Here is a 202,165-nt window from a genome sequence, read left to right on the forward strand (position 1 = left end):
AAGCTTGGCAGGGTCTGGGTGCACCTTTATTCATTTTTCATGTTTTAATTTTAGCATAAAATATACTCTGCATCAGATGCCTTGGAGTTGGGCTAATTTGTGATTGTGTTCTCTGGGAAAGCAACTGGAGCAAGTAGGGTTCAGAATGAAAAAAGGAACAGTGTCTAACAAAGATAATGAGCTCATGAATATTCTGCAGTAGGACTTTATTTACTCATCTCTACATTGAACTGTAAACAGTATTTAGAAGTGTTTTGTTATCTGCAGTATGTTTTCCTTTTTCATGCGCATAAATTAAAAAAAAAAGGGAATGTAATTTAAGGGAATCTGTTGAAGTCAAGTTATTCTCGAATATAAGTGAGTTCCAGGAAGTTTTTACTGACACAAGATTGATTCAGTTGGAAGGACCAGAGTCATGGCTTCATCACAAAAACGTCTGAGTGAATTATGCAAAGCACAGTCTATAAAAGATTCTTTTTTTCCCCTTTTTTTTTTTGGAAGAAGTTCTGCAGGATAGATGAAGTTTAAAATGAGCTGTTTGGTCACAATCCCCAAAGGAGTGTTTGGGCAGTAAAAAGGTGCAGCATTTGATGAACACAGCCCCTCGCCAACTGTTAAGCAGCAGGGCGTAAATATTATGCTATGGAGTGTGTGGCTGCCAGTGGCGCAGGAAATATTACAGGTCTGAAATGAAGATGGATTCCACTAAGTTCATTCGAGAAAGTAAAAATGGAAATAAACTGGCTTCTTCTGGGCCGAAACTTACTTAAAAGTCCATCATTAGAAATCTTGCAGCGCGAAGACACCAGCAGTGACGGCAACAAGCTCTCGGCGCACATCCACATGAGGTAAAGAGACCTCACACAGAAATCCTTCAAACCGAAAGTATTATAGAAGTACTGACTGAGAAAGGTACCCAGACTTTTGCTCATGGTGTAATCTGTGCGTGTGTGCGTCATCGTGTGAGGCATTTTTTAGTATTTTGGAAGATGTTTGTATGTTATTCCCCAAATAGAAAATTTACAGCTCTCTCTCTCTCTCTCTCTCTCTCTCTCTGTGCGTATGTATGTGTGTGTGTAAATACATGTTAATAATGTGTCAAACGTGTTGTTATATTCCTTAAAAGGCTTTGTTTGATTTTTTTTTTAGACAAGTAAATGACAGTTAAAAAAAGAAAGACACTGACTCTTTTGTCTATTTAAGATTTTAATGTGAATTTCTTCAGTTTTACTCCCAATTTAAAATCAGCTTATCAGATCAGATTTGGCACACGGTATTTCAAAAATATTCGTGATATTTAAAAATGTAACAAAACATATAATAAAGGAATATATATATATATATATATATATATATATATATATATATATATATATATATATATATATATATATATATATATATATATATATATATATATATATATATAAATTTTATCTTATTATTATTTATTTTTTAGTCCGTGACGCCGGTGAGGTTGTTTTCCCACAATGCACAGCGAAACAGCCACGTAAACGTAAACCATCGTAGCATCAGCGCTGCCTGCGGCTTGCCTAGCTGCCTCAGCTTCCTGTATAGCTACACCTTCCAGATGTGCAGATGATGATGCAGGACGCATTTCCCAGGTATTATATTATTGCTCTGGGTTGCGGATGTGCTAACTAACTAGCTGTTAATCGCCGCGCTGATTAAACTAAGGTTGAAGTTCAATGCTGTTGGTGAACACGCTAATAGTTAGCTGCTAACCTTTGCTAGCTTGTTAAACTGTCCTGTAGATTGTAAAGTCTTGTTTCCACACAAGATAAATTGATCGTTAACACCACCGGCAAACGTTAAAAGCAACGTGTAACGTCAGGTAATCTACCAGTTTATTGTTCGCACATGTAAACATAGCCAACCATTAGCTAATGAAACACTGCTCTTAAAGTTGGGATTAAAGTAGCCGAAAGGTGAGACAGTTTGTCTCCGCAATCTAGTGTCGCTGCCTATTTTTTTTTTAAGTTAATCCAGGACTTAACGTTGTACTCGCGCCTTTTATTTGAGTTGTCTTGAAGTTCTGAGTTGTCTCGCCTTTTTCTCTGGGTGCAGTGAAAGCACTTAAAGCCTCAAATCGACTCCTCATAACCTTCATTCAGTCCGTGGAGCTGTCCATGGTTCTCACATGATGTTTATTGATTACAGAAAATTTACGTGAAGGCCATAGTTGAGTAGAAGAAACCTTTGTTTAGAAAGCCAGTGACTAATGAGACAACATTTCACCAGTCTAGTGGTTTTAGTCTTTCTACAGGGTGCTGAATGTGCATCCAGATAGGAGAAAGTGAAATTCCCAGTAAAGGCTCACCTCAGTTTCCAGTGAGACATCAGAAAGGCAGCCAAGCTCAGTCAGATTTCTGCCAACAATCTTCGTCCATAGTTTGACTTTCTCCATGGTTTGTTTTTTTTAATCAAGGTAAAGTAACGAAACTGGCAGATGCATTGCAAAGGAGATGAAAATGTATAATTAACCATTTCCTAAATCTTCAGTGCTGGTGCAAGATCACCAAAGCCCCCAAAATCAATTAGAATACGCTCAAAATGAGATTTTTACTAAGTAACTTAACACGTAATGAAACTTGCTTTATGCTTTTAGCAAGTCATGTTTGGTAGTGATTGAATTTGGTAACAAACGGACTGCAAACGAATAAACATTTCCTTTTTGAGGCGCTGCTTTAATTTAGAAAAAATGTCTGTTTATAATCTTCCGTGTGTTGTAATTTTACATTTTTTGGCATCCCCCCCCCTGGAAGTACTCACACTCTCACTCTATGCTGCTTTTGTATTACTCACAAGTAGATGGCTGCTTTAAAATATTTATTATATAGTATATCTCCACGGACGACACTTGGCGTTAATATTGTTTCTAAGTGCTGTGATAAAAGCATATAGAAGATATTCCCCGTTTTGTTTGTCTTCTCATCCGACCTTGGTCTGGTTTTGAAGGTAGTTCTTAGTTGTGGTACCTGACACTTCGCTGATTCTGCTCACGTCACGGATCCTGTGGACTTGTCAGTCAAGGAGGAAGGAAATTGACCGGAATTCAAATCGCATGCAGGAGGACAAACGTGGAAAGTGTCCCGCTAACGCACATTCTCAGCTTCTCAGTAGATACCAGTGATTGGAGATTTTGAATGCTAAAAAAATTAGTTAGTTTTAAAAAAATATATATATATCTATATAAATAACTAATTGCACTGTTGTAGCTTGAATACTAAAACAAACTGTTAAATATTTCATGTTCAGATAGATGAGTGTGCAGACATTATCCATTAAGCAATCAAGTGAGGTTAGAGGTCACCACAGTAATCTATATTATCCTGAGAGGAAAACAGTCAGTGTCTGAGTGCTCGGTGTGTTCATCTCAGTTTGTTATTAAACCTCCCAAAACATTGTACATTTACAAAAACCTGATATTTGAGAATTTAATAAGGAACTGATTTTTTTTCTGCCCTTTGTAGAGTGATAAATGGAAAGCAATGCTGTGACCAAAGACTGAGTTGCAACTTAATATAATTTTCATTGTTTCTTTTACTGAAGTATTAGTCATTTAGTCTAAATTGTCATGAAATCTATAAAGCTTTGTCAACACATCAAAATCCCAAGTTCAATGATGAAAAAGCAGAACATTTCCTTGCTGCACTCACAGATCTGTGCCATCTCCCTCGTTTGCAGGCCTTCAGCGAGACTGCCAGAGCTGTAAGATGTCGATGGTGTTGTTTGCCTCTGTGGTCCGAGTCGGGGACGGCCTGCCTCTCTCAGCATCCACTGATTATGAGCAGGACAAAGAGCTTCAGGAAACAAAGAGGCTCCTCAAAGGTCTCTCCAAGAAACTCGGCCAGTTTCCTGACCGCTGCACACTTAGGACTGGACCATACAACATCAAGTAGGTCTTTACTCTTAGCAAAAGATCCAGTTATTCTGCTCTGTTAAATGTTAAATAACTTTTGGTATTAACATGTTTCAAATGGGCCGTTTTGGTGTAAAAAAGGTCTGTTTGGCTTGAGTAAGATAATATCAGTTTAAAGGTGTAGGGTTAGTTTTTCCTTCGATTTTGACTAAAACCTCTTTTGGACAAGGGCTGAAATATTCGCGCATTTTTAAGCATCTGCATTCACTCAGTGTATCTTCAATTCCCGGTATAAAACCAAAATCTAGACAATGCATTTTTAATGACCCATGGGTGGTGAAATAGCCTGCTGTTGACAGTTTTACTGCTTTCTTTCTGACCCCTCTAACACACATGTGGTTAAAGAAAATACAGAAAAAGCGTTTAAATTTGAGCGATTTGACAGCTCGGGCTTCATTTGAGGTGTCAGACGGTTCCTGAAAGCTCTGCTTGTGCTTAGGGAATGGCTTTGAAACTCTCAAGCATTGTTTGTTAAAAGCTAATTAGTCTTATTACGACAGAGGACATGACCTTAGAGAACCTCACCGCCAACCATCAATGGGCCGGCTATACCTTTCAACAACCACAGAGTCTCCTTTTGATACGTCTCTTTAATCAGCGAGAGCTCGAAGCTTCTGAGGAGTGTGGACGTCTAAAGGCTGCTGAAGTTCAAAATGAAAGAGGCGGCGTTTAAAGTCACCAGTTAATCTGTCCTGTGATATTCCCGGTTCTTCAGTGGCCCTTGTCATGTCTGTAATATTTGTGTGTTGTGAAATAGGGCTGAACAATTATGGAAAATAATCTAATTGCGATTTTTTGCCCCAATATTGCGATTGCGATGCGATATGCGATTATTTTTTAAGGTCTTTGTCTTCTGTATTATTAAACAAAGACAAGCAATACATCATATAGTATGGCCAATACTATATTACATTAATTTTAAACTGTTCTTTCCTGGAAGACAGACCTCTGTTATGATGACATGAGGTGATGCATGAATTGATGACTGACATTTTTATTTAACTTCTTCAATCACAACAGTATATTTGAACATACACAATAGTTTATTTTTAGCTTACAAACATCTGAGCATAAAGTGCTGACAAGGAACCCTGGTGTAAACATTAAAATGAAAGTCAGTACAATGTGCAGATTGCAGAAATATACATAAAAAAAAATCAGTGGCTTTACCACACTCAGTTTTTCGACATCTGTGAACTACTAGACAGTCATTCAATTAAAAAATAATATTAAATAAATAAAACTAATAAATAAAAAATACACACATCTTACTGATCTCTGCAGTCAGTAACATTACACATAAAGTGCAAACATAATAGCAATTGTATAAACACACACACAAACACGCCTTTAAATTTTAAAGGCGTGAAATTGGACGGTCTAGCCTTCTGATTAGCGTCACCGCTGTCTCGGTGGAGTTTAATAAACTCGGCCGTCTGCTTCTTGCTATCTAAAATATAACCAGACACTGGCGTAAATTCTCGACTGTCTCATACTTCTGTTTAATAAGTTTTCTGTTTGACGTTTAGTCAGCTGTGTGAAAACCAAGGAGGAACCCACCCGGGGGATTAATAAAGTTTTATTTTATCTAATCTAATAACTTTAATCTCAGCCAAACCGATTTACTCACGAACAAACAAAACACTGAAAAAAGCCCAACAATAACATTTTTAGGTTGTCTAAGTGACTTATATATTACGTTTAACCCGAGCAGCGAAACTCTGCGGTGATCTGAAAATGATGTGCCGGGAGTTGTGCCGTTCTCGGCCGCATCAGTAACCCTCGAGCTCCCGGCTAGCTGTCGAGCTGGTGGGTAGCAGACGCCTCTGAAAACGTCGAAGCACTTTTGCAAATATGGGATATCTTGATAAACCGAGCAGATATTTGATGTTTACACAACTACTTTCTCGCCTGAAAATATGTTAAAAGTTTATTTTGTGACCCAGAAAGATTAGTATGAGTAATTTTAAAACTTAGTAGCGGCCGCCATTGTTGGAAACTGGAGTTTGGCTGGGCCGCGCTATGAATTCTGGGATATGGTAGTAATTTGGACAGCCTTCGGCGCGTCGCTGTGACGTAATCGGTCTACAAATGCGGCCTCAGGAGGATGCAGCCCATGAATTTGGACATGTCCAGAGTATAATCGCAGCCTTTGCGGTTAGAAAATTGCACTTGATCATGTCGCGATATTATCGCAAATGCGATATATCGTTCAGCCCTATTGTGAAAGCTAGATGAAATTCCTTTTTCAGCAGATTTAATCCAGGAGGTTTTAGAACATCGGCTCGCTTGCTTAATGCCCCAAGTTTTACACAGTGATTTAGAGAATGCACATCACTGGAAGCAATTTAGGGACTAGTTTACTTCTGTAATATTTGAACATACTCGCACTGTAAGTCACAGTTATGAATCATCAGTTATATCGTGGGATTTAATCCAGTTTTATTTTAGCTGTTACCCACAGTGGAGTTATGATTTATTTTCTAATATTCGGTGAGGTTTTATAGACACAGTCAGGCAGCTCCGAGACAGATATTGGTAAACATATTCGTCCAGGGGTTTATTGTAAAGCACATTGCAACAGGTTCAATTCAGTGTTTATTATATATGCACCAGCAGCTTGTGAAACTAAAGGGCACAATAAAAATGAATCCATCAATTCAAATTGTGGGTAAGGGGCCCGCCTCCATCCCACCCTTAAACGTGAGTCATTTGCTTCAATTTCTGATGCGTATGTATGTGGCTACTCAGATCAGATTGACTCTCATTCCTCAGATATCGTCAACACCGCGAGTTTTTCTTTCCATGATAATCATCATATTAGTCTCAACTCTTTATTGACATTCAGGTTTCATATCCATTCAGATGCGCTCCGAGCTATTCTGGTAATGTGAACGTCTTTGTGTTTGGGGAATTTAATTTGCACTTAGTGTATCAATTAACACTGCAAGGCCAGCACATAGTTGTTTCTGCAGAGGTGGATTTGGATGCGAGCCATTGTGTTAAATTAACTGTGAAAGTGTGGCGTTGAAGCAGAGATGCGCTTAAATTGTGTTTGCTCTGTGTTTAGAGCTGCAACCTGCAGAAGTCAGAAATGCCTTTGTGTCCCTGGATATAGCTTTGTGTCCTAATTACAGATTCCCAGGGTTTCTGTCGAGAGGAAGAGTGGCGCGCTGCATTAGAGCAATAATATTTGTGTTTGTGTGTTTCAGTTTTACGAGCTCGCTGGGCGTTGGATACCTGATGGTATGCACTGCAAGTTATCCCAATGTTTTGGCCTTCTGCTTCCTGGATGAGCTACAGAAGGAGTTTATTGTCACCTATGACACCAAACGGATCGAGAGTGCCATGCGGCCCTACTCCTTCATCGAATTTGGTGAGTCCGTGGAACTGTGTGTTTCAGCCGAAACGACCATGTGGGAAATATGATGTCAGCTTTTCAAATTAAAACGGGTGCCATGTCTGATGGTACCTATCAGATGTAAAATTGGCCTCATTCTTTACAATATTCAGTTTTTAAAGTTTCTCCTGGGTAGTGCACAAATTTTACAATACGGGGTCACAGTCAGTAAATTTCAGATACAAAAAAGAGAGTTTGATGGCCTGGGACTAGTCAAAAAGTATTTTATGCTACCAAACCTACTTATGACTTCACCTGCGAAACAAAAGCACTACATCAGTCATCGTTACCTAAAAGGTTTTTTCCTTGCCGTCGTTTTAAAGAGGCTTTTGAGGACGGGCCTCACATATTACTCCCAATTACAACAACGAAAACCAATCTCACCAAAATGAAATGAGCTCGAGCTGTTATTGGTGTCAACCATCAAACAAAATTTGAAAATGATCATTTAAAAAACTTGGATGCGAGACAACTAACAAATAGACAAACAAACAAAACTGATTACATAGTCCCCCCCACCCTCCCCCCCACCGCGGGGAGAACAAACTTAAGTATGATCTTATCCACCGATGTTTGAGTTGCACAGAGACAAAATAGCAGTTTTAAGAAAAGCTGTCTGTATTCACATAAACTGTCAGCTCAGTTTGTTATGATCTTTAAATTTGGCCACTGCGCTGCAGGCTGCCAGCAGCTGTCCTACTTTCTGTCACAGCCATACCTGCAGGACGCAGGGGTGAGTCTACAGGGCAGCATGGAGCCTACTCAACTAGATTTACTTCAGAGCTTTGGTAACAGTATTTTACAGATGTAAATAAACATAAAGACATGAATAAACAATTTTAAATATAATTAATAGACTAAATTAGGTTTACATATAAAACATTGTTTTTGTGGACAGTAAAACTGAGACACTGGCCCAGCGTATGAAATAGAGATGGCACGATACCACTTTTTTATGTCCGATACCGATACCGATATCATAAATTTGGATATCTGCCGATACCGATATGAATCCGATATAGTGTGTTTTTAATCAACAAAACTGTTTTTTAAAATATCTTGCTGCATTTTGCAAGTCTGCAAGTTCATACTCAAGTTTAAAACAACAACTACACTAAAGCTATTCTGTTATACCTGTATACAAAAAAAATATTTCATAGTTCAGCAATACTGATCAATCTAATAAACTTAGACCTACACCATCCTCCCTATTCTGGTATTTTAAAGAGTACTTAGCGTAAATATTAAGCAACCTAACTAATAGGGTTCCAACTCCCAGCAACAACAAAAATAAATAAATAAAAAATAGGGAACCACCCCTCACGCTCCACCTCATGATGCTTAATCGACGTAATCAACCTTAATTTGATGCAGTGTGAAAAAAAATGCACAGAAATCAATTATTTTTCAAGAAATATTAAATAGATTCAACATCTTTCTTCAACAAAATTGCAGACTGCACAGATGGTACCTTCCCAAAGTAAAAAGTACTATAGCTTACTAGGGTATATATATTAGACTTAATAGTCACTATGTACAGTAATTGACTTCTATTCATTTTACATCAAATTAAAACTTTGGGTGTCAGATAATTATTTATTAAAAGCTCGACATTTTAAATGAGAATAAGAAAGAAAAGTATGTCTTTGTGCCCCCTTTTCCCTGTTAATGCCCTATCGGCCCCCCTGGCTAAACTTTGCTAGATCCGCCCCTGCACAGTTACCAGCCGTCAGCTACGTAGAAAAAGATCCTGGTGTAGAAAGTAATATTAAATAGATTCTAACAACAGCTTATCAAGCTTAAACATGCTGCTGTTGTTCAGCCGCTGGTTTCCTCTTTCTGGCGCAAAGTGGACCAAAAACAAACGAGAGACAGACTCGCGACAGAAAAGCCGATCAGCTGATCATTAGCAGTTTCACGATTGAAGTAGCAGCCGGAGAGCGAGAGGCAGTCGCTTGTTAAGCTTAACGTGGGAATGCTTTACAAACATTCAGAGATGGACTTACACACTTGCTTTACTTCTCTCGGGGATAACTTTGTCGGAGATGAAATGCCAGGTTGCTAGCGAAGCTCCACATGCTATCCAGACCACCGACAGGTCCTGCATGCCACAGCTGCTCTATCACGTGATGCATACGTTCTGAGGTGAGTTACGGCGTGTTGCAAGTTTTGTGAGGTGCTTTCGTGATATTTAATGGATCGGATTACATTTTTTATTTTTCTCCGATATCCGATCCAGTAATTTAGGTCAGTATCGGACCGATACCGATACGTAATATCGGATCGGTCCATCTCTAGTATGAAATAGCATTTTTGTTATGTAATATGTGATATGCAGTGTTTCTGTCTATTGTTGATCGAAAATGTTTTTGTTTATTCAGAAATCATTTTCCACTTCCACATTAACAGCATCTTGCTGTGTCACACAAAGGGTGCATTTGGTTCTGCCCGGCTTTGCTCTTTGTATTATTAATCAGCTCTTTGTTGTGCTGACTGTTATCCCTCAGACACCTTCATCCAGAAGACCAAACAGCGCTACAATAACCCTCGTTCCCTGTCCACCAAGATCAACCTGGCTGACATGCAGACAGAGATCAAGCTGCGACCGCCCTACCAGCTCTCCCCTGAGGACCTGCGGGCTATCAATGGATTCTCAGTGCACGCACCTTCAAAGTACAAGGGCATAGGTAGGACATAAGCTGCACACGTATGCGTGCAAAGTATGAGAGAGGCTTGTAATGAATTTATATACGTACAGCATTTAAAGATGCATTTATTCATGTGCATAAATATATATACAGGGTGTGCATGTACATTAAATTTAGATATTTAATCTTATTATTTGTATTAATTTTTCATTCTTAACATTGATGGTATTGACCACAAGACTGTGACATGATGTACATAGTTGCTTTTCCCTCAAAATGTTCCTGGAAAAGGAAAACAGGAAGTGCTACATGGCTTTAAAGACTTTCAAAGCAGACTCTGATGAAGACTTCAAGTTGATATGCGTTGCTCTGTTTTGCTTGCTCATTTCAACCTAAACAAAATGCCTCAGGAAGCATCTGTTTTTTTTTATCCTTTATCGAGGTTTTTTGGACAAATCAGAAATATTAACCCCAGAGTTCAGAGCAAGTTTTATACCCCTGCCATTAGAGCTGGGCGAAATGAGATTTTTTCATATCACGATATTTTTTTTTTCATTTCAGGCGATAACGATATATATCACGATATAAGCCAAATAACTATATTTGTAAGATTTAAATGTGCCGTTGCTCACAAGTAAAATGTGAAATAATCAGCAGCTTGTTTTTATTTAAATATTTATTTCCCATAATAAGTTCAACAGGGTAGATGTACTTAAGGAACATGAGACTTTTTCAGATAAATAAAGGCAAATATTGCAAACTACACAAAAGGCAGCCGCTAAAGCGTTTAAGTTTCAAAATAGAACAAACGAAACAGACTAAATTGTCAATTCCACTTAGAAACAAAATATTAATTCTAAAAATAAATCTTAGTTTTTTTTACAGAAGAACAGACAAAACTGACTAACTTTTGTCAATATCAAATAAACTGAGAACTAAAAGGAAATTCTCAATCTCTCCTTGTTGTATAGCTGAGCTTTTCAAACAGTTTTAACAGTTACTTTAGTCTGACAAAAGCCGAATGACGAATTAGCGCTTCCAGTCAGAGACTGAGGCTACGTCCACACGTACACGGGTATTTTTGAAAACTGAGATTTTCCGTTTTCGTTTTAAAAAATAATCCCGTCCACACATAAAGGCAGAAATGAAGGAAAACGCTGCTATGAACATGCCAAAGCAGCAGGTGGCGCTAGATTCCTAACCGTGCAGAAATGTTGGCCAATCAGAAGTCTAGAAGCCTCGGTGGGAAAAAGTAAACAAAGCTGGGGCATAGAAGCAGAACCGAGTCGTATGTGTGGACGGACAGTAACTGTGTGTGTATGTAAGCATTTAAACACTGCAGAGAGTAGAATTAACAGTATTGTAGAAATTCATTTCACCGAAACAATAACGTGGCGCACAGTGTGACGCATGCACCAGTTTATTGTATTTCCAGACTTGCTTTCGGCACAATTTACAGTGCACGCTACTCTGTTTTTTGTCAGACTTGAAATAGCCGAAATACCTTCACACTACGGAACTTCTATGGCTCTTCCGTTCGACAATCTCTCCGGCATTGGAACCATCATCTGTTTTCTCTTCGGTCACGCTCGGTTGATTTTTCTAGTCGGCACACTCATTTCCTCCATTACCCGCTGGCTGCTTCCCAAACAAACACACGTGCGGCTTGGCACTTGTGCTGTACGTAACAAGTCACGCGACGTGACGCTGCGGCTGTGATTGGTTCGGCTCTGCGCTACTTAATTTGGATTGGCTGACCTTTTTTTTTTTTTTTTTTAAGAGGACAAGAGCGGCGAGGTCTATCGCGATAGCTTAATTTCTCTATCGAGTAAAAGTTATATCGCGATACATATCGTTATCGTTCTATCGCCCAGCTCTACCTGCCATGGACGCACGTTTTTCTGTGATAAACACATTTCCCTGGACCCAGGGCCTCTCCACAGGATCCTAGTCCCTTTTGCTTTTTGAGCTGTTTGTTCACGCCTCTTTTGCTTTTATTAAAATGTATTAATATGCAGTTCAGAACCAAAATGATTCCTCATCGCCGTATTTTCCTGTATCTTCAGTGGATTAACAAAGACATTTCTTAATTACAAAGTCTCATTTAAGCCCTAAATATTGAAATATTTATTGAAAGAAAAAAACAAAACATCCGCAGCAGAAGTCATTCAGCTGCTTAAATTTGAAATGGTTACTTTCTGGTGGATTATAAAGGGCAGAGAGAGACTGTGTGATGAGATAGTCATTTTCAAAATGAATCCATTCCGCTGTTGCTTCGTCGTAGCTCAGACCCCGTGCTCTTTACATCGTCCACAAAAACAACCCCTTTTCCCCACTGTCACACCTCAGTTGCCCCAAGCTAAGCGATGCCACCTCGGGTCACTTGTAGCTGTTGTGTTTCCCCCTGACATCCGAGAGAGCAGCTCTCCACGCTCTGCTCACTCTCCGCGGACCTTCCCAGTGTCTTGTTTTTCTGAGAACATAAATCATTTTATCCTGAGGGATGAAGTATGCTAATCTGATAATAGTGACACATTAATTCTTTTACTCTACAAGAATGTTTTGAAAGTGAGATTTGAGAACAGCACATTCTTGGCTTATCTTTGCCATTCAGGGATTTATTCCCTTTGTCCTGCACATAATAGCTTTTACATGTGTATATATATAAATGAAATTTTGTCAAATCTAGTTGCTTTGTTGTTCTTCGGAAAGCAGATTTATCCGAGACCTGCGTCCTTGTTCTCTTACAGCTCCCACGCAGATGCTGGAGCCGGTGACTCTCCCGGGAATCGTATCCTGTGTGCTGAGCATCCTCTGTGGGGGGCTGAACCTGCTGCGAGGGGTCCACGCTATAGAGAGCATACTGCAGGTGAGGGCATTCTAGAAACGACTCTCAGATTCAGTTTCTCTTAAAGGGAAATGAATGCTCAATGCAAGGCTGGTTCTAGTTTGATACTTTTAGCTGTCAGTTTTATTTGTAGCAAGAAACTTAAGAGGACGAATGAATTCCCGAGGGCTGGGAATGTAGGTCCGTCACAGAAAAGCAATCAGGTAGTCAGGAAACGCAGACTTTAAAGGTGGTGGGATTTATTCTAAAGAGAAAATGATGTAAACATCATCCCAGTTTACTAATTATCTGCCTGCCTCAACTTTGACGTCATGAGCCACTAATATCTCCTGACTAACATAAACTTATGACTGATTATGGTCTGTCTGGGCTCACGTCACTACCACATGCCTGCCATTGTGTCCCTTGATAGAGCACCTGTCACATCACACTCTATGAACTAGATTAGATCACAGTACATGAAATGCATGAATAAAGATACCTCAACATGTTCTTGTCATATTGGTTTCTTTTTTTGTCCCTACATAAATGACTAGCGCTTCAAAAAACAACAAAAAAACCCAAGCATTTTCTCTGTGTCTGCAGAATGATGATGAAGACTTTAATTACGTGATTGCCTTCTTCCTCGGCACAGCGGCCTGTCTGTATCAGGTAAGTGATAGTCTGCGGTAAGGGGAGCCCATCACTGGCTGACTAACAGCCCTGCACTTTATAGCTCAGCAGCTTGTCAGCTACACATTAGCAAAAGCTCAGTGCCTTTCGTTCCAGTACCTTCTCTAAAAGATTTTGCTCAGCTTTTTTTGTGCAGCTTCTGATACTAAATGGATCACCGCAGACTGGTAGACACAGTGATGGGCACAGAGACATCAAATGGGATTTCTTATGAAAAACATCCCCTCCGGTCATGTGGTCTGCGCATCGTTCACGCTCTCTGTCTTTCTCCTTTCAGTGCTACCTGTTTGCCTACTTCTCAGTCTGGAGGAACAGCAAGTCCTTCCTGGCCTTTGCGCTCATCTGTCTTTCCAACATGTATTTGTACGAATTGAGGAACATCTGGCAGATCCTCTTTCACGTGGCGGTGGGCGCCTTCATGACCCTGCAGATCAGACTGAGGCAACCGCTTGGCAAAGCACCGGACTACAATGTCTGACAAAAAAAGATCTGAAACTCAAAGGATAAATGGACCTGTAGTCTGAAAATACTGGAAACAAAATAGAGACAAAAAACAAAAAACCAAGCATCTCGATTCAGTGAGAAAAGCCAAAAGCGATCTCGCAGCAGCGCGGTAGCCCTGTTCAATAAACCCCAGCAGCTGTGAACAGATCTCAGTTTGGACTCTGCTGCAGCTTGAATCATTTATGGACCTTACTGGGAAGCCACTGCCCGATAACAATTTTCGACTTCCTTTCAGTGCATCCATCCCACCTGCAGGACGGATGCAGTTTTGCTCCCTCTGCAAGCACCAAGTATTGAAAGCGACGCCACTCGCTGCCAAATGCATCGGCTAAACAATCACATGAACTTCAGTTACTTGTTCAGTTATTTTTCATCTTCTATGTAAACCCACTGGTTCTCCATCAGGTGCACGACTGGTTTCAGTCATGGTTTAAAACTATGCAACGCTGCCTTCTGCACGTGTGTGTCCTCGTATCTTATTTCGTAAGTGTTTGTCATCGTTTAGACCATTCTGCGTATTTATTTACCGACTGATTTCTCTGACGAAGAATTCTCCAGATTTTATGAATTTTGCTTGGTGATCGCTCCACTTTTATGTACACTTGTCTTTTTTTAGTCGCAAAGTAGCTCCTGTTTCAGCCGACGCAAACAGGCTGTTTGCATTCGTACCCTACTTCCTCGCCTACACAGCCTCAAGCATATGCCAGTGTCAAGTGACTGTGTTAATAAACAGGTCTGTGTTGGCAGCGGTATAGATGCATAGCTGCGTTGTCAAAGCCAGAGGCGGCCTGTATCATCTGAACAGCCTCTGGCCTGTTTTTTATTTTATTTTCCCCTCCCACCGAGCCCCTCAGTTCAGACTTGGCTGCCATTTCTAAAAACAAAAACAAGAAGGAAAAAAACAAAAACTCATCTTTCACATTTAGCCTGTATCAAGGATATTGGCAGTGTTCACATTTAACACGATTATGACACAAAGATGCCATATTTATCGTCATCGGGGATTTATGGAGTGATTTCCCGGCGTTCCTGCATCATCCCAACAACTAACAGCAAACAAAACGAGAAGGGGAGAGAATTGAGTTGTGTTTTTCTTTTTTCTCTCCATGAGCAGTTTCAGTTGTGCCGAGGCTGTCATGACGTTTTTCTTTTTTAATTTACATTTTTTATTTATTTTGGATGATCCCTGTCTCACAGGAAGAAGTGAAAAATGAATCAGAGTATAGACGCGTACGCAGCTTTGCTTTCACGTCCATCTGGCATCTGCACTATTGTTCTGTCCAGAGACTGCTGTAACACTTCATTCTCATGTGATTCATCATCTGAATGTTCTCTGCTTTCCAGCATCGGGTGCCACACCTACATGACCTAATAGCTCCTTTTTTTTTTTACCCTACGGCTCAGACTTGATTGGAACTGAAATGTGATTCGCAAACTTCTAGATTGTTCAAATGTTTTCCACAGCAGTAAACGTGTTGTGTGGGTGTGTGCTGTAAAATAGGAAACTTGAAAGTCAAAGATTTAAGTAATCCAAGTGTGGAACATGAATGTGATCATTTACAGGTCTTTAAATGGAATTTTCTAATCTAAACTTTGAATTTATTTGACACTAGAGACCTGTTATGATTAGAATACAAAATCTTGTTAAATGTTAAAGTTATGAAATGTGGAAAACATTGATTTGATTTGATGGGGTAAATGTGTTGGAACGCTAGTTTTAAGCCAGTCTTAGTAGCTCCATATTGGCCATTTTTGTGTGTGTTGCACGTGCACATCATGATGTGATCTGGTCCTCAATTTGAAACATGAGCAAAGCTGTGGAACACCGAACATTAAAAAACATTTCCATTACAATGATATCTTTTTTTTTTATCATAGCACTGTCAGTTTCATACCAAATTCAGGGATATCTGGTACATGTTGCAGTAATTGTGAAGACAAAAATCACTTTTGTTTTAAAACAAAAAAGCAGGGATGCTTCTCCTGAGCAGGAAGTGCTCCCATTTTCACAGATATGTGCTGCCTGACCTGCACAAATTTGAACTTGAATGTCAGCGTGGTGACGATGTGATTGTAGCAACGCTCACATAGTTAGAGGCCAACAGGTTGGCTGTTCAGAAAGGTCACATTCATTAAGTCTGGAGATTTTGTTTGCACTAACATGGGTTTGAATTCCCGGAGAAAAGCAGAGGAAACACTGTTGTTCCTGCAGCTGCTGCATTACAGTCGACGACGATTCTTATTTTATCCGAGCGTGCTCAGTTTAAATTGGGAGGCTTCAGTTTTGATTACAGTCTGGCACTGCTATGTAAATGCACAGCAGGAGTGACCAAGATCTTAACTGATTCCTGTTGGAGATAATAGCCACTGATTTGACTTATAAATACAGATATTAATACCATGACGGATAATGTAACGGGCAGAGCGTTAATCAGGAGATTAGCATTTTTCCTCCTTGTCCTCCGTCATATAAACAATAATCAGTAATAACAAAAAAGAAGACAAAGGACCTCATGCGTAAAGCCTGTCATGCAGTGCTCCTGCCATCTGTTGGTGAGCTACGTGAACATGTAAAATGACTCCCAGGATAGAGTGCAGTTAAAACAGAGGAGACACCTGAGCTTTCCACACATTTAAACAAACCTTTTGTTTATAGATTTTGGCTTTGTGCTGCTGAAAGAGGAAAAAGTCTTCCTCAGCCTGTGATATTTTGGACAATGCACCTTTCCAAGCTACAGCGTGTCCACATACATTTGGTCACTTTTGTTTCTTATTTAAGTCCGTAGCTTTGGTATTGTGTGCCAAAACGACAGCTTGCACAAAGTAAACACCAGCATCAATCTAGATCCATAAGAGACCTGACAGCACAGCAGAACATGAACAAGAATCAGATCTCAGGGTACCTGTGAAACCTCTCAGCAGTTTATTTTACTATAAAAAAACAGCATAATGTTTAGCATGGCAACAAAAACAATCCACAGTTTTGTCTCTGAAGCCATTTGTGTCACAGACACGGCCACCTCGTGTCAAATAAAAAGCGAATGAGAATGCTGTACTTTGTAAAGATGGATCCACTCAGGCACCTTGTAGTCACGCCCCTCATCTCTGGTCTGTGCCTCTCCAAGCCCCTCGTGTTCCCTAATGGCACATTCATGCACAGTGAACAGTAGAAAGAGGGGGGTGACGTGGGTGTAGAATGGCAGTGCATCCAATTGGAATCATATGGAATGACACCTATAGGTATTAGCCGGGGTGTGTGAAGATAATGGTTGCAGCAGTACAGTACATTAACAAAGATTAAAAAAAAAAACGCCAGAGACGACCAGTGCAGGTTTTTCCCCTTCATTCCACAGGCTCAGAATCATAGTGCCATTTACTCTTTAAAAAGGAATGAAATTCAAAGGATAAGGCTAGTGCTGATATTTTTGGGTCAACAAAGTCCCATGAAACGACCAAATTTCCAGTGGACTAAATTCTGATGTTGTTCAAAAGCAACGATTAGTGAGGCAATTATTCCATATAATCATCATGGGCACTTACTGAGCGCGTCAAGTCTGAATTAAAATAAATTAATAGAGTGAAACAAGTCTAACTTGTTAATAAATTGTTTCATTTGCATGTGTTACTCAATACATACTGAAAGATTAAATATTAGTCCTAAGTAACTGATTCTCTCCTCTTTAAACAATATTTTTTTAAATCTTTTAATAAGTTGGACTATTGCTGGGACTGCCAACAATATCTGACTCCCGCTTAAACATTTATAGTTTCCGTAAACTGAAAATCCGCCCACTGAGTGGTAGAAGAGCTCTGATTGGCCGGAATTTGACAACACATTTCTGTGAGTTTAAATAATCTTTTCAAGTTCAACTATCAATTTATTAATATTTTTTTAATGGAAAGTGTCCAAATTAATTATTTTCTGACAGCAGTTTAAAATTAATACATTTATTAACCTCCTAGGAGCTGGCGTCCACATATGTGGACATCACATTTTGGGTTATTTAGACCAAAATACTGAATTTTGGGCCTGATATCCACTTACGAGGACATTACACTGTCACTGTTCTATCAAAATTTTAAATGAATATCCTCCTATGTGGCTCTCATTTTTCTTAAAAACAAAAATAAGGCAAAAAAAAAAATAAATGTAAAAAATTAAAGTAATTCTTTGTTTTTACATCCATCGGGCCCCAATATGTCCAAATATCAAAGAGAAATTAAAAATGCATGCGGTGGAAGAGTTTGGGTCTTAGGAGGTTAATATGCAGGATTTAAATAGAACCTGAGGCTAGTTATTCAGATAGAAGTCCATAGACTGCAGTTCATTTTGAGTCCACTTAATACATACAACATTGTAGTGAAGTAAATACTGATCTGCATAGCATACCAAATAAGTTTTAAATAACTTCACGCACAAATTCAGTTTGTTTTCACAAGATGCAAGTGGAGAGAATATTGCAGGCATTACTTAAAATGTTAATTTTGCTCTTTTCATGAGATCAGTTGACAGTTATAATAATATGACTCTATATAAAATATGGACATAGCTTCACAGGTCTGAAAATAGAAGCCAATGCAGTTTAGGTGCCTTAAACATGCTTTTCATGGCCAGCAGGGGGCGACTCCTCTGATTACAAAAACAAGTTTGATTTTACTGGAAGAAGAAATCTGGAAGGACACTTACTAGGCTCCAGTTATCTATGACCTCTGTAAGCGTTTTCCTAATTAGTTCGTCTTGATTGCTAGCTTCAAGTGTCTAAATACAGCACGATATTGACTACTGACAGTCAAATAAGAGAACAAAGCAGAGCATGATCTTCCTTGCGATTGACAACCAGATGAGCGTGCGGTGTTTCTAAGTGAGATCCACCCCCAGTGGCCTCTAAACTGTTAGCTCAAGGCTTAACAATACTTCACAAACCAATGGGTGACGTCATGCATGCCTACATCCATCTTTTATATACAGTTTTCTAGCCTTATCCTTTAAACTTGGTTCTGATATATATTTATTATATTTATATATTTATTTATTAGTTTCAGGTTGGCCATTCTTGTATTTTGCTCGTTTGTGTTGTTGTGTTTGCACATCTCTGTTGCTTGTGGGGCTCGCACACAAGAATTTCGCTCGCATGTGCTGTGCCAGTGTGCCTGCACATGTGATGTGACAATAAAAGTGATTTGATTTGATTTGAAGTTTTCTGGATTCAGTATTCTCAGGTGAAAACATTTTTCTGTCCATTTACGTTTTCCTGTGACAAAACAAACCAAACCAGGTGAAGTATTTGGTAATATCATCATTAAAAATCACTTGAGTCCATGAGCCAGCCAGGTCAGTTTGTCTGATGACACGCTGAATAAAGATGTAATACTGAAGAGAACTGCTCTGTTAAGGAAAGAAAACAGCAGATAATTGGGCACATGTCCACATGTGCTTATCTGTCCCTGTCCACAGGATGAGCATCATCACCGTCGTCAGTACAGAGTCCATGTTAAAGGCCTCATCGGAGATCATCGGACATTCATTGGGTCGTACCATCTGATTGAGCAAGCGAGTGGGGAGCTGTGGGAGCAGAGCACAACAAGGTGGACGGCTGAAAGCACTGGAGTGCAAAAAGAAATGGCTTTTGAGCACCAAGGCTGATGCATTTCCATCCTCTAGTCCGTCATTCAATGTACCGCCTTGCTCGGTTTTAAGACTTGCTTTTCGCTGTGAGAAAAGGGCAAGAAAAGAGGCTATTTGGGGGGAGCTGAAGCTAAACGGAACATCAGCTGTGATGCAGTGCTAACATCAGGCAACACCAGTGAGGACGTCTGAAATCCCAACATGAATTATACAGTATGTATATCTGAATATGTATAATATATATATTCATGTACAAAATATAGAATCTTAATATATCTCATAGGGTTTGTGTTTCGAAGTTAAAATAGAAAATGTTAAAGATTAGAAAAAGCTCTTTACTGACATCCTCTTTGTTTTATGTGTTTGTGAATATATATATATATATATATATATATATATATATTATGCTGTTGATACTACTGAGGTTGTGATATTGCACATCTGGCGGGAAGCTTTCTGTAAACACTGTGCAGCGTTTTCTTTCTGTTATAAAAGGAAATTCATATAATCTCAGGAAACCCGGTTACCTGTAGGACACACTCTTCAGCAATAAAGACTATCTCCTCCATGAATCTGTTAGTTACCGATGTGATTAGATAATGACACAAGGACGGATAGTGCTGCAGTGCTGGCTTAGTGTCCATACTTGAGAGATTCATACCTGCATCACAACATGGACCAAAGGTATTACAAACCATACGTGAAATTCTGTACATACACATAAAACTGTCTGTGTTTTACATGTACATACTGTATATACTTCAGCAGGAGCAAGGCAGAGCGAAAGAGAAGAGGTAATGCAGCTTATGTCCTCCCGCAGGTGTGTCCAAAAACCCATCGGAAAATTACGGCTGATTGAAGCAAATCAAATTTCTTATTGACCATTTTTCCTTCAGGACCCAGACTCGCACAGCTGACCAATAATCTGTCTTTATGCTCTGACTGGACATCTTTGGTCTCATCGGCTGACTCGTAGCGAGGCTTCTCCGACTCATCGGCTCCCCCACAGGCTGGGCGTTGGGATGAACATTTTCCTCATCCTTTATGGCCTCAGGTTTGAGATGGGTTCAGTGCTGTGAGAAAAGTTCAATCTCAGTCCACCCTAAGCCTGCTTTGTATGTCGTAAGGCGTGTAACCCCCTATGTGTCTGTCACTTAGTGTGGGTTAACTGCTGGAAGGTCCACTGGTGAGGAAGTAGGTCATCATCTCTCCTTTGCCCTTGACTGTGACCACTCCTCTGTATTCCAGTGTGTAGTTATAAGAGCTCAGTACCTGGTGCAATTCTGGGGTCACCTGAAGGCAGATGGAGAATGGAATATTTAATTCCCTGGTCAGCATTTTTGAGATTTATCATTATTTTGCTAATAACTCCTAGTGACCAATGATTTGACAGCTTGAAAGTCAAACATGCTGTGTCATTGATTAAGATGGAGTTTAATGGAACCATAATTTCTAGAAAGAATAACTTTCAGTCAAGTTGAACCCAGTTTAATTTGACTACAGTGCTGTCTTAAACTCTTTATATTTTGCTACGAAAATTGGAAATAATCAATAATGTTGAGATCAGGAATCTGGGGAGACCAATCCATGTCTCAATATCAAACGTGCCCAAGGATAATATTTTACCTTGATTCTTAGCTGTTTTTTAATGCTTAAACAATTCATAGCTCAGTGTTATGTACTCAACAGAGAAAACTTTCTCTGGTCAGATACAAGGACTCATCTGAAAATGAGTGAAAAATTAGCCAATGTCCAACGATAAATGTTGAAAGACCTTCAGAAAGCTTGGAAAATTACGAAACATGCAAGAAAGTCTGGCTCCTTGGGAGTGCAAGAGCAGCTGGCCCTCCGCCGATTACCAAGACTACTTGGAGTACATCTAGAAGATGCGAAATGTAGCTACCGTCACTGAAACTGATGATCACCATGGCAGCAGTGATACCTGAAGCCTTGGAAACTGCGAATCAAAGACTCACATCCTTGGCCAGCCACTTGAAGAGGTATACCAGAGAGCTAGAAGGCAGGAGAATAAACCAGTTGTACTCCACTGAACCATTCAAGGGAGAAGGACACAACCCATAACGGCAATGCTCAGTGGCTAGTGGCTCTAAGAGCAGACCACAGCATCCTTCCCGAACAGGATCCAGGATCCATGGCAGCGACAGACATCCAAGAAAAGGTCCAGTAAGAAGCACCAGGCTCTAACATGATTCATGCCTACTGGCTGAAGAAGGTGACTGCACTGATGAAGCAGTCCTAGATGACACAACAAACATCCATGAGTATATCAGGAAGATGGCCACAACTGACTGCTTAGTGAATACCTCAGGAAGCAGAAATATGAGAAAGAAGAGGAGCAAGGAGAAAAAACATCATGGAAGGACAACCCCCTGCACGGTATGTACCATCGGCAGATAGAGGAAGTGGCTTATATCAAGCAATCCTACCAGTGGCCGGACAAAGCTGGACTATCTTTCATTCTGGAGGCTCTAATCATGGTAGCATAGGAACAAACTCTGATCCATAGAGGCTGGGGTCTACCACACCAGGCAAGACCCCAGGTGCAGGCTGTGTAATAATGCCCCTGAGACAATCCAGCACATAGCAGCAGGTTGCAAGGTGCTAGCAGGCAGGGCATACATGGAACGCCATAACCAAGTGATCGACAAAGTATACAGGAACATCTGTATGGACTGGAAGTCCCAGGGTCAAAATGGGAGACGCCCTCTAGGGTGGTCGAGAATGACCGAGCTAAGATCCTGTGGGACTTCCAGATACTGGTGATGGATAACCAACCGGACATAGTAGTGGTGGACAAGCAGACAAAGGCGGCTGTAGTGATAGATGTAGCTATACAGAATGACAGCAATATCATGAAGAAGGAACACAAGAAGCTGGAGAAGGGCTCAAGAAGATGTGGAGGGTGAGGGTAACAGTGGTCCCAGTGGTAATCGGAGCACTTGGTGCAGTGACTCCCAAGTTAGGCGTCCAGCAGATCCCAGGAACAACATCAGAGATCTCTGTCCAGAAAAGCGCAGCAAAGATACTGTGCTGGACCCTCTAGCTCCCAGGCCTCTGGTAGAGGACTCGCGCTTGAAGGATAAAGTCCGCCCACAGGGGCGAGAGGGGAATTATATAGTTTATGCACACGTCTTGTGATCTGTAAATCACCAATGGAGTGTCTAATCAGTTCTCTGTGTTGTTCTTCCTGAATTAGTGGTAATAAACACATCTGATGCCATAGTTCTGTCAATAACATTTTGTATTAACTCCTTATGCCTTTTCCCCTGATTTATAGTCATTGGCTCGATGAGTTTGGCTACCTCCACTGGGAAATATTCTATTATTAGAGTTTTAATACAAGTTTCCAACAAAAACAACTGCAGAAGTTACAGAAAGTTACAAAAATGAAACTCATAACTTTACTAATAAAATGCTGCTTGGAGCCATTTGGTGTTCATTAGGAAGCAGCAGCTCATATTTTCTCTTTTGTCACTTTTTCCTGCAAAAAGGTGGACTGTAAAGAGATCGGATGAAATTAAAGAATTCAATCTGTGTTCATATTAGCTTTGAATTATTAAGCTTTAATGATTGAATATCTGATAAAGCAAAACCAGTAGGGCCATTTTTAACGATCATTCTTCATTACCTTGAATACACTCCTTTTTTCCTCCCTTCAGTCGACAGATAAGTGTGGTTTTACAGAGCTTATGCACACTGGATGAATTTCAAATTTTTCACCAAAATAGACTGAAGGAGGTGGGAGGGAAGGAGTTCAGAATAATTTACTGATGGAATGCAAATTTTATAGTTGATTTTAAATAACTTACTGATTATCTGAGTACACAAAATCATCAGTGTGAATTTAAATGACGGGACATATAAAATTGTTACCTGGATTCTCTCTGGTACACCTGTGCTGTCCATGCGACTCGCCACATTTACAGTGTTCCCCCAGATGTCGTACTGAGGTTTCCTGGCCCCGATCACCCCAGCCACCACCGGGCCAATGTTAAGACCTAGGAAAAGAAATAAATATAGAGTAATTAAAACTGCCAAACAGAGGTGCAGGTTAAAAGATATGATGTATACAGTGGGGCAAAAAAGTATTTAGTCAGCCACCGATTGTGCAAGTTCCCCCACCTAAAATGATGACAGAGGTCAGTAATTTGCACCAGAGGTACACTTCAACTGTGAGAGACAGAATGTGGAAAAAAAATCCATGAATCCACATGGTAGGATTTGTAAAGAATTTATTCGTAAATTAGGGTGGAAAATAAGTATTTGGTCACCTCAAACAAGGAAAATCTCTGGCTCTCACAGACCTGTAACGTCTTCTGTAAGAAGCTTTTCTGTCCCCCACTCGTTACCTGTATGAATGGCACCTGTTTGAACTCATCATCTGTATAAAAGACACCTGTCCACAGCCTCAAACAGTCAGACTCCAAACTCCGCCATGGCCAAGACCAAAGAGCTTTCGAAGGACACCAGGAAAAGTATTGTAGACCTGCACCAGACTGGGAAGAGTGAATCTACAATAGGCAAGCAGCTTGGTGTGAAAAAATCAACTGTGGGAGCAATCATCAGAAAATGGAAGACATACAAGACCACTGATAATCTCCCTCGATCTGGGGCTCCACGCAAGATCTCATCCCGTGGGGTCAAAATGATCATGAGAACGGTGAGCAAAGATCCCAGAACCACACGGGGGGACCTGGTGAATGACCTGCAGAGAGCTGGGACCAAAGTAACAAAGGTCACCATCAGTAACACACTACAACGGCAGGGAATCAAATCCCGCAGTGCCAGACGTGTTCCGCTGCTGAAGCCAGTGCATGTCCAGGCCCGTCTGAAGTTTGCCAGAGAGCACATGGATGATACAGCAGAGGATTGGGAGAATGTCATGTGGTCAGATGAAACCAAAGTAGAACTTTTTGGTATAAACTCAACTCGTCGTGTTTGGAGGAAGAAGAATACTGAGTTGCATCCCAAGAACACCATACCTACTGTGAAGCATGGGGGTGGAAACATCATGCTATGGGGCTGTTTTTCTGCCAAGGGGACAGGACGACTGATCCGTGTTAAGGACAGAATGAATGGGGCCATGTATCGTGAGATTTTGAGCCAAAACCTCCTTCCATCAGTGAGAACTTTGAAGATGAAACGAGGCTGGGTCTTCCAACATGACAATGATCCAAAACACACCGCCCGGGCAACAAAGGAGTGGCTCCGTAAGAAGCATTTGAAAGTCCTGGAGTGGCCTAGCCAGTCTCCAGACCTCAACCCCATAGAAAATCTGTGGCGGGAGTTGAAAGTCCGTGTTGCTCGGCGACAGCCCCAAAACATCACTGCTCTCGAGAAGATCTGCATGGAGGAATGGGCCAAAATACCAGCTACTGTGTGTGCAAACCTGGTAAAGACCTATAGTAAACGTTTGACCTCTGTTATTGCCAACAAAGGTTATGTTACAAAGTATTGAGTTGTATTTTTGTTATTGACCAAATACTTATTTTCCACCCTGATTTACGAATAAATTCTTTACAAATCCTACCATGTGGATTCATGGATATTTTTTTCACATTCTGTCTCTCACAGTTGAAGTGTACCTCTGGTGCAAATTACTGACCTCTGTCATCATTTTAGGTGGGGGAACTTGCACAATCGGTGGCTGACTAAATACTTTTTTGCCCCACTGTATATCCTACAAAATCAGATCTCAGAATCTTTTCAATTTGGAAACTGGTTCTTTAGTTCCAATTGGGCAAATCAGTTACTTTTACTGGAGCTGTAGTCAACAACAGTCTTACACTCTGCAAAAAAAAGTCAATTTTTCTTTCCTGCTACCCACCTATTTTCATCTTGAAGTTGTTAAAGGAGTGTTCATTGATGTATTTCATCTGGTCCATCAGCCTCATGGCGTAGTCAGCGAGAGCACGGATGTGTGACCGCCCGACCTTGTCATACGTGGAGTCATTGAGGCCGGAGGCTGCCATGTATGTGGAGCCGATAGTCTTGATCTTCTCCAGCTGGCGGAACTGATCCTCGCTGATGATCTGAGGATAGCAGAACGAAGGTTTGTAATATCAGTGGCCATATTTAGCAGAGTTTTGGGTCCACTGGATTCAATAGTAACCAAATAAACACAGCAAACAGTAATTGGATGTTATCAGAGCCGTTGTTCTGCATTCATACATTCAGACAGCTTCCAACTGGAATAGTTCAGATCTTACCTCATCAAAGTCGGCGATGATTTCATTAAGCAGTCGCAGGCACTCCACTCCCTCATTGTTGCCCTCCAACTCTACGTAGAACTCAGAAAAGTTACTAATAGAGGCAAACATAACTGCAACACACTCGCACGACTGGTAGTAGAGCTCATCGTTCCGACGTTCCCGCTGCAGGAAGTGAGCAGCCACGTCTTTGGGAAGGATGTTGTGGAGCAGACGGCGGTTGTAGGCTTGCAATTCCTCCATCTCCTCCTTTTCCTCTGTGGCCTTGTGAGGAGTTAGAGAACAGGATTAAAGATTAATACTTCATTTACAACTGGATGGATTTTTTATGACATTTGGCACAGATATTGAAGATGCCAAGAAGATGAATGCTAATGAATTTGGTGGTCCCCTAACATATTATCTCGCCCCACCAGCAGCATTCAGTAATATATCCTGACAGGTAATCACCACTAAGTTGTTATTTTTTAAAGAAGGTTCAGGAAAAAACCCTTTTACCTATCACTAAATTTCTTTACTTTGTTTTGGTATCTCAGCCTCACAAAACTGCAAATGGAGCTTGAGACTCACAGCCTTGTTTTTTACTAACCATTGGTGACAGCAGTGAGCTGGAAAATAGAGAGCCCTCCAGCAGCTTTTTTAAATAAGTTTTTTATCCACTTGACTGGATTAGCAACTACAAGCAGAACAGCCTGCTTCACAACCTTCAGAAAATGCCAAAGAAGCCATGAACATCCCTTAAGGAATGTTCTTATTGTCAAATTGATACTGTACTGAATATTATTTGGTTATTATACGCACACTCACACACACACGCACACACACACACATACACCCTCTGACATGTTTGTACTTTCTCAAATAAGAACAAAAAGTTTCTTAACAACAGAATTTGGTAAACTATCTCAGTGTTTATTGGTGAAGCAATGATTCATGTTAGGGGATGCAAACTTTTCAGAGTCACGTTTTATACTAATCTAGGTACACCTAAGTACATGCTTACAATTACGAGTGTAACCAATCTTACCGAGCCAATAAAACACACTTGATTACTGAGATTAAGATCATCAATCATTGTCAGCAAGTGTGAATACCTCTATGAAAGCAGATGTTTTGGCAGTTTGTTGGTCCTGAGCAGTCAGGTGTGTGTTAACAGTCTTCCCAGACTATCCAAGAAATCTGCTTGACCATTCTTATTATCCATTAGGGTCCCTAATTTCATTTTTCATTTTCTTCATAGCCAGTTCAATATTTTAACACTAATGTTAAGTCTCCATAATGTATTTTTCAATCTGTTATTCAGATTTACAGTTAGATGAATAATATTATGATCAGAAATATCTCATGTTGAGCACTTGTTCACCCTGTATGTGTCTACATGGGAGCACAGTCTAGGTTTGCAAAGCTGCATCTGACTAAAATGCACATCGCCACCTCATTTCAGCTACCAAGCACGGTAGCGGTGGTGTTTTGAATTGGGCTTCTTTTGCATCCACGGGACCTGGATCGAACATGAACTCCTCTGTACGCTAAAGTATTGGAGAGTCGAATGTGAGTCCATTTGTCCAACAACTACAGCTTGGCCAAAGTTACAACAGATGCTGATCCACAAAACAGCAGTAAATCTACAACAGAATGGCTGAAAAAGAAAAGAATCTAAGTGTTGCAATGGCCCAGCTAAAGTCCAGACCTCAACTCAACTACAATATACTGCAGAGAGTGGACGGACTCTGTGATGCTGCCTATTTGCTCATTTCTACAAAGCTTTAAAATTACAGCACTTAATTGTTCTCATTGGCTTCTGATTCCAGCCTTCACCTTGACAGGATGTCTGACCCACATTTAAAGTTAATTTGTTGTTTATTCCTATTATCATCCTTTAAAGGAACACAGTGAGACATCATTTGCATTTCTAACAGATCTATGCACAACTGTTGTGTCCATGCCTGTTTAAATATGTATATTTTCCCTGTCATGCTGATGACGATATTCAGGTACTGCCTAGCCTCATCACTTCTCAAATCACCAAATATTTTCACTTAAAGGAAATAAATGGAAATCCACTTCCTCCTGACAAAGTCTAAATCAACTAAATCAGCTGTTAAATGCCACATTTTAAACCAACTGCAGCTCATTTAAATCATAACATTCTGCATCAAGTGGCAAGTTGGGCTAGCTGTGTTTATTTTCTTTCAATCCCAACATGTTTTTCCTAGCACAAAATAATAACAGCGATTCCCTTCCTAAAAATGCAAATTTATGCTAAAAAGCACACCAAATACGTATCTACAAAGTCACATAATGACACTTAACTCGGATACCAGGAGGAAAAAAAACCAAAACTACTTTTTAAGCATCAGAGGCCAATGGAATCATAACTATACAAGGGGAAGGGGCAGCAATGCGCTATAGGTTCTGTTTACTCTTGTTCTCACACACGCGCACACACACACACTAACCTGCAGTTTCCACAGGAAGTCAAGCCTTGCTGTTGACTCCACCTGCTGGGCGTGAAGGTACAGGGCAAGGACGAAGACTGTGATCACCACTGGAGTCATGATCTTTAGAGGCACCTTGTCTACTCCACACCTGGAGGTCAGCACATACACATATTAGTATTACAGATAGATTTTATGCCGAGTTACCCAGCTACCACAATCACTGATATATGCAGGTATTACACAGAGTTAAAGATGTACTCTGCAGGAAAATAACATAAAACACAAAAACAAGCTGCCCTCTAAATCTTGGCTAATTAGCGTTAGCATCTGTTGCCAGCAGGTCATTATAGTTCCATTTGTGCCAGAGGAGTGATAATGATGCTGTTAGCGTAAACAGATGACAGAGACCACTTTGGGTCCCGCCATCAGTCTCACCTTGTTCCATTCATGGGCTCACTGTGAGGGAGGAACAGAGAAGAGCCGGTGAGCACTAAGAACATCTGCACACCTTCGAAGCTTTAATCATTACAGGCATGAAATGACACACAGAGACACACACAGGTGTAATAAAGAGACTCACGCGTTGTTGATGGCATTGGCCATGACCAGCAGGTCCTGGTTGTCAAAGAGGCTCACTTTGGGAACCTCCATGATGAGAAGGTAAAGCAGTTCGATGAAGAGCATGAGGAAGAGCTTACCGATGCTGCTGACCTGCAGGAAGACGGAACAGGCCAGCAGGCTCAGCAGCACGCAGGACGAGAAGTACTGAGGGAGAAAATGCAAAGAGACTATTGTTTAGTGGCCAGGCTTTATATGCTGCAACAGTTCTGACTGAACAAGCTGCATCTGGATGAGTTATAAAACACACGATTAACCCACATTTTCACTGCTTAACTTCTAATTTGAGCACGAGTGTGCACACCAAATGTTAACATTTACAGCTGCAATTACCCCCACTTAGCACCCATTTGTTCTGCTCCCAAAATTTCGTTTCATGTCAGAAGTCTCACATTGAAATCTTACAGTTACGTGTGTGTGTGTGTGTGTGTGGTGTTCAAAAAAAGCAATGCAGTACTTTGCAAGACAAATTTTACCCAATTTTAACCATGTGTTTGCTCTAACAGTGTATGGTATACAAGGTGATTTCATTACACCATTCGTCACAGCAGAAAGCAATGATTAGATGTCATAATGCTCATTAATGTTCTATAAAGTACATAACTTGTTTAAGCACATGCATTTCTCTCTTTTTAGTGCTTGTGTTTTATCGTTGCTTTTTTTTTTATTGCTTGCAGTTTTAATATTGTTGTGCATCACCTTGAGCTGCAACACCTGGTTGAAAAGTGTTGTATGAATGAGATTCTGCCCACATTTTATCCCTATGAGGGAAACTTGGCAGCAGCACCTGAGTCGTATTTGTGTCTTATTTAAGTCCTGGACTCGTGCCATTGGCTGTTGTTCAGTTTATGATTAATAAAATTAATTTGCATTTATGCGGACAGCCCGCAGGTTATCCATCAGCTCCGGTCTCTTCTGTTTCACCTCACTGCCCAACCAGCTGCAACAGATGGCTGACCTACCTAAGCCACAGTCTTGTTCTCCGTGCGGTGTTTGCTCATACCGATTATTGGATCAATGAGGTTTGCTCTGTAATATTATAGGGTTTTTACATTACAATATAAAGCGCCTTATGATGACTATATATGTTATGTTACGCCCATGGTATTCAGCTGGAAAAGAGTGGAGGGTCCACTCTGGGTCAGGGAGGAGTTGCTGCTTAAATGTGGAGGAATTTGGGGTCTTGTTTACAAATGAGTATAGCGAGAGATTGATACATGGACTGGGGCCATGTCGCTGTACCAGTCATTTGTGGTGAAGGGAGAGCTGTGCATAAAAGCGGAGCTGTTGATTTACGGGTCATCTGATGTTCACAATCTCTGGGTAGTGACTCAAAGAGACACACACAAGCAGCACAAATGAGCGTTCTCTGAAGGACAGCTGGCCCCTGCCTGAGAGAGGGAGTGAGGAGTTCAGTGAGTCAGGAGGAACCTCCTGGGCACTTCTTGGGCGAGGAAATCCAGGCATGTCCTGCTGGGAAGAGTTCTTATGGGTAGACCCAGGACTGGAGAGATTATGTATCTCAGCTAGCCTGGAACCACCTTGGTGTTTCTTCGGATGAGCTGGAGAAAGTGGCTGGGGAAAGGGAGGTTCGGGCTTCTTTACTGCCCCTGTGACCTGGCCTCGGATAGTGGCAATGGAAGGAAGAATGGAAAGAGGGATGGATGGTTGGATGGAAGGAACTTAATTGATCTATTGAGGCCTGATGTAATGTACTTTAGTGAGTTGACCAGCAGATTTTAGTATTTAAACTTCAACTGGCATTTTCTGAAAGGTTATCTTTTGGCTGTACTTTTTTTAGACAAATCATCCGCCTAACTTTCCTTCAACAAACTTGGATCTTCTTTTCTTTGTTTGTTGTGTCATACTTTAAAAGGATACCTGTAAATTTATTGATGAAATAATCTAATAAATAAAACAGATAGGCCATAGATAAAACAAGGCATCTGTACCTCAGGAAAGCTGCAGATGAGGCCATCATGTCCACAGGGGCTGTGTTGTGTGTCCAGGCTGTAGTTGAGGAAGTAAGCATGGCAGGCATTGACACTGTCCAGGCTGATGTTGTGCTGTGCTTTGATGCAACTCCACAGGTCATGGCTGCTGCACGTGAACTAAAAAGGGTCAAAATTATTGCGAGACTTTCAAATCCAGACACTCAAAAGCATCATAGTCAAAAACCTCTCCTTGAAACATTGACCCATGACAAGAAAATGGGAATTTGGGAATCCTGTTAATGAAAACTTACAATGTTGATGAAAGCAGAAAGAAAGACGATGATGATGGTGAAGACACCAACCAAGGTGCTGTTTAGTCTAGACTGAACTATTCTCTTAGAGAGTGTCTGCAGAGGCACTGGGAAGATCTGGAGGACAGAAGAATTCCAACAATTAATATTCAGTTTTAATTGAATTAACTGACTTCATTTTCTCAGTCACTGGTTTCCAGTTTGACCATGCTTTTACAGCTCTGTGTAAAAAAGAGGCTCTGCTTTTTTTTATATTTTGTTTTTAAAAAAAAGAGCCATGACTCACCGTTATGAAAACCTTCAAGCAGCAGCTCTATTTTTCTCTTCTCAAACCTTTCCCGTTTCTTGTGAGTCATCAACAGCAGAAAGAAAACTGATCGACAAAAGGATTTACGGTCTCACTGCAAATCTTATTCGACAAGGCCCACTTTATAGAAACTTGTGGAAGAGATTGTGAAAATTTGCGAACTTATTAACTCCAGAAGAATGTACCAGATAATTACATTAGAGGCAGCGCAACAAAGTAATCAACTGAGCTGCATGCTATTCTGTAACTGTCTTTATTACAGCACAGCGCCCAGTACCCCTGTGTTTACTGAACAGGCACCAAATACGCAGCTGAAGACGTAGTGCAAAAAGAACATCAGCTGCTTCTGTTAAAGCACAATCTGTTCTTTGCTAAAGTCCACACAAACAGATCAAAACTGAGAACAGAGGGAGGAAACAGCTACCTAAACATTGGGAGATTGATAATATTTTACTAAAATACTATTCCTTAAGTTATCCTATGAAATGCAATTTTTAAAAAATGCTGTGTTAGCTGTTATTTAAAAATGAAAACTCCATAACATTTGACTAGGATAACCATGTGAAATATCTTCAGTTTTTACCTGATATTTAGAGTCACAGGCTTTGTTAAGGGTACAGAGTGTAAAATCGCACCACTAGACGTAAATAGATTGCAGTTGACTGCGAGTTTTTAAGGATATCCTAAACTTTTCTGTGGGTAAACACTGCTGTTAGCCTCTGTTAGCCTCTGTTAGCTGCTGTTAGCCTCTGTTAGCTGCTGTTAGCCATCGTCAGTGAAGTGTATCTAACATGGTTGGACTTAGTGAATAAACTCTGATACAATGTGTGGTTGTAATTCGGCTGTCACGAGAGGGAAAGTGGGATTTTTAGGACACTCGAGCCGAACATTAGCTTGTATAATGTTAGCTTAAAACCAGCTGCTGTTGTTCAGCCGGCTCATTGTCAGCTGTGTGTGGATGAGAGGATTGCATGTCTAATCTGCTGACAACAAGTAAGTGCGACAGTCATGAGTTAGAGCTCTGTTTTCAGTTCAGGGGATGAGGCTAGCAGTTAGGAGGAAGAGGATGATGTTTTATTAAGATGCCAGTCCTGCTGTCTCTTTCCTTCATGTTCAACTTCACATACTGTAAGCATGAGCCTTCACATCTTGAGCCTGAAGGTGCAGGTATGAATTAACATTTGCCTCCTAATGAATTCCTATGAGTTCTCTTTTCCCCGCCTTTGGCAAACTACACATGTGGCTGGTCTCTAGCTGAACAAATAAAACCTGATTTGGTGGAACCGAGATGTCCGTTTCGGCAACTGTGTTGAAGATAGCGAGGCAACATGACAGCTTCCACAAATTGGAGCCTGCTCCTATTTATTTTAATGGACTAATTCTAAGTTTATGAGAATGCATCAGTTTGTTGGAATTACATATTGCATGTAAGTACCCACTAATTAATGTTTATCTATGAGTAGAATCATTTTTGTAACTCAAAAAACAATAATTGCACCTTTAAATACTGATCAAATTGACAGCAGAGACTGCTGAAAGTTTATGTTGTTGCTGTTGAAGTTTATAGTCTAGTAACCTTAGGCTAATATGCATAAAGTTTTATAGAACAAAGTTGAACAAAGGCTCCCTTCTGTGAATAATCTTGTGCAAGAATACAGACAAACTACAGAAACATGAAACGTATCCTGAATTATGTTAGATAAAGTAAATATGAGATGGAGCAGCTTTTCTCAAAGACTCACATAAACACGAGGGAAACTTAACAATTTTTAATTCATATAATAGATACGCACCAAGGGAGTCTGTTGTAAAAATGTAACAGATTCTGATCAAAAAGAACTTCCTTTGAGGAGAATATCTTTCATTTTCTAGATGAAGGATTCTCTGACCACAATTCATAACAAGTACAGCATCCAAACCACAGCCCGATAAAACATTTAGATTTGTCTGAACGATGTCTTACGCTGAACTGAACTGAAACGAGGCAGCTATCTTACGGGATAACATTCTCATAAAAGCATCTATAATCGCTTGTATTGGTTATCACTTTGCCGAATGCCTTATATCTGCAACAAATCTGAGCAAAGCTCTGAGTTTCTCTGTGTCATTCATTACAAGCATAGACTTCTCACCCCAAAACAGCAGTACACAGCTGAGACGAACATAACAGCCGTCAGGATAATGAGACAGGTGACGAAGAAGCCGATCATCAGTCTGGAGCTGCAGACAACAAAGAGATTGGATGTATCTACTGCAATATTTATTACTCTGCAATTCACAGTCAGTGTGGCATCTGATAAGTTAACACTTTCTCTTTATAGTCTACAACCTTGTGCTAAATACTGTGGAAGTAAACATCTTACTCGTGGGTGTGACGGGAATGAATAACACCAAAGAGAAGAAGCATTAAGATTAAGAGGGTAAAAGCGATTATAAAAATAGATTAAATAACAAGGGACATGAGATGTGAGGAGGCAGCCTATGTGGGACTTTAAGGACAGGATTAAAAGACAAGAGAGGAGTGGTGAGATGAAAGTACTGAGGAGAAAGGTTAATAAAGAGGCAGGCTAAAGAAGATCAATACTAAGAGATGGGCAGGGAGAAACCTCTGAGTGCAGTTTGCAAAAAAAGAAGAGAGAGAGGAGGGATCGCTTTGAGACAAAATCTGACAGAGCTTTAAAATCTGGCCAGTGCTCGGGTGCAATTTGATCTGATATTCTTTTTTATTACTCATCATCTTTTATTACTCCTCTATTCAGTGATTCATCTTTATAAGTCCTGTTTTAAGGATAAAGGCTGAAGAATTTGGAAGAGAACTTGGAACAGACAGCATTAAGACTAAAGCTGTGCCGAGTTTTGTAAGGCTCCAAAGCCTGAACGCACACACTGACCACTAACAAAGACATAGTTTCTAAACAATTTATTAAAACGCATGTATTAGTGCTTATGAAATATAAGGAGATAGTTATATTTGCCTAATAAAGACAGCTTTTGGGATTATACCATGGGAGTACTATTTAGAAGACCAAGCAATTCAGTTTCAACTTGGAGCAACTTCTTATATATACACCCACTGGCCACTTTATTAGGTGCACCTTGCTAGTACCAGGTTGGACCCCCTTTCGACTTCAGACTGCCTTAATTCTTCATCACTATCAGCCTGAACTGATGATGCAGCACAGCACAGATCATGTTAACACCAAATTTGATGTTCCAGCAGAAACTGAGACTCATCATACCAGGAAGCACTTTTCGGTTTTCTTCGGTAAGCCTGTGGGAACTCCAGCCTCAGTTTCTTGCACTCAGCTAACAGGAGTGGCACATTGTGTGGTCTCTAAATTTACAGTCCATCTGCTTTTAGTTTTAATGTGCTGTGAGTTTAGTGATGCTTCTTGGTTTTAACGACTGGTTATTTAAGCCTTAATATCAGCTTACCATTCTCCTCTGGCCCCTGGCGTCAAGTTCTCCCAGAGAACTTCGGCTCACTGGATAATTTCTCTATTTTCAAAGCATCCCGTGTTAGCAGATTCTCAAATACTCAGACCAGCAACATTCGGAGCCACCTTTTATCCCCATTTGATGCTTCTTTGAAGTTCAGCAGGTCGTCTTGACCGTGTCTAAATGCCTAAATGCTGATTGGATGATGAGATATTTGCATTAACAAGCAGCTGAACAGGTGTACCTAATAAAGTGGCAAATGTTGCCCTACCCAATTTTGATTGTGTAAAGCAGTAGTTCTCAAACTAGGCCTTGGAGACGCCGGGGGTCCAAAGCCCATGGCCATGAAGTTCACAAAATAATTTGCAATGAATATTAAAATTGTGCTGCATTATTAAAAACTGCATTTAGACCAAAAGGAATATTGATTACCCCGTCCCACCCCCACATTATCTTTTATGTATATTAAGAAAAACCTTTAGTAAGAAGTGCTCTTTCTCCAAAGTTCTAGTCCTAAAAGTTTATCTGATTTTAATATATAAATGAATCGTGTGGCCGTTTAAGCTCACTTTGTGTACTCTGCACTTATTTATTTCATACATTTGAGCTACAATTGTTTAAACTGTAATCAGAGTAAACTTTTCAAAGTTGTGAAGTAAATCTCAAACTTCCACGGCCCTATCTGTGTATTATTTCCAAGTGTTGACTCACGGTGGCACGATGACAATCTGGATGAAGCAGATGAAGAGAAAGACGAGGGAGGCGCAGGCCACATAAGCCCCAAACCTGGAGTCCACCTGTTTGGAGTACTGCAGGAGGGAAGGAGACAGCAGTTCAGTGACACAGACTTTTCTTACATTCTGTCCCTCTGACGGCATGAGGGGTGAAAAACATACAAAACAACCAACAAGATAAAAAAGTATGAAAAGTCTGACTCAATTATGTCTCTCTGGGTATTTTGGAACGAGTACGTCAACACCACAGACGCTTGTAGCAGAGCTGTACTCGAGTCAGACATAAATCACAAAAATGACGAGTTCACACTTGACATGGGTTTAACTAGTGTAAGCCTCGACTTTTATTTATTTCTCTAAATACTTCCTCTTCATTCGGAGAATCTGGGAACAGCTGACATTTAGCGCAGATGACATTTAACTCCGTCAAGATTTGAGGCTGCTTTGAAATCCCATTTGAAATTAGAAAGCACGAGCTTGAAATACTCAAGCTTTGAACCAGTCAATAAAAAATTAGAAAAATAAAGACAACAAAATGTAAAAATATGACAAGAGTTTGAACAGTTGATTCTCACGAGCCTGCAGAGCACAGGCATAATTTGTTCGTGCAGACGTAAATTCTGACTTAGACTTTCGTATGTGAGAACAATGGCTGAAAGACAGTGAGGTTTTCAAGTGAGTATTGATATTTCAAAGCTGAAAAGATTGTTTCGTGATGTTTGTTGAAGTTTAAAAAAGAAAAAAAAAATTGGTTATTGGCGTTTTACAGCTGAAAAGAAAACCATATCCCGATATCAAAAAACTACTTACGATCCTTAAAAATGAAAGAAATCTTAGCAACTGATCCGTGTCTGGCATGTGCAGCAGCTACTCAGCTGCTATCCTGCAAAAAGTTTATTTTACTGGATAAACTCTAAGTTGAAATACTCCTTCTGTATGGCCAAGAGAAACTTGTTTCTCCAAACTTGGAGATATTGCTGTGCCTCAAAATCAAACTGTGGATCAACAGGATTTAAAGATTGTACACGAGCCTAAAGGCAGAAGTGGTCTGACAGACATGGAACTGGAGGCTCTCCAAAATTCCTTCAGATCTCACTTTCACCGTACACGAAGCAAAAACTCTTTTTCCCTTTTTCCTCCCAAATTCCTTTTATAACAACCCAGCTGCAAACCTCTTCTCAGCCTGCCATTCACTGTCTGAAGCAGTTTCTCTTCTCCATTTAAACCCCTGCTTCCTCTCTTTCTGTGTTATACTTTGCTTTTGAGTGACTTCCCAGAGGGACCGAAAAAGAGAGAGCTTTTTGCACAAAGAAGATTGCTTGTCACGGCCAATTATCTTTTGCTATATTGGCAGTTGGACTTTGTGTGTCCGCGTGTGTGCGCGTCTAACCTTTTTCTCCAGGTCAGGCTCTCTAAAGGTGAGCAGGAATTTCTTGACGTGTTCCGAGCGCAGACGGTCGATGCTGCGCGCGTCGATGGCCCGGCCCAGAAACTCATCCACCTCGTCCTCTGGGTTTAGGTTTTCCTGTGTGTTTCTGAAAATAAAATGCCTGAATAAAACAAGAGGAGACTGATTGACATTTACATTTCATGCCGAGTCAACAAAGACTGTTTGGCTTTACTGCAGCTAAACTTTTTGATCCACTGCTTTCTTAAAGAACTTGTCTGAAAATCAAGCCAAAAGACTTTCTTAATAACTATTGACTAAACAGAAGTTTACTAAAACTGTTCGAGGGTCACCTTAACAACCCACTGTAACCTGAGGTGTAGCTGCAAATAGGAAATCATACACAGTGCTGCGATCTGATTTCTTAGGGGCTTTTATTTGCATACATCATCAAATTAGTTTGATGATCAGAGATAAGCTTTCTTTTTGAAAGTTGACTTCAATTCAATTCAAGGCCTGATTACTACAAGACCTGAAGAATTAAGAAATCCCTGTTTGACAAAGTGAGGCAGACTCAGAGATCTTAAAAAATGGCAACACAATCATGCCACAGTCTAAAGAAACTCAAGAACAGATAAGTAAGTGATTGTCATCCATCAGTCTGCAAAGGACTACAAGGCTATTTCAAAGGCTTTGGGACTCAAGTGAACCACAGTGAGAGGCATTATTCAAAAAATGAGCAGTGTTGGGGAGTAACGGAATACATGTACCGCCGTTACGTATTTAAAATACAAAATATGAGTAACTGTATTCCATTACAGTTACCGTTTAAAAGGGTGGTATTCAGAATACAGTTACTTTGTTGAAATAAATGGATTACACAGCAGTACTTTCCTGTTTCATATCGTGGCGGGTCAGGACTGTTTGGGTTTTGTTTGACAGCTATGTTCTGTTGTTCCAGGCGGCAGCGTTACGGTTACCATGGTTACAGGGTGACGCGCTCTCTTTGTGACTGTGTTTCCTGGGTGAGAGAGCGCCTTTTGTTGTTGTTGTTGTTGTGCTAAGCTAAAAGGTAGAGTGTTACAGACATAGCCCTAAAGAATGTAGCATCATGGGCAGTATAGTCCGTGCTGCAGGGAGAATGGACTGCCATACCCGTTATGTGTCTGTGAGTGCGAGGAGGGAGAAAAAGGAGAGTCGAAAAGTAGTTATCGTAGCAGAAACGGGAGCTGGAAACATGTAAATATAATAATAACCACTGCAGCCAAGAAGAGTGCCTGACGAGCCCAGTTGTAAGTAAGCTATTAAGACTCGACTGTACGCTGTGTTCGTGTTTTCCTCCGAAACAATAAGCTCTGTTGGAGCAGCCTTTCAACGCCTCTCTCTGTCTCTGGCAAGCAAACTTGACCCAGACAACAAAGTAAAGCTAGTTTTCGGCTACGAGCCCCACACCAGAGGTCCCTTTACTATGGTTCGGACCCGCGGAACTTCAGTAATAGTAATAAATCACATTCATGTAGTTGTAAACAGCATGATAATATATTAAGTAATCGAAAGTATTCAGAATAAGTTACTCTCATTGAGTAACGTAACGGAATACATTACAAAATACATTTTGGGGCATGTATTCTGTAATCTGTAATGGAATACATTTTAAAAGTAACCTTCCCAACACTGAAAATGAGAACATGGAAACAGCGGTGAAGCTTCCCAGGAGAGGCCAGCCTAACAAAATTACTCCAAGAGCACATAGGCAACTCATCTGAGAGCTCATTAAAGAACCCAGAACACCATGTTAAAAACATCTAAAGGTCAGAGTTCATGATTCACAATGACAAAGAGACAAGACAAAAATAGCACCCATGGGAGAGTCCCAAGAAGTAAACAGCTGCTGATCAAAATGGAAACAAAGACTCATCTCACATTTACCAAAAATCGTCTTGATGATCCCAAAGGCTTTTGGGAAAAGATTCTGTGGACTGATGAGAGAAAATTTGAACTTCTTGGAAGCTTTGAGTCCCATTACAGCCGGCATAAACCTAGGCCCAGTCAAAATCTGCACTTAAATCTGATTGAGATGCTTTGGCATAACCTTAAACAGGTCAATCATGCTCAAACTCTCCTGGCTGAATTAAAATAATTCTGCAAAGAAGAGTGGAGCCAACATTCTTCCACAGCAGTATGAAAGACTCATTGCCAGTTATTGCAAATGCATGATTGCAGTTCTTGCTGCCAAGGCTGGCGCAACCAGTTATTGGGTTTAAGCAGCAACTGCTTTTTCACGTATTGTCAGGTAGAGTTGGATAGCTTTTTTCCCTTAATAATTGAACTTATCATTTAAAAACTGTATTTTTTTATTTCTTTGGGTTATCTTTGTCCAATATTAACATTAAGTGTGAAAACGATGGAAGAAACTGAGAAGTCAGGAAGATTTTTCACACCTCTGACCTGAAAGATCACTGCAGCCCTCAAACTTGAACAGTCAGATGAGACAATTTGTCTAAAAACAATCACTAAATCTGCAAAACGCAGATTCACCTACATATAAAATGCATTTGACGGTTAGTCTGGAATACTGTGTTTGGATTTAACAATACCCAGAAGTTGAGCGATTGGAGGCAGAATTTTAGGAGTTGTTAAGTAGTTAATTGGAATATTTTGTGTAGACATGTCTAACTTTAAAGGTTTTGTCTTTAAACACTTGTCAGTTTCAGTGCTGTACTGTAGCTCTAATCGGTGGCATTTGAGGCCTCAACAAATCAGAAAGAAAGGATTGGTTTGTCTCTACGATGTCAAGTCTTAATATACGTTACATTCACTGATTTTAAGACAGATGGAAACAGATTTCCAAACTGAGCTGTGACATCGTATCCAGTGTAGCAGTTGACGAAAAACCCAGCATGTACTTCCTCTCGACTCTAAAAACCTGTCAGTCTGCATAAGAAGTAAGATCTGTGCTGTAGCCTGCGGCAGAGGCAGAGGCTTGGATGCTGCAGCTCAGAACAAACTCACATATACAGAACTATTTGGAGGAGAAGAGGAGGACAGCTTCTCCATAAACGACAGCTCCTCTTTGATCACTGAGAGCCTTTGGCTTAACTATCCCTTCCTCTGCCCTTTTTTTTTTGTAAATCTTGGATGAAACAGTTGATACTGCAACACATTAAGAACATAAACTCTGGCCAGCAGCAAAAGACTCATGGAGAGAATCAGAATTTAGACACTAGCACTCATGCAGGTGGATTATACGACAACTGCAAGCATTCATCTGCTAGAAGCGATCCTGGAACACGTTTAACCTGCCCTCCAAGAAACGTTAGATGACTTATCGATCAATGATGCTTAAAACTGTGATTGCAACCACCAAGCTCTGATAAGTTCATATATTGATGGACGCTGGCACACTTTTTTATTATCTTAGCTGTGTACACAACACATATTCAAGCTACAGCTGCATGATAAAGGGTTAAAGTGCAAATGCAGACTCCTGCATTACCTCTTCCATACAAAACTGCCCTAATTTTCACTTTGAACTTCCAACATGTTGAAAACTGAACTGAGCCTGGTTCTTCCTATTAAAAGGGAGTTTTTCCTTCCCACTGTCGCCTAGTACTTGCATAGGGGATTGTTTGATTGTTAAGGTTATCTCTGTATTATTGTAGGGTCTTTACCTTACAATATAATATGCCTTAAGGTGACTGTTATGATTTGGCACTCTGGCAAAACCGAATTGAAAACCCCCCCCCAAAACATTTTAATTTAAACTGATCCTTTACCTGGACACTGACTCTCATACAAATCAAAGATCTTGCACATCATCTTATTATTATGCCATTTATTCTGACTTTCCAGTTAAAATTACCAGTGACAATCATATTTGTGTTTCAAAGTGCTTCTTCTTGTCTTTCAGCTCATTTTCAGGATCATTGCCTATCGTCTTGGGCAAAGCAAGAACAAATCCTCTAAGGTGGCACACAGACAAAACAACAAGCACAATGAGTCACTACTCACTTGTCTTTGGGGTCTTCAAAGCCCTGCAAGAGAGAAAGGACAACAGGAAATAGGATTTTTAGAGCAGCGCGTGGTAAAGGTGTTTAATCTTTTCAAACCAGATTGGTTCTGCTTTCTTTTTCTTTACAGCTAAACGCTCTTTTAATACAACTCAGAACAATCACATCAACATATCTGGTGATTCACTCAATGAAAGCATTTTTAAAATGATAAAATGAATAACAAAGCAAAAACATCCAATGTTCTGCAATATTTAGAAGTTGTCATTCTACATTAAATATCTGTCATTCTGCAATGTTTGGACTAAACTGCTTGACGATCAGTGTGTGCTCTGGCTGTTCTGACGGTGATTTAGAACAATTTTTTCAGAGACTTCACAGATAACAGCCCAAGCAATCTCCCAAGACATCTTCAGCTAATGAAAGGTACCTCAGCAACAACAACCCCCCAACACACACACACCCCACACCCACCCTTCGGACGAGTTATATCACTACAGTGGTTTAGATCCTTCCTGTGATTTTCGGGATTTATATACACCGCTTAGAGGCGGTTATTGCTTCGGTTGAACCTTGCTACAAATTATTTTAATTTTCTAATTTTCCTTTTCAAACTACATTAAGGAGCCTCAGCCTATCATCATTCCTCTGATTGAAGCTTGTTCAATTTAACTTCACAAATAATGAGCAACCACAACGCTGCCATTAGACAGCTATTGGGGGCCTGATGACATAATAATTACCCTGAGCCAAATGAAAAATACGCTTACAGGGAAAGGTTCGCTGTGGCTGGAAACCAGCAGACACGGGGGGAAAAAAAATCACCCAGATCACTTCAGGTATGAACCGAATAAAAGACATTTGCATCTAACTCAGCTCAAGATTTGGACCGTTCACCCACTGTCAGCTCTATTCGGCGAGAAATGACGGCTATGATTGACGTGAAATTAAACATTTTTGGTAGGTTTTGAGTTTTTCAGCAGAGATAAACCGACAGAATGAGCAAAATAAGAAAGATGTAAGAAGTGGAGGCTTTGTTGTCGAGCAGAGGTAAACAAGACAAGTTTCAAATGTTATTTTCACCCGTTTGAAATGCAAAGATAGAATATGTCTATAAACAAACAGATGCAAAGCACACAACTTTAACACTTTGGGTGAACTGTCCTGCAAAACGATACAGTGTGCTGTGTCATGGAAAAAAATGTAATATATTTTTTAACCTGTTTTTCATTATGAAGTCACATTAATCATATTTTGTTACTCAGTTTATACTATGTTCAGATTGTCACTGTCATTAAACTATTTGGCCATATTACAGCATTACAGAATACCAGCTTGTAGATATTCAAATTGCTCTACCTCCCTCTTGTGGCGAAACACACAAATGACTATGCTGAAGAAATATTCAGCACAGCTAACCCCTGCATGAAAGTAAGGGGGAAAAAAATCAAATAGGAAAAAGTGAAAGGTAAAAACGAAATTATTTGCATTCCTGCCTGCTCCACTGCTTCCTGTTTGCAAAAGCAAGAGGCTGAATGGGCAGCAGGAGTAGAAGTACATGTGTAAAATCCTGAATACCTCCAAAGTCCATTCTGTGTCTGACAGACATAACCAGGTTTCCTCCCGGTCATATAAAAACCCTCCCTCATGCTCTCTGTGCATATTTGATTCCTTATTCTTTACAGCTCTGTTTCAAAGCTCGCTCCAGAGCTTGCTGTGATTAATGAAGACTATGGAGATATGAAGATATGGGGTGAGAGAGTAATAGGCAGAAAGAAAACTGAGGCTGACAATGAAGGAAGGCAGAGCTGCAGCAAATAAAGTTGATGTCAAAGCGTTCGTGTTTCTGCAAACTTTTATAGGACTTTGGTGACACACTCATCTGATATTAGGAAAGAAAAACAACGCAGCTGCTGATGTGATGTCAGGACGAGTAATTGAACGTAGTCATCCAGGACGATGAGAGATAAGATGATTTTTGTGCTGAGCAGCCTTAGCTCTAAGTGCCAGAAGGATCCAATGTAAATCAATGCAGCATTAATTTGATGTTGTTTCTTTTTTTATGTGCACACTTGTTGTAGCATTTATGCTACACAGAGCTCCAAGTCAGCTACAGAGCCCCCTGTGGGTCACATAAAAATACAGAAAGTAATACTTAACTGTGCAGACAGTTTATTTTAATGAAAAGTAATCGTTTTAAAGCAGAACTGATGTTTCTTTCAAAATAAAAGCACACTGGTTAATACGGTCAATGGGGAGTTTGCATGTTCTCTCTGTACCTGGCGAACTCTCCTGTGCATTGCCTCGGTCCAGATGCTGTACCCCAAGTTGTTTCCAATGCTTTGGTCAGAGTGGGATTGTTACAAAGAACTAAGATGTAGAAAAGGGTGTTTGTATATTCACGAGAGAGGTAAGCTTATTGTTCTGTCTGGCTGTGCTCACAACCTGACATTACACTCATTTAGTAGACAGATCGATCCAAAATAACTTTTATAAAATGTGCTCAACCTACCTATAAACATGACCTAAATATTATTATAAAATATTTGTATCTGTTCTCATTCTATATGTCTGACATCAACCATTAAAGTGGTATTCTTGTTTTTTTTAGTCGTGCATCTCTATAACACTGAGTTCAGTACTTCCTTATGTCCAGATTTTGATTTTCCCGCATTGGAAGTGAATAAAAATATCCCACTGAAAGCTAAAAGATTTGCAACAAACGGCAAACTACAACTGTAAAGCAGCCTTTCCATTACAAAAGTGCAGTTCATTGATGATGCCACAAGCTGAGCAGGACTTAATAGGATGAGAAAACTACAGAAGCAGAAAAAAAAGCTGTGCTTTTCTGTTGTGGTTATCAGATTGATTCATCTTGTTATGTGGAACTAAAAGAAAAGGCAGATCTCGTTCTCTCTCTGAGATGTTCCCAAGCATAGCAAGATATTACAAGAAAAAAATAAACCCGTTTTGCTTCTTGTGATCACGAGATGCGTGCGGACAGCTTGGTAGCCGTGAAGACGACCTGGCTGTTTGATTCAGGGACTAAGTACGGGTTTGTTCTCCGGGGCGCTACAATTGATAGATTAGATCAACACTGAATTTTCTGTATTACAAAGGTGAGAAGGCTCAGCAAGAATAAAACACACGCTGCTACTTTTAAGTGGAGTAGAGATTAATCAGCCTGATGCACGTCAATAATAGGCTAATTATATGCATGACCCATGAGGACAACAGCACAGGGAAGAAAAAACCCTTTTCATTCCTCATGTCAATGAAATCATTAACTTGTTATTGCGGGAAAACCAGATTTGCTTTACAAGATATTTAACCGCTTTTCACATGATAACATAATTACAAGCTGTTCTGATCTGATCTGAGAGAAAACTGCTCTTGATGTGAAAAAAATGATGGGATTCACCTTTTAATAGATACTTTTTGTGAATATTACCAATTTTAAAATAAAGCGTGTAGAACAGAATCCATTTCCCCAATATATAACAGCGCACATGTTGCCTGGACTTCATCGTCCTCTTTCCTGCCATAGATACAGTGAGAGGTGAGTGGATTGGGGATATAAGAAAAACAGGCATAGGTGCATCCATTCGCCAAGTGAGTCACTACATGCAGGCTCGGCTCAGCAGGAAGTGCTACGGTACGTAAATAACAATCAGTCTCGGTGAGGTTCCATCTCTCTGCCGTTGCTACATTTCCCGCTTAACTGCGGCCGCCTACATGTTGCTGTTGTCCCCCTTGCACGAGTGCTCCTGAGAGCCTCTTGGATCCAGGGGTAAGGTGTGAGAGGCGAAGTGAGCTGCTGCTTACCAGGACTGCAGATCTCAGGATTATTGTATTAACAACAGGTTGGCTTCATCACCAAATGAGAGCCAAGATGTGATATTGGCAGGAGAGTCACCTGGCTTTAGCACTCCAACAACACCAAAAACAGCAGCACTACAAAGCAGACCATTAGAATGCTTTTAATCTATCGATAAACATTTGTTTAAAAAAATCTTGTCTTACCATCCTCTTCAGATCTTTGGAGATCTGATTTCCACCTAAATGGTTGTAAAAGGGACGGTCGGTCCAGTGTCCACTGTTGTGGGTGACAGAGTTGGTCCTCTGCCGGTTCATTTTGGCAATCATGGCCTTTTCCTCTTTCTGTAAGACAGAAAAAGCAAAGACAGGTTTTAGAAATAAAATTTACACATACAAGTTCACACATTTTGCGAGAGTTATAATAACATATTTTAGGATTCATCACCTTTTATCAACTGCAAATTATATACTTGTGAATATCTCTTCTATCCAATAAGATAACGTTATCTCACAGTGCTGGCATGATTATCAGTTGTGCCAACACTGTCACCAAAACCTGCCATGAATGTTGCCTTAAGACGGAGTCATCTGCTACCAGTTTGTGAATGAAAGTGGTGAATCTGGGAATTCCATGTAATCGGTTTCTAAAAAAAAGCAATTAATTGGGACAAATCATCAAAAATCGAGCCTTGCTCCTGAATTAGGAAGTAGCTGTGTCAAGCTAAGCGTGTCCAGTGCTGAATGATTTTATTTGGTTGATGTAGGTTTGTTTGTCTGACACTATCTGAGGATGGGGGAACATAAAATAAACCCTCTTTTTACGGTATTCCCAGAGTATTTAAATGCAAAAATAAGCACACTCCTTGTGGAAAGCCTTCCTGTTACAGCTGCAACGGTTGGTCCACATCATATTTAAACCCTATGGATTAAGAAAGGAAAATATGAAGGCAGATGAGCAAATCCTTATAGCAACGTTGAATGTCACATGACTTTCTCTGTGTTTGGTCACAGTTGATTATTGGAAATGTTTTAGATTAGCCCTTGCTAACTCTGATACATTTATAACAATGCACATCATCCTTGTTAATAATAAACAAGTAAAATAAGAAAAAATAAAAGAAATGAACAGGGGAAGTCAGCAAATTTGTAAGCAGATGATGATAAGGATGAAGGGCAGGGGAGGAAAAGAGAGCCTCATTTTTCATTATGCCTCTTTGTAGCATAACAGCCGCTACTTTGGTACAAAGAGGTGTGTGTGTGTGTGTGGATGCTGGAGTTCGAGCCAGGAGTGGTGGGATCATGATGTGAATGGCTTCACCGACAAAGATTTCATCCAAATATTTCAAATGTCGAGGGCCACTTTTAACTACGTCCGACAGCCAATTTCAACGAGACTCTCGTGGCAAGACATTCAGATGAGGCGGCTGATGTAACAGTTACATGACCTGGACTGACATCACACAGGAGACAAAACCATATTATATTTTTGCACACATGGAAGTGGCCCAGGTCAAATATATATCAGAAAAATATCAGAGGGTAATCTTCTCCTAAATGCAGAAGAAGTAAAAACATCCACCAAGTGTAAAACTGTTACACTGATGAAAAATATTCCTTTTCTCCTTCTGGTGTTGTGTTAAAAGCTGGTTTCCTGAGATGGTAATCTCTAGTCATTTTATTTCTTTTTACTTTTATTTCTAGATCTGCATCCTGGCTTTAGGATGTATTCACAAAAAAAAAGAAAGAAAAGATAAAAGTAACCAAAATAATTAGACTGCACAATCTTCCTTCTGTCTCCCAGCAATGAGCAGCAAAATAAGAAGACAATATCACTTCACATGATATGCTATCTATAGTCGCAGCTTGTGATGATGCTGGAGGACAGACAGCTGATAAAAGTCTGGTCATAAACAAACTTGAGCTCACGCAGCGAAGCAGAGACGAACTCACTCTTGGATGAAACAGATTCCCGGTTTATAACACAGACGATAAAACGATCAGTTTTTCAGATTCTGTGATCTAGAGAAATGTCACATACGGTGATTCAGTGGAATTCTGGGATGTTACATTATACTTTTTCAACCTTGACAGACGTGTGCTGTTGACCCTTGACCTCATCTTTAAATCGTGTCAGGCTAATTTATTATATTATATAGGTCAACAATGGGTTTCCTTGAAATTTAAAATTATTATTGAAAAATTCTGCAGCTACTAAATGTCAAACAGGAGTAAAAAGACATAAGAGCCATAAGAATAAACAATAATGTGTCCCACTATAAGCCATAAATTACAGCTCACAGAGTTTCTTTTCTGCCCCCTCGTGTTTAATAATCAGTTAATGCCACTTTAAATCACTTTAATGTATTTTTGATGTATATAGTTGTACTATAAACAGTAATAAGTGAAATACCCTTTTCTGACTGCAGCCCACAATGAGGTAGGTTTCTATGTTGTGCTTCTTCAGGTAGGCATTTCTTTCTCCTCCTGTTCCCGGTTCCACATCATAGTCCCCATTCAGGTAATTCAGAGTGGCTTTAGTTATATGGATGCGCCTAAAATGAGAACCACACACACACACACACACACACACACACACACACACATTGATTATTCAGACACTGTATATTCATATCTACAACTCTGTGGGCTGTTAAATATAACAGTTTTAGCAAAATTGGTTACAACTCTATTTGGCAAACCCAGCTTTTGTTGATAGTGGAAAATATAAAACATTAAATGTTTAAATTGAGATATTTTAAACGTGAAAAATATTAGCACATTTTTCATTAAACATCTCAAAATAAGTTGGAGCGGGGGAAACAAAAACGCTGAAAATGTAAGTGTTACTAAAAAGCAACAGCTGGTTATCAAAGAACATCTTCAGAGTTTCTCAGAAGTGAGGATGAGCAAAGCTTCAGCGATGTGCAATAAGTTGTAACCATGAAATCACTGCATGGGCTTAGGAGGTATTGTTACTCGTCCCATTGATACATGCTTGCTAAAGTGTTTTTACGCAAAGAAGAAGCCACATATGATCATCCAGAAACACTGCTGTCTTCTCTTAAAAATGTACTGAGACGAAATGGAAAACTGTTCTGTGGTTGGGTGAATCAAAATTTGAAATTCTCTTAGGAAAACAGTGACACCACATCCTCTCGGCTAAAGAGGAGAGGAACCCTCCACCTTGTTATCAGCACTCAGTTCCAAATACTTAATCTCTGCCGGTAAAACTCCAGCTGGTCCTCCTCAGTTCCCAGACGGTTGTTAAAAGAAGAGGGGATGCTACACAGTGGTAAATGTTTTTAGACGTTTTGCTCCTAACAAATGTTAAATGAACTAATACTTTGGCACATGCCACATTTTCTCAACATAAACAGGTTTATCACATTTGCAGATGATTCAATTATTTTTCTTCTTTAAGTTTTACACAACATCCCAACTTTTTTTAGAGTAGGGCAGTCTGAACTTGAATATCATTGGAGAGACATACCCTGCTTTGCCCCCAGCTTCCATCTGATTTGCTAGCGTGACATCGTTGGACCAGACATCAAACTGCCACTTCCTGAGCCCCAGCACCCCACAGTGCACTCTGCCACTGTGGATGCCCACTCGCATGTTGACGTTTACCCCAGTCACCTCCCGTACCAGCCTGCAAATAAAAACAGATAGCATTTTTAAGAGATAATTTACAAGTTAAGCTTTTTCGTCACCAGTGTGTTGATGTTAGGGTATCCCAGGGATCACCTTTTTTTCCAGTGCATCTTATATCTCTGCTTTTGCTTGCAAGCAACTTCCTGTTTCATCATTTTAATCCCTACATGCATACCGGATCGTTTTGACAGAGTTGTCCGTAAACTCATAAATGTCCATATATGTCATCCAACACTTTGGGAATCATAACTTTCATAAACGAATGCCTGCATAAAACTGAAATCCAGGTTACATGCTACGAAGAAAATGGAAATTATGTGATTTGGGTGAAATTGCTCTTTAACAGCAAATGTATTTCATTTTTCTGCAACAAGAAGGACAACCACAGACATTTAGCCTAATCTGAGGATTATTAATCTGACTCAACAATAATCATCTTAAAAACTGACAGAGAATATTTCTGACTGTGAAGTTGCAAAGAGGCACTGACAACAGCTGACAACATGGTCACAAACTGTTTTTAATGGTTTCTGGAAATAAAGTGATGTTATTCATTACTACTTTCATATGTGGCAAAGTACAGGGTGGGCCATTTATATGGATACACCGTAATAACATGGGAATGGTTGGTGATGTTAAAGTTCTGTTTGTGGCACATTAGTATATGTGAGGGGGCAAACTCCTCAAGATGGGTGGTGACCATGGTGGCCATTTAGAAGTCGGCCATCTTGGATACAACTTTTGTTTTTTTCAATAGGAAGAGGGCCATGTGACACATCAAACTTATTGGTAATGTCACAAGAAAAACAATGGTGTGCTTGGTTTCAATGTAACTTTATTCTGTCATGAGTTATTTAAAAGTTTCTCTTTGTTCACAGCCATTGACATGTCGAAGAGGTTAACACGTGAGGAGCGGATCTAAACTGTGTTGATATCTGGTGAACGCAGTAACCGGGTCATTGCAGCAGATTTCAATGCAAGACACCCTACGAGACCACCCATCTCCCATGCTACAGTTAGCAAACTGCTTGCTAAGTTTTGTTAAACTGGTTCAGTGTTGGATTTGCCAAAATGTGGACGCAAGAAAACTCACTAATGAAGAAACATCAGTGGCTGTCCTAGCTTCATTCAGCAAGAGCCCACAGCGTAGCACTCGCCGCATGTCACTGGAGAGTGGCATTAGTCGAACATCCCTTCGGCGGATATTAGCTACTCACAAATGGCTCCCTTACAAACTCCAGCTACTGCAGCATCTCAACGAGGATGACCCAGATCGGCCACAGAATTTGCAGAATGGGCAAAACAAAAATTGGAACAGGACCCTCAGTTCACGCAGAAGATTTTGTTCAGTGATGAGACAAACTTTTATGTGAATGGTGAAGTTAACAAACAAAACCACCGCTATTGGTCTGACACTAACCCACATTGGATGGATCCCTCCAAGACTGCTGGAACAACAAAAGAGATGGTTTGGTGTGGTATATGGGGTACAATGATAGTGGGTCCATTCTTCATCAATGGAAACCTCAAGGCCACTGGATATTTGAAATTGCTACATGATGATGTGTTTCCCTCTTTATGCACTGAAGCTGGCACGTTCCCTGAGTTCTTCCAGCAAGATGGTGCACCACCACATTATGGGTGCCAGGTCCGAGCATTCCGAGATGAACAGTTTCCTGGAAAGTGGATTGGTCGTCGTGGGCCAGTTGAATGGCCCCCAAGGTCTCCTAATCTGACCCCCTTAGACTTTTATCTTTGGGGTCATCTGAAGGCAATTGTCTATGGTGTGAAGATACGAGATGTGCAGCACCTGAAACTACGGATACTGGATGGCTGTGCTGGCATTTCTCCTGTGGTGTTGCTATCAGTGTGTGAAGAGTGGGAGAAGAGGGTTGCATTGACAATCCAACACAATGGGCAGCACATTGAACACATTTTATAAGTGGTCAGAAACTTGTAAATAACTCTTCTTGTGACATTACCAATAAGTTTGATGTGTCACATGGCCCTCTTCCTATTGAAAAAACAAAAGTTGTATCCAAGATGGCCGACTTCTAAATGGCCACCATGGTCACCACCCATCTTGAGGAGTTTGCCCCCTCACATATACTAATGTGCCACAGACAGGACTTAAATATCAGCAACCATTCCCATGTTATTACGGTGTATCCATATAAGTGGCCCACCCTGTATATGGAACATCAAATATAACTAAAACTGCATCTGGAAATCATCCATTTATTCATTTGCCCCACCTCTGTCTGCTATGTGCACATATTTAAGCATTTTAATTACAGCCACAGATGCCTTGTTACAGTCAGGGGGCAACTTACGAGATAGCCTCTATCATGTCCAGCCCCATCTCCACACAGCAGTGGGCGTGGTCGGCCCTCGCCTCCGGCAGACCAGACACGCAGTAGTAGCAGTCTCCCAAAATCTTGATCCGCAGACAGTGGTTCTCCTGTCACGGGAAGCATGAGCACAAGAAAGAGCAACTTACTGGAGAGGTATCCTAGAAAATAAAGATGTTATTGCAATGGGTTTTAGAGTTACTTCACTTTTATGCAATTCACCGATGGTGGGAGACCTTTGGGAGCCAGTGAAACAAAGACACACAGCTATAACTGGATCCACCTTATGATATCCTCTCTTCATCTTTCACCTTACTATAGTATCTTGCAATTCAGTGGACAAAATACCTCAGTAGTTTCCAACTAAATCAAGTAGACAGAACTGAGGTAAGACAGGCCAAATCATATGACTGATAAATTATAACAAATAACAAAAGACTTCCTTTCCTGCTGTTGAATAAACTAATGATTTTTAAAGTTATTGTTGCACTGATAGAATAATTTCCTACCTAATCCTAAATATAAAACTTTTTACCAGAGTTCAGCTCAATGTTTTGTTTGTATATTCATGAACTTATTAGAAGCTATGAAAACCTGGTACTCAATTTCTTCATCCCCTTACTGGGACTTGTGCATTATTATAAATGTGATCTATTTTTCATTAGTGAAACAAAAACTGACAAAATCAATGTGATCAAACTAATAAAATCCCAAAAGTTCATCTTTTAGACATCTTTAGAATTTGGACAGCACGGCTAAAAAAAAGTCCACCAGCTGTTTCCTGTGACCGCTAACTGCACAGTGATGATTTTGTTTGTTTCTTTTGACATTCAACAGTCATCTTTAAATCATTCCACTGGATTTAGATCAAGATCAGATTTTCCACAAATTATCCTTTTCTTTCTCTTGATTTGTTAAGCTTTGGGTGATGGCCTGCTGCCCTGACAGAATAAATAAATAAATAAATAAAAATAAAAATCTTAATATCAGTTTGCTTTCATGTGATTGGAACTCCCCGAGGAAAGAAATTAGCCTCAAACCATGATGACCCTTCCTCTATGCTTTACACTTTCGAAGATTTTGTTTGTAGTTTGTAAATCTGCCCAACTATCTTTTATACATTTGTGATGTGATGATACCAAAATGTTTTAGTACACATTTCTGATGGTGTTTGGCTTTTAGTCCTTGTTTCTGTTTTTCTCCCCTGCTTCCCCTACAATGCTATGTAAAGTTCACGCCAAGATTTTTAGAGCTAAAACTAAACAAAACAATGAAACTAGATGAAAGAAGAAATAGCCTGAGATTGAGAATTTTTTTCTTTTGGCAAAACTTATTGTAACAACTTGCCTGACAAGTTTTTGATCCACATGTTTATTGAGACCATTACTGAGACTAGGAGTCAGTTGCTTTCAAAAAATTATCTATTTGTCATTCCAACACTTATGTCAATTTTCCTAAATTCTCTTTTATTAAATGAATGCAGAAATCCTGGTATTCCACAGAGTTCAGAAACTAGGATTTCCACAATAACCAAGTATAGATGCCTCACATTTGCCTTAAAACTTTTAACTTTTAGAATCATTTAACAGTGTGTGTGTTTGTTTCTGTGTGCGCATGTGTTTGTCTGTTGATCCTAAAGGCATAGGAGAATATAGTGTCTCGTGATGGCCACCTGAGTATCGCTCTAGCACATGGGACTGAGAAACTACAATGAGCTCCACTGTGTAAGAAGCACAGAAAGAGAATACGTGCGGCTGTGTGTGTCTTTGTGTGTTTGCAGAGACACAAGGTACCTCTGGCATGGACCTAAAAGTGTCAGTTGCAACCTGTCTGGTATATAATGCCGTTATTGGCGTTTCACTATGAAATATTAATTAGCTTTTCACCTTTTAGAAACAAATGGTATATATTGAGGTTTAGCTGAAAAAACAAAGATGTTTTTGTCTAAGAAAAAAGAAAAATCAATGTTCCTGAATGTGCATCTATGAAACTGCGGTTCAGACATAAAACAGATGTTATGGTGTGCTTTCTAAACACTGGAACTCTGCGCTCACGTCTGTGTTCACAGCAGCATTCACTATGTATTTAATGACCTTTTCCAGCTGCCTCTAAGGTTACTTTACTAATTCCTGGTGTCTAAATACTGTGGACTACACATACATGCAGTCTTGCACCTGTAACCAAACTGACCAAATCGATAATGATTTTCAGGCCAGCTGCAGAAAAGTATGAGTATTCAGTCTTTGTTAGAACTTGCCCGCACCGGCAGCATCAAAGATGATGCTTTTCTCTGAAAGCTTCATTCATTTTTAATGGAACACTGTGATCACTGAGCACGAGGGCTGCAGTTGCATTTGATTTGTTCTGAGTTTTCTGTATCAGGACCTCCTTTGTCTCCACGCGCTTAGAAATATTGTGGTGAATGCAGACCTGGAAAATAAGAACTATGCTGTTAAGCGCTATACCACCAATATTTTAGTAATACATTAACCAGAGAATGTATGAGTGTCCTACTGCATTGTTGGGGACACTTTGGGGAAGCTGGGAAATTTTGAAACTTTTGCTTTCACAGTATTTAAACAGTGGAGGAAATAATAATTTGATCCCCCGCTGAAGTTTGCTTGCTTACAAATAAATAAACAGTCTCTAATTTTTGTTGTAGTTTCATTTTCATAGAGAGTGACAGAATATCAACCAAAAATCCAGAAAAAAAGTACATTATATAAAATAAGTATTTGATCCCCAAGCAAAACTTGGTGGAGAAATCCTTGTTGACAAGCACAGCAGTCAGACATTTCTTGTAGTTGGTCGCCAAGTTTGCACAGAGGACGGTTTTTGGCTGACTCCTTTTTACAGAAATATTCTAAATCCTTTAAATTTCTTGGTTGCTGCTTGGCAACTGGAAGCTTTAGCTCCACAATTTACTTTAGTACTGAGGTCTGAAGACTCGCTCGGCCACCCTATGACCATCTTTAGCCACTCCACTGTTGCCATGGTACGCTTTGAGTCACTTTGGGTCATGCTGGAAGACTCATCCACGACCCATCTTCAGTGTTCTCATCCAAGATTTTACAGTACATGGCCCTGTCCGCTGGGCCCTCCGTGCGATGACGTCGTCCTGTATTCTTAGCAGGAAAAACAGTACAAAGCATAATGTTTCCACCTCTGTGCTTGACTGTGGGGATAGTGTTCTGTGGGTCATATTCAGCATTTCTCTTGCTGCAAACACAGTGGGTCAGGTTGATGCTGAAGAGCTCGATTTTGATTTAATCTGACAGCAGCACTTTCACCTTTTGTTGAGACTGAGGGATTTTCTGGTTGATATTGTGTCTACTCAAATATAATGGGCTGTTCCTTTCTTTGTCAGTGACCAAACTTATCCCAAAAATGATTTCCTCCTCTTTGTATATCATTCTTTTACTGCATTACTGAAATGATCCACTTTCACAAATGTAGTTTTGTACTTCAGGATAATGAAATTGGAGTCAGGTTTGTCTGACCACTAACAAATATCAGATAAAAGAATAAGGGCAAATATTTTCAGAATTAACACCCACTGGGCCTTTCGTTACACAGACATTTTTCCCCTGACCTCACATGCATCTCTTTTTCATACCTTAGCTCCTCTTTCTTACAGAGAATGCGAGCAAGAAGTGCACAGAGGAATCAAACAATGAAAAAGCCCCAGCTCCAACGGCAGCTTCAGGGGCCTCAGTTATTTTTATGTCCAAGTGTAGCATTTGTATGAGACATCCTTAGATGAAAACTACATATCCTCTCATCGCTTCTTGTCTCCTTAAAGCGAAATGAATAGAAGGTCCTGTCTGATTGCCGAGAAGAAATGAATTAGCCGTTAATTAATATCAGTGCTTTTCTAAGTTCTTTACTGTTTTCAGATTTGTAATTTGGATACATTTAAACTGTCCTCAAAATGAAAGAAACTTTTTTCTTTTATCATACCTATAGGAAGTGTGCATTGATGCATTTATCTGTCCTGCTATATTTTACATTTTTATTCTTCATATTTTGCAACAACACAGGCAGGAGCTGTTTAAGGCTATCACCCAGATTACACGGCTATCTTTCCTCTCTGTGTTGTTTACACATAAAAACCTGCAGGTCAGTGTCTGTTTAGTCAGAGGTGAGGGTGAGCTAAACACACACAAACAGACGAAGAGACATCAGATGAGACGAAGCACTTTGGCTGCATTCACCAACAATCAGGCAATGAGCCCCACTGTGGGTTCAGCTTTGTAGGACCTTACATATTATATATATATTATACTTCCATGTATGCTTGCACACGTTTCCAATGAATCACTGCAGCTATTTCTCATTTTCCTATCAAAAGACTTTTGCACAGCTCTTTACATATACATGCAAGCGATTACATCCTTACCGCTGCCAACTTGTCAAAGCGGGCGAACAGTTCATTGAGAGTCATCACCAGCTCCTGTGCTGTGCACTGCGATGCCAGACTGGTGAAACCCTCAATGTCCGCAAATAAGATGCTGCAGAAAGAAACACAAAGACAAAAGAGACAGAATTCATTCAGAAAAGCCTTTTTCTCATTCCCTGAATTCTCTATACTGAAGTGATTTCCCTGCTGACCACACTTTTACCTGAAGAGGCAGAAAAACAAGATACTGCATGCTAACAAAAATGAGCAAAGGGTATCTTTGAGTACTACTTTTCACATCCCTGTGATGAACTTCACTACAAAGTATAAATCCACGGAAATCCAGTGAAAGCTAAAATAATTCTTCTCTGGAGATATGTGGAAATGTTTTTGCAAACCACTAATGGCTTGTAAAGACTTGCAGGGTGACTGAAACAAATATCAACTATGTGTACGTCAAACATGTTGATGAGACTATGAAAGTATGCTCAATTCAGCTGTCAGGATGTAGGCTGGAAACAGGAATGAAATACAAAAGCAGGAGCGACAGGAGTACGCTTGTTCACGTAGCATTTGGAAAGCATAATTTTAGCTCTACTGCACCCTCCTCGAGGCTGCCATTGTAGCTACGACACTGTCGCTTTGCTGCTGCTCCACGTGTGATCTAAATAAGCTCTTATTGTTTGAACAAGTCAGAGGACTACCGGGAATCAAATCTCTGTGCCACCGGTGGCAAGGTCAGCATTATTCAGGACAAATCCCAAACTGATTTGGGATTGTGGGAATAATCTATTCCCACAGTGCAATCAGCACTGTGGGAATAGATTATCCTAAAAACAACTCCATGTTTGATTTCTAGCAGCTCGGGCCAGCATGACTTCAAGCCTTCTGAGCCCACATGTTCCATCCACAGTTCAATGAGTGTGACACTAAAATGCCCACAGGAGCGTGAGCGTGACCACTGGCGTCAGCCGTGTTCAGCGTATACCACACCTCTAGACAAATTGTCAGCTGTGGCGCTGAAGAGGATAAGCAAGTGTTGATGACAGACGGAAAGCAGTTTCGCAGCTTGGGTAAGAGCTTCTGTCTGTGTTTCAGTGTGACTCTAGTTCAACAGCATGAGTCTTTTATGTGTTATAAATAGTTGGTGGACAGCAACTGAGCTGTCATTGAGACAAAAGGTTCTATATATCAGTTTATGATTGGATAAGTTAGACGATAAAGTCATTTCACAACAAGTTTTCAAACTACACAGATGATGTGGCTACTAATAAAGCTCTGTAAGACTACACTCTGTTTACTTATATGCAATTCAAAATATGTGCCAATGCCGACAGCTGTTGTTTTTACTGAATTCACAAAGAAAAGTAATACAAAGCGTTCAAATGAATTGATGGAGATGGAGACGAGAGATTTCAAGATGTACCTTGGAGCCACTGATGCAGATGAAAGGTGTGAGACTGCGGCTGAGGGGGCTTTGCACAGTCATGTGTAATACAATGGCTTTAATCTGGAGTTTAAACGAGGTCTGTGCAAAGTGTGTGTGTTTGCATGTGCGTTTGTGAGAGAGAGAGAGTGTCTAATACATGTGGAGTAACTCTGAGCTTGCGAAAAGTTAGCTGGGAACAAGGTAAGATGATACAGCACAGGCCTTTCTGCGATTGAGGCATTTACTCTACTGACACTGGCACAACAGCGGGGCTGATGATCTCACCAGGCTGAACCACTGAAAGAAACAAGGACAAAGAGGCCAGGCTGGCAGATAGAGGCAGTAATAGGCTCGGCTTTAGCTCTGGGAGACAGCGAGATTGGCCTCACGTACACTCAGATAAAAGCCACGAAAAAGGCTTGTGAATGGCTGAAGTTGTTCTGTGAAACATCGTAACCCACAGAAAGTCTTGTTTCACGCTTGACATTTCTTTCTTCAATGAGTGTAGTTATTCTCTGATGTCCTCATGGGGTGAAACGTGATGAACTTCATTACTAACTTCATTACTTCATTACTAAGGGGATGAGACCGTGCCTCGTGTGCTGCAAAAAACAATACTGCTTAGCAGGGTTTTTCTTGCAGCAGCTGTAACAAACACTCACTTAAGCTTAAAAAATACAACACATCTATCTCCTGCTTTAATCTAGGAGGGGAGGTGGGTGAACAGGCATGAACAGATTTTAGTGGATATAAATAGTTTTTATTCAGAGATTTTTTTATTTTTTATTATGACAGTCGTTCCCAATTTAATGCAAAGATAAACCTTGAAGGACAGCCTGGAATTTGCAGAGCTCAAAAAACCAAGCCCTGCAGGGCCTCTCAAATTCATTTTTATCCTTTTTTATGATTTCTTTATAAGTGATTTAAGAACTGTTTTCTTTGCCTTCGCCTCAACAAGAAAAATATGAAAAATAAGAAAGAATAAAAGGATGCACACTGTGTTTTTCTTACCCGCTCCGAAAAGATGATTTCTGATTGATCCAAACTGCAACGTTTGAAGCTGACCTTTGCAGCACATCACTGCACTACGCTGCTTTTATTGCAATATAAACATGCAGTGTAATGTACACTTTATGACACACATGGGCTTGAGCCAGCTAATAACGCCCTGAAAGGAAAGCTAAACTAATCTTCTGTTAAAAATATCTGACTGAAATATGAAAAATCTGGCTAAAATCTGATGTTAGAAAATATTAGAGGAAGTGTTAAATGTTAAAAAAAAACAGCCCCATATGGCATAACAGGTTTTTCACTCCAGAAAAAGGAGATGCTAATATTTAAAGTCGTTATAAAAACAAATTGTTACTTCAGTATGTACAGTCACTTACTACACTTGTAAACACCTGTTTAAATAATGCTCACAAAGGACTGTTTAAGAGAAGAAATCATATTTGGCATACATGTTTACATCCTGTATGTCAGAGAGTTCACTTTACTTAGTTTCCAAATCTTCATTTCACAGCAGAGGACTGGAAAACAACTTGTGCTGTAAGTCATGGTCAGGTGGCGAATAAAGACCTCAGATTAATCCTATAATTTATTAGAACATGTGTCATTACATTATGATAAAACTGTGCTGCCGTACCAAATGCACAGAGCCTAAAGGAACATCACAGTGCAGAAAAATGTGGTTAAAAAGTAAAGGCAGATTAATGCGAGATCATTCAAGGTCGTTCATTCTCGAGAAATTGTTTTTTTCATACTTATCTGTGAATATTCATGTTTTCTTCAGTCATTGATTCACAGGTAGACTCCATATTCCTGACATATTTCAATGTGTTTTATCAAATACATTCTAATGTAAACTTCAATTCACTCATTTTATATCATTTTTAACTTTTGCCTTTTTGCCTCTGATATAATCACAATCACGTACAAGTTCATACATTGTCTGCAGCGATCCGATATTCAGCTGTGCAACAACACCAGCAGGCAAGAAGCGTTGTCATTGTTTCACATTATGAGGAGCAGATTTAATCACTTCCCCGACTATGTACAATTAGCTTTTCAAATTAAGACCCTCCAGGAAGGAGAAGAGGATGCTATAAATAAAGAAATGTTTTAGACCAAACAAGCTCACATGAATCTCACAGGGTAAGTGGCTGTTACACAGGCGAAAGAACATGGTGTGTTTGTACAGTATGCCAAGACTGGCCCTGTGGTTGCTTTGAGGTGAGTGTATTTCGGGTATGTGAAATTCATTTTGTCTAAGCGTTATACCAGTTTGTTTTTGTTTTGTTTTTTGTCCAGGGTTCACATGCTACCTTTTTCTCTTGACTGCTCATATGTCAAGAGCGCTAACGTGTTCTAATGAACTCCAGCTCCAAAATTCCTAAATTTACTCAATTTGGGTCTTAGGCTGCAAAGGATTAAGAGTTCCCTCTCTGGGGTACACATTTCTGAGAATAATTGATTGCTTTCGGTGAACTGTTGCATGGGAGGTGAAGTGAAACCAGACACTTGACCGATGTGTCTGGACTCAGCACAGGTCTATCTAATTGGGCAGTGACGGTTAATGAAGGAAAGCGGGTGACTGTGGGATGGAAGAAAGAAAGACAGGAAAGTCTGACATGTGCTACAGGTTTTAAAGTTATAACCAGGGGTGCACATAAGTGGTCCGCAGGTAAATAAAAGTCGCGCACCAGATAAGAAGTTGCAACGCACGTTTGCGTACATATAAAAGGCACTGTTTTTGTCCGCTAGAGTAGGATTTTCACGGCATATTCTGCATCACATCTCTGTGCGTTCATCATTTGTTTGAAGCCAGCTCACCTCCTGCAACCACTTTTCCGAGAATACGCGCTTCTTTTGCGGTTCGGACTCCTTCTGACATTTCTTTGGAGGTGGAGGAACACCAAAGTAATTGCTTAAAGGAGCTTCTTCGACATCTTTAAGAGTTCTAAACACATGTTTGTCCTCCTCCAGAAAATCTTATGCACGCAAACGCGCGTTGCAACTTCTTATCTGGTGCGCGACTTTTATTTTGACAGCGAATGCGCACCTGCGGACCACTTATGTGCACCCCTGGTTATAACACTGCGATCTAATTAAGAACATGTAACCACAACAGTCAGGAGAAGATGTTATTTCCATTTGCAGTAATATGAATTAGGTGGACTGGTTTGTCTGTCTTGTCTCTTGTTGGCCAGCGTTGACAACAGACTTGACATTAAGTCATGAGTGAAAAGCTGTGGTGGAGTTGGGCTGCAAAGCAGCTTGCAGGTTTGAAGTGACTGTGACCAAGCTAAAGTAGCTGAAACTGAGCACCCAATTAATGATTGGCTATTAGGATGCACAGAAGCATCACCTGAGCAATCACTTCATGTTGGCTAGCTTTTGGGTGTAAATGTTATATACTTACATTTAACAATTAGTAGAAAAGAAACCCAAATGGAATATTATCTGGAAAACCTATTGCTTCTCAGTGTAGCAGTAATGGTCTATGAAGTCATTTAACATGGCACTGGGTTCTCTCACCGTCTGCAAATAAAACTGTATACTGGGTTTCTTATGGCACTCACTTAACAGACTGACTATTGCCTGTTTCATCATGTTCGTCAAAGATAAGTAAAGGGAAGCAGAACTGCTTTACCCTCTTTAGTTATAAATAAACAAAGCTGTCCAGTGGGACACAGACCTTTACGAGTAAAAAAGAAAAGACTCACACAATCCAAAAAAGTAGCCGATGGGCCAAAAATGTAAGCCTGGATTTAAATTAGTTGTATCTAGTACATCACTAGTAATAATAGTATCACAATTTTTTTAGGACTGAGAATATTTATTATTTATTCAAAAAATATATGAACTATCCTGAAAATGTGGGGTTTTATGTGTTTCACAAGAAAGGCAGAAGAATACAGAACGTAATTGAAATGACCGATGTGATTAAAGAAAACTCCCTGATGATGTCGTGGTCCTGGGTCGGTAACCCAGCGCTTTGTGTTTACTATTATTCTTTTCTAGTTTATTCTGTTTTGTATTTGTTCTTAGGGTTTGAGTCGTGTGTTTAGTTGTTCCGATCATCCCTACCTGTGTCTTTCCTCTGTGTTCTGTCCCCGAGTTGGTGAGTGTGAGTTTCCCGTTCTAGGTTTGTCTCGTTATGCCCATTAGTTCCAGCTGCATCCCCTCCTCTGTGCCATTTCCTGATTACCTGGTGTGTGTATTTATACGGTGTGTCTGCCTGAGCTTCACCCTCAACCTGCTGTGCTTTTTGTCTCCTGCTCCGGTTTAGTATTTCTGTTCCAGTGTTTTAGTCCTTAGTTCCTCTGTCCAGAGTTTTGTTTGTCTTTTTGGTGAGGTTTCTCCCAGCAATACAGCTGCGCTTTAAGTTTTACTTCCGTGTCTGAGTCCTGCATTTTGGGTCCACCGCTCCTGCCTGCCTGCCACACTGCACATCATGACAGATGATGATTTATTTGTTTAGTAATGCAAATAGTTTTTTTTCTAAAGTACTTAATCTGTTTACAATGTACAGATCTTGTCAATCCCTCCCCACCCCAGTGACCCAGAGGCGCAGAGAGCAAGGCCTCTTCCGGATATAGCATGAGATGGAACAGTGGGTGGTAACATACAAAACAACAAAGGGGAGAATAAGTATGCACAAGAGACAGTGCCCTAAGTACCACTTAATCTTTGCTGTGGGTGATGACTGGCTCCTTAAAGTTCAACGTGAACTCTTACCGATCTTTAGTTTTGTGACAATGATTAAAAAGCAGATCATGCACTAGATGCTACGGTCTCGAAGAGGACAAAGTTTTACATATTAGGAAATAGTAAACAACGCTGGATTATAAGGACTAAATTGTTCTTCATGGATTTGAGGTTTTATCCTTTTTTTACAGGATTAAAGGCAATTACACAGACGTGGGGAAAAAATTATGAGAGGAAGTTCTTTAGAAGAAGAATCAGAGACTTTGGTTTCAGATCAGTGAATGTTTTTACGGTTATTCCGAACACAATCGGGGATTGTTGCAGTGGTAACTGAGGACAACAGATCAGACTGATTGCACAATTTAAAAACCAAAGATAAATTTACAGTATCCCCAAAAAGCATCCAGGGCCAGGTCGTGGGGGCAGCAGCCTAAGCAAAGAATCTCTCTCTCCCTAGCCACCTCCTCCAGCTTGTCCGGGGGAACACCAAGACATTCCGAGGCCAGCCGAGAGATATTTCTCCTGCATGTCCTGGGTCTGCCTGGAACACCTCACCTAGGAGGCGCCCTGGAGGCATCCTGTCAGCTGCCTGAACCGCCTCAACTGGCTCCTTTCGATGTGGAGGAGTATCGGCTCTACTCTGAGCCCCTCTTGAATGACTGATCATCTCACCCTCTTTCTAAGGGAGGGGCCAGCAACCCTTCAGAGAAAGCTAATTTCTGCCGCTTGCATCCTCAGTCTCGTGGTCACTACCCAAAGCTCAACAGTCACAAGCTCTTGATTTACTGCTTGATTTGCATCCCTCGCCTAAAACAAATATTTAACTAATTATGTGCATAGCTTACCTGGTCATAAATAAGAAATAAGCTGTGCAGGCTTCATAGAAACAATACGTTCTGCATGTGCCACATGCCCAGAGTGGTAAAAATCTCTCAGTCATAACTGCACACTGTAAAGAGAATATTTTCCCCTTTTTTCTTATTGGGGAAACTAAAACAGTACTTATAAAGTGTTTGGTGCAAGCGCAGACATTAATGCTGAAATGTCTGCAGTAACTATTTAGAATAGAATAGAATTCAACTTTATTGTCATTGCACATGCACAGGTACAGGGCAACGAAATGCAGTTTGCATCCATCCAGAAGTGCTTTAGTGATATAGATATATTACAATATATATTAGCAATAATATAGATATGTGAGTATATTACAGAAATGGGTCTATTATGGTATGTTATAATGTACACGGTATGAAGTATGTTGTGAATATTCTATAACTATAAGTATGTACAGGCTGTAGTGAGTACAAGCTATGTACAGGATATGAACAGGATATAAATATGAAAAACTATACAGAATATGAAATAAATAACTTTACAGAATCTGGGATATACAGCTATACAGAAATGTGAACTATGCAAGTTGTAAACAGTTGTAGGATTAAAGATTATCGAATGTACAGAATGATTATTTACACAGAGCTATACAGTAGTGCAGTTAAGATAAGTGAGGGTGTAGATAGTTTCTACAGAGGCTATATAAAGTGCTAGTGGTTGTGAGTGGTGGTTCAGTCCATGTTATTATTGTGTTTGAGGGTACAGTTGTCCATTGTGGGTGTGTGTATGTTCAGTCCATGAGTTTAACGTGGGTCAGATGTCAGGAGGCAGAGTTCAGGAGTCTGACAGCTGTGGGGAAGAAGCTGTTCCGGTACCTGGTGGTCTTAGTCCGGAGGCTCCTGTGGCGCCTCCCAGAGGGCAGGAGGGTGAAGAGTCCATGTGATGGGTGACTGGGGTCTTTGATGATTTTCCCAGCCCTTTTCAGACACCGCTTCCTGTAGATGTCTTTTATGGCAGGAAGTGGTGCTCCGGCGATGCGCTGGGCAGTTTTCACGACCCTCTGCAACGCCTTCCGGTCCGAGGCAGAGCAGTTCCCGTACCAGACTGTTATACAGTTGGTCAGGATGCTCTCGATGGTGCAGCGATAGAAGTTCACCAGGATGTCTGAGGACAGGTGGTTCTTCCTCAGAGTCCTCAAGAAGAAGAGGCGCTGGTGAGCCTTCTTGACCAGCTTGGAGCAGTTGGTCGTCCAGATGAGATCCTCGGAGATGTGGACTCCCAGGAACTTGAAGCTGCTCACACGCTCCACAGCCGTCCCCTTAATGTGGATGGGTGGATGTGGGTCAGCATTCCTCCTGTAGTCCACGATGAGCTCCTTGGTCTTCTCGGTGTTAAGCAGCAGGTTGTTTCTGTCGCACCACTCAGCCAGACGATCCACCTCCTCCCTGTAGGCGGCCTCATCGTTGTCACTGATGAGGCCAATCACCGTGGTGTCATCTGCAAACTTAATGATGGTGTTGGAACCATCAGCAGGTCTGCAGTCGTGGGTGAAGAGGGAGTAGAGGAAAGGGCTCATCACACAGCCTTGTGGTACACCGGTGTTCATTGTGATGGTAGATGAGCAGCGGTTATCCAGCCGGACATGTTGGGGGCGGTTGGTCAGGAAGTCCAGTAACCATTTGCAGATGAGGGAACTGATACCCAGGTCTGTCAGTTTCCTGATGAGTTGTGAGGGGTGGATTGTATTGAATGCTGAACTGAAGTCTATAAACAGCATTCTGGCGTAGGTGTTGTTGTTGTCCAGGTGTGAGAGGACAGAGTGCATTGCGATGGAGACTGCATCCTCTGTGCTCCTGTTCCGGCGGTATGCGAATTGGTGGGGGTCCAGGGTGGGGGGGAGACAGGATTTGAAGTGTGCTAGGACAGGATTTGAATGCATGATGTGATTTCATGGTGGAAATTTATAAGATTTGGGATAGAACAAACAGCTCCTCCAGTCTCTGCCATCATTGCTTCTCTGCTTTTGTCTCTTCCTTTTTTTTCCAATTTCTCCACCACAGTTTTCTTAATTTCCTGTTTTTCCTTTTATTCCTTTTTTCTGCAAACCATACACGTTTTCATTATTGAACATTATTAAAGTCTTTTTGTATAAAGACTGTGAACATCAAATGTGTTTCCTGTTGTTTGCTGCATACATGTATGTTGCTGCCTATTCACTAAAGACGTATTATCCGGTCAGGCATGGCCCCAGCAGCATAACCAAAACCTCTGTTCAGTTGTAATTCTTCTGTTTAAGTCAATTAGAATACGTAAAACAAACATAAGGTCAGTTCCTCTAATTATTCCATATTCTTTCCATGTTTTTATCCTCAGACTGACACATAAGTGTCCCATCAGAGTAGATCCAGTTACACTATTCTGTCTGGGGATATCTTAGCAGGCTGGAAACATTGAGACTTGTACTTGTACATTTGTATTGTATTATGTGTATTAAGTGCTGGCGTAACACACATTGTAATGCTGGTTTTCCTTGTTTTACTGCCGTGCAATTAACATTATTGTTGTTATTATTGTAAGATTTACCCCAGAGCCCTCTTACATAATCCCTCAGTCAGTGCATATTTTGGCCTGGTTGCTAAAAGCCGGAGGATATTACTTTACTTCAGTGGCAGCAACACGACACCTGTACTCTCCCATCAAGAACACAGTGGAAAAAAGAAAAAGTTTCAGGTAACATAATGGCCACCATGACTGAAGTTCCTCCAGCCAGTGAGGGTGAGGCAATTGCTCCTAAGCTGTTCTACCTCCAGCAGTGAATGTACTATTTGTTGAAAGTCGGTACAATCAACCATACTAAATATTATTTTAAATGTGAAAGGGGAAACAGAGACAGCAAAGAACAGCTGCGGACCCAAAACAATAAAAGACTTGCATTGGAAAACAACTAATAAAGGCCTGCTGAAATCAGCCGAGCTGCTTAGTCCTGTGGCAGCATACACACATGCACACACTGATATTTCTAGATGGTTGCAAAAAGATAATGATTTATTTTCTTATATGTTAGTAAATCTTAGGTTTTGTAGATATTGCAGATATGCAGATTGTTTTACAGACTTGTTTTTGAATCAAACTTTCAGAGTTTGCTGCGGAAATCTTGGAAAATTTCCTTTCAACATCTGCACAACTTGTAGATAACTTTCCATAGAGCATAATAAATGTCTTCAAATCCTTTGTCAGATTCATAAGCATCTGTTTTTTTCCCCCTCTGGGGCTGAGAGAGCACTATAGGTTCATACATGATGACAATCTGCAATTTAATAGCAAATCGTTGATGTCATAGAGTCGGAAAGGTTCCTCCCTAAATATGTTCTAATCATTGACACCTAATCTGGAAAACCTGAGACTAACTGAAAGATAAATGTAGGAGTGTACTTACTTGCTCAGTTTGACTGTTTTTGTCCCTATTAGAATTGTGAATGTAAAAATAATAAACCAATAAATTTGGTTTATTATTTTTAGTGGTTTATTCTTCACTATTTTGTGACAATAAATAAAAAATTAACTTGCCTGTTCTTGCTTCTGGACTTTGGACATTACAATTTGCTGATGAAGACCGCCTGACTTTAGCCTCACAGTCCTGAAATCGTTTTATCAGCTTCCCTATAAAGCTTACGAGCAGCCCTGCAGTGTAGCGCAGCAGCCAGCGGCACCGCCACAAGGCCCGACTCTGCACGTCTTCCATCTGCTAATTGTGTTTAGTGAGGCCGAGCTGGAGGCGCCGCTGCTTGAAATTAGTCGAACCTGTAGGCATGTTTTCCCCATACGCTACCTTTGGTTAGGTAGCTGCGGTTCAGGCTGAAATGGTAGAAATGTGTCGGATCTACGGATGTAATTATATGTCTTTCACAGTCCATTAACTGAACCGCTACCCTTTGCGTCTGAATTCTCACGACGGAGGGATGGGTAGAAATACTGCAGACCCTAATGCTATTCTACAGCAGCAATAAGCTCCAAACCCAAAGTGACTTCCTCTCCACCTCACTGCCTCCAACTGTTTCCCCCCCTTGCTCTTTAGTGGTAGCAGTGGGAGCTGTCACTTCTCTTCCTGTTGTTACTCGGCCGCTCAGCAGAGCCCCAATTACCAGCAAACCACTGCCCGCTCCCCGAACAGGCCAGGTCACACTCGGTTAGCTCGACAGTAAATTTACACCGCGGAGAGAAGTTAGCCAAGCTTAGCGGTTGCTAATGTGCAGCATACTCCCCAGTGAGTCGCATGAAAACAGGACATCAAAGCTCTGTCTTCATTCTTCTCCTGCTTTTGGAATCCAGTGTTGTAGATTTATAATTACATAAACGCTAACTTCTTCACAGGTAAGCATGAGTCTAAGGATGCAGCATTAGCTTAACCTCCTAGGACCTGGCGTCCACATATGTGGACTTCACTTTTTGGGTTATTTAGACCAAAATACTCAATTTTGCTCTACAAGGGCCTGATATCCACTTACAAGAGCATTATACTGCCTCTGTTCTATCAAAATTTTAAACGAATATCCTCATATGTGGCTCTTATATAAGGTAAAAAAAAATCTGGTAATTCTTTGTTTTTACATTCATCGGGCCCCAATATGCCCAAATAGCAAAGAGAAATTAAAAATGCATGCTCTGGAAGAGTTCGGGTCTTAGGAGGTTAAAGCATTAGCTGTTTCTACTGTATCTACGGTAAATGATCGTGACTATCCTGATGTTTAATTAGCAATTAGACAATACGCTCATTCAAATGCAGACTAGCCTAAGTAACTTCTGTCACATGCACATCTTCTTCTTTCTTTCTTTCTTTCTTTCTTTCTTTCTTTCTTTCTTTAATCTTTGCCCTTGCTCCAAAAACAATCCGCACCATAAAAAAGATGATTCTCAATGACGATCGCATTAGCAGCGATGAAAAGAACTTTTGTGTACAAGAACACAAGTACGTGACCTGATGCTCGAACCCATGAAGTCTCACGGGGACACATCAAAGTGATAAAGCACTTCAATAACACCTATTATTTATGGAGGTTTGGGCTGCCACCTGACTGCAACAGCTACAGGGAACAAAACTCGGGCTGCTGTTACCACACCAGCAGACACACACACATGCACACAGAAGAAGAAAGAGTCTTGTTTCCGTCATCTCAGATGGCATTGTACAGATGTGCATTTATTTCTTTACCCTCACCACAAGCACAGCTTATCTAACTGCAACCGTGACCATCAGACCGGATTTGGAACTGATGCTTTGTGATAAATTATGGATACCTGATTTTTGTCCCCAAAATGAGTGCAGAGCTCTGAAGTTTAACTGATGACACATGCAGGCTCCATCCCTGCAATGTGGGTACACTGACACAAATGGATGTAGTCTTTTCTTACTCCACGAGGTGGTGCCAAACCTAACATCAGTTTCCATTGTCCTACACAGTTTACACAGTGTTCACAGCTAATAGAGCAAAGCCACATAAAAAATAAGTCAAACAAACTGTGTGTTAAGAACAGGCTAGAACTGTTACAAAGTGGGACTGAAAAAGACAAAGAGAAAGATTTGGGATCTGACAAACACGATCAGAGTTCCAGATATTAAATCCACATCAAGTGCATCATTTCTGTGTAACAAAAATGATGCAGACATCCATCTGGTTAGTAAAGCTCTGTGGTTTAAGGCTGAGACGGCCAAACCCTTCACTCCAACTCCAGTTCAGCCACCAGTCTAAAAGACAGAGGGCGTTAAATGCTGTAAAATTTCTAAGAGAAGCAGGTAAGCTTAATCAGTATCGGTATAAAAATGGTCACAGTAGTAACTGTTGGTCTCACAGCTGTTTTGGTCTTATGGTGCTACATGAAACAATACTAACATGTTGAATATTCTTCACAATAACAGACAAAAAAAACAACAACACACGAGTACGTGTGTGTCTTCCTGGGTCTTGTGAATCAATTAATGCCTCGCTGACTGCATCAGTCATCAAACTGGGCTGTGTGTGATCTGTGAAGTAAAATGAGTTTGATGGCCCTGGATCACGGGTGGATGCATGGATCTCGTACGTAGAAGCAGGTGAAAAATATTCTGTCAAAACAGCATACAGCTCGTTGCCATGGCAGCGTCTGCACTTCCCCCTACCTCTTCTGCCACCGTCTGTGAGTAGGCAGCACCGTTCAGGATTAACTTGGATTAAACGTCATTTATTCAGCACTTCTGCTGCAACTTCCTTACGTGTGTTTAACAGTGTGTAGATTATATGTTAATTGTACATATTAGCTGCTCCCAGCACCTCTACCTCCCCCACATAAAAGGTGTGAGGGTGTAAAAACGTCCCGAGCTATTGAGCATGGACAGCAGATGTTGTAGGTTCACTCACAGGCTGCGAAACTACAATAATAAGCTCAGATCTGGCAAGTCTGTGTTCTCAGTTGTGTTGAGATACTTTAGTTCAGTCAGTTCATCAAAGAAATGTGTTGTGATTTCACAGTAATCAATAATCGACAGCAGAAAGTCTACATGTTGCTAATTTTGTAAGTTCAGATTGTTTACTAATAATCAGTAGGTTAATAGCAGCATTTGAAGGCTTTCAAAGTCCAGTTTCAATCACCAAAATACTGTCTGAAACAAAACATAAATACATTAAACACTAATGAAATATGAATTGGGCCTCACGGGGCAAACATGCATTGTTTTTGTGGAGACTGTTGAGAAAATGCATTGTTTGTAACAGTGTATTCTGAAGCTCTCTGAGTGCTCAGTCAGACTGGGAGAAGTGCTCTAAAAATGCCAGACCAGCTCCTCCCCGTGACTGATCAGCCCCTGATCGTTACCTGACGTTGTCGTGCTTTTGGATGTAGATCTTGTGAAACATCATGTCTTCCTGCTTGGCGTTTATGTCAGCTTTCATCTCCATGGCAACATGGCGAGGAAGCACTGAGAGCAGCAGACGTTCCTGCAGGAAAGAGAAGGAGCCGTAAGTTCAAAGGTCAAGTGAGCGTGTTAATAGATGAGGATTGTAGCCACATTACGGGAGACTCAATCTGAATAAGTAAAGAAGGAAACGCCGATAATTTAACGTTGATTCCAATTTGCCAGTGCGAGCTCAAAGTCATTTAGAGAGGGCCGTGAGAAGCTTCAAAACTTGTCACTTCCTTAGTGCAAACTGAGAATATTTGTCCCAAGGTCATTTGTGGTTGTGCTGATTAACTTGCAATATAAAATCTGGACATTTTGTTCCCATTGTTCAAAAATAATAATAATAATAATAATACAGTATAACCTTCAAAATGCCAAAGACAGCATGACCTCTTTCTTTGCTGCTATGGCGAAAAAATACGGGCCATACTCTCAACAGCTGAATTACAGACGTTATCAGGTCATGACATTTTGAAATGCATGAAAAGATGAGCTGCATATTTTTACTTGAATGTCAGGTAAAAAATAATAAAAACCTATACCAAAACAAAACAATAAGCAGTTTTAATTCCTTCATTGTTGGATTGCAGGTGAATGACGTGAGAAAATGAGCTGCAAGACGAGTTTCAACCTGAACAAATTTAATTTAAAATTATAAATGAATAGTCTGTACTGTATAAAAATGTCATGCTAAATTATTAAGGTGACAATAATACTTCTTCACTAAAGATTCTCTCTCACCCTGGAGCTCATTTCCTTTTCTTTCTTCTTTTTTCCAATAACCATCAGTTCTATATCAGTCTTTGGCTACGCATGCGTCTCATGTTTGCACAGTATCGCCTAATCTCTTTGCACCACACGCTTCTTGTTTAATTGTTTGCATTGTTGTTTAATGGCGGCTGGCAAAAAGCTTCTAAGTGCATTAACGTAATCTTCTAGTGGGCATAGGACACCACTACAGGGAGAAGGTAAACAAGGGCAAAAGCGATATTTTAAGACAAGAAATAATCACAGAATCATAACTTGACTTTGAACCTGTTAATATTACGACCATCCCTGTGAACACAGTTCCTGTCTACTGTTGATTGTTCGATATAGCGATATAAATGTGTACTCACTATAAAACTTTGTGGTGTTTGACATAATTTTGAAGCACATCATGGGTGGGATGACATTATTATATGTGAAGCATTTCTTTAATAAAAAGTTTGCTTGATTTAATCAAACAAACTTTTCTTTTGTCACCAGAGCTTTCTCTCTCTCTCACCTGCTGCTGATTTTCCCTCTGGGAGTGGAGGCGAGCCTGGATGCATTCCCTGGTCTCCTGAAAGGCTTGCCTCTGGGAACCCTCAGCAGGGTAATGGGTGCACACGCCCACGATGTTGGTGCAGGAAAAGATCAGCACGTTGGACACTATCTGTGGAAGAAGGTGGGAGTGAGAACAGGGTTTCCATGTGAGCCAGGGATGAAACGCTCCTACTGTTGCTTGTCATTTCCCTTTCTCCCTACAACGTTACTGAAAACTGACTCTTGGCCAATCAATCAAGAACATAAGTAGATATTTTTTCTTACACTATAATATAATGATTCATTTGAGTCCCAGTAGGTGCAGCTCACTTAGAGTGAGCTATACAATACAGACAAGTGAGGTCAAAAGTAACCTCCCAGTATAGAGGAAATGTCTTTTGGAGGAGCGAAACACAAAATGACTCAAACAAAATACAGAGAATACACGTGCGTGCTACTTCATCTCCTCAGGTCTGGGTGAAACTTTGGTGCCGCGATATGAAAGCAGTGTTTCTTCATTGCACCTTTGTGTCACTCGTGAGTTGCGCGTCTGAAACTGCTTGTTCTACTCGCTGTACAAGACTTGCTAACATATGACGGCCAAAAACAGAAGGAGGCACAGTGCTAAACTCGGCGGGATTCCTAACTCAGTGTGCATGCAGGTGTTATTAATATTATGCAAAACTGCACCTGGCACAGAGTTCTTAAAAAAGCAACGGAAACAGCACTAGCAGATGGAGAGGTGTGATCCACACAAGCTAAAAAGAAAAATGAAGGGAAAATATGTTACAGTACTTAAGAGTATTAATTCTGCAAGTAATGTCTGGAAAAGGACTTTTACACTCATACAATCATTCACCCTACAGATTAATTTGCTATTGCTATATTTCTTATGTTTGCTTTCATGGAAGAAAATTGTTAGTATTTAAGTGGAATCTTTTCTTTTTAAATCACATTAAGAAACTGTATTTGGTGTGCAAATGATTGCACAGTCGTCAGAATATTAGTTTGGGCTATTTTCAGAGTGGGGTGGTGATTAGTAAGACGTCACAGCGAGAAGGTCCGGGGTTTGAGTCCACCATCTTTCTGTGTGGAGTTTACATATTCTCCCCGTGACTTCCTCCCCCCACAGTCCAAAGACATGCAACTAGTGGGGTTGAGTCAACTGGTGATTCTAAATTGGCCGAATTGTGTGAATGAGAGTCCCGCTGTCTCTCTGTGTTAGCCCTGTGACTGAAGACCTGTCCAGGGTGTAGGTGTACCCTGCCGCTCGCCCTGTGCCAGCTGGGATATGATTCTGAGAATCCAATAAATCCAATAAACTATAAACTTCTTAGTAAAAATTCTTAACTTATGACCAAAAATGGCCTCACGAGGTTATAGTGACCTTGGCCTTGGAATATCACAATTTTTTTATCAGTTCTTTGAATCCAAGTGAATGCTGTATCAGCTCCAGAAGAAATTCCCTCAAGGCAGGAGCGACAGATGGACAAACAAAGAAGACATTTAAAGAAGTCAGTGGATAAGCTGTCGACTATTTTCTGACTTTTTATTGACCAAATATAGTCAAATATAGTTATAGTGCTAATAAAAAGCTGCAGAGGGGTAGAATGGTGAGTTGCGATAATGAGAAAGTGAACTATGGAAATACATAGCTGATCAAAACTTTTAGTAAGTATGATCTCAAATATGTAGTTAAAGGCAAACATTTTACACGAATATTAAGTGTTTCTTTTTTAGAGGCTAAATGAAAATGCAAAGTAAGGATATTTACACTTTACATATGCAAAAGTGACATAAACGACTTGAAAAAGGTAGAAAGCGGTGTATATTTTCCACATGTGCCTTTGTTTTCCCTCTAAGAGCAAAGGCACTCTTTGTTTCCACGAGCTCCACTGATGCACTTCCTTCTCCTTAGGCAGGACTGAGGTGTCACAACCTGCTTTTTTGACTTTGACACAGCTTCCATCAGATTATCCACCTAAAACCCCGACAAGGCGCTGTCTTGTTTCTGATTAGAAGATTCAACAGAGGCCAACTCACATGATCCCAGTGTGAATGTTTGCATGTGATGAGGCAGAGATAATCAATGTGTTTATCAGTGGCACTGCACTAACACAGGGACAAAAACAACACTTTCCAAAGCTGCCATCATAAACGGCAAAAACGTACAAAAACTAATTGGTGGTTTTAAACCCAGATCTGCGCTCAGTGTCGAAGACCACGAGAAAGAGTTAACACGGTTAACGCTTGTTAACCGTGTTAACTGTTGTTAACCGTGTTAACTGCCTCTGTTCAGATAAAATTTGCATAAGCCGAGTCTATAAAAGTTTATCTAACGTTTAACATGTAACATCGTCCTGAGAATACCCAGACATTTTTAAGGCACCTGGTTTACTGCTAGCTTTCTGTACCCTGACTTAAAAACAAAACACAAAAAGTATTAATTGTTAGTCATGGAAATGACTAACTGGGCTTTTGATCATGCAGGATAAAGACTTCAGATCGTTTGCCATTGCTGCTAAGTCACAAGATGAAAGGAAATTTGACATTAGATGAAAGTAAAACCGAACCTCTTCAATATGGCTATTTGCATTATTAAGATACAACATCCATCCTCTAACCAGGCTTTCAGCTTACGCTTACACAAACACTGACACATGTGTTTTATGATCCCTTTGTGAACGGGATCATAAAGCAGTATATTAAATCTCTACTAAAGCTAAAACAAGTAATGAGTAATGACTCAGAAATAAAGTAAGGTTTACAGAGAAAACTGATTACTGAGCCGCTGCATTTAATGCAGGCTTACTGTAGTGACACACTGTCCAGTTATGTTCCTAGCATCCAACAGTTAGTAGAACAGGAGAGAGAGCTGTTCATCTGTGGGAAACCCCGTTCTGAGGCACGTTTCCACATCTAGGCCTTAAGAAAACTCGATTTATTTTATTTTATTTTTTTTAATTTACAGGAAAAAAGGCGTCTCCGGGTTTCATTGACTCTGTCCAAGTTTCCACCTATCAAACAGCTTCGCAAGTTGCCGTGTGCCCAAAGCACCAGTGCTAAAAGACATTGTTTCCATTCAGTTGCAGGCATACAGTGAGTCCTGGGACTGGCAGCCAGCAGCAAGCCACAGCCAGTGGGCCATTCTTTTCTCAGAGTTATTTAATGGGTTGAATCAGCCAGCTGAATCACATTAACACCACAGGCCTCAGTGTTGCCGGAACAAACACAGCACGTCTTTATCAAGTCAAAAACCCCTCAGCAGGTCTCCATGCAAAAGAAAAAAAAAGGGAAAAACAACCAGACTCATAAGGAGGAGTGGCTGGCGGAAGGCAAACCTGGAAGTGACCCACAGCCAACAACAAAAAAAAGAAAATGAGGCATGAGACATGAAAGGTGCTGAATTTAGAAAAGGTTGCTCTTTGCCATTTCTGCTTCTTGTCTAACTGAAACACTGTTTAGATGAACTGGACCAAACCAAAGAAGACTAATGACTTTTTAGATAAAGTCAAGCGTTGAGAAGTCCTCCTGCCCACAAAGGTTTGTTTCCCATCATGTTCCAGCTACTGGTCTTTCAGCTTTTTCTGCTGATCCTTTATCATAAATACTCAAACTGTTACAGTGAATTACATCGATAAACTTTACTCAGTGCATGCATATGAACATGTTTAGATGTTCCTAAAACCTTTACAGAAAAGCTGAATGAAAAAAAATGAACGAAGAACTGAATGGATTTTATGATCCAGTTGAAAAAGTCTTTTTTTTTTTTTTATCCAAACCTTTCTTGGAAACAGGTTGTACAAGACTAAAGTATCAAATTTTGCATTCAAATTATTATCCTTCTTCAACTAATATTACTGCATGCAAAAATAATAATACAAATTTTGTGCTACAAAACCTTAAACCTGAAAGTTTTTCAAAGACCCTGACATCACACAAGTGAATACGGGTGTATTTGACAGCTGGATCGAAAGCATTTCATAGCAACCATTATGTTTGTGAGCCTGAGAGGGTCTCGTTTGCATAACAAATGTGTCTGAATTTACAGTGGAGTGAGTACTTATTAGCTGTACGAACAATTGCCGTGTAGCATGAAACCCTTGATAGCTGAAGCCTCACTGCTACAGTAGGGTGTCGAGATCTGTATGTTTCCCAACACTCTTGCTAGGAAACGCGTGTTGCTGTTTGAAATTTGACATTTAAAAGGTGGGCTCTTGCTACCTGTGGCGTAGCTGGTTAACGTCACTCTAATTATGATTTACTTGAAGCTAACCAGCCAGCTAAAGCTGCTCATGGATCTCCACGGAGCCCTTGTAGCATCCCGCCCCCCACACTGCCATAGAAACAGCACGGATCACATAAAGTCTTTCAACAGGTCAATAGAAATTTTCCCCAGCGGCAGTCTTATTCTATTAATACTGCCAGCACTCACCCAGACCTTATTTGGAAACCTATGGGCTTTTCCTCACCACAGAGGGAAAGTGAGAGTGCAAAAAAAAGGAAAAAGAAAGAAAAAAAGGGATCCCATGTTTAAAGCGGAGCTCATCCCCAGGGAAGAACACAGACATCTATCATCTAATAACTACAGAGGAAAACATAGCCAGCCTAAACTCAGCTCAAAGCCCCCACATGATCAAGGACCTGTGATGCTGCCGCAAGCAAGACGCTAAGCATCATCACACAACAGGCAGATTTCAAGCTAGGTAAGAAAAAACAGATAAGACACTCCTGTTATATCCTCGTTCGAGGGATCAGCTGATTGATGGAGGCCACTGCAGCAATCAGGACCAGTCAATATACATGTTGCATGTAGACAACACTCAATACACTCAGTGTGTCTCTGTGAGGTCTCATTTGTAAACAGGGCCAAGCGGCTCACGAACACATTATCACAAGAGGTCTATAAAACAAAAGGAGAGATTTATGGGAAATCAGATGCACAGCATGTGATTTACTGCATGCATAAATGAACATTTTACAGTTTTACAACTATTGCTAACTTTTCCCAGAAAGCTGCATTATTTTTGAACTGATTTCATTCTGCGAGAACAGTTTCCTAATTTAAAGATGATTGAAATTATAAGAATCTTTTCAAAATTTCTAGGAATCAAACTGGAATCAAAAGACTTTTTTCCCCTCCAGAAATCAAGTTCAGATGGATTTTCTTCACGTGACAGAATGAGCATCACAAGATACAGATGACACACAACGCAATGTGAGCAGCGAGCATCTCTGAAAACCAGCGACAGAAGCGAACAAAGACCTGAAGATGAGCCCTTTAGTTTAAAGTCCTGATACAGCATCAACAGATTTACTTTATTACTTAAATGTGCTTAAACTACAAGGTGTTTTTAATACTTTGTCTACTGTCTAATGGGCTGTATTTGGGTACAGTTGTTTCAATATGTGCACTAAAAACTATTCGTTTTAAACACTGGTTTATTATGATTGTAGTGAATTTTGTTGTCCATGTCATTAATTTTTAGTCACTAGCAAACTGAGACTTTGAGCTGTTTTTCTTGAATGCAATACATCAAATTGAGCATGAGCACATTTACAAATATATACTAAATATATAGTTATTAATAACTGCAAAATCATTACTGGAAAACTATATTATCAAACTGCAGTCTTACTCTTATCTTCCTCTTGTTCCAAAGCATCACATGTTCATCACATGAATATGTTTCCTGTATCTTTTGCAGTCATAAAGCAGAAACATCATTCATTTTATTAGGTTGACAGTGAGGTAAACCAGCAGGAACAAACCATACAAAAACGTTATATTTTCTCTAACTTGGGTAAAAGCGGTGCAACGATATCACCAAGAAAAAAGCCAACCTTAGACATTAGTGACTGCACATGCGATGCATGCATAACTTTTACTTTTTTTAAGTAGGTGATTAATAATTGCCAGCAGAGGCCATAAAAACTGAGTAAGATCTCGTAGGCGTCAATATTTACCCACTAGTCTCCCACACCTATCTTTTTTATTGCTTCAGAGGTGTCAGATTTCCTCTCTACTCGTGAGTTTTAGCTATGCTTCTAGTAGACTTTCCATATATGTTCATGTATTTCAAAGATACCTGATATAGTGTTTGTAGCAACAGCTAACATCCAGCCTTGACCAAAATGATGTTTTTCATGCGCTGTTTCAGATCCATTTGACTTTCTCTGCAACTAGCGCTGGTGTAAGGCAATATTTTGGAGTAATGCAAAGATTTGACATAACATAAGCACAACTTCACAGAATTTGGCAAAGAGTACTATAACAAGTTTGGTTTCGATGGCAGACACTTTCAGTTCATCTCATAGATGTGATGCCTTTGTAAATAATGTGATGGGATAAAAAGCAAATTGATTAAAGCTGAAGAAAGGTCCCGAGTGCGTCAGCAAATGGAACAGTGGCAAAATCGAAAACCACTAGTTTAATTCCATCTCATCCAAGAATGCTTACTGTACCACTTTGCAATGCAACAGCAAATAAGCAACTGCAGCTTCTGAAGGGAAAGTAAGCTGCCAAGGAATTAGGCAAACTCAAATGTGCTATAAGGAGCAACAGAGCTTACTCAAGCATTCTGGACACCAAATAAATCAATAAATAAACTAGTGATTTACTCATATTTATGATCACTGAGCACAGATTCATTTTAAAATTCTAATTATTTTGAGGGAAAAGTCAGCGAAAGGAATAAACAGTCTCACTGCCGTGAAACACTGTAGGTCTAATTATACCTTTAATTATGATTAAAATATCATATTACCAGTTTACACCCCCTTTGGTTAGAACACTGAAGTACATTGTGTGCTGTAAGGATAAATGCAGGTCATGTGCTGCATGCTGATTACTGTGAGCAGCCCGCTGCCAGCCTCATTCTGCAGGGCAGTGTACAAGAGGGTCTCTCACGTGATAGCCTGCAGTTGTTTGTTGCTGGATTTCCCCTCAAAAGCTGTCAGCTGGTACATTAATGCCTTGGTAACCAGGAACAGACCTAAGAACCAAACTGCATGGACCAAAGACAGACTTTGTCACACCAGATGCAAACAAATGCAGACAAGTAAACGCAATTCGTGGTGCACAACAGTTTTTCTTTCATATGAGCTGCCGTTCATACGCATGTTTACAAAACTAAATTTCGATTTAAAATTAAAAGCAACTATCAAAAAGAAGTTCTTCAAATTCATAATCATGAAGGCTACAGCTGTGAATTGATCAACTTTCAAAGTTGTGACAAATAACGACTTTAGCAGCGTTTCTGGAGAACACATTTTTGCCCTCACAAGACAGCAAGCAGCCGGAGAATAATGGAAAATATGTGAAAAGAGAAACCTGCAGTGACAGACAGACGATTAGTCTGGAGCTTCTTCAAAAAAGTGAAGCTGCTAAGAGAAACAGAAAGAGTACAAAAAAACAATATTACACAAACTTCATGAGCACAATGTGGACTATTATTTGAAGCCTTAACCCTGGCATCTTTGGAGTTCTTGTCTCGTTTGGGGGGGATGAGAAGCGCAGGAGTCCTAAGTTATCAGCTATATCAGTGTTAGCTATATTTGTTACCAAAGTGCATCCATTATCTGCTACACTTTTTCAAATCCTTGTTTAGTTATGTACAGGCGACGCACGTTGCTGCCAGTGCCCACATGATCTAATTACCAGTTATACATTAAAATGCAAATTCTGTGCCTCAGCTTTAAACAGGTGAGGTATTTAAAAAAAAACATCCTCTGTACAGCTGTCAAAAAAAGAGAAAACAGAAGCTTTTTAAATTGAGCATTATAACGCACCACTCTATGGGGGCTGGCTTGTATTTGGAGCCAGTCTCAAGTGTTTCACAAGATGGTGAAATCATCACGTGGGCCACAGAGGTGGATATAAGGTTAACGCTCTCAACAGAGTGGAGCCTTTGGGCATAACGAATGACAATTGCACACCTAGGCTGGGGTGACAATAACTGCTTGTCTCTTTGGTCAGCTGGACTCTGATGAAGATACGGCACAGCTGAAATGTTAGCCTGTTTGTACAATTACAGGCTGAATTAATCACTGCGCTGGAGTCTCGCTCTCTGAGAACAAGAACAGCACTTCATTTGGAGGCGCTGATGGAGCATCACAAGCCACACACTCAGACATGAAAGCTTTTCATTGTTTTAATCCCCTTCCCGACAACTCGACTTAAGTCTTGATAGAGACTCGAGAATCTGATTCTGAACTCGTGTGTGAAAACACCCTTCATCATGCCTCTTGCCTGTCCTTGGACTTCCAGGGTCCCGGCGTGAGAACATCTCTAGAACCTAAAGACAAATTCCAATATAAACAGAATGTGAAGTGTAAGCCATTTAAACTGAGTTAGTCTCCAACTGCAAACAGTTCTGGAGTTTTTCTTTAACACACTGCAGCAAAATTGCTTTCAAGCAGCCCTGATGCTTCACAGGAGACGCTGAACTCCTGGTTACTGAAAGGTCATCATGTGAGTCATGCCTTTGAAGAAGAAAGACAAGCCCACCGATGAACAGAAGAAAAAGCATGTTTAATTTTTCATCTCACGCTTCAAAAGAGAAATGACAGTGAGGGGACACTGACTAACTGTAGATTCTTCCAAATATAGCGTCTGGATTTTAACGCAGGTCATATGGGAGACAAAGCTGTATGGCAGTCTTTGATGTCAACGCCTTGCACTCAAATCTATTCCCCTGCAATGCTTTGAAAACTCTTGCAGGAAACAAATCCATTTTTAATAGCAAGGTATGTCAGCTTTGATGAAAGGAAGAAATGACAACGCGGTTTTCTTTGGCTGTACAGGTTTATTCAGAGCCGTGCAGTCAAGGATTCAGACCCCATCTTACCTTAAATGCTTCCTTATGAAATAGTCTACAACAATAGCGCAAATATCCGGTAACATCCCCATCACCTTATTACTGGAGAAGCCATGAGCTTACATAGAAAAAAGAGAAATGGCCTGAGAAGGCGTCCCCTTGTCTGCCTCAATGATAAAACACAATGAGAAAGCCTAATGTGTGTCCTGGGACAGCTGGTGCTGTAATAATACTTGTCATGCATTCTCTGGGCTATTGCCACAGAAACTGTTTTTCAGACAGATACATGGCAAACCCTTTCAGTTTGAAAACGGAGAGTGATGTGTGATCTGCACAAATGCACAAAATTTAGAAAGTACAAGATTACAACATAGAGCGTGCACCACATTAGCAGAGAAGTCTCTGGTACTCTGTGTCAACAAAGAAGGAGTTTAGGAACAGTACTGAGCTGAGTCACCTGTGTTTTTGATGAGCTCAGAGCCCGATGTGCAATCGCTCGAGTTACATCGGTACAATAGAGGAAAACAGGAGTTGATTGAAGCTGAGGAAAACGAATAAAGCATGAGGCGCTGCACCACCAGTGTAGACGGATGGATTGAATCAAACGGGAGCACAACTGCTCAATCACATGACAGAAATGTGTGTCTCAGACGCTTTCTGTGTAGACGGAGCTTTCAAATTTCCTCTGAATTTAATGAAAGAGTTGAACATTTTAGCAAACGCGCTCTTATGTCTACAAAGCTCATCTCAAACAGACCGTAAGCACTTAGGATAAACAGTGGAAGCAGGAGATAACAGGTAGAATAACTGCAAAGACTGTGAACCAGCTTTTCTAATCTCACCTAATATGCTGTGCTTTCACAGGGATTTAGATGCTGAGGCTCAGACAGGCCTCATGTATTTAACATTTAAAGAGCTATACAGAGCTTTAGTGGTGATAATAGAGACTTAAAGTCAGTAAAGAGAAGTATTTATGCATGAATCTGCTTTTTACAGTCGATAAATGCCATCCTGTTTCATGTTACTATAAACACGGAGATTACATCTATAATGGAAACTGCAAGACAGATGTCAGCGACGATTCTATTTCCACCACAATAAAGATAACGGCACTGAGCTTATTATTCAAAATATATTCACAACATAAGATAAGATAAGATAAGATAGAACTTTATTAATCCCTCGGGTGGGTTCCTCTGGGAAATTCGACTTCCAAAAAAAGCACAGCAACGACCAAAGTTACAGTTACAGAACTGTTATATATATATATACACACACACACACACACACACACACACACACACACACACACACACACACACATATAAATACAGAGACAAATATAAATAAAATATACAAAGGGGATAAATAGAATAAATAGGAATAAAAAATAAAAATACAAGTGAATTGCACATTTCAAGTATTGAGTCTATTGCACTGTTGACTATTTACAAAAAGTATTGCACAAGGTATTGTACAGTGAGGTGCAGAGGCACTACAGCTTAGTTGTTCCCCCCTCCTTTGTCCTCCTGTTTCCCCTCCCTCTCCCCTCCAGAGAGGAGTTAAACAGTCTGATGGTGTGTGGGACAAAGGAGTTTTTAAGTCTGTTAGTTCTTGTCTTGGGGAGAAGCAACCTGTCACTGAACAGACTCTTCTGGTTGTTTATGGCCGTGTGCAGAGGATGCCCAGCATTGTCCATAATGTCCATCAGTTTCTTTAATGTCCTTTTCTCTGCCACTGTCACCAGAGTGTCCAGCTTCATGCCGACCACATGCTGTCAAATAAGCATTTGCAAGCAGTGAATGAGGTGGTTGTCGTCTCTCTGCACGTCTAACACTCAGGGTCATCTTCAGTTGTTTGTGGTAACTCATGATATCACGAGTGGGCCTTATTGTATCAGGTTAAAGTATTTCCATTCAGTTTCAAGCATAGCTGGAATCTAAACAACCCAGGAGCAGTTGTTCAAATATACAGAAAAGTATGTATGAGGACACTGCTGTGGTTATGATTTGTATTTTTGTGTGCTCTGTTCTATAAATACACATTCTCGTGATATATGTGATTGAATGTAACCCAGAGAATGGCTAAAGCATGCTGGACCTTGATTTTCATAAATGCACATGATAAGAAAGTAATTTCCATGCAAGTATGCAATTGGACATGCACCAAATGTACTTGAAGCCAAACATGTGACTGGACACATACTGCGTTTGTCTTGCATACACAACTGAGCAAAGCGGCTGAAACGATTCACAGATCACAGTTGTACCCCAATCCTTGAGTTTTAGTCGAGTTTGATGGTTGGTGGATCTCTTGGTCCAGACTGAATTCTCATTGGATTTACTGTAATCAATTTTGGTGGAAGTGATTAACTGACTTTTGATGATCTGCTGACTCTGACGATCCCTGGATTTTTGCAAGAAGGTTTATTGCAACGTCAAGAAGTTGATCCAATATCTTAAGATATCTTAAGATATAAAGGTGTCCATGGCATAAAAGCACAGGGCTGTAAAATAACCAATAAACACTTCAATTAAAAAAAAGAAAGCAGTCATTCTTGCAACCTGTTTAGTGGATAAATTACAAAATCCTAATTTGGTTAAGCTTTCTTTTATTGTTATGGATACGGACAAGGTCTTCTATGAAAACTCACAGACTGGTGCACTGAAGTGAAAAACAATGCAGACAGACGCTAGACAGTGAAAAAGTGCGTAAAGTGGCTAAAAACAGAAGATCATGAGGAATGGGAATCAAATCAATGAAATCGATTAGTTTGCTTATTTGTTGGTTATAATAGAGTCGTAGGGTTTGGTTGCGTCCCCAAAAGGTGTGGCCAGAGCAGAAAAAAACCCTCCAAATGCGTCTACCTTTTAAAAACATTTTTGTTTAGTGAGCAGCCATAAATCGTAGGACTCCACCTACACATAGGTGTTACACCTGGGAGTTCAAGACAATCTGAGCAAAGAACGAGGAGTAGAAAGGTACGGACAAATAAAATTCCAGCTCCATGTTTGGTTCCCAAAGTGGCCAGCCAGAGCATGAACTCTGAGACCTGTATGTGTTAGATGTGTTGTGTATAACTGCGCTATATCCACTTGGTTCACAGTTTTATCTACACAGCCCCGTTCTTCCGTGTCTGCCCATCTGTTGCGTTTGGGTGTCTGATAGCCATCTGGGGCTAGCGGACAGTGCTGTCTGAATGATCAAACACACCAACGCTGTGATTTCCACAGCGCCAAGCCAAAACAGACTGGGAGCCCTCAGAGGCTGTTGGACTGAGTCTCGGTTACAACTGGCCTGTTCAGTGACAGTTTACACTGTAACACCTTTCAAAATATGCCAACTGCACTGCTGAGCCTGCCAAAACCCTTCAGACTGTTGTTCGGTTGTGTCAACATTCCCTCGCAAACATATCTCCACATATCTACAACTCCATATCTGCAAAATACCAAGTGAAGTGTGCCTGGTACAAAAGAGGAACTTTATAATGACCTTTTGGTGCTATTAAGATATCGTCTTCTTTTAACATAATTTGAACGGGGCACCACTCGTAAAGCTTCACCGCGTATGATCTCAGGCATATCTCAACACCATTTGCACTTCCACGCTGAGAGGCAGTCGTTCTAAAATTGGCAAGGCCGTTTGCTTCTTTTTAATTTTTTTATTTAAAATGTGGCAAGCTGTATGTAGGAAAGCCTTAAACCTCTACTGGACACACACACACTTACATAGTATTACATTGCGTACCAGGTATATGATATATATAGTTGACCACAGGACTTTAATTCATCAGCCTGAATGCAGATTTGATGTTCTTCCTGCAGCTGCTTTGAGGTAAAATGATATAGGCTCATTCAGACACTCAGAACAATAGAACAATCAAACCATCTGCAACAACAGTGCGTTTGTTCTGTAATTTCTCACAGTTCAACCTGGGAATTAGAAAGACATAATCAACATAGCAGAGCAGCAAAATGTCAAACACATCTTGATGTTTTCATGAAACAGCCTCAACAGCTGTCTGAAGACTTGAGTGCTAGACTGATGGCTGGGTAAAAAGGAGGTAGTGTTCACCATTTATGGAGGCAGTAATTGCTTAATTTCATCTTATAATGCACATCTGACACCTTTTAATAGTTTGATAGCACCATGTGTTAGTCTTGCGGTGTAAATGAAACCGGGAACATTATGCATTATTCAAACCATCCATTAGTGTGCATTATTAAATGTAAGTAAGTAAAACTTTATTTATATAGCACCTTTCTAGATAAAAGATCTCAAAGCGCTTCACACAAGGATAACAAAGAATAAAACAAAACAGACAACAGTTAACAAAATGCAAATCTAAAAAGATGTGTTTTTAGTTGTTTTTTTAAAAGAAGCTACTGAGTCCAGAGATCTTTAGCTCAGTGGGAGTGAGTTCCACAGTCTGGGAGCCACAGTGGCAAAAGCTCTCAGCCTTGTATGATGAATGACAAGCAGACCCTGATTACATGACCTAAGTGACCTGCTAGGGACATAGGGCTGTAGAAGTTCAATCTCCAGTTCAGTAAGAGATACAATAGGGCTTAGTTTAGAAATGTTTCTTACGAGATAAAAGCAAGACCGAACCAGAGATTTGACGTGAACATCCAAAGTGAGAGCTGAGTCGAAGGTTACCCCGAGGTTCCTGATAGATGATTTAACAAATGTTCCAAGGGGACCAAGATTCCTTATCTTAGGTACATGTCTGTCAGGAGCACATACAGGGACTTCAGTCTTTCCTTCGTTAAGTTGGAGGAAGTTGTCAGCCATCCAACCTTTAATGGAATCTAAGCACTCATTCAAAATCTGTAGCTTAGAAACATCTTGGGGCTTAAAAGAAATTTATAACTGATATCGTCTGCGTAGCGGTGATAGCTGATGTCCTCAAAGGGGCTCAAAACATGCTGGAGGGGAAGTAGGTATATTAAGAACAATAAAGGCCCCAGCACAGAGCCTTGTGGCACACCATAAGACAGGGACGTGGAAGATGACCTGTATTTAGAAAATGCCACAAAAAAAAAAAATACCAGAGCAGGGTCAATGGTTGCTGAGGTGCATATTGTGCAGAGGTCTGCAACTTTCTGCAGAGTCAGTCACTGAAACTTCAAGTGAGAAACATACAGAGAAACAACAAAGAAATCAAAAGCAACAAATATCGTATCCAGTGTGTATTTGTGCTTTCAAACTCTCAGATGGGTAATTAGAATCCCCAAATCAGTACAATAATTAGTAAAAATTATCTGATTAACTCTAGATTCATTTTAAGGCTGGACCCAAGAGCTGTACTTTAAAACATAACGCCTGCAATTCCGGGATCTTCGTTGGAAAGCCGTCGAGCAGGATTAAATTTACAAGCAGAGACATGGATCAGGGAAGCTCTACGAGGATGACAGCTAATTCCATAACCTGTAGCCCGTGAGCAGCTGTATCTAGCTCAGCATACAAAGCAGCAGACGTTCAAACTCCATCCATATAAGGCCAGGTGGGGAGACTATGAGCCTTATCACACCCTGTGTTCCTTTACTGCTCTGCCTCACAGTCATAACACATGTGGGCCGCATCGCTGGAGAGGGATCAGAGTGCTGAGGCTTTTCTTTGACAACCAGCCACAGAATAATGATAACCTCATTGCTGAAAGACAGCTCTTCTGGGCCCGATTTGGACCATCTGTAATTTCAGAGCCAGTTTTAGCTCAATGTAGCCAGCCCTTTCTAAATATAAAAAAGAATAAACAAACGTGCAGACACACTCCTCTCTCACTCGCTCTCTTTCCAGTGAGAATAAACACACCCATACAACAGTTTGTTTCTCTCAGGGAAAAAAAGTATCACTTTGTATTACTTAAGAAAGCAGTTTGGTAATTGCAAATTTTAAAAACAAATTTAAAATTTAAACCATAGTTAAGGGACAACCAGCTTTTATCTGCTTTTCTATGTTTGAGCTGTGGGTCAGCTGAATTTTTGCAACACCGTGATCAGCATTTGTTACTATTTCCTGACTACATTAAACATTGAAAAACAAAACTCTATAAAAAATAGCTTCTAATTGCTGTAGTGAAACAGTTGAGAGAAGTTTGGCTGACTGTCACATGTCTGGTTACCATATGGGACATATGTGTCCCAAATGCTTCTGCTTCCCACCAGTACTTGCAGTGGGAATGCTTTCCCATATCCAGTCTCTGTCATGAACTCTCACTACAGAGCAGACCATAAAAATAATAATAACAATAAAGGGAAGCAGGAGTGAGGCTTAATAACATGCAAAAGTGGACAGCACAACACTAAAACAACTGTCTTAAGCAAGATTTCCAGATAAAATATATCAAGACTGCTAGACATAGTGTATCTCTAAACAGGCTTCATTATCAGATCTATACGTATCACACCGAGCGCAGTTTTTCACACATTGCACTGGTGAGTCATCTGTAAACACCCCAAAAACAAAACAACAGCATATTTTTCTATCTCGATCCTTTGGCGATGTGAAGACGGGATAATATATTTGCATTCATTACTATTGATAATGAAATTATTTTCCACAATTAGCATAATGGCACATAATGGGCTCAATGGGCTCTTCGTGCCACCTTGACAATGGCAGTCTGTGTGGTGCGCTACACAAATGTGCATGCAACAGCACTCTGTGTGCGGCACACACACTGTGCGAACAAGGTCAGAGCTGTGCGAGCTGTTAAAAAATGATTTGGTAATAGTCAGTATAATAGTTAGTAGTTAGTATGATGCTGTCAGTGGTTCAGTTTACATTGTACTGTTATTTCTAACATTGTACTGTGTTAATGTCCATAAAAAGGTTATTACTGATACTGAGTGTATCAGTAATAATAATATCAGTAATAATAATAAGTCTTTCCTTCAGGCTCGGGTCCTCTACCAGAGGCCTGGGAGCTTGAGGCTCCTGCGCAGTATCTCAGCTGTTCCCAGGACTGCGCTCTTTTGGACATCTTCCTGATGCTGCTGTCATTCGGTAATTATAAGAATTAAGAACTTCAGGTATTTTAAAGGAAAGGAGAAACAAATTATGCAAATGCTATTTTAAGTATTAGAATACAGTATATATCCTAATATTATATATAATAATATAATATATTATATATAAAGTAATATAGTATATTTCCCTCTCTTACATTGTCAGTATACTGTACATTTCAGGCATGTGCTATTTTATGGGGTTATTGTGGATTAAACTTGTCTAACTTCCATGTATTTTACAGGAAAGGGGACACTCTTTATGAAAGCTATGCTTGAACAGTGACTGAAAAAAAAAATTGAAAAATGACTTGGATCCATCATTGTAAGGCAGCAGTCCCCAACCCCCGGGCCACAGACCGGTCCGTGAGTCATTTGTACTGAACTGCAAGAGTTGAGGGTCGGGTGTGACATTTATGGTTTTCAGGGTCTTTATCGTTTTCTATTGTTATTTTTTTATTATTAACTCAGTTTCCCTGGGTCTTTTCCCATGAGTTATAAATAAATCTTTGTTTTTTTGGTACCGCTACTGGTTTTATTTTGTTGTATTTATCAGCGACACCTTAAAGGCCGGTCCGTGAAAATATTGTTGGACATAAACCGGTCTGTGGCGCAAAAAAGGTCGGGAGCCGCTGTTCTGAGGCCTGCTTTTTCTTTAATCCACTCCATAGTATGGCGCCCCCAAAAAGTATAGCATATTAAGATGGAAAAATATTGTTTACTTTTCCTCAAAATGACCATAAAAATTGCACAATACTTAGATTTACAGTATATTTATTTCTTTGTTTCCTGTAAAACCCTGGCTTGTTACCCCCTTATTTTAGTTTGCCTACCATTACATATCTCTAGGTAAATGTAATTAAATTGTAATTTCAAATAAAAGACACTGAAATTCCTATTTAATTACAGGGGAATTACTCTGTTTGTATTATAAAGGGTTAACCATCATTGTACCCCCCAAATCAGTTCTTTTTGGTTGTGAATGATGACAAGGTATCCTGCAGAACCAGCTTCCAGTTTGGGCTTCTTACACAGACACCATCTGTGCTTTTACTCACTCCCATACTTTTTCTAAATGTCCTCCTCTTTTCTTCCTACGGCTAAATGATAGTTAAACTTCACACCGTTCTTGTTTACAAAAAGATCGGCGACCACACTACACACCCACAACAACCAGAGTTTGACCACATTAACAGCGTCACAACTCAGTTTGCACTTGCCGAAGAAAAAATAATGCACAATTTTATATTTAACAGTAGCCTCCTGTTAATACTTTTCTACCTTTAAGGGTAATAAAGCCTTCAGCTGTAAACAGAATTTTTTTTTATCACTAAACAACTTTCCTTTAAAAATACACAACAAAAAAACAGCAGTTTGTTTATAGAGCATTGTTAGCTCTCACTGCTCTGATCAACCACATTTCTGGCACCAACACAAGCTGTGATTATCAAACTCTATGCTCATGCAGGAGCACTCTGGCAACATTGACTTAGCAACAAGTGGATAAAAACAGTGGAGCAACAGATAAGCCAGATATTGAAATATGAGAGAATATTGGACATAAATTCACAAACAAAGCTCCGAATACATGATAATGTTACACAAATATTGTGCAATTTGCTCTGAAGTTCGCCAGAGTCCAAAACACATTTAATGTTGGTTCAAGGGATTTATTTGTGCGCTTAGTGCAAATGTGTAAACACGCTGTAAAACAGCAAAAGGGCACACTACAAATGAATTAAACACAAATGTGGTCCTGAAATCTGAAAAAAGGGGAAAACATGGAATCTTTCCAAGGATCCACAGTGTCCAGTCAGTGGCTCTGATTACACTTGGATACATATGGCCAGGTAGAAGAACAACACAGTAAATCCAACCGTTTCCCTGGATATCATGCACTCTGGTTGTTTTACACATAAGGTTTGAGACACAAACACACACACATACACACACACATCAGAATACAAGTTGTATTCATGAGGTTCAACCCGGGACCCGATTCCTCTTCCAGCTGCAGCTATTATCAGCACGGAGATTTAGCATCTCTGTTCATGGAGTGCCTCTGATTCATTGATTATGAGGCGAGCCGGCAATCCCCTATGCAGCTGGCAGAGAGGGATACTCAACTAATAAAAATGGATGTGGTGAAGCACGCACGGTCAGGTCAGAAAAAAACAATACACCATGTCCCCATTTTATGCTGGGTACATTAAAACACAACTGAGCTGCTGCTGCTATTTATAAGCTATTCTACGGGCAAAAATAAGTCACTATTCCCAGATCTGTGCACTTAATCTGTCTGCCAAAGTACACATACAAACACCAGCGTAGTGCCTTAGTGTACGAGGACTCTTCTAGGAAACGGGCACAAGCCTCTAGGAAACAATTGCTCATGTCACGCTCCAGTAGTTATTAAAACTGATTTATTTGGTTAAACAGCAACAGAACTGCAACATCCAACAGCAAGCATCTGTGCGTGATGCCAAACTAATGGAAATAAACACAGAAGTCAAAGCTTTTTTTCCCACATTTGGAGATACAATTGTAGTAACTAACCAGCATTCTGTGTATCAAAGTAATGAACATCGTATTTTCTTAGTAAAGTAGTTTAAAAAAAAGAAAGAAAAGAGGACGTCTACAAATGATAACCTCGAGTCTGGAGATGCACAATGCAGGAACAGGGGAACACGGCTGCAAATGACAAAATTGGACTTTCACATGCTTCAACAAGGAGCGACCTAACTTCCATTAGTACTTAAAATGTCACCACAACTTCTCAAAGAGACCGCATATAGCAGCGGCCTTTTGAGTTGTATTTTCTTTCTTTATTTCCGTAATTTAACATCAGAGACTAAAGCTACCACCTGTTGTACTCACAGCTGAATGCAAGAACTATGCAGACTTATTCTATTATTGTCCATCTAATCTCCTGTTAATTGCAGACAAATAAGTGTAGGCTCTGCAAGGCTGGGGGTAGTTTAACTAGTTCATCATTTTATGCTTTATTACTATTGAAGCTAAGCAATATGGTTGTTTAACGTCGGGAATCGTGAGAATTCACAAGAAGCAGCATGTGTTTTGAAACCAGCGAAAGCTGCAGTACCTTAGGCTCCAGTTTCAGCTGTAGCTTCTTGTGTAGTTCACTAAACTGCAAACAAATGACTTCATTTTCTCCACAGCTCTGTTTTAACTTTGCTGAAAAGATTAATGAATAAATATCCTGCTTCAAATTGAGCCACTGAGTCACTACTTTGTATTCTGCTCTCCCATTCATATGAAATTCGCCTTCCTAATTCTGAGCGTACCACCAAGAGGAAATAATCTGCAAACTCGCTGATGGCCGCGTTACAGATAAGTGTAGAAGTGGCATATTTATGTGGGGATATTTTTAGAGGTCACTGACTTCATTAAATCAATCACTCGTTCCTAAAAGGAAAAATAATGATAGGAAGGAAACATCTACTTACTTTCCATCATGTGAAAAACTAAGCTGTCATCAGCAGGCAATAAGAGAATGAGAAACGCACATTAGCTGCCTGAGAGTCTCTCACTATAGCAAGTCATGAGAGTTTGCAAACAGGCTCAACCTGAAGGGTAAATAAAATAAATAAAAAATAATAATAAAAAAATATCAAATTTATTTAAATGCAGTATAAGCGACATTTAAAAAAAATGCACTGATATACAGAATCATGCTAAAGTTTTCAGCACTTTGCACCAAATTCCTCCTGCAGAGTCAAGCAGAAGCAGGACTCCTGTAACAGGTCGTATTGATCCTACTGAACATTTATCCACCACATAATTTTTCTATGCACGCTCACTTTACTTTTACTCTTACCTCAATGGTTTGAGCAGCATGGTACATTAAAAACAAGAAAAAAAATGAAAGACATGTTTTTAAATCACATATGCATAATCACATGTACAACTGATTTTCCTTTATCTGAACCTCTCTGGGGCTAGAGTGATAAAATACGAGTGCAAGGGGGAAAAACACTAATCTGTAGCTTTTTATTTATTTCTCAGCCCACTACAAATTATTCATCTGTAATACTAGAATACCTTTAATATGTGTCACAGTGCTCCTGTGCATCTCCACCATTTCTCCTGGTCCCCTTTTGTTTTTCCTCTCTCCCCCTCTCTCTGTTTGTGGGCTTGCTGCTCTGTGTGTGGGTGTGTTGACCTACTTTGCAGGATCCTCTCTACCTTCTCCTGGACGCACCTGAATCAATCAAGCACCTGCAGATCATCTGACAATCAGCTGTTTGCTATTTAAGCTGGGTTCTGACCTTCAGTCTTTGCCTTAGTGCTGTCTAACTGTGGTAGTCTTTACCTTCTCTCGCTGTAAGTCTCTGGTTCGGTTTACTTGTTGAAGATTTCTAATGCGTCTCTAGCTGTGCCTAGGACAGTCCAGCAAAGTTATAAGAGAGTGCCTGTTGCTTAGCAGCGTTAGGAGATTCTGTTCAGGAGACTGAGAGGATCGGGGACTTGCATACACAGAACCTTCCTTCCATTGGATTTTGGTACATATTGGACTTTTTGTATATAGCACTATCTGCACCAACACTAAATAAACTCACTGAACAATCATTCCTGAGTTCAACCTGACAAACCATGACACAAAGCGAGACACTGCTTTCAAACGCAAACTCCTGCAGTCTCCAGGTCCTTTTTAAAAAGCGTAGTCGTCATCACACTAGTTCGCTAATGGGTTTAAGAATGCATTTTGGCAAATGCAATTCCTCTTTTGCTCTTCACACATGTGCAGCCAACGCCTGCTGAAAAGGTCATGGATTAATAGAAAGCTTTCTGATCACAGATTCTGCACATCCACATTCATTTATCTGTTCAAAGATTACAGAAACTGGAACTGGCAGGCTTTAGCTTTAGCATTGGTCGCCATTAGGAAACGTTTTGGTTTCAACCAGATTGTGATATGAGGTCAAGTAAGTGAGCAGAAGCCATGGATCCAATGGAATATTAGCACTTTATAGTGCTTTTAACCTCCGCGCGCTGTTTAAAAGGCACTTGGCTCACATAAAGTTAAGATAAACTGCTTGAAACATGGTGCTCCTCTTGCATGAGACATTTTATCTGAGAAATGTTTACTTTTCAGCAAACAGTGCTGAATTTATCTCGATGGCAAAACTAATTATTGTGTTTATTTAGATGTCAAGAAACGCAGTTACATTATCCAGAACGTTTGGAAAAGACTAAAAGGCCTGAGGCCACTTTACTATGTTGTCTAAATCTTTAGAGACAGAAGTGGTGAGGGGAAAAAAAAAAAGACAAATTAGTAGAGCACGGCATTGTGATAGTTGTGTGAGGATATTGTATCAATATGGGGAAACCAAATATCGATATTCTATTAAATAAGTTAAAATACTCTTGGAATAGCTGGTAGCTCGGATAGCCTTCAGATCTGAATTGGATTAGATGAGAATGGATGGAAGGATTCTTAGATTACTAGAAACAAGAGGGCTGGCTGGTGTTTCTAATGAACTTTTTCACATTCTGCAGCCGATTGCAACTTGTGGTGAGTAAATAGATGGGCAGTAAAGCATTACTGTAATCCGATTACTTTTTTCAAGTAACGAGCAAAGTAAGGGATTAATATTGCAAAACAGTAATTAGATTACTGTTACTTTCCCGCAAGCATGCTGCGTTACTAAACCGTGATTTTGTTTGTAAGAGTGTCTCTTGACAATGACATACGAGTGTGCGACGTCCATGGCAGCAACAGACGTGTGTAGATCAACAATGGATAATGTGGAGTGCGGGAGAGAGTACGACCATGCGGCGTTTAAAGCTCGGAAGTACTGACATTACTTTGAGTTTGAGTCCGTGAAAAGGGACAAAAACATTGGCGTCTGCTGCACAGTGAAACTTCAAATCTGAGCAGCACCTAGCACGCTGCCACGGGAATGTGAAATTCACAGAGAAACCCCCGGATCCTCCCACTCACATGACCGCTGCGGCACCAGGCAAACCTCCACCCGCCCCACTCCTGCTAAACAGGTGACAATAGATTTAAGAGTGACAGGACTTAGTGCCGTTGAATCTTTGATTTTTATCTATTTTTTGCTGTGTTTTACTTGCATCTATTTGAAAGACTGAGTGTATTCACCAGTTCATCTTAACTTTCTGTGAGCCAAGTGCCTTTTATTTTATTTTATATGCTGGAATGTGCAGAAAATAGGTTTAAATGTTAGACACATTTCTTCAAGTCAAAGACTGTTGCATATAATTTCATTTTTGATTGATGGAATGTGCATAAAGTTAAAAGATTAAAACTAATAAATGGATCTTTAAAAAGAGACTTTTTCACTTGATTACATTTTCTATGACAGATTATTCAGAAAAAACAGAATTGAGCTGAAAGGTCTGTTGCTTTATAGCATATTCAGGTTGTGTATCGTGTTTTTAAAAAGTAACTAAGTAATAAAGTAACTAATTACTTTTGAAAATAAGCTAAAGTAATGGGATTATGTTCATGGAGAAGTAATCAGTAATTAGCAACTAATTACTTTTTTCAAGTAACTTGACCAACACTGGGCATAAGGCTGTGCGATATGACCAGAATCTCATATCCCGATATAAGAATTCTATCGTCCCGATAACGATATAAATCACAAAAATGTAACATTTTCTGTAAATTCTGTGAATCTCGGGCAGCTCGACTTGCGGGAAGTGTTTCCAGCTGCGTGTCGTGTACCTGGACTCGAGTGTTTTAACCGATGCATGAAACGATACATTTTTAGACATAAGTTGTAACGGCCGCCGTTTTCTTTGTGAGTATTTATTACACGGCGTGCTGCGGGTAAAAAGCCTGTTCTAATGTTTGAGTCTAAGGTTTATTTTTTAGCACCTGGCGGCTCTTTTTTACTTCTCATCCGTAAATAATCTGCTCTTTCACGTGATTCAGTTTATTTTGAAAAGTCTCAACAGGATCTTGAGCTTTATTGTGAAAGGTTTATGTGGAACATAAACAAGCAGACACGCGATGCTGTTACCCTGGCTTGTTACCATAAGAGAAAGAGAGAACTTTAAGAAATTAATATAGCCACTACAGTGACCATTAAAACCATGAAAAAATATTGCCGTAAACAGTTTATTTTGTGACACCACGAAACAAATGATAGCGTAAAATGAAACGATCGACGTTTTTATATCGTCATCCGATATATATCGTTATATCGAACAGCCCTAACTGGGGGTGAGTGATAGGAGGCAACCTTTGTGAAAACAGTCACTTGAACTGACTGCAGTCACTATTTGTGAGATTGTTGATTACAGTTTAATTTATAAATGCAGACAGATGCCAAAATGTTGCCATCAGTCTGAATGAGTCTTTGTAACTGAGCGCAACTGTAGACAACAACAGATATGTGATTTTCTACAATTTATCACAGTTAACTGCTGTTTTATCAGAAAAAGATTACATTTAGTCAGCACATCACAAAATGTTAAAAAAGTGCAATAATATAGTATCGTGAGTTAAGAATTGCAATTCGGGGTGTCTAGTAATTTCTACCTCTAAGAGACAGAGTGATACTTTAGAAACAAAACAGTGACTAAACCTGTAGCCTCACAGTTTAGACAAAACAACAACACAATGCAACCGATCGTGTCAGTATGTGCTCTGCTCTGTGCCAAATATGCAGCAGTGTCACTGGCTGAGGACTGACATCTGTTGTTGCAGAAATTCTGTTATCAGTGAAAAACAATAGAGCGAGCAATGTCACATGTCGTTTTCTTTGCTAACACTTCATCAAGAATAATGGTTCCCCCATCACTGAAGAGCAGATCAAAGAACTGGTAGAGCTTTTATTAATCTAGCACAAAGAACCCTCAGTGTCAACAGTCCCATGATAAGAGTCCTGAAGGAGAAACTAAAAGGCACATGACCAACTATTTTTAAGGTGTCGAATGTATGAGGCTAGCAAACTAATCTGTGGAGAACAGGCAGCGGAAAAGCTCTATCACAAAAACATCTAAGACTCTGGCTGGAAACGCTGGATGTTTTCATGGTCTATCTGCACTTTGTACAGCCTCTATTACTAATTACCAAAAATGACTGGGAAAGGAAACCTGCTGTGACTGTTAGAAAGGTGTAGATTAAGAACAAAAAACATATTCAGTGTCTATTTGATAGCATACAGCAAGTCGGCGATGAAAGCCGCTAACAAAATGTAGCCAGAAATGACGTGTCCTCACAGAAGCAGCATTTATATAAAACCTTTTCATACAGCACAACACACAAATGACCACTCTAAGCTTTGAACCAGAAATTACTGGACAAACTGAAGTAGAACTGTGGGTATCAAACCAAAGACATAATCTGCACTTATATCTTATGATTCTTCTGAGTAACTGGATCACTCAGCTACACAAACCGTAATCCCAGACTAACACTGGATCTATACTTTTGTTTTGAATCTAAACCATATATCTAGGCAGCTGCAAAACCCTTACTAAACTGTGAACCTACCTACCTAATAAAACGTTGCAATCAACACAGCCACACAGATATGAATTCTCACAGCAACCAATCACAGGCTCTACATATCTTCTCCATCAGGAAGTGGGATTGCGAGCGCTGTCACTCGTTAGCTTTTAGTATGCAGAGGACTGCAAATGTGTTAGCTTCTGCACAGAAACCCTAAGGAACAAACACCTTTTGAAAGGTGAGACTCCTTGGAGTGTAACTCATTCTCCAGTTTACTTGTAGTGTCACCTATGCCAGTATAAAGGCAGAAACAATAGAATGTGTTTTAATGTCACAGGAGATTCAACGTGTAGCCAATAAAGCCCATATTATGAAGAAGGCGTGAGTCCTTTTAACCTAACTAAACCCCATTCTCGCTCCACATCTACCACTTATTGTATAACTACCTTTCTTTTCTCTGATAAATCTTCATGTACTCTTCTTTGTTTATCGTGTGGGTAAAGTTTGGACAGCTTTATTGCATCTCAGTGACCTTTAGACGCCTTACAGAGAAATGGAAAGCGTTTTACTGATAGTCTAAAAAAACTACAGGGTTACATCATCACTTTAAACCATCATCAGTAAGTTATGCTAACCACGCAAATTACCACAGACTCAACAAGGCTGAGACATAAAATAACATTCTCATGTCTGACAGTAACCAAAGTAAACACACAGAAATGTCCCATGAAAGCAGGAGAAAAATAGCTCATTGAATGGAGAGGATTTTTATGTCATTTAAATTTCCCATGCCAGCATAATCCTTTAAATTCTATGATCCACAAAGCTCCGAATGCCACTGACATATGAGCTTAAACTGTGAGCTATCAGGCAGGTGGCAGCTATGGTTAGGGTTTCCTAGATTTTGCCCACCCAATCAAAAATTATTATTACTATTATTATTATTATTTTTGGCTTTGTCGTGGAAATTCTGTTTCCAGTGGGTAAAATAATTCAACACATATTCCACCTCCTCTTTTTAAACAAACAGAGGTTGGGGTGGCTGTGGCTCAGGAGGTAGTGCAGGTTACCAACTGTCTGGGAGGTTGGTGGTTTGATCCCTGGTTGCCCCAGTCTGCATGTCAACTATCCTTTGGCAAGACACTAACTGCTAATCTGAATACAGGCTGGAACACCTTACTGTTCTAAATGTCGCATTTTAGTTAGGTTTTTGTGACGGATGGGGTAGAATAAAACTATTTTAATAAGGAGGAGATGACAGCATTACCTCAAACCCCTGTTATAGGCAGCTAAAACCTGTGCTGCGCCCTTCTGTGATAAACATCATTTCAAAATGATTCTGACTGACTGGATTTAGTTCAAGGCAAGCTGCTGCTGATCAAATGCACTTCATAATTTGATCATAAGCAAGTGTGAGCATTCAGGTGTGTGCTAACACAATGCCGAGGAAAAACATCCACAATCATCTTAGAGAAGCCATTGCTGTGGCCATCAGTCTAGGAAGTGGAAAACATAGTTGCCAATCTTCCTATTAACTGACGTCCCAGCAAATTCACCCCAAGCTTAAACCTTCTGCTGCTCAGAGAAATTGCAAAAAACCCAAGAGCTACATTTCACATTCTACAGAGCTCACTTAGCATGTTAGATGTTAAAGTTCATGAGAGTACGATTAGAAAAATGCTGGACAAATATGGCTTGTTTGGTGAAGTTCCCAGGAGAAAGCCTCTTTAATTTAAAAAGAACAAGGCAGCACTGTTTAGTTTTACAAAGTTGCATCTGAACAAATTGCAAGACTTTCAGAATGTTTGACCATGATGCAAGTGCCGTGTTCTGGAGAAACCCAAACACAGCACATCAGCACAAACACCTCATTCCAGCTGTCCAGCATGGTGGCAGCGGTGTCATGGCCTCAGCACCGTCAAGTAATTGACCATGAATGCCTCTGCATAGCAAAGTCAGTCAAAGCTCGGCTGGGAGCTTCATATAAACAAATAGTCACAGATCTGAATGAACTGATGCAACGCTGTAATGAAGAGCAGGCCGAAATTCTTCCACAGTGACGTATGAGACTGACAAGTTATTTCTGCTAAAGGTAGTTCTGCAAGCCACTGGACCATGGTGTGTACTTTGGCACCAAAAATGTACACACATTGTAGCCTCTGCTGAAAATGAAATGCTTGCATTTTAACAGCATTTTCAAAAGTCATATCTAATGAGATGAGTAAAAGGTGCATAACAGCTTGCTACATGTTAAAGCAGATATACAAGTGTCTGCAGTATTATTGCAAACAACTAGTGTTCCTCAAAACACCACAACCTCAGGTTCAGTATTTCTTTAACTCCATTCCACATATTTATGTCTTTTGCATCCAACACTAAAAAATAATAAAAGCATTAATAGTGTTATAGTTTTACACACACACACACACACACACACACACACAAATGATGGAACTGCTTTAAGTAGAAACAAAGTAGTGCTGAGCTAAGTCAGAAAAAAATGATGGAGCTTCATTTTTAACTAGACTAAAGTCAGTCTGCCTGCGTTAATGCTTCATTTCACAGTAACTGTGTGAACTTTCAGGTTGTCTTACTGATAATAACCGTTAGTTCAAGACCTCTCCTCCCGATTAACTATCTGTCAAGCATAATTACCTGTAAACCTTCTTCCCCTGCCAAGGTGAAAAGGTTTTTTAGCTTCTCTTTCATTCATATGTTTGCAATTAAGACAGAGAATAAAGTTTTTTTTGGCAAATCTTGGTGCAAATCTTGACTCCAGCTTTAAAAACACCACAATGTTCTTTAACACAATTTTTAAATTTAATTTTGCTTATCTGAAGCATATTTTAGGTTTGCATCTGATGCTTAAAAAAAGCTGCTAAATAAATGACTTTATGTCTCCTCCCAGCATCAAACCAGAGAACTTGTGCTTGCTGGGCAAATGTGTAACCCACTACGCTATACAGCCACTTATTCAAAGCTTAGACTGATCAAGTTTAATGAGATTCAAACCTACAACTCTGAGCTTAATATCATGAGAACTGTTATATTCCCAGTGGAACACTCCTGCTGCCACAGACCTGATTGTGGCTGATTATGCTTTGGAAGGATTAAGGAGGATATCCAGAGCTGTGATGAAACATAAATATGGGGTCTGTTTAGCACAGGTAGTTAACACTGAAAATAAGCTGCAGGCTGATACAGATATGTGGATAAACTAACTTGGTTCTTGATGTGGAGGTCAAATAAAGATGCATAAGATGCTATCAGTGCTCAAACAAATGAAAAACAGTTGACAACAGCTGTAATTCGCTTCAGTCATCAGACTGGAAAAGACCTGTTTTTGCTTAAAATTATGATCTATACAACTGTTTCCTCACATAACAAAAGAAGAGAACAACAACAATAATCATCACAAAAATGCTCTGGTCAGCAAGAATCAATACATGACTACAACACAAGCCCTCAGAGTAATTACCTTGCCTTGCTATAAAGAATTGCATGATTGAGAGTATATCATAATTATTTTTAATTTCCCCTGAAAATACTATTGCCCCGAGTCTGATTTGCAACATTGCAAACAAACTAATTAAAGCTAATGAATGTCAAATGAGCAGAGTGAAGCAATGAAGATCCCAAGTATTTCCACTCAGCTCACCACAGTGGAAACGCAACAGTGTAAATAAGGAGGAAACTATCAATCAGTTTTATATTTCTCTGTCAAATGATGCTTCTGTAATTACAGCAACATACCGACATTAAAGGAAGCAGAATCTTTCATTATTAGTCCTCCTAGACTATGGAGGCACGGCTGTGTCCAGCATTTGGTCTATGTTTCCATCCATAGTTAGCTCCAGTGCTAAAACTTTGGACTAATTTGCCTTGTGACATTCAGCACAAGTAAGAAAAATGCCTTGATTAGCTGGAACATAATGCTGTACAAATATGTTTTAGTCAGCCAAGAGTGATCAAAAGCATTCAATTTAAACTATACTCCATAAAAGCACTATACACACTTTATTTTTAAAAAATGTGAATAATATCAACAATTAGCAATAAATAAGGCATTAAAAACAAATAAGATCAGTTAAATATTTTATGTTTTTAACCCTGAGTCACTTCAAAAACTCCGTTCATCTGCAGTGAGTTCACTCAGATAAGAAATTGACTCTGGGCAGCGTCTTGTCTGCTCTTTATCTCAGTTGTCAATGCCGGGTGAGTAGTGTCCATATTTCTTTATTCTGGAGGAGGTTGTAAAACTTTGTGAAAGGAGTCTGAGACAAGCTGACAAGTCAGTGAAGCTGACTTCTGACTGATGACAGCGATACTGAATACATCCTGAAATTTTATGTCAGTAAGTGCTGTTGTTAGCTGCTGTTAGAGAAACCTTCTGTGGGAATGGCCAAATTTATAAGACTGTGCTGATTAGGACAATAATGATCAGAAGGATTCTTTTGCATGTTCTCTCTGGATACTACGGCTTCCTCCCACAGATGTGCAGGTAGTGGAGTTGGGTTAAATGGCGATTCTAAATGGTCACTAGGTGTGAGTGTTGTCTCTCTGTGTTAGTCCTGAGACAGACTGGTGACCTGTCCTGGTTGTACCATCTCCTCACCTCTGAATGCTGGGATGAGCTCCAGCAGCCACTTAAATAAATTTGATATGTGAAAGAAAAGGGGGAGGGGTCGTTTACATTGTGATGAATTTTCTCCAGGTTGATTTTTATGATCCTGAAGTCCTACAAAAACCTCACAAAGAAGCTAAGAGAAAAAATTTCTACTGTCAGGAAAGCAACGAAATGAAAAAACGCACACGTCATCATTGGTCTTTAGACATAATATGACAAAAAAGAAAAAATACACACCGTATTTGTCCACCTAAATCCAAACTTGTATCTTTAAAACGTGTATGGCCATTTCTCAAGATTTCTACTGAAATTATGACCCAGCAGGCAAAATGACGCGCAGGCCAGGTCAAAATGCTCAAGCTTTCCCAGGAAAGCACTGAGAGAAGTTGGTGGATATTTGTGAAATAGAAGCTGTTGCTAAGTTACAGGAGTATTGAGCACAGTTTTTCTGGACTCTCGGGAGAGTACATCAGCAGTGGTCTCTGATAGCTACTCATTCAAGGTAGCCCCACATCCACGTGTAGTTCAAATACAATCACCGACACGGCATCATCGTCCGTCGCTCTCCTCAGCCTCAGGGTGCTCGCATTCTCAAATACAACAAAACATAAAGCAGCTGAAACTATAGATTTGGATGCTGCCACAGGGGATGGAGACAAGGCAGTAAACCTTGCCATGGGAAATCTGATGTTTAGATTCTGATTTAGAAAATTTTCCCAGGGGCCACTTCTATCTCATCGCTCCAGCTAGTTCTGGGGAAGGAAAGTAGATAAAAGTCTGTCCGCAGGGGACGAGGGAAATTAAAAGCTTGTTTGGAAACAGGTCAGGACCAGAAGGGATGGATGTAACAAGGCAGGTAAAGGAAGGAGGACAATGTGGACATCTGTTTTCAATTTCCACACATTACGAGCAACAGGCAATTCAATCAGATAGACAGAAACCCTGTTGCCACTGGAATTCTGCCAATATAGGACTGGTCTGCTTACATGCCCTCCTCTGTGCGCTTGGAGAGCGAGCAGCAGAGAATGGAAAGAGTGCTTTTCACTCCAGCAGCCTTAAACTCTAAGGGGGGGAAGCTCAGTAAACAAACCCAGGAAGTATCTCAGGAGCTCATGAGAAATCCCACAACTTATGTTAAGAATGTTGAGTACAAGGTAAGTGGAACCAGCAACACATTGTATGTGAACACAGGCTAATAACAGTGTTCCTCATAAGTGATGTACAGAGGAGAGTAAGAAGGAACAGAAACAATCGTGCACGTCAAAGTTTTTTGGGTTTTTTACACCTTTTGTGGCTCCAGAGGGAACTATGTGAAGTGACAAAGTGTCTTAAGTGGCATCAGCTGGGGCTAAAAAAATAATGCAAGTTTATTAAAAAACAGAAAAATCATCAAATTTATCTATTTCTTGTGGCAGGATGGCAGCTCCTGGCTGCATTTACTGGCAAGTGCATAGCGAACGACAATTTCATTCCACTTTGTGTGCCAAGTTTTGATAATGTAGAGCAAAGAGCGGCACAACAAAAATCAACACTCAGTCTCGGCTGCATCTTTACATGAAGCACAATGATTTCTTTACTCAAACACTTTATACAACATCGCTGATTCATCCACACAAACACTTTTTATGTTCTATATCTTAGTGACAGTTGCATTGGGAGCAACTCAGGGTTCAGCTTCTTGTTCAAGGATACTTTGGCATGATTACTGGAGTAGCCAGGGATTGAACCACCAACGGCCCAATTAGTAGATGAGCTGGTTTACCTGCTGAGTTACCACAAACGCTGACACTGAGAACACTGATATCAGCACCAGTGACTGCTTTCTGGACACGGATGTCTGGCCTATCACAGACAGGCTGGTATCAGCATATATGCTGTCAGGTACGCGCAGATATGACAGCTTAGGAGGCTGTGGTGCAGCGTCACAAAGAGTGTTATGTATAACAGGACAAATCCATTTTCGCTCCAGGTCCTCCACCTGCAGTGGCTCCACATCCCACAAGTCGGGCCAGCCCTGCAGTTTCAGAAACAATGACTTAACCGAACATGCATGCTGTCGCTCCCACACATAGGCTATCCTCGGGCAGGCATGTACACTCTAAAAAGTAATTCAGAGGTTTAGTAAATATCACTATAATTAAAAGTTAGATGACCTTGATTAAAACTCTGAATATCACTTAAGTGATTAGTTGAGTCTGATATACTGAAATAGATGTCTAAAAATGTAAGAGATGCTTTTGTGTGTAAGGTATTTTATTTACATTTATTTCAGAGAAATAAAACTGTTTGAAACAGAGTCAAAACATTTAAGAGATTGGCATCTATACGTTTCAGCTGTCTTTTGGCGTCGCAGCACAACGTGTATGTTGGAGGAAACTGGACTTTTACCTATCAGTGAAAAAAATTTAAAAAAATAATGAAAAGGTTGTTACATGTTCTTTTGTATGGGCGAAAGCCATAAACATAAGCTGTCACAGGTAAGTTGGGCTGACGCTGCTTGGGCCAAGTCTGTGGCTTTATACCATTTGGATGATGAGTATGGGCAGCATGTCAAGGTTTTTATTGTCATCTAATATAAAAGGCCCACATCACTAACACCTAGCACTGTTTTTATACCAATTAAAGCCATTTAGAAAATACACTTATACTGAGAGTAGCCTGATGCTAAGAGAAGAAAGTCCAGTCCTTACACCAAGCGGAGGAGATAAAGGTAAATACTCAAAGTACTTCATGAGGATTGATGTGTTAATTCTGAAATCAAGTTAACAAGATATTATAGTAGATATTAAATGCATATAGACACTGAGGGTTTTCGGGAGGAGCTGTGCTGCTCTCTTTCTTGGCCTTCAGACAACAATTCTGATGGCTAAAGATCCAAACGGGACAGGCAAAAAAACAAACAAAAAAACAAACAAACAAAAAAAACCCCAAGATATTATAGTGCTTCATGCAAGAACAACATAATGATATCAAGCAAAGATTTAATGTTGGTTTTCTGCTGATTTTTTAGATTCTGGATACAAATATCAGCTCTAAATAATGACTATTTTCAATTTTAATTTAAAATCTGAAAAACTAAAGCTATGACGTAGATAAGAGAATGGAGAGCTTGTTACCAAGTAGCTTCACATTTCATGTGAAAAACACTTTTTTTGTGTGTCCATATCTTGAAATATGTGGGATAAAAGTAAGCTTACTCAGGTTCTTTGTTATGTCTACAGGAGGATGCTGTTGATGTCTGTGTTCAAGAAGCTTTGGCTGAGGAGGTGATGAAGACTTACCTGTTGCAAAACCGAGACGGGACAGTCAAACCTACTGATGTAGGGATGGTTATTTAGGGCAGGACTGTGCTCAGTAATCTCAGGGATCTCAGCAGAGCCTGTTGCTTTCAGGGACGTGCTCCTGTGCTCCAGATCTAAAATACCCCAAGAATTTCACATATACTTTTAAGGTATATCAAAAATGATTCCTAGAGTTGGATCCTGGATCCCTTTCAGTAAAGGATCAGAAACTGAAAATCACCTCTTTGCATTGTAGATGGCAATATTTCACCAAACTACTCCTAAAGCATGGGACTAGAGCTGGGTGATATGGCCTAAAATTCATATCGCGATATAATTTGAAGCATGTGCGGTAACGATATATTTCACGATATATTCTTTTCTTCTGTATAACGTGTTTTCCACACTATAAGGCACACTTAAAATCCTTTAATTTTCTCAAAAATCGAGATTGTGCCTTATGTATGAATTCTGGTTGTGCTTACTGACCTCGAACCGATTTTGGCGTGCAGAAATCTGTTAAAAAATGTTTTAGTACAACTTTGGTAAGCCGCACTGCTTGATGGATTGTCAGAGCATTACGGCTGCCGTAGTGAGGAGCTTCGCGGAGTAATCTGGGTCCAAAACTCCGTCCATTTCAGGTCCCAAAGTCAAACGAACACTAAGAGTTAAAAACGGATGGGGCGCCGTTTGTAAAGTGAAACATGCTGAAATTAACGGCAACATTTTTCCAAATTTAGCTCAAAACAAGTCATTTTTTACAACATTTAGTAAAATATTTGTAACTTTTCATATTTAAAACAGAATTTTAAATGTTAAATCTAAATGTTATATTTAAATCTAAATGTTAAATGTTAAATCTAAATCTAAATGTTAAATCTAAATGTTAAATCTAAATATTATATTTAAATCTAAATGTTAAATCTAAATATTATATTTAAATCTAAATGTTAAATGTTAAATCTAAATATCATATTTAAATCTAAATCTAAATGTTAAATCTAAATGCTAAATGTTAAATGTTCAATCTAAATGTTTAGGCTAACATGCAAATTTATTGCACGGATCAGCGGAAATACCAAAATAAAAGCTTTCCGAAAACCTCCGGTGCAAAAGTGTGCCGGTAGTGGTCAGACACGTTCTCACTCCCAAAGCGTAATAATTTTCGCTAGGTGACAAATTGTCAACATTTTATGCTTTCGGGTACCCAAAACGTTCCTAAATTACGGCAACGGAAAAAGGAGAGCACATGAGAACCGTTTGGACTCAATCTGCACGTTCGTTCATTTTCTAAAAATCGCTTTGGAAAACACTATTTTACGTCATTTAACTGCTAGTAAAGGTTAGGAATAAGGTTATAGTTAGATAAGGTTAGGTTTAGGGCTGGAACACATGGCTGGAACGTCTATTATGGCGGGACCGTCATTCCACTGGAATTCAGCCATAACTCGACCATGAGAAAGCACGTCCGGCGATTTAGCTGAAAACATCGGAAGATCCGTTTTGTCGGCCATCCAAAGGTTTAGCAGTAGTGCACTCTTAGCAGCTGCAGTCTCCACTTCACAATCGCTGCAGCACATGTCCAGCAAAATCGCTGGACATGCTCGTAGGCAAGAAGTGAAGCAGCACATGGCGGGGAGAAGAGAACAGACACAATTTTGCACCAGAGGTTTTCGGGAAGCTTTTATTTTGGTATTTCCGTTGATCCGTACAATACATTTGCATATTAGCCTAAACATTTAGGTTTAACATTTAACATTTAGATTTAACATTTAACATTTAGATTTAACATTTAGATTTGACATTTAACATTTAGATTTAAATATAATATTTAGATTTAATATTTAACATTTGATGAAAAGTTACAAATATTTTACTAAATGTTGTAAAAAATTACTCGAAAAAATATGTTTTTGTAAGGTTTTGAGCTAAATGTGGAAAAATGTTGCCGTTGATTTCAGCATGTTTCACTTTACAAACGGCGCCCCATAAAAAACGGTCTAAATTTTCATCTTTAATAAAATCATCAGCGTTGCTGCTTTACCAGGTGTAACAATTAAGTTTAACATCCAGGCATCCATGAAAACAGAATTTATTAAATTTAACGGAATTAGAAGTTAACAGGAAGTTAGCTCGCTAGTTTCCACCTAAACATGACATACCATGTTCTGACTGAGAGATTTTTGAAACTAATTCAAACGTACAGCTCTGTTATCACTTCCAACATAAATGAAGACAGAAAACTAAACAGCAGTGGTGTTTGCAGGGTTACTGAAGTTGGACTACCTGGTATATAATGTTGTGCTACGTGATTGCTAGCGACACAGCTATGTTAGCATAACATTAGCACAGTGAAGCTGGAGGATGAACGCCAACTTTTTTTCCACTCGATAAAAGTTAACGTGAGGGATTCTGGTGGTCAGGGACAAATGAAATCGCATAGCAGGATGCTATACACGGGCCAAACTTCAGTCAGGAGAACAATTGATATTATTCATCCACAATACGAGGTTAGTTATCAATATACCTGAAAGTTGTTTGTCATGCAGGTCATTAGCCTGAGGGAGGGTCTGAGCTCGTCCTTGTGTCATGATGGTTATTGTGTAACTTACTGGGGGATAAAAAAAAAAAACCATGAGCCTTTTTTATTGTTTTGTTGATTTTGTTTCATAATCTAAGCTCTCGTATAATTTTTGTGTTTGCTGTCCAACTTGGCCATTTTTCCTTCAAGTGGGAGAGGGATAAGATTTTTTTTTCTTTTTAGTTTTTGCACTTCACTACAAGAGCTTTACTTTCAAGACAGCTTTTAGTCAAATTCACACTAAAATGATTGTTTTTCTGTATTCAAAAGCAATTTCAAAACAGTAAGAATCTGTGATCAGCATGTTTCCTTTTCAAAACATGCATCTATAGTTAAATGTTATTGCCATGTCTTATTATTTTACTGGTGTTCGCTGTTAGGTCACCTTCAATGATATGAAGCATCGTTGTTGACTTTTCAAGCTATATGCATAATCCAGTTCAGTCCGAAGCTTTTGCCATCCTGGTAATGTCACGTGGCCGCAGTAGAAAAAACAAAAATTTACAAAACATCAGCAAATTAGAAACTATTTTCTATTTTCAGCATCGTGACATCAACATATACAACAACCATAACACTTAAAATTTCACAGATAAAATGTTCCTGGGGATGCTGAATTTTGATAATTGTCTCACAACATTAACAAAGGAGCTCATAAGTTACAAGGTAGAGAAAACGAGTCTTAGCCTGACCAACCTTTTTTTGTTGTTGTTGTTTTTTGCATTTTGAACATGGTAAATGGACTGGTTCTACTCTACTCTGGTTCTTTTCTACTCTATCTGAGCACTCAAAGCGCTTTATACAACAAATTCATTCACCCAATCACACCCATTCACCCAAGCACTTTTTCTAAACTGTTTAGTGCTTATTGTCTAACATTCATACACATCCACACTCTGATGAATGCATCGGTGAGCAACATGGGGTTAGTATCTTCCCCAAGGACATTTGCCATGCAGACTGGTGGAGCCTGGGATTCAACCGCCAACCTTCCGGTTAGTAGCTGACCTGCTCTACCACCTGAGCTACGGCCACCCCGAACATGTGGCTCAGAACACTCATGACACATTTTTAGGCACGGTCACACTACTGCAAGTTTTTTTTTTATATATTTTTCCCGTGTATATATTATATTTTCTTGTTTTCTGTATGTTCTTTTTCTTCAGTTTGCACTGAGTTCCTTTGAACGTCATATGTTGGTCATAACACAGGCACATTTTCACAAGCTCATTGGCAACAATTAGCCAGTTTAAGCAGCCAACAGTTTTATCTTACATGCAAGTTGAGATTCCCAGTCATATTTAACAGCGTCTGATGGCGGGACATGCTGGAACTATTTTTATATTAAATGAGTCTGGCTGTCAGTTACCTTTACCAAGCATTTCAGTATTATCTGCTCAATTTTTATGTGGTTTTCACTAACACTTAATTTCCTAATTTTTAGTTATACTTACTCAATTTTATGTGGTACTACTACTAATTATTCACAACTTAATTAGTTTTAGTTGTAGTTATTCGACTAATAAAGTCTATTTAAGAGATTTGACTGGTTTCCAATCTATTTAATATTTTTGAGTGAAAAACTGTTGGCATGTCCTGTATCATCTCCGACAACTGAGGAAGTTCAGGGTCTCTCCAGGGATCCTCAGGACTTTCTATACAGGTGCTGTGGAGAGCATCCTCACACAGAACATCACATCCTGGTACAGGAACAGCTGTGTCAAGGATAAAAAAAAGCCCTTCAGAGAGTGATCCGTACGGCAGAACACTGCTGAAGGGCTGCTCTCCCCTCCCTACAGGACATTTACACCAGGAGATGCTGGACTAGAGCAGCTCAGATATTGAAGGACCCATCACATCCCAGCAATAAACTGTTCCAGCTTCTGCAATCAGGCAGAAGGTTCCACACCATAGAGGCTCAAGAGGAGCCTGATCCTTCTGGCTTCACTACTGCACAAGACACTTTAACACACTACTACACAATGTACAATCTCAGATTTCGAACTTGTGTTGCACTCGTATAACTATGCACGTGACAAATAAAGAATCTTGAGTCTTGTTGCAGAGATTTTAAGCAAATGTTAGTTTCTTTTTACAGTGTAGTCACAGCTGCTCAAGAAAGTTTTGCAATTTCTTTTCATTTTGTCAGCTGTCTGAGATAACAACACCATCATTCTACTATTGAGCAATCCCCTCGCTTTCATCTTAAAAGTTTAGTCACTGCTAACCAGCTCGTTTCTGTCTTTCCCCTTCTAGTGTTTCCCTATGGGCAGGCTGTTCAGACTGCTGTTGCAGCACTGCTCAGTGTCATTCAGTCTCCCATGGCAGACTGGGATGGACTCTGGCAATGATGTCCTGGAATACATCTGGCGACAGAAGTTCTTGCTCTGCTTTGGAGATCCACTGCTGGAGGGCCGCTCTCACCAGAACACACACATAACATTACCAGCTGCCACCTAGTAGTGATGAAACTTATCCAAGGGATGAATACCTCACTGGACAGGCAGCTAATTTCTGTTCTGGTATTTATTGTCATAAAGCAAATATTGTGCACCTCTATTTACACGCCCCCTGCTTTTCTACATCCACACATATAATCTAATTTGGCCAAATGCATTTCAATTCCACCCAGCTCCGCTATCTAGCACCACCAGAGTTTGAACAGCATTGTGTTCGCTCGACCAAACAAGCCATACCACACATACACACTTCACAATGAATGGATGATAAAAATCAACATCACCCTGGCCGCGCAGACTTGTGGGTTTTCTGGCACCACAATGTCCACACATGAAATCGAGCATTAGAAAAGATTACAAGATTGACTCGCTGTTTTTTTGTTGTTGTTTTGTTTTTTAAAAACTGCCTGCAAAAAAATCCAGAAGACTCAGAAACCCGATTATCTGAGGATCTCACAGCACTCGTTCCACTCAGCAGAGAGCTGGCTCCTGTATAAACAGGAGAGAACAGATTTACTAAAAACAACAGCGTGGCAAGGAAAGAACAGCAAATACAGCAGCTCGTTCCCACACACTCACATCAGCACATCAAATGACAATGTTGCTTTTTGAGAAAACACAAACTTGCGGGGTCACATGCCACAGACACAAAAAAAACTAATAAATCAGTCTGAGTTTTGCATATAAGCAAAAATTAGATTCCAAAAAGAAATAAAGGGCATAAAAGAGTTCATCCTTTCTGGTGTTTGTGATAGCCGTGGTGGGGAGTTTACAGGGCTGCTCATGTGAGATCATGGTACTCAAACTAAATGTTCTCCTTCCAAATTAGGATAAACCACTGATGGCCCACATACAGTCAAGGACATTTCCTTTTCCGTTTTTTTCTGGATCACCCTCCTAAAAGTATCATAATCTACCCTCTATCAGGACTTGTCTTCTTTTTTTCCTGAACAATTTACGGGTATATCGACACCAGATTGCTGAAAATGTCATTTGAAAACCGTGGACGTGACAACATCAGCCACCAGTGTTCTGATTTCAGGCTTTACACAAGATTTCAGAACACTGGTCAACAGGATTTGCACCTGGACCCACAAATGGCGTGGCTGCATTGCATTTGGGCTTAGTCATGGCTGATGGAGAGGATCCGTGGCTAATCTAACAGGTGTGGCAATCTCAATCTCTCCCGAGTCTTGATGCTTCAGGTTTCTTTCTGACACACCGCCGTCTCTGATGTGTGCATCTTGTTTGTTAACCACTTGAATAAGAACCTGCTTCAAGACTTATCAAAAGCTTCCACTGAACATTGCAAACTCAGTGAAGAAAGCGGCGCTGTCGACACTGCAATGCTACAAGGAGACACAACATATAATGCTCTATTAATAGTGAATGCATTGATTAGGAAACTATTTAAACAAAATACACTGAACAAAAATATAAACGCAACACTTTTGTTTTTGCTCCCATTCCCCATGGGATGGACGTAGAGACCTAAAATTCATTCCAGATACACAATATAACCATCCCTCCCAAACAGTGGTCACAAATCAGTCCAAATGTGTGGTAGTGGGCACATCTGCTATATTGAGATAATCCATCCCACCTCACAGGTGTGCCACATCAGGATGCTGATCTGACATCATGAGTAGTGCACAGGTGTACCTCAGACTGCCCACAACAAAAGGCCACCCTGGAATGTGCAGTTTTGTCTCACGGCAAAATGCCACAGATGCCACAAGCAATGAGGGAGCGTGCAATTGGCATGCTGACAGCAGGAATGTCAACCAGATCTGTCGCCCGTGCATTGAATGTTCATTTCTCAACCATAAGCCGTCTCCACAGGCGTTTCAGAGAATATGGCAGCACATCCAACCGGCCTCACAACCGCAGACCTCGTGTAACCACACCAGCCCAGGACCTCCACATCCAGCAGGTTCACCTCCAAGATCGTCTGAGACCAGCCACCCAGACAGCTGCTGGAACAATTGGTTTGCACAACCAAACAATTTCTGCACAAACTGTCAGAAACCGTCTCAGGGATGCTCAACTGCATGCCCGTCGTCCTCATCGGGGTCTTGACCTGACTCCAGCTCGTCGCTGTAACAGACTTGTGTGGGCAAATGCTCACATTCGATGGCGTCTGGCACGTTGGAGAGGTGTGCGCTTCACGGATGAATCATGGTTCACATTGTTCAGGGCAGATGGCAGCTGAGAATGTCCCAGTTCTTGCATGGCCAGCATACTCACCGGACATGTCACCCATTGAGCATGTTCGGGATGTGCTTGACCGGCGTATACGACAGCGTGTACCAGTTCCCACGAATATCCAACAACCTCGCACAGCCATTGAAGTGGAGTGGACCAACATTCCACAGGCCACAATTGACAATCTGATAGACTCCATGCGACGATGTGTTGCACTGCATGAGGCAAATGGTGGTCACACCAGATACTGACCGGTTCTGGGTCCCCAGACCCCCAATAGCGCAAAAACCTGCACATTCCAGGGTGGCCTTTTGTTGTGGGCAGTCTGAGGTACACCTGTGCACTACTCATGATGTCAGATCAGCATCCTGATGTGGCACACCTGTGAGGTGGGATGGATTATCTCAATATAGCAGATGTGCCCACTACCACACATTTGGACTGATTTGTGACCACTGTTTGGGAGGGATGGTTATATTGTGTATCTGGAATGAATTTTAGGTCTCTACGTCCATCCCATGGGGAATGGGAGCAGTAACAAAGGTGTTGCGTTTATATTTTTGTTCAGTGTAATTAATTGGAAACAGTTTAAAGGCAATCCATCAAGTATTAAAAAGGAATATATAGTGCAAAATTCTTGAGCCACCCCTCGTGTCTTTATGTTTTTCCTCCAAGCAGCCAGACTTTCTTGTCATTTTTTAAAGTGGTCTTCTTTTTGACATTGGCTACTTATTCACTCATTTTCAGTCCAGTCCTTGCACCTGACCATTTCCAAAGGAAAGACTATTTGTTGATCCACTTAACACTGACCTATGAATCATTCAAGCATAAAAAAGGCATTAAACTCAAGGGATGAACCAGTCTTGTGTCTGCACATAACAGCCACCTTAGCAAAGAATCAATTTTATGGAAAATGCCAAAGATAACATAGTTTGATATGCATAAAATAGTATTTTTGCACCAACAAGATAAAAAAGCAAAGCAAAATTAGCTTAAAATGTTGCAACTCCCATGGTGTGTAGTGTGTTCTTAAGGATTTTGAAGAAACTGGACAAGTGGAGGACAAAAGAAGACGTGAGCTGGAGATAGACCCCTTGTCTCTTCTCCTAGATCTGTAATCTGCATATGAAGGATGGATGTCAAAAGCCCCTAATAAGCATGGATTAAAATAACAACAGAACATCTCCCATTGGACTTTCTTGTGTTATACATTCAAAAACATGCACTTTTCCCCCCCCATAGCCGTAAAAGGTTGATGCGGTATTGTTGTCACCCTGCCAGGCAGGCAGGCGGGCAGCATGGACACCCAAGTTTGTGATTGGAATAACTCAAGAACAAAGTGACATAGGGCTTTCTTATCATAGGTGTATGCACTAAAAATGTTGGACGAGTTTGAATCTCATTACTTCGACATCACGCATCAGAGGTCAAATTTTCTGAAAATCTTGTCAAAGCGATAACTGAAGACGTATCTGCTATTCTATCCAGTACTTTTCACTGATGGAGCAAATGCCTCTCTTTATTCCAGACTCATAAGCAGCTGCTCACTGTTCTGTTGTGATGTTGGGTTTAAATCCAATAAAAACTACAAAACAAAAAAAGGTGTTTGAAGGATGCATTGTTTAAATGGATAGGATTTCACCTGCGCAGCATACGTTGAAAATGTTGTATATTTTGTTTCATATCTACCCAATACTTTCAGTTCATGGAGCTATGCTGCTGCACATTGTAGTTTATTGTCATCCTTCTGAAATAAGGAAGCTCAAATCTGGGTGGCAGTACATATGTGGCTCCAAAATAAATAAACAAACTGCATGCTTATCTTACTATTAAACTTTGCAGTCTATTGCAGTCCCATCACAGCTTATTTGAAATATATTGCTGGCATCAAATTTCATGTGAGCACATATTTAACTTTTTTAAAAACTGCATTCTCCTTTTATGATACAATTTAAGCAATCCATCTTTATGCAATCAATGTCATCCTTTGAGTTACAGTATAGTTTAAAATGGAAGTGCACACTATAACATAAAGATTTCCTCATTATGGAACATGCCCCAACTATTAAAGTGGCCTCTAAAAAAAGTAATCCACAAATTTACTGTAGTTCACGATTTAAGGATGAATCCCTGTGGAGGTTCTTCAGCTATAAATAGGCATCTTTCTCCATATAAACTCTGACATCTTTATAGGAGCGCTGACTGTACATGAGCTACGATGTTTAAGCAGCACACAGCCTTGTAAAGAAAAAAAAACAGTAAATGGGTTAACAACAAAAGGCAACATGCAAACACGTAACAGAGAGCAGTTAGGAGTTAATAGAGCTTAGTAGTCAACACAATTAAGTGTGCCTTTAAATAATGGTGGAAAATTAAACTCATTTGCACGAGTGCATTTATTACAGATAAAGTCCACCAGCCAAATGTGGACAAATGTGTTGAACGCAATACTGACGTTGTAAAAAAAATATATATATATATTAATAATAATAATAATATCATCCATCCATCCCACGTTTGTCCAAGTGGGATAATAATACCAGCAGCGGAATTTGGATGTTATGGGAAACATGGAAGCTCAGCAGAACAATAAAACAAGATCCCCTGAAACTATCAGCTGTAAGCTTATTAAGAGCCCAGATGATGTAAAACAAACAATCTGAAATCAGTTTTTCCAAAGCTAAGCCCAAACACTTTTTTCCTTCCCTTCTGTTAAACAGCTTTGATTTCAGGTGTTTAAGCTGCACATTAATTCTTTATAGCTTCATTAGTCCTAAATATGCAATAGCTCTGCGGTTAGAAAAGTGTTTTCAGTGTTTTACTAATTATATCATGTTCAAATGTTTGATAAACATCCTCTGCACAGGATGTTTACCAGACTGTTATATGAATGCTATAAGTCAATAAACAGGGGTTAACTCCATCCTCGCAAACCCACTGTGATCAAGTTTAGTAAGAGCTAAAATGGCAAGACTAAAATACGGAATATTCAGGCATGTGTCATAATGAAACAGAACAATGAAATGCAATAAATTTGGATATCGTAACAAAGGATCACGATTTCACTTCTTTTAATTCATAACTGTGAAATATGTCCAGGTGTCAGACTTTTTCTGATAGTATTTGGCATTAAACCAGGCTCTTTGCGCACTGTTAGTTTTGCTGAACAAATGAGATTTTATGAGGCAAGTGAAAACAGAGAATTCTAACTGCAAAAGGAAAAAGCTGGCTGTATAGCTATACTTGTGCTGAGCCCACAGTTGCTGGCACCACTGAAAAGCAACAAGCCAGCTGCTGTTTCCGTGCCAACCAGTGGCTTCGCTCAGACTGAAGTGTTTGTCTAACCAATCACCAGCTCAACTTGTCAATTAAGTCATTCGGTGTTGGAAAGACAACCAGAAACCACAAAAAAGAGAAAGGAAAAATATTTCAAGTAAACACGTTTCACTTTTTTGTTTGTTTGTTTTTTCGCATCTAGGAGTTTCCTGACTCTGACTTAACCACAAAGCCCCCCACACAGGCACTTTGGTTAACATAATAAACTTGCGGTCTCAGATGCTTCAGATAATCTAGATCCGATCACAGCTGAAGGCAGAAGTGTTTACACCCTTTTAATGGCCACACTCAAAGACCCTCTCTGATCTTTGATTGTCTTGGTAGATCTGACATGAAGAATCACACACTTTGGACAATCTGTCCTTGAGAGCTCACACAGAAGTGATTTAAGTGGCTTTGAAAAGGGTCCCCCATTTTTTCCCCATCAGAGACTGTGCTTGCCACTGTGTGTGTGTGACATTTATTATCCTACAATTTCTATTACTTCTCTATCACTTTTGTTCACTTGATCGTGAGAGAAACGTTCAGCACCGGGATGCTTTGAACAAATGTGTGTAATGTGCGTTATTGCGCGCAACGCGTGGCTTCACATCTCTGCGCAGACGTTTAAAAACAGAGCGCATTCTTCGACGTACCTGTTTCCACAGAAAGCTGTCCGTTTCGTTTAACATCCAAGAAATGGCCACGTGGATGGCGGAAAGAATAACTCCAGTGATGACCGCAGCTCGCATCCTGACGGGAAGCAGAGTGTAGATGACATGGATGAAGAACACGGTCCACCAGATCCCCTCCGAGGCACTTCTGGGCTGTACGAGCAGTACTCCAATCACCTGGATCACCAACACCATCAGGATGACCACATAGCACACGACCCACATGTGGTCCTGGTGAAATCCGTTCCTGTTGCAGATTACCATGAGCACGAGCGTGAGGAAGATGGCCACAGAAAATACCACCACGTACGTTACGCTCGGTCCCGATCTCCCACCGGAGCAGTGAAAGCCCAACATGACCGTGTACACCAGCACAAGTACGCCCATGAGCATAGTCAAGCTGCTCTGGTTGAGACGGAAAAAGTAGCGCTGGTAGAGCCGCTCCAACTTCTCCGACTGGAATTTTTTGGATTTGAAAATGTGCATGACGCTGGTGCAGCACGCCACGAAGGAAAAGTTTACTTCGGGCATGACCTCTTCCTCGTCGGTCCTCGGCTTGGCTCTCCGCTCTTCCAGACCCAGCTCCACGGACTTGGGTCTCACCTCGCCGTCTGGACGTTTAGAGGACGCGCGGTTGTTGTCTCGGCTCTCCTCTCCATGGTCCTGCCAAGCCGACCTGGACCTGAAGCTGACCCTGCTGACGGTCGTGGAGGCTCGCCCGGGCGGCCGGTGGTCCAGATCATCCTCCTCCGTCCACCGGCTGTTGGTCCGGGTGAGCTTCCTGCGCGGAGATCTTGCTGAGTATGGGCACCCGTTGGCCACAGACTGAGACTCTCCCCAAGCTGATCTGTGCTCGGTCCCTCCCCTCAACCCGGGAGCACCGACTCCGGGTGGGCTGACACTGTTTGATCTGGACATAGTGGAAAAGTGGATGCAGTGACAGAATGTTATCTAAACAAATAGCCTATAGGAGACAGGGGAGGGAAAAAGAAGTTTGTTCCACTTAAAAGAGGGAAGGGAACTATTTAGTCCCAAGGATGAGTCGCATTAAATGTCTTTTATTAGCTGAACTTTCCATAGCTGATCACGCTTCAGACAGCCCGGGGGCTTTGACTGTAAAATGTAAAGTTAGCAGTCAGTTTAATCGCCACTTTCAGAAGCAAACAGTCGTCCTTAAAAGCCTTTACAAATAAAATGAAATCACCAAAAGCAATAGCCGAGAATAGCGAAAAGCTCTGGGAATTAAAAAAAAACAATTGAACATGCGCAAAAAGTCACAGGGGAGCCACGAGAGGAGGGAACATTAGATCCAGGTGGATTTGGCTCTACATCATTGGGCCCAATTAGCCATCATCCACGGAGGTTGCAGGGCACGCGCTGCAAATGGAATAAAACCATTACACAACTCGGATAGTTCCCCAGAGATCATAGTGCAAGCAGCAGCATCAATTGGCCAATTCCAATCCGTTATATGTGCAGATACGTTTCCTGTATCCTTGTCAGCGGTTTGCAGGCGGAAAAGACGGAGGTGGGATGCCATATGAAGGTGAATGCCATGGTGACGGCTCTGATCACGTCCACTCAAATCCTGATGCACCTGTACTGAGCGAACATTGAAGCCTGCTCGGCAGCGGCGGGGGAGCCTCACGTTTGGCCAAAAATCAGCATCACGATTCTCTCACACTTGCACTGAGCAGAGAGGAGAAGTCAGCCGCTCCTCCTCCTTCTCCTCATCTGACAGCCACAAAAGACAGCTTCTCCGTCCATGGTTAAAAAACCCCAAAAACAAACCCGCGTTACCGCACTGTTCAATTCACCGTCAGCCGCTGCGCCAAATCAATGTCCAACAGCTGCCCATCACTGTTCAAATCCCTGAAGAGCGACCCCCCCACCCCCGACTTGGTTTGCAGCGACACTCCTCCTGCGCACGGCCATTTCGCAAAGTGACTAACCGGTGCAAAAGTGCGCTCCCGGCACCTCGGACAATACGCTCGGTGTGCGTTTGGAGCGTGGCATCATAACATATTTACCGCTGATTGCTGCTTTAATGGTCATTCAACCAAGTTTGCTTCCTTTGATCCGCCTCTCCGGCCCGCTTCCATTGGAAAAGAAAAGGGGTGAGTCACGCTTTGACGCGCTTTCATTGGATGACAGCTCGGTCAATCCAAATCAGATTCTGCGCGACCCCCGGGCGCTTTCGATGAATGGGCGGGACTGCGCTCACAGCTGGATAGCCCGCATGGCACACCCCACACGTACCTTACAGCATGGGTTGAATTTTATCTCAGTGACCCCCCAGCAGGTTGCCAGTTCCAAACTGCGTCCCCCTACTCCAGTAACACAGAGATTTGTTCATCTCCAGCTGCCCGCGATCTATAGCAGGTTGAGAGACATTAGTCAGGACAGAGAGCACTAAAGGGGTTTAACAGAAAGAGGTTTTAAAACCTTGTTTAGGGGGGCGGCAACCAATCTTCATAAGCCCTTTATGTTTAATGAGATTTGACTGGTGATTCAATACATGTGGTTTTTGTTTCTCGGTGACAATTACATTCAAATGTAACTTATACTTCAACTTAACTGTAAAAGTTCCCAGAGGCGTTTCAACATGAACATAAAACAACTTCACTCATATCCTCACATTGTTCTTGCTCAAAAAAGTAAAATTGTCCTTTTCTAGACCGAAGTACATGCTCATTACATAAATAATGTATTTTTCTTTATTTATATTTTGGTCCAGTCTGATTTTGTTTTAAGTCATGGCTTTTATTGTGAAGCGTTTTTGTTCTACAGCCTAAATATTGTTTAGTTAACAGATTTAGCCATTTACCGGCTCACAGTGGATTTGATCCACTTGTAATGGGATTTTCTTTATATCATCCTGACATTACTGTCTGCCCTTCATTTTACCGCACAGGTATGCCCTGTTGTCTTTCAGCTCTTCCACTTTAAAGCCTGCAAATGTCTCTGCTGCCATTTACACATGGGGAAAAGAACACTGTGTGTTAATGAATGTACTGGGAGCATGTGACAGGGAGCCTCATGTGTTTGCTGTGACCGGCTCACCTCCAGCTGAATTCCCTTTGCCCTTTCTGGAATTCTTTCGCTGTTAACGGAGAGAACAGTGGATTCTATTCAGCGCTGTCCTCATCAAATGAAAAGAGACTCAGATATAAATCTGATACAAAATAATCTCAATCCGAGTTGTGCAACTGATTTTCTCAACTTGTCTTATGACTCCTTGTTCTGCTTCCTTGTTGCTCTCTTGCACATACCTAGCACAGCACAGAGAGAAAAGCAACCATATTCAGTTCCTGCAAAGAGCCTGTATTTGTGGGTTTATTTAGGGACTATTGCTGATCTCCTTTTTTTTCTCACCTTCTCAGAATTGCATTCATGAACGTGTACTGCACGTGCTGTGTCATTCAGCTTCACCACATTTCAGAGAAAACCATCCTACCACACCTGCATTTCATGCCCAAAATGTATGAGGACACCCAAACTGTATTTCATGTGATTGCTATTTACCCCATAACAGGTGCTCATTATTAGCCCTGGATATCTCGCTTCTGATCATTTATCTCTACCCCTCCTCTTCACATCCTCTCTCAGCCCATACACAAATCTCCTCTTTGGCCTTTCTCTTTTCCTTTTTGCTTCACCATCTTCAATATCCTTGTTTAACCTACTAATCCTGCCCATCCGCATTGCTCCCAGCCCAAATCTCAGCATCTTTGTCCCAGCTGCTTCCAGCTCTACCTGCCTTTTCATCAGTGGCACCCTCCCCAACTCGTCTAGCTGGATAACTAACTCCCTCTCACTCCCACTGGTACAAATCACTCCTATTCTTCACTCCTGACTCCTCAGTCTCCTCCCCATCCAGCTTGGACTCTTTTCTTCATTTGTCCTCAGCACCCACCTTGACATTTAAAGTCAACCAGATTAACCACCGCTAGTCCAACTACCTTGCCTCCCTCTCATGTATGCTCCCATTCCCATTAGGGTTTTCATTCCTATTCTCTCCCCCTGCTCCATACCTGCAGCCAGAGTCTCTCTTATTTTCTCCCAACTCTCCCTGCAGTCCATCTGCATCTACATAGGAATTCTATTGCCATCAGTTTTAGACGTCTCTCCTCTATAGGCATTTAGACAGACTTTTAATTGAAATGGTATGAAACAGAGTCCAATCTATACAAAGTGTGTGAGGAATGGCTTTCATATTTTACATAGTGTATTTTTACCTATGAAATACATGATCAACTTAGGAACAATAAGAACTTCTCTTAACAAGTATAAGGTCACTAAAACACTGAATTAAAATTAAATCTCTGGCTTAAAAGATGGAATATAATGTGCATAACTAATGCTTTATATTGCTTACATTTTGGGGTAAAAATTGCCAGATGCCCTTCTTCATGCAAAGGGGCTTGTGTCAGGTAGTTTTGCTTTTACTTCAGAAAAAAATGCAAACATATTTTTCGCTGTTGTCCGGATTGGCTAAGATGTTGCTGAAAAGCATCCCAATCAGTTAAAAACTGGAAACTCTGCTAACCCTTCTCACAGCAGGGCCTTCAAGCACAGAACTGTTTGCTAGTGGCTGCTTCTTTATACGAATACAAATCAAGCCAAGTTTGTGCAAACTGTGGCCAGTGCATTTGAATCATTTTGATTTACAAATTTCCACAGCCTGTGCGTGTCAATGTTCCCTGTTATTTTATCTGATATTACAGAGCTTTCAACTCCAAGTTACCCTGGCTGAGTCATCCAACATTATCGATTGTTCCAGTTAAAGCCAAATGTCTTAATTTGAAATGAAATTAGCAATGCTCTTAATCCTCTGAAGAGCAAACAAATAACCGAGAAGTTGCAGTTAAATCGTGGCTAATAATATACAGTTAGAATATCCACATTCGTTTCACAGTGATTACAACCACACACACACACATTTGTGTTTGTGGCTGATGTGACACAGAACACTACTGCCATCGCCTGAGCGTGAAATTGAACATTTTACACAGTGTGGGTGAAGACGTAGCCACACTCATACTAAGAAACAATTTTTTTTTAAATGAAAAACTATTGTTTCAAGGCTCCAATAACCCTGTGACCCTCAACTGGATTAATGATTAAGAAAATTAATGGACGGGTGTGTTTTTGTCTTTCATTTAAATCCAGAGTAGTTACTGAGATATTTTACATGCAGAACTTTTACTTGCTTTTCTCTTTCTTTTCTTTCTTTCTTTTTTTAACTCTCACCTCTCACCCTCACTGGCAGCTCTTCAGATGTTATATCATAGCCAATTAAATCTGAACTGAAAAGCACAACTCAACTTGTAAGCCAAAACAGCCTTTCAAGTATTCAGGTAGTTTCAGTTTCACCATGACAACTGTGCAAATTCAATTGGGATCTTTTGATACTTTATGACTCCATTCTCAGCCACCAAATAGACAGTGAGAAGGCACTATCATGTTTAAGGGGAAAAATCAGTGAAGTCCTCATGTGTGTGAATTTCCAATAGAGACGGACAAAAGTAAGTGTGATGAGAAAGAAACGAGAGAGAAATGAGTCACCCAGGACATGCAGCTAGCAGAGGGATGACTCTAACCTGATCCCGGTGCACTGAATTACTGCCACGGCTTGTTCAGCAGCACAAAGAGGAATAATCAAAACTCAACCCTGTTTCAATTAGAGGCAGCGTTTGAGGCAGCAGAAAACCAGCCTCGGTGAGCAGCAGCACTGATCCACTGAATCGGTTATTATGTGCTGTGCTGATGCTTTGCTGAACATCATAACGCCCACATAAACCATTCGCTGTTGTCTAAAATAACGTCAGTTATTTCAGACTCACAGGGGATGTGTCGGGTGAATTGAGTAAAGACGCAGAACGACGTAAGAGGGCGAAACACAAAGATACTGTGTCGTGAAGAAGTGACACCACGGTGAAGAGGCCCTCACCCACAGGAGGAGAATTCAGTCTGCGCTGGTTTCTCTGTCTCTCTTTTCCTTGCAAAGGAGAAAATGAGGAGGACTGCAGTGTTGTGTGACTCATCCTGGTGTAGAGAGCAGCCTTTACAGTCTCACCTGTACGAACACACGCACACACACAAACACACAGCCCTACATATACAGTCAGAGATACTATCGGTTTATCCAATAAATTAAGTTCACACTCACTTACTAGAGTATTTCAGATATGAGGTTTTAAATCCCAGCCAGTCTTTGTGAAGCTTGCATTAGATAGAATAACATTAGACAGTCTTAACCTCCTAGGACCTGGCATCCACATATGTGGACATCGCATATGTGGACATACTTAATTTTGCTATACAAGGGCCTGATATCCACTCACGAGGACATTACACTGCCACCTGACATGTTTCGTGTTTCATGCAATGTTCTGAAATCTTTTACGTTTTTTGACTTTGTTGCAGGCGTACGTCTTCCTGCAACTGTTAGCAGCACTTCAAAGCTGCACAATTGTTGTTTCTCATTTTGTTTTTGTACTCAGGAAAAACGCTGCTGTGTTCAGACACCAAATAAAGAGTTTTGCACATCATTACTTAATTGTGACTTTATAATGTTCTATCGAAATTTAAAACAAATGTCCTCAGGTGGATATAATTTTTCTCAGAAACTACATCAGGTAAAAAGATCATTCTTTGTTTTTCCATTCATCAGGTCTCAATCAGCCCAAATAGCAAAGAGATATTAAAATTTCATGCCATGAAAAAGTTCGGGTCTTAGTAGGTTAAAGTGTGTTATTATGGGCAAGCAAGTATCAGTACTTAGGTTTTGGTTGTATTGGCTAAAATGTGTACCTTCAGAGAAAGATGTAAGTATAGGGGATCGTTAAAGCTGATATTTCTGATGATGTTGATGTAAAAGAAAACATTTCGTATTCAGCTGTCATCAACAATTTTAACACTTGTAGCAGTTGACAGGGCCCTTTGCTGTTGCTAAGTGATGGTATTTACATACACATCTTGCAGAAAGTTTTTGTTGTTGTTGTTATTGTGTTTTTTTCCAGGACATAATAAAAAATCGTGTGGTCCTTACCAGGTCTGAAAGGTAAATATAATGTCAGATAAACTACAAAACATTATATATTATAATGTTACATTATGTCATTAGTTATTTAACAGAAACTAAGCCAAGCAGAAGCTTTGTGTGGAAAACTAACTGCTCCCCATCAACACCTCGTACAACACTTTAAGCAGCACCAAGTTGAATGATTGGTTTGCTGTATGGCTTTATCAGTCTCTCACATGATTGCGGAGGAATTTTGGCCCTCTCTCTTTTTACAATGTCGCTTCAGTGCATTGAAATCTGCAGGCATTCGTTCATTCACAGCCCTCTGAAGGTTGCACAGCATTTCACAAACTGACATTGTGTTAGCACACACCTGAATGCTTCAGAGCTGCAAGCTGTGAAATTATGATCTGTTAATTAAGTGCATTTGCTTAGCAGTACCTGTTACTTACCTCTTAATTCCTGCTGAAGCTTTAAAAGTTTACTTTGGTTTTCACACACTGCTTCTGTAACCTGGCTTTTTGTAAAAGAAAGAAATAATGTTGTAAAATGTCATGTGAGGTTGTATTTACTTATTTTTTTAGATCTGGTAAGGACCATTTTGCCCTTATGTGGAGTTTGTACTTTTGTTTTTACCCTGACTGTATATATAGAAATACCAGTTTTTTCTGTTTGCTTTTAACAGATATCTTACACTAACCAGCTGGGGCTGTAAGGTTTGAGAGATTTTGCAGTTCACTAGGAAAGTCTGAAATTTACTAAAAAACAAACAACAACAACAAAGTTGGGGCTCTAGGTTTCAGCTCTTCATAACTTAACAGAATATTGCAGCCTCTATGGTTCGATATTGTTCGATCTTTGTAAAATCTTCCTGTTTAGTTACTGAACGAGTCCATAGCAGACGTGCCTCCTACAGACAGACCCACGGGTCATTATAACATTTATCCAGTATGAGAGCATTTTGCAAATTTTGTCCATGTGTTATATTTAAAACAACAACTTTCTTTTATTTTAAGCTGTCTGTAGTTTCATTCTTAATAATACAAATGCCCCTGTTTACTCTGCACTCACTTCCTCGTCATATAAATATAGCTTTTTATTTGTGTACAGCACATCTTTATATTTGCATGTTATGTATCATTAGATCACACTGACAGTAGTGCACAGTGTCAGCAGGCTTACTTTTCAGTTCATTTCGATTGGGCCCAAGCCTGCAAAGTATTTGCACCACAGACGTCACGTCCAAAGGCATGATATGTTAACAGCAGCGCAAATGAGGAAGGCGGTCACGCTGATTAGTGCTTATCCTGCCCAGCTTCATGCACCCCGTCCATTTTCATTACAGCGTCAGGCTAATGGGCAACTTGGTTTTGGCTTGTATTTAGCTGGTAAAGCCGTCCAATGCTGCTATATTATACAACAGACAATGTTCCCACCTACATAGTGTATGAGTGAGTCACTGGTACATTAAGGCGCGCGAACACACATACGCACACACAAAACAAGCCATTTCCCCCCCAAAATTATGAGAAGGGCATTATAATTCACAGGCACCATCAATGGTCCATTAGGGCTATTTGTGTACAGGTGCATGGTAGTCATGTTTATGCATTTATACATGAAAATAGCAAATATGATTCTCATATTGTAGCTTTATTGTAAATATATACTTGTTATTCACACCTGCACAAAGTCTGCTGGCCCCATGCAAAACATTTGTATCAAAACTTTATTCAGGAAAACCAATTCTGGAGTAACACACCATGCTTCTGTATTGTGTCTTTTCTTTCTTTTCTAAACTGAGATTAATAACATAGATCATCATTCCTGCAGACAGCCAGATCTCCTCTTTCATGCAGTTTTACAGCAAGCTGCACTTGTGCTTCTGCAAGACATGTCCAACAAATGTTCCTGATCATGCTCTATCATTTCAGGAGAATAATGTGGGGAATAAAAGGAGAACAAAGGCTGGTTTTGACATTACAGCCACTCGGTGCTTACATCGCTAGGATAAAGGAGTGGTTTAGGATCGTGACAGCAAGCTGAACTTTAGCAGCATAATTTGTGTTGTTTGTAATCCGTGACACTGACTTTTAGAAGAAACAGCATAATGGAGCATGATGTACACAAATCCCTTCAAATTAAGAGATAGTTGTTTCTGAGATTTCAGCCTCAAGTTTTATTTTAACTACAGACTTCCAAAAGTAATCAGGGCAATAAATCAAAAACCACATGGTGTGACCAAGGGAGCATTTTTTCCTGTGAATTATAAAACATGCATGTAACTTATTAAGGGCTGCATCGCACTATGGGTGGTTCTGTGTGTATTTAAAAACCTATCATCAATTACTGATTCAGAATAACTTGGAAACTTGTCTTTTTTTTTTTTTTGCTTCTGTGACATTTCTCTGGGAACCACAACAAAACTCCAAAGTACCTCTAATGCACTGTGATGGAGGCAGAAATCTCAGATACTGTGAAACCAACAAATCTGTGCATGGCTAGTTATCACCAGAGATATGACAAAAAAGAAGTTTTTATTTAAATACTTATTTCTTTTTTGCTGATACTGCTTTGCTGATGAGGTGCTTAAAGGCAGTTACTGCAAGCATTATGTTTTAACTCAAAGGTAATCTCGAGCCTGGTGTTACGGAGTCACCTGAGTCCAACGAAAATATCAAGCATTCAGGATCATAATGCTCAAATGTAACGTTGTGTCCAAAAAAAAAAAAAAAAAAACCCACAGGAGAAAATCATTACTCCTGTAATGCCATGTAGCTGTCACATATGAAAAGTACTTTAGTTTACAATCCTCTACATAAATAATAACCACCAAGCGTATTTACCAAACTACACAGACCCCAATCTGGATTTTTTTAAATAAAAGTGAAAACTCCAACACATATTTAGGCTACAATGCAGTTTTACATTATCAAAGCTTATTTCATCCCAAAACACTGTTGCTACTACAGATTGTGCTATCTGCTCTTTTTATTTTTTGCTTAAGTGTCCCGTATCTTATGCCAAAATAACTTCTTTGTAAGTGTTTTCTTTTTAAAACATCCCCTTTAAGACACACGGACTGTGTTTATAAGAGGTGGGGTACACACTAGGAGCTTAAAGGAGCAGGAATGCTTTAATCTTGACGCTTAAAGTATAATTTAAATGAAGCTAACAATGCTATAAACATCCAACAGATTAAAGAAACAAAAGGCAGAAAAATGATGGATGTGCACAGGGAAAAAAAACAAAAACGGGACTTGTCTAGTCACAGGAATTAGTGTCTGAACCACCTGGACATCAAACAATGAAGAAATCAAAGGACACGGCTCACAGTCATCACTTGAAAAGCCAGGAAACTTTTAAAGCTTTTAGAGAGTAAACATAAACTAAGCTGAGGCAGACTCCACAACCACAAACAAGCAAACAACGGCTGAGAGGAATAAAATGGACAGGAAAACCCAAGCATGCAAGCATGGAATGAAAGGTTTATTGAACTAAATCAGGAATGTAATCAAACCTTTAAATAAAATAAATGACAGAACACAAACATCTGGACCACAGTTTGCAGCAACGAACACTGTACCTGCAAATCCTACAGACACCAATTTTCAGTATTAGACTTCACATCGTTCTTTCTAAAGCAAAGCGTCTTAAAAGAAACCAAAAAACGAGTCGTGGGGAGGCAACAAATCTACTCTACTTTTTTTTTTTAAGTTTCATTTAAAAAGAGGGGAAGGGAAGCGGGGAGAGGTATGAATTATATCACTGTATAATTCGAATCAAGCTTTACGTGATGGAGCTCTGCTCACTGCTCAGACAGCCGCTCGACTGTACCCAAGTCAAAATACAGATCCTTCACAGCTGCAAGCTCTCTGACTAAACAAAAGTAGCTCTGTAAGTTTGTTCATGAATAATATAAAAGAGAAAAAACAAAACAAAAAGATAACACCAGTTCTTTGTGTACAACCAAAACAACGGCTGTATTAAAGAAAGTTACTTGATAATTGGACCGTCTGCCAGGTCAGTTCTGGCAGTTTAAACCTGGTCGGGTTTCCAATAAGCGTAATTTTGTTCCTCGTTTATTTGATGTTTTGGTTTCTTTTTTCATTTTCTCCCCCCTCGTTTGAATCTTGCTGAATGCCGCTGGGCTCACTCCACTTTGCCGTAGTCCTCTATGTGACCCAGCACCTTCTTCCTCTGCCGGATCATGTGGAAGTAGAGCTGGGGAAAGACTGGGAGAGGCAGGGGGAAAGAACAAATTAATACATTCTCCAATAAATGCTGATCAGTGCACCAACTCCTATTCAAGTTACAGTTAAGTCAAAGTGCAGATGTTGAGTGCTTAAGAGAACACGTTCACCACTGAGAAATTACACACAGACCACTAAACAACAACAACAAAATATGAACCAACTTTCTATCTACACATTTCCTACAATACCACAAAAAAGGGGAAAACTATAACCAGTTGCAATAGATTCCACATGCATATCTAATAATGTGACCACTGAGTGCATAATATTGTAATTATGCCTTTGATATGCGCGTTTATTTTTTCTTTTAAAAACCCCACTAATTATGTAATAGCTTATGTCATTATGGGTCTGTGTCCACAGGCAGCTGAAAGCAGCCATGACCTCATTTTCAGCACCCTTCTCTCAGCACTTATTGTTGCTAGGATACAAAAAACATTTTCTTCAGATAGAGATCGTAAATAACCGGGCTGTCAGAGACAACTAGGACCAAAATCCCTTTCACTGTTGTTGACAAGGTTGATAACATAAGTCCATCACTTCTCACTCATCAACATCCTATTTGGTAGCTGCAGCCCCGAAACCTTCAACTTAAACATGGCAACATCAGATTTATTGCCAAGAAGTATTATTGCAACAAAGAAATATCCAACCATTTCCTAACTTTTCATGCCATGTTTAGTTCTTTTCTCAGTTTTACAGGCTCTCTGTTGTGAAATGTGTAAATATTAGGGTGGCCACAAACAAGCAGCACTCAGCTCATAGCAGTCACCAACCAACAGTAGTGAATCCTTAAGTGCAATTCGCATACATAAGCAGATTTCTAGTGTTTTAAGGGCAAAACTGCCTTCCCTGTTCAAAAGAAAAGGGAAGACTTTTTTTGATTTCTTTTTTAATTTAGCACTTTAGTACTACATCTCCTAAGTGAAAAAGTAAAAGCCTCTAAATGAAGTTATGAGAGTGAGAAATGCTTTGCAACATGCAAAAAGCCATCTGAAGATGTGACTGAGAATCCTCCCACAGGGAGCTCTGCATGTTTGATTAGGAGTCTGCAAATATTTTTCAAAACTAAATGTCTAAAATGGCATTTATTGATCAGTTTCTGATGCAAAAAAAAAAAACCTGCAAATGAACAATGGGCTATTTCACTACACAAGGTAGAATGGAAAGTCTCGCCTTTGACTTACGGGGAATGTAGGAAATCATGATGAGGATGAGGAAGGTGTAGTAGTCGAAAGAGAAGTTGTACTTGTTGGGTAAGGTAACAGAGTACAGGCCTGTCTTCTGCACGTATGGCAGCGCTGCATAGATAGTCAGCAGTTCCCCAGTCACTCCCATGGGATACAACACGATGAAGAAGGTGTACCTACAGTACAGAGGTTTATTAATGAGAGGGGAAGGGAAAGAAACAATTAGCCTCATCACTTTATCGTTTATTTGCTGTTTTAGTAACAGGAAGCAGTATCGTAGTAAATCATTCCCTAAAACACTAAGTAAGAGGTGATAGAAAACATTAAGAGTAATAATGCAAAGCAGCATTTAGAGTATTAAATCTGAAATCACGCAGAAATCATTGACATGATTTAAATATATACTGTGACACAAACATAAAGCAACAGCAGGTGCAAAAAATGCAACTCAAAAAGATCCTAAATCATTGAAGTGTTAAGCAATCACATGTTTTAAACAGAAAGAAGCAAAGTTTGCAATTAAATATGACACGTGCACACAATGAAGATGTTGTCTTCTACAGAGAGAAAACTCTTCATCTGTCTCTTCTATAACTTGCACTCCAAACCCAGCGACTGTCTTCCGTGATCCTACAATGAATTTTCCACAAATGCACAACAAATTTCTGTCTCTCAGGGCTCACGTCAAACTCAGAGTTGAACACCAATATAGCAATGGTCCCATTTGCTTCCTAGCAACAAAGACCTCGGGGAGGGAGGCTCTTAACCACTGTTGCCTTGGTTGTAGATGCAGACAGAGAGAGGCTTGTGTTTTAATTGTTGAAGCACAAGCTTTTCTGCATGTTTGATGACATCGACGAAATAATTTGGCAGTGTTTGACGTAATGTGATGAACAGCGACTCCTTACTGCTTTAGCATCCTCTTTTCACGCAATACGACCTTAAGATTTTCATTCATAAAGGATTGAATTAGGTTTGAAAAGAGGTCAAGTAAACAAAAACATTAATCAATTATTTTCCTTTAATTACATTAATTACATTTATTATTTTGTTTGGAAAACAGGCTGAGAACTAACAGTGGAACACCCAAGGAGTCTATTTTTATTGCATTTTTTATGTAATTATTAACAGATTGAAATTTGTCCTGACTGAAAGCATTATTAGCAGCTTGGTGGCTTTGTTCTCTAAGGACCTGACTCCAGTCAGCCATTTCTGTTTATCTTTGCATCGATCAACTAACAGGTAAAAGGTTGAGCCACAATGCAATTCAATAAATTTGAATTTGCATATTATCATTTTGATAATATGCAAAAAAAAAAGGACGAATAAACATAAGCAAACAAAGAGAAACAAGTTAAGAAAAATGAAATAAAATATGCAAAGCAAAACATAAATAAATATATTTTTTTTAAAAATCATTAATCATGTAATTCTTAAGATGATGATGAAAATATATTTAAACACAGGAAGCAGATTAAATATTAAGAATTTAAAGAAATTATTAATGCCTTTTTTATTACTTTAGTTCAGGTTGTTGTTTATTATTTCATCTTTTATTCTTACTTTTAGCACTTTCAGTCCTCCATTGGATGAAAATACTCTTTAATTATTTCTTACCTAGCCCATTTGATGAGGTATGGCAGGTGATTGAGCAGGCTGAAGGTGTAGAAGGAGTAGCGGATAATCTCTGTGACAGTCCAGGCTGTGACAAACAGCAGTACACTGTCCTCACTTTGAACCTGCGCACACACAGAAAAAGAAGGATGATGGAGGGAGAACAGGCGAACAGACGGCCTTGCATCATGTTACAGTAGTTACTCTGCTGTAGGCCAAACTTGACTTTCCCCCCTCACAGAACCATGCTGTTTGTTTCAGATGCTCAGATCACACTGCAGGCCAACATTCACTATCCTTAAATATTATTTTAAAAACAACGTACATTTTATGTTAAAGAGACAAGCGCACTATGCATTAATTCACTCTTCAAAATACACCCTAGAAATGCATTCACGTAAAGGGGAAGAGAGAACAGTTTGAGAGAAATGTCAGTGCATCATCATTCAGACAAACAGGAAATAAAACCCATCAGAGATTAGACAGATGCTGTCGATTCATTCCTGCAGCCTTACAGCAAAACTGTAATGTTACTTACTCGTTTACTCCTCTTCAAGCTACAAACAGGGCAAACAGTAGATCAGCTGGTCAATTTTGAATTTAAGTGAATGAAACAATGTAGAAGGACGGTGTAATTCAAGTTCAGTTTACACAAGTAGCAAAAGGAAAGAAACTCGCTGTACCTCTCTGACACTGTGCGTGACAGCCCACGTGAGGAAGACCCGGGACATGACCTGGAATCCAGTCAGGACCACAGAGGATGGTACGATTCCTGGGAGATGAGGCAACACACAAACACTGAACATATAAGCATGCAAGACTACTGGTTTTAGTACAGCTGACTAAAACTGTCCTCTCTTTGGTACACCCTTTCAGCTATACAGAAAATCTATTCATGTCTACACAGTCACTTTCAGAACATTAATTGTAAAGCGCGGAACATTTCTGCAATGCACCAGCTGCCGTCCATCAGCTATAGACAGGTTAACCTTGAAAGCCTGCAGACGCTCTGCATGTACACTGTGTTAACTCACACGTCACATGTTTTAGCTGCTCCTCTGTACGGGTCAAATGCATGGCAGTCACCAAGAGCTCTGTTTGCCCAGTGACAATTCCAGTAAAGTTTGATCGAAAGAAAGAAAGAAAATAGATGAATCTGTCCTAAGTGATGACAAAAAAAGAAGAAAAAAAGACGAAGAAAGAATATGTTGTTTTCAATAGTTAATTCAGTTTAATTCTGAATATTAAACGTGTTACACCTGTCCTGATGTATAGTTTTGTTTTGTTTTTTACTAGCAGTATGTAGCACGTAAGGGCTTAAACTGCTATAAGGAAATATTAAGCACTTTTATTATATTTTTGTATACTTTGTATACAACTTAGTTACAAATGTGTAACACAAACAAAGGTCCATACCAAACAATGAACCATTTATTAACATCTGTGGTCCTTTAAATCAATATTCGGCCCTGCAATCATAGATCAGAGCACAACTATATTTGAGCCCACGTTCATTTTGGCCTCAGCTACACATCTGCAAAGCTTTGTGGCGGTACCTTGCACAGTTATGACTTTACCACACTAACAAAATGTGTCCACAGAGTGACAGACAGACATGTAAACACTTGCCACAATGTCTAACCACCTTTGTGGGAGTTCCTAGGAACCTCAAGGGTCATGTGTTGTTATGGTGGGACTAAGCTTCCATTCACAGTCTAAATGTAGCTTTTCACTAAAATTTAAAATTGCTAATAATAATAATCATAATAATGTAATTTTTAAAGTAGTACATTTGAGAAAGATGCTGATGAGAGACTTTGTGAGTAACATATCCACATATAGGACAGTTATAAATGATGATGCAGTGTGTGTGTGTATGTGGACAGCAGCCTCGGGTAGCCTGTTTACAGTATGAAAGGTCAGTTAGCTTTAGCTTCAAATCCCAGATAACGGAGAGAAAGGTTTGTGCATTACAACCGTGGCCAACCGGGCCACAGCCACTCTCCTCATCACATTAACGCCACGTAAGCAAACAGCTTCTCTGCCCTCTTTTTTTGTACACACTTCAGATGTGAAAAGGTTTTGTTTGTCTGTACATATTTACATCTGACTTACATCTACAAATGCGATTTCACGACTCATAATTATGTCTTCTGTCAAAACTGTAAACTGAGATATCAAGCTTTGTTATCCGATTTGTCAATATGAGATCTGCAAACATGCGTTGCCCAGTAAAAAAAATGACGTTATAATAACTGACGTGTTTGAGGATCAAACAACAAGGTGCAACTGGGTGTCTGTGTTCCAGTAAAGATGAGTTAACTTGGTTGTGAAGGTCAAAGATTTCACAAATTAAACTACATTTTTCAAACCTCTGGAATAAATAGCACTGGTTTAGAAAAGAAACGAGCCAACTACAAATTTAAAACCACCCAAATGTGTCATTAACTAAACAGCCATCAAGGTTACTTCATATTCTGTTCGGAATGTAAACAACAAACATCTGATACTCGATTTCTCCAGCATCTTTAACATATTTCACCCTGTAGCAGAGGTAACTGAAGGTCATACTGAGAAAAAGTGAAGTAAATTTGAGTCACTAGAAGAGTTTTAATGCTCGCTGGATCTGGACTATCTGGAACTGGTCTAATGGGAAGCACACCAAACAGTCTCCCAGAGGATGTTCCCTCTTTTGGGGATAAAATCAGAGAGCTGCCTAAAATACTTACACCATATTAAACGCTGAATACACATATTTATGTGCCATGGGTTTAAGGCATGATCAAATTTATAAAATACAAACAATCAATGTACTCCATTTCTGACACGGGTACCTAGCTTACAATATGGAAGAGGAAATATGTGAAAAAGTTCAAGGGGCCCGAATACTTTTGCAAGCCACTGTATTTGCTTCTGTATTTATAACTGTGTTTCAGTGGGCAGCGTGTGGCTCAGTGGTAAGGACTAACGCCTGGGAGCTTCTTCTGTGTGCAGACAGTGTTCTCTCGCTGTGCTTGTGTGGGTTTTCTCCAGGAACTCAGGCTTTTCCCACCATCAAACAAACCCACATTAGGTTAACACTGCCTCACAAACAAAGGTCGTTCAAGAATTTCCCTTCCTTGTTTAAAAAAAAGAAGCTTAATAAAATTAAACAGCTGTTTTTAAGCATTTCTGCACATTACCCTTTGAAGATATATAAAACTTTAGTCCTGGGTACTTGGTGAGGAAGCTTTACCTAAAAGGATGACTGAATGGATGGATCTAAATCTAATCTGTGCTTCACTGGTGACACGAAGCAAGTGTAAGTGAGGGAAGGTGCAGTCTGAGGAGAAACTCACCTACAGCACAGTGCAGTATCTGTAAAAGAGGAAAATGATCATAGAAATTGACTCAATCTGTTTCTGGAATAAAGTACACGGACACATTTTTAACTCTAGCTACTGTTGGTCCAGTTTATACGCAGAAGAACTCGAAGATTTCCTATAAAAAATGTTCCAAATACCTACCCCGTTAATACATTATATATTCTATTGAAACAAAATGCTGAGAGTCACTGAACCAAGTCAAAAATCATTGGTCCTATTTTTGATCACCTAACTAAGCTGAGGTCGGTAGTGCATGTGTCATTTGATGAATGGAATATATTGACTTTAAGTATACAGTGCGTATGGACAGCATCACTGCAACACCTCTAACACTCACTACACACATCTGGGTCAGTATGTGTGTTAGCATGACCACTCTAAACACATGTAAGGCTAAAAGAATGTCTACATACATTTTTTAACCTAGTGTTGAAAAACATTAGAAAATGATATTCATTTGTAGTTTGCACCAAACTATAATTTTAGGATCTTAAAATACTTAAAATAGAAACTAAAATCCTTAAGTCATTAACTGTGTGGCTTCAACATGGTACGGAGAGGCATGTTAAGTTATCAGTTATCAGGGCATACCAAACTCTGAAGAGAATCAAAGACACTGTTAGACACTGTCCATTATTAGTTTGCCCTATATGTGTCAAAAGGCTAATGCTGGATTAATAAAATGGTTTTTTTCTCATTACTAGTCTCTACATACAAAACTGATAGTGTGTGCTGATATGAGCAATAGTAGTGACCTCTGAAATAATACCACATATTCAACAGACCATACACCTGCTGCATGCTCAGTTTTTATCAGTTATGCCACACCTTTAGTGGTTATCTCACCTCGAGAACAGCTCCAGTCTGAAAGAACTTCAGAGGTTTCTCTATGGAGTAATACAGCCCATGGTAGCTTCCTCTGGCCAGGTAAGCTCGAACCAAACCCACAGCTATCACCAGCCACCTAAACAGTAGAGGAAAATGCAATGCGGTCACTTCATAAATGAAAAACAAGGCCTACCAGATGATCTTGCTGTAGAAATAAACATCTTATGATGCGTCTGTAGTTTATGTGACATACAGTCAAAAGCAGCCATTAAAACAGCTGCGATTTTTGCATCTTTTGGCAAACATGTGCACACAGACAAACACAACACACACACACAGGTAACAAGTTATAGAAAAAAAATATTTAAGAGGTCTTATTACTGGGTGCTTAGTGGTGGTGCTGGACCACCTTGTGCTACCATTCTTTGTATATATTTTTCCTCATTTCAAGGATTGGTCCCTGAGCTGGAAATGTCAGACGCGAACTAAATAAAAATAATGTAGTTAAGATTAATTCAGAGAAAGTTTCATTTCACACTCTGGTTTTAATGACTCTTAATCTCCGTCTTGGCTGCATTTGATATCAACTCTGGGGCCAGTTAGGCAGAAACTGAGCAGGTCTGCTTAGCGGCTGTGGCTGAATATGCAAAACCGTGCCTGCGAAAAAACACCCTAAGTGCTCAGCACAAAGCAAGCACTGTACAGGCCGTCAATACTGAGGAGGGTAAATGTGGCCTAACTGGTTGGAACAGTCAGCAAACAAGTCACCATTCAATTGTGCAAGTCTGAAAATCAGAGCAATAAAATCTGCAAAAGGATTACTGTGTACACGGTTCAAGATAACTACCATTTGAAAAGCTAAGAAAATATGTTTGCATTATTAAAAATGCAAAACAACAACCTCCATCACAATCGTATTCTTTCTCCAAACATACACTTTAAAAAACAACAACAACAACAACTCATTTGTAGGTTTAAAAAAAATCTCATTTAAATCACCGAATTGTCTTTTCAGTCCTTAAAAAGATTACTTTATTTTAATATTATAAACTATCACATGTGGTTTTGGTAACATTTACGATAATCTTTCTTTCATTTTCATAATTCTCTCTCATTCATTTGAGCGGGTGCTAAATAAACAAAAATCAATCTCAGTAATCCAACAAAACAGCATGTCCAATGCGTGAATCCGCACTTTCTGACATAAAACAACTAAAAAAAACCCCCGCACACAATGAATATCTGTCATAATATTCCTGTACTGTATGGAGTAGCGTCCCGTCAGTCACAATTAATGTCCACGCCAGGTGGCTGTCTGTTGCTCCTCTAATGTTAACCTTTGTAAGCCCTTGGATGCAGGAGGAACAACGTCCAAAGTTGTGCTTCTCCTTAGCGCGCTTAGGCATGTTTATGACATTAATAACTGCAAAAAACTGGAAGAATATTAACGCTGTAACACTACAATGGGGAACTCCTTCGCCCATTATTTAGCACAGCCCATCAGCACCACCAGAGACATTTCTATCATCCACCACCCAGCAGCATTAGCACGAGGAAACACGCTACGTACCCCGCTGTCATAACAACGTTGTAAATGACGAGATATGCCGTGGCCAGGGCACCGGGTCCCTTCTTTCTCTTCGCAGCCACATCGCCGTGGGCCGCCTTGCTGGTTCCCGAAGCAGCTGCCGACATAACTGCAACTATCAACGGTCTCCGCTCCTGAACGACGGCGGGTGTCAGGAAAGGAACATGGGCCACACCAGGAAGTGTCGTACTGAAACGGGATGTTCGCTCCACCTCACTTCCGTCTTCGTTTTGAGAAGCGTAGTTTAAAAATAAATAAATAAAAACAATTAAATAAATATTCATTTTTTAAACATCAAAAATATATGTATTTATTCTCTTATTTAAGTTTATTATTTTAAAATATTTTTATTTGCCTTATTTAACTAAATTACTGCCCGCAAAGTGTGCAGGATCACTGAGTTATCATCGTCAGGTCCTGTGACTGCAGGTGGCGGTTTGTGCCACCCTGTTTCAGGGGCCCGGTTTGTGTTTCTTCACATTGCCTTATTCGTTTTCTAAATAATGAATAATTTTCTGCGGCAAATAAGTGGCACAGAATATTTGATTGTTCTGACTTGGAATTTCTAATCAGCAATGAAAGTATCGTTATGGAGGACCCAATGTTTAAAATATTTATTTATTTATGTATTGCTTCTGAGTGTATTCAACCTTTAATAAACCCCCAGTTTATTGTTCTCCTTCTGATGTGATTTAATCTTATTTACTTTATTTTTATTTACTTTATATTTATTTTTATTTACTTGCGTACTTATTCTTACATACATTTATTTATTTATTGTTTTAGGCATTTATTTCTTTGAACATAATTACCACAGCTTCTTTGTATATGTACAAGGACAGTAAAGGCCTATTCTATTCTATTACATATTTTCAGGAATACTGAACGTTTCACCAGCAGTCAGAAACCTAATAATAGAGTTGGGCCAGCTTTTAAGAACCGGGGAAACTAATTTGCTTTAAAAATGGCAAGTAATTTTCTCACAAACAACCAAGCAATTGATTGTGAAACTGATAGTGGACAAATCTACAAACAAGCCCAACAATGATTTTTGCTTATTGCGCTTGGCAAACACCACAAATACACACTAACAGATCCACAGCCAAAATATATCATCAAATTCAAGTTAGTTCCTCAATTCTCTATTCCTCCTGTTTGACCTGTTGCCCCCACTAATAATAGGTCATTCAAAACACAGATCACCAGACTCATGAGCAGATTCTTCCCCAAGGTCATTTGGACTCTAAATCAACATACAAAATCAACATAGCTCTTGTGTAACTTTCAAAATCGTTCTTGTCAAATTTGTCATTTTGAAATACATTTTTCATTACACTACTACAATACCAAGTTTTTATTTAATTTTAACTTTGTATATACCAGCTTTGTATATACACCTATGCTTTTTACATATATTTACTCTTTGTAATATTTAGCTATTTTTTTTAATTAGTTGTGTAAAAAAATACTCCACCAACCACTTAATGCATTTTACCGTTTTCAGTAACAATAAACTATTTTTTTATTACATTCTTTTATATTGTGTTCTATTCCATTCTTAAGAGGTTAAACTGACCTGAACTACATCTAGATAGACACCTGTGCTTATGCTTTAGGGAACCATACTCCACAATAAAACGGCTCTTATGATGGCTTCTGCACTTTTAAAGAATTCTATGTCACTGTCATTGAAACTGAAGAGTCACAATTGACTGTACAAGAAGATGAATTTGGTTTTTGATGCTAGTGAAATCTGCATTAAAAAGAAATGCCTGAAGGTAATGCCCAGTTAATAACGTTTCACCATAGTGACTCTTAAAAATACCAGTTTCCCCTTTTTGCTAAGGACCACTGCACTGTTGAATTTTTAAATAAATATGAGGACCCGTGTAGAAAAATTGTGGTGATATATAATAATTTATTTACCTAAAAGCTAATACTTTGTGGATGTATCATTGGGGCAACAATGCTGAGCCCACATCCATTATTACCCCACTAGATGCCAGTGTTTCTCTTTAACCATAAAAAAGGTGTCACCCTTAATTGCTTAAGTATATGTAATGCCACAGCGCTATATTTCCACTAAGTAAAAATGTAAAAAAAAAAAAAAAAAAAAAAAAAACACAATTAAAGGAAAAGGTGCTACAGACTCAGTTGCTTAGTATTTTTATTTCTTATTTTTATTTTTTGTAAACAGGCATTATTGGAGACAGCCAAATTTCCGGAAGAGCAACTGGTGAGAGTTAGATGGACGAGGAAGCGATATTTGTTTAGGTTTAGCTTGAAGAACGCACGTACTTTTTTTCATCACAAAGTCTGCCTCTTTATAAATAGTTAACATGCCTTTATTTTCCCAAAATCCATTTGACCAAGATGTTGGTAAGTGAATTGTTGTCTCTTTGGCCCTTTGAGTGTGTCACAGCCAGAAGCTAACGATAGGGCCAGTCACACTAGAGGCTAATGCTAGCTTAGCTCGAGTTGTTTATTCGCTAGCGCTACGTGATAAGTTACTTTAGGGCTGCCAATTTTTGTTACAACACCATATACCAGTCCTGCTAGCCTTTGCTAGTTTGTACCTGACATATCGATGTGTTGTCGACCTCTTTTATTAAGTTTCCAGTTCATTTGTTAGTATCAGCGATTGCTTTGTAAGAAAAAAAACTTGGTGATTCATATAAACTCACAGGATAACCGCCATTACAAGATCAGCTGATCCCAAATCAACTCAAAATACGTTTATGGTTCTATTTTTATCTACTTTATCACACAAATACCATTCGTTTAAATCTCCTTTATCTTTTTTCTGTTTTCGTTGAAGCGTATACTTTGTTGATGCTCGAAAACAGTGAAATCCCCATTGCGGTTCACTTGACGTCTCACTTGGGAGGATTTGGTGTTTTCCTTTGTTTTATGTAGAAACTAAATGAGGTTTACATTTTGGTGTATTGGTTAGACAAAAAAAGAAGTGGATTGAAGATGTGTCCGTGGGCTGCAATTGTTAGTGATGCCTGTTTTCAGTATTTGGAGTTGATACGTCATTGGATAGTTAAATGTGAAAATAATATAGTAATGAGTCATTAATGATTACAGTTGTTGAAACCTTTTTTCTCTCCGGCTGATGATTAATTAGAAAAGCTTGGTCAAGACTAATTAATCAATCACTCTCTGGCCTTTCGGGTTTGGTTGTTATCTGTCTGTATTCAGATGGGTGTAAAATTAAAGGAAAACTCTGAATGTTTCACCCCAGCATGGCGATAATCCTGCTGATTTAACATATTGTGGCAGTCTTCTGCTGGCATTGTTTGGGTCAGCATGTCCCTTTAGCGAGAACTGTCAGTGAAAACAAATGTAAGTTGTTCGCAATAATCGCTGATGTCCTATGACCTTCCTGTTCTGATGAATAGTCTCTTCCCACATGACAAACGGGTTATCTATAAGGTATATGAGTTAAATAATATGGACTTCACACTCGTGAGCTCCTAACCCAGTTGAACATTTATGGAAGATTTTGGACCAGTGTGTTAAACCTCACTTTCTACCACCATTTTTTAAACATAAAATAAGGGGATATGTATGTTATTTATTTATTTATTTATTTATTTTTAAAGGGTGTTGTTTTCCTGTAGTTGAGGTCTAGAGTCTTGGAAAATCCATGCCAAGCCTTTCTAATGACCCAGCACCTTTCTAAGACATTTTATATCGTGTTTCCCTTTAATTTGTCAGCTATCCTATGTGTTTTCCTAGGCTTATCCTATGTAAATTTTCATAGACACTTCCTGGCTGAACAGCTTTATCTGACTGTGCAACACTATAGTCCTTGTATGACCATACAATAGAGCACTATTGCACTAGAGAGTCATGGGAGTGACACTATGAGTCGGAAACGTCATACAAGTAATTTGCTACCAGCATATTATGAAACAGTGGCAGGTCACTTTGCATGTCAGAACACCACTTAACATCAATATAGTTTATGTTGTGATTTTTCTTTTAACTCAGAAGATAATGCAGTTCAGTTGTTAATGAGGCTTTTCTTTTAGCTTGTCAGCTGCTGAACGGGTCACAGTTTAAAGTACTTAAATATTTACATGGGATTTCTAAGTGTCTTGTCACAATAGGCCGTTAGGAACAGGTTGCACAATAAAAACAGCAACATGTAGTTGGCTTATAGAACTCTTCCACTCTCATTTTGAGTTCGATAGGTGACAGTATAACATAAATTAGATGTACAATGTGCCAGTTAAGGGCTTGCGGCTCATTTTTATATTACACCATGCATTTGGCATGTCTTCCCACATTTTCTTTGGAGATAAGCAGCCACAATGCCATTGGAGTTATTTTCTCACTGGAGCATATGCACTAAATCCGCATTTTACATATTTCCAGAGAAGGCAACCAATGAAAACAACACAACAGATGACTGGGCACTTATCATGGACATCTGTGATAAGATTGGAACAACAGCCAATGGGTAAGCTTGAAAGAACCATCTTCCGTTGAATATTAATGGCACATTTTGATTTGAGCAGCCCAGTGGCCCCGGACACTTAATTTGAAAGTGTTTCATACTTGACGACATCAGCAGTACCCCCAATCCACAGGCTGTGTTCCCTTCTGTTGCAGACCAAAGGACAGCTTAAGATCCATTATGAAGAGAGTCAACCACAAAGTGCCTCATGTGGCGATGCAGGCTCTTAATGTAAGTTTGTTGCTTTACTATTTAATTTATTGTATAAAAATGCCATTACAAATAACTGCAAATGTTTAATAAATCAATAGATTGGGTCAAACACCTCTCTAGTTTTGGGGTTAGAAGTACAGTTTACTGGCATTTGGGCTGCAAACCCATTTCCTTTAAAAGGATACAGGAAAGTAGACCCTTTCCACGCCAGTATTATTTAAATGAAATGAGGACTGTGAGACCTGTTTGTCTGAGTCATTGTGAGCTAATACTGTCACATGACCTGCTCTATTCTTAGATTTCTGTCTTTAAATTACTGAGATAATTTCAGACTGTTGTCATCAAATCCCACCTCTAAACTCACCTGCTGTTAAAATGTGCTGTAAATAATGAGTGGCTGTCTTTTTACTGCGATACTTATTTCACTGTCTTGGCTTGCAGTTGCTGGGTGCTTGTGTATCAAACTGTGGCAAAATATTCCACCTGGAAATCTGCTCAAGGGAGTTTTCCAGTGAAGTGAAGAGCATTCTTAACAAGGTATGAAAACTTACCTGGTTTGCGTTTCTTTTTTCTTTTTTTTTCTTCCTTTTTTGGGGTGGAATCTTATCCAGAGAATTTCTTGTCCATGTAGTCCTTCAAACTCAGAGGAACTTTAAGTTTAATGTTACAGTTAAAATCTTAACCAATGCCAGACTCCATAGCTGTTTGTTTTCATGTCTTCTTTAGGCACACCCTAAGGTATGTGAAAAGCTAAAGGCTCTGATGGTTGAGTGGGCAGAGGACTTTCAGAAAGATCCACAGTTGAGCCTGATTGGGGCCACCATCAAGTCTCTGAAAGAGGAGGGTGTCAGCTTCCCATCCCCATCCTCACAGGTATATTGACATGATGATTCTGAGAAATGTAACAAAGTCATTTAGAAGTCTTATACAGTCTTTACTTTGCAGCAGCTGCAACTGAGTTTTTATTTTATAATTCTTTGTCATACTTGATGCCAGTATAACAGATAAACAAAGTGTAAGTATACTGTATTTGCAGCATAAATAAAGGCCTCTTTTTGTAAAGTATCAGATTTTACATAAGCTGATGTTCTGTTAAACAATATTTCACATCACAATATAAACATTTTACATTGTGTTTTATAGTGACCACACAATCTACCTTCTTTTTTCTACTTGGAAATAGTTTCTTCTTTTAAGCTAGTAATATACATCCCACATCCAGTAGGGTTCACTAGCGTGCTGAGGCTGGAATTGTAGCCATGATTTGACCTCAGGCTAGTGTAGTGATTGTGAAGGTTCAGGCTGGGTGGAGTTTGTCTGTTTTGGAGAGTGTATATATGAGAGGAGCTTAGAGTGGAATTTCCTCTTCACATATTTCACATAATTCTTTGGAGGTTTATGTCATAGAGTCTGACTTGGTAATGGTAAGAGCTGCTTTCTAGTTTCTGTTCTGCTGCTTAATGTGTGTGTGTTTTTTGTTACGCAACAAATCTGTATGTGCCACAGATAAAACTGGACTTTGACATCAGTTTCTCATAAAGCATCTGACATACTTGAAGACTTTAACGCTAATAAAGCTGCCACTGAGGGGATAACTATTGTAGCCTTCAGTAGAAATGTAAATGTGCAACACATCCTTTTCCGCACAATAGACAACTCAGAGCATTAAATAATAAACAACGAATGGCAGTGATGTGAGTTAGGGCTGCGCTGATTTAAGTATTTCGAATAATTTGATGAAAAAAAATTCTCGACACACATTCTTTGCTTCGATGGTTGGTTTAAGGCACGGCTCTGTGGCGCACCATTGTTACAATGGAAACGCCATAAGACTACAAGCAGACCTGCAATACAAACTTTTTTAAGGAGCAGCGTGTGAATAAAAAGTTTAATATTAAGCGCACGCACACTGATAACACAACAGCAGCAGTGATGATGAAGCTGGTGCAGTTTAATGTGGAGCCAGAGTCTGTTTACACACTGCGACGAGCACATGCAGTTGAACTGTTAACTTAGTCTGAAACATGTTTAAATTATACAGCTTGCTGAGCAGCCGTCCCATTTTACAGGGGTGAGTCTAAAGGGGGACATGAGGTGTACTAGACCATGTTTATTATTTATTAAGATTTTCATACAATTTTTGAGATTTGAAATTGAAATGATGTAAAATACTGTTTTTTTTTTGGGGGGGGGGGTTGCGTTAATATTTAAAAAAAAAAAAAAAAATTACATCTTTTTTTCCAAGCCTATAAAAATATACATGGCCCAGTAAAACTCTGAGCCACTGATCTGAGGGTTGTTAGGTTGGACAGTGAATTATTGTTAATATTAATTAACGTCTACACCATCATAACGTCTTGTTTTCAGGAGCTCAAAAACTGTGCAACAAAGCAGAGGGCAAACATCAGAATGCTGATATGCTCACTTCTCTTCATAGAAGCCACCACATTCTCCTCTAAAGTTTGCAGTGAATGAGAGTTTGTGTCTGTAAAGACACAAACTCTCATTCACTGCAAACGTAAACAAGCAGAAACACATGTACACAAACTCATAAAGCCTTTGAGGAAGACAGAGTAAAGGTAAATGTTATGGCTTTGACTCTACTTGAGATTTAGAGATATCTTTGCATTTAGGAAAATGTTTTCTTTAAAAAATAAAATTGAGTATGACACGTAAATACAAAGGGTTTGTTTGTTTGTTTTTTGTTGTTCATCATGGATGAAACATACTGAAGTAGTTGATAGCTGCAGCCCTAATATCAGTAGTCTAAAATCCCTTCGATTTTATTTGCTTTCTCATCCTGGCTTTGTTATCACTGGCTGTGCTCCATTTGGCTCTGATGATGGTGCGCTGCATTTCCTTTTTCGGGATAGGCTGGCAAATGTGCCTCAGTGGAGAGCAGGTGGCTCATGCGGCAGCAGGTATGACATTTAATCTCTGTCAGCTAAGGGGAAAAAAGCAGCAGGCAGCGTGACTCAAGCTGTGGCAGCGTTTACCTGTTTATTTATTTACTTATTGTCAGTTTGGATTTGGCCGCACAAACTCAAGCTGTAATGAACCGGTTTTCATTTTTCCCGTTTCTATTGTTTAGCTTCTGGACATAAAATAATTAACGAGACTGCTCCTGGGAGTATTTGTGTCTAAAGGCTAGAGACACATTTCTGAACAATATGTGATACCCAGCATGAACTCCAGGTGGCACCGTGTTTTTAAAAACATTTTGGTTTTTCATTTAAAGTCTTTGTGCTTCATTCTCCCTCAGGTGCACTTATTCTGCACTCTGATCTGACCTTGTCTTTCTATACTGACCACAGGGTTCCAGCACAAAGGCCAACCCATCAACTGCAAGCAAACCAGTGGATGATGACGATCTTGCCAAAGGTAAAGTTAGTGTATTCCATTCATTTTTTTAAATCCAAAAGCTCTACACAGATTTCATAGAAAGTAATCTGATAAAAATACATGTGAAAACCTTTAAATTGATTCTCCGTGGCTGAAAATGTGTTTGGAGCACCTGCCTTAGAGCCATTTGCATTTTGAAAATTAAATGAATCTGGAATGTGTGCCAAGTCTGTCTGTGCTAAATACCCTTTCTTCATTTCCACTTCTCTTGTTTATTTTCTTCAGCTATCGAGCTGTCCTTACAGGAGCAGAAGCAGCAGGCAGAGACACGCCCCATGACCATGACCTCTGACCCTCCAAACTATACTAATGGCGGTGGGGGGCAGGAGGCTCGGAAGGTGCGTGCGCTGTACGACTTTGAAGCAGCTGAAGACAACGAGCTGACCTTCAAAGCTGGAGAACTTATCCTAGTGTTGGATGACAGGTAATATTTTATAACACTTCCTGTCATGAATCAGCTCTGCTATATCCTCCCAACCAATAGATAGCACCGTTTTACCGACATTGAATGAAGATCTGGATGTGCAAAAATGAGTTTACTGCAGATGAGTTGTTTACGTAGCTAAAACTGAAAATGTTCATTATCCAGAGAAGGGGACAGGTCTGTCAGGTTAGAGGGCGCATTCAGCCATTAGCTTTGATCTATACTTTACCACTGAAAGTCCCAGAGTATGCACGACCTTTAAGATCAGACAGTCATGTTGCTATATCTTCATGGATGTTGAATATAAATACCATCCCTGCCTTGTAATTTCAGTAATAACCCAAAAATTGATGTAATGTCTAAATAAAATATAAAAATAATATATAAATGAAATGATCTGATGTCAAAAACTAACCTTTGATAAGTTATTATGACATGGCGGTAACCACTCCTCCATGCTCACTAACTGTTTTGAAACAGAAATTTAATCAGTGTGGTTCAAAGTACATGCAGTGCAATAGTAACATCTGTCAGTGATAATAATGTTACAAGGTTTGTTTGCCTGTTGGAGATTCATCCAGAAGTGTGAATATTTTTAATATGAGATATTATTTTTAGGACTTAAATGATCTGTAAATTCTGTTCTGCAAGTAAAACTAGGCAAACGTCAAAATACTTTTTCATACCAAGAGCTCTGAAAACTCACCATAACCGCCTTTTCTGGAGCTGCCAAAGACCACATCAGGGCGAGAATTTTTAGACTTCTTGTTGTAATGGTTTTGACTGGTATGAAGCTTAGCCAGACGCTAAGTATGGCTTTCTCTCAGCTGCTCTTTGACTTTGGTTTTATGTTTCCGTTTACAGTGATCCAAACTGGTGGAAAGGAGAGAACCACAGAGGAGTTGGGCTTTTCCCCTCCAACTTTGTCACAACCAATCTGAATGCAGAGCCAGAGCCAGGTTGGTAGCTCTTTAAGGACAGACTCTTGTTTGTACCTCCTGTTGAGCATATTGATTTTATTTCTAATCAAATTATTTCTAGAGCTGCTAATGTAATTGAACTTTTTCTTTCATAGTTACTTATGTTGATAACCCGGCGACTCCAGAAGAGACAAGCCTGGAAACCAAAATAGAGCCTGAGCCCGTCTTCATTGACGAGGTAGCACATTTCCTCAGCGATTCTTCATTTGCAAATCCATCTCTCAGTTATTTTACCAACACGTATCCGCTCACGTCTTTCTGCAGACAAAGATGGACCGAACGCTGGCACTGCTGCAGAATACAGATCCTGCAGATTCCACTCCTGACTCCCTAGAGCTGATCCAGGTGGAGGGTAAAAACTTTAATGCCACTCTAAATCTAGTCAAACTGTCGCTGTCAGCTGCAGTCAGTGTGAGCCGTGCTTTTGCTTTCTAACCTCATTTCTCCTTTTCTCTCCGTGGATGTAAACAGGTGCATGTGCACAGATGAACCCACTGATTGATGAGAAGCTGCAGGAGATTGACAGGTAATGTGTTAATTATATAACATTTCTCTATTATTAATCAGATTGATCATAATCACGATATGCATAGCAAATGCAAAAGGTTCTTCATCCAGTACTTGGGACTAATGTTTGTTTGTGTGTGTTGCAGGAATCACTCAGAGTTATCAGAGTTGAATGTGAAGGTTTTGGAGGCACTGGAGCTTTACAACAAGCTCATGAATGAGGCTCCATACTACTCGGCCTACTCCAAGATGCAGTCACAGTATCCTCCAGCCAGCTCTGCTGTGGGCATGCAGGTCAGAATAGTCTTACGTGGCTCTGATTGCTAAGAGTGACTCTCAGTCGTAAATGACGTCGAAGCTGAAACCTTGTATACATCCGTGATGTTTAGATAGCAAGCCGAATAGAAAAAATAAACAATGGCTGTTGGCAAAATATTGTTTGTGTATGTAAACATATGGAGAATCAGCAGGACGCAGAGCTCAATCATACATGTTTTAAGGATGTCTCTAACATGTCTCATTCACACATGTTTTGCCTCTAAACTAGTTACTAATCTTAGACTAGTCCTGATGGCTTGATATTCAGTCAGCATTTTTTTTTTTTTTTTTCTTCCCTGGAGAGCGTCACAGGCCGCCGGAGCTTTCTCAGCAGATGCTGTTTTCTTGGTGGTGATTAATGTCACAGTCTTTCCCTGGAGATTTAGAAAACTGTCCACTTCGCATAGCAGGCAAACACCAGAGCACCTTGCAACTTATTATTTTCCTTTTTCCAACTGTCAGGATTTTATTGCACCTGCAGTAACGGGGACTTGGTTAAAAACAAAAATTTAAAATGACAAAAAATTCTGAAACTGTTAATAATTTAAAACGAGTGTTTTATCAGCATCATTTCTGTATGCTGAATAAAGACTGAACACAGCAGGTCTTCTGTCTGAAGATTATGTAAACTCAACTCTGTTTTCCAATATTATTTAATTTGTAATTGTATAACTGTTTTTTATATTATTGGTATTTGTTCTTTGAATATCTCTGTTGGTGCACGTTTCTCTAGAGGCTGGCTATTTGTGTAACATAGCTCACCAAATCTCATTATTTGGGGCAGCTGCTGGTGACCTGCTACTGACTGAGGATGTTTGTAGCATCTCAGACAATGAAGGTTGTAGTTTCTGGATGTAGCAGTCTCCAACTAGAGCTTAAAGGGTGGTGAAACTAAAAATAGCTTCATTATATGTCTTGAATAAATTCAAAAGATAAGGAAATTGTCATCATAGAGATTTGGATTATACAATTCTTGCGCAGTTCTCTTCATTTGTAATTTGTTTGCATTAATTTCAAGTAGCTTATACAGATTTCTAGGTACAGATGTCCCATAATCACACTGCTATAGGTTTTGGTTGGAGCAAAAACAACACAGCATCAGTTTATATAACATGAAGGATTTTCTTTTTCTTTTGGGGGGGTGGTTAGTGGTCTGAAAGATCTAAATGACTACAAGTTGACTTAAACAGGGCTAGTCGAGGACTAACTCATGCCAATTTTTCAGCTGTCTGTTTAAACAAAATGCAACCAGAGCAATAGGAATGTGTTACAAGACTGCTTTATACCCATCACACTAACACTACTAACTCTACAGTAAGCATATTGCGAGAACTAGCTGTTTATTTAAAAAAATAAGCTACCCATATTAACCACGTGTTATACTAAATAGGCAAAGGGAGAACTGTTAGCACTGTGACAGTCAGGAGGTGGCCAGTTCAAATGAGTTACCAACACAAGATAAAACTGGAAAATATAATTTACATGTAGATATGAATGCATTGTGAGCAACCCTTCTCCTAATTTACCTTCCTCATGTCTGGTGGCTTAGATTTGGATGTTACAATTTATAAACTGTTAAATATTCACTAATAAATACTACAAACCGCAGTATCGTAGCGTGCCGGCAGCTGCAGCATAGGTGTAGTAACAGGTCAGTATAAACGCCAAAACAAACCAAGCAGCACCTGCTGGGAGTGGTCAACCAGTTTTTCTGGCTCTGTTCTATATTTACTGGGAAATAAGTTCACTGCCAAACTCTGTTACATCCTTTCAGTGCATTCACTTATCAGCACGCTCCTCTCCTGCTCTTCTCAGGGCTACCTTGGACCAGCGGCACCCCCTTATCTTCCCCCATCCATGCCTCAGATCCCCTCTGCACAGCCCTACAATCTGCCCAGCGACCAGCCTGGACCTCTACACTCACTACCGCCAAATGTCTCAGCTCCACCCAACACCTTACCCAACAGCCAAACTGCTCAGCCGCCCTACATGAGGTAAGAATAACACCTCCACCCTTTTAACGAGGACGTTGAAAGTCAGATTTTTAATCACTTGATGTGTCTCCAAATCACCAAAAACATTTTAATTTGTACATCATAATGAACAGTGTAATTGTCACTGACATAGCCGTCACATCACAAGGGAAAATAACAAAAACTTGTGATACGCTTTTCTTCTCTCATAAATATACAGTGGTGTGAAGAAGCGTTTGCCCTCTTCCTGATTTCCTTTCTCTTGTATGTTTGTCACACTTAAATGTTTCAGATCATCAAACAAATTTACATTTAAACAAAGATAACATAAGTAAACACAATGGAGTTTCTAAATGATGGTGTTTATTATTAAGGGGGAAAAAAACAAAGTTATGATGACCCTGTGTGAAAAAGTGATTGCCCCCTAATCCTAATAACGGGTTGGGCCACCATTAGCGGTTTTACAGCCCCATGGAGAAATTTTAGCCCATTCATCTTTGCGGAATTGTTGTAATTCAGCATGAACCACGTTTTTGAGGTCATGCCACAGCATCTCAATCAGATTCAGGTGAGGACTTAAATCCTGACCTAAATCCAAGTCTTCATTTTGTTTTCGTAATCCATGCAGAGGTGGGCTTGCTGGTTTGTTTTGGGTCATTGTCCTGCTGCAGAACCCAAGTGAGCTTCAGCCTGAGATCACAAACAGATGGCTGAACATTCTCTTCAGGGTGTTTTCTAGTCTTCCAGGTCCTGAGGCACTAAACAGCCCCAGACCATGACACTACCACCTCCATATTTTACTGTATGATGTTCCTTTTCTGAAATGCTGTATTACTTTCACGCCAGATGTAACGGGACACACACCTTCCAAAAAGTTCATCTTTTGTCTCGCCAGTCAACGGAGTATTTTATTAGAAGTCTTTGGGGATCATCAAAATCCCCAAGTCTTTATCTTTTCTGTCAAACCTGAGACGAGCCTTTAGGTTCCTTTGGCTCAGCAGTGGTTTGCAGGCCATTTTTGCCCAGTCTCTTTATTATGGTGGAGTCATGAACTTGCAGGCATGCAGTTCTTTGGATGTTGTTCAGGGGTCTGCTGTGATCTCTTGGCTGAGTCGTCACTGCGCTCTTGGGGTAATTTTGGTCAGCCGGTACCTCCTGGGAAGTTTCACCGCTGTTCCATGTTTTCGCAATTTGTGGATAATGACTCTCACTGTGGTTTGCTGGAGTCCCACAGCTTTAGAAATGTCTCTGTAACCTTTTGTAGACTGAGATTATGTTGTTCTTATTGGATCGTGGCATGATGTCTAGCTTTTGAGGATCTTTTGGTCTACTCCGCTTTGATCGGGCAGGTCCTATTTAAGTGATTTCTTCATTGAGGAAAGGTGTAACAGCAATCAGGCCTGGGTGTTCATAAACACTTTAATTTAGAAACTGCATTTTGTGTTTACTTGTGTTATCTTTATCTAATATTTAAATTTGTTTGATGATCTGAAACATTTAAGTGTGACAAATACACACACACACAAAAAAAAAAACAGGAAATCAGGAAGAGGAAAAACACTTTTTCACACCAATGTGTTACTATGGAAACACTCTTTTAGAAAACCGAATTTGATCACTACTAACAAAATCATATTACCTACCAATCATATTTCTCTAGAGGATGTATTGAAATGATAGATTCATGAATTTGTTGACCTAAATGTCACTTGTGGATTTATTTCACAGCAGTGGTTTGAACGCTCCGTACATGAGCCAAGCCACAGGAGCTCCTTACCCACCTCAGGCAGGCATGACCATGGATATGTCAGCCTACCACAACTCCAGCATGCCTCCTGTGTCCTATCCTGTAGCAGCTCCCCCTCACCAGGCTCCTCAGCAGCAGCAGCAGCAGGCAGCATATTATCAGCAGCCTCTTCTGTAAAACTAACACAGGGCAGACCTGAGAAGATGCACCCTTCAGATATTTCAGTTGCTAGTTGTGTGTTCATTTGGTTTACCTAGCACGCATGTGTGTGTCAGGTTATTGCTTTAGGAAAATTCCTTTGGCTTTTTGTTTTTGTTTTTTGTTTTTAGTTTTTTTTGTGCCTGTCAAGCCGAACAGGACACCCCCTGGAAAGCTGAAATAACTGATGCGTGTATGTAACGCAGGTCTGCTATGCATCCAAGTCAAAACTCGGCTACTGTATGTGAGGCTTAACACGGCACCGAGAGTTTTCTTAGTCTCCTCGTTTATCATGGGTGACTCAAAGCAATGCTGGTTTTCTCAAACATCATCAGTCGGCACGAAGAAGAGTTGGTTTTGCTGTACAGGACCATGCAACAAGCCGTCATTGTCTAATTTGTTTAGGAAATTAGCATATTACAAATAATACATCAACACCATGCTGTTTCGGATTTGAACTGCGAGTCTTCTTATTGGTTAAAGAGGATTAGTCCACACTAGCCTAGATGAGATAAAATGTTATTTTCTTCTTTGTTTATGATCTGTTCACACAACCTTGTCTGCAGACGCAGCATTTTGGCAGCCCTTAAAGCCTAATACATCGACGGTGCGATAACGTGCTCAAGTTGGAATAAAATCGAGTAAAGTATTCCTTGTAGCTCTGAGAGTGAAATGCAAGCAGCGTCCAAGTCTTGTGCACAAGTGTGGCTATCAAAATCTCTTTCCTGAGAGGGATCGCTGAGAAAGCCAGCAAAAAAATTAAACAGCCTGCAAGCATGTAGAGTAAATGTGAATAAAAACACAATCATATGTTGTAATGTAGGCAAGGAAAATGGAACAGTTACTGGTTTGTTTGTTTTTCTTGTTTAAGTCTGCAAGTGGATTCATATGAAGGGATGAGCCGTTTATCCTGATCATCATCTTGATTGCAACACTCAGCTGATGTAGTTTATTCATCTGCAAAGACTGAATTCGTGAGTTCCAGCTCAGGTGCTCTCTTCAGCACAAACATGTGCAGGTACTTAAAAGGCCAGATCTCCCATTTCACTGTTCTCATCACCAGCCACCAACGCTGTAGCTGATCAGTGTCTCTAACAGAATTTAGAAGTGCAAACTCTATTTCTCAATTGTCAGATATGTTAACATTGTAAATAATTCAGAAATGACGTTCCCATAGACTCTTTGCCTTGTGCATTCTATGATTACATTTGACATATTTAATTATGTGTATGTGTGTGTGCACATTTGTTTTTTTTCTCCATGTTTGTGTGTGTTTGAATACTTTCCCAAAAAGAGGTTCGTTGTCAATGTAAAGCGACACTGATTTTCAAAGGTTTGGGTGAATGGATAATAGATAAACGTCTGAATGGGTTTGGTAGTCTGGTAAAATGCTGCATCTCTTCATGGTTCTAACATCATTCTGTCTCTTCTATGTTTTATGCAAATCCACAGCACATTCTTTAATGTGTATGTACTAAAACGTCATAATTGTCATCAGCATTGCCTGTACTTTGAGATATATATATATATATATGTGTGGAGACATGAAAAAAGTGGGTAATTATTTTTACTGGGCTTCTGCTTTTACTTTTATTTTCTTGGCAAAATGTAAACGACAACATTTTTTTTTTAAATACACAAAAAAATCTTTAGTCAAACTGAAGAAATAGATGTTTTTCCCTCCACTTAAATTAAGAGCTCTCATACAGTCTTTTGGGCTGCTGCAGTAACTCCACACTTCTAACTTTAGCCAGAACTCAATTTCTGTTAAGCACCTCTAATGTTAAAGGCAGTGTATATTAGATGTAAAATATCTGGATTTGTCAGTGACTTTGGCATTGCACCTTAGCTTTGTAAACATTTTATTTTACCACTGAATGCCTTGTTCTTCTGTAGAAATCAAACACAACGTTGGGAAGCGACTTCTGTCTCTGAATCCTCTGGACGTGTATAATTGTTTATATTTGAAATATCCCAGGAAACGTTGTGTCATCCAGGATTTTAAAACTGCTTTTGTAACAGAGCAAACTGTATAATATTCTTCAATAAATATACTTTGAAATAAGAGAAACGGCGTGTGTGGAAGTTGATTTTGTTCTTTTAGCGCCGATTCCTCTGAAGCTGTTGAAGTAATTACATTTGTACAATTAAGAGAAGGGTGATTAAAATAGAAACTGTCCACCTACAGTAATTAGCCTCTGCTATTCCCTGCACACATCCTCATCTGCATGACACGTACAATCCAATAATATGCTCTACCCAGAAGACATGATTTATTAATTGCACTTGGCCTTTTTATAGCTTCTTTTTTTCTTTCTATTGGATACACTGGAGGTTATGTGAATGCTAGAGATGGTTATGGGTAGCAAAGTGCAGGTAAAACTGTTCTTCAGTTGCAAAGTCAGATTCTTGCCTGCTCTTCCAGGATACGTGGGAGTGTGAATAAATGTTTTCGAGATTGTCTGAAAACAGCACAGCTGGTGCCTTGGTCTGCTGAGGATGGTTGAGAAGATTCCCTCATCTGTTGTTTGTCCTCGTGAGATATTTTTGAGTTGAAAATTGGCCTGTTTTTAAGTGAAGAATGCGGCACGAAACTGGTGGAAAGTGATTACGTAGGGCTGCAAATGTGTTTATTGGAATATTTTAGTTTAGCATATAATTTTACCTGTTTACAGTTACCACTTCTCATGAAAACATTTGGAGAAAACGCACTTGAATATTCATGACTGAGTCATTCTAGCAGTGTGCCATAATAAACGGTAAATAAGAATAAATAATAAGTAGGACCGTGGTCGATCTTTATGGAGGATACTGTGGTTTTATATACCTTATGAGGGTGCTCTATCAGTACTTTACTGCAGCCACCTTCATTTTGTTGCTTGTCTGTGGGTCAGATAGATCACAAAAATGACCATTTGTAAAACGCAAGCTTCTGAAAAGTTGATAAAGAACCTGGCATCAAAGTATGGACCAATCTGAGAAATCAGAGTGAAATTAAATCTGTAGAGCAGTGGTGTGAAACATAAGGCCTAGGGACCAGGATCGGTCAGCAAAGATTCAAATCTGGCCCACTGAACAGCTTTGAAATAATGTGAAGGAGGGCATAGATTTTGGACTTGCAAGAGAGTCTGAACAGTAATTTACGGCCAGGGGCGGATCTTGAGAAATTTTCTTAGGGTGGCATGAGGGTGGCAAAGAAATCAAATGGGGTGGCTAAATCGGAAACCCCCCCCCCCCCCCCCCCCCAAAAAAAAAACCCCACTCATGCAGGTGGTTACATATGGTTAAATGGATTCAAATGCAGTAAGTATACAAGTTTTTCATATAAATAAAGTCTATAACTTAATTATTGGCTGTTGCCCACATAATTACACACTTTAGTTACATAAAACATGTGAGTTTTGACCTTATGTACTGTATAGCCTGTATGATAAATAAATATGTAGCCAATAAGTATAAAATCCAGAAAGTTACACAACATGAGGTGCTTCATTTACAAACACAAGTCTAACTTAAGTTTCACTGTTTTTTGTTATAAAACAATCACATTGTTACAGCTTAAATTACACAAAATGTCAGAAATCTGCACTGTCATGAACAAAAATGTAAACCTAATTTTTCATGATTTGTTGGATTAACCCACTGAGGTCTAAAATACAACCGGCCATTTTTGACTCCTTTTGAGTTTACGTTTGTATTTCACCCTCAGATTGTTTAATTTTATTTTTTCTTTTCAGAACTCTTTTCAACTGAATTTATTTATTTATTTATTTTACTTTCTTTTTATTGTTTTTCTTTAAACATTATACATGGGGTAGGGGGGTAACAACAAAACAACAACAACAACAACAACAACAACAAAAAGATAAATACAACAGGTAGGATAACAAAAAAACATGTTGGATCTCCTTGTTTCTACAGTTTGATCATTTCTCATTATCAATGTGTTGGTCTTTAACCTGTTGGGTTTATGTACTCGGTCCATTTCTCCCACTTTTTATGGTATTGATCTTCCTGAGTTCTTATTCTGTAGGTCAATTGTTCCATAGTTTGTATTTCATCTATAATTTTGATCCATTCGTCCTGTGATGGTGGGTCTATCTTGTTCCATTTTCTTGTAATTGCCTTTTTACAGGCAAAAAACAACTAAATTCAGCTCAACTGAATGTAGTTGTTTTGACTGACATACTGCATTAGTATTACTGATCTGAAATCACACAAAGAACTTAAGCTCCTAGTAGTATTTTTTACTGTAAAAAAAAAAAACCACAGACATGTTGAGTAAATTTTTATAACTTGAAATGCAAATATAAATTGTACATTTTGTAAACATATACAACTATTTATCTAAAAATGCAGCCAATACACCTGCCGTTTTTTTCATTTTGTACAACCATTTAAAAATATTACTGAAACTAAAATGAGAGAACAATCAGGTGTCGCAATAAGATGCCCCACAAATGATGTGTGTCAGTAAAAAAAAAAAAAGTTTGTCCACCAAAAGACAGAAGAGCACAGGGATAAACCTGCAGGCCTGACAACAGGAGGTGTATCACTCCGCTGGTTTTCTACTTAGTGACAGTGTTTACGTTGCAAATGTGCCTTTGTGACATTCATTAGTGCCCTCACTGACACACAAAACAAAACGACTACATAACAGAACAACTACACAAGACAACACAACACACTAAACGTCACAAATCTCCCACATCAAAATTTCTCTCTCTCTCTCTCTCACTCGCTCGCTCTGTCTCGCTGCTGTTACCTTCACTCCTAAAACTTTTCCCTCTTCCTAAACAACCAAATCCCACGTGTTGACTTTTTTTTAAATTGGGCAACATGGTACATTTTTCCACCGATAGGAAAGAGGTGGCTTTTTTCCTTTCTTTACTGTTTTCGCGCTGTCCTTAGAAAATGCTTAAAACACACGCACACAAACGTGATGACAGTATTTAGAAAAAAGCGTGGCTCATATATATTATCATAACTCTGGATTTACTGGCCTGTAATTAAAATTAAAAAACTTTGAAGTCCGAACTTTCAAAGTGGGCTGAATGCAGCTTGTTGCTATGTCAGCTTATATCAGTCATGTGATTTGGAGGTGCAGCGTGTCCGTGGACCACAGAGGGTTAATAACACTCATCTTCCCTCCATTTCCAGAGTTTAACATCCAACCACCTGTGTAAAATCCAAAATTCCCATGGTGTTGTTCAAAATGTGCTCTGGCACGATCATAAACATCGCTTGCTACTGAAAACAAGAAAAAAGCAGGTCCTGCTATGGGTTGAACCATTTGTTAATGGTGCAGGGGGGGGGGGGACACTATGCAATATATTAAGTTTTAGCATTTATATTCGCTGTTGACTGCAACTACGCTCAAACTGTTAATGCTATCTTATTTTAATAAACAACACTGTCATATGCAAAACTAGGGTGGCACTTGGGGTGGCAAGGGATCATCGCTGGCTGATGGCGCGATATGGCAGCCTCGCTTCTGTCAGTCTTCCCCAGGGCAGCTGTGGCTACAACCATAGTTTGCCTCCACCAGTGTGTGAATGCGAGAGTGAATGAATAGTGGCATTGTAAAGCGCTTTGGGTGCCTTGAAAAGCGCTATATAAATCCAATCCATTATTATTATTATTATTATTTTAGGGTGGCACTTGCCACCCCATGCCACCCTTCTAGATCCGCACCTGTTTACGGCACATTTATTTATTTGTGATTCCTTTCATTTACTACAAAAGCATTTATTTATCGTGTAGACGAACCAGACTTGCTGTTAGAACTGCACTTCTTTTTTTATGTATATAAAACTAGATTAAATGTGTAGTTAAACATCTTCACACCAAGAGAAAAGGAAGTTTCGCTTGTTCGGCCCACTGACTAATTAAGATGAAAATGATCTGTATGTGGCCCAGGAAGTAAAATGAGGCTGACGTCCCTGCTGTAGACAGTGTTGGGGAGTAACGGAATACATGTACCGCCGTTACGTATTTAAAATACAAAATATTAGTAACTGTATTCCGTTACAGTTACCGTTTAAAAAGGTGGTATTCAGAATACAGTTACTTTGTTGAAATAAATGGATTACACTGCGGTACTTTCCTGTTTCATTTTGTCGCGGGTCAGGACTGTTTGGGTTTTGTTTGACAGCTACGTTCTGTTGTTCCAGGCAGCAGCGTTACGGTTGCCATGGTTACAGGGCAACGCTCTCTCTCTCTCTCTCTCTCTGCGACTTTCCTGGGTGAGAGAGCACCTTTTCGTTGTTGTTGTTGTGCTAAGCTAACAGGCAGAATGCTACAAGCATAGCTCTAAAGAATGTAGCATCACGGGCAGTGTAGTCCGTGTTGCAAGGAGAATGGACTGCCATACACGTTATGTGTCTGTGAGCGCGAGGAGGGAGAAAAAGGGGAGTGGAAAGGTACGAGTTGTCATCGAGCAAAAACGGGCGCTGGAAACATGTAAATATAATAATAACCACTGCAGCCAAGAAGACAGCCTGACGAGCCCAGTTGTAAGTAAGCTATTAAGACTCGACTGTACACTGTGTTCGTGTTTTCCTCCGAAAACAATAAGTTCTGTTGGAGCAGTCTTTCAACGCCTCTCTCTGTCTCTCACAAGCAGAGTTGACCCAGACAACAAAGTAAAGCTATTTTTCGGCTACGAGCCGACAGGGACCCCGCCGTATTAGTCAGAGGTCCCTTTACTACAGTTCGGAGTCGCGGACCTTCAGTAACAGTAATAAATCACACAGCAATAGTACATTCACGTTGTTGTAAAAAGCATGATAATATATTAAGTAATCCAAAGTATTCAGAATACGTTACTGTCATTGAGTAACGTAACGGAATACGTTACAGAATACATTTTGGGGCATGTATTCTGTATTCTGTAATGGAATACATTTTAAAAGTAACCTTCCCAACACTGGCTGTGGAGGATAGAGTTAAGTTGAATATCATATATAAAGTAGGCTATAAAAAATGTTGTTGTTTTTTTTTACGTGTGACATAAACACAAGTGTGAATGTTTTTAAATATATTATCTAATTGAGTTTGACTTTTGACGGCTGCCCTCCAAATGACACACGCTGAGTGTACGAAATTCTCAAGTTCTACTTCGTCCTTGAACGCAGCACTCCTGTAACCCTGTGTGATGCGTGTGGGAGGAAGAGGAGGGCTACATCTGATGTACGTGCCCTGTCCACTCCGTAAAGATCTGCAGGAGGACACGTCCGAGCTGCCGTCCAAGTCTTTTCTCTTCTGCTGGCGTGAATCGGAGTAAAGCTGGAGCCGGCGGTTCACTGTCCGCCGCCCGAGGAGCGGCACTTCCAGTGGAGTGGCACCGAGCGCCAGCCTCCGCCTTGGACCGACGAACTGGCTGAGATGTCCCGGCACATCTACACCCGTCACGGGATAGCAGAGGGGATGCAGAAGCCCGTGTTTCAGGTAGAAAAGGAAAAAAAAACATGACGTGAAACAGCGAGAATCTGTAGCAAATGTTTTAATGATGAAGACAAATCTTAAAATATATGCAAATATGCACGGGGGGATAATGAAGCCCCCTTACTCCACACTACGATGACATACCTAATAATAATAATAATAATAATAATTGGAAAAAAAAAAGTCATCCTGCTCGTTGTCTTGGTGAGGATGCATTCATTATCTTCAACTAGTCCTCGAGGTGTTATTAGTCAAACTGAGACTGCACGGGATCTGCAGCGTGGCGTGAATTTGATTTATTCAAAAAGGAATGAAATTAGGTGCTCAATTATTAAGCACTTTATGACGGAGCCCAGCTCGTGATGCATGAGGTAGTTTAAAAAACTTTTCCAGAGAAGGGAGGTACTTTACCCCCTCCCATATTTTTTCAATGTTACAACATTTGCAGATTGTTAATGTAACTGTGTGCGCACTTAGATGTAATGAATGGGAGTGCTGCTATTTGATTACCAGGAAAGAATCAGATAGGAATCAGATATTATGAAGCATAATAATCAATGAAATAATTAATTTTCCCAAGACTATGTAGCCTAATAGTTGTGGTCAGAAATTCATCCTGCTCAGGATGGTTCAGGCTCGGGCTTGAATCACATTTCTTTGTGTTTTTGAACTGCTGACGTCACTAACTTTAAGGATTTTACTCCGGGTGGGGGGAAATTTTTGAACATTCAGTACATTAATCAGGCAAATAAAACATTATCTACTACAGAATGTGTGTAAATACAGAACTCAGCAAAGTGGCCTCGTTAGAGACCGTTATACACAGCAAAGGCACTTTTGCTTTGTGTTGTGATTTTCTGAAGTTATAGTTTGGCCATGCCTGCAATTTAAAATTAAGATGGGATCACTGAAAGTGATATTCCTCCCTCTGCTGTCACAAAGGGATATGATACCAGGCGCAAGAGTGTCATAAGAGCCAAGCGCTGCAACCGTTTACTATATTTCACCTCATTTCCTGCTCAAATGAAGTATGCCCTCGCTGCACTTAAATAAATTGCTTGTGTGTGAAAATAGGTCAGAAAAAACTGAATCCGTACATCGGGGCAGTGTTCACGCAAAGCTGCACTTATCATAGACCTTAGTGTGACAGTCCGAGAAAGCATTAAAAGACCGGCTTCTTATAATCAGGTCATCACAGCAGACAAGAGACAGCTGGTTGGCATCAACGTCACTTTAACCAGAGAGACTGAGATGCTGGTTTTAACGGGGTTACTGAAAGGAAGGTGCCCTTGGGTTTGTCCTGTAGAGGAGAGGGGGATAAATAAAGGGAAGGGCCAACAAAAATACAATCACAAATATAAAATAAAAGAGCAGAGTTCATTCGTGGGTCTGTTTTGCCTTCATTAGGCTAACAGGGGGACTTACTCCAGACGCAGTCGACTGAAGAGGTCCGATGGCAGCACCACTTCCACCAGCTTCATCCTCAGACAGGTAGGACATGACGAACTTGAACTTTTAGAGGTCAAGCATAAACCTGACTGCATTTCTGCTTCGTCGAGGCATAGATCTGGTTAATACTGATGAAAGCTTCACCATGTAGCCCTGCACCTGGCTACAACACATATGACAAGCGTCTTTAGTTTAGGCAGCAACTCAGTTCAATTCAATTCAGTTTTATTCATATAGCACCAAATCACAACAACAGTTGCCTTGAGGTGCTTGATATTGTAATGAAAAAACCCTACAATAATACAGAGAAAACCCCAACTGTCAGATTAGGAAAAAGGAAGGAACAACTCTCTTTTAACAGGAAGAAACCTCAGGGGTCACCATCTGCTGCAACTGGTTTAGGGGTAAGGGGAGGGAGACGGGACAAAAGACACTGTGGAAGAGAGCCAGAGATTAATGGTCTTAGCAAACATCCTAATTGTGTCTTAATAGCCTACCAGGTCCTTTGGAAAGGAGTTAAAGAGCTATAAACAACACTATGAAGCACTTAAGACTAATAATTGATGCAAACCCCAGCTCTGACAGTGAGTGGTGAACACTTGCTGTTTGAAGATTTCCCTGGTGGAATGAAGTGTTTTTGAGAGCTCATCTCTGGACCACTGTTGATTTCTGACCTCAATCCATCATTACATAACTTTTGGTTAGACTCATATGGGTTTGGCTCCAATGTGAAGAGAAAACACTGTGGCAGCAGATAACATGTTGTCAGTCTAGAAGATGTTCTGCTGTAGTCCAGGGAATAGATGGCCTTGATTTGGTCTCACTTGGGAATTTAGCTAACTGACCTGCTTTTGAGTCATCTACCAAACTTTCACGAGTCACGGGAGCAGCGCCATGCAACACTGTTTGGATGCACCGCCTCTTTTGTATATGTCACAGTGAAAACAAAATTCAATTTCTTAAGTCCCTTCTTTAATTCATAATGTGCTTGCGCCAGACTACTTTACAGTGCTTACCGTGGACTTTGACATCCTGCTGACAAGTTACCAAGGGAACCAAGGCTGCAGAGGCCATACAAAGATACAAGAATAGTTCATCTGTGACTACCTTTGTCCCAAAGCCCCACTCTTTCTCTCCCTTTTTCATGCTTTCAAACCTGACCTCAAACAAACTTGGTCACACGTGCTCTTTGGAGATACAGTAAATCAGGCCAAATCAAGTTGGAGAAAGAACTGAATCATCAGATGTCAGTTATGATGGTGTAGCCCTTCATTAGTCACAGAAATCATCTTTTTGTACATAATTCCATTTGAACAAAACTGAGCATAACACCAGATGATTAGCAATGTAAATAAAATATAAGATCTGTATTTTATTGAGCAGCACACTAATGAATGCAGTTTGTGTTCAGTGTAAACATCATCCATTAATTAGTGAATGCCTACTGCTTGACACTGGAGTAATAATATGACTCACAGGAAGTGAAGAAGGTGGAAAAGACAGTTTTGCAGACAGACCTCAAAGAAAGAAAGAGTAGACAAAAAGAAGGAGAGGCAAAAAGTAAAGCACAAGGACAGTGGAATGAAATGAAAGCTCTTGCCCACTCCATTTACTTATTACACACTCAGAGATTTCTGTAACGCCCCCGCTGTGATTTGTGTCATGACCGGTGTGATCGTCATCAGGTAAGAAGAGAAGGAGTGGGCTCTCTCTTTGATGCCCACGTGTATCCATAGTAACAGCCTTCAACAACAACAGGGGTCAAGCTGACAAGGTTGATTAGCAGAAAACTGCGCCGCCTCCTTTCTTTTCACAAGAAGGTAACAGTTTTTTTTTATTTATTTTACAGCAAAAACTCAATGAAAGGAGAAAAAAGTGAGATGAAGGCATTCTTTACAGCAGCCGAGGTAGATATCGAATGTTTTTATTGAACGTTCCTCCTCTACAGGTCATTTGTGGACATTACAGAATCATGGTCAACATTATAAATCTTCCCTGGACTCTGGAGTTATTAATGTTAGTTTGTTCAGCTCTGCAACGAGGGAGAAAAGGATTAGGCGTGATCCATGCGAATACCAATTTTTGTATCGTTTTCAAAATTTGGTTTTTAAATATTAGCCTTTTCTGTTGCAAATTGTGATCTTAGGCCAGTTCAAATGTGGCTATGTGATGTTAAGAGTCCAAGAAAGACCAAAAAAGTTGCAGTGTCACAGTTCAGTGCAGCCATTTACTGTCTGATCAATTTTTGTGGTTCCAAAGACAGATCACGTTGTACAGTACAGTAAAATGATGGTGATACCAGATGTCAGTAATTTACTGTAAATTACTTTGAAGTAACATTACATCACTCGTAACCTTGCAGTATTTCACTTTACAATGACATTACGATTGGGAAAAAAAGAAAGAATAATGTTCATTTTACTGTGTGGGTGTGGTTTGACAAGATATGACAGGTTGTGTTGGCAGCATAAGCAAACAGCAATCCAACTGTCACCAGAATGCAATATAAATATTGCTCTTCACCCACTTCAAACCAGTAGGAGCACAAATACAAAATTTTTCATCTGTGTAATAACCAAAGATTGGCAGAAAATAGTGCATTTAACTAGGAGACCACAGGGATCAGGGCAAGGCGAGGTGGGGTCTGCCGTCTTCTGAATGACCTCTGGTGCTTGTCTTACAAAGAAAAATGAGAGAAAATGACTTAAATTAATTGTTTGCTCCAATGGACGGCTGTGTCACAATACAGGGACATTATGTTCCAGGAGATATGGATGACGAGTCTGAGTCACTGCATGTGATACCGAACAGATCTGCTGCCGAGATGGTAAAAAACTGATTCTCCCAGATGGTACGCAGAGCACCTACACACAGATGTTTATGTGTGCTGTTGGCGAGTGGATACCTGATCGAATCCTGAGCCAGGCTTTAAGGTCCATGAAAGGATTATTTATAAGACAGACTTGTAAAAAGGCCTTTAACCTTTCCTCCATAGCAACAACTTAAAGATGCAGATAGACACAGAAGACGAAACATTCAGCTTTTTTATTGTCTGTTTGGATTTGCATCTGTTTGCAACCAGTTTGCACTTCTCTCTGGTCACTTAGCATTTTTGTAGCAATTCTTGTAATGTGAATTTTCTATCTCCTTATGCTAATTTGTCATCTGTTTCTGTTCAGTTTTTGTCTCTGTACACAGTTTCAGGTTCTTTTGTCTGTTCAAAATCGTTTTGCAGCTGTCTGTATTCATCGCACCTCTTTCTTCGGCTGGCTCTATTTGACCCTCATGCATCTAATTATGTTTTGTTTTTAAGACTAGCTGCTGGTTTGCATCTTTGGAGGTCTTTGCAATTGTTAAATGCATTGACCTCTTAATAAGAAATGTTAACTCCCCCTTCAAACAGGGGTTCTGAACTCTTGAGGTTAGCTGGGTCTGTACTCGGGTAGGCCATTCAGCAGTTCTGAACTATGGTTGGGATTTTATCAGGAATTCCTGAATTCATATTAATATGAAACAATATATATGTAGCAAATGACAAGAAAGATCATCTCCTTCAAAGGTCCCACATTTACATTGTGTACAGCTCTCATTATCTTCGTTGTTTTTTTTTAGTCTTTCAGTTCTACCGGAATCTACTACTTATAACATAGACACTTCTCTACACATATGTATTAAAGATAGGTGCTATGAGTGGGAATAATTTTACAGTGCTGCTAACAGCAAGTACATGTATGTAATTTAATTTAGGGTTTATGCTGTCTAACAAAAAATGAGTAAAAAGCACCAACAACCGGTTGCAGCAGATGGCCCCGCCCCTCCCTGAGCCTGGTTCTGCTGGAGGTTTCTTCCTGTTAGAAGGGAGTTTTTCCTTCACTGTCGCCAAGTGCTTGCTCACAGGGAGTCATCTCATTGTTGTTGTTTTCTCTGTATGTGGGGTTTTTAATCTACAATATAAAGTGCCTTGAGGCAACTCTTGTTGTGATTTGGCACCATATAAATAATGTTGAATTAAATTATTCAAAGCAGAATAATTGTCATTTGGGGAACTCTGAGCTTATTAAAACCAGTCTGTCTTGATAACACAGACATAAACATATATGTATATATTTAAAAACCCCAAACCAAGCAATTTATGTTTATCATGGTTCAAAGGTGAAGGCACAGATGATCTTTTTTTCTTGGTGTTGGAATTAATAAGCCTAGGTCAAGTTAATTCCTACTCTAGCTGTCTCTTACTTACAGTTAATTCAGTTGATGCTGACATCCAAATGACGGGAAGAAAAGGGGTTTCACACGTAGCAGACCTTTTATTTTGAGATGTCCTGAGGACACAACAAGAGTACAGTGATGAATTTTGGTGGACCAATAGATGTTCTCAGCAGAAAATGACCTCTTAGTCACAGCCGAATTTCCTGACTGCCTCTGTTACGTCGCCTGAATTAATTTCTTATCTCACATTCACGTCCTGGATCGTCGTGTTTTCATTCTCTAAATCTGTTCCGTTGCTTTACATGAATAAATCTTGGAATCATGAATGAATGTAAGGCTCGCAGAGTTAATTGATTGAATTCATTGTGAGATTGATAAACCTATAATGCCGTCCCGGAAATTTAATTTGCCTTGCCGACTCACGATACATCAAACAGAGGCAACTCTTTAACCTCATCTTTCAGCTTGCAGCTTGCAAAGTGATAAGGAAGAGACTTCACACTGCTAATCCGCCTTATGTAGGTCACATGGCTAAACTCAACAGCCTTTAATTTGTGAATTACTTGATGGGCCAAGCCACCGCTGCCGTCGCTCGCAGCTGGTATTGCACGCTAGTTTGTCAGCACCTCCTGAGTAGATGATGGAGACAATCTCATAAATTACAAATGAAAGGTACTTTGTTATCAGTTGGAAATGATTGCATGCTTAATTTAGAAAATGGCAAAAGGAGTGGGAGCAAGTTGGAGTGCCTTTCTAGCTGAGAAACTAAAGTTCCTTTCTGGCTTGTCTGACATTTCTTGCACTTTGTTTCTCTGGGATGTTACATTTTGTCTCTTGATTGGGCACAGCGTGTGTTGGAGACATAAAACGCCTAAACGAGTTCTCACATGTTCAACCTGTTTCTACCCTGATAGGTTTTCTGATTTTTAAAGGATCTAACTGAACTCAAATGGATGACAGTGACAGCTCGAGATATGAGTAAGAACACAAACTCTTTGTGCCTCTCTTATCCACTTTGTTCCATTATTAGTTCAGTTTCTTGTCATTTTTGCAGCCTGTGTGCGTATGTGTTTATTTTCAGTAAGGTAATGTTGCTCGAGCTGTCGTGTTACACGTGATATCTAATTATACCACCAGATCTACGTGGCAGCTCGGACCCACTTTTCTCCAGAAGCATATTTCACCCTTTGTGCTCTTTCTGTTTTGCTTCCCATCTTTCTTTATTTCTCTCTTTCTTTTAAAAAAAAAAAAAAAAGCACCCTTATATGTGATATTTCATGCAGCTTCAGCCTGAATAAAATGACCTTTATTCTGAAAGGTCTCCCTTTGATCTACTGTTCCACACGGGCCAGAGGGGGTCTGCTGGGAGCTGCTGTGCAGAATAAAGACACAGAGCAATATCTAAATGAATGATGAGGATGTAGCACCCGGCTCTGTGCCTCCACTAAAATACGTGCAGGATAGACACAAAAAAATCTGATGTTTTGGGAAGAGCTTGTTCGGAGCAAGCTTAAAAAAAAGGAAAAGGAAAAAAGCGTGGCGATGTTGATGAAGATGCATTATCGGATCAAGAGAGGGTGCTGTTGCTCTACTATGCCAAACAAATGGCAACGTCCCAGTGCCAAACTTGTTTGAGTAGGATCATTGCTGAGTTTGTGTAACGTGTGTGTGTCTGTGTATTTTTAACAGGGAAATTTATATTATTATTGTGAATAGTATCAAGAATTTCTTTTAAAGCTCAAAGCCAAAGGAGGGAAATATGAATTGCAAAACAAATACTGTAATTTACCTTATTAATGATTTTCATGTATGTTTGTATTTCTGAGGTGTTTACTCTGAAAATAAACAGTCTTTCAGCTGCACAAATGAAAACCTTTTGTACAGCAATGAATTCAAAGTCTTTATCTAATTTGTAGCTTAACATCCTGCGGTAATTATGGGATGGTTAAAATAGGAATCTATATTTTTTAAATGCACTGTTGTTTCACATGTAAAGTAGTTATAATAGCAACAGATGCTGTCCATGAAAGGTGTCAAACTGTAGATTTGAAGTTCTCTAGCTTTTCTTGATTGATCTCCTCTGCCATCACTCTCCCTGTAGCAGATATTTACAGATTGATTTTTACGGCTCCGGTGTGTTCATGAAGCTGTAAAGACGCGGGCGCTCCTTGTAGCGGAGCAGCGGCTCGATCGCATCGAGTCTGCCTCTCGTTCTAAGTATCATCACTCAGCTGTTTGCCTTTGCTGCCGTTCTGCATGTGCCAAATTAAATGTCGGTGTTTAGTGTGAAAGATTACCTCACGCTCACATACAAGGACAGGATTGACACGGCTTGCTGGTTAATGATGCTCTCAGGCTGCAGACGCCCCCGCCTCTTTCTCTTCTCTCTTCCTTATTCACAGCCAGCCGGGCTGACTGGAGCCTGCATCGGCCAATCGGCAGCCTGCATCTCACGTCTGTCATCAACCAGTGCTGGGGAAGGGATTGGCTCGTGCAATCTCAGCTTGGAAGGCAGATGAAATGCCAGGTCTGCTCAGCCTCTGGGGATAGCCAAGCTTGCCTTATAATGGGAAACAACACTTGTTTGACCTGGGAGCAGTAACATCTAATTCAGCATTAGGAGAAGACTGGACTCCAGCTTTTTTCCCTTTTCTTTTATAAATCTGTTGTTCTTCTGTGATCTGGGTTCTTTTTCATCTACCTTCATGTGGAGGAAGAGACTGCTGGTGCTCTCTGTCACTCCCCTATCCTCATCATCCATCCTCTCCAGAACAGGTTGATCTTGAGCCGTTTCGAACTATTTTTGCACTGAAGAGCTCATTTTTGGGAACCTCACTCCTCCATGTACGATAACTTGTACCTTCATGGATTTGAAGACTCGGAGGCGGTGAGTGGAGAGTGGCGTCTGGCACTTGTAAACCACGCTGTTCTGTTCCGTCGTGGCTGCTTGATCCATACATAAACTCCCACAGAATGCGTTGAGACTTGAGTGGGCTGAGCGTGCACTCACCTCGGGGGAGTTAGAGGAAGGTGTGTGAGTGTGCATTTGTGTGCATGTCTCCTCAACCGGTCAAAAAGAAAAATACAGTTTTCTCACTGATACTATCAGCTTGGACGCCAGTTCTCCTCCTGTCTGGGCCGGCTGTCTGCAAAGCTGAAAAGTATTGTCTTTACCATGTATGGCTGACTGGCCGGTATGCATGCTGTTTGCCTCTGTTTATGAGCATTGTGAGCACGTCTGCATGATTCCTGTGTGCCTCCACCTTTATCAAACCCCACTGTACATCATCATGGTTTATTGAAAAGGCCAACAAACATAATCAGCATTCACTACGGCCATCTGCGTGATGCTGATGTGCTGATGCGTGCCAACTGTTACATTCGTCACTCGCAGCATGAATGCCTTTATGTTCGAGAAACACGTTGCCATTAAGGGAATTCTCATCTTTGCCACAGATAAGTGTGCGTAGGCACCTTTAATACAAAGAGGCAGACAGCAAGAAAAATCTGCGGAAGCAGAGAAAAATGCTTACAAAGGCAAGGAATATAGAAACTGCTGCCGGGTGGGGAGGAGGGAGGGAATCCCACTGAGGCAGAATCTGTCAGAACCTTTCCATAAGTCCACCTGAGATACCGGCTGCCTCATAAAGACTAAAAAGTAGAGTTAGCATGTTCTGTCCTGTCTGCAGCGTATACAGAGAGATCTTCTGTGTTTGCGTTGTTGTTTGTTGCGACTTTGAAAAATGTGTTCATTTTTATGTGCCAAGTTTTGTAGGTGGTGTGGTATTAGTAGCTTCTCTTTGCTGTTGTTTCTTTCCTGCATTGGGAGTTATTTCCAAAAACTCAAATTTCAGGCCTTACACTCAAAAGCTCTGAGTGCCCAAAATAACTCTCTTAATTTAGTTACTCTCTTAGCTGATAGTACAGCAAGATCCAGAAATAACATGTTTATTTTTTATTATTATTATACGTCAGAATAACTAATGAGCCTGAAGACAGTTTACTCCCATGTGAGACTGCTCGGGAAATGGATTCGGGAAAATCCCAGTACTCTCTAGAAACTGTCTCATACAGGATAAAACTGGATCCATTCAGTCCTTCATTACTACTAAGTCAAAAACACACTACGTTTGATCCTGCTGGTCAATTACAGTGAATCAGTCAATGAGTATTTCTGTCAATACAGGCAGCCTTTGGTTCTGTGTACTTTAATAAGTACTATTAAATCAAACCTGGAGAACTTGTTCATGCACTCTGTTGGGCTGCTGTGTTCCACATTGTTCCATATTTAGCTGTACTGGCAGCGTCACAGAACACACCTTTGACCTTACTGACCCTGTGGTTTGCTATCAGCACTTATCTTTAGCTTGTTTTGTTTTTTTAAAGCCAGGAATGTCACACAGACTTGTCATTCATTTCATTTCCAGCATATATTAAACTGCAGGCTCTCTTGTGTGACTTATTTTCAGTAAGAGTTTTGGAGTGACATTGTTTGACACACGAATATATTCTATGTGTTTGGCGTTTATGACCTTCCCACCTTTTTTTTTTTTTTTTTTTGACGATTACTCCTTCTTTTCCAAAGCTCAACATTTTCCAGCCCTCGGACAGTTTCACTAGAAATGTTAGTCAAGTAAAATTAACACTCCAAATTAAAAATCCAGAACAAGTGTTTTACCCAAGACTACCCAGAAAGCAGCTTTTTGGTCCATTTTAAAAATGTTTAGCAGAACATGCAGGACTTTCCGTTTTGTGGCCTTGATCCATTTTTATCTGATGATGTAATATTTAGAGTCATAGTTGGTGGAAACTTCCATATGAGTATTATTCTTTTTTTGCAGAGTCACTGTCCTTCCCTAGCTTCTGGTAGTGATGTAAACCACTTTCTACCCTTCTGCAAACATACAGTATTGTTCACTGCATGACTCACCTTTATAACAGGTATTATGAAAAACACAAAGCCCAGTAAACCTTCTGCGCTGGCTCATAGTAGTTTTACTATTGCAAATAGTAGTGCAAACGTGGAAGCAGCGCCTGAAGAAGACACTGTTTATTTCTAAACCAAGTCTTTCCATTATACAGTCACTGGACCCCTTGGTACTCAAAGGTTTCATCCATTTTTCGTCTTCAGAGTTGTTTTAATTCTTTGTGGGGCAGGTTCAAAAAGGTATTGGAAACTTTGCTCATGGATTTTGGTCCAGTTTGACATCGCAGTATCAAACAGTTTTTGCAGTCGCTGTCAACAAATCACCCATTCCACCGCATACATCATGGATTGAGATCTATTGGCTTTTTGGCTGTTTAAGTACAGTGAACTTACTCATGGTAAAGTAGCCTGTTTGAAATTATTTGAACTTTGTGACAGGACACATCCTGTTGGAAGCAAAAGCAAAATGTACAGCAAACTCTGGCATTTAAAGGGTGCTGAGATGGTACTGAGGGCGATACTCTATTTTCTCTTTTTTTTGGCCATGCTCTGTAAACCCAAGAGGTGTATACCCAAAACCCTGCGCTGAATCATACTTGTTATTAATCTCTGGCTCTTTTCCACAGCATGTCTTTTATCCTGTCTTCCTTCTCTCTCCCCAACCGGTCGTAGCAGATGGCCCCGCCCCTCCCTGAGTCTGGTTCTGCCGGAGGTTTCTTCCTGTTAAAAGGGAGTTTTTCCTTCCCACTGTCGCCAAAGTGCTTGCTCATAGGGGGTCATATCATTGTTGGGGTTTTTTTCTCTGTATGTATTATTGTAGGGTCTACCTTACAATATAAAGCGCCTTGAGGCGACTGTTGTTGTGATTTGGCGCTGTAGAAATAAAATTGAATTGAATGGTTTTGTAGGAAAATCCCATAGACTGCGACCAACAATCATGCCATGCTCAATTCAGTTAACTTCAACAAGATATTTATGATGACGTCTAAATGCGTTGAATTGGCTGCTCAGATATTTGCATTCATGAGCAAGTGAACAGGTATATCTAACAGAGTGAGTACACAAGGAGCTAAAGGCCCAAAGTGGGCCAGGTTTTCAAAGAACTTAGAGACGTTTATCCCTTAAAGCTACTGGATGCAGTGTTGGTGCCAGCTGAGTGTGCTGAGGAGGGAATGCTTTTCGTCTTACAGTCTGGGACTGATAGTCACATAGGTCAGGGGAGGAAGATGATGGGAGAACGGACTGAGCTTCGGCATCTGGACAGATAAGGTTAGAGTGTGGCATGACGGACTCAAGACCGGCCACTTGACACTTCGATAATGAGCCACAGTTTGTGCAGAAACGAAAAGCGGGGGGTAGGAGTCTTTGCTTGTGTAATGTGCATGACAGTAATTTTAGACATGCCTTGTGTTGACTGACGTCTTTGTCATGCATTAATAACTTCAGGTTTGTAAAGTGGCAGATGTAGGGATCTGAGGTAATATGGCCTGATTTTAAAACACTACTACTAGTAACAACTGGATTTTTATTCTTACTTTTGAGATGATTGCTTCCAATAAACGTGCACAAGGGTATGAAAAATAAACTGTTATTTTACATTATAATGTAATGTAAAAGTAAAGCTACTGTTTAAAACAATAGGTTCATGTTATAAACAAAGCCAGCCTCCATGTTGAAGATAAAATGTACATTATTCTGTGTTACAAAAAGATGTAGTTTGTTATTTTAAAAGAAAAAAAACATACATCAGGTGATACTCTGCAGTGGGCAGCTGTGTGGTGGTTTTATTTCTTTTTCTCCACTCTTCCAGCTATAGATTTCATTTGTAATGAGGCAGTAAATAACAGTTATTTGTACCAACCAAAGACTCCCATGGCTCTGAATGGATCATTAGCGGAGACGCCTGCAAGCCCTGGACAAAGACATTAATCCACACTGTCCAGCCTGGCAGGTTGACTTCAAAGACTTATTCTAGTACCAATGCCCTGTTACACATTTTGCCCTGTTACACATTTTCATTTAATTTTTGATGTCCAGTGGGAGTGATAGTCACCAAACCCATGCTTCAAGCTCCCAAAAAGGCCATATTCAGGATAGGAACACATCTTTTCATAATCTCTTTGAAAGGTTGCAAATGGGGGACAAAGACATTCAACTAAAAAAATTAAGGCACTTTAAAAAATAATCGAATGCATTTCAAACTGCTTCACAAGTGACAGACAGGATGGAAATATAAGAGAAACAAATATGAAGAAATCAGTATCCAAACAAGATTTTGTCTACTGCTCCATGCGAGATTTGTGTCCTCCATGAGCTCACCATAGCAAACCTGCATCAAAGTTTCTCAGGTGTACTGACCCAGTCAAACTCCCCATCTGCCACTGTCCCCCGAGTCGATCCCTGACAACAGTTGGGTGAGCCTCCTTGCCTCCTGGGGTAAGTGAGCATAAAGAGGGTGGCACGGTAGTGAGCACTGTTCCCTCACAGCAAGAATATCCCGATTCTGAATCCACCGCTCAGCCTTTCTGTGTCAAGTTTGCATGTTCTCCATGTGCCACATGGGTTCTCTCCTTGTACTCTGACTCCCTCCAACAGGGCAAAGACATGCATGGTAAGTTGGTTGGTGATTCTAACCTTAGAAATGAACATTAGCTCGAATGGTTCTGTTCTGTATCTCTACTGACGTGTCCACGTGGTATGGGTTTGTGAGCTTTTACCCTGAGACGGCTGGGTTAGACTGCCTAAATTGGAAAAGGAATTAGCAGAAAATGGATAGATGAAACATATCAAGAGATGAATGCATAACAAAAAAAAATGCATTTGATGGAAAAGTTTGGAAAGACAATTCTGAATTATTCTGAAAGACAATGGGAGTGAATTATCAGTCACTCCCATTAGCAAACCATGACAATTCCAAGTTTATTTATATAGCATATTTGAAACAACCTCAGTTGACCAAGATGCTGTGCAATGTAATTATTAACGTGCAATTATTAGCATGTTAATAATTACATTAACGTACGTTAATTACATTAATATAAAACATAATTACACATGTGTTATATTACATAACACATATGTAATATCATACATACACATGCAGTGAGAGTTCTGTTTGTCATGCCAGATGATCTTGATGACGACGGCCTCGAAGCAGTGCATCACGCCTTAGTCAGAAGTCAAGGGTTTATAAGCATGTGTCATGCTGCCTGCAGCTTTGCACCATCGTTGTCATATATATGTGAAGAATCACAGCTTTCACATATTTTAAGATGAAACTGGAATAGCGGTGTGCGTTTGGCATCTAGTTGTAATATTTCAACGATAGTAAGATATTCCCAAAACAAACTATTTTCTGACATTTGCTCAAAAAGTCTTTCTTCACCACATATGACATTTTAAGATGAGACAAATGATGCTCTTTTTATAATATGGCATAGCTGCACCCTCCTTCTTCAGTCCTTGTCCTGCATGGATAGGTTGTTTTAAATAGAGCGTCTGGCAGCATCCATGGGGGAACAGACTGTCCTGTCATCTGCTAGGTAAACATTTATGCTAAAGTCCAGTTTTTCAGCCCATTTAGCCGAAACTGCAGGACTCTGAACATCCACCAGCTGGCTACTCAGCAGAACTGAATGCTGAATCCGCCTGAGTTGATGAGCTGGAGACATACTGGTATGAAGCAACAAGGCATGTCTGTATTTAAACTGGTGTAACTGAGCACATTCACATGAATATTAGCGTGTATTAAGACTGAAATGAGGTATTGTGTTTTATTGTATTAATTATCGGCCTTTTTTTCAATCATTCATCATCTCCTGACATCTGCTTTCACAGTTTCCCCAGTTATTAAATATCATGGTGTCTGAATGAAGCTGACAGACAGAATCGGAGTGTTAGTTTGTTCTCTGTGACTTTATTTCTGGCACACACAGGAACATGATATTCTGAGTTTTGTTCTGTTTTGAGTGGATGGATGGCATGACGACTCCGGGGCACAATACTGTTTAACTGTTTAGAAAGAAGATATTTAACTCCACCTGGGCGGGGCCTTTCTGTGTGGAGTTTGCATGTTGTCCCTGTTTTTGCGTGGGTTCTCTCTGGGTACTCTGACATCCTCCCACCATCCAAAAACATGCTGTTAGTGGGCTTAGGTTAAATGGTGATTCTAAATTGCTCATAGGGGTGAATGTGAGTGTGAATGGTTGTCTGTCTTTCTGTGTTAGCCTCTCGCCCTATGGTAGCTGGGATATGGTGGAAGAGGGAGGATGGATGGATGGATGGATGATGGACACTTTTTAAGGATTTTGTTTTGCTATCATATATTTCTTCATTTGTTTTGATGTTAATCAGGACACTTGTTGTTTCATGTGTCACATGGTGGGAAATGAGCTGCTTTGATTGATGAACAGCGATATGAAAGAAAAGAAGTCATTAAAATGAATGAATACATTCATGCATTACGTCATTACTCCTTCATTATACATTACATCATACCACGTGGTTTGGTAGCATAGTCGTCTTTTCAGATATTGCATAACATTTTCACAGTACACGTTAACTGAATGTCTGTAGTGCTTTGTTCCTGTAACTATAGTCCAAGTGACAGATACAAGCAGTCAGATTTGCAAATAAAGAGATTTTTTAATGCCTGCAGGCAGGTGGGTTACATGAACTGTGAGGCCAGTGAATCATAAATGATATTGACATTGCTGGTGGCAACTATTTTAGCAGCTATGTTCCGTCTCATCATTCAGCCATTTCCCTTATTTAATGCTGGTGACAAGGAGAATAACTGGCTCATGACCCTGGAGAGAAGGGTGTGCACAGCAGCCTGCAGGCCACAGAACATAGTACATTGCCTCTACCCTGAATGGAAAGCACTGATTAGCAGAAATTAGCATTTGAACCCCAGAGACTCTATGCAGTCTAATACAGTGCACTGAGTTAGACCTTTCCTGCTAGTAAGACACGTGTCCAGTGTCCATGCTTATGTAATTATTCATCTGCACCTACAATAATTTTGATTACTGTATGGGTTTGGATTGTTTTCGGAAGCTTTTCAAAGACCAAAGGAGGGTAACTGACTGATATTTTGCTCAGTAAATGTTTTCTTCTCAATTTAACAACATATTAGCTGTGATCTCAAGTACTGTTCAAGTCTGCTAAGGCAAAGTTACAGTATGTTGCTTTGGCCATTTATTGGACTTTTTTGGTTTAGAACATCACTATTTTATCCACAGTGACGACACAGGATTTTAAAATGCTGTGGCTGTTTATATAAAATAGTCCTTGAAGCATTTCTCAGTCGCAGTAGTATCTTGAAAATGCCTCTGATTGCTTAATTAGGCAGTTACTGTAAAGCATTATCAAAATTAAAGTTGATTTCAATTATCGCAAGACTTTAAAACTGCATGGATTATATCAGTATTCAAAATGGTTCAAAGGTTTGGTTCTAATAGTTTTGTTGCTAAAGTAACAATTTCCTCTATAAATAAACAATTTCTAGTAATGTTTATAATCTCATGGGATCTACATCCACTACTGATGAAGTGTCCCAAATATTTAATATTATAATCTAGATCAGATTTCTAATCCCTAAACCTAACCAAGGAAGGTAAAAAGAAACTAAAAAATGGCAGAATAGCTTATGATAAAAGACCGAAACACCCTGTGAATTTGAGGCACACAACGACGTGTCCCGCTGGTAAAGTTTCCGGGTTGCCTTTCCTCATAGTAGCCATCCCTCAAGACTTTCTCCATTTGAAGGAATGCACTATAAGGGATTGTAACATATAGTCATTTTATTGAATCATCACATAACAGGACATTGACTTTTTCTCTGTTTTACTTGTGTCCATAATTTTCCTCTCGCCTGCTTTGATTCTTTGCTCATACAGAGGCTGCTAGCTTTAGCCTTGGCTACTTTGCCTTTTTAACTTAAAATGTCCATGTTCAGTTGGGTAGGTTATAATTCAGGTGTCTGATTAGGTTTGCTGTTACAGGCCCCTTCTACATTGTCTCTTACAGTGAAGAGCGTCTACACTAACGCCGTGTTAGTGGCTGCGCATGTGTGCATGTTACACATGCGTAGACTGGGTTGTATGCAAGGCTGACTGGTTGCTCACTGGTCCAAGTTAAAAACCCTGGAAACTGCCCAATACTGGTCCCTGGCGCATCAACAGGAGCATCCATCTGTCCATTTGCTTCCGCTTATAGAGCTCAGGGGAGGGGGGCTTAACCAGCTGCCATAGGGTGAAAGGTGGGGTATGAACTGGACTGGTCACCAGTCTGTCCCAGGGCTAACACAGAGAGTTAGAGAAACATTCACACCTACAGATAATCAATAACAACCATGTAACCTAATAACCTCCATATCTCTGGAGTGTGTGAGTGTCTGTTTTTGGTCACATATTGGTATTTTTAATGTTTAGTAACTCCTCTATTTGTCCCTGTAATTGTTAACTAGTCTGTTTTTAACTCAAAATAAACACTTTTTCACCAATGCATTTTTCAACTGCATAAAATTCATTGTATTCAAAAACTATATTACCACTATAATTAAAAGATTTCACAGTGTTCAAGCACTCTGTTCTGCCATGGTGCAGTTGTAGCAAATTGAACTGTTGCCAGTTCTCCCACATGGCATTACAAACAGTAACAGTACCGGTCAGCCAAAGGTGACGTCCTCAGAGCCAAGATTTGCATTACTGCTGTGAGTTGACAGTGTAAGCAAACTATAAGTCAGCCCTGTTTGAAAATAGAGGCCTTGTACACTGTGGCTGAAAGCACTTGTTATGACTGATGGGTTTGTATTCCAGGTCCATTATCCCAACTCATGTGCAAGAAGTGTGTTCTTTTTGTTTCACTCTCATGAGCCTATAGCATTAAGCTGATATAGTCACCTTAAATATTCAGGAAGGCAGGAATAGTTTTAAATGGTTTATTCCCAGAAGTGTGGCACAGAGGCTTGCAGGGTAGCCAACAAGTAAGCAGACAGGTAACAGGAACAAACTGGAGACTGGGCAACTTCAAATCAACTGTGCATTGAATTGGACCACTGCTTATCAAGAATTAAATCATGCTAGCTGTGCTATGGCCTGCATAGATCTTAGACGATCCTTTTGCTGGAAAACCACACATTCCCAGTGAATCACAGATGTAAGTCACAATGGATAGGATGCCTTTTATTGGTGGGGTGTCCAAACCATCCTTTGTATTACTAGAGCTTTGCTGGTGTTGATTAGCAGTAGTAGCGACAGGCTCTTGGTGGAACCTTGTAATGACTCTAGTCAGGATACTGGTGAGGTCTGGCACCCAAAAAGATTTATTGTTTAGTGCATGGCTGTTACAAGAACATCAGCCCCAGTTTCCATTTAAATTGAACTTATCCATAAGCTCTTTGGTGCAAAACACCATTTTGCCATTCTTTGCCTTTATTGCTACTGTAACAGCAACACAGATGCGATCTGTTTCACCAAGCCAGCTGGCAATTTATTTGCTGTGTCTATGAACTCAAAAGCACTTTTTTCCTCCCACAGAACTTGCTTCACACAAGTGAAATGTTCTCTCCCACCAAATCAAGTTTGCAAATTGCTTCAGTAATTATTCCTTCTTAATCCTTCTTAATACCATAAGGGAGGACAAAATATCAGCTGTGCAAAATATCCTGCAGTGTGCTTCCCTCACTGCAGGATGGGCAGCTCACTGTATTTGATGCCTGGAGCCTGTTGAGTGCAATGATGTTGTAATAATTCTCTGCTGTGGGAAAATGTGCTTCCCAGCTGAGCATTCACTGTTGTTTCAAATTATGTTGACACATTTTTTTTTTCAGCTAGTTGGTCAGAATCTTGCTCTTGTTGTAGTTCACAATCATTTTATCTGCCTTGAATAAGTGGGTGGGTGTTTTTACTGCTCCTCTAGCCCAGCAGTTAAAATGCCCAACACTGACTCTGCTGCAGAGTGACAGTTATGACATGTGATCAAACTGATCTTCAGCCTGAAGCAGACTTTATATTTATATATAGGCACACATACTTAAGAATAATGCCAGACAAGAATTAGCCTGAAACTCTCCACAAACCCAAATATGGTAAAAGGGGCGACACAAAAATACCACATTGGTACTGATGCCCCAAGGAGGGAATCCCTGGGTTGAGCTAACCAACTGACCTTGCTATCTCTTCCTGTACTTGGCGCCTCTCTCAACTGTCTCTATCGATTAATCCCCCAAACCTTATATTTACCATGCACAATTTCTACTTTTCCTGGTGTCTGTATAGGAAAAACACAGTATGGAGCAAAAATGTGGACATTAATAAAATTAGAAAAGTTACAGAAAAAAACTAAAATAAATTAGTTTCAAGAAATATTTTAACTTGAACTTACCTGTCAGAATTAAGATAAGAGACCTAGTACTGTTCTCATGTCTGTCTTAAAGTAAACTTTACACAGACAATGTATAAACTCACACTTTCCCTGTGATAGACAGTTTGATTACATTCTCACATCATGTAAAACTTTTACTAACAGCAGCTAACAGAGGCTAACAGCGGCTAATGAGGGCTAACAGTAGCTAACAGTAGCTAACAGAGGCTAACAGCAGCAAAGCCTGCACTTACCAACAGAAAATTTCAGGATATCCTCAGTTTCTAACTCTCATCTGACAGAAGTGAGCTTCACTGACTCATCAGACTCTTTTCACAAAGAGTGAAAAGTTTCAGAGTAAATAGATATGAACACCTGCTATATTGACAGCTGAGGTAGACAGTTAATTGACAGCCTATACTCAACACAGATTTATGGCAGCCAGCCTTGTCTGATGCTAAAGTGGCCACTATAGCTAGGATTATGCACCTGAATTGGACCTACCATTGGCCTGATAAAAGGGGGGGAGCCTATGAACCATATAAAGCAAAATAAGTGATGTATTATATTTCATAAATTGAATGTTATATTTCTTTTAACAAAAAGCATGACTTAAGGTTGTTTTAGTTTTCTCCTCCAAATCTGAGAAGGATGGTGGGTGGGAGCATTTGTTTACTATTCCTTTAAAACAATACTTATGACTTAAATAGTGCGTTACCCCTAAGAAAATAAGAGATGAACATCATATTATTCAAATGTCCTTTTTTTTTGTCACTTTTACTTGAAATTATGTTACTGTGATAGTAACGAGCCTTTTTTCAAATGAGCCTTTTTTCAAGGGAATAAAAGATTTTTGACATTTGTATTCGGTCTGCCGTGGTCTGTTTCGATTTCATCCTTTGAAATAAAAAATAGCTTCTGAATCTTTTCAGCTATTCATGCAACCGTCATCTTAGAATGGGTCAGCCTTTGATCTTGCATGGAAAGTAATTCAACTAATCACATATGACACCCCCCCCCCCCCCCCCCCCACACACACACACACACACCTGGGTTTCCATAAAAATCTCTTTGTCTCTATATTTTTAAGAAATAGGCTCTTGCCAAGCCCTGCATCTGTCTGTGCAGGACACATGAAATTGCACAACAAAGATGTCACATTTAATCTGGAGGGCATAAAGAAAGTTATGTCACCATGTGGTTATTTATCCTTAGTACCTGCATCTATTGTGCTATCGGCTTGTTTCCACGTTTTGTGTACTCTTTTTCTTCAGGGCTCAGCTGATTCCTACACAAGCCGACCATCTGATTCAGATGTGTCCCTGGAGGAGGAGAAGGAGGGCGGCCGGCAGGAGAGGGAGCAGCAGGCCACTGTTCAGCTTGAGAGAGCAAAGGTCAGTTTCACTAGGAGCTGTTTATGGGTAACAGAGCACCATAACTGGCTGTATATCACATAAAAAAAAAAAAAGGATTTTGCATCACTGGTTGCCCTGCTAATCTGTGTTAATGGCTGTGTAAAGGTTGCCATACTGTTTCTGAACTTTTACAGTTTTCAACATTGTAAAAGTGACACCGTGTGCCAACATTCACACCGTAAATAAGTTACATGAAACAAACACAACAATGCAATTAAGTACTTCAGTGAAATGTAGCCTTTAACATTAGGAAAACACCCGTGACACTTATTACTGCATCAGTTTAGGAAATAATGGTGAAATTAAACAGTTAAGCATTAAGATCACTCAATTTGATCACTTCATTCACTGCGCAGGAGCAGATGATGATAATAATAATAATAATAATAATACTTTGGTTTTATGGCCTTGGTATGAGGCTTCCCTGCTACCTGCTGTAGATGTGGTGTGATCACTACTGATGCTGTCTTCCAGCCACTGTTGTCAGGAGGTCTAAAATAGCTTCTCTTCAGCAGTGCCCACCCCTCACTGCAGGCCATTCGTTCTGCATGTGTGATGCTGGAGCACGATGGTGCTCCAGCATCACACATGGTGTGTACAGCACATGCTGTACAAAATGTCACATTCTGTGATTGTCTGAACCAAATTATTCACTGCTAATATACATGGTTATTGCTACAAAAACTCGTCCCTCCTTTCTGTCTTGCAGACTAAAGCAGTTGCGTTTGCAGTGAAGACCAATGTCAGTTACTGTGGTGCGCTGGATGAGGATGTTCCCGTGACTGGCACGGCTGTATCTTTTGATGCCAAGGACTTCCTCCACATCAAAGAGGTGCAATTCAGTTGCGGTGTGGCACTGTAGGGGGGGGATTCAATTCAGCCTGCACAGTTTAGTTTTTAACCACAGGAGAAAGTGTTTTTTTAACTAAACAAAGAGTTTCATGTTAGCTATTTTGCTACTCTCTGTGTAACAACTTTTCCCATCATGGAGCTTGTGACCTATCTCTGTTTTTTTTTTTTTTCATTGCAAGAGCCAAGAAAAGAGTCACAAGTTAATCTGATATTCATAAAAAGAGCTATGCTCAAAATGTAGCTTTTAAGTTAACAGACTGAATGTGCGTCCAGATTTCATTAATGTATCTGTATGGGTTGTCATGGTAACAACCTGAGCATCTGTAGCTATATAGCCATGATTAAGATGCAGCTTTCCATCACATAGGTTTCCCCCAAAGTGCCTGCAAACAAGTTGTTTGTTTTTTTTGCTGTGTGTGCACAGGCTGTTGTTCTTCCCAGTTTCATACATTGCTTCCTGTTAAGCTGTTAAGAGTTTGAATCCAGGAGCAGGAGCGTAGTTTGCTGTGATTCTATTGTATGTGGGGGCAAAAAACATATATAAGCTGATAGTCTGAACAAGGCCTTGGAGTAAATACACTCTCTATCATCTTTACCTGCGCTTTTCCATTTCCACAAAAATTGCCACTCCTTAGATTTGATTTAAACTCCATTAATATGTCCTGATATGATTGTTTGTGAGGCTTCTCACAACAACTAGTTAAAGCAAATCAATACAACTTTCTGTCTGGACACACAAAACATCAACCTGTGACTTAAGTTGGATCATGAGCCGGATGAGTTGATGTTCTGGTTTTGTACAGTTGGTGTGGTGCAGGGCTCACTAATGTGTCTCATCATAGACGCCTGTAAAAGCAGAAATAGCAGTCTGCTTTAAGGTCAGTTTGACCGTTCTTTATTTGTTTGCCCTGACTGAAATCCAGCCAGCCAATAAAAAAAAGGATCCTGTCTGTACTTTGTATTATTAGTACACAGCGTTCTGAAATATTTGTGTTAGTCTACTGAACACTGTTATTTGTAATTACAGCATGAACAGTGATAAAGGTATCTTTATGGACAGAGATATTTGTAATGTGGAAGCTGTTTCGCTGTATTGCATACCGATACAGAGGAAATTCACTTAATTACAATGGATTACTCTTAAGGACTAATTTAAATTCTGGGATTTTGTCGCTGAGACTTTTCTCGTTCTGTTTTTCAGAAATACAACAATGACTGGTGGATTGGACGCCTGGTGAAAGAGGGCTGTGACATTGGGTTCATTCCCAGCCCACTGAAGCTGGAGAACATCCGCCTTCAACAGGAACAGAAGAGAGGACGCTTCCCTGGGTGAGCAGGAGGAGGAGGGCTGGATGAGTGCGGCAGAGCGAAGGCGTCAGCAGCAGCAACAGATATTGCAGAGAAGAGACATGGATCAAATGGGATAAAGAGAGTTTGAAGGGTTTGGGATTGTACTGAGAGCGAGCCACTTTAGGGATGAGTAGAGGCTGGCAGATAAGCAGGATGTCAGGTGGATGAAATCCAAGTTGTGCTGTGTGGTCCAGGCTCTCGGAGGTATACCTGGATCAGAGCCACCACAGAATTTTCCATCAGATGGGATGCTGGGTTGTAGTCACCGAGACGATTAATGGTGCTGAGTACTATTATCCTTTCGCAGTTACCATAAAATACAAAAAAAGCACTTGTCACTGTGAGGTACTTTGTGATTTCTATCACAAAGCCATGTAATCACAATAGTACAGAAAGAAAAATGATGACATATTTAGGTCATATATATTTACAGTGAAAGAACAATCGACAAACTGCACGCCAGTCGTTGATTAATGCAATCGCTTTTGTCTTGTATGTATTTATATCTTTCAGTAGAAGTCTGCCTTACTTTACAGACACATCACTGATTCACCAGTTCTTTGATGTTATTTAAATCCAAGAACATAGTATAATATGCAGTTTATGACTGTAGGAGATAGTGAGTTTATTCGTGGGCGGTGGTGGTGACAGATGAAATCATCCCATTAGCTTTTACAGTAACACTGCTCTTTCTATCCGGTGTTATCCATCCAGCAGTAAATCCAGTGGGAATTCCTCCTCCAGTCTGGGAGAGATGGTGTCAGGAACGTTCAAACCAAACCCAAACTCTGCAGGTTGGTTGCACAGATCCGGTTATTTATAATAGCAAATGCTACTGTTAGATTCACAAGGGATGGTCTTGTCTTCTGCTTTGCAGTTATATCTGTGTATCAGTAGGAGCATCTTTTTTTTAACCTTTTGTAGTAAAATAAGGCTTTAACATAGCTGATAGAAATGTGTGCACTTACTACACATTTCTCTTCTTTTTCAGGAAAGCAGAAACAGAAAGTGGTGAGTGTGACAGCTTATTTGCTTATTTATGTAATTAAAGGTGAACTGTCAGTTATTAGAAAAAGGCTTTGTGTCCCTTTAAAACAAAAGACCAGATCTATACATTGCGTACATATATGGACGGTGGAGATTACTCTGTAATTTTGGCAAACTTTTTATTTAACATTAAAGTGTGTTGGAACCTTATGCTATGAGCAAATGATGCCAGTCACATCGGCCATGCTGGAGACAGTGTGATCAAATACACACCAACCACTCCTGCATAAGATCCAAGACTTTCTTAAAAAAGTGGAAGAAATTGCTTGACTGCATCTCAAATGAAGAGGACGCCTCCTCGTTACAGACACTGTTCTCTCTGTTCTTTGTCTTTTATCTTATATTTTCTTTTATCTTGATCTTCCCTTGTTTACATAAACAATTAATACGACCATTAAATTGATTCACCGCATTCTTAGTCATTTAATCGTATTAATTATAATATGTTAGTTTATCAGTTTCTACCTTCTTCTTCCTTTTTTTTCTCTTTTTTTTTTTACAGCACCAAATCACAACAACAGTCACCTTAAGGTGCTTTATATTGTAAGGTAGACCCTACAATAATACATAGAGAGAAAAACCCAACAGTGGGAAGGAAAAATTCCCAACCATCCAGTTAAGGTTGTGAACTTCAGAGCAGGTTTTGCATCATCAGTGTTTACTACTATTTAATCTTTAATTCACAGTTTTGACGAAGCAGAAGTTGTTTAAAATCTTTGATTTCAACATCTTTCTCTGGATTGGTGCTGGCACTGGTTAAAGCATTTCTCCACTTACACTCAGACACACTGGGAGAGTTCTGGGTTGCTTTCAGACTTTAGGAAACAAATGCTAAAAATATTAGAGCTTGACTTTATCTCTGTGTTTCTGGACCTCCAGGCTGAGCATGTTCCGCCATATGACGTGGTTCCCTCCATGAGGCCAGTTGTCCTGGTGGGACCCTCCCTGAAAGGTTATGAGGTAAGAAAGACTGCTGCTCCTCCAGCAGGCTGACTCTGCCTTTTTTTTCCTCCACAAAAGATGAACAAATAAATGAGTCGTTTTTATCATGAAGGATGAATTCACTAGTCCTGGTGAAAGAGACCACTCAGAAGTCCTTTGTTCTAGACGCAGATTCTTCAGTATCCTTATGGGATCCTATTAAAAACAAGTAACACTTTGGAAATAACAAGTCTGATAGTGCTCTTCATTCAAATTCACTGTTACTTAGTGAGGACATCCTTAATCTAAGACTGTGGCGTGACATTCGTTTTACAGCAGAATACTGTATTGGGTGCTTCCCAGTGTGAGCAAACTTTGAAAGGACAGAAGGGGCTGGAGCATGCTGATGAATTCACAGCTTTTAATTGTGCAATCAGGCTGACATTTCGACAGCAGTGTGTCTTCATCAGTCAGAATGAACAAAGAAGGCAACCAAGTATTACCTCAGACCATGTCTGCAATCTTTATTGGACAGGAACGGGAATTTAAATCTATTGGATAAAGAACTCAGCAGGGCGAGTTGCCTTAACATGCGTCCATATGGGCCATGCAGACTCATGCCTTACATGAATATTACATCATGTTGTAAGTTACTGAATTTCAATCCCAGTTAATTCATTCTGCGATGAGCGTTCCCGGGGTAACAGCATCCAAATCCAAACTGCTCGTTGATAATTGGTTGGAACGACAGTGCAAAGCATAAAGGAGGCCAAGGACGCTGTGGAAGGTGGGAGTGCTGAAGTCAGTTGTCATGGAATCACAGTCCTTGTCTCCCATCCTGGTGTTGCCGTGGTAACAACCTTCTGGTTAAACTGCATCAGTCTGAAAAAGTGGAGCATCGCTTGAAATTAGAAACATAAAATAATGTGTACCATGCCTTGAGATACTTTTCATGTCCCAAACCTGTAGTTTATCTGTTCATGCAGTACCCTACAGGTTTTTTTTGTTTTTTTATGTGTGAGCAATAATATTATTTATTTATTTATTTTGCCAGTGCCACAGAGTTAACATGTAATCACGTGGTAATTAATAGGTGTCACATGCAATATTTCAAGGTTGCATGAAGCTCTGTGCAGTTGTACTGTTGCACAAAAAGATGCACTTTGAAAATTCCTTTAAAAAATTAAAACTCATTTGGTTGAGTAAGTGATCCATATGCACGGCAGAGGTCTGGGTTTGATTCCGCCCATTTCCTATGTGTCATTGCCCCTCGCTCACAGCCAACTTTCTTGTCTACTATCTACTACTGTGACATAAAATACAGGCAACTTGTATTATTGTAATGCACTGTTTTCATGTCTGTCTAAAGCATCTATTAATGACCTCACATCTCCCCGAAATGCTACTGCAAGGCTTTTAACTCACTCTCATAAATCTTCCCATATCACCCCATTATTAAATGAGGTGAGGCTCTGTGTTGTTGATCTACTTCACCCCTATTCTCCAAACCAGTTTTTAAGGTCCACAGATAAGGATTTTCTTGGCACCCATCTAAAGGGGGACTCACACCTCAGCACCTCAGCTCCAAAACTATGGAACAGCTTACACAGTTACACAAGTGTGACCTCTCGTCATGGCATATGTACACTTCATAGTCTTTAGGGGAGACTAAATATCTTCAAAAGTGGTAATATAGATGGATAAAGAGCACTACGGAAAATGTTTCTTTTTCCTCACCTGTCCCTTTAAGTAAATTTAAATAAGAACCTCAAATGTGAGTAGAGCATTTATGTATTTTGACATTTTAATAGGACTATTTATTCCTTACAACTGCTTTGTGTTACAGCCCAATGGCCATGAAGCCCCTGTCAACCCAATGTGACTGTCAGTGTACTTTGACCAATTTAGAGCGACAACTGGCACAATCGAATAGTCGCCTTTGCCTGATTTTATTCACGAATCCATGTATTTCTTTTCTGAGTCAAAGACCTTGGGAAGTATAAGTGTATGTCTTTGAGGGTAACTTTGTGAACTTAAACTTCTGTTTCAGTTCAAGGCCTCAGAGCTGCAAGCATGTTCACCAGCCAAGCCTATATATTCAAAGCTACACCGAGGGATTGCCCCAAATTTATCACCTGTGCACTCGTCTTTGCGACATCGCTCACTGAAGCTTTTGATCGCTTTATTTAATGTGACCCACGTTCATCAGCCAGGATGGGAAAAAAAAAAAAGCTTTTCACAGGGTAGACTATAGCTTGGTCAAGTGTGTAATGTAAAAATGTGGCTCAGCCAGAGACTGACCATCAGAATGAATAATGGGGGGCTAGCTTCTTTTACTGCCTGCTCTGCTCCATAGCTGCATAAAATTGCTCATGTTATGAGCCTCTATAGCCACCTTTTGCTTGCTTGGTACTGCCATTGGGTGTGCTGTGTGGGTAGTGGATAATTTTGCAGACTCAAAGGCAGACAAGTGGATGCTGAAGTTAAACTTAAAGCGAGCCTTTTAATGCTGAAGTTCAGAGATTAACTACTGGTTAGCAAATGGTAAATAGCCTGATTCTTATATAGCACTTTTCTACTCTGCTTGATCACTCAAAGTGCTTTAAATAGCAGTGCAGGGTAGTTATAGGACATGGAAAACAATGCTAGAGAACACACAACTATGCAAACAATGTAAAATAGGACAAGAGGAGACTGACATAATATATAGACGAGAAGTGGTGCATGACCAGGAAACGGGTGCAGCTCTAAACACAGCTGAAGACAATAGCATATGAGACAGGGGAAGTAACACTCACTGCAAGATGCAGAGGACAACCATTACCAAAATAAAACAGGAAGTGGGACACAACAGAACAGGGTAATAGAATTTACTTGGCACAGAGGAGGACAAGAAGACAAGACAGGCGAACACAGAAAGGTGCTTTATATTGTAAGGCAAAACCCTACAATAAGACAGAGAAAACTCCAACAATCAAACAACGCCCCCTATCTGCAAGCGCTTGGTGTCTGTGGGAAAGGAAGGAAAAACTCCCTTTTAACAGGAAGAAACCTCCCGGAGAACCAGGCTCAGGGAGGTGCAAGACTCGGGGACCGTGACAGTAACAAGTTTGACAGCCTTCCCTATTCCCCCTGCCTTTAATTAGATTAATGTTTTAATCTATTCTTCTCTTCTTCCTCTTTTCCCCATGTCCATGTTGTTTGCGCCGCCTTCTGCGCTCCCCATTGCTGCAGGTCACCGACATGATGCAGAAAGCGCTGTTTGACTTCCTGAAGCACAGGTTCGATGGGAGGTGAGCAGTGAAAGCGAAGCAGAGTCTGTCATATACTGCATCGAGGTGCTGGCCGTGCTCTGTGTGACGCGTACAGTTTTTGTTCCAGGATATCCATCACGAGGGTAACAGCTGACATATCGTTGGCCAAGAGGTCAGTACTAAACAACCCCAGTAAGAGGGCCATCATTGAGAGATCCAACACCCGCTCCAGCCTTGGTAAAGCTACAGGAAACTCACTCAATGATGCGCATGTCTTATAGGTGATGTGGAGCGTAAATATGTTGCATATTGTTTCTTATTCATATTTGCTCTGCCGTACATTCTTTACTTTTTGTAGCTGAGGTCCAGAGTGAAATAGAGAGGATCTTTGAGCTGGCCAGGTCTTTACAGCTGGTGGTTTTGGATGCTGACACCATTAACCACCCAGCGCAGCTCATCAAGACTTCATTAGCACCCATTATCGTCCATGTTAAGGTGTCCTCGCCTAAGGTGAGATTAAAAGCTTAAGTTACTTAATTACATTAGCCTAACAGGATACTATATATTATGTTAATTTTTTTTAAACTGATATTATTTAAAAACAATGACAAAAAACTTTATTGTGTTGTACTTGACAACATGCCAAGTGTCAGTGTAAGCTGTGAAATACCAAGAAACCCTTCAGGCAGTGAGAGAAAGTCATAGTCTTGACTGTAATGTGAGTTTGGAGCAGTGACAGGTGTGCCATTGCTTGTGTTGGCTGGATTTTCTAGAAAAGAATCTCTTGTCACAAACCTACATGTAACAGAGTCCAATTTCCATGGGCCTGCTACGACTCGTCTTCTAGTTTCTTAATTTTTAGACTGTTTTTGTGTAACCCACAGGTCTTGCAGAGGCTGATCAAATCAAGAGGGAAGTCTCAAAGCAAACATTTGAATGTGCAGCTTGTTGCAGCAGAGAAACTAGCACAGTGTCCTTCTGTGAGTAATCATCACCCCTTTTTTTTTAAATTAACTTAGAAGCTGTTGCTTCCCTTAAGTTAGGTTTCATGATGTAATCACAAGTGGTGAAAAGAAATCCAAATGCAGCAGCAGATTACACCTTCCTCTCTTCTTTTCCAACCTTAGGAGATGTTTGATATTATTTTGGATGAGAACCAGCTTGAAGATGCTTGTGAACACCTGGCAGAGTACCTGGAGGCGTACTGGCGTGCGACGCACACTTCGCTTTCCATGCCGCTCAACCCCCTCCTGGGACGCAATCTGGGCTCCACTGCTCTCTCCCCGTATCCTGCTGCCATTCAGGTGAATTTCTGAAGTTAAAGAGCAAAAAACTGTCCCGGGTTTCTTTTCTTCTCATTGTTGTTTTACAGAATCCCAGATTTCAGTCATGTATGACTTCGATTTACCAACCTGCCGGATAGAAGGAAATTTGGATCATTTCAGTGTGTGAATACTCAGCGTTTGATAATGCACTATGCCCTAAAGCCATAGCTGAGGTGCATGGTATTAGCAGTAAAATGTTCTAGCAACAAGATGAAAGCCACACTAAAATCTTTCGAGAAACAAAGGCCCTCCTGCTGTCTTTAAAGTAAAAAGCTTGCAGCTCCTTTACTGATGTAGATCAGAAGCCTTGAATGCTTAGAGTGAGTTATAATGGTTTGTTGTCACATTTTCAATGCTGGAAAAATATCCACAGCAGGTTTTAGTGGACAACAGATGAGTCCATTATCTACCCAAATCCCCAGTATAGCCCAGGCACCTAAAGGTTAGTAGTAGTTAGGGTATAGTGAAATAAAGTAAATATAATTTTTGGTACCTACTTACAAGATGGTTTAACAGTGAAATGGGGTTTAACACTATTTTAAAACTTTTTACATTTTAATCTATTGTAATTGTAACTTCCTCAATACTGTAAGTGAAGAAACTATAGAACCTTTAATAACTAAAGTTGTAAAAGAACTTAAAGTTCTGTGAAAAAGTGCATGTGAAACATCACACTTGTGTTTAGGACAAACTGACCTCCTAGGTGTACGTATTTTTCCGAGTACTTGGCAGGTAGTTTGTTTTTGTTCCAAGAATCGGCTTCATTCTTCTGTGTAATATAATCCAAGGCTATGGGATCAGGGCTCTGTGGGGGTCAGAACTCCTCGTTCTTATTGTCTGATGATAATTCTTTGAGTTTAGCTGTATGTTGGCACTGATTTTGGATGAGATGACTCACTGATGGCACTGAAATACAGATATGAATATTATCTTATATCCACCTTATTAGCAGATATGATGTCCATAAACTGCAAAGAACCTCTACCAGAGCCTTTACCTTGCCTGTAGACTCTCATCTCTGCAGTACTCTCTAGCCTTTAGGCAATCTGCTTCAAGTTGGAGCCAAATACTTTAAACTTTGATTCATGACTCCAGAGCAGCTGGCATGTTTTTTACACAGATTCTAGTGTTTTTTGAACGTAGGTGAGTCATTTGGCTTTTGTTTCCACATCATCATTAAACAGTACATTTGCACAAAAACAGAACCTAGACCACTTAATGAACAGTAGGCTGTGAGGTCAGTTCCTTAATCATTAATATGCAAATTCTCATGACCATTGATCAAGAAGAAGAAGTCACTTGGATGAATGACGAAACGTTTGCCCCATTGAAAACGCTACGTCCAGATGAACAGAATCAACCTTTTGGTATCTACAGTGATATATTTCACGGGGACACCAATGAAGAAGACTCAAAATAACCATGAGTAACAAACAATTTTATTTGATATGATTTTATTTTTTTGTTTACACTCTGTCTGGCTCCATTCAGATTAGTTGCAAAGTGCCCTCTGGTGGACAAACTATAAAATCTCAGCACTAACTATTGAAGTGTTGAAGGGTGTTTCTCCCATCTTTACTTCTTGGATTTTTCAATCATCAAATATCTGATATGGACCGATAATACCAGCCCACTGATAAATCTGTTGGACTCTAATGCAAACATATTAAAAATGCATAGTTATGTTGATTCTGTTCGAGTGTTAACAAAGCAAAATGCAGTTTGAAATCAGCATTACTTCTCTCAAACAGGCCCAAAGAAACCGGAACAGCAACCACACGACGACAGACCATTCGCCCGTTGAACGTCGCAGTCTAGTGCCTGCCGATGAGAACTGCCATAACGAGCGGGCACGGAAGAATCGCAACCGTCTCTCCTCAGGCTCACAGCACAGCAGGGACCACTCTCCTCTGGTGGAGGAGGACTACCAGGACCCCTACCAGGACTCTTATAAGCCCCACCGTAACCGAGGATCCCCGGGAGGCTATAGCCAGGACTCCAGGCACCGGCTCTGAGCTGTGGCCTGCTGTTAACAAAGTATAGGCCTGTGTCTCTTCAAGCGACCACCGTGAACACAAGGGGAAAGTTTGCTATTACATGATAAATCTCTTACATTCACGAGGACTGAAACCACCTTTTATTTTGTGTAGTACCTCATATCTACTTTGGCCTTGGCTCCTGACAAATGAGCATTTGAACCCAAAAATAAGAATCCTGCTCTTGCTTTGATGTGAACAAGGTACTGGATATGAAAGTAGCACAAGATCAGTAAAGTTATATTTAAGAGGGAAAGTTGGACATTTTTTGAATATGTCACCAGTATGACATGTGAGTGAAGTAAACTAGGCCCTTCTGGACCATTCCCGCTGTCTCAGCTGTTACTGTAGCATGCAGGTAGGACTGTAATTACAGGGACCATCTGACTCAGGCCAGTGCCAGACAGCATCCAGCAGTGATGATCAGCGCAGAACTTGTTTGCACGGGTCCAGGAGATGGTAGAAGGAGAGTTTAATGCATCTTTAATGTGCCGCTGTCCTTGATGTGTGTGATAAGTCCTGTAAAGCTTGCTCCAGAATCCTGAGTTTTACAACTATTGTTTTAAAGTGACATGAATGGCTAATTCAGGGTTCATGCAGTAGCTTCCCGTTCCCTTTCTTTTTAAACGCTGTTTTTGTCATAAATCATATGACAGAAAAGGAGAAAAATCATGCAGATACTAATACATTTCAAAGCTCCACAACCTCAGGAATGAGAGGTCAATTAGACCTAGAAGTGTAGCGTTTATGTTCTCACCCCTGATGGGAGTGTGATTCTGAGAGTTATGTTATTTTTGTGATTTTATGATTTTGTTTCTTGAAAAAAAGAAGAAGCTGTTTTTCCAGCACAGAAGTCTTTAAAATGGTCACAACAGCGCATTTCTCACATGCCATGCGTCAATTAACTGCTGTTGTCTGTCATGGGTTTCGTAGGACATGGAATAAGCAAGACTTTGGGTTTTTGTGAGTGATTTATATTGAGGGCTTCCATATATAATACACTGAAAAATAATCAAAGGAAAGAAATTTTAATTTGTGTAAGGTTCAATTTCCAGAACAATAAATTACATTCCATTTATGTCATTTTATATAAAAGCCTTGCTTACACCCTCCAACCATCAGACAAAGAAATATATTAGTAAAAGGTTTTATAAAATAAAGTAACACTAAACACTTTCCTTGAGTAGCAATTTAACATGCACCTCTTCTATATTGTCATTTACAGCTTTTCTGTGTATTCTCCTTGAGTTTTATTAAAGACTACTGATAAGTAAGAAGCTGTCTAAAAGCACTTGGGCAGGACTGCACTGCCTTTGTTAATAGTGTCATTTACATGCTACTTTTATGGAAATGTTGAGCAGCCAGTTCTCCCCCATCTTTCAATTTATATGTACGCTACCAGCTAATATGGGATTAAATAGCATTACCTTTTACATGACATCCTTGTATATTGTATTTTAATATTTAGATATTGAAAAGCTCCGTTTTATTTCAGGTCATAGACCAGAGATCTCATTGTGCTGTGATTCTGGAGAGGGAAGTTTGACGAGCAGGCTTCCGTTCTTATTTTCCTTACACAGTAGCTTTTATTGTTGTAGTTTCAAAACAGTGGAGCATAAGCAGTGATTTAAAAGATTTGAATACTGCCTGTGAGAGAATGATGCATTGATTAGAATTTGTGTGCACTGTCATTTTACAACTGTAATGAAATAAACTGCTGTTATGCTGTTGTATGGATACCAGTGGGGTGTTTTTGTTTTTTGCTTATAGAAATATTCATAAAAAAATAATTTACCTGTTACTGTATTTAATAATTATTAAACCTGTTGTGTATGAAGTTTTCATATCATATAATATAATATAATAAATGCTTTTCCTTCCTTATAGCGCTCCATAAGATACTAGACACGCATGCGCAAGATTGACAGCGCAGGGTATTTCACAACAGCCAGCTGATACGAACTAGCAAGTGACAGTGTTAAGCGTTTTCGGTTTTGTTTCATACAGTAAATCAGTCGTCGGACCTACATTTTCACCTCGTAGGTCATGTAGAGTAGAAGTCAGTTCATATAAGTATGGCAGTTGTATTTGAATGCTTTGACAGGTCATCGTCGTTGTAGTTAGCAAGTTAGCTAGCTAGTTGAAGTTGGCAGGACTGAACAACAAGGCTGGCTAGCTAAGGTACATCGAACTATTACAAGCTGGCATCGAAATTCATCACCGTCAGCCATGGGAATACTATTTACAAAGTTATGGAGGCTTTTTAACCACCAAGGTAAGAATGGTGCTGCGGCATTCATCATGAAACTGTCGAAGGTGTAGGAGCTAAGGGGGCTCCGTGGTCAGAGAAGGCCCGCTGGTCTATTCTCTCATAATTAGCCGTGTAACCAGTTTCTGTCCCTAACGGGACGTTTACTGTTTCATTATTGGTATTGTCGGTGAATTTAAAAGTTACCTCATGGTTTACCGTTTATATTTAACGATATGGTCAGCATTTCACCAATGGCCCGGCAAAGATGATAGTTTTTCTGCGAACATGGCGCTCCATTTCTGAATTAACTTTGTGTTAGATTATTTATGCTCTCGGGTTCTAGAGCGCAGATAGGCAAAACCAAGTAGATTCCTGGCTAGTGATCTTGAATCCGTAAACAGGTCCTTGCGAAACCTCTGTAACCTGAACCCCGAGGTACAGTGTGATGCTGTGTTCAGTCCGGGTTGACACCGGCATTGAGACTGGAGATGGCTACACCAACAGAGCACACAGAAGTCAGCTACATCAGCAAAATTCTCCAGTTAACAAGGCGATTGACTTTAGACTGAATCACACTGACTTTGTACTGCCAGTGTGATTACTTAATCTTATCAGATTAGTGTCAGGAGTTTTCTGATAGGTGACAAATTAAAGGAAGAATCTGAACCCTTGACACCTACAGTAAGGGGATCCAGCAGCTCTGTTGGGAACCGTTTCGTTGGTGAGTTGTGTGGGTTCGCTTGTCCACTTAGAGGGAAGGATCACAGCAAATACATATGTTCTGAGTGATCACACTTATCCTGCGATAAAACAGGTCTAACCAGATGGGTGTGGTCTCTTCTGTAGGGGCACAAAGGATCATTAAATACTTTAAGCTTAAATTTCAAAACTTACATTTAACTACTGATTTTATCTACTGTTCTGATTTTATCTGTTTTGATTTTATATACTGTTGTTTGTTTGTTTGTTTGTTAATTAGTTAGTTAGTTTATTTGCTTGTTTTATTCAATTTTAAATCATGCTTTTTATTTGTTCTTGTTTCTAATGTCTCTGTAAAGCACTTTGAATCACCTTGTTGTTGAATTGTGCTATACAAATAAACTTGCCTTGCCTTGCCTTGCCTAATGTGTATGAAAATAATGTGAATCATAACATAAAACAGGTCTTTGCAGTCACCTAGCTTCACTCTAACTCAAGTTAACTCAACACATATGGGAGACTTTACACTGATGTGTTAGAGAATGTCGTCATGTAGGGGAGACCGGGGATAGTTGTAACATTTTTGACATTTCTGTCTGTAAATTGGAGCTCTTTTAAGGTAGTGGATTCAAAATGTAATGCAAAGTATTTACATGTCTCGGCTATTAAATAGTGCAGCTATTTTCTCTGCAGCACAATTTCCCAATACCCATTGCATGGTATGGTCTCAAACACAAAGAGTGAAATGTTACAATTAACCCCATAGTCTGGGTTAGTTGTAACATATCCTGGGGTGAAATGTAACACAATGAAATAAGGGTACTAACAAAACATTAACATGTAATCTTTGTTTATTCAACACATGAATGCACTTAGAGCCATTTATGTAGCTCTGTGTGTGTGTGACAGAATGCAGAAATCTAGCTTTTGAACATATTCCAACCCCCCCAAAAAAGACAAGTTATGGAATTTTCTGCAACTGAATATTTCATTAATTTTGGTTGGTCTTCCTCGAGGTTGGCCTCATTGGCTCAGTGGGCATCATAACCTACAACTCTTGCACCAATTTTGAACATAACAATGAAGCTGAAAAAATGTAGTTGTTCACCAGCATCGCAGTTCCATTACTTTTTATCATGGCTTACCTTGGTGTGGTTTGCAAAGTGCTTCAGAAAGATGAGGAAATCTGTTTCTTGCACCCATCCTGATTTATTTCCACTACCAGTACTTCCTACTGGTCCATCTCTGACACAGTGGTCTGCATAATGTATGTGTGGGAACACAAACAGTGGAGGAATTGTGTTGCCAATGGAATTAACCGCATATACAAATGCGACCAGTGAACCTCTCTCTGCTGATGTCGTTGCCCCAACTTGTTTAAAGTAATAGTGTGGTAAGTTGTAACATCTGCATTATTGTTACAACTAACCCAGACTGTTGCTGTTACAACTGACCCAGACTCCTATAGCCATGAACTAGCTAACATTACAGCCAACGGCTAAAACATTAGCACTAAAGACCTACACAGAATATATCCCCATAGACATACAAATAACACAATTTAAGTTTGATGAGTTTAACTGAAAAGCAAATAATGCTATTAGAAATTGAAATAAAGTAGAAAAACTTTTTGGCATACAAATTACTTTTTTTCGTGTTAAATTGTCTGTGTTTGACAAATGTGCTGATTTTTCACATGTGATAGCAGAACTGAATTGGGCATGCACAGGATGAGTCACATCATTTGAAACTTAGCCCTGATTGGAGAAATTGGAAGTGTTACAACTGACCCACGTTACAACTATCCCCGGTCTCCCCTACACAAAAAAGTAATCCCTGTAAGGAGTAGTGTTTTAATTATCTGCCTGACGGCCAGAAACATGTAGGAGTAATGTTAAGATGCATATAAGCTGTTTTGTGGCCAGACAATACTATAATAATGCATCTGAGTCACAGGACCAGACATTTGCCATTTGTTCAATTCTAAATTATGCTCTTATTTTCTTGTACCCATCCTGTCCCTGAAGCCTGAAAAGCTTTTATTGTCATCCCTGGATGTAGCCTCAGAGCTGCGCTTCCAAATCTCAGAAGTCTTACCATTTACCCAGCTGACTGAGACAACCCAGTGGAAGAACAGAAGCACATTAACATACATGGCATGTTGACATGACATGACATTTTTGTGTGTGGTAGAATGCACATATAAAGCTCATTTTTCACCTTGCACAGATCTGTTTGCAAAAGTTTTCGCTTCCTCAGTTTTGAGGTTTTAGTTTTGTTAGCTGAAGGCTTAGCTGTACATGATTACACACTGATTATGGACTTTTTATGATTTCCTTGAATTACAAGTTGTTTTGTCAAAGGTTAGTTTGGGGATCCATGCAAAAACCGAGTGTGGTAATAGATCTAGATACAATAATATGATATAATAGGCATTCCTTTCTTCGCTGTCTTCCAAAAAATATTCCAGAGCACACAAATTATTTTCACCTTCTCTAGTGTAAGCAAATGAACGCTTTTTATGTTCTGTGTTCTTCAGCATAACAGATTATAGATCATATGTGCTAAAAGGCATAGGAGTATTTAAAACTTAAGAGCCAATAGGTCTCAACCGACAGGCTGATATTTGTCTATGTATCCAGTTTAAATGAAATGTTATAGCTTTTAAGTGGCTGTTTTATCTCATGATAGCAGTTTATTCAGAGTAACACAGGTTGGGTTTTCCATCTACATTTACATAAACAAAACTATAACAGGGTTTTCGAACTTGACTAGCTTGTACAGATAATGCTGTAGTTGGAAGAGCTGCAGTAGGGCTGGGCGATATGGCCTAAAATCCATATCACAGTATAATTTGAAGCACGTGCGGTAACGATATATATCACGATATATTCTTTTCTTCTGTATAAGGTATTTCCCACACTATAAGGCACACTTAAAATCCTTTAATTTTCTCAAAAATCGAGAGTGCGCCTTATGTATGAATTCTGGTTGTGCTTACTGACCTCGAACCGATTTTGGCGTGCAGAAATCTGTTAAAAAATGTTTTAGTACAACTTTGTTAAGCTGCACTGCTTGATGGATTGTCAGAGCATTACGGCTGCCGTAGTGAGGAGCTTCGCGGAGTAGTCTGGGTCCAAAACTCCGTCCATTTCAGGTCCCAAAGTCAAACGAACACTAAGAGTTAAAAACGGTCTAAATTCTTTCATCTTTAATTAAATCATCAGCGATACTGCTTTACCAGGTGTAACAATTAAGTTTAACATCCAGGCATCCATGAAAACAGAATTTATTAAATTTAACGGAGTTAGAAGTTAACAGGAAGTTAGCTCGCTAGTTTCCACCTAAACATGACATACCATGTTCTGACTGAGAGATTTTTGAAACTAATTCAAACGTACAGCTCTGCTACCACTTCCAACATAAATGCAGACAGAAAACTAAACAGCAGTGGTGTTTGCAGGGTTACTGAAGTTGGACTACCTGGTATATAATGTTGTGCTACGTGATTGCTAGCGACACAGCTATGTTAGCATAACATTAGCACAGTGAAGCTGGAGGATGAACGCCAACTTTTTTTCCACTCGATAAAAGTTAACGTGAGGGATTCTGGTGGTCAGGGACAAATGAAATCGCATAGCAGGATGCTATACACGGGCCAAACTTCAGTCAGGAGAACTATTGATATTATTCATCCACAATACGAGGTTAGTTATCAATATACTGCAACAACATGGGAATAGAACAGCTGCGAGAGAATTCAACACTAATGAATCAATGTTACGGAAGTGGAGGAAGTGCAGTTTTTGGCTTTCCCCATATTTCAACAGTACTTCATCTCTTTGCTATGACTGTCGCCGGAGACAGTCATAGGAAAGAGAGACTTAATGCAGGCTTTGTGTATTTGTCCTGTGACGCAAGTTTTTCTATAAACAAAACACGAAGATAAGTCTGTTAAGCTCAGATTAATACAAATAGAAGGTAGTGCATGCTTTTTCTGTCATGTACTAGTTTTTTTTCTAATGACATCAACCAGTCTTTGTTCCTCCTCAGTCCTCATCTCGCTCTCTTATAGAGATAAGTTACTTAATTTTGTAAAATGTAAATAGAAAATGATTTGCAAATCTCATGACTTCATATTTTATTAATAATAGAACATAGAAGACATCAAATGTTTCATAAAAGTAAGCATTACTAAAAAAGAAACAACTGGAGGATTTTATTAGGTAACTAACTAGGTTAACTGGTGACAGGCCAGTAACTTAACTGAGTAGAGCAGTGAGTTTCTCAGAAGTAAAAATGAACAGAGGTTCATTATTCTGCAGAAAACTGCATCGACAAATTCTAGAACAACTTTCACAATAATATTCATAATAATGTAAAAATGTGAAAGCTTTACCCAGTCTGTATTCAACATTTTTCTGTGCCGTCATGCTTTTTAAAGTCTCTGCCCCAGTTTTCTTCTTATTCACTTACTTATTATAATAATCTTATTCACCTTACATTTACCCTTGTTCTGTCCTTCATTCTAGGGCCACATTACTATTTAGTGCAGTTATGGCAGACAGTGCAGTTGATACTGGCCCAAGGACGTGCTGTAGTATGTTGTTGTTCCTAATAAACATTTACATGGTTTTATAAAACTCTATTTAAATATTCAAATATTTTTAGTTTACTACTTGTTGCAGCCCTCACATCAACACTCATAACACGGTTGAATGATGTTTCTCTTGTCCCTTCTTTACTTTTTTTTTTTTGTCGTTTATTGGCCATTATAAATACTGGTACCAGTATATCAGCAAATACTACTGGTCAGGCTCTAGTTAAGCCATACATCTAGATAATAGAAATTGAAAAATTCCTGTTATTCAAGAAATTATGACCAGTATACCAAATGTACTCTTATACCAACCAGCAATATTGGAACATCATTTTTTTCATAATTTTTTTTTTTTTTTTTTTAAAGAAAATAATAATCAGCGCTTTGTTCCTTCACTCTAGGCTAAAGTTAAAACCTTACCTTTGACTTATGCTTGTGTCTGCTATTGGACTTCTTGCCTTCTGTTTGTATCAGCAGCAAGATGGAAATCGATCCCAGCTGTCACTTCTTGTTTATCTTTTTCACTAAAGCTTTTTTGTGCATTAGAAAGATACGTCTGTATGTTATATCCACAGCCGCTGATGGCTGCAGCCTGACTCTACAAGCTTGCTTTAAACCGCCCACTAACTCATCTGTAGCTGTGAAGGTACACTGTTCGCAGCATCACAATGTCCCACTGATGCTAGATGTGTGAAGCTACACAATTTGTACCAAAGGACGGTATGGATTAGTAAAAAGTTCATTGTTTGATTCTCTCAATTCAGACATCTTTTTGAAGCAACCACTTTGTTTACATAAGAGCCATACATCAGTTAGTCCTTAGCAATTAAACCCAGATATTGATGTCACTGTTAGTCTGTGATTTCTTTGTCTTTTTGCCTTTCAGAGCACAAGGTTATTATTGTGGGCCTGGACAATGCTGGCAAGACCACAATTCTTTATCAGTTGTAAGTATCCAAATCTGACTTGTACAGTAAGCGTCTTTATATTTCCTTTTTTTTTTCCTCAAGTCATATAATTTATTAAAAATAGTCGTGGCTATTCTGTAAATGTTGCTTGTCAACAGAACCTAAAGATTGTATTTATGTTAATAGTTCAATGAATGAGGTGGTACACACATCCCCAACAATTGGAAGCAATGTGGAGGAGATAGTCGTCAACAACACTCATTTTTTGATGTGGGACATCGGAGGCCAGGAGTCTCTTAGGTCATCGTGGAATACATACTACACAAACACAGAGGTATGAGATTATGTTCACTCTGACTAAATGAAAGAAAACTCTGAAAACTTCCCCTTACAGTGCTGTTATGTATGACTGTGCCTGTGGTTTGGCAGGGGTTGTTATTTAATTACTTGTCCATTATTTCTCCCTTTCTTCTACGACTAGTTTGTAATTGTGGTGGTTGACAGCACGGATAGAGAAAGGATCTCAGTAACCAAAGAAGAACTCTACAGAATGCTAGCACATGAAGTGAGTACCGTTTAAAAAGTGACAAAGATCCTTATAATTATAACGTAATTTTATTAGATATATTCAAATTAATATTAATGGATTGTTGTATGAAATAATGGAAACCATGTGTCCCATGCAGCAGTCATTATTTATGAGGCTCTGTCACATGTCAGAATCTAGTAGAAATTAACTTGATCTCAAGGTGCTTCATTTTTAAATTTCAAATATTACTGAAAATATACTTAAGTGTGTAGCAATATTATTGTTTTCTGGTTCATTGTATGTACACTGAATATGAAATGTCTTTCTGAGTTGATGCTATCAGTCATTTTTCAGTAAATGAGATTTTGTCTGTACTGTTAACTCATCACAGTGTTAAAAATACACATAAAGCAAACAAATGTTTCCTTATCTTGGCTTCTCTGTTGATGTTTCTTCTCTGGCCTCCAGGACTTGAGAAAGGCAGGACTGTTGATCTTTGCCAATAAGCAGGATGTGAAAGGATGCATGTCTGTGGCTGAGATCTCCCAGAGCCTCCAGCTTACCTCCGTCAAAGACCACCAGTGGCACATCCAGGCCTGTTGTGCCCTCACAGGAGAGGGGTGAGGATATAAACTTGTTATATGAGGAAAATTTAATTTACGTATGCATTAAATAATTATATAGTATTTGCTTTTATGCAGGGAAAATGTGATGAAGGGTCAGACTTACTAAGCAGGGCAAATTAACATGAAGCTAAAATCTCCAAATTGCACTGGAGGGAGTGGAAAGTTGTGAGGGTGATCTACTAACATTGCTCTCATTTATTAACAAAGAGGCAGCCTGTTCATTTGAGAAATGACTCTCCTTCTACCAAAAGCTGCACAAATTAGCCAGTCATAAACAAAGCAGACCCAATGAGGAAGCAAATAATGTACCAGCCACAGTATTACAAGCGCAGCTTTCATGCATGTGATTCTCTCCAGAAACAGCAATTCAGATCAATGAGAGTCAGCTAAAGTAGAATCAATATGTTTCTCTTCAGTTAGAAATAGCTGGGGGCTGTATGTGGATAAATCTGACAGCTCAGGAAGCCTAACAGTGTCTTTTTGGAGGACACAAAACATTATTTAGCTTCAAGCCTCAACCCATTTGTACGTTAACGAAGTTACTGTTTTGTGCATAAATGCACTCAGTGGTCCTTCTTTTTTCTATTTCCTTTTCCCTGCATGCTGTTTGACACGGCAGGTATTTATAAATTGCAGCAATAAGTCCCTTTAACTGCTGTATTCTGGCAAACGTATTAATATAGTGTCACAGATCTGATAATAGAAAGTTAAAGCCGAGCTGTAGCAGAACCGCGTATATGTACTACTGAAAAAACATGCAGAGGCTTTTGTGCACCCTAGAGCTTTCATCATGTTAATTATGGAAAGATCTCTGTGTACAAATTTGATGAAAGACTACAAACCCATCAGCCAACTGTATAAAATAAATTAGCTACCTATAATAATACACAAAACATCTGTTTTATCAAGATACCAGTATTATTGCGGAAATATGTAAGTGGCCTGTATTTGTATTGCGCTTTACTAGTCCCTAAGGACTCCAAAGCGCTTTACACATCCAGTCATCCACCCATTCACACGCACATTCAAACACTGGTGATGGCAAGCTACATTGTAGCCACAGCCACCCTGGGGCGCACTGACAGGCGAGGCTGCCGGACACTGGCGCCACCGGGCCCTCTGACCACCATCAGTAGGCAACGGGTGAAGTGTCTTGCCCAAGGACACAACGACCGAGACTGTCTGAGCCGGGGCTCGAACCAGCAACCTTCCGATTACAAGACGAACTCCCAACTCTTGAGCCACGATCGCCACGATATGTGTGACTTGGCTGTAAAGATTTGGGATGGGGGCTTAATGATGACTTATAGGACAGAGCCAAAGCTTTGGCGCTGGTGCTCAGTTCTTTTCAGTTCATGCCAGTTATGCACTTGAATACTCCTAGCAACACCTACCACAGAGCCACATCAGGTGCAAAATAAGAGATGCTTATTAAGGGTGAAATTTAGCAGACTTAGTATTTTGTGATTACTTTAAATATTTTTTCATATTCTTTTACTAAATAACACCAGTAACAGGCCCAGAGTATTAGCAATTAGTTTCCCTTAAACTTTTGTTCTTGTACGGTATAAAATTTTTTATCTTAATGCTTTTCTCTTTGTTTTTCTCTCCCACTCTCTTCCACCAATGTCTTTCTTTCTTTTTTAACCTGTAGGTTGTGCCAGGGTCTTGAGTGGATGATGTCACGGCTGCGTGTGAGATGATGACTTTGAAAACGTTCATTAGGAGTGTGCCCCTTCTCTCTTATTTTTGCCTCCAGATATGAAAATGAGGATGGGGGTAAGGTCAGTTGATGGATGGCCCTCTCCTCTTCCTTGTGAAACTGACATGGACAGACCGCTGCCAGAACTTTATGTACTTCTGTAATAATTTATTTTACAAAAGTCATCTGAACTGAGAACAAAAAAAAAACATTACCTTTCCAGAAGGACGTTGAACAACAAAGAGACTCAAATTATTTAAAATGAAATTTCTGCACGGTTTTCCTTTGAACAAAACACAGAGGTCAGCAACGTATCTGCCTTCGAACTCTACATGGACTTATTCTTGAGCTACGTGTGAGTCTAGCCCATGGTGGCCTTGCAGTATTACCGAACTGGCTGTGGTGGTTTTTAATTGCCTCTCTGTGTGAACAGTCCAGTATTCTCTTCAAACTTGGTGCCTGCAGCAGAATGTTCAAGCGATTATGGTTGATGACGACTGAAACATGCAGAGGGGAGGGTAGAATCACAGTGTGCCCTCTTCCTTTCAGTCCTTGTTAATAATCACTGAAATAAAGTCTTTTTATTTGTTTCAGGTGAATTGCATTGTGTCATGAATGAGTATTTCTTTCTGGCGACTCTTTTGAATCTGCTTTTTCCAGAGACATCTGTGAACCATATTGAATGCTGTGAGTGTGACTGGACGTTTTCTTTTTTTAGTCCTTTAGGGGGCAGAATGCGTCACACGAGCTTGTGGTCCCTGAAGCTTTTCAGGGACGATGACGAGCACCTACAGAAGTACAGTGAAGAGACAGCCAAAGTGTAGGAAGGCAGAGGGATTCAGAAAGAGAAGAAGGGACCAGGTATAAAATGTAGGCAGCACACAGTGCCTGATTAAGAGGAAAAGACACAGTTGTGTAAGGACTGCATGGCAGGGTTGTCACAACTGAAACAGAAAAATTAAAACCAACAGAAACCAAAGCCAGTCTATGTTATAGGGTTTCCATTCCTCTTCCATTGGTTTAATTTGACATCTGACCTCAACTGACTCCCAAATTTCTTGCCATGGTTTGACTTGATTATCTTTTTGGCTCGGACATTTAAATAAATGTTTGGATATCTGTAGCACTGAGGTCACATTGAGGTGATTTAAAGCATTAGTCATTCCACGAGTTTGCAAATACTGCTATAACAAGTCCTGAAAGTGTCACCAGAAGTAGTAATTCCACTTTTTTCTAATTCACCCAGCTCTGCACTTCTTCACTTGTTTTTATTCTAATCTGTTCTTCAAAAGAGACTAAATAGTCTTTCTTGGAGCGAAACCAAAGAGCAGTAAGATGCTTTTCTGTATGGTAAGTCTTGACCAATTTAATTGCAGTGAAGTCCAACATGGCCTGCACAATGGAAAGTATTTGCAAATGTAGTAAAATCTAAAAATAAACACAGACACTTCATATTCACTAGACACGAGCTGTACTTAGGAGTTAAACCCTTAGATCAGGTGAAGGAGTACAGCATGTGAAAAAGAATAACTTCTAACAATAATTTATATTCTTTGTTCCCGTAAATGTGTTTTATTTGTGAGCATGCTGTGATCTGCTGACCCGTGCTCTGTTGACTCTGAATTTTACTTTTACTCTTTATAGATTTAGACAGCACAATTTATCAACATGTAAGAAGATATTAAATCTACTGTCGTGGCAGATTTTACATTTATTTATCCCAGTGGTTTTCTAGCTTTTTCAGGGATGCCGCACTTTAGAAGCTGGTATATATATTTTTGGATATATAAATTCCTCTCCTGTCCTCTCATTGACTTACTGACGTCTTTCTCTGACTCTCAGATGTTTTTACCCCTCAGCCAATAGCTCATGCGGTATTATTGTCACTCTGCCAGGGGGGCAGGCAGCCTGGACACCCAAGTTTGTAAATGCAAGAACTTGAGAATGAGGCGACATAGGATTTTGAAATTCATACCATAGGTCCAGCTACTAAAAATCCCTGTGAGTTTGAATCTCAATGACCTCAACCTCAAGGTCAGAAGTCAGCTTTTTTGAAAATAACATAGCATTTTCTAATTTACTCCATAGGCGCATCTACTAGGAAGTAGCACTGGTGGCCATCACTATTTTTTTTTCTTCCCTGGGGGACGGCACTTTAAGCACAGTTGCTCTCTTTATGCTCACTATATGTTGAAGTTCCACAATCCCAACTTTATGTTCACCTGCACCTTGAATGAATAACAGGCATTATATTGTGTTGACAGTGTCAGCAAGACAGTGGAATAATGTTTGCTTGTAATTTACTGACTACATTTTCCATGCCTTCAACTGGAAACAACACCAGGCTGCAGCACACTGAAATTTAACTCACCTATTTGATTATGCATTAAGCGGAAAAGCTGGAATGTCATTCTGGATCGTTCTGTCCTGCTTTAACCTCTGGATATACAGGGAGTGCAGAATTATTAGGAAAGTTGTATTTTTGAGGAATAATTTTATTATTGAACAACAACCATGTTCTCAATGAACCCAAAAAACTCATTAATATCAAAGCTGAATGTTTTTGGAAGTAGTTCTTAGTTTGTTTTTAGTTTTAGCTATTTTAGGGGGAGATCTGTGTGTGCAGGTGACTATTACTGTGCATAATTATTAGACAACTTAACAAAAAACAAATATATACCCATTTCAATTATTTATTTTTACCAGTGACACCAATATAACATCTCCACATTCACAAATATACATTTCTGACATTCAAAAACTATATAGCCACCTTTCTTTGCAAGGACACTCAAAAGCCTGCCATCCATGGATTCTGTCAGTGTTTTGATCTGTTCACCATCAACATTGCGTGCAGCAGCAACCACAGCCTCCCAGACACTGTTCAGAGAGGTGTACTGTTTTCCCTCCTTGTAAATCTCACATTTGATGATGGACCACAGGTTCTCAATGAGGTTCAGATCAGATGAACAAGGTGGCCATGTCATTAGTTTTTCTTCTTTTATACCCTTTCTTGCCAGCCACGCTGTGGAGTACTTGGACGCGTGTGATGGAGCATTGTCCTGCATGAAAATCATGTTTTTCTTGAAGGATGCAGACTTCTTCCTGTACCACTGCTTGAAGAAGGTGTCTTCCAGAAACTGGCAGTAGGACTGGGAGTTGAGCTTGACTCCATCCACCTCCACCTTGCTGGCATCTGAGTCGGACTGGAGCTCTCTGCCCTTTACCAATCCAGCCACGGGCCCATCAAGACTCACTCTCATTTCATCAGTCCATAAAACCTTAGAAAAACCAGTCTTGAGATATTTCTTGGCCCAGTCTTGACGTTTCAGCTTGTGTGTCTTGTTCAGTGGTGGTCGTCTTTCAGCCTTTCTTACCTTGGCCATGTCTCTGAGTATTGCACACCTTGTGCTTTTGGGCACTCCAGTGATGTTGCAGCTCTGAAATATGGCCAAACTGGTGGCAAGTGGCATCTTGGCAGCTGCACGCTTGACTTTTCTCAGTTCATGGGCAGTTATTTTGCGCCTTGGTTTTTCCACACGCTTCTTGCGACCCTGTTGACTATTTTGAATGAAACGCTTGATTGTTCGATGATCACGCTTCAGAAGCTTTGCAATTTTGAGACTGCTGCATCCCTCTGCAAGATATCTCACTATTTTTGACTTTTCTGTGCCTGTCAAGTCCTTCTTTTGACCCATTTTGCCAAAGGAAAGGACGTTGCCTAATAATTATGCACACCTGATATAGGGTGTTGATGTCATTAGACCACACCCCTTCTCATTACAGAGATGCACATCACCTAATATGCTTAATTGGTAGTAGGCTTTCCAGCCTATACAGCTTGGAGTAAGACAACATGCATGAAGAGGATGATGTGGACAAAATACTCATTTGCCTAATAATTCTGCACTCCCTGTATATATAATAAAATTAGGAAAATTTATAGACATGGACTCATGTGCTTTGCATACTCTTTCACTTTTCTCATACCTATGCTGATTTGTTTATTTAATGATTCAAATGTTTCAACAGATGTGTCATTGTTATTAAAGCTCACGCAGAGGTGACTTTGGTCTATAGCTTCTCATATTGTCAGACTGTACATGTTTCATTAAAAGCAGATTTTATTGTGGTGGGCATGTCAACTCAAAATAAAGCCCTTTCACCAAAATACCAATAAATAGTGTAGACAGCACTAAACATTTCATAAATACACAGTGCAGAATAACAGACCAGTGTCCTCACTTTATTTTGAGTATGTGCCAGCCACTG

The 202,165-nt window shown here is 39.9% G+C and overlaps 6 protein-coding genes across 9 annotated transcripts; 4 read left to right on the plus strand and 2 right to left on the minus strand.

Moving 5' to 3' along the window:
• Nucleotides 1-1,525: 1,525 nt before the first annotated feature.
• sec22a (SEC22 homolog A, vesicle trafficking protein) lies at nt 1,526-15,857 on the plus strand. Its single transcript, XM_085374037.1, has 7 exons — nt 1,526-1,625; nt 3,709-3,919; nt 7,156-7,319; nt 9,851-10,030; nt 12,742-12,860; nt 13,425-13,490; nt 13,789-15,857. Exons 2-7 carry the CDS (start codon nt 3,738-3,740, stop codon nt 13,987-13,989), a joined length of 912 nt encoding a protein of 303 aa, XP_085230163.1. The 5' UTR covers nt 1,526-1,625; nt 3,709-3,737; the 3' UTR covers nt 13,990-15,857.
• Nucleotides 15,858-20,684: 4,827 nt separating this feature from the next.
• On the minus strand, nt 20,685-114,800 carry adcy5 (adenylate cyclase 5). The gene is made up of 21 exons (XM_085375020.1): nt 113,865-114,800; nt 70,443-70,592; nt 69,091-69,212; nt 55,272-55,383; nt 50,855-50,982; nt 48,361-48,519; nt 47,281-47,422; nt 45,075-45,212; nt 41,053-41,075; nt 37,045-37,204; nt 35,632-35,729; nt 33,615-33,702; nt 31,176-31,292; nt 30,883-31,041; nt 28,893-29,077; nt 28,748-28,768; nt 28,331-28,460; nt 25,872-26,135; nt 25,490-25,694; nt 23,536-23,660; nt 20,685-20,934 (listed from the first exon to the last, which is right to left on the minus strand). The coding sequence occupies exons 1-21, from the start codon at nt 114,798-114,800 to the stop codon at nt 20,806-20,808; spliced, it is 3,591 nt and encodes a 1,196-aa protein (XP_085231146.1). The 3' UTR covers nt 20,685-20,805.
• Nucleotides 114,801-124,320: 9,520 nt separating this feature from the next.
• Nucleotides 124,321-133,915, minus strand: hacd2 (3-hydroxyacyl-CoA dehydratase 2). The gene is made up of 7 exons (XM_085374124.1): nt 133,733-133,915; nt 132,181-132,298; nt 131,308-131,326; nt 128,653-128,741; nt 127,973-128,094; nt 126,353-126,531; nt 124,321-125,144 (listed from the first exon to the last, which is right to left on the minus strand). The coding sequence occupies exons 1-7, from the start codon at nt 133,855-133,857 to the stop codon at nt 125,062-125,064; spliced, it is 735 nt and encodes a 244-aa protein (XP_085230250.1). The 5' UTR covers nt 133,858-133,915; the 3' UTR covers nt 124,321-125,061.
• A 2,070-nt stretch (nt 133,916-135,985) lies between these two features.
• On the plus strand, nt 135,986-150,010 carry stam2 (signal transducing adaptor molecule (SH3 domain and ITAM motif) 2). 2 transcript variants are annotated; one of them, XM_085373844.1, is made up of 14 exons: nt 135,986-136,129; nt 138,137-138,221; nt 138,374-138,449; nt 138,873-138,968; nt 139,158-139,304; nt 141,746-141,812; nt 142,059-142,257; nt 143,122-143,216; nt 143,333-143,415; nt 143,502-143,589; nt 143,709-143,763; nt 143,891-144,038; nt 145,878-146,056; nt 147,764-150,010. In XM_085373844.1, the coding sequence occupies exons 1-14, from the start codon at nt 136,090-136,092 to the stop codon at nt 147,957-147,959; spliced, it is 1,554 nt and encodes a 517-aa protein (XP_085229970.1). In that variant the 5' UTR covers nt 135,986-136,089; the 3' UTR covers nt 147,960-150,010. The 2 variants fall into 2 exon arrangements, with proteins under 2 accessions (XP_085229970.1, XP_085229971.1); XM_085373845.1 differs by having other exon boundaries at nt 147,767-150,010.
• Nucleotides 150,011-155,366: 5,356 nt separating this feature from the next.
• cacnb4a (calcium channel, voltage-dependent, beta 4a subunit) lies at nt 155,367-187,729 on the plus strand. Of its 3 annotated transcripts, none has more exons than XM_085375208.1 (14): nt 155,367-155,429; nt 156,834-156,917; nt 175,653-175,772; nt 176,503-176,625; nt 177,847-177,974; nt 178,710-178,789; nt 178,987-179,006; nt 179,922-180,002; nt 183,198-183,256; nt 183,345-183,454; nt 183,576-183,727; nt 184,102-184,197; nt 184,345-184,521; nt 186,294-187,729. In XM_085375208.1, the coding sequence occupies exons 1-14, from the start codon at nt 155,367-155,369 to the stop codon at nt 186,555-186,557; spliced, it is 1,557 nt and encodes a 518-aa protein (XP_085231334.1). In that variant the 3' UTR covers nt 186,558-187,729. The 3 variants fall into 3 exon arrangements, with proteins under 3 accessions (XP_085231334.1, XP_085231333.1, XP_085231335.1); XM_085375207.1 differs by having other exon boundaries at nt 178,713-178,789; nt 186,264-187,729; XM_085375209.1 differs by having other exon boundaries at nt 178,713-178,789.
• Nucleotides 187,730-188,516: 787 nt separating this feature from the next.
• arl5a (ADP-ribosylation factor-like 5A) lies at nt 188,517-198,481 on the plus strand. The gene is made up of 6 exons (XM_085373869.1): nt 188,517-188,853; nt 195,015-195,075; nt 195,223-195,370; nt 195,518-195,601; nt 196,034-196,185; nt 197,846-198,481. The coding sequence occupies exons 1-6, from the start codon at nt 188,808-188,810 to the stop codon at nt 197,892-197,894; spliced, it is 540 nt and encodes a 179-aa protein (XP_085229995.1). The 5' UTR covers nt 188,517-188,807; the 3' UTR covers nt 197,895-198,481.
• Nucleotides 198,482-202,165: the final 3,684 nt, after the last annotated feature.

Source organism: Diplotaxodon limnothrissa, linkage group LG16 (assembly GCF_057381915.1).
Source record: "Diplotaxodon limnothrissa isolate DT_005_m linkage group LG16, D_limnothrissa_male_GT1.1, whole genome shotgun sequence".
Taxonomy (NCBI): Eukaryota; Metazoa; Chordata; class Actinopteri; order Cichliformes; family Cichlidae; genus Diplotaxodon; species Diplotaxodon limnothrissa.

Coding starts and splice junctions, on each gene's coding strand:
- stam2 (XM_085373844.1), top strand. CDS start 136,090: ATGCCTTTATTTTCCCAAAATCCATTTGACCAAGATGTTG. Junction 136,130..138,136: donor TCCATTTGACCAAGATGTTG/GTAAGTGAATTG, acceptor ACATATTTCCAG/AGAAGGCAACCAATGAAAAC. Junction 144,039..145,877: donor GCTCTGCTGTGGGCATGCAG/GTCAGAATAGTC, acceptor TGCTCTTCTCAG/GGCTACCTTGGACCAGCGGC.
- arl5a (XM_085373869.1), top strand. CDS start 188,808: ATGGGAATACTATTTACAAAGTTATGGAGGCTTTTTAACCACCAAG. Junction 188,854..195,014: donor GAGGCTTTTTAACCACCAAG/GTAAGAATGGTG, acceptor TTTGCCTTTCAG/AGCACAAGGTTATTATTGTG. Junction 196,186..197,845: donor TGTGCCCTCACAGGAGAGGG/GTGAGGATATAA, acceptor TTTAACCTGTAG/GTTGTGCCAGGGTCTTGAGT.
- sec22a (XM_085374037.1), top strand. CDS start 3,738: ATGTCGATGGTGTTGTTTGCCTCTGTGGTCCGAGTCGGGGACGGCCTG. Junction 10,031..12,741: donor TTCAAAGTACAAGGGCATAG/GTAGGACATAAG, acceptor GTTCTCTTACAG/CTCCCACGCAGATGCTGGAG. Junction 12,861..13,424: donor CTATAGAGAGCATACTGCAG/GTGAGGGCATTC, acceptor CTGTGTCTGCAG/AATGATGATGAAGACTTTAA.
- adcy5 (XM_085375020.1), bottom strand. CDS start 114,800: ATGTCCAGATCAAACAGTGTCAGCCCACCCGGAGTCGGTGCTCCCGGG. Junction 47,423..48,360: donor GAAGCTGGGGGCAAAGCAGG/GTATGTCTCTCC, acceptor TTCTCATTTTAG/GCGCATCCATATAACTAAAG. Junction 37,205..41,052: donor TTTGAAGACCCCAAAGACAA/GTGAGTAGTGAC, acceptor TGTTTTATTCAG/GCATTTTATTTTCAGAAACA.
- cacnb4a (XM_085375207.1), top strand. CDS start 155,367: ATGTCCCGGCACATCTACACCCGTCACGGGATAGCAGAGGGGATGCAG. Junction 179,007..179,921: donor GAAAGCAGAAACAGAAAGTG/GTGAGTGTGACA, acceptor CTGGACCTCCAG/GCTGAGCATGTTCCGCCATA. Junction 183,728..184,101: donor TTAAGGTGTCCTCGCCTAAG/GTGAGATTAAAA, acceptor TGTAACCCACAG/GTCTTGCAGAGGCTGATCAA.
- hacd2 (XM_085374124.1), bottom strand. CDS start 133,857: ATGTCGGCAGCTGCTTCGGGAACCAGCAAGGCGGCCCACGGCGATGTG. Junction 128,095..128,652: donor TCACGCACAGTGTCAGAGAG/GTACAGCGAGTT, acceptor GTGTGTGCGCAG/GTTCAAAGTGAGGACAGTGT. Junction 126,532..127,972: donor TACCTCATCAAATGGGCTAG/GTAAGAAATAAT, acceptor TCTGTACTGTAG/GTACACCTTCTTCATCGTGT.